The sequence below is a fragment of the Somniosus microcephalus genome, chromosome 1, assembly GCF_052327205.1.
Source record: "Somniosus microcephalus isolate GS21.2 chromosome 1, FLI_Smic_1.0, whole genome shotgun sequence".
Lineage (NCBI taxonomy): Eukaryota > Metazoa > Chordata > Chondrichthyes > Squaliformes > Somniosidae > Somniosus > Somniosus microcephalus.
Genome location: NC_140987.1, coordinates 97,369,992 through 97,658,349, shown reverse-complemented (window position 1 = coordinate 97,658,349; position 288,358 = coordinate 97,369,992). Strand labels below are relative to the sequence as shown.

Sequence of the window (288,358 nt, the reverse complement as noted above, 5' to 3'; positions counted from 1 at the left end):
TGGTAAATAAGCGCCCTAGAGTATATCTTTAACTGGTTGTACTTAATAAAGCCTTTCTGGTGCAGAGTGACTGTTGGTAAACCATTTAACTGGTGTAATTAGAGGGATTGATTTAATTTAAATCCAATTAATTAAAGGGGATACTAGCATCTAAAATCGGGTAACAATAAAAAGTTTAATTAATTACATAGAATGGAGCAGGTGATGTGTTACTGTTGCGAGATGTGGGAGCCGGTAGACCCCATTGAGGCTCACGGTGATTACATCTGTGACAAGTGTCTGCTGCTACAGGATCTCCAGCTCCGTGTTGATGAGCTGGAGTCTGAGCTTCAGACACTGCGACACATCAGGGAGGGGGAGAAGTACCTGGACTCAGTGTACCAGAAGTGGTCACACCTATGAAGTTAATTAATTCAGATGTAGCACATGCCCAGGGTCAGGACAGTGTGACTACGAGCGAGGCAGGTACGGGGATCCAGGAGGTAGTGTTGGAGGAGCCGCAGCCCTTGCTCTTGGCCAACAGGTTCGAGGTTCTTACTCCCTGTGTGGACAGGAGCAGGGACTGCAGGGAGGATGAGCAACCTGGCCACAGCACCGTGGAACGGGGGGCCATTCAAGAGGGGGGAGTAAATAGAAATGTTGTAGTGGTAGGGGATAGTATTATTAGAGGGATAGATAGAGTTATCTGCAGCCAAGAGCGAGAGTCCCGTAGGCTGTGTTGCCTACCCGGTGCCAGGGTTAAGGACATCTCCTCTGGGCTAGAAAGAAACTTGCAGTGGGAGGGGGTGGATCCAGTTGTCGTGGTCCATGTTGGTACAAACGACGTAGATAGGACTAGGAAGCCGGTTCTGTTAAAGGAGGATGAGCAGTTAGGGGTCAAATTAAAAAACAGAATGTCAAGGGTAATAATCTTTGGATTATTACCTGAGCCACGAGCAGATTTGGCTAGGACAAATAAAATTAGAGAGTTAAATGCGTGGCTCAAAGACTGGTGTGGGAGAAATGGGTTTTGCTTCCTGGGACACTGGCACCAGTACTGGGGTAGGAGGGAGCTGTTCCGTTGGGACGGGCTTCACTTGGCCAGTGCTGGGACTAGAGTCCTGGCGGATCACATAACTAGGGCTGCAGAGAGGGCTTTAAACTAACTAGTGGGGGAGAGGTTCCTAGAGAGCAAATAATAAAAATAACAACAGAGAAGGTCATAGACTTGGGTAGCAGTGGGGAAATTAAAAACCAGAGTGTGTCAGGAAGGGGCAGAAGGTATGGAGTAAAAGGTAAAGTAATAAAAAGGGCAAAAGCAGGAACTAAGTGTCACAAAACATATTTGAAAGTTCTCTATCTGAATGCACGTAGCATTCGTAACAAAATAGACGAGTTAATGGCACAAATAACTACATATGGGTATGATCTTGTGGCCATTACAGAAACATGGCTGCAAGGTGGCAATGCCTGGGAATTAAACATACCAGGTTATTTAATGATCAGGAAGGACAGGCAGGAAGGAAGGGGAGGTGGAGTGGCTATGTTAATAAAGGAAGGAATCACTGTAAAACAGAGAAATGATATTGGGTCAAAAGATCAGGATAATGAAACAGTTTGGGTGGAGATAAGGAATAATAAGGGGAAAAAAACACTAGTGGGCGTAGTCTATAGGCCTCCAAACAGTTGCAACTCAGTTGGACGGAGTATCAATCAGGAAATAGGTGAGGCTTGTAATAAGGGAACATCTATAATTATGGGGGATTTTAACTATCATATTAATTGGACAAATCAAACTGGGCAGGGCTGCCTTGAGGATAGAGTCATAGAGTAATACAGCACGGATAGAGGCTCTTCGGCCCATCGTGTCTGCGCCGGCCATCAAGCCCTGTCTAATCTAATCCCATATTCCAGCATTTGGCCCGTAGCCTTGTATGCTATGGCATTTCAAGTGCACATCCAAATGCTTCTTAAATGTTGTGAGGGTTTCTGCCTCCACAACCCTTTCAGGCAGTGAGTTCCAGACTCCAACCACCCTCTGGGTGAAAAAGTTCTTTCTCAAATCCCCTCTAAACCTCCCGCCCTTTACCTTGAATCTATGCCCCCTAGTTATTGACCCCTCTACTAAGGGAAAAAGCTCCTCAGCATCCATCCTATCTATGCCCCTCATAATTTTGTACACCTCAATCATGTCCCCCCTCAGCCTCCTCTGCTCCAAGGAAAACAAACCCAATCTGCCCAGTCTCTCTTCATAGCTGAAGCGCTCCAGCCCTGGTAACATCCTGGTGAACCTCCTCTGCACCCTCTCTAACGCGATCACATCCTTCCTGTAGTGTGGCGACCAGAACTGCACACAGTATTCCAGCTGTGGCCTAACCAGTGTTTTATACAGCTCCATCATAACCTCCTTGCTCTTATATTCAATGCCTCGGCTAATGAAGGCAAGTATCCCATATGCCTTTTTTACCACCTTATCCACCTGTTCCGCCGCCTTCAGGGATCTGTGTACTTGCACACCCAGATCCCTCTGACCCTCCGTCTTGCCTAGGGTCTTTCCATTCATTGTGTATTCCTTTGCCTTGTTAGTCCCCCCAAAGTGCATCACCTCGCACTTTTCCAGGTTAAATGCCATTTGCCACTGTTCCGCCCATCTGACCAACCCATCTATATCGTCCTGCAGACTGAGGCTACCCTCCTCGCTATTTACCACCCTACCAATTTTTGTATCATCCGCGAACTTACTGATCATACCCTTTACATTCATATCCAAGTCATTAATGTAGACCACAAACAGCAAGGGACCCAGCACCGATCCCTGTGGTACCCCACTGGCCACAGGCTTCCAGTCACAAAAACAACCTTCGACCATCACCCTCTGCCTTCTGCCACTAAGCCAGTTTTGTATCCAATGTGCCAAGGCACCCTGGATTCCATGGGCTCTTACCTTCTTGACCAGTCTCCTGTGCGGGACTTTATCGAAGGCCTTACTGAAATCCATGTATACCACATCCACTGCGTTACCCTCATCCACACACCTAGTCACCCCCTCAAAAAATTCAATCAAATTAGTCAGACATGATCTTCCCTTGACAAAGCCATGTTGACTATCCCTGATTAATCCTTGCCTCTCCAAGTGGAGACAAATTTTGTCCCTCAGGATTTTTTCCAATAATTTTCCTACCACTGATGTTAGGCTCACTGGCCTGTAGTTCCCCGGTTTTTCCCTACTACCCTTCTTGAATAATGGTACTACATTAGCGGTTCTCCAGTCCTCTGGCACATCCCCTGTGGCCAGAGAGGTCCTGAATATATGTGTTAGAGCCCCCGCAATCTCCTCCTTTGCCTCACACAGCAGCCTGGGATACATTTCATCCGGGCCTGGGGATTTATCCATTTTTAGGCCAGCTAAAACCGCCAATACCTCCTCCCTCTCGATGTTAATATGTTCGAGCATATCACAGTCCCCCCGCCCTATTTCTATGTCTACATCGTCTTTCTCCATAGTGAAAACAGATGCAAAAAATTCATTTAGAACCCCTCCTACATCTTCCGGCTCCACACACAGATTGCCACTTTTGTCCCTAATGGGCCCTATTTTTTCCCTAGTTATCCTCTTACCCTTAATATACTTATAAAACATCTTCGGATTTCCCTTTATTTTGCTCGCCAGTGTTATTTCATGGCCCCTCCTTGATCTCCTAATTTCTTTTTTAAGTATCCCCCTGCACTTTTTGTACTCCTCTAGGGCTTCCTCCATCTTTAGCCTTTTGTATCTACCAAAAGCCCTCCTTTTTTTCCTAATCCATTCATATTAATTGGACAAATCAAACTGGGTAGGGCTGCCTTGAGGATGAGTTCAATGAGTGTATTAGGGATGGGTTTCTTGAGCAGTATGTAACTGAACCGACCAGGGGACAAGCAACCTTAGATCTGGTCCTGTGTAACGAGACAGGATTAATTAAAAATGTCCTAGTAAAGGATCCCCTTAGAATGAGTGACCATAACATGGTTGAATTCCATATTCAATTGGAGGGTGAGAAGGTTGGATCTCAAACAAGCGTGCTAAGCTTGAATAAAGGAGACTATGAAGGTATGAGAGCGGAATTGAGTAGAGTGGATTGGGAAAATAGATTAAAGGGTAAGACGATACATGATCAGTGGTGTACATTTAAGGAGTTATTTTACAACTTCCAAAAAATATATATTCCACTGAAAAGAAAAGGGTGTAAAAGAAAAGACTGCCATCCGTGGCTAAGTAAAGAAATTAAGGATAGTATTAGACTAAAAACAAGGGCATATAAGGTAGCCAAATCTAGTGGGAGGATAGAGGATTGGGAAAGCTTTAAAAGACAGCAAAAAATAACAAAAAGATTGATTAAGAAAGGGAAGATAGATTATGAAAGTAAATTAGCAAAAAATATAAAAACAGATAGTAAGAGTTTTTATAGTTATATAAAAAGATAAAGGGGGGCTAAAGTAAATGTTGGTCCCTTAGAAGATGAGACCGGGAAATTAATGGTGGGAAATATGGAGATGGCAAAAACACTGAATGAGTATTTTGTATCAGTCTTTACAGTAGAGGACACTAAGAATATCCCAACACTGGACAAACAGGGGGCTATAGGGAGGGAGGAGCTAAACACGATCAAAATCACTAAGGAAGTGGTACTCAGTAAAATAATGGGATTCAAGGCGGATAAATCACCTGGACCTGATGGCTTACATCCTAGGGTCTTGAGGGAAGTGGCGGTAGGGATTGTGGATGCATTGGTAATAATTTTCAAAAACTCCCTGGACTCAGCAAAGGTCCCGGCAGATTGGAAAACTGCTAATGTAACACCCTTATTTAAAAAGGGCAGTAGACAGAAGGCTGGAAACTATAGACCGGTTAGCCTAACATCTGTGGTAGGTAAAATGTTGGAGTCCATTATTAAGGAGACAGTAACAGGACATTTGGATAATCATAATTTAATAGGACAGTCAGCATGGTTTTATGAAGGGGAAGTCATGTTTGACAAATTTGCTGAAGTTCTTTGAGGAAGTAACATATAGGGTGGATAAAGGGGAACTAATGGACGTAGTGTATTTAGACTTCCAAAAGGCATTTGACAAGGTGCCACACAAAAGATTTTTGCTTAAGATAAAAAATCACGGGATGGGGGTAATATTCTGGCATGGATAGAGGATTGGCTATCTAACAGAAGGCAGAGAGTTGGGATAAATGGTTCATTCTCAGACTGGCAATCAGTAACTAGTGGTGTTCCGCAGGGGTCAGTGCTGGGTCCCCAACTCTTTACAATCTATATTAACGATTTGGAGGAGGGGACCGAGTGTAACATATCAAAGTTTGCAGATGATACTAAGATGGGAGGGAAAGTAGTGAGTGAGGAGGACATAAAAAACCTGCAAGGGGACATAGACAGGCTAAGTAAATGGGCAGAGATTTGGCAGATGGAATACAATACTGGAAAGTGTGAGGTAATGCACTTTGGCAGGAAAAATCATAGAGCAAATTATTATCTTAATGGCAAGAAACTGGAATGTACTGAAGTACAAAGGGATCTGGGGGTCCTGGTGCACGAAACTCAAAAGGTTAGTATGCAGGTGTAGCAAGTGATTAAGAAGGTCAATGGAATGTTGGCTTTCATTGCTAGGGGGATAGAATATAAAAATAGGGAGGTATTGCTTCAGTTGTACAAGGTATTGGTGAGACCGCACCTGGAATACTGCATACAGTTTTGGTGTCCATACTTAAGAAAAGACATACTTGCTCTTGAGTCAGTACAAAGAAGGTTCACTCGGTTAATCCCGGGGATGAGGGGATGGACATATGAGGAGAGGTTGAGTAGATTGGGACTCTACTCATTGGAGTTCAGAAGAATGAGAGGCGATCTTATTGAAACATATAAGATTGTGAAGGGGTTGGATCGGGTGGATGCGGGGAGGGTGTTCCCGATGATGGGTGAAACTAGAACTAGGGGGCATAGTCTTAGAATAAGGGGCTGCTCTTTCAAAACTGAGATGAGGAGGAACTACTTCACTCAGAGGGTGGTAGGTCCATGGAATATGCTGCCCCAAAAAGCTGTAGAAGCTACATCATTACATAAATTTAAAACAGAAATAGACAGTTTCCTAGAAGTAAAGGGAATTAAGGGTTACGGGGAGCGGGCAGGAATTTGGACATGAGTCTAGGTTCGGATCGGTCATGGCCCTGTGGGTAGCGGAGCGGGCCCAGGGGCCGTGTAGCCTGATCCTGCTCCTATTTCATCTGTCTAATTCTGTTAGATTCAGGAGAAAGTTCTGTGATAGTAGATTGGCAGTTAGGATCAGATCAGCCATGATCTTATTGAATGGCGGAGCAGGCTCGAGGGGCCGATTGGCCTACTCCTGCTCCTATTTCTTATGTTCTTATGTTCTGTATGACGATGGCTCCTCCTTTGTCTGCTGGTTTGTTGACGATGTTGCAGTTGGTCTTGAGAGCGTGGATGGCATTGCGTTGTGCTCGGGTGACATTATGGACTGTCTTGTGAGTGCGGCTGATGAATCTGGCATTGATGCATCTCCTGACAGCTTGAGCATACATGTCAAGCTTAGGGCAGCGACCCTCCGGAGGGGTCCAATTTGACTCTTTCTTCTTCGGTTGCTGCACTGCGGATCCCTCTGTCTGCTGTTCCGGATCATTGGTTGTCTCATTGGGTTCACTGCTGACATCTTGGGATTTGTGAAAGAATTCCTGGAGCCTCATTCTCCTGATGAATTCCTCTTCCTCTGTGTCTGCCGCGAGACCAATGGGGTCCATTTTGGTGGCGGGGCAGAAATTGAGCCCTCGGCTGAGAACTTCAATTTCATTTGACCCCTGGTGACCCCACCTCATTGTTCTTTGATGTAATGTTTTTCTGACTAACCTGTTTGGACACCATTCACACCTTTGATTGCTGTGATTATCTCTCTGCTGAGGTGTGATAAATGGCAGTTAGAAAGATTACCTGTAATCATCTGGCATTATTCTCTGACTATATAAGCTGTGTCTTTATGCATCTCTCCACTTCACCTGAAGAAGGAGCAGCGCTCCGAAAGCTTGTGATTTCAAATAAAACTGTTGGACTATAACCTGGTGCTGTGTGACTTCTTACATTTGTTATAATGTAGGTGGATATGAGGTCACCTGCCACCAATATTGCTTCAAGGCTATAAATGGTTCAGGTCAGAGGATCTAGTCAATAGCTTAGGTACTGTGGCAGTAGCCAACGTTAATATATGGCTATAATTTAAACCAGTGTTTAAAACTAGCCTTACTGGCTCTTTCCCTATTTTTTTTTTCCAGATGCAGCAGTAATCTTCTGATAGAAATTAAAGCAAAAATAGGTTAACTGCTGTGCTCATGAGGTGTGCTTTTATACTAGTAGGAAGAAAGGGGACTCAGGAAAACAACATCCCTGACAACTTGATGTCAAAGTATCTTAAAGGGACTCTTATGGTATTTGCTCTAAATCTGACTGGACTCCTGAGTTTATCTATCTATGAAGAATGCAGAAGATGAAGAAAGTTTGTTCGCAGGCTGCCTCCAATTAATATAAAACATGGTGACAACAGACTAATAATTGTACAATTCTGTCTTTAAAATGTATAGTATTCATTCAGTATAATAAACACCTCCTTTAACAGATTGGATAAAGGGAGTATATAGCTGACCACAGAAATGTTCCTTTAAAAAGATGTGATGACAAGGTATGTAAAAGAGTTACACTGGAAATTCCAATTGCAATTTGATTGAAATACTGGCAAGCCATCTAAAGGATTCTATATAGAAATAGTGGCAAAGCATCTAAAGAACATTTTATAGCAATACTGGTGAAAAATCTAAAGGAGTTTCAACTGAAAGCATTTCAACAGATTTATAAGTATGCATTTTGATTTACTCTTGAGCACCATAGATATAGATATTTCATTTGTCAGTATAATGGGCATCCTTCTGTAGAATAACTCCAAATACTGAACCTGTAATTTTGTTCTGTACGTATGGGCAGACAATACTTGTACAGAGCTTGTCCACATTTATGAATTTTATCATGAATGATGCATTCCTCCCAATGTTCTTCTGCTGCTTGAAGAGGAATAGAAAAATATTGTTTAAAAGAAATATTGATTTTGATTAGAGGTACATGAGCAGAAAATATGAAGCTTTGCTGCTGTCCTGGAGCCTTGCTAAAAGCAAGCACAGAGATATAGGGTTTAATTTTAACTCAGCCGTCAGGCGGGCTTTGAGGCGTGTGGGGGGTTAAAATCGCAAAACCTGGGGGTCGGGACCCCCCCCCCGCCACGCCTGGTTCCCAACACCTAGCCATTTTAACCCAGGCACGTCTGATGGTCCCGAATCAGTCCTGCCTGCAACAGGCGGAACTGGTCTTTATGGCCCTTAAACAGCAATAATTGGCCACATAAGAGATTAGCGTGCAAAATTAAGGCACATGGGATTGGGGGCAAGGTATTGACTTGGATGGAGAACTGGTTGGCGGACAGAAAGCAAAGAGTTGGAATAAACGGGTTGTTTTCCGAGTGGCAGGCAGTGACTAGTGGGGTACCGCAAGGATCGGCCCTAGGACCCCAGCTGTTCACAATATATATTAATGATCTGGACGAGGGAATTGGATGTAATATCTCCAAATTTGCAGATGACACAAAGCTGGGTGGGAGGGTAAGCTGTGAGGAGGGTGTTGTGAAACTCCAGTATGATTTGCACAGGTTGGGTGATTGGGCAGAAACATGGCAAATGCGCTATAATGTGGATAAATGTGAGGTTATCCACTTTGGTGGCAAAAACAGGAAGGCAGATTATTATTTGAATGGCAATAGATTGGGAGAAGGGGAAGTGCAAAGAGGCCTGGGTGTTATTGTGCACCAGTCGCTGAAGGTAAGCATGCAGGTGCAGCAGGCGGTTAAGAAGGCAATTGGTATGTTGGCCTTCGTAGCAAGAGGGTTCGAGTACAGGAACAAGGATGTCTTGCTACAGTTGTACAGGGCCTTGGTGAGACCGCACCTTGAGTATTGTGTGCCGTTTTGGTCACCTTACATGAGGAAGGACGTTCTTGCCATGGAGGGAGTGCAGCGAAGATTCACCAGGCTGATACCTGGGATGGCAGGAATGACGTATGAGGAGAGATTGTGTCGATTGGGCTTATACTCACTGGAGTTTAGAAGATTGAGAGGGGATCTCATCGAAACCTATAAAATTCTGTCAGGTCTGGACAGACGAGATGCAGGAAGGATGTTTCTGATGGCCGGGGAGTCCAGAACCAGGGGTCATAGTCTAAGGATTTAGGACTGAAATGAGGAGGAATTTCTTCATCCAGAGAGTGGTGAACCTGTGGAATTCTCTACCACAGAAGGCGGTGGAGGCCAGTTCATTAAATATATTCAAGAAAGAGTTGGATATATTTCTTGAGGTTAAAGGGATCAAGGGATATGGGGAGAAGGCAGGGACAGGGTACTGAATTTGGATGATCAGCCATGATTTCATTGAATGGCGGAGCAGGCTCGAAGGGCCAAATGGCCTACTCCTGCTCCTATCTTCTATGTTTCTATGTTTCTATAATCCCATAGCATCAATTTTGCATTCTGCATTCAAAATGTCTGCCCTATAATCTACAATACTCAATGTAGCTGAGAAGTATAAATATAGATAATATGCATATGGTAAATGGGCCTAAAGTATCGGGGGAAATTGCCCCCCTTTCTTCCCTGAACAACTCTGAACTTTCTATAAAGGTCCAATCAATCCATGCCTTGAATGCTGCTTTCATATCTGTGAAGGCTCTTATAGCAGCAGAGGTTAATCATGTATGCAAGCCTAACAGGATGGAAATGTCTATTTTTGCCACGGTGCCAAGGCTTCACTATAGCCTAGAATTTACTGTTTGTGATATTAATGAAGAAACACTTAATGCATTAATTTAACATTTCTCTGCACACTATTTTAACAGAGTTCTAACCCTGTTTACTTTAAATGAATTAAAACCTGTACTAAAATAATAGACAAAGGAATATCATGAGAGTGTGTTATTTGTAGTGTATGTACTCGTCTATCTTTAAGGGAACTATTGAATGTAACCGTTCACCTTTAAGGGAACTACTTTAGGTGTGGCACTATTTGTTTGGCTTCTGTATACTGTAATACCGATAGTGACCACACCAGTATATAAGTGTTGTAGCAGGATTGCTGGGGCAGATTCGCCCGGACCTTCGAATAGTAAAGACCTGTTTGTTTGTTACTTCTGAAGTCTGTGTATTTATTAACTGCACAACCCACAGACTTTACAGTGGCGACGAGTCCGATCGTACCCTGCGGCAAGATTACCAAAAGCAACGAAGAGCGTCGAAGAGAGACAACCGCCCTCGTCGTGCTACCAAAAGAAAACACGAGGCTGCAACAACAGAAAGCAGGAAGACTAACAACAAAAGCTGTATCAGCAACAGGTACTGACTACCCTTCTGCCACGGTGCGGAGTGAGCCGACCAGCAAGAAACAAGGCGGCCGAAGAGACTGTGAGTAGGGGAAGGTGTAGAAGTATCCGGAGGATAAGGGCAGAGCACTCGACCTCAGTCGAGGGGGAGCTGTGCCGGCCAAAAGTCGGGTCCAACGGCATCGGGTGACAGCCGGACCGCGATCGGCGGGAACAATCCGGGCAGCGACCGCAGCCACGAAGCGCTGAGCCTGCGAGTAGGCGCGGGAAGAGAAACCCAGCCGCAGCCGGGGAGGGAAACACCGGTCTGCGAGAGGGCTGGGGAGGCGAACGGGAACCGTGCGGGTGAGAGCCGGGTGCGGAGAGAGAGACTGCGAGGAGCCAGTCCAGCGGCTGAGCTGTTCTCCACCAACGGGGTACTCAGAGCCGGCAAAACCGAACGTGCGGGAGTGGGTGAGAGACACAGCCGAAAACGGGGTGAGAGACTGCGCGAGAGCCAGTCCAGCGGCTGAGTTGTTCTCCACCAACGGGGTACCCAGGGCCGGTAGCACCGAACGTGCGGGTGAGAGAGCGACAGAGCCGGGTACAGAGAGAGAGACTGCGCGAGAGCCAGTCCAGCGGCTGAACTGTCCTCCGTTAACGGGGTGTACCCAGCGCCGGTAGAGCCGTGCGGGCGGGAGGAAAAGACATAGCCGAGTCAGGGGAGCTGTGCGGTAGCCAGCCAGCGGCTGAACCTGTCCGCTGTGGGGGAAGCGTACCCCTTCCACCGGGAAGAAACGCGGGAAGCCGCCATTAGGCGGAGAAGACGCCAGAAGCGGGAAACCGCCATTGAAGTGGGCGGGGCGAGAAAGGAAGAGCGGGAAACCGCCATTTTCGCGGGAAAACCGCCATCTTGATTGACATACCGCCATTAAAGTGGGCGGGGAGAGAAGGAAAGAGCAGGAAACCGCCGATTTCGCGGGAAAACCGCCATCTTAGAAACAAACAAATAAATAAGAGTACTTAAAGAAATACTGGTGCTGCTCCCAAGGGAAGAAAGATGCCTAAGCGAGGGAATATTAACGACTTTAATTCTGAAATAGAAGACTGGGCCACGTACGTGGAACGCATAGAGATCTATTGCGAAGCCAACAAAATAGAGGAAGACGACAAGGCGATAACATTGCTAAACTCGATGGGGGCAAAAACATACGGGCTCTTGAAGCATCTAATAGCACCAAATAAACCAGCGGATCAGACCTTCGAAGAGATTGTGGCTGTGCTGAAGGACCACTTGAACCCCACACCGCTGATGCTGGCTGAACGATTCAAATTCTACGCAAGAACGCAGAAGAAAGACGAAAGCAATGCGGAATACTTGGTCGAACTGCGTAGGCTAGCGAAATACTGCCAGTTCGGAGGGAATCTGACAGAAGCGCTGCGGGACAAGTTCGTATGCGAATTGTCCAAAGAAGGGACGCAGAAGCGACTACTGGAAGAGAACGACCTCACACTGGACAGGGCTGTCCTTATAGCTGCATCGCACGAAGCCGCAGCGAAAGGAACGGCGGAAATGCAACTAAAGGCGGCGGCACTCGGGGTGGACCAAATTACTTCAAGCACAACAAAATGCTACCGTTGTGGGAAGACAACGCATGACCAGAATCAATGCTGGTTTAAGAACCAAGAGTGTAGGAAATGTGGCAAACTGGGTCACATCGCGAAGGTATGCCGGTCCGGGAAAAAGACCAATAATCAAAGGAAGCCACCACCAGAAAAGTACAACAAGGTACACAAGGTGGCTGAGAAGAGTTCAGACGAACAGAATTCAGACTCAGACCCAAACAACCAGGAGCTGGGTAGTCTGAGAATCCACAATGTGGGTAAAGAAACGGATCTACAGGCCATCTGGGTCATACTAAAAATAGCTGGAGTCCAAGTAAGAATGGAGCTGGACACTGGATCAGCTCTATCAGTCATCAACCGAAGGGACTACCACCGGCTATTCTCTCACATACCTTTAAGAAATACCAAGTTCGTATTACAGACATACACGGGGCATAACGTATACCCCGTGGGGAAAATAAGAGTCAAGGTGAGAGATAGGGGTAAAGAACACCCAAGAATGAGCTTGTACGTATTACCTGAGGGAGGACCACCACTTCTAGGACAGGAGTGGATTAAGAAAATAGACATGGAATGGCATTACCTAAAAGCCATAATGAGGGAGGACTCGGTGCAAGCTATTAGCTCAGATTCTGAAATGGATGAGGATAAGACCAAGTCGAAAATGGAAGACAAGGCTAAAAGGGACTTGCCGACGATGGGAAAGAAAACGAAGACATGCAGAAGGACTTATGGTACCAAGAAGAATAAAGCTGCAGAGCAGAACTCCAGGTTGACAGAGAATTCTGAGCCTGTTCAAGCAAAGGATTCATCCATGACGGAAGAACACCGAGCTCGGACACAAACTTATGTCAAAGTACGACAACAATTAGAACAGTTGAGTGACCGTCTCGTACAGGAGATGAAAAATATGGAAAAGTTCTGGGACACCGAATGGGGGAACCTGGAAAGACTACAGAGACAGCTAGCTCAAGCAGAGAGCGACCATAGAGCCATCATGGTCAAATACCAATCACATTCCCCTGATGCTGTTCAGGAACTAGAATATTTACAGAATGAACCAAAGGAAGAGGAATCTTCAGGGAGCCAGGATTTTATTCCAGTTCTTCTCTACGACTCCTTACAAGCAGAGTGTGAGAAGTTGAAAGAACAGTATGAACAGGCCCAGGCTACAATTCTGGAGGGGGTTAACTCGGCAGCCTCCGAAAAGCTAGTTTCAGTAGAAGCATATGAACAACTAAAGGTTGAACATGAGCAAGAAGTCCAAAGGCTGCAGGAAATTCTTGATGAGCTCAAGGCCAAGACAGACTCATCGATAGAAGCTCCATCCATAGATGAGCAATTAGAGGTGAAAATCATGGCAGAGCATGAAAGACAGGATGTCCAAGAACTTATAAAAACATTGAAGGACACCCAAGACAAATATGAGGCGGCAATGACCGAGGTTCAACAACTTGAAGAACAGATTCAACTGGGAATCCTTTCAGTGGAAGAACAGGACACTGTAAGAATGGTCCCTGAACATGAACTAGAGAGCATCAGGGCGCAACTTTTCCGAGCGCTGAAAGCCAAAGTTCAAGAGGAACGTAAGGTGGAAGTATTGGAGAAAGAGGTGGATGAAATGGAGAAGACTCTGATCCACCGTGTTCCCAGGGAAGAGTTAACGGTCGGCCAACTCCTTCATATGCTGAAGGACAAGACTCTGCAAGGGGAACAATCTGAACACGAGCTTCAATCTTCAGGGGGAACGAGTTCGGAGCTCTCAAAAGTCACGGAGATAGCTGAGGTGGCAACACAAATTTTACAAGGATGCCAAAAGTACGTTGAATCACGTCAAGGTGAACAGAAGAAGGTGGAAACCGTTACTTCAGTAGAAGGGTTAAATAGCCTGATAACGCAATTACCGATGGAAAGGAAGGTATTGAACTCACAAATGAGGTCCGTCGTGAAGGAATGGCAGATAACCCAGGAAGAGCGGGATGAATATGAATGCATGAAGAAGGCTTTTCAAGAAAGATGTTTAGGGAAGGAACCACCGTCAGCTAACGTCCAGACGGGTGAGGAGGAAGAAGAAGTCTCTCTCGCTGGCCTAACTCAGGACGAACCTGAATATTACCATGACCTGTTGAGTGACACTGAATATTACGAGGATGTGGTCTGCCCAGCTTGTGATGAAAACTCTCAAAGTGCTGAAATCCGGATGAAGCACTTAAGGTCTAAGGAACATAGAGAGTTGGTGGCACTACAGCTGGCAGCCGAGAAAGGAGCTCCGAGAGTTTCAAAAAGGCAGAAAAGAAAAAGTAGAAGCAGAAGATAATAACTGTCTAAAATATTAGCACTTCTACCATTCCAGGCGGGACATTACGAAAGGAGCTAAATTAGTTGAAAAACTGGAAAATGTCAAGACAGCCAGTTGGTTGTAAAAGTCCGCACTGCTGGTTCAACAGGACGAAAGTTCAAGCTGTTACGTCAAGAAAAAGGCTATGGAGGAGTCACGCTAGCCAGGTGAACCGGCTACACCAAAGAAATGTTGTTCGGAACGAGTCAAGATCAGAGACTGAATCTATGAACTGTTTCCGCAGAGACTGAACCTGTGAACTGTTTCCACCGAGATTATATTTGTAAATTGTTTTATATGGCATTGACTCCACCGAGATTATATCTGTAATTTGTTTTATAGGAAGTTGAAGATATGTATGTTTAACGGGGACTCTGTAAGTAATAAGCTAAAAAGGGAGGATTGTAGTGTATGTACCCGTCTATCTTTAAGGGAACTATTGAATGTAACCGTTCACCTTTAAGGGAACTACTTTAGGTGTGGCACTATTTGTTTGGCTTCTGTATACTGTAATACCGATAGTGACCACACCAGTATATAAGTGTTGTAGCAGGATTGCTGGGGCAGATTCGCCCGGACCTTCGAATAGTAAAGACCTGTTTGTTTGTTACTTCTGAAGTCTGTGTATTTATTAACTGCACAACCCACAGACTTTACATTATTGATTTGTCCACTAATATTGTCAAAAGTAATTTCTAAGCTCATTTTTTAAAAGAAAAACAATTATTATTAACCTACTCATCTCACCACTTCTGCCGTTTTGAGTACAACAAAGTGGAGTTGCTTGCATGACATTACCACATCTGCTTCACACCTGCTGTAGGGAAAACCTTTGACAGATCTTGTGAGTGAACAGTTGGAAAAGCATAAATTGTTAAAGGATAGTCAGCATGATTCAAAAAAGAAAATTATGTTTAGCTAACCTGCTGGAGTTTTCAAAGTGTGGGGAGTGGGGAGGGGGGTGTTAAGAATTCCTCTGGTCGTTATGTATAATGATATTGTAAGCCTGTTGGTGAAAAGTTTTCATGTTCGTATTTCTAACAAAATCATAAACTTGTTCTAATGTATATCTACGCCTTTACCAACATTATCATGTGCACAACTTAACACTTTCTTATGCTGAAGCACATACAGCAACAAACATGACAGACCTTCTGCTCATCGTTTATGCCAGTAACTGACCATGCATAATGCAGCTAAGTATGCAGTATATTAAACTTGGAATGTCACTGTAGAGCTCCAAGATGAAAGTACTAGCCTCAAGCAATAATAAAGTCGACTATCTAATTTGTCTCAAATTGCCCCACCTGTGCTGTAGTTGCTGATTCATCCTCTGAATTTTTTCATTAGCGCGTGGGGTTTGTTGATTTGTTATGCAAAGTCCTTTTAAGATGTTAGCGTAAGTTGCAACTTCACTGTATGCCCTGCTAGAGTATGTACATGCTTAGTAAGCAAGGAAAGAGATGTAGGGTTATCTGAGGGCCTATAAATGTAGACAGGCAACATTTTGTGGCATCCACACTTGACCATCTGCCTGCTATATGGTACCATTGAGCAGTTGTGCCTAGGTAGCTTTCTTAAAGACTGACATCTTTTTTCCACATCTGTCCCCAAATCCTGTGGGTAGTGTATACAGTGTTGACCCTGGCCACCACCTTCTGCCAGGTATCTGGAATACTAAACAGGACAACAGTGCTTGCAACCTCTTTATGCACAGTATCTCCACTTTGTCATCTATCAAATTGAGTCCTGTGCCACTTCATCATTTGGCCAGAGACTGCTTTTCTTGCTTCCATCAACCTCTGGTCAGGTCACGCCAACTCCCTTTTTTTGCCATCAGTATTATTTTACTCGATAGTCATTTTTTTGTCTGTTAGAGACCAAGGGCTGGATTTTGTCAGTGTGAGCGGGCTGGGACGTGTCAGGTGGAAATCGTGTCAGGACCCCGCCTCCTAAGTGAAGTGTTGAAAAAGTGGGATTTTCCCTAATTGGGCAATTGATTTCCTGTGTGTGGGAACCCTTGGCCCAATTAGTCTTTTCATACAGAAAGTCGCCTCCAATGACGTCATCAATGCTGCTGGATTTAAGGCCTGCAAGTAGCCTTGCTTCTTCTGGAGACTGCAAAGGCTCTGCAAATTGTATGAAGGGGGCATTGATTTCCCGACAATGTCCACGATCAAGCTGAAGTGTGCTCCTCGGTTTGATGAGCCCTCCCTCCAAGCTCTGGTGCATGGAGCCAGATGCAATAAGGAGGTGCTGTTCCCTTCCTCATGGAGAAAAAAGCCACCCCAGCAGACAAAAGCTGTGTGGCTACAAGTGGCCCAGGAGGTCAGCTCCATTTCGCTGAGCCACAGAACCTGGCTGCAATGCAGGAAGAGGTTTCATGACCTTCTCCACACAGGAAAAGTGAGTATGACTTTCCCATCACCCTCAACCTGATCCCCATCGCCTCTCCTCACCAGCACTCTGCTTTGCCAACCCCTTCCTCCACATCCCACTTGACACTTACATGCCTGCACCCTTACCCATTCCCTCTCTCTCTAAGGTCACATTCACTTAACTATTCGACCATGCAGCCCTCACACTCCCTATCACTGTGATGCCATGACAACAACAACTTTCAGCACGCAGGGAGGGTCCTTTGTATCCTTCTAAGCATCTATGCTATGGATTCTCTAAACTCACTCCATCATTCTCACTCAAACTCCACTTGTGTCCCTCATTGCAGGAAAAGAGAGCCCACAATAAGAGGGCAAGAGCCATGACAGGAGGAGGGCCACCCTCAGTAGCCCAGCTCACCACCTGGGAGGAGGCGGCCCTGGAAATTGCCGGGATCGAGGAGGATTCCCAAGTGGGGACGGACAGATGGGCGCATCGCAGCAAGCTGGTGACAGAATAGTTTGGCATCTCTCTCATTGACATTGCATGAGTCACTGATAATTAATCTGATGCTCTAACAGATGGACTTATGATCATCTGCACTATTCAAAGTTCATGTAACCTTGACCTCGCATCTCTAACTCTTTCCTTTACTCCCCCACAGGACCATCGAAAGCCCCCGTCCCCACTGTCCAGGAGGAAGAGCCCAAGCTTCCAGACTCCTCAGAGGAAGCTGCAACCTCTGAGGGTGCAGTGTCAGCAGAAATCAGAGCACCCAGCACCAGCGCAGACACTCACACCTCGGTGGGACCTTCGGGACATAGAGTAGTGTTGGCACTTGGTGTATCACAGCTCACAAGTGAGCATCAGCAGATGGTGGAGACAGGGACAGCAGTGGAGAGACCTCATCGGAGAGCGCAGGACTCTGCCAGCTCAGCTCAGTTGCATGTGGACCCTGTGCCTCTGAGTCCATCCAGAAGGAGAGCGGTGCTGGAACTCCAGGAACAGGTGCAGGAGCCTCTGGCAGGTTTTGTCTCCAGGGTCGCTGCGAGTGTGGAGCGAATGGAGGAGTCCATCGCGAACATGAGCAGAGCCTTTGTGGAGGCATTGGCGCATTAACGCATCACCACGGAAAGGATGGCAACCTCCAAGTAAAAGATGGCTACAGTAGAGGAGAGGATGGCTACGGCCATGGAGGAGCTAAGTCGCCAGAGTGTAGAAAACATGGTCATTGTTCAGAATAGACTGACATCTCTTGAGGAGCGATGGTCAGCTATTGAGCATAGAAACCAGACCTTCATGGAAGTCCTCTGGAGTAGGACTTCCAGTGCAGAAACGGGTCCTCATGGCCCCCCTGAAGTGCAGCAAGGTGCTGTCAAGCCACTTGCTAACTCTGAAGTGGGGCTGTCCCATGAGAGGGATGTTGGTGGCAGACAACAAGGAAATAGGGGCTCCTCTCCAAGCGCTCACACGACCATGCCACTGCAAAGCCCTCGGTTAGAGCCCCACCAGAGTCCACACCCAACTGAGATAGGCGTCTCATCCCCTGCACAGCCACAGGAGCAGCAGAGCAGACTGTTGCCGAGCCCTCACAGGTTCACAACCCCAGAGGACAGCCGCCAAAGGTGTCGAGACAGGAGCAGCAAGAAAGTGAGCAAGGGGCCTCCACATCTGCTGAAGCCACAGGGGAAGCGCCACGTAGGAGCACGCAAATTGACCCTTAGTGTTAGGGGGATTAAATACGTGGGGTTACGGGGATAGGGTGGGATATGTGTTGGTGTAGGGGTTACGGGGATCGGGTGGGATATGTGTCGGTGCAGGCTCGATGGGCCGAAATGGCCTCTATCTGCACTGTGGGGTTTCTGTGATTCTGTGATTTCTGTGATAAGAGGAATATAATGCACAAGTAGTCACAAGGGTAGTCACTTGGGTGTTATGTTGTGTTTATTTTTGAAATGCCACCAGTTGCTTGTTGTGATAAAAAATTCTGATGCTAAACTGTTGAAGTTGTGGCCTGTGTCATTTTGCAAATGGGACTTCCACATTGAGGGCTTAGGGCGACTTGCAATTGTCATTATGGTGGTCAGAATGATAGGAATCCGCAGGTTCTTGTCCATTGTCGATGCTCTGGTAAGAAGGTGCGAGGCAAAAGTGTTTGATTGTACAGGCTAAGCAAATGCGACCAACATGAGTGCATCTCTTGCATCCCAGGCAGCAATATGGTCGCACTCTGGCGCCTTCTGGCTTGTGCATCTTCAGGTGGGTGACTAGCAGCTTGGCGCTCCTTTTGATGCTCCTGCTGTTGGTGCTGCTGCTGCTCATGGTTCTGCTGCTGCCGCGGCTGGTCTTCATCTGAATCTGATGTCCAGCAGGAAAGGAATTAAATGGTCGCCATGCTTCTGGTATATGTCTCAGTTGAGGAAGCGCTTAGTCAAGGTGGGGAGAGGGGTTTCCCAGGAGGTCACACTGGAGATGAAACAACAAAGTTCTGCCACCTGCAAACGATCATTGGTGAAAACGCCTTTGTAATGGTGGAGCTGCAGCTGTTCGTAAGCAATCCACTTGTGAGGCCGCCAGCATTACCTGGCATGTTCCAGAGGAGGCGTGTAGGATGGGGGAAATGTGTTAAAATTGTAAAGGCCTCCCAAAATGGGATTATAGAGGCATTTAAGTTGTTGTTAAGGGCCTTAAGGGCTAATCCCGCCTCTTGGAGGCGGGATGGAAAACGGGTCAGAAAACACACATTTGGGGAAAATTGCTCAGAGGCAGGATGGAGGCAGGATCGGGCCCACCCACCCACCCCAAGGGCGCGATTTTCCCATTGGAGGCGGGTGGAGGTGGGTTTCGGTTTGGGTGGGTTCCAAACCTGCCTCCACTGTCAGGTGGGAAAAATTTGCAATTTTCCCCTAATTGGCCAGTTACTTTCAGAGGTGTGGGTTCCCCTGGGCCAATTAGTGTTTTGGGACTGAAACTCGCCTCTGCTGACGTCACTTATCCAATTCAATTCAATTTTATTTGTCATATATGCAGCAAACGTGTGTACTGCACAATGAAATGTTGATTTTTATGAGTCCTCCCAACATTTTACGAGTCCTCCCAACAATATCCAGCTTCATTTAAGGGCTGCTTGCTGCTTTGGCTCATTCCACTGTTCTTTGTTCAATGGTGCACCACCTCCAAACTTTTATCTCCTTGAAGAATGGCCAACTCCAAGGCAAGGGCCTCCCCGAGGTTCTCGGATGAGGTGCTGGGTATGCTGGTTGAAGGGGCGAGAGCTAGCAGGGAGGTGCTCTTCCCCTCATTTGGGAGGAAGAGGCCTCCCAAAGAAACCAAGGCTGTGTGGGTCCAGCTGGCAAGGGATATAACCTCCAGATCTGTGTGCAGATTGGGTGATTGTTTCTGTTTATTGATGAAATGCCATCCCTGTGTGAATGTATTAAAATTAGGTGATGGCAAACTGTTGGCGTGATGGCATCTGTTATTTCGGCTTAGGCAGCTCCACATTGCGGGCTCTGCAACACTTACGTGGTCAGGTTGGTGGTCAGAGTGAAAGGAGGCCAGAGAGTCATGTCCATTGTCTATCATGTGTTAAGAAGGAGCCAAGCACATGTGCCACAATGGGCAACCTATGCAATTCTGGCCAGGATGAGTGCATCCCTTGCATCACAGGCAGCCATGTGCTCGCGTGCTGCCGCTGCTGCTGGTAAATACGCCACCACTCGGTCCTCCTCCTCCTCATCTGAGGAGGCTATGAACTGGGCCACTTGCTCATCAGGAAGCTGCAAGCCAGGACGCTGTGCCATGTTGTACAGTGCACAGCAGACCACGACCATTCTGGAGACCCTGGCTGCTGAATACTGCAGGGGTCCACCTGATCTGTCAAGGCATCGGAATCGCATCTTCAGCAAGCCAATGGTTTGCTCGATGATGGGCCTGGTCAAAATGTGGCTGGCGTTGTAGCGCTCCTCAGCCTCATTAGCTGGCCTCCTGATCGGCCATTAGCCATTTCTTCAGGGGGTAGCCCTTGTCATCAAGGAGCCACCCGTTAAGTTGGTTTGGCGGATTGAAGAGCGGTGGGACACTAGAGTTCCACCGGATGAAAGAGTCATGGCAACTACCACAGAACTTGGCACAGACATGCAAAATCTCCTTCTTGTGGTTACACACCAGCTGTACGTAGAGGAGTGGAAGCCCTTGCGGTTGACAAAGATAGCTGGGTTTTGATGGGGTGCCCTAAGGGCCACGTGTGCACCATTGGCAAGCCTGCCATATTTGCAAAGCTAACTGAACGCGCGGTTACACTTGCTTGATCCCTTGAGAAGTGGATGTAATTGTGCACCTTTGCAAAAAGGGCATCAGTAGCCTGCATGATGCAACAGTGGACGGCCGACTGGGAGATGCCGCTGATGTCTGCTGATGATCCCTGGAAGGAGCCTGAGGCAAAAAAGTTGAGTGCGGTGGTGGCTTTGACAGCCACTGGTAAGGGCTGTCCACCTGCTCCTCTGGGCTCCAGGTGTTGGTACAGCAGTGCGCAGATGTCTCCGACAAACTGTTGTGAAAGTCTCAGCTTCCTTTGGCACTGCTGCTCAGTCATGCTAAGGTAGCTCATCCCCTGTCTGTAAACCCTGTGTTGGGGGTATCTCCTGCGGCGACGTGCTTCCATGCGCTGGCACCTTCTGCCCTATGCAGCATCAGGTGGGTGAGCAGGAGGTTGGCACTCCTGCTGCTGTTGCTGCTGAGCTGCCTGGTTCTGCTGCTGCTGTGGCTGCTCCTCATCCGAATCTGAGGTCCATGGTGAAAGGAAATAAATGGTTCCCATGCTGCTGGCAGATACCTCCATTGGGAAAGCGCTCAGTCCAAGTGGGGAGAGGGTCTTCCAAGGAGGTCCCACAGTTGAGAGATAAAGGCTGCAGCACCTCCGACTTCGGTAGGCCTGCTAAAAGTGCTGAAAGACCTGTGGAACAAAAGTTCTGCCACCTGCAACTGCTCCCTGATGAAAGTTCCATTTTAATGGTGGAACTGCAGCTGTGAGGAGGCTACCCACTTGTCAACCCGCCAGTATTAGCTGGCGTGGTTTAGGAGGGTCGTGCAACACACACAAAGGGCCCGATTTTGTGGGTTGTGTGGGAAATGGTTGGATTCCCCCGAATGTGGGGTTCTGACACACACAAAAATGTGTCAGCCAGCTCCACGCAATTTTCCCTCAAGTGGCCAATTAATTTCCAGTGTGTGGGCAGCCTTGCTAATTGTCCATTCCCAGTCAGGAAGCCCCACAATATGATGTCATCATTCGTGGTGCTTTCAAGGTCCACAGCAAGCATTGCTTCCTCTGTTGGCTTCCAAATGAACCATACAGGATGGCAAAGGAGCCTGCAGCAGCTGTGGCCAATGCCAGACCCCGAGCTGCCTCCAAATTCGACGAAGCTTTACTGCAGGCATTATTGGATGGGGTTAGGGCCCACAGGGAGGTCCTCTTCCCTAGGTCAGGCAGGAAGAGGCCTCCCACTGAGACCAAGGCTGCATGGATGCAGGTGTCAGCAGATGTCAACTCGAATGTGCATGTCACCTTGGCATCACATCTCTAACTCCTTCCTCTACTCCCCCACAGGAGCATCCAGAGCCCCCGTCCCCACTGTGGAGGAGGAAGAGGCTGTGCAGCCAGACTCCTCAGAGGAAGCTCCAACCTCTGAGGGCGCAGCATCAGCAGAAGTAAGCGCACCCAGCACCAGCGCAGACACTCACACTTTGGGGGGACCTTCGGGACATAGAGTAGTGTTGTCACCTGGTGTATCACAGCTCACAAGTGAGCATCAGCAGATTCTGGAGACAGGGACAGCAGTGGAGAGTCCTCGTCGGAGGGCGCAGGACTCTGCCAGCTCAGCTCAGCTGCGCTGCATGTCGACCCTCTGCCTCTGGGTCCATCCGCAAGAGAAGAGGTGATGGATCTCCATGCACAGATGCAGGAGTCTCTGGCAGGTTTTGTCTCCAGGGTCGCTGCTAGTGCGGAGCGAATGGAGGAGTCCATAGCGACCATGAGCAGAGCCTCTGTGGAGTCATTGGTGCAGAAACGCATCACCATGGAAAGGTTGGCAACCTCCATGGAGGAGATAACTCGCCAGGGTACGGAAAACATGGTGAGTGCTCATAAGAGAATGACATCTCTTGAGGAGCGTTGGCCATCTATTGAACAGAGAAACCAGACCTTCATGGAAGTCCTTCTGAGTAGGACTGCCAGTGCAGATATGGGTCCCCATGGCTCCCTAAAGCGCAGCAAGGTACTCTCAAGCCACTTCCAAGCGCTGGCCCCTTCTGGTCTGTGCAGCTTCAGGTGAGTGAGCAGCACCTTGGTGCTCCTGGTGCTCATCCTGCTGTTCCTGGTTCTGCTGCTGCCGCCTCTGCTGCTGGACATCCTCTAATGGCAAGAAGGGAAGGAAGAAAAGGCGTCCCATGCTTCTGGTAGATGCCTCCGCTGAGGAAGCGCTGAGTGAGGGTGGTGAGAGGGGCTTCCCAGGAGATCACATTGGAGCAGTGTGTGAGGCTCCAACCTTCCACAGCTGTGCCTAAGCCTTGAAGAAGTAGCCCCAAACCTGCAGCAACAAGGTCCTTCAACATACAAATGCTGTCCCTTTAAATCGCAGCTTTCCCGAATGAGCTGCAGCTGACAGCAAGCAAGCCGGCAAGCTTCACGCCAGGTTTCCATCAGCGGGGTTCCCCGCAGGCGCGTTTAGCATGGGGAACCCCTGAAAATTGAAAGGGCACCCTAAAATCGGCTTAAACATGGTGATAATTGCTCATTACTGTTCCGACGGCCAGTCCCGCCAGCGGCGGGCGGGACTGAATCGGGTCACGGAGAAATGGCGGTCCAAAAGTCGGACGGGGTGGGGAATCAGGCGGGTGGGGTCGCGACCCGTTTTTTCGGCGATTTTTGGCCCCCGGCCGCCTGGAAAGCCGCCCGACGGCTGGCAGAAAATCGGGGCCAAAATGTGGCAAAATAACAAAGGCCTGTCAAAATAGGATTATAGAGGCCCTTAATGACTATTTAAGGGTCTTAACTACCTCTCCCGACTGATGGACATGGGACCGAATCGCACCCATCAAACACGCCTCCGGCAAAATTGCGCAGAGGCGGGTTGGAGGCGGGTTCCAAACCCGCCCTCACTTTTTGCAATTTTGCCAACTGTCCTGCCTCCAAACCCACCTCCTCGGGGCTGGGAAAATCGCCCCCCCCCCCCAGATCATGAGCTAGTAAAGAATCCATTTTGTACGAAAAGAATCCATTTATATCAGGTTCCATTTTAATAGTTAAAAGCATAAAACTAAAAGCCTGCAAATGTATTGACAGGCAATATCTGTAGAAATGTCAACAAACCTGTATGGCTGTAGCTGTTATATAAAATAGATCTAATCTTCTCATGGATATATCTATATGTTTGTTCTTTGTTGTGCATGTAAGTAAATAAGGTAATTTATGTTATATCCTGAGACCCATGCTTTGGAGCCTTTTTGAATCTTTTGTATGTTGAGCTAATAAAATCTAATGTAAAACCAAGAGTGAAGGTCATGGAGGAGGTGAAGTAATGGCCTATTAGCTGAGTTTAAAAAGGGAGACTATTGTAGTGTGAGGTTAGAAGTTGAAGCAGAAGGAAGAGAGCTAGAAAATTGAGCTCAATGACTGTAATGTGTGATCTTCTTTAACACAGCATCAGCGTGTGTTGGCTGTGAGTATGTAACATTTAACCCTTAATTAACTGCAAGTGCTTGACTCCTGCATCCCGGATCCTTATCTCTGGTACATAGACATAGGACTGCAGTTTCTGTCTATATTATTACAAAAATACATTTCTAATATGCCTTGCACAATGACCAGTTCCTTTTAAATAGATGTGCAGCCCTTTGAGAGCTGCAGCTACACCAAGCCCCTAACTTCTCCCACTGAGTGAGCTCCCAGCAGGGGGTTCAATCCAGGCTGGAGTTCACATTACATATATAATTAGGTCAATCCTGGAAAATCTGGCTGGGTCAGCCTATCCTAATTCGTGTGAGCTCAAAGCTTGCAGCAGATCTCTCCCTCAGCCCAAACATTGTGAGCAGACAGCTCCCAAACCCACGACTTCTACCACCTCGAAGGACAAGGGCAGCAGGCACATGGGAACGCCATCGCCTCCAAGTTCCCCTCCAAGTCATACACCATCCTGACTTGGAAATATATCGCCGTTCCTTCATTGTCGCTGGGTCAAAATCCTGGAACTCCCTCCCTAACAGCACTGCGGGAGAACCTTCACCTCATGGACTGCAGCGGTTCAAGAAGGGGGATCACCACTACCTACTCAAGGGCAATTAGGGAGGGGCAATAAATGCTGGCCTTGCCGCCCATATCCCATGAACGAATAAAAAAAAATACCCTTGTATGTCTTTCTGTCTCTCTTTCTTTTGGTTTGTTTCCCACTCTGCATGACTGTCACATAATTTCTCTCTCTTTCTGTGTCTCTCTCTTTTTCTGTATGCTGCATGTGCTTCAGCTCTCTCGCTCTCTCCATTTGTTTTCATCTCTAATAGAAACCTGGAGAGTCAGGCTCAGTGCTTCATTCTTGCAGAAATGATTCATCTCTCCCTAGGAACAGAGCTCAGAGGATCCTTAGTGGTAAACTCTTTGGCACCTGGAAAGGAAGCCATGGTGAAAAAAAATGACAATTGGCACAAAAGCTCACGAAGGCATAAGTGCCAGCAGTAAAAAAAAGTAAAAGAAAGACCTTTAAAAGCCCTGAAAAAACACTTACCATTAAAATCTATGGCCTTCCCGCATGCAGATCTGCCCCAGGTTCCTTCCCGTCAGGTTCCCATGGGCGTGCAGGGGATTCAGGATCTGTGCCCTTCCCCATCTCCTTTTTACTATGCTAAGGAAACTCTAATCTATTTTCAAAGGGAGCTCTGTGCACCACCCCCCATCACAGGAAAATTTTATGATCCTTGAAACTACCGCTAAGCGGGCGGGACTAAAACCTGCTCCATTTCCTGACTGCTACTGATCCATTTTCAGGTGAAAATGAGGTGGTAAAGGGACCAAAATTGGTCTATTTATCCCAAGGCCTACCTCCATCATGGAAGCTTCAGGAACAGAGCAGAAGACAAGTCTTAGGCTGATGAGAGAGGAGAGGTCTGTGCAGGCCAATGTTATTGCAAGATACAATGGTTAGGTTTATTGGTAATTTTATGATTTTATTTTACAACTATTAACTTGTTATGTTTTTTGTCATAAATGTTATTGTTGAAGGTATAGTGAGGTGAGTGGAACACTAACATAGCCATTCAAAGAATTTGAACATTGTTTTCAGGGATTGGTTGACTACATTTTTGGGGGGGCCCAGAGGTAATGGTGTGGGAGCAAGATGAGAAGCCATTGCAAGTAATTCTCTGGCTATGACTGGATAGATAAGAATGGAACTAGGCAAGGGCAGTCCCACTCAGCTGTATGACAGAGGAGAGGCATTGGAGGCGGATGATATGGTCAACCGTGTCAAAGGCTGTGGACAGGTTGAGAAAGATCAGGAAGTTAACATGGTCACAGTCACATAGGATATAATTTGTGATTTTGATAAGGGCCGTTTCAGTGCTGAGGCAGGGGCAAAAATCTGATTAGAGGGGTTCAAACATGGAGTTGCGGGAAAGATGGGCACGGATTTGGGAGGCAACAGCACATTCAAGGGGGAGAAATTTAGTATCGCCCCATTTGGGGCGCAATTATCGGCTGAGCGCAAAGATTAGCGCCTGGCGCTAATTATCGCCTCCGACTGCAAACTTGGCTTTTATCGCTCCTGGAGGTGATTGGAGCGCTAAATCAGATGCTACACACCTCGCTTAAGGCGCAAAGGCCGAGGAGCGAGGCGCTACCTCAGAGCACTGGCGAAGCTCATGTGATGTCAGTCAGCAATGGAACACAGACACAATGGCGCCGGCCAGTTCTTAAAGGGGAGGGTTGATCTTGCTCTCCATCCACATCCTGCTCATTGCAGCCTTGAATCTCGGCCTGGAGAGACCTGTACATCAAATCTGCTGGAAAGAACAATGGAGAGGCCCAGGGAAAGAGCTCAGAGTGCAGCCCCCACAATCTCCTCTAAATCAATACAAGGAAGGGCAAATCAAAATGAACCTGCAAAGTGCTGCTCAGTACCCAAAAACTCCTTCACACAGCGTTGAATCTCTCCAGAAGTCTCTCTCTCTCTCTCTCTCTCAGAATGAGTGGTGCAAAAATGTCACCAACAAAAAAAGGCAGGAAGCAGTCGCATTTCAATAGCGCTCCCCCAATCCCTTCCTGACTGCAAAATGCTCCCCTAAACCTGTCGTTGCTAGCGGCAGGCGGTAAGGCAGGGGGCGCCACTCAATATCCAGTCTGGGGCGCTACCATGGCGTTGCACACTCAACTGACGTCACGATCTGCTGGCGAAGGAGATAGTGGTGGTAGTGTTTAGCGCCACCGCAAAATGTTTAGTTAATTTCGTGAGTGGCGCAAACATCGCCGCGCACGGGCGCTAGTTGCTTTGCGCCCCATTAGCGCCCTCTTAAGGCGCTAACGGGAGGCGCAAACCAACTCAATTTTTCCCCCAAGGACCTTGAAGAGGAAAGGGAGGTTGGAGATGGGGCGGTAGTTTGCAAGGGCAGAAGGGTCAAGGGTTTTTTTTAGATTCAGAAGGCTTTAGAATTATCAGTTATATCATTTTACAGCACAGAAGACCATTCAGTTCAGTAACACCTGCTCCAGTTCTCTGAAAGAGCTATCCACTTAGTCCCAACCCTCTGCCCTTTCCTTATTCCTGTTAAAATTTCTGGTTAGCCAACTCAGTGCAGATCAGGAAGTAAACCCAGATCCCTGTTCTCTATATGAGTTAGCACTCTACTGGATAATGCCATCAGCCACTGGGTTACTGGGGTGCTAGGAAAATTATTCTAAGCTTGTGGAGCAGTATTTGGTGCTACAGAATAGGTCTATCCAATAAGAATAATATGATTTCCACAGACATTTCATAGCTATATGTAGCAGAGGTTTCTTGAAACAAATGGGTTGTCTGCACTCCTTTGTCTGCTGACCATAAGAGTCTTGTGTGAAATTAGTTTGGCAGTCTCAATCCAATTCTGAGTGGACCTGTGGCCACAGCACAAAACTCCTTCTTAATTTGGTTCTAATTGTCTCTAAATTGGCAATCACAGTCAGAAAGACCACAGGAATGTAGTAAATAAAAAATGTCAGATTAATGCATCGGGGGTCCTCTCTGAGGCTAGTGTGGAGGAACATTGTTGGGGTAGTGTAGAGATAGCTTCAATCTGCATCTTATCATGTTATACCTGACCCCAGATTACTTAATGTTGCACTCCCCAAAATGGAAAGTGGTCCCTTCCCTAACATTAGCATCCCTTACCTTGATGCGCACAAACATTTTGCACACAAGAAATCATAAAAAAGCCTCTGCGGACATTTCAATGTAAATCTAATGCTATTTGCAAACAAAATCTGCCCTACAAATCATAAGGATGGGACAAAATGAGTTAAATCAGCTTTACAGTGCTATAATATTGTCAGAAATGCAAATGAAGAATGTAATTTCAGAAATTTATAGCATTTGCAGGTCATGATATCCCACATCTGTGCTGAAAATCTTCTTAGTGATGTTATAGTCATGTTATTAACACTGTTCCAATTTTCCTCACTATTTCTTAGAACTGGCATATGTTGCTATGCGACAGCACAGGATTAATAGTATGCAATACTGTGCCTGTCCTCACTCACAATTGTGTAGCTCAAAACCACCATTAATAGTCTTTTAAAGTGATGTGGAATGATCTAACTATAAGACTACATCTCACAGAAATACTGTGTGTTTATAAACCTTATTTGTTTTGTGTCTGTGTGAAATACCAACAGCGTACACATTAACACAGGGATAAGATTGTTCACTCTGCACCTGAAGGATGGTTATTTCAGTACATTTTTATGTCACTGATAACCTATTTTATTGGCTTTAGTTAATTGTATTATAAGATGTACAGTTGCTTTCCTAACTGTCAACTGCACATTGACAATATCCTCCTTGAAGTTTAGAAAACATCACATAGTACGTACTTGTCCAAAGAATTTCTTAGTAATTTTGCAGTAATGATCACAATTGTTAATCCTTCTGCGTGAATATCATTTTACATCCAGGATGTGCAGCCATCTGACAAATCAGCATTCACCCTGACATCTGCTGTCGAGATAAAACTGGATCTGAGACGTAATAAAAGCACTGCGTAAAAATTGCAATACTGTATAAAATAATAACCTCAGATGTCCTCGAGTTAAAATATTATCATTGCCACTACCGCACTATTCCCTACCTCCCTGGGGGTAAATGCCTGATATACACCCAACAGCTCTTATTTGGTCCATTGCTGACCATATGGAGAACTGCAGGTTAAAACCCAAGTCCACTTGGCAGCTTCTACTAAGGGAACAGTTACACCTGAACTGAAACCATCCAAACAGGGTCAGAACAGTGATTAAAAAAAAGAAATATATAAATCAAACGAATTCAGATTTAGTCATTCCTTTGTTGCTTATCTTCAGTTCAGACACTATATATGCTTAATAATTCCTGTGGTATAAGTTTTTTTTTAGAAATTGCATTCCTGTTAGAAAATGTCATTATGCAATGATGTTCCTGCTGAGGAAGCAGTCAGTTGTGTAATATCTTAGACAGTGGCAGACAGATTGAGTCCACTATAATTTTATATTAAACCATAGTTTCATACAATTTCTCAAGTGGGTTCTTCATTTATATATGTTTTTTATGAAAATCTCATTCTTGATGCGGTCTCAAACCAATATAAAAATAAATTTAAAAAACCACAATGGATTCAATTTTTTTCCTGTGACATGTTGATATTCCTCTTTGGCTGCTTTCACTAACATAATGAAATTCAATGATACATTGCCTTGAAAGTACAGTCATAAACTAAAGAAGGTATTCTGAGAAGGCAGTTCAAGAGACCGATTTAGCAGTGCAAATAGAGGCAGCCAGCATACATTCGCCTATCTTCCAGAATCCAACTTAAACAAATGCCAATATAAATGCCAGTATAAATGCGGTTCTAGATTATGTTCTTGTCTTAAAGTGGTGCTTGAAATCCAAACTTTCTAATTCAGAGGCAAGACTGCTACCGACTGAGAGCTCATTCTCACATTGATGGAATAAAAGCTCATTCGCTAAGGCTGATAGTTGGGAGAACTCATTTTTTTTACTGGCCAGCCTTAGCAAATCCAGAAACTTCACTTTGGGGTTGCCTCCAGGTGCACGGGAAAAACTGGTCAGGAGCTGGCAACATAAAAGAGCAGTATAAAAGCAGCTAAAGTTGTGAAATTGAAATTCCAAATAATTGCAGTTACTTGCCTCTTGCTTCTTTGCTCTGAAACCAGCTCTGCAATATACAAGGGGAATATGCCACAGCAATGACACTCTCAGGCTATACTGCAGTACCTCTTTTTGGAGCTGTTCTGCAATATCACAACATCATAGAATCCTTGCAGCGCAGTAGGAGGCCACTCGGCCTGTCGAGCCCGTGCCAGCTCTCTGCAAGAGCAATTCAGCTAGGCCCACACCCCCACGCCACCCCCCCCACCCCGCCCTTTCCCCATACCCCAGCAATTATTTTTCCTTCAGGTACTTATCCAATTCCCTTTTGAAAGCTATGATTGAATCTGCCTCCACCAACCTTTCAGGCAGTGCATTCAAGATCATAACCACTCACTGTGTAAAAAAGTATTTCCTCATGTCGCCTTTGGATCTGCTGCCAATCACCTAAAAATATCAAAAGAGCATAAAAGACAAAAAGGGAAATAAAGGTGTCCCCAAAATATCTATGATATATGTATACACTGTAGACTGTTTTATTTCTGCCTTCTCCCATTCTGCCAACATTTCCATTGTGATGAATTTTAGGAAAGCAAGGCTATCCTGACAGAGTGGGGAGGGGGGGCATGTATTTATCCAATTCTCTTTTGAAAGTTATTATTGAATCTGCTTCAACCACCCTTTTAGGCAGTGCATTCCAGATCATAGTAACGTGCTGTGTAAAAAAAATTCTCCTCATCGCGCCTCTTTTTTTTGCCAATTACCTTAAATCTGCGTCTTCTGGTTACCAACCATTCAGCCACTGGAAACAGTTCCTCCTTATTTACTCTATCAAAACTCTTCATGATTTTGAACACCTCTATTAAATCTCCCCTTAACCTTCTATAATCTAAAGAGAACAACCTCAGTTTTCCTAGTCTCTCCACATAACTGAAGTACTACATCCCTGGTACCTGTAGTTGCTGGGTTTATCCCTCTCCCCTTTATTGAACAGGTGTGTAACATTTGCAATCCTCCAGTTCTCTGGCACCGCTCCCATATCTAAGGAGGATTGGAAGATTGTGGCCAGAGCCTCTGCTATCTCCACCCTTATTTCCCTAAGCAACCCAAGATGCATCCCATCTAGACCAGGTGACTTTTCTACTTTAAGCGCTGCCAACTTTTTAATTGCTGTACCTCTTTATCTATTATGATTAGTCTTTTATTATTAAAACCTTGCTATTAAGTCTCTTCAAAATTTTATGTACTGTTAAACTGTGATGGGCTCATCTGGACAGTATTGTTGATATTACTAACAACAACAACTTGCATTTATATAGTGCCTTTAAAATCAAAAAATGTCCCAAGGTGCTTCATAGAGGCAAAGGTATTAGGAGGAAAAGGCCCTCCAAACCCTAGGGTGAAAGCAATAGAAGAAATGAGAGGAAAAGATCAGAGGCCTACTCAAGCTCACGGCTAGTACTGGTCTTTCCTTTTTATTCTTCTACCCACCCAGCTCATTCACTCTTTCCTTCACATACAGGCGCACACTGTACCACTGCAACATAACATATAATAGGGCCAACTTCTGAGCTTCCAGCAGGGAGCAGTGCTCACACTAAATACATTGCAGTAAATCATGGGTACACAGCCTATTTACTTCTAACCATTAACATTAATAGATGGAAGATCACAGGCTGTGTGCCCGTGATTCATCACTATGTGTTCGCTGAGAGTGCTGTTCCCTGCTAGGAGCACAGGAATGTTGAATTAGCTCTAATACGGAGCAGAGCTTGAAGGGGGGTCTTCTTGGCATTGTAAAATACATTTTTCTTTCCATCCTCTAGGTGCCAGTGTGGAGAAGCCCACTATAGCCACTGTCCACCCTCTTGCCAGCATCTCATACCAGACTGCATCACTCACTGCAACGCTGGCAAACATCAACACAGGTATATCCACTCTGGGGGAAAGGTCGGGTGTTCAGTTAGCAAAATGCAGGAGGGATCACTTTGTGAATCACAGAGCACAAGTGACAAGGAGCAAGTGGAGGTGGTACTGGAGGAACCCAAACCTGGTGGCTAGAGGACTGTAAGGGGTTTTCGATCGCAGAGGTTTCTCTCTCTAGAGGCCTCTCTCTCTTGCACAGTAAAACCTTGAGTGGTTCGACCCACTCACCCCTTAGGTTCTAGACACTGGTCTTTGAGGCAGGAACTACAATGTAGAGAAAACTCTATAGACCAGGTTTAATGGAAACGAAATGAAATGTTATTACATAGAGTAAAACAAATCAAATGCAAGTCAATAACAGGGTACATGGGAGAGAAAAACAAATTCATAATACATTACTAACTGAGATAGATACAGGCATATTATACTTTACAAAAGTCATCATGAAATGGGGAAACACACGGAACATCGAGGGATAACAACTCATTGTTAAAATTACCATTTAAATGCCCACCCCCTAAGCCTATCTAGATCAGATTGTGAGGGGCCAGAAACATGCTCACCAATCCAGTTAGGAACTGCAAGAGTTTTGAAACAGGTCTGCGTTTTGATCCTTTCAGGCGTCCTGTCTCCACGTGGTCGTTGCGGGCTGCGACACTCTCTCTTCTTCCTCGAGGCGAAGGTCACGGACAGGCTGGGCACTGGCAAGCCTGGACGTCGGCGGGGACGGCGACCACCTGTGTGACCATAGTTAAAGAGGTCTCTTCGCAGAGTCTAGCTGATTACCATTTTCAGCTTGATTCCTTCTGTAGGGCTGCTGTCCTTTGTCTCATCAATGGCCCAAGGTTTGTCGATGATCTCCCGATGGTTACCCCGGGGCGGGACGCAGACTCGAATCACCTTCTTGGTCTCCGCATCGACGTTCCTCCACGGCTCTTAAAAGAACACGCTGGCTACCAAAAGCTGTAAAAGCTCCAAGCTCCAAAAAGCTGCACAAAGCAAAAGCAAACGCTGCAAAAGCTACCGATGGCTACCCCGGGACTCCAGTTATACTTCTCAAAGAAGCCTTTATCTCCCGCCAAATCAAGGTTAGTCTTTGTTTAACTTTTGGCGGGCTTGTATCACAACAGGGTAGTTGTTATATTTAAACTGCTTTCGGGATGGCCAGTGATGGCCATCTCTGGTCTGGAATGATCTTGTATTGTTTTGAATGTCTACTTGATGTCTTTAATGGGTCTTTAATGCTTCCCTTATGAATATAAAACTGTTTCCCTTTGTCTGGGTAAACATTTAGATGGCCTTTATCTAGAACATAAGAACATAAGAACATAAGAAATAGGAGCAGGAGTAGGCCAATCGGCCCCTCGAGCCTGCTCCGCCATTCAATAAGATCATGGCTGATCTGATCCTAACCTCAAATCTACTATCACTCTCCATCCCACCCGAACCCATGTTGTTGTGTATGTACCTTTAAGAGAAGAACTGATTCTATACTGCAGTACCGGCAGTGACCACCCCTGTATATAAAGCCATAGCAGGCTTCTGTATTTCAGTCTTGAATTACTCTCTGTCAGTAAATACCTGTTTTATTGTTCTCCTGCAGTCTCAGTATTATTGATCCTCGGACACTACACTGGCGACGGGCAGGTTTGAACTCACCTGCAGTACTGCATCACCTCACGGGGATCTTTTCCCTGAAGAGAAGCTTCTTGGAGGTCGAAGTCAGAACGGTGGGCGTCGACCGCGGGCAACTGCCCAGGGATCCATCGGAGAGTTGCAGGGGAGGCTGTGGAGAGCTGGGCCTGGCTCCCCAGTCGAGGTGTTCCAGCAAGTCGTGCTGGTAGCAGGTAGTGCGCTGACCCTTCCGGGCTGCAGCGGGCTCGGGCTCGATCGAGCGGCTCTGCAAAGGGGCCGTGCAGCGTTGTTGGGAGGAAGAGAGAGAGAGAGGGTGGAGCGCACAGGACGCGGTCGGTGCTCAAGAACAGGGCAGCGTGGAGAGGATAGAACGCGGGGAAGGAAAAGTGAGATGCGCCGAAGCTGCGGGTCGCTGCCATTACCCTGTAGAAAACTAGGGGCAGCGTGGCAGCAAGGGGCAGAAGGAAAAGCACGGGAGGCGCCATTTTATTCCATTGGGGAAGAAAGAAAAGCGCAGGAGGCGCCATTTTGTTACATTGGGGAAGAAGAAAAAGCGCGGGAGGCGCCATTTTAAATCACCCAAGATGCTGAAGAGTGGCAGTATCACTGCTTTCGACAACGAGGTAGAAGACTGGACCACGTATGTGGAAAGAATTGAAGTGTACTGCAATGCCAAAGAGGTGGCCAATGGAAAGAAGGCGTCGGTATTATTAAATTTGATGGGCGCGAGAACGTACGGCCTATTGCAGAATTTAATTACCCCAGCTAAACCAATGGAGAAAAGTTTTGAAGAGATTGTTAATATCTTACAGGAACACCTAAACCCTACACCGCTGCTGATAGCAGAAAGATTCAAATTCCATAAAAGAAACCAGCACAAAGATGAGAACAATGCTGACTATCTTACGGAACTACGCAAGTTATCGAAGCACTGCCAGTTCGGAGCAGGACTGGCAGACACCTCGCGGGATAAGTTTGTCTGCGGGCTCCAGAGTGAAGGAACCCAGAAACGACTACTTTCGGAAAAGGACCTGACGCTAGAACAGGCTTTCAGCGTGGCAGTATCCTACGAAGCAGCAGCATGGGGGGCTGCGGAAATACAACAGAAACCACAGGAATACCGCGCTAAAGAAATGGCGTATGGAGCAGAAAAGTGCTATCGCTGCGGCAGAACAACCCATCATCAGAAGGACTGCTGGGTTAGGGACAAAGTATGCAGGCAATGTGGGAAAATGGGACATATAGCAAGAGTCTGCAGGTCGGGAAAGAAAACCAACACTACAAGAACTACTAAGGAAAAGTACAAGAAAGTAAAGAAATTGACAGACAGTAGTTCGAAAGATCAGGAGAGTGATAAGGACTCCAGGAGCAGGAGACTAAATTGTCTAAAGTTACACAACGTGATCGCAAAGGAGGATCACTGAACCATTTGGGTCACCCTCATGATAGCAGGGTCCCCAGTAAAGATGGAATTGGACACAGGATCAGCCCTAACTGTCATGAATTGACGAGACTATGAGCAGCTATTCTCACACATACCCTTGAAGGACACGTCCATTGTATTGAAGACATACACAGGGCAAAAAGTCTACCCCAGAGGAAAAATAAGGGTGCCAGTTGAATACAACGGCAAGGAAACACAGAAACTGTATCTATATATACTACCAGATGGAGGACCACCATTATTGGGACGTGAATGGATCCGAAAAATACAATTGGATTGGCATTCCATTCAGGTGCTAACTGTGACTGATAAAAAGGATGATGACGTCACACCTGGACGACTGTCAAAAATTCTAACTGACGCGAAAGAGGTGTTCCAACAAGGACTTGGGACTCTAAAAGGAGTAACGGCAATGATAAAAATCGAAGATAACGCAAACCCAAAATTTTTTAAGGCCAGACCGGTACCTTACGCGATCCGCCCAGCCGTTGAAGCAGAGCTGGAGAGTCTGGAGCGTTCGGCTGTGCTGTCCAAGGTGGACTGGAGCGAGTGGGCCACACCCATCGTTCCTGTAATGAAGAAATCGTTGAGCAGCACGCCTGGGGAACCGAAGAAGGTTCGCATCCGTGGGGACTTCAAGGTAACTGTGAACCCAGTCCTGCACACAGTACAATATCCACTTCCACGGATAGAAGATATTTTCGCCTCACTATCTGGAGGGAAACGCTTTACAAAGATTGATCTGGCCCAAGCGTATCTACAAATGGAGCTGGAAGAAGCGTCCAGGAAATACCTCACGATAAACACTCACAAAGGCCTTTACCAGTACAATCGACTGGTATTCGGGGTAGCATCAGCCCTATTTGGCAGAGGGCGATGGAACAAATCCTGCAAGGGATCCCAGGGAACCAGTGTTATTTGGACGACATCCTGGTTACGGGCGAAAATGACAATGAACACCTTGCAACCTGGAGCAGGTGCTCACGAGATTACAGGAATATGGGCTACGAGCCAACTGCCCCAAATGCGAGTTCTTCAGGAGACAAATCTCGTATTGTGGCCACATGATTGATGAGGAAGTGTTGCATAAGTCGCCGGACAAGATTGAGGCTGCAGTCAAGGCTCCAGCACCAGAAAATGTGTCGCAACTGAGGTCGTACCTCGGGTTGGTGAACTACTACCATAAGTTCTTGCCGAATTTATCTACAATTCTGGACCAATGAACGCCCTACTGCAAGCTGGAGTAACATGGAGATGGAGTGATGAGTGTAAGCGTGCCTTTCAGAAATGTAAATGCCTAATCGCTTCAAAAGAAGTATTGGCCCACTACAATCCAACACTACCGATTCGGTTAGCATGTGATGCGTCTCCTTACGGCATCGGAGTGGTGCTCTCACACAAATTCCTTGACGGTTCAGAGAGGGCAATAGCCTTTGCATCGCGCTCGTTAACCTCAGCCGAGCGTAACTACGCCCAGATTGACAGGGAGGCCCTCAGCCTGGTGTGAGGGGTGAAGAAGTTCAATCACTATCTGCATGGGCAGAAATTCACCCTACTGACTGATCATCAGCCCCTGGTCTCCATTTTCAACCCAAAGAAGGGCGTTCCGGTGATGACGGCGCAACGGCTGCAAAGATGGTCACTTTTTCTAGGGGCACATCAGTACGACATAGAGTACAAGGGTACGAAACAGCTTGGAAACGCTGATGGGCTGTCGCGCCTACCGTTGCCTACGGTAGAGGAAGCACCTGCAGTGGACCCTGTTGAGATATTCCATGCAACCATAGTCGAATGTCTACCTGTTACAAACTCAAGTATAGAGAAGGAAACCCGAAATGACCCGACACTCTCTTGGGCCTATGATTTGACGGTGAAGGGATGGCCAGCACATGGCGACTCAGTGTTGCCAGCATTCTCGCCAAGGAGAGAACAGCTGTCAGTGTGCCAGGGGATCTTGATGTGTGGATCCCGAGTGGTAATTCCACCCAAGTTGAGAGATAGAGTGCTCAATGAGCTTCATGAGGGTCATCTGGGAGGGGTAAAAATGAAGAGCCTAGCCAGGGCGTTTGTGTGGTGGCCGGGAATCGATAAAGAAATCGAGGATATGACCAAGAGATGCACAGGATGCCAGAAGGTCCAAAACGCTCCACCACAGGCCCCGCTACATCCATGGGAGTGGCCCTCATCTCCATGGCAACGGGTACACATTGATTTTGCTGGTCCATTTATGGACTCAATGTTCCTAATCGCTGTGGACGCCCATTCGAAATGGCCAGAGGTCATCAAAATGTCCTCCACCACCACGGAGAAAACTAATGCAGTCCTACGGACCATCTTCGCCAGGAATGGGTTGCCAGAACAGATTTGCTCCGACAATGGGCCACAGTTTGTGTCAGAGGATTTCCGGAGGTTTCTGAGGAATAATGGGGTGAAGCATTACACATCTGCCCCATATCATCCAGCCACAAATGGATTGGCTGAGAGGTTTGTTCAGACCTTTAAAAAGGCCATAAAGGCAATGCATAATGACGACATACCACTACAACACAAGATGGATAATTTCTTGTTTCCTTACCGGAATGCGACACATGCAGTCACCAACCAAGTTCCAGCCATAATGTTCTTCCACCAAAGGCTAAGATGTCGCCTGGATTTGCTCAAACCAAACATAAGATGAGATGTTGAGGATAAGCAATTCCAGCACATAAATGAGAAGCCAACCAGGAGCTTCAAGATAGAAACATAGAGATAGGAACAGGAGTAGGCCATTCGGCCCTTCGAGCCTGCTCCGCCATTCAATGAGATCATGGCTGATCTTCGTCTGAGATCATAGCTGATCTTACCAGTTCAGTACCCCGTCCCCGCCTTTTCTCCGTAACCCTTAATCCCCTTAGCCTTCAGAAATATATCCAATTCTCTCTTGAAAATATTTATTGAATTAGCCTTCACAGCCCTCTGTGGCAGGGAATTCCACAGGCTCACCACTCTTTGAGTGAAGAAATTCTTCCTCATCTCTGTTTTAAATGATTTGCCCGCTATTTTTAGACTGTGGCCCCTGGTTCTGTGCTCCCCGGCCATTGGAAACATTCTCTCTGAATTCAGCCTGTCCAGGCCTGCCATAATTTTATATGTTTCGATGAGATCCCCTCTCAATCTTCTAAACTCCAGTGAGTACAAGCCCAAACTATTTAATCTCTCTTCGTAGGTCATTCCCGCCATTCCAGGTATCAGCCTGGTGAATCGCCGTTGCACTCTTTCCATGGCAAGAACATCCTTCCGCAGATGGGGCGACCAAAACTGTACACAATACTCCAGATGCGGTCTCACCAGCACCTTGTACAGCTGTAGTAAGGTATCCCTATTCCTATACTCGAACCCCCTTGATATGAAGGCCAACATACCATTTGCCTTCTTAATCGCCTGTTGCACCTGCATGCTCTCCTTCAGTGACTGGTGCACAAGAACACTCAGGTCCCTCTGCACTTCCCCATCTCCCAATCTATTGCCATTTAGATAATAATCTACCCTCCTGTTTTTACCCCCAAAGTGGATAACCTCGCATTTATCCACATTATAGTGCATCTGCCACGTATCCGCCCATTCCCCCAACCTGTCCAAATCGCACTGTAGCCTCCTGACATCCTCATCAGAGCCCACCCCTCCTCCTAGTTTAGTGTCGTCAGCGAATTTGGAAATATTGCATCCAATTCCCTGATCCAGATCATTTATATATATTGTGAACAGCTGGGGTCCCAGGACAGATCCTTGCGGCACCCCGCTGGTCACTGCCTGCCACTCCGAAAACGAGCCGTTTATTCCAACTCTCTGTTTTCTATCCGCCAGCCAGTTCTCTATCCACGTTAATACTTTGCCCCCAATCCCATGAGCCTTAATTTTGCATGATAATCTTTTGTGTGGAACCTTATCGAAGGCTTTCTGGAAGTCAAGGTACACCACATCCACTGGCTCTCCCCCATCTATTTTACCAGTTACTTCCTCAAAAAATTCCAGCAGATTAGTCAAACACGATTTACCCTTTGTAAATCCATGTTGACTCTGTCCGATCCTTTCCCCATTTGTCAAGTGCTCCGCTATTTTATCCTTAATAATGGACTCTAGCATTTTGCCCACAACCGATGTAAGGCTTACTGGTCTATAATTCCCTGCTTTCTCTCTACCCCCCTTTTTAAATATTGGGGTAACATTAGCTACCCTCCAATCCACGGGTACTGTTCCCGAGTCAATGGAGTTCCGGAAGATGATCCTTAGAGCATCTGCTATCTCCAGGGCCACCTCCTTAAGTACCCTAGGATGTAGTTTATCAGGCCCCGGGGATTTGTCGGCCTTCAGTCCCCTCAACTTACCCAACACCATATCCCTAGAGATACTAATTTCTGTCAGCTCCTCCCTCTCATTAGTCCCTATGTTTGCCGATATTCCTGGGAGGTTATTTGTGTCCTCCTTTGTGAATACAGAACCAAAGTATGAGTTTAATTGGTCTGCCATTTCCTTATTCTCCATTATATATTCTCCCAAATCGGACTGCAAGGGACCGACTTGGGCAACCAGTCTTGGCCTGCGACTACCGAACAGAAAAATGGCAGCCAGGAATGATATGCACACAGCAGGGACCACTAATGTACACAGTGGACGTTGGAGAGAGCATCGTGAGATGCCATGCTGACCAGATTCTAGAGTCACAGGAACAAGCCAAACCCATACCATGAGCAGGTGCACCTGGTAATCAACCCGAAGTACAGATTGCGTCTACCTCAGAAGCAGTGGTATTGGAAGCTGACGAACCAACCAATGACAATGAGCCAGAATCAACTCCGCCGCAAGAACAGGATACTCGAGAAAGGCGCTATCCAGTCAGGATCAGGAAGCCTCCTCAAAGACTGAACTTATAAATGATTATTTCAGTTGATGTATATAGTACAGAGAAAATTGTAATTGTAATTAGTTATTATTTAGTTGTTAAATGAATGTTATGTACTGTTTATCTAAAAGGGGAGGAATTGTTGTGTATGTACCTTTAAGAGAAGAACTGATTCTATACTGCAGTACCGGCAGTGACCACCCCTGTATATAAAGCCATAGCAGGCTTCTGTATTTCAGTCTTGAATTACTCTCTGTCAGTAAATACGTGTTTTATTGTTCTCCTGCAGCCTGAGTATTATTGATCCTCGGACACTACACATGTGATCTCCCGGGAGAGGCGAAAAACCAGATAAAAAACCCAATGGCCAATTTGGGAGAAAAAAATCTGGGAAATTCCTCTCTGACCCATCTAGGCAATCGACACTCGTCTAGGAGATCACTCTGTCCCTGTATTTTCTACACTACTTACCTTCTGTAAAGGCGATCTCCACCCCAGCCAGGAACAGGAATAAAACCATCTCCTGAAATCTAACACAGAATTAGAACACAAGAAGTAGGAGCAGAACCAGGCTACACGGCCCCTGGGCCCGCTCCACTACCCACAGGGCCATGACCATTCCGATCCTAGACTCATGTCTATTTTCCTGCCCGCTCCCCATAACCCTTAATTCCCTTTACTTCTAGGAAACTATCTATTTCTGCTTTAAATTTATTTAATGATGTAGCTTCCACAGCTTTCTGGGGCAGCAAATTCCACAAACCTACCACCCTCTGAGTGAAGAAGTTTCTCCTCATCTCAGTTTTGAAAGAGCAGCCCCTTATTCTAAGATTATGCCCCCTAGTTCTTGTTTCACCCATCATTGGGAACATCCTCACCGCATGCACCTGATCAAGCCCCTTCACAATCTTATATGTTTCAATAAGATCGCCTCTCATTCTTCTGAACTCCAATGAGTAGAGTCCCAATCTACTCAACCTCTCCTCATATGACCACCCCCTCATCCCCGGGATTAACCAAGTGAACCTTCTTTGTACTGACTTGAGAGCAAGTATGTCTTTTCTTAAGTATGGACACCAAAACTGTATGCAGTATTCCAGGTGCGGTCTCACCAATACCTTGTACAACTGCAGCAATACCTCCCTGTTTTTATATTCTATCCCCCTAGCAATAAAAGCCAACATTCCATTGGCCTTCTTGATCACTTGCTGCACCTGCATACTAACTTTTTGAGTTTCGTGCACCAGGACCCCCAGATCCCTTTGTACTACAGTACTTTCCAGTTTCTTGCCATTAAGATAATAACTTGCTCTATGATTTTTCCTGCCAAAGTGCATAACCTCACACTTTCCAGTATTGTATTCCATCTGCCAAATCTCTGCCCACTTACTTAGCCTGTCTATGTTCCTTTGCAGGTTTTTTATGTCCTCCTCACTCACTACTTTCCCTCCCATCTTTGTATCATCTGCAAACTTTGATATGTTACACTCGGTCCCCTCCTCCAAATCGTTAATATAGGCCGATCTGACTGGATCTGCATCCAATCCATATGTATGTGGTTGTGTCTGGTTTCGTTTTCTCCGAAACGGCCTTCCAGAACTTACTGTGGGCTGAATCCACAAAGGCTGTCTGGGGACTGCAGGAACCATTTTAAAGTGTCCAAAAAGCTGGTCACGGGGTCTGGTGGCCATTTTGTGTGTCCCTTTTCCTGGGCTTCTTTTAAAACAGTCTTTTAAAAAAAAAGGCCTCTTCTGCCAAAGGACCCTTATCTGACAATGTTAATTTTGCGAATCTTACAGGACCAGCTCGAGGACTTCTTCAGATGGTAACCCAAGATTTCAAATCTCACAGTGCCTGCATTAAAGCAAAGTTTGATATTTGACAATAAACATTTCATGGAGAGACTTGAGAGCATTCCAGCAGCTTGCAAAGTTTGTGGGCAAGTACGAAGGAATCCATTACCTGCATCTGTGTGTAAGATTCACAAAATTCCCACATTTCCCCCAAGGTTATTAATAAAGGGAACCTATGGACAATTTAAAAAGGGTACCCAAAAGATAGCGTCCGCACCCCGTGACCAAAAGCCTGTAAGATTTTAAAAGCTTGGACTCTGCAGCACAGAACAAGCTGTTTTGGGAAATCGAAACTTAAAATGCATTTCTGTGAAGAAGGATGTTGTGTATGTACCTTTAAGAGAATAACTGGTCTCAGACTGCAGTACCGGCAGTGACCACCCCTGTATAAAAGGCGCTACTGAGCCTTTGTGTTTTTAGTTTCACTATGGACTTCCACCAGTAAAGACTTATTTTGTTCACTCCCACTGTCCGTGTCTCAATTATTCACGGACGTAACACTGGCGACGAGTAAGAAACGAACTTACCTGCAACTCGGCAGCACCTCAGACGACGTTATTGAAGGTCGAAGCCAGAAGAAAGAAAAAAAAATAATAATAAATAAATAAAATCCAAAGAAACTCGAGAAACGGGCGTCGACCGTGGGCAACCGCCCTCCAAATCATCGGATTGAAAACTTGCAGGAGAGACTGTCCAGAGCCAGGCTTGGTTCCTCGGTCTGTGGTTTCCCAGCTAATCGGGCTGGTGGCAGGTAGTGCACTGATCCTTCCTGGGCTGCGGCGGGCTAGAGCTCGATCGGGTAGCTTTTCAACGGGGCTGGGCAGCGAGTCGGGAAGCAAAGAGAGAGAGACAGGGTGGAGCACACAGGGCGCAGCCGGTGCTTCGAAGTCGGGCAGCGTTCGGACCTAAGAAGAGGGAGGGAAGTGTCCCAGAGGGTCCGCTCCACGACGGGAAAATAATAAAAGAAAAAAAATCAATATTAAACGCGCAAGAAACCGTGGAAAGCAGCGCTAACAACAGCGGGGAAGAAGGCAAAGCGCGGGAGGCGCCATTTTGTTAAATCGGGGAAGAAGGCAAAGCACGGGAGGCGCCATTTTAGATTTGCAAGATGCCGAAGACTGGCTGTATCACTGCTTTTGATAATACGTTAGAGGACTGGACCACGTATGTGGAAAGCATCGAGGTATATTTCGAGGCAAACGAAATAGCGGAGGGGAAAAAGGCATCGATATTGCTAAACTTAATGGGCGCTAGAACGTACGGCCTATTGCGGGACCTGATTACTCCAGCCAAACCGAAGGCGAAGAGTTTTAACGAAATTGTTGCTGTCCTACAGGAACACTTAAACCCTGCACCGCTGTTGATAGCAGAAAGATTTAAATTCCACAGGAGAACTCAGCACAAAGATGAGAGCAATGCTGAGTATCTTACGGAACTACGCAAGCTATCAAAGCACTGCCAGTTCAGAGCAGGACTGGCAGATACCCTACGGGACAAATTTGTCTGTGGACTCCTGAGTGAAGGAACACAGAAGAAGTTACTCTCAGAGAAAGAGCTGACGCTAGATAAGGCTTTCAGCGTGGCAGTATCGTATGAAGCAGCAGCCAGGGGAGCTGCAGAAATTCAACAAAAACCATAGGAATACGGCACCCACGAAATGACACAGGGATTTGCAAAATGTTATCGCTGCAGCAGAACTAACCATGACCAGAAGGACTGCTGGTCCAAAGACAAAATATGCAGGCAATGCAGGAAGATGGGACACATTGCACGAGTTTGCAGGTCTGGGAAGAAGACCAGCGACAACAAAAAGGCTACTAAGGAACCGTACAAGAAAGTGCAAAAGATGACGGACAGTAGTTCCGAAGACCAGATGAGCGATAGTGAATCCGGGAACAGGAGACTAAGCTGTCTCAAACTTCACAATGTAATCGCAAAAGAGGATCACCGAACCATTTGGGTCACCCTCACGATAGCAGGGTCCCAAGTTAAAATGGAATTGGATACAGGATCAGCGCTAACCATCATGAATCGACGAGACTACGAGCGGCTATTTTCACACATACCCTTGAGAGAGACATCCATCGTCTTGACGACGTATACGGGGCAAAAAGTATACCCCAGAGGAAAAATAAGGGTGCCTGTCGAATACAATGGCAAGAAAATACGGAAATTGTATCTCTATATACTGCCAAATGGTGAACCACCGTTATTGGGACGGGAATGGATCAGGAAGATAAACTTAGATTGGCATTCCATTCATGCAATGGCGGTGGACGGTAAAAAAGATGAAGACGTCACTCCTGGATGATTGTCAACAATCTTAGCTAACGCCAAAGAGGTATTTCAACAAGAACTGGGCACGCTTAAAGGCGTAACCGCCTCAATAAAAATAGAAGAGAATGCAGTTCCCAAGTTTTTCAAAGCAAGACTGGTACCATATGCAATTCGCCCAGCCATCGAGGCAGAGCTGGAGAATCTGGAGAAGGCGGGCGTGTTGTCTAAGGTCGACTGGAGCGAGTGGGCGACACCCATCGTTCCTGTCATGAAGAAAAAGTTAAGCAATAAGTCCAGGGAGCCAAGGAAGATTCGCATCTGTGGGGATTTCAAGGTGACGGTGAACCCAGTCCTTCACACAGTACAATATCCTTTTCCAAGGATAGAAGACATCTTCGCCTCACTGTCTGGAGGGAAGCGTTTTACAAAACTTGAGCTAGCACTAGCATATTTGCAGATGGAGGTTGAAGAGTCCTCTAGGAAGTATCTCACTATAAACACTCACAATGGTCTTTACCAGTATCATCGATTGGTATTCGGAGTAGCATTGGCTCCGGCGATATGGCAAAGAGCGATGGAACAAGTCCTGCAAGGGATTCCGGGGACTCAGTGTTACTTGGATGACATCCTTGTAACAGGTGAAGATGACAGTGAACACCTTAACAACCTAGAACAGGTGCTCACTAGACTACGGGAACATGGGCTGCGAGCCAACCGCCCCAAGTGCGAATTTTTTAAGAAACAGATATCGTATTGTGGCCACGTGATTGATGAAAAGGGGTTACATAAGTCCCCTGACAAAAATTGAAGCGGTTGTTAAGGCCCCAGCGCCTGAAAATGTGTCGCAACTGAGGTCATTCCTCGGATTGGTGAATTACTATCATAAGTTTTTGCCGAATTTGTCGACAATTCTGCACCCACTGAATGCCCTGCTACGAACAGGGATAGCATGGAAATGGAGTGATGATTGTAAGCGTGCTTTTCAGAAGAGTAAGGACTTAATCACTTCAAGGGAAGTTTTGGCTCACTACAAACCAGCACTGCCAATCAGGCTGGCGTGTGATGCGTCTCCCTACGACATTGGGGCGGTACTGTCACATAAATTCCTTGATGGTTTGGAGAGGCCGATAGCTTTTGCGTCACGCTCGTTAACTTCTGCCGAGCGTAACTACGCCCAGATTGACAGAGAGGCCCTCAGCCTAGTGTGGGGGGTGAAGAAGTTCAATCACTATCTGCACGGTCAAAAATTTACTCTACTAACCGATCATCAACCTCTTGTCTCCATTTTCAACCCTCAGAAGGGCGTACCGATAATGACAGTACAACGGCTGCAGAGATGGTCCCTTTTTCCTAGGGGCACACCAATATGACATCGAGTACAAAGGAACTAAACAGCATGGAAATGCTGATGGATTGTCACGTCTACCGTTGCCGACGGTGGAAGAACAAGACCTTGCAGTGGATCCAATGGAGTTATTCCACTCGACCATAGTAGAATGTCTCCCTGTGACGAATGCAAACATAGAAAAGGAAACACGGAATGACCCGACACTATCACGGGTCTATGATTTAACGGTGAAGGGATGGCCAGCACATGGCGAACCACTGCTGACAGTATTCTCGCCGAGAAGAGAACAGCTGTCAGTGTGCAGAGGAACCAACTCGGGAACAGGCTATATTGGACTGGGTACTGTGCAATGAGAAGGGACTAATCAGTAATCTTGTTGTACGGGGACCCTTGGGTCAGAGCGATCATAACATGATCGATTTCTCACTCGAAATGGAGAGCGAAGAAATTGACTCAGAGACTAAGGTCCTGAATTTAAACAAGGGGAATTATGATGCCATGAGACGGGAACTGAGTAGGTCTGATTGGACAACGTTCCTGGGAGGACTGGAGGTAGATAAACAATGGCAAACATTTAAAGATAGAATGACAAAATTGCAAAAATTGTTTATACCAATCTGGCATAAAAGGAAATCTAAAAAGGTGACTCAACCGTGGATAACAGGGGAAATTAGAGACAGCATAAAATCCAAAGATAGGGCGTATAAAATAGCCAAAAAAAGCGCCAGAGCGGAAGATTGGGAACAGTTTAAGATAGAGCAAAGGAGGGCAAAGGGCATGATCAAGAGGGGCAAAATAGCTTACGAAAACAAGCTGGCGGAAAATATAAAAACTAACTCCAAAAGCTTTTATAAATATATCAAAAGGAAAAGACTGGTGAAAACCAAAGTTGGTCCATTGCAGTCAGATACGGGGGAATATATAATGGGAAATAAGGAAATGGCAGATCAACTAAATGCATACTTTGGGTCAGTCTTTACGAAGGAAGACACAAAAAACCTCCCTGGGATATCGGGAAAAATAGGGACATTGGCAAAGGAGGAACTGACGCAAATCAATATCTCTAAGGATATGGTGTTAAGGAAGCTAAAAGGATTGAAGGTGGACAAATCCCCAGGGCCTGATAACATGCATCCTAGGGTACTGAAGGAGGTGGCCCTAGAGATAGCGGATGCACTAAGGATGATTTTTCAGAATTCATTAGATTCGGGAACAGTGCCGATGGATTGGAGGGTAGCTAACGTTACCCCACTATTCAAAAAGGGGGGTAGGGAAAAAGCAGGTAATTACAGACCTGTAAGCCTTACATCAGTTGTGGGCAAAATGCTGGAGTCCATCATTAAGGATGAAATAGCGGAGCACTTAGCAAATGGGGACAGGATAGGACAGAGTCAACATGGATTTACAAAAGGTAAATCGTGCTTGACTAATCTATTGGAATTTTTTGAGGGAGTAACTGGTAGAATAGATGGGGGAGAGCCAGTAGATGTGGTGTACCTGGACTTCCAAAAGGCCTTCGATAAGGTCCCACATAAAAGATTAGCATGGAAAATTGAGGCTCATGGGATAAAGGGGAAAGTTTTGGCGTGGATAGGGAACTGGCTGTCAGATAGAAAACAGAGAGTTGGAATAAACGGCTCATTTTCTGAATGGCAGGCAGTAACAAGTGGGGTACCACAGGGATCTGTCCTGGGCCCCCAGCTGTTCACAATTTACATTAATGACCTGGATCAGGGAGTCGGATGCAGCATTTCCAAATTTGCAGACGACACTAAACTAGGAGGGGGGGTGGGCTCAGAGGAAGAGACCAGGAAGCTCCAGAGCGATTTGGACAGACTGGGCGATTGGGCGGATAAATGGCAGATGCACTATAATGTGGACAAGTGCGAAGTTATCCACCTTGGGTGCAGGAACGGGAGGGCAAATTATTATTTAAATGGCAATAGATTGGGAGAGGGGGAAGTACAGAGAGACCTGGGTGTTCTTGTACACCAGTCACTGAAGGCGAGCATGCAGGTGCAACAGGCGGTCAAGAAGGCAAACGGTATGCTGGCCTTCATAGCAAAAGGGTTAGAATACAGGAACAGGGATACCTTGCTGCAGCTGTACAGGGCACTGGTGAGACCACACCTCGAGTACTGTGTACAGTTTTGGTCGCCTCATCTGAGGAAGGATGTTCTTGCCATGGAGGGGGTGCAGCGGCGATTCACCAGGCTGATACCAGGAATGGCGGGAATGACCTATGAGGAGAGACTATGTAGTTTAGGGATGTACACACTGGAGTTTAGAAGATTGAGAGGGGACCTCATAGAAGTGTATAAAATTCTGACAGGTCTAGACAGACTGGATGCAGAAGGAATGTTTCCCTTGGCGGGTGAGAACAGAACTAGAGGACATAATTTAAGGATAAGGGCTAAACCATTTAGGACAGAGATGAGGGGGAATTTCTTCACTCAGAGAGTGGTGAAACTGTGGAACTCATTGCCACAGAGGGCAGTGTACGCCAGCTCATTAAATATATTTAAGAGGGAATTAGATATATTTCTACGGGCAAAAGGGGTTAAGGGTTACGGAGAGAAGGCGGGGACGGGATACTGAATTAAAGGATCAGCCATGATCTCATCGAATGGCGGAGCAGGCACGAAGGGCCGAATGGCCTACTCCTGCTCCTATCTTCTATGTATCTATGTATCTATGAACCTTGATGTGTGGATCCAGAGTAGTAATTCCACCTAAGTTGACGGATAGAGTGCTCAATGAGCTTCATGAGGGTCATCTGGGTGGGGTAAAAATGAAGAACTTAGCCAGAGCGTTTGTGTGGTGGCCGGGAATCGATAGAGAAATCGAAGAGATGACCAAGAGCTGTGCAGGATGCCAGAAGGTCCAAAACGCCCCACCACAAGCTCCTCTGCATCCATGGGAGTGGCCCTCATCTCCATGGCAAAGGGTGCACATTGATTTTGCTGGTCCCTTCATGGACTCGATGTTTTTAATTGCGGTGGATGCACATTCAAAGTGGCCAGAGGTAATAAAAATGTCCTCAACCACCACGGAAAAAACTATCACAGTTTTACGAACCATATTCGCCAGGAATGGGCTGCCTGAAATGATTTGCTCTGACAATGGACCACAGTTTGTGTCTGAAGAGTTTGTAAGGATTTGGGGGCTTCTTTAAACTGGTTTAAGGTAATTTTCCTGGTCTTGCAGCCTTTGCCTGCACTCAGACCAATTTACAAATAAAACCAATTTTAAAACAGCGGTTTCGAATCGCTACCCCACCTTCCAGTTCTGACTGCAGGGCTTATAATTATTGATATTAAAACAGACACGTAGTTTGGATGAGAGAAAAAAATCAAGTTTTATTAACTAAAAGAAATGATAATCAAAATATCAAACTATCCCACACGAACACAGTAATTACAGTAAAACTATATAACAGGGGTTGCAGACGGCGAAAACAAGGGATACAATGGCTACAATGTTATTTAAACAATCTTAGCAATTCCATTAAATCACCACCCCCCAAACTCCTGCTAGGTTGCCTTGTTGAGGAGTCAGAACACCCTGCTCACCTTTGGTCCAGCGAAGTAAGAGAGAGAGATAGCTTCAGCATCTATCTTTATACCTGGTGCGGCCCCTGCCGTTCTGCCTTGCAAGGGCTGTGTGCAAAATTCCCCACCCAAAATCAAATCAAATCAAATCAAATCAACTTTTATTGTCATTGTTAGTGCACAAGTGCAGTACAACGAAATGTAGGCTTGCGGCTCCCGAGAGTGTACAATTTGGATTAGGACACTTAAACATTTCAACATACATTTGTACATATATATTAGCATAAATATGACAATAATAAAGTGCATCGGCAGATGTGCAGGCTTTAGTGTTTATTTGTGGAGTTCAGTAGGATGACAGCCCTGGGAAAGAAGCTGTTCCTAAATCTGGTTGTACGGGTGCAAATGCATCTGTAGCGTCTTCCAGATGGTAGGAGGGTGAACAGACTGTGGCTGGGGTGGGTAGGGTCTTTGATGATGGACCGTGCCCTCTGTAGGCAGCGTTTCTGATATATATGTTCTATGGTCGGTAGCCGGGTGCCGGTAATGCGTTGGGCAGTTTTGACTACCCGCTGCAGGGCTTTCTGGTCATGGGAGCTACAGCTGCCGTACCATACCGTGATACAGTTTGTCAGGATGCTCTCTATAGTGCAGCGGTAGAAGTTAGAGAGGATCGGGGGTGACAGATTACATCCCTTCAGCCTCCTCAAGAAATATAGGCACTGCTGGGCCTTCTTCACCAGAGAGGAGGTGTTGAGGGACCAGGAGTCCAATACACAAGAGAAAGCTGTGATTGGCTACCTCAGAGTGGTTGGACTGGATTAATGTGTCTTCCGGAGCTTCCTGGGCTGAAACAAAAGGGAGATACAACTGCTCTATTGTCCAGCACTGGGTGATTTAAAACCCATTCAAATCTTGAATGATTCCCATTCAAGGTGCAAAAGTCTCTTCTGCAGTTTAGATGTATCCACTCGATATACAAACAAATGCTAATAGCATTCAATTGCTTTGTAAACAAAGCATTGTCCTTTGTCTTCGGCCATGTGGTGACAGCCATTTTTATCCCTGGAAATTTAAAAACACATCGCCAGGGATTCTTTAATCAAAAAAATGAATCTTCAGAACTGTAAATTATTGCGAATTCTTACAAGTTCCAGAGGTTCTTAAAGAACAATGGTGTTAAGCATTACACATCCGCCCCATATCATCCAGCCACTAATGGATTGGCCGAGAGGTTTGTCCAAACATTCAAGAAGGCTACCAAGGCAATGTGTAATGAAGATATACCCCTACAACACAAGGTGGACAACTTCTTGTTTGCCTACCGGAATGCGACACATGCGGTTACCAACCAAACTCCAGCCATGATGTTCTTCAATCGAAGACTACGATGCCACTTGGATTTGGTTAAGCCAAACGTCCGAAGAGATGTGGAGAACAGGCAGTTTCAGAATATGAATGAAAGGCCGACCAGGAGTTTTAAGATAGGTCAACCAGTTTTGGCCCGGGACTACCGCACTGAGAAATGGCAGCCAGGAACAATTTGTACACGACAAGGACCTCTCATGTATACCGTGGACATTGGGGAGAGCATTGTAAGACGCCATGCTGACCAGATTCTAGAGTCACTGGAAAACGTCAACACCACACCACGATCTGATACACCTGGTAATGAAATCAACGTTCCAATTGCAGCTACCGCAGAACCGGTAATATTGGAAGCAGATGAACCAAACAACGACATTGATCCCGACTCAACATTGCCAGAAGAACCTGATACCCCAAAGAGGCGTTATCCAGACAGAATCAGGAAGCCTCCTCAAAGACTGAACTTATAATTGCTTAAACTTAACCAATGTATCTAGCAACCGTAATTGTGATTGTAATTAGTTATCATTTAGTTGTTAAATGAATGTTATGTACTGTTTATCTAAAAGGGGAGGAATTGTTGTGTATGTACCTTTAAGAGAATAACTGGTCTCAGACTGCAGTACCGGCAGTGACCACCCCTGTATAAAAGGCACTAGTGAGCCTCTGTGTTTTTAGTTTCACTATTGACTTCCACCATTAAAGACTTATTTTGTTCACTCCTGCTGTCTGTGTCTCAATTATTCACGGACGTAACAAAGGACTTTTGTGTTTGAAAACTGAGACAGTTCAGCAAACACTGAATATGCATTTCATTGGATTGGAACAGATCACCCCAGTTAGGCCTAAGCGCAAGGCCATTAGTTTGTGCGCATTAATAATCGGAAACAGCTTAGGAAAGCGACCAAGGCTGCACAGGCTGATTAAATGCATTAATGACAGCACAACTCGGACATCAGGCCATTAGGTGTGATAAACAGCCATCTAAAAACAGTTAGTTTAGATTGGTGCAATCATTTAAAACAGCCCGCCAAAAGTGAAACAATGAACTGACCTGATTTGGCGCGCAGATAAGGGCCATCTGAAGAACTATACTTGTAGGCCCTGTAAGATCCGCAAAATTAATATTGTCAGATAGGGGTCCTTTGGCAGAAGAGGCCTTTACTTTTAAAGACTGTTTTAAAAGAAGCCCAGAAAAGGGACACTTAAAATGGCCGCCAGACCCCGTGACTAGCTTTCTGGACACTTTAAAATGGTTCCTGCAGTCCCCAGACAGCCATTGTGGATTCAGCCCACAGGAAGTTCTGGAAGGCCATTTCGGAGAAAACGAAACCAGACACAACCACATACATATGGATTGGATGCAGATCCAGTCAGATCGGCCTGTAGATAAAGGCCATCTAAATGTTTACCCAGACAAAGCGAAACAGTTTTATATTCATAAGGGGAGCATCAAAGACCCATTAAAGACATCAAGAAGACATTCAAAACAATACAAGGTCACTCCAGACCAGAGATGGCCATCACCGGCCATCCCGAAAGCAGTTTAAATATAATAACTACCCCGTTGTGATACAAGCCCTCCAAAAGTTAAACAAAGACTAACCTTGATTTGGCGGGAGATAAAGGCTTCTCTTGAGAAATATATTTGGAGTCCCGGGTAGCCATCAGGAGCGATCAGCCAGACGCGCTTCTGAGCTTGTCCTTTTGAGAACCATGGAGGAACGTCGATGCAGAGACCAAGAAGGTGATTCGAGTCTGCATCCCGCCCCGGGGTAACCATCGGGAGATCATCGACAAACCCCGGGCCGTTGACGAGACAAAGGACAGCAGCCCTACAGAAGAAATCTAGCTGAAAATGGTAATCAGCTAGACTCCGCAAAGAGACCTCTTCAACCATGGTCAAACAGGTGGTCGCCATCCCCGCCGACGTCCAGGCCTGCCAGTGTCCAGCCTGTCCGTGACCTTCACCTCGAGGAAGAAGAGAGAGTGTCGCAGCCCGCAGCGCTGACCATGTGGAGACAGGACGCCTGAAAGGATCAAAACGCAGACCTGTTTCAAAACTCTATACTTTCCAACTGGATTGGTGAGCATGCTTCTGGCCCCTCACAGTCTGATCTAGCTAGGCTTAGGGGGTGGGCATTTAAGGGGTAATGAGTTGTTGTCCCTCGATGTTCCGTGTGTTTCCCCATTTCATGATGACTTTTGTAAAGTATAATATGCCTGTATCTATCTCAGTTAGTAATGTATTATGAATTTGTTTTTCCCTCCCATGTACCCTGTTATTGACTTGCATTTGATTTGTTTTACTCTATGCAATAAAATTTCATTTTGTTTCCATTAAACCTGGCCTATCGAGTATTCTCTACATTGTAGTTCCTGCATCCAAGTCCAGTGTCTAGAACCTAAGGGGCGAGTGGGTCGAACCACTCAAGGTTTTACTGTGCAAGAGAGAGAGGCCTCTAAAGAGAGAAACCTCTGCGATCTAAAACCCCTTACAGAAAATGGCGACCACGGCAGCACACTGGCAGCAGAATTGCAATGTATTAGACCCAGGTTTGAATGGTCGAAATGTTATGGATGAGAGGATAGCGGATTATGTCTTTGGCAAGGTAAATCTCACTAAGCAGTGGATTTCCGATCTCTTACTGGATGGGCGTCCGGTAGACGCAGCCATCAGGTGGACAGAGAGCAAGGAACATAAAAAGTCAGTGGAAAAGGCAGTGTGGCTGATGTGCTACAAGAAACAAGTCCAGATTTTGGACAGAGTTGTTGCAGCACAGGCAGCTAAGATCACTGCCCAGGAAGCAAAAATAGAGGAAAAGGCCATGGGTGGGGAAAAACTGATCACAGCACTTCACGCGCTGAATCAGGAATGCCAAGTTGTAGCCAGCCAACACCAGGCTAGGATAGAGTACCTGGAATGCCAGGTTACTGAGGCAAAGATACATGAAGCGAGAATACGGGAGAAAAACGCCCGCCTCGCACAACAGCTAAGAGCACAGGAGGAGAGTGTAGTAGAGGTTAAGGCAGCTTACAAGCTGGCCCTTGATCATGGGTTTGAGAGTGCCAACCATGGCCCCTGCCAAAAGACCATAGAGGACCTGAGAACAGCCTTGGTTAAGGCAAAAGGCATGGTATGCCTCGTAAGCCCAAAAGCAAGTCACATAGACTTTTTGCAGGAGTCCAAACATCTGATTCCTTGTGAAGTAGTTGTGGCACCAGCCACTGAACCCTCAGCACCACCGAGCTACAGTGAGGCTTGGCCAGAAGGGGAGGTGGTGAAAGAAAGGGTAGCCGAGGTGGAGCAGGAGGAGGAACAACCCCTGGTAGTAAAGCCGGAGCCGGCATCAATGTGTCCTGCTCGGCACCAGAGGTTCAGTGCCACCACCGCAAATGGCGCGGACGGACCCCACATGAACCAGCTCGTGGTGCCCCACGGTGCCCAACAACTCAGAGCAATGATAAGCCACCTCCCAAAACTCTCCGAGAAGGGAGATCCCTCAGTCCATTTCAGGGAGGTAGAGGAAACAGCCGCCATCAATGACTGTGATGATCTTGAACAGGCAAAGATGCTGCTCTTCTCCCTGGATAGCACAATCCTTCAGTGCCTCTCAGACGGGAGTAAGAGGGGACGGACAGGGTATGTGGAACTCAGAGACGAGGTCTTGGAGGTTCTGGGAGTGGACGACGGTTAGCCGTTCCTCCGCGTGGAAGGGACTGTGCAGCTAACTGGAGAACCCCCGCGGGTTTTCGCAGAAAGGCTGTGGCCAGTGTATCGGCGCAGTTGTCCAGGCATGCCGGAACGGGCCGCAATGAACGCCGAACAGCGGGTTCATTGGCTCCGTTGTCTGGTTGCTAACAGCTTGCCCCAGATACGGGCCCTAGCCAAATCTTGGTTTGACCCCCAAGGTCCCGGTATCACGGAGGAGACCGTGCTCCGACAGCTTAACATTGCTTACAAGAATTGTAGAAGTCAGGAGACACCTCCCTCTAAGGGAAAAGTGCATGAGGCAAAACCCGCAGCCCCAAGCAAGAAGGAGTGGCATCAGGAGGGGAATCGCCCTGCCCAAGCCAAGCTCAAATGTTACGGGTGTGGGAAGGATGGACATTGGCGCAGGGACTGTAAAAATCTGTGGAAGGATAATAAGGGAAAAGTTCCCGCAGCACAAGCCCAAGCCCAGGCCGCCACCCCAGCACGAGCCCAGGTCCAAAACGCAGCCCCTGCCCCAGGAAGAGGAGCCGATGCAGCTATGGATCCCGCTGCGATAGAATCAATTATAGAGACAATGCGATCTCTTATGATAGAGCAGGGGAGGATAGCCGTCGCCACAGGTCCTGTCGTTCCCACAGCCCTGACCGCTGTACCCAAATGACTAGAACCGGCGCAGCCCGTCTACCTGTGCGCGCTGCAATACGATGTATGGAAAAGACCGATCGTGGAGATGGAGGTGGAGGTGGTGCAGGGGACCTATCTTTTGGATACGGGGGCATCGTGCACCGTGATCCACTCAGATAACCCTACCACCGCACCTCTGTCCACCGGGGTTCCATATATGCTATCGGGCTTCACAGGCAAAGAACAGGCTGGCGCATTTTCCATTCCCCTCTCCATTCATTTAGGACCACTCCGCACCAAGTGGAAGTGCATACTGATGAAGTGGGAGGTGGGGGGTGGAAAGGGGATCCTTGGGTCCGATTTCTTGGTAGAACACGGGATCCTCGTGGATCTAAGAAATCATTGTCTTTGGGGAGCAGGTAGGGGTAAGAAGGGCGAGGTAGTAGTCATCCCAGGGAAGGGAGAAAAGGGGACCCTGTGCACCGTGAAGCCAAAAGAGGGCTATGACCTTGAGCTCATGGTCGCAAGTGTCCCACAAGATCTGCAGGCATTCGTGTCAGACCACCTGACTACGTTTGCTACTCACAAACACGATTGCGGGAGGGTCACCGGGTTTGAGGTCAGAGCAGACGGGGACCCCATGGCCCGACCCCAAAAACAGTACAACTTCCCCAGGGAAGCGGAGCCCGACATGGAGACAGCAATGTCTTCACTGGTGCAGCAGGGTGTGTTAAGAACGATAGTCACCCATGTAAACTCTCCTTTGTGGCCGGTAAAGAAGCTGGATGATTCTTGGAGAGCCACGGTGGACTACAGAGTCCTCAATAGCAACATCCCAGCCTGCGCGCCGATGGTAGCAGCAGTTGCCAACCTGATAGGGAGTATCCCAGCATCCGCGACCACGTTCACGGTGCTGGATATTTCCAATGGGTTTTGGTCCATCGCTTTAAGGAGGCAGGATCAGTACAAGTTTGCCTTTACTTTTAAAGGGCAACAGTACACCTGGAACTGCTTGCCACAGGGTTTCCATAACAGCCCCAGCATTTTCCATCAGTGCATGGCAGGAAGCTTAAAGGAGTTCAGCCAGCCCAATCAGCTAGTGCAGTATGCGGACGACCTGCTCCTGTTCACAGATTCCAGAGAGGAGCACGGCCCACTATTGGCCGAGCTATTGGAGCTGTTAGGCAGAAAGGGTTTCAAGGTAAACCCAAAGAAGGCACGGATCGGCCAGCAGGAGGTAAAATTCCTGGGTCTGACCATCCGCGCTGGAGAGAGAGCCATAGACAAGGCTAGACGGGAATCGGTGCAAGATCTACCGATCCCCACCACCGTAACGGGTGTGAGGTCCTTTCTGGGACTGACCGGGTACTGCAGAGACTTCATTGAGGACTATGCAGCCACAGCAGCCCCGCTGCTCCGACTCCTACACAGGGGAGTGGAGTGGTCCTGGGATGAGTGTTGCCAGGCAGCATTTGAAAAACTCAAGAGGGACTTGCAGACCGCGCCAGCAGTGGGGGCCATAGATGGGGGGGAGGAGTTCTTTCTGGAGGTAGCGGCTAGCGGGGATAGCTTGAGCGTTGTACTGCTTCAAGAGCGATACGGCAAGCTAAGGCCGGTGGTTTACTCCTCCAGAGTGCTCACAGATGTGGAAAGGAGTTTTTCCAATTGCGAGCGGCATCTTTTGGCCACGCATTGGGCTGTGAAAAGGCACCTCTCCCATCACTCTCCTCACCCATCACACACCCACCCGGTGTGTGGATGGAAGGATTAAGGATGGGACAGTAAGCAGTGCCCGCATTGCACGCTGGACCCTCCTCCTTTCACAGATGGATCTGAAGGTGAAAGGTCTCTGCGAGCCCAAGCTCGCGGCCAAATTGGTATATCCTGGAACAGCCCACCGGTGTTCTGTAGAAGGGGTATGGGAAGTGAACGTAGGATTACGGGCCGGGATACATCCCACGGGCCGCGAGATCTATGTAGACGGTTCCAGCACGGTATCTGCTGGCGAACGACTCACAGGGTGTGGAGTTTATGACCCCGCGGCAGACATTGCCCTGGCAATTAAGCTCCCCAGCACTATGAGCGCCCAGCAGGCTGAACTGTCCGTGGTAGTGTACGTTGTTACACACCCCGAGATCTTCCCCACCCCATACACGATTTGCTCGGACAGCATGTTCACATGCAATTCATGTACGGAATACCTGGCCATTTGGTCCCGCCGCGGATATACCTCTGCGGACGGGCGACCCTTGACCGTAAAGCCCCTGCTAGAAAAGATCCTGGCCGCTGTGGGGGAGGAAGGGGAAGTCTTTATCCACAAGGTGAAGGCCCATTCCTCCACGGAACCCCGCAACCAGGGTAACCAACAAGGAAGGTGCCCGCACCGGCACTTTCTGGGATCCCTATGGGTCCAAGCCCGTGGCAGTAATCCAAGGCAGGGATGGGACTCAGGGGACCAGACCTCAAGACCGTCCAAACCCTAGATCCCGCCCTAAAAACAGTCCTCAATGCCATCACTGAGGGCAAGGAAGTAGAGGGTCCGTACGTTACAGCAGCCCTCTCCATCAAGGAAGGCATGCTGTTCCAAGGGGAACAGTGGGTTGTGCCGCAGCAGCACCGGAGGGAATTCCTTCAACTGGCCCATGAGGGTCCAGGAGCGGGACACCCCGGGCCTGAGGTCACCTGGCAACGGGTAGAACAGGCAGGATGGTGGCCGGGATTTCGGGACGATGTCCGCGAGTTCTGCGCTAATTGTCTTGTGTGCACTGCAAACAACCCAGACCCCCAGAAAAGGAAGGTGCCCATGGGACACATCAGGAGAGTAGAGGGACCGTAGCAGTCGATACAGGTCGACTACATCGGGCCCCTGCCCACCGCTCAGGGAGGCTATAAGTATTGCCTCGTCCTGCTGGATGTGTTCACCAAATGGGTAGAAGCCTTCCCATGCCGAACAGCCACGGCGCTTAGTACTGCCAAGCTCTTGGTCCGGGAAGTGTTCTCGCGGTGGGGACTACCACGATTCGTGGAGTCTGACCGAGAGAGTCATTTCACCGGTCAAGTGATGCAGAACACCCTCATGCTCTTAGGCATCGAAGGGAAGTGGCACGTGGCCCACAATCCTCAGTCATCCGGGATTGTGGAACGCATGAACCGCACTCTCAAAGAAAAGTTGAGGAAAGAGACGATGGGCTCGCCCCAGAAATGGGCGGAAGCCTTGCCTCTAGTCCTCATGGTGATCCGGGCTAGCCAGTCTAAAAGTACGGGGTACTCCCCGCACGAATTAATGACTGGGAGAGTCATGCGAACCCCCACCCATGTACTAGCCCCGGTGCTCACTGAGGGTCAGCTCCGAGAGGTAAATCGGGACAAGTTTGCCCGGACCCTTTTTGAACGCCTGAAACAGATTTATGGGCAAGCGGCTGGGAACATGGGAAAGCAGCATCAGGGCAACCGACTGCTGCTCGAACCCCGTAAGGCACAGGAGTGGGAAATTGGAGATCAGGTCATGGTGAGAAACTACGCCCGAGTGGGGAGTTTAGAACCACTGTATATGGGGCCGTACAGTATCGTGGATAAAGCCAGCCCCATGGTTTATGCAGTGAAGTTGCCCCGACGCACTAAATGGTTTCACATCAATCGGTGCAAACTGTTTAAGCCGGGTGCAAAAGAGCCAACAACCGAGGCCAGGTCTGAGGGTAAAGATCCTCAGCCTGAGGCGTGCAATAAGTCACAGACCACACAGGCTGGAACCGCAGCCTGCTTGAGGGGAGAAGCTGTCCCGCCCACCTGGGAGGTTTCCCCATTGGCCTGGGACTCGGACGAGGAGGAGCCCGAAGACCAAGGCCTTCCTCCTGATCCGAACGCCATCGGGGGGGAGCCCGAACAGCTAGGCCCCACCCCTGACACGATTCTGGAGGAGGTGGAGTCGGAGGACGGAGGTCCCGCCCTCGACTCAAGTTTGGGGGAGGTAGAATTTGGGGGCGGAGATTCTCCACCTGTAGGGACAGGTAGGGAGAAGTCGTCTGCCACAGACCCAAATCCCAAAGGGGCGGAGCCTGAGGAAAGGGAGCCGAAGCCGGCAGTCGTGGAGGAGCCAATGGCTGTGAGGGCTAAAGTCCCAACCACAGGTCCACTCACTAAGGGAGCCTCACCAAAGGTACCCCCTCGCAGATCGGCTTGAACGCCTCAGCCAAGGAAACTCTGGCCAGATTCCCCCTACCTCAGCCGACACCGACTTGGGAGATCCCTAGAAAAACGCAGTTCCCAATTGGCAGCAAAAGGCTGCGAGGGACCCAAGCTACAGGTCAGTGCAGCCCCGCCACAGGGAGCGGTGAGCTGCAGTCCAAACAGGGATTAGGCAGGCCGCCCGGAGACGGGCGGCGTTGTACATAAGTTTAGTTTAGTTAAGTTTAAGTTTAAGTATAAGGTGTGTAATTTTAAGGCAATAATGTGTATAAGTAATAGTTTTGGAATCTGCCCAGCATGTGTGTTGTTTGGATCGAGGTCGAAAGACCCGATCATGCCTTCACCTAGGCCAGAATCTCTCGGGAGCCTGGCTGTATCGTTTAATTTGTTACAGGAACCAAAAGGGTAATGGAAAAGATTCTCATCACATTCGCGGTGATCGGGTGTAGCTGGGCCTATCAGGGCCACACCAAGGACTCCATAGTTTATGGATGTTCTGGGGACACAGCCCCCATCGCGACGGATGGGTCGGGCGCGCGTGATGTTGAGGAGACAGCCACCTATTTCCACGAAGGGAGGTGGCCAGGATGGCTGGGGTCGAACTCGACAGAATACTCCAGCCAGTCGGGTTTTAAGTACAGAGAGACTTCTCTAATGTGTCCCAGGGTGAGGATCACCGCACCCAGAGTCAGCGTCACTGTCGGGAAGAAGATCTGTTTAGAATGCTACGGACATGTTCCTTTGGACAGATGGTGGTGGTTACGCAAGTTGAGCAAAACCATGAAGAACTCCACGGTCGAGTGGGAGAGACTGGGTAACAATACCCATTGGACTATTACGGGGACTCATGGGGGATTGAGTGTCTGTTGGGACAAATGGTGGGAACCAGATGAGGGGATTTACATCTGTATGTGGGGTTCAGAACGCATCTGCCCCACAGGCGTCTCCATCTTTTTCCAAAGACAGTGGCAGGATGCTGAAAAAGGGATGAGATGGGACGTCAGCACACGGGCGTGCGGAGTCCCATACTCTCAGATCCCAGTAAACGCCACTGAGCTCATCACCTGCCCCCGCAAGCCCCTGCCCACGATTCTGGTAGCCAAAGCCCGCAAGGAAGGGTGCCCCACCACTACCAAAGGACCCGGGAACGGATTGGTATTAGTGCCCACAGGTCAGGTGCTGTACCAAGGGGTGCACTACACGGTGGCCTCGGTAATTTTAAACCTCACCAAGGTGCGATTGCCAGAGCGGTGCCCCAAAGAAACGGAGCAATTGTACCAGGTCCTGCTAACAAACATGTTCAGACAGTTTTTGAGTTCGACTTTGCCGATGTCGACAGAGCCGGACTGTACACCACACCACATGAGGTTTTGGACAGGGTAGGGAGACAAAGAAGGGGTACAGTAAATGATATTTTTACAGCTTTTAACACAGGGACTTCCGTCATCAACACTCTGGATGACGTGGAGCTGCAGACTCAGATCAATGATTTAAAAGGGCAGTTAAGAAAGATACTGACCGACGAGAATAAGGTAGTGGGTTCTGAGTTACATGAGGACCAGGCCATGACACTACACTTAAAAGAAATTATAGCTGAGTTGGAGAAACACGCTAAAACGGTAAATGCTCTCATCAGAGAGGATCAAAATGCGTCCAATCAGGCTGCGCAGAACAAAGCATGCGTGCTGTATGGGGCGTGGTTACTGGGCGAGGGCCGCAGTAATCTGGAGGATTTAAAACAAGGTTTGGTCCCCTCCTGGATCAGCAACAAGCACCTCGCAGCCCTCCACCCTTTTGAGAACGCATTGAGTCCGTGCCAGCTCAGACTAGCTTCAGAGGCCTAACCAGTCCCAGTGGACTGTGGGCGGTCTAATCACACCATTATGGGTATAGTGGTAAGAATGCCGGTGATGGGAAAGACAGCTAAACCCGCCCCGGTATACAGGGTGGAGAACATTGGAGTCATTCAAGGGGGTGCACACATTCGCTATACAGTGGTCCCACCTTATGTCATTCGATGGGAGCATGCAATGACCAGTACCGACCTCTCGGGGTGCCGGAGCCGGGGAGCACACATCATCCTGTGTCCCCAGCACTTGAATGCCTATTTGAAACCACAGTTCGGGTTCAGAACTGCTGGCGCGAAGCCTATAAATTGCACCATGGAGGCAATGGCACAAGGCAATGTGCTCCCGCAGGTGGCATATATAGGAGGTGGGACATACTGTGTCACCACTGCAGTGCCCCACTACCAACATGGACAGCACGGCTGGTGTCCTGTGAATGACAGCAGTTTCTGCTTCAAACCCAAGGCAGAAGTTCAAGTGGCCCAAGAGCGAATTGTCCCCATTCCTGAACCTTCCACTGTTCACCTCACTGTCAAAGAGAATTTCACCGATCTGCAACGATTCGTTGCACATTTTGGGTATATCATTCCCCCTCTCCCTGAACACCTCACCAAGATACTAAAAGCCGTTGTCGTTTCACAGAAACATTTTTACACACTGGAGCAGAAGACGTTAGAAATAGGGGCAGACATACTAGATATAATGACCCCACAGTGGTGGGATCCGTTCACTAATATAGAAGTCCCTTCTTGGATTAGGATAGCCTCCCACATCCTTGTAGTGTGTCAGGTTTTTATTGTGATTTATTTACTGTTCATACTCTGTAAAAAGGTCAGACATTCGCAGAAGTATGAGAACAGGGGAGAATGGAGAGAGCATTATGTGCGGGTAGACGAAGAGACACCAGTTTAGATTTTTGCTGCTATGTATAAAGTTAAAGATTCCCTCCCTCCTCTATGTTTGATGGTTGTTCATGTGTAATTTTGTGTGTACTTTATCTTTATTATTGAAGTTCATTAAGTGAGTTGTAGTTAATAAAAGATAATGTGTATGAACCAGGTGGTATAGGGGTATTAGGACCCCCTCCACGCCTGGAAATGAGTGTGTCAGATTTTATATCCAATGTATTGCCATCTATAGATGCTTAATGTACACTGTAGGTTTTCTGAAACGGGAAATGCATGTGTCGTGGGATCATAGATAGGTAATTACAGGGGATGGTTTGATTGTCATAGAGTCATAGAGTCATAGAGTTTTACAGCGCAGAAAGAGGCCCTTCGGCCCATCGTGTCTGCGCCGTCCATCAATCCCTGTCCAGTCTAATCCCATTTTCCAGCATTTGGTCCATAGCCTTGTATGCAATGGCATTTCAAGTGCCCATCCAAATGCTTCTTGAATGTTGTGAGGGTTCCTGCCTCTACCACCCTTTCAGGCAGTGAGTTCCAGCTTCCAACCACCCTCTGGGTGAAAAAGTTCCTCCTCAAATCCCCTCTAAATCACCTGCCCCTTACCCTGAATCTATGCCCCCTTGTTATTGACCCCCCTACTAAGGGGAAAAGTTCCTCTTTATCTACCCTATCTATGCCCCTCATCATTATGTACACCTCAATCAGGTCCCCCCTCAGCCTCCTTTGCTCCAAGGAAAACAACCCCAGCCTGTTTAGTCTTTCTTCATAGCTGAGGCGCTCCATCCCAGGTAACATCCTGGTGAATCTTCTCTGCACCCTCTCCAAAGCAATCACATCCTTCCTATAGTGAGGCGACCAGAACTGCACACAGTACTCCAGCTGTGGCCTCACCAGCGTTTTGTACAGCTCCATCATAACCTCCCTGCTCTTATATTCTATGCCTCTGCTAATGAAGGCAAGTATCCCATATGCCTTTTTAACCACCTTATCTACCTGTTCCGCTGCCTTCAGGGATCTATGTACATGTAAACCAAGGTCCCTCTGACCCTCTGTACTTCCTAGGGTCCTACCACTCATTGTGTATTCCCTTGCCTTATTTGTCCGTCCAAAATGCATCACCTCGCACTTTTCAGGGTTAAATTCCATTTGCCACTTTTCCGCCCATCTGACCAACCCGTTAATATCGCCCTGTAGCCTGAGGCTTTCCTCCTCGCAATTTACCACCCCACCAATTTTCGTGTCATCCGCGAACTTACTGATCATACCCTTTACATTCTCATCCAAATCATTAATGTAGATCACAAACAGCAAGGGGCCCAGCACCGATCCCTGAGGTACCCCACTGGACACAGGCTTCCAGTCACAAAAGCAACCTTCAACCATCACCCTCTGCCTCCTGCCACTCAGCCAGTTTAGGATCCAACGCGCCAAGGCCCCCTGGATCCCATGGGCTCTTACCTTCTTGACCAGTCTCCTATGCGGGACTTTGTCAAAAGCTTTACTGAAGTCCATGTAAACCACATCCACAGCATTTCCCTCATCCACACACCTAGTCACCCCCTCGAAAAATTCAATCAGATTGGTCAGACATGATTTACCCTTGACAAAGCCATGCTGACTATCCCCGATTAATCCTTGCTTCTCCAAGTGGAGACTAATTTTGTCCCTCAGAATTTTTTCCAATAATTTCCCTACCACAGATGTTAGGCTCACTGGCCTGTAATTCCCTGGTTTATCCCTGCTACCCTTCTTGAATAATGGTACTACGTTAGCTGTTCTCCAGTCCTCTGGTACATCCCCTGTGGCCAGAGAGGTTCTGAAAATTTGTGTCAGAGCCCCTGCAATCTCCTCCTTTGCCTCACACAACAGCCTGGGATACATCTCGTCCGGGCCTGGGGATTTATCCACTTTTTGGCCTGCTAAAACCGCTAGTACCTCCTCCCTCTCGATGCTAATATGTTCAAGTATGTCACAGTCCCCTTGCCCGACTTCTATGTCTACATCGTCTTTCTCCATAGTGAACACAGAGGCAAAAAATTCATTTAAAACCCCACCTACTTCATCTGGCTCTACACACAGCTTGCCACTTTGGTCCCTAATGGGCCCTACCCTTTCCCTGGTTATCCTCTTGCCCTTAATATACTTATAAAACATCTTAGGATTTTCCTTTATTTTGCTCGCCAGTGTTATTTCATGGCCCCTCCTCGCCCTCCTAATTTCCTTTTTAAGTATGCCCCTGCACCTTTTATACTCCTCTAGGGCTTCCTCCGTCTTTTGTCTTTTGTAACTGCCAAAAGCCCCCCTTTTTTTCCTAATGCATTTTTGTATATCCCTTGTCATCCAAGGTTCCCTTTGCTTGTTGGTCCCACCCTTGACCTTTACAGGAACATGTTGATGTTGTACTCTCTCTATTTCCCTTCTGAAAGCCTCCCACTGTTTTGATGTGGATTTTCCTATAAGTAGCTGCTCCCAGTCCACTTTGGCCAGATCCTGCCTTATCTTATTAAAATCGGCCTTCCCCCAATTTAGAACCCTTATTTCCGGGCCGTCTTTGTCTTTTTCCATGACCACCTTAAATCTCACCGAATTATGGTCACTATCGCCAAAATGCTCTCCTACAGACACTTCCACCGCCTGCCCGGCTACATTCCCTAGAATTAGGTCCAGTACCGCCCCCTCTCTTGTAGGACTTTCTACATGTTGGCTCAAAAAGCTCTCCTGGATGCACTTTAAGAATTCTGCACCCTCTAAGCCTTTCACACTCTGACTATCCCAATTTATATTGGGGAAGTTGAAATCCCCCACTATTATTACCCTATTATTTTCACACTTTTCTGAGATTTGCCTACATATCTGTTCCTCTATCTCCCCCTGACTGTTTGGGGGCCTATAGTACACTCCCAGCAAAGTGCTTGCCCCCTTTTTGTTTTTAAGTTCTACCCATATGGCCTCATTAGAGGAACCCGCTAATATATCATCCCTCCTTACAGCAGTAATTGACTCCTTAATTAATATTGCAACACCCCCTCCCCTTTTACACCCCCCTCTGTCTCGCCTGAAGATTCTATACCCCGGAATATTGAGCTGCCAGTCCTGACCCTCCCTCAACCATGTCTCCGTGATAGCAACAATATCGTACTCCCATGTGTTCAACAACAACTTCAGTTCATCCACCTTATTTGCAAGACTCCTTGCATTAAAATAAATGCCTTCCAGCCCTGCCATATTCTCTTTTGCCTTCACATATTTGCTTTGCCTTCCCAGCTGACTTGTTTTTCCCTCTGTATTTGGCTGTAAATCACCCCCTACTATAGCTCCACTCTGTACCCCATCCCCCTGCCAAGTTAGTTTAAAGCCCCCCCAGCAGTGCTAGCAAACCTCCCCGCAAGGATATTGGTTCCCCTCTGGTTCAGGTGTAAACCGTCCGACTTGTACAAGTCCCACCTTTCCCAGAAGCAGACCCAGTGATCCAGGAAACTAAAGCCCTCCCCCCTGCACCATCCCTTTAGCCACGCATTCATCTGTTCTATCTTCCTATTCCTATACTTACTAGCACGTGGCACCGGGAGTAATCCAGAGATTACAACCCTTGAGGTCCTGCTCTTTAATCCTTCACCTAGCTCCCTAAATTCTTGCTGCAGGACCTCATCCCTCTTTTTACCTATGTCGTTGGTACCAATGTGGATCACGACCACTGGCTGTTCACCCTCCCCCTCCAGAATGCCCTGCAGCCGCTCAGTGACATCCTTGACCCTGGCACCAGGGAGGCAACAAACCATCCTGGATTCACGTCTACGGCCACAGAAACGCCTATCTGTTCCCCTTACTATAGAATCCCCTACCACTATTGCTCTCCCACTCTTTTTCCCCCCTTCCTGGGCAGCAGGAGCACCGCCAGTGCCAGGAAGTTGGCTGCTGCTGCCTTCCCCTGGTGAGTCATCCCCCTCAACAGTATCCAAAGCGGTATACTTGTTTGAAAGGGGGATGTCCGCAGGGGTTCCCTGCACTACCTGCCTGCCTTTGTTGCTCCGCCTGATGGTCACCCCCTGTGCTGCCCTACCCTGAGGCGTGAACAACTCGCTAAACGTGCTATCCACGAGCCTCTCAGCATCGCGCATGCTCCAAAATTCATCCACCCACAGCTCGAGCGCCGCAATGCGGTCTACAAGTAGCTGCAGCTGGATGCATTTCCCGCACACATGGTCGTCAGGGACACTGGCAGCATCCCTGACTTCCCACATGGAGCAAGAGGAGCAGATCATGGGTCTGAGCTCTCCTGCCATGACTTACTCCTTTAATTAATTTAAAAATTTATTCAATACCCCAGTTACAGGTATACTCTAGGGCGCTTTATTTACCAACTGTCCCCACTACACCACAGAAATTAAACACCACAGAATTTAAGCTTGTATTGAAAAAAGAGAAATACTCACCAACCAATCACCTACCTGCTCCCTGGTGACGTCACACACTGATTACTTTTTACCTCTCTCCCCGCTGCTGAGTTGGTGTGCCTCGCTGGTGCCTCCGGTTTTTATACCGGGCTCCTCACCACGCTGCTCCCTGCTCCGAGTGCTCTGGCCTCGCTGGTGCCTCCGGTTTTTATACCGGGCTCCTCACCACGCTGCTCCCTGCTCCGAGTGCTCTGGCCTCGCTGGTGCCTCCGGTTTTTATACCGGGCTCCTCACCACGCTGCTCCCTGCTCCGAGTGCTCTGGCCTCGCTGGTGCCTCCGGTTTTTATACCGGGCTCCTCACCACGCTGCTCCCTGCTCCGAGTGCTCTGGCCTCGCTGGTGCCTCCGGTTTTTATACCGGGCTCCTCACCACGCTGCTCCCTGCTCCGAGTGCTCTGGCCTCGCTGGTGCCTCCGGTTTTTATACCGGGCTCCTCACCACACTGCTCCCTGCTCCGAGTGCTCTGGCCTCGCTGGTGCCTCCGGTTTTTATACCGGGCTCCTCACCACGCTGCTCCCTGCTCCGAGTGCTCTGGCCTCGCTGGTGCCTCCGGTTTTTATACCGGGCTCCTCACCACGCTGTTCCCTGCTCCGAGTGCTCTGGCCTCGCTGGTGCCTCCGGTTTTTATACCGGGCTCCTCACCATGCTGCTCCCTGCTCCGAGTGCTCTGGCCTCGCTGGTGCCTCCGGTTTTTATACCGGGCTCCTCACCACGCTGCTCCCTGCTCCGAGAGTCAGAAAATTTTGCTCACCCAGATTTATGATACTTCAAGCAAGTTATAGTATCATCAGGGGGGACTGTAAGATCCACAAAATTAATATTGTCAGATAAGGGTCCTTTGGCAGAAGAGGCCTTTACTTTTAAAGACTGTTTTAAAAGAAGCCCAGAAAAGGGACACTTAAAATGGCCGCCAGACCCCGTGACTAGCTTTCTGGACACTTTAAAATGGTTCCTGCAGTCCCCAGACAGCCTTTGTGGATTCAGCCCACAGTAAGTTCTGGAAGGCCATTTTGGAGAAAACGAAACCAGACACAACCACATACATATAGATTGGATGCAGATCCAGTCAGATCGGCCTGTAGATAAAGGCCATCTAAATGTTTACCCAGACAAAGGGAAACAGTTTTATATTCATAAGGGGAGCATCAAAGACCCATTAAAGACATCAAGAAGACATTCAAAACAATACAAGGTCATTCCAGACCAGAGATGGCCATCACCGGCCATCCCGAAAGCAGTTTAAATATAATAACTACCCCGTTGTGATACAAGCCCGCCAAAAGTTAAACAAAGACTAACCTTGATTTGGCGGGAGATAAAGGCTTCTCTTGAGAAGTATATTTGGAGTCCCGGGTAGCCATCGGGAGCGATCAGCCAGACGTGCTTTTGAGCTTGTCCTTTTGAGAGCCGTGGAGGAACGTCGATGCGGAGACCAAGAAGGTGATTCGAGTCTGCATCCCGCCCCGGGGTAACCATCGGGAGATCATCGACAAACCCTTCAACCATGGTCAAACAGGCGGTCGCCGTCCCCGCCGACGTCCTGGCCTGCCAGTGTCCAGCCTGTCCGTGGCCTTCACCTCGAGGAAGAAGAGAGAGTGTCGCAGCCCGCAGCGCTGACCACGTGGAGACAGGACGCCTGAAAGGATCAAAACGCAGATCTGTTTCAAAACTCTATGCTTTCCAACTGGATTGGTGAGCATGTTTCTGGCCCCTCACAATCTGATCTAGCTAGGCTTAGGGGGTGGGCATTTAAGGGGTAATGAGTTGTTGTCCCTCGATGTTCCGTGTGTTTCCCCATTTCATGATGACTTTTGTAAAGTATAATATGCCTGTATCTATCTCAGTTAGTAATGTATTATGAATTTGTTTTTCCCTCCCACGTACCCTGTTATTGACTTGCATTTGATTTGTTTTACTCTATGCAATAAAATTTCATTTCGTTTCCATTAAACCTGGCCTATCGAGTATTCTCTACATTGTAGTTCCTGCATCCAAGTCCAGTGTCTAGAACCTAAGGGGCGAGTGGGTCGAACCACTCAAGGTTTTACTGTGCAAGAGAGAGAGGCCTCTAGAGAGAGAAACCTCTGCGATCTAAAACCCCTTACAGCCCACCGGTAACCGACGCTCTCTTGCTCCTTGCCCTCGTGGCTCCTGCTCTTTTTTCCCTCCCGCGCTTGCTGCCTGGCCACTGCCCGTGTCTTTCCCGACTCCATCAGGGACGCCCGGCATTGCACCAGGTGAACACGGGCAAACCAGGCCAGACGAGGCGGGATGAGATGAGGCAAGATGAGACGAGACGAGGTGAGGTGAGATGAGGTGAGATGAGACGAGACGAATTGGGAGAAGATTGAAGAATGCTTCGAATAATCGGGCCTTCAATCCAGCCGACCTGCGACTATCTTCATGCAAACTCCAACTGCCGCCCGAGGAAGAGGAACCATCATCCCTGCGAGGTAAAGTACCCAAGCAAAGACTTTAACCTCGGGGTAATTTATCTGGACGACGCCCTTGCAGCGCCCTGAGACCACGTGACAACAGCAGGCCCCAGAGAGCACAAAGAGCGAACCCCAAACCCCACAGCTGTTTGAACTCAGCAGATTTTGACTCAGTGAGCATGAATTCCTGGCCCCTCATAGCTTAATCTAGTTAGGTATAGGGGTGGGATAAGGATAAGGGGATTGTTAATGTAGTTTGTTTTCCCTCGATGTGCCGTGTGTTCCCCATTCCCTGTATAAGTATAGTTATTTTGTTTATGCCTGTAATTGTTTACCAGTAGTTTCTCATAAGACTGTGTTTTACCTCTGTTCAATAAAATCTTGATTTTCTTACACCAAACCACTTGCCTACTTAAGTTTTCTGTATCGCCGCCTGCACCTAAGTCCGGTGTCTAGAACCCAGGAGCCTGGGAGCGATTCGAACCACTCACCAACAGTCAGGGGCATAACTGACTGGGCACACACGACGCGCCACCCGCCACCCCCTACATGTGCAGTGCTGCTTGACTGCCTAACGGTGTTTCAGACCACCATAAAGAACATGGCCACTCCAGGGACCATTGACTCAGGTCCTAGGCACAGGCGTAGTTTCCATAACAACAGCTCTGACTTGGGCTATAATGACCATATGATGACACAGCCTTGCTTGATCCCGGTTCGTACATGAATTGGGTCTGTGGTGGAACCGTTGGTCAGGATCACAGCTTGCATGTCGTCGTGAAGCAGGCGGAGGATAGTGACAAACTTTTGAGGGCAGCCACATTTGAGGAGGACACTCCATAATCCCTCACAGTTGACAGTTTCGAAGGCCTTTGTGAGATCAAAGAAGGCCATGTACAGCGGTTGGTGCTATTCCCTGCATTTCTCTTGTAATTGACGTGCGGTGAATATCATGTCCATTGTGCCCCTTAGTGGGCGGAATCCGCATTGCGACTCTGGGAGGAGCTCTTCGGCCACTGGAAGAAGGCAATTGAGGAGGATTCTTGCGATGACTTTCCCTGTAACAGACAGCAGGGAAACTCCTCTGTAATTAAGCGCTCTACTCAGAGCTCCGGCATGGCAAGAGACCCCAGGTGGGCAGAGGAAACGCTTCAACGACACCCTCAAAGCCTCCTTGAATAAGTGTAACATCCCCACCGACACCTGGGAATCCCTGGCCCAAGACCGCACAAAGTGGAGGCGAAGCATCTGGGAAGGCGTCGAAACATAGAAACATAGAAGATAGGAGCAGGAGTAGGCCATTCGGCCCCTCGAGCCTGCTCCGCCATTCAATGAGATCATGGCTGCTCATCCAAATTCAGTACCCTGTTCCTGCCTTCTCTCCATATCCCTTGACCCCTTTAGGCTTAAGAAATATATCCAACTCCTTCTTGAATATATTTAATGAATTGGCCTCTACTGCCTTCTTTGGCAGAGAATTCCACAGGTTCACCACTCTCTGGGTGAAGAAATTCCTCCTCATCTCTGTCCTAAATGGCTTACCCTTTATCCTTAGACTGTGACCCCTGGTTCTGGACTCCCCGGCCATCGGGAACATCCTTCCAGCATCTAGTCTGTCTAGTCCTGTTAGTATTTTAAAAGTTTCGATGAGATCCCCTCTCATTCTTCTAAACTCCAGCAAGTACAAGCCCAATCGACCCAATCTCTCCTCATACTTCATTCCTGTCATCCCAGGTATCCCAGGTACATCTCAAGTCTCTTTGCCAGGAGCAAGCGGAAGCCAAGCGCAGGCAGCGCAAGGAGTGCACGTCAACCCAAGCACCCCACCCACCTGTCCCTTCAACCACCATCTGCCCCACCTGTGACAGAGACTGTAGGTCCCGCATTGGACTAATCAGTCACCTGCGAACTCATTTTTAATGTGGAAGCAAGTCATCCTCGGTTCCGAGGGACTGCCTAAGAAGAAGAAGAATAACCATAAGCACTGACACTCTGTCTTGTCTGGATTCAACGTGTTGAGGAATCGGATTGGATAGTCATAACACAAGGCTTCAATAACCTCACTGCTTCCCAAAAGTCTGCTAGACTCTGACCATGCTGAGGGAGTTTCCAGCAGCAGTGCAATGGCAGGAGTTGAGATGGACGATGATATCTCTCAAGGTGATGCCACATCCATTACATTCAGCTGCCCACTCAAATGACAATAGGTGTGTCATATAACATAAGCCCTCAGTCAGCCACTCCATTACCTGCTGTGGTGTCATTTTTTGACCAAGCACAAGAAGGTACGAAACCTACTTCCACCCCTAGAGACATACAGTGACATCCAGCAGCCATCCAACTCACTTCCTCCTCCCACTTGGAGTACACTTGAACAGAGCATGTGGTTAAGGAATAGAAGACATGCAACATACATTTTCATTAAGAGGAAACACTTGGGCAAAGCACACCTACACTATAAGGGTTAATAAAAGTTGTTTGACTGATTCTGCAATGTGCCTTAACAGCTATCTTGTCAGATGAAGGTTGGTGGGGAGAAATTATATGACATTCATGGATGCTGACTTACAGGTAGGCCCTATGGTGGGGATGCTTTATTTAACAAGAAGAATATTGAGCACATGTATGTGAAGATGGCTGTTCCGCATTGGTACTATAAGGCAGGGATGTCCAATCTTTTGGAGCAAGAGGCCGAATCCATGTGCCACAACTAGAAAGTGGGCCACATATGATTAAAACAATCTTGGGTTAGGCAGAATCAGGATTAGAATCTAAAGCAGACCAAATATCATAGGAATTGTGAGTGTTGACAACAACATGTGCACTGTCCCCTTGAAGCTCATAAATAAAAAAATCAGGATGCTCATAGGAAAAAAATGAGGTTTTGTGGCGACACGCCAACATTGGACATAATCCGCTCACGGCGGCACGGACAGTTTACGCAGGCGCACTGCCGGCAGCAGCCGCCCCCAGCCAGGGGCCCTTTCCTCCGGCAACTTGTTTCCCACAGGGACAGGCTGCCGGGAGCACTTCCTATCTGGGGAGTATTTAAGTGGTTGCGCGGGCTTTTCAAGCTCTCTCTTTGCCATGAGGTAGATTAAAGCAGTTGTGTTTCACCAACTCTGGTCTCGACTCCCACGTTTGCCGCGGTATCTCAACACTGGTGACCCCGACGCTCAGGATGAATCCTAAGCTAGCATGGCGGATACAAACGCAGTCACGGTTAAACTACTGGACTTTTGGGAGAACCTGGCCGAGGCCTGGTTCGTTCAAGCCGAGTCCAGATTCCGGCTGAGGAGCATTACAGTCGACGCCACGAAGTACGACTACCTCGTCGCCTCTCTCACCTACGCCACAGTTCCCAAGGTTTGGGCAGCGCTGCAGGATCCACCAGTGGAAGGCAAGTACGAACATCTGAAGGCCGCGCTTCTTAAAAAATTTCAGGCGCCCTCTTACCAGCGCAACTGCCAACTCCTCGACCTCCCAGGCCTTGGTGATGCTTCACCGTCGGACCTGCTTTCCCACATGCTGTCCCTCTCGGACGACAAAAACCCCGGCGCCCTCTTTCGCACGCTTTTCATTCGGCAGCTCCCCGCCAGCGTCCGCCCGCTCATTGTGGAGTCTGGCTCCACGGACCTGAATGAGATAGCCGAAAAGGCCGACCGGCTGCTCTCCACGCAGACCGCCCGCGACGTCATGCCCGACCTCACGGCAATGACCACGCGGTCTCCCCGGCCCACTAGGCCCGACCGCCCTTCCACTCCGGGTCACTGCTACTACCACACCCGTTTTGGCACTAGGGCCCAACGCTGCACGCCACCGTGCACTTTCAAACCCCCCCCCCGCACCGGCCCCCACGATGGCCGCGGGGCAAAAGGGGCCCCTACTGTACGTCACCGACGACAGCACCAACCGCCGATTTCTGTGCGACACAGGAGCCCAGCACAGCATCACCCCCGCCTCCGCCCTCGAAATCCAACGCGGCGCACGGGGTATCACGCTGGCGGCAGCCAATGGCTCTGACATCCGCACATACGGCACCCGCATGGTCATGCTCGACCTCGCAGGCCGCCGCTACCACTGGGAGTTCCTCACAGCCAAGGTCCTCTGCCCACTCCTCGGCGCCGACTTCCTACGCGCCCACGGCCTCCTTGTCGACATTCCGAGGCACCGCCTCGTCGACATCAACACTATGGCCCCCATCCCTGGCGCATTCACCCCGGCCCGTTCGGCCGGCCTGACGACCTACTGCCTCGCCAGAGCCACGGACGACTACTCGGCACTTCTAGCCGAGTTTCCTGCCCTCACCAACCCGACCTTTTCGGCCAAAGCCGCCAAACACGGTGTGGAGCACTATATCCCCACCACCGGCCCCCCCGGTCTCTGCTCACGCCCGCAGACTCAAGCCGGCCAAGCTGGAAATCGCGCGGGCCGAGTTCACCACCATGGAGCAACTCGGCCTCATCCGCCGCTCCAGCAGCCCTTGGGCCTCGCCCCTCCACATCGCCCCCAAGCCCGGCAGAGGCTGGCGCCCCTGCGGGGACTACCGCCGCCTCAACGATGCCACCACCCTCGACCGATACCCGGTGCCGCACATCCAGGACTTCTCGGCCCAACTGGCCGGACGAACCGTCTTTTCCAAGGTCGACCTGGTGCGCGGTTACCACCAAGTCCCCATACACCCCGCAGACATCCCCAAAACGGCCGTCATCACCCCATTCGGCCTGTTCGAGTTCCTGAGAATGCCCTTCGGCCTCAAGAATGCAGCCCAGGCTTTCCAGTGCCTTATGGACTCAGTCCTCCGGGACCTGAACTTCCTATTCGCCTATCTAGACGACATTCTCGTGGCCAGCTCCTCCCAACAGGAACACCTCGAACACCTTCGCATCCTGTTCGGGCGCCTAGCCCAACACGGACTCATCCTCAGCACGGCAAAGTGGCAATTCGGCCTAGCCAAGATAAATTTTCTCAGCCACCACATCACCCCTGCTGGGACCGTCCCCCTGCCCAACAAGCTGCAGGCCGTCCAGCAATTCCCCCACCCCAAAACCATCAAGGGCCTCCAGGAGTTCCTCGGGATGGTGAACTTCTACAACAGGTTCATCCCCAGAGCAGCAGCCCTCATGAAGCCCCTATACGACTCCCTCCGAGGTAAATCCGGCAAGATGGCCGTAGCCTGGACCACTGACACGTCAGCCGCCTTCGATGCCACCAAAAACGCGCTCGCCGACACCACCCTGCTCGCGCACCCGAGGGGCGATGCCCGGGTCGCGCTCACCACCGACGCCTCCGACCACGTGGTCGGAGCCGTGTTCGAGCAGTGGGTCAATGGCGCGTGGCAGCCACTTGCCTTCTACAGCCACCAACTGCGCCCCCCCGGAGGTCAAATACTCTACTTTCGACCGCGAGCTCCTCGCGCTCCACCTGTCGGTCCGCCATTTCAGGTTCCGCCTGGAGGGCCGTCCCTTTACCGCGTATGTGGACCACAAGCCGCTCACATATGCGATGGCCAAGCACACCGAACCCTGGTCCGCTAGGCAGCAACGCCAGCTCACGGCCGTGTCCGAGTTTACCACGGACATCCAGCACGTCTCCGGTAGAGACAACGTTGTCGCCGACTGCCTTTCCCATCCCGCCATCTGCGCGAATCACCTCGCGGTCGACTACGCGCAACTAGCAGCAGCCCAGCTCACGGACCCAGACCTCCTCTCGGCGGCTACCAGCCTGCCAGGGCTACGCCTAGCCAAGGTCGCGCACGGGCCCGAAGCCACGGCAGTCACTTGCGACGTCTCACTCGGCCAACCTAGGCCGGTCGTCCCTGCAACCTGGCGCCGCCGTATCTTCGACGCGCTCCACGGGCTCTCCCATCCGGGTTCCCGCGCATCCGTCAAACTCCTCTCCCAGCGCTTCGTCTGGCGCGGCCTCAGCAAAGATGTTCGGACTTGGGCCACCTCCTGCCTCGCCTGCCAATGGGCTAAGGTACAGCTGCACACAAAAGCACCCCTGGGAGACTTCGAGGTACCCAGCCGCCGCTTCGACCACATACACGTCGACATCGCCGGTCCTCTGCCGCCATCGCAAGGCCAAACTTATCTCCTCACGATGGTCGACCGCTACACATGCTGGCCTGAGGCAGTGCCGCTGACCTCCACCACCACAGCCGACATCGCCAGGGCGTTCGTTAACACCTGGGTCGCGAGGTTCGGCGTACCGGCCGACATAACCTCCGACAGAGGCGCCCAGTTCACCTCCGAACTCTGGATGGCCACAGCACGCAACCTTGGGGTGACGCTCCACCGAACCACGGCGTACCACCCGCGGGCCAACGGGCTTTGTGAACGCTTCCACAGGTCACTCAAGGCCTCACTCCGCGCCGGCCTGCAGGACAGTACCTGGACTGACCGCCTACCGTGGGTGCTACTAGGCCTACGCACCATGGTCAAGGAAGACCTCCAGTCCTCAGCAGCGGAGTTAGTCTACGGACAACCGCTGCGCGTACCAGGCGAATTCCTCCCGGAGGCTACCACGCCTTGGTCGGCCGAACAGCAGCGGCTCAACTCTTTCTCTTCCGCTCAACAGTTCGCCCCACTTCTGGTCAACCGACACGGCGAACTCGCACCTCACGTCCCGCCAAACTTACAGCAGGCACGCTTCGTCTTCGTGCGACACGATGCGCACCGCGGACCCCTGCGACCCCCGTACGACGGACCGTACGAGGTACTACAAACCGGGGACAAGGTCTTCAAGCTGCGACTCGGCGACAGGGTCGAAACAGTCTCCATCAACCGGCTCAAACCAGCACACACAGAACCAGGGGAACAGGTCCCCGTGGCCTGACCTCCAACTAGAGGCCGTCCCGTCAGCAAGCCAGCACAGCCGGCGGCGAACCGCCCGGCCCCACCAACTAGACCGGCGACCACTCAGAGCCGCTCCGGCAGAACCATTAGACCACTGTCACGACTCGTCCACTCCTCCTAAGCGGATTCTGGGGGGAGCTCTGTGGCGACACGCCAACATTGGACATAATCCGCTCACGGCGGCACGGACAGTTTACGCAGGTGCACTGCCGGCAGCAGCCGCCCCCAGCCGGGGGCCCTTTCCTCCGGCAACTTGTTTCCCACAGGGACAGGCTGCCGGGAGCACTTCCTGTCTGGGCAGTATTTAAGTGGTTGCGCGGGCTTTTCAAGCTCTCTCTTTGCCATGATGTAGATTAAAGCAGTTGTGTTTCACCAACTCTGGTCTTGACTCCCACGTTTGCCGCGGTATCTCAACAGTTTATACAAAAGAAACAACCAGTATGATCTGCTTCCCTGCTGCCTGCTGTCCACTGCTGCCATGGTTTGTCTGCTCCATCACTGCCCACTCTATTCGCAGTGTTAGTGTTACTTCAAACACTAGGTGGAAAATTATGTCACTACTGCAGTGTTACTATTCCTAGTTAATACCACCCTAGAAAAGGAGTTAAAAGTCAAAAAAAGATGAAATAGACCCAAAAAACTTACAATTAAAAAATAGCCCTGAAGAAGTTAGTTTGAATCATAACTTAAGCTGTAGATATATCCACTGTTCAATCACTTTTATTGCAGGGTTTAAAAAAAAACTAAATTACACAGAAGTGGTTTGTAGCACTGGTGGATTTAGACATTACTGAAGGGACTGTGAGTGCTATGGGCATGATATTTATTTTCTAGTGGGGTGTAGGGGAATACTCCCCACCTCCAGCACATCCCCCACCCCAGAAAATATTTTTGACACTTTATTTGGAATGTTTTCCTGCATTGTAGAGCCTGATGTTATTCAGCCTTCCAAGCCAAAAAGAATTTCTCCTGGAAGGTTTAAACATTTTAAATATGAAAATAAAAGTCATTACAGGGACTTCTTTACAGGCTCCACTTCCTTTCATTGGGAATCTAACCCCAGATATATCATGTTAATTCATGAACTGAAACCTTTTACATTACGCATCTAGAATAATCTTAACCAGTGCATACTACATTTATAAGACAAAACGCATTCACTATCACACCAGTCCCTGATGTGATGGTAGCCCAGGGGCAGATGGGGGAATTACCTGGACTGAGGATATGCTGACTTAACTACTTTAGATAAAGAATTTAAATTTTTTAAGTAGTTTTAGGAAAGATAGCGGTGAGTCAATATCATTGAAACAAAAACCTCAGGGTCCATTTACAAATTGCCTCACAACGATGTTAAACCAGGTGTGCAAATTGCTAAGGCTTGAACTGACTACTGGGTAAAGTGAGGTGAGACTACCTTGTCTAAGAAGTCCCATTTAACTTCCTTCCAGTACAATGCCAGGCCTTGGTGCCAGATTCTGCAAGGTCAAGTTCTGATTAAAAGTCACATCAAAACAGTTAACTGCCTTGACCCTGAGCTGAGCTTCTGGCCCTATATTCTCCCCATCACTAAGATGCCTACTTTCACCTCCATAATATCGCCCATCTCCACCCCACCTCAGCCCATCTGCTGTTGAAACCCTCATCCATGCTTTTTGTACTCGACTATTCCGCTGCTCTCCTGGCCAGACTCCTATATTCCACCTCCGTAAACTTGAGTTATCCCAAGTTCTGCTGCCCATATCTTGACTCACACTAAGTCCCGTTCACCCAGTACTGCTGTGCTCGCTGACCTACATTGGTTCCCGGTCCACAAACGCCTCAGATTTAAAATTCTCATTCTTGTGTTCCAATTCTTCCATGGCCTTGCCCCTCCCTATCTCTGTAACCTCCTCCAGCCCTACAACCCTCTGAGAAATCTGCGTTCCTCCAATTCTGGCCTCTTGTGCACTCCTGATTTCCTTTGTACCTTCACTTGGAGGCTGTACTTTCAGCTGTCTAGGCCCTAAGCTCAGGAATTCCCTTCCTAAACCTCTCGGCCTCTCTACTTCTGTGTCCTCCTTTAAGACACTCCTTAAAGCCTACCTCACCTGTCCTAATATCTCCTTATGTGGCTCGGTGTCAAATTATGTCTGATAATGCACCTATGAAGTGCTCTGAGATGTTTTACTATGTTAAAAGTGCTATATAAATGCAAGTTGTTTGTTGTTGTTCATCAACCTGCTGTGAATTTCAAGCATTTTCAAAATCTTAAGCTATGAGGCTAGAAATTAATGTCGGTGATAATAGTGGACAGATACTTAACACACTATATGACCTTCCTCCGTTCACTATTTTAACAGAGTTGTTAACCCATTTAAAATAAACATCCACTCAGTTAAAATACTGAACAGTGGAACACAATGTGGGTTCATGCACGATTATTACCAACAGTATATTCAAGCCTATTCAAGTCTTTTGATGCTGTCCAAAATGGACTGGAAATAAAAATCATTACATGCTGTAATCACTTGAAAAAAGTACGCAAAAATGTGGCTTGTAAGAATAGGTATGGGAAGCTGTCAGTCTGAATTTTGCAATCTTTTATGCTGTTATTGATTCATTTCACGCTTTACATTTCTGGTGGATGTTGCCTGCTCTAATATGCATGATGTGGGCTCTCTTTGTTTTTTGCACAACAACAAAGAAAACTTAATCACAAATGCATAATCATAACTGAAGATAGCTTTAAAAGTTATAGAACATAATTGTCTGCCACAACTCACCCACGAAAAGGCCAAAAGTCTGCATGATACATTACAGTAGTATACTGTAATAAAATCCTAAATATGGAAATCTATGTGCAATAAAGACAAAAGCTGAACATCTCAGAAACTTTATTTGAAGAAAATAATTTTATTAGCAGATTACTTCTTTGAGGACTAACACTAAATTAATACATCTGTAACTGTGATTCTCAGTACCCATCAGCTCATCTGTTGATAACAATGGGAAGAAGTAAACTGAGATTGATTATCTCCAACTAATCTGTTTCTGACAGCTTCAAATCCTGCTCTTCAACTGACCTGATTTGTTCTAGCAGCCATCAATCCTACTCCCCAACTGACAGGCTCGAGTTCTGCCCTCCAACCAATCTGGATTTGACAACCTCCTGTCCCGTCTACGAACTGATTTAATTGGTTGATATTGATAACCTCCTCCAAGTGAAAAAGCTCATTTTTCTTGTGAAATGCTAACAAGCTGATACATGGGTTGAAGCCTGACTGTCAGCTTCCAACAGTAAAAGTTGGCATATATGATACCAGCAGGAAACTCTTGTAAATAGCACTGCAAAGGGCTTGAACATTTTGTGTAAATTGGTATCTTTAAGTAAGGTTGCCCACTGAAGCAGTACATAAATTGCAAACACAATTTAACGGTAAGTACAAATGACATTTTTAAGGGTTTAAGTTTTTGTTCGAAGTTTGACATATCAGCAATATGTATGCCCAGTACACATAATAGGATGACAAACAGTGCCAAATGATGTAAGAGTGTTAAAAAAACAATCCTGAAGGCCTTGTGTCTTAATTCGAGGAGCATTCGTAATAAGGTGGATGAATTAGCCGTGCAAATAGAGGTAAACGGATATGATATGATTGGGATTACGGAAACATGGCCCCAGGGTGACCAAGGCTGGGAACTCAACATCCAGGGGTATTCAATATTCAGGAAAGATAGGCAAAAAGGAAAAGGAGGTGGGGTAGCATTGCTGGTTAAAGAGGGGATTAACACAATTGAAAGGAAGGATATAAGCTCCGATGATGTGGAATCTGGATGGGTAGAACTGAGAAATACCAAGGGGCAGAAAACGTTAGTGGGAGTGGTATACAGACCTCCAAACAGTAATGTGGAGGTTGGGGATGGCATTAAATGGGAAATTAGAGACGTGTGCAATAAGGGCACAGCAGTTATCATGGGTGACTTTAATCTACATATAGATTGGGCTAACCAAATTAGTAACCATACTGTGGAGGAGGAATTCCTGGAGTGTATACGGGATGGTTTTCTGGACCAATATGTCAAGGAACTAACTAGAGATCAGGCCATCTTAGACTGGGTATTATGTAATGAGAAAGGATTAATTAGCAATCTTGTTGTGCGAGGCCCCTTGGGTCGGAGCGATCATAATATGATAGAATTCTTCATGAAGATGGAGAGTGAAGTAGTTGACTCAGAGACTAGGGTCCTGAATTTAAATAAAGGAAACTATGATGGTATGAGGCGCGAGTTGGGTAGGATTGATTGGGGAATGTTACTCAAAGGGTTGATGGTGGATAGGCAATGGCAAACGTTCAAAGATCGCATGGATGAACTACAGAATTTGTTCATCCCTGTTTGGCATAAAAATAAAACAAAAAAGGTGACTCAACCATGGCTAACAAGGGAAATTAGGGATAGCATAAGATCCAAGGAGTGGACATATAAATTGGCCAGAAAAAGCAGTAAACCTGAGGATTGGGAGCAGTTTAGGATTCAGCAAAGGAGGACAAAGGGATTAATTAAGAGGGGGAAAATAGAGTATGAGAGTAAGCTTGCAGGGAACATAAAAACTGACTGTAAAAGCTTCTATAGATATGTGAAGAGAAAAAGATTGGTGAAGTCAAGCGTAGGTCCCTTGCAGTCAGAATCAGGGGAATTTACAATGGGGAACAAAGAAATGGAAGACCAATTAAATACATATTTTGGTTCTGTCTTCACAAAGGAGGACACAAATAACCTCCCAGAGATGTCGGGAACACAGGGTCTAATGAGAGGGAGGAACTGAAAGAAATCAGTATTTGTAGGGAAATGGTGTTAGGGAAATTGACGGGATTGAAGGCCGATAAATCCCCAGGGCCTGATAATCTACATCCTAGAGTACTTAAGGAAGTGGCCCTAGAAATAGTAGATGCATTTCTGGTCATCTTCCAAAATTCGATAGACACTGGAACAGTTCCCATGGATTGGAGGGGAAAATGTTAGAGTCCATTATAAAAGATGTAATAGCAGAGCACTTGGAAAACAGTGACAGGATTGGACAAAGTCAACATGGATTTACAAAAGGTAAATCATGCTTGACTAATCTACTGGAATTTTTTGAGGATGTAACTGGTAGAATAGATAAGGGAGAACCAGTGGATGTGGTGTATTTGGACTTTCAGAAGGCTTTCGATAAGGTCCCGCATAAGAGATTAGTGTGTAAAGTTAAGGCACATGGGATTGGGGGCAAGGTGCTGACTTGGATGAAGAACTGGTTGGCAGACAGGAAGCAAAGAGTTGGAATAAACAGCTCTTTTTCCGAGTGGCAGGCAGTGACTAGTGGGGTACCGCAGGGATCGGTCCTAGGACCCCAGCTATTCACAATATATATAAATGATTTAGACGAGGGAACTAGATGTAATATCTCCAAGTTTGCAGACGACACAAAGCTGAGCGGGCGTGTGTGCTGTGAGGAGGATGCCGAGAAACTCCAGGATGATTTGGACAGGTTGGGTGATTGGGCAGAAGCATGGCAGATGCAGTATAATGTGGATAAATCCGAGGTTATCCACTTTGGTGGCAAAAACAGGAAGGCAGATTATTATCTGAACGGCAATAGATTGGGAGAAAGGGAAGTGCAACGAGACCTGGGTGTCCTTGTGCACCAGTCGCTGAAGGTAAGCATGCAGGTGCAGCAGGCGGTTAAGAAGGCAAATGGTATGTTGGCCTTTGTAGCGAGAGGGTTCGAGTACAGGAACAAGGATGTCTTGCTGCAGTTGTACAGGGCCTTGGTGAGACCATACCTTGAGTATTGTGTGCAGTTTTGGTCGCCTTATCTGAGGAAGGATGTTCTTGCCATGGAGGGAGTGCAGTGAAGATTCACCAGACTGATACCTGGGATGGCAGGAATGACGTATGAGGAGAGATTGGGTCGATTGGGCTTATACTTGCTGGAGTTTAGAAGAATGAGAGGGGATCTCATTGAAACTTATAAAATTCTAACAGGACTAGACAGACTAGATGCAGGAAGGATGTTCCCGATGGCCGGGGAGTCCAGAACCAGGGGTCACAGTCTAAGGATAAGGGATAAGCCATTTAATACAGAGATGAGGAGGAATTTCTTCACCCAGAGAGTGGTGAACCTGTGGAATTCTCTACCACAGAAGGCAGTGGAGGCCAATTCATTAAATATATTCAAGAAGGAGTTAGATATATTTCTTAAAGGCTAAAGGGATCAAGGGATATGGGGAGAAGGCAGGGACAGGGTACTGAATTTGGATGATCAGCCATGATCTCATTGAATGGCGGAGCAGGCTCGAGGGGTCGAATGGCCTACTCCTGCTCCTATCTTCTATGTTTTTATATTTCTATACAGGTTTTAATAAATTTATGAATTTGAATCATTGATAAATTGCAGGAGAGTCAGACAGATAATCAAAAGAAATGTTAAGTTGAGAAGTTAGCTAAGAAAAATTGCAACTAAAGGCCCCAATTTTTCATTGTTAACTAACTTTATTGTAAATAAAATAAAATAAAAAATGCTGGAAACACTGGCCAGGCAGCATTTGTGGGGAGAGGAAGGTAGGGTTAACGTTTCAGTTTGATGATTAAAGGTCTTCTCACAGATGCTGCCTAACCTGCTGAATTTTTCCAGCAGTTTATATCGAGTTACATCGAGTCTACAGCACAGAAACAGGCCATTCAGCCCAACTGATCTATACTGGCGTTTTTGCTCCACACGAGCCTCCTCCCACCCTTCTTCATCTAACCCCATCAACATACCCTCTATTCCTTTCTCCCTCATGTGCTTATCTAGTTTCCCCTTAAATGCATCTATGTTAGTCGCCTCAACCATTCCTTGTGGTAGTGAGTTCCACATTCTTACCACTCTTTGGATAAAGAACTTTCTCCTGAATTCCCTATTGGATTTATTAGTAGTTATCTTATATTTATGACCTCTAGTTTTCATCTCCACTGCAAGTGGAAAAATGTTCTCCACTTCTATACTATCAAACCCTTTCATGATCTTAAAGCCTTCTCTTTTCTGGAGGAAAGAGCCCCAGCCTGTTCAGCCTTTCCTGATAAGTATATTCTCTTAGTTCTGGTATCATAAGAAGTAGGAGCAGGAGTAGGCCATACGGCCCCTCGGGCCTGCTCCCCCATTCAATAGGATCATGGCTGATCCGAACCTAGACTCACGTCCACATCCCTGCCCGCTCCCCGTAACCCTTAATTCCCTTATTAGCTAGGAAAATGTCTATCTTCGTTTTAAATTTATTTAATGTCGCAGCTTCCACAGCTCTCTGAGGTAGCAAATTCCATAGATTTACTACCCTCTGACTGAAGAAGTTTCTCCTCATCTCAGTTTTGAAACGGCAGCCCCTTATTCTAAGATTATGCCCCCTAGTTCTAGTCTCACCCATCAGTGGAAACATCCTCCCCGCATCAACCCGATCAAGCCCCCTCACAATCTTACATGTTTCGATAAGATCGCCTCTCATTCTTCTGAATTCCAATGAGTAGAGGCCCAACCTACCCAACCTTTCCTCATAAGTCAACCCCCTCATCTCCGGAATCAACTGAGTGAACCTTCACTGAACTGCCTCGAGAGCAAGTATATCTTTTCTTAAATATGGAAACCAAAACTGTACGCAGTATTCCAGGTGTGGCCTCACCAGTACCCTGTATAACTAAAGCAAGACTTCCCTGCTTTTATATTCCATCCCCCTTGCAATAAAAGCCAAGATTCCATTGGCCTTCCTGATCACCTGCTGTACCTGCATACTAACCTTCTGTGTTTCATGCACCAGGACCCCCAGATCCCTTTGTACTGTAGCACTTTGCAATTTCTTTCCATTTAGATAATAACTTGCTCTTTGATTTTTTTCTGCCAAAGTGCATAACCTCACACTTTCCAACATTATATTCCATCTGCCTAATCTCTGCCCACTCACTTAGCCTGTCTATGTCCTTTTGCAGGTTATTTATGTCCTCCTCACTCACTGCTTTCCCTCCCATCTTTGTATCGTCGGCAAACTCGGATACGTTGCACTTGGTCCCCTCCTCCAAATCGTTAATATAGATTGTAAAGAGTTGGGGTCCCAGCACTGACCCCTGCGGAACACCACTAGTTACCGATTGCCAACCCGAGAATTAACCATTTATCCCAACTCTCTGTTTTCTGTTAGATAGCCAATCTTCCACCCATGCCAGTATGTTACCCCCAATCCTGTGATTTTTTATCTTGTGCAGTAATCTTTTGTGTATCATCTGTGTAAATCTTTTTTTGCACCTTTATCAATGCCTCTATATCCTTTTTATAATATGGAGACCAGATTTTGAGCATCTGCAGTATTTTGCTTTTTGTTTTATTGTAAATGAACTTTTTCTTTATTGAATTTGAGGAAGTTGGCATGCCTGTTTTCTCATTACCTAGCCACACTGAGCACATTTGCTTAAGCCCTTCCCTTCCTTTTAAAGAAAACCTCAATAAAAAGCTTATTGAATAACTTTCCCTACAGTGATTAACCTTACTGAATACTCTACCTGCCTTTAAAAATGTTATGGGATGTGGCTGAGTACCCTCTCTAACATATTCCACTTTAACTACTGACTGTAGTAGCCTGGCATGCTGGAGTTCTAAAAACCATATACATTCTACCCTATTCATAGAAGCCTAGATTCATACAGCACAGAAAGAGTCCTCCCCCCGCACAACTGACCCTTTCTCCCGCTTGCAGAATTCCCATTCTACCTGGACCCCTCCCCCTGGCCTCTTACCCTCTCTAGATCTTTTCATCGCTAACTGCCGCCGTGACATCGGCCGTCTCCATTTCTCTGCTCCCCTCACTCACTCCAACCTACCTCCCTCTGAACTTGCAGCACTCCATTCTCTTAGATCCAACCCTGACATTGTCATTAAACCCGCTGACAAGGGTGGTGCTGTTGTTGTTTGGCGTACTGACCTCTACCTAGCGGAAGCTGAACGCCAACTCTCCGACACCTGCTCCTACCTCCACCTGGACCATGACCCCACTACCGAACATCAAACCACCGTTTCCAAGACTGTCACTGACCTCATCTCCTCTGGAGATCTTCCCCCCGCTGCCACCAACCTCATAGTTCCCCAACCCCGCACAGCCCGCTTCTACCTCCTTCCCAAGATCCACAAACAGGACTGCCCTGGTAGACCCATCGTTTCAGCCTGTTCTTGCCCTACGGAACTTATCTCTTCCTATCTTGACTCTATCTTTTCTCCCCTTGTCCAGTCTCTTCCCACCTACATCCGCGACTCTTCGGACCCCCTCCGCCACTTTAACAGTTTCCAGTTTCCTGGCCCCAACCGCTTCCTTTTCACCATGGACGTACAATCCCTCTACACCTCCATCCCCCACCCGGATGGCCTGAGGGCACTCCGCTTCTTCCTCGAACAGAGGCCCGACCAGTCCCCATCCACCACCACCCTCCTCCGCCTGGCTGAACTTGTTCTCACATTGAACAACTTCTCCTTTAACTCCACTCATTTCCTCCAAATCAAAGGTGTTGCCATGGGTACCCGCATGGGTCCTAGCTATGCCTGCCTTTTCGTGGGCTATGTGGAACAATCTTTGTTCCAGTCCTACTCGGGTCCCCTCCCTCACCTCTTTTTCCGATACATTGATGACTGTATCGGTGCCGTTTCCTGCTCTCGCCCCGAACTTGACAATTTCATTCACTTTGCCTCCAATTTCCACCCTTCCCTCACCTTCACATGGTCCATCTCTGACTCTTCCCTTCCCTTCCTCGACTTCTCCATCTCCATCTCTGGGGATAGGTTATCGACCAATATTTACTACAAGCCCACTGACTCCCACAGCTACCTGGACTACACTTCCTCCCACCCCGCTTCCTGTAAGGACTCTATTCCATTCTCCCAGTTTCTCCGCCTCCGCCGTATCTGCTCCGACGATGCCACGTTCCACACCAGTGCTTCAGACATGTCTTCCTTTTTCCGCAACCGAGGATTCCCCTCTACCGTGGTTGACACTGCCCTCGACCGTGTCAGTTCTATCTCCCGCACCTCTGCCCTCACCCCTGCCCCTCCCTCCCGGAACCACGATAGGGTTCCCCTTGTCCTCACCTTTCACCCCACCAGCCTCCACATTCAACGGATCATCCTCCGGCATTTCCGCTACCTCCAAAGTGATCCCACCACCAAACGTATCTTCCCCTCCCCTCCCCTTTCAGCATTCCGCAGGGACCGCTCTCTCCGAGACGCCCTAGTCCACTCCTCTATCACCCCAAACAGCCCTTCCCCTTCGCCTGGCACCTTCCCGTGCAAGCGGAGGAGATGTAACACCTGCCCCTATACCTCCCCCCTCCCCACTGTCCAGGGCCCCAAACACCCCTTCCAGGTGAAACAGCGATTTACTTGTACTTCTCGCAATCTAGTATACTGTATTCACTGCTCACGATGCGGTCTCCTCTACATTGGGGAGACCAAACGCAGATTGGGTGACCGCTTTGCGGAACACCTCCGTTCAGTCCGTAAGGGTGACCCCGAGCTTCCGGTCGCCTGTCATTTCAATTCACCGCTCCATTCCCACTCGGACCTCACCGTCCTTGGCCTCTTGTACTGTTCCACGGAAGCTCAACGTAAACTCGAGGAACAGCACCTCATCTTCCGATTAGGCAGTCTGCAGCCTTCCGGTCTCAATATCGAGTTCAACAATTTCAGATCATAACCTCGGCCCCTATTTCATTTTCACTTATATTTTTCCACTCCTTTCCTTTCCCCCCCCCCCCTTTCCTTTTGTTTCTCTCTCACACCTGGCAGCTATCTTTTGCCCTGCCAGTACACTTTACACCTAATCACAGCCTATTACCATCTCGTCTAGCTTCTAATCTCTTTTACTTCTTTTGGTTCTTTAATTCTTTTGTCCGATCGCAGCCCTGCCTTCGATCTAGTTCCTTTTCTCTCCAGTTTTGAAGAAGGGTCAAACCCGAAACGTCAACTCAAATTTCTCTCCACGGATGTTGCCTGACTTGCTGAGTTTTTCCAGCATTTTCTGTTGTTATCTCTGAAAGAGCTACTCCCCTGCTCATTCCCCATAGACCTGCACATTTTTCCTTTTTAAGTAAAGATACAATTCCCTTTTGAAAGTTATTATTGACTCTGCTTCCACCACCCTTTCAGGCAATGCATTGTGGATTTTGTCCTAACTATTTAGTCTCCTCAAGTACTTCATAATTATTCTTTGATCCCCAAAAGGTATCAAGTGAAATTTAAAATATAAAACCATTTTAGGGTTGCCAACTCTGATTGGCTGTATTCCTGCATATAATCTCCTATTTCCAAAAGCCTCGCCCCCCTCACTCCTGCCATTGGTTGCCCGATACATCCATCATTGTGGTGCACCGCCTTCCCTCCTCAATTGTAAAGCGAACAGTCTTCACAGACTCTTCGTAGGAAGAACATAGGAACAGGAATAGGCCATTCAGAGACCCTTGAGCCTGTTCTACCATTCAATTAGATCATGGCTGATCTGCATCTGTATCACAGCAATGTCCTGGAGATTAATCTTCAATTCCTGAAGACTCCAGGACAATCCTGGAGGGTTGGCAACCCTAATCCACCCTGCATCTGAATCTTGGGCAGCTTGCCTCCATTTTCTGTTTTAGTGGCACTGGCTCATGTCCAATGTTTCTCCACTGACTCAGACAAAATAGTGGCCAGCTTCCCTCCACATTTACAACTCCCCCATTCCCAACAGTGCACAACCACTATGTAGTATTTTGATTATCTGTTTAATACAGTATTCCTAATAATCGTGGACTTCAGGAAGTCCAAAGGCGGAAGTCACACCCCCATCCACATCAATGGGGCGGAGGTGGAAAGGGTGGCCAGCTTTAAGTTCCTCGGAGTCCACATCACGGAAGACCTCTCCTGGTCCCTCAACACCTCCTCTCTGGTGAAGAAGGCCCAGCAGCGCCTATATTTCTTGAGGAGGCTGAAGGGATGTAATCTGTCACCCCCGATCCTCTCTAACTCCTACCGCTGCACTATAGAGAGCATCCTGACAAACTGTATCATGGTATGGTACGGCAGCTGTAGCTCCCATGACCGGAAAGCCCTGCAGCGGGTAGTCAAAACTGCCCAACGCATTACCGGCACCCGGCTACCGACCATAGAACATATATATCAGAAACGCTGCCTACGGAGGGCACGGTCCATCATCAAAGACCCTACCCACCCCAGCCACAGTCTGTTCGCCCTCCTACCATCTGGAAGACGCTACAGATGCATTCGCACCCGTACGACCAGATTTAGGAACAGCTTCTTTCCCAGGGCTGTCATCCTACTGAACTCCACAAATAAACACTAAAGCCTGCACATCTGCCGATGCACTTTATTATGGTCATATTTATGCTAATATATATGTACAAATGTATGTTGAAATGTTTAAGTGTCCTAATCCAAATTGTACACTCTCGGGAGCCGCAAGCCTACATTTCGTTGTACTGCACTTGTGCACTAACAATGACAATAAAAGTTGAAATAACAACAGAAAATGCTGGAAAAACTCAGCAAGTCAGGCAACATCCGTGGAGAGAAATTTGAGTTGACGTTTCGGGTTTGACCCTTCTTCAAAACTGGAGAGAAAAGGAACTAGATCGAAGGCAGGGCTGCGATCGGACAAAAGAATAAAAGAACCAAAAGAAGTAAAAGAGATTAGAAGCTAGACGAGATGGTAATAGGCTGTGATTAGGTGTAAAGTGTACTGGCAGGGCAAAAGATAGCTGCCAGGTGTGAGAGAGAAACAAAAGGAAAGGGGGGGGGGGAAAAGGAAAGGAGTGGAAAAATATAAGTGAAAATGAAATAGGGGCCGAGGTTATGATCTGAAATTGTTGAACTCGATATTGAGACCGGAAGGCTGCAGACTGCCTAATCGGAAGATGAGGTGCTGTTCCTCGAGTTTACGTTGAGCTTCCGTGGAACAGTACAAGAGGCCAAGGACGGTGAGGTCCAAGTGGGAATGGAGCGGTGAATTGAAATGACAGGCGACCGGAAGCTCGGGGTCACCCTTACGGACTGAACGGAGGTGTTCCGCAAAGCGGTCACCCAATCTGCGTTTGGTCTCCCCAATGTAGAGGAGACCGCATCGTGAGCAGCGAATACAGTATACTAGATTGCGAGAAGTACAAGTAAATCGCTGTTTCACCTGGAAGGGGTGTTTGGGGCCCTGGACAGTGGGGAGGGGGGAGGTATAGGGGCAGGTGTTACATCTCCTCCGCTTGCACGGGAAGGTGCCAGGCGAAGGGGAAGGGCTGTTTGGGGTGATAGAGGAGTGGACTAGGGTGTCTCGGAGAGAGCGGTCCCTGCGGAATGCTGAAAGGGGAGGGGAGGGGAAGATACGTTTGGTGGTGGGATCACTTTGGAGGTAGCGGAAATGCCGGAGGATGATCCGTTGAATGTGGAGGCTGGTGGGGTGAAAGGTGAGGACAAGGGGAACCCTATCGTGGTTCCGGGAGGGAGGGGCAGGGGTGAGGGCAGAGGTGCGGGAGATAGAACTGACACGGTCGAGGGCAGTGTCAACCACGGTAGAGGGGAATCCTCGGTTGCGGAAAAAGGAAGACATGTCTGAAGCACTGGTGTGGAACGTGGCATCGTCGGAGCAGATACGGCGGAGGCGGAGAAACTGGGAGAATGGAATAGAGTCCTTACAGGAAGCGGGGTGGGAGGAAGTGTAGTCCAGGTAGCTGTGGGAGTCAGTGGGCTTGTAGTAAATATTGGTCGATAACCTATCCCCAGAGATGGAGATGGAGAAGTCGAGGAAGGGAAGGGAAGAGTCAGAGATGGACCATCTCTGATCAACAATAAAAGTTGATTTGATTTGATTGCAGAGGTAGAAATATTTAAAAAATGAAGTTGGGAAGCAAGGAGAAAAAGAATGGGGCTAAAGGCAAGGGAACAGGAGAAGACAGATCTTTTTGCATTTGATTTTTTTCTAAATAGAAAACTTCTGGTATCATCTGAACAAATGCAGGGTTTGCTGAAATTATGGGTGTTGTACTTGCAAGTACAGTATCCAATGAACTTGGAGTGTAGAGGCGGGATTTCCTGCCAAGCTAGTTGTTGGCGAGCTAGAGAAAATAACGAAATAAAAGAGGATTGAAGGGAAAGGGAAGTTGATGGCTGTCACTTCACCAATGAGAACAACTCTTTGCCACTCAATTAAAAAAAACTCCTCAAAAAAGGTTACAATATATAAAAAAATAATAAATATATAAGTAAAAGCGCCCCCAACTGTTTTCACAAATTCCGATGCCCTGGAGTGAGTCAGTGAATGAATGAATGTGATATTGAAGGGTAAGATTTCCGTGTTAGATAGTTTAATTTTTAAGCTGTAGTTTTTTTTTTAAGTTTTATTTTTAATGCACTTTATGGGGTGGACGTGTGGGGGTGTTTTTTGGCGGGGGTCGGTATTGGTTTGTGAAGCTGGGGAGTTGTTAAGTTGGAGGCTCAGACTCTGCGAGGGGAAGAGCGGGGCCGGGCCCGGGCAGTGAGTGAGTGCGGTTCCAGTTCACACACACTCAAACATCACACACTCCGCTTCGAGTCCGGGTCCGTTTAATCTCTCACAGCCGCTCCGAGTCCGGCTGTTTCTTTGCCGCCGGCCCGTTCTGCCCCTTGGTTTCGGACTTATTTCCGCCTCCTGGCCCGGCCCGGCGTGGCCCGGCCTCCCAGTTCCAGGCCTGACTCCCAGCCCCAGGCCTCGTCTCACTCGGGTCCGGCCTGATTAATGCCGCAGGTTTGTTGAACCGGTTACTGAGCGGGGCGAGTCGGGTCGACCCTGGGCCCAGCCCAGCCCGGAGGGTTTAAAAAATATATATTTATGTATCTTTAGCCGGGCGGCGCTCGCTGTGTTTTTTTTTGTTTTTCTCTTCATGCGGCTCCGTCTTTAGGAGGGCCCCCCCAAAAAAAAAACCCGGGAGAAAAGGTTCCCGCGGCAGCTCCAGATAACAAGCGGCCCACGCTCTGCTCGACTCCTCCCCTCCCCGGCCCGGCCGCGGGGTTTTGACTTGTGTCGGTGGGTTTTCGGCCAGTCGCCGCCCGACCTGAGCTCTAGGCCGCGGCCCGCTCGGTTCCAGCGCGGATTGTATTTCATTCCATTCTGCAAACCTTCCCCGCGATCCCTCCGCCTTTTTGTTGTTGTTGGTGCTGTTTGAGGCCTCGGTGTGGGTTGAATCTCTCCCCGAGGCTGGAGTTTGAAGCAAGCCGGGTAAAGTTGTGTTGAACACGCACTGAACACCCTCGCCAGGTCCAGTCTGCTGTTGCTGGCTAGGCGGGTAATTAATGCGGGTTTTCTCCCACCTTCATGACCCCCCTCTCCTCCTCCTCCTCTTTGAAGATTATTTGTTTGTGTTCATTTATTTGTTAGTTTGTTGTTCTGCTTGAAGGGGACTTTGATTATAATTCTCAAAGGTTGTTAACACAATTTTGTCTCTTGTATGGGGTTTAACAGCAAGTAGTATTTTTGGTACTGACGATCTAACCATTTTGCGTCCGAAAAATGCAGTCGAAGAAAAAGTCATTGTAAAGTTCTGTTGACAATGTTGCATATATATATTTTGCTGCAAAAGAGACCAATGCGATGTGGTGATGTAGCAGCTGAAGGAATTGTGTTGCATAACTTCACCTCCATCACTCATTTTTATTACCACTTCAGCTGCACTGCACTCCCTTTTATACAGTTACATATTTCTACTCCATAATGGTGTGAAAATGGATTTCAAGTTTATTTATATAGATATAAATTAATATCTATATTGCTGTATACAATAAAAATCTGGCAGTGAGCTTAAGTTTCAATTTTCAGGGCCGATGGTCATAAATTACTTGAGTCTATTTTCGTGGCTTATATTTCTTTCTGGTGGTGTTTGGTTACTCAGTTTTGTATTCTACTGACTGATAGGTGATGGAAAGATAAAGTAATCCCGTCCGTTAAATAATATTCAGAATCACAGAATCTACAGTGCAGATAGAGGCCATTTCGGCCCATCGAGCCTGCATATCCCACCCTATCCCCGTAACCCCACGTATTTAATCCCCTAACACTAAGGGTCAATTTATCATAGCCAAATCAACCTAACCTGCACATCTTTGGATTATTGATGTATAGTTTTTTTTCTTAACTTCCTGGCACTTCATTGGAAATTTAAAAAAATTCCATCTAAGTGTTCCGCAATGCTGGCTTCGCATCATTTTCCTCTGGATGTCAATGCCTTTTGTCCTTGTGTGCACACCAGGGAGCCTCGGGAACTAGATAATGAAATTTAGATCCATGTTCCCATTAATTCGCATATGTCTCAAATTGCTGATACAAACAGATCTTAATGTTCTGATTTAGGATATATCCACCAATGAGGCAACATTGATAAGAATGGCATTGTCAAAACCACCAGGCCCACAAAGTAAAAATGGAAGAAACCAATATGGATGAAATATAAGTACTAATAGAACTGAGTTGCCTGGGCTTCATAGGCCAGAAGGCTGGGCTCAGGATTGGAGGTACTGTACCATTTAATTAAAAAATGTTAGTTTTATTACCTGCTCTTCAGCCCTGAAAGGGTTGAATCTGATATTGTATCTAAACCAGCAGGTTTTTGATTACTGCAATTGGGCCTGATCTGCCATTAAAATTTAAATATCGCAGCTCTCGTTTGGTATGTGGCTGTAACCTTCATTTTTAGTAGCTGTCGCAAATAGAGAATGGAACTCATATGAAATCGTGCCACCCCCTTGTTATAAAACAATTTTTATTTTGTTCCTGAAAATCATGGTGCAGAGAAAGTCTTCCATACAAGGTGACAAATCTTTAGGGCTAAGTGGCAGAATCCAATGGTGCCTTTAAGAATCTTTTTTTACTTTTATGCTTTGATGTCTATTATTGGGAGCTTATACAAAGCAAGTGTAAGAAGCTTACTGTGTTAACAAAGGGATTATAGAGTGTGTTACTGTGTGCCTCCTGGTCTAATCAGACAAGTTTCATTCTGTCTATTGCATAGTGTTCCAATATTATCTTCACCTTTTTTAAAAGCAATTTGATTGAAATAATGATACAAACACAAGCTGGAGTCTGTCCCAGGATTTCCTATTGCAGTTATTATGTCTATAGTTTGGGACCAACCAAACTATTAAGGTGGTGGGAAAAATTGGTTCAAACTTGGGTTACTGTTAACATATCCTGCTGTTCAGGACAATTAAAACAGTCAGTTGTGGCAGTTTTTTAAACCTAGGTGGCAAATAATGAAATGCTATATCCAGAAAACCAAACGTAAAGGCTGTTGAACAGTGATTATGTGTGAAGGTTTTTCTTCACATATTTAGGAATTTCTATGGTAATTTGCCATCTGATGGCCAATTTCTATTAGAAGGGGTTAAGTATGGTTGATAAATCCGTGCCTACATTCTAGTGCTCAAAATGAAGAGTCTAAAAGCTGAACACGTTACTTGGAAACAATTGTTCCAGTAATATGTATATTGTAGACCCAAATTTAGCTTTGGCTTAAAAAAAAATCTCTCCGTGTATTTCTAACTCTTATTTACTCTGCACAAATATGCCTAGTGCTGGCTAGCTAGTGCCTGCATCTAGACTTTGTCAACATTCCTTGCTCAGGAAACCTGGAAAACTATTGTAGATACTGTCAAAAACATTTATATAATCTACGCTAATGGCTTTGTACGAGTAATAGAGCAGGTGAGGGGATTGCAGGGCTGTGAAACTAGCTTCTCTTGTTACTAATACCTGGCTGGGTCCTCTGCATCACACCTTCCAGCCATGAGCACAAATGCCTTTCCTCCATTGCTCAGCTCTGTGGGACTGCCCATACATGGTTCCACTCTTATTATCCGACTATGATCAGATAAACCTATAGCAATGACTTCTCTTTCTGCAACTGTGCAGTTATCTCCCAGTATTCCTCCAGGATCTATCCTTGATCCTCTTTTTTTCTTTATTTATATGCGGCCTCTTGATGACATTATCTATAGCCAAAAGTTTAGCTTTCACTTGTACACTCATGACGTCCAGCGCCACTTTCCTACCAACTCTCTCGACCCCTCAACTACTTATGTTGTTAGACTGCTTGTTTAATATCTAGCCTTGGATGAGTTTTCTTCAAGCTGAACAGTGGAAAAACTAAAAGCATTGTCTTCTGCTTCCTCACCCCTGACTTCATTCCCCTTTTTGGCCACAGTCTCTGGTTAAACCAGACCATTCACAGTCTTTGCTTTATGTTCAACCCAATATCCATTCTATCACAAAGGATGCCTACTTTGATATCTTAACATTGCCAGCCTCTGTTCCTACATCAGCTCATCTGCCACTGGAGCCTTTGTCATCTCCAGTGTTGATTACTCCAATGTTTTCCTTGTCGGTCTCCCAACATTCATCCTCCATAAAGTCAAGCTCTTCCAAAGCTCTGTTGCATATATCCTATTCCACTTCCACTTGCTCATTACTTCGCCTTGCTGACCTATATTGGCTCCAGTTTCTCAATGACTTAAATCTAAAATGCTTGTCCTTGTCTTTAATTCATTCCATGGCCTCTCTCATACCTATTGCCTCAACATTCTCCAGCTGTGTAGGTCCTGCTCTCTGGAATTCTCTCTTTCCATCTCCCCTTTTCAGCCCTTCCTGAAAATCTAGCTTTTTGACCAAGTTTTGGTCACTTCTGCTAATGCCTCCTTTGACTTGGCATCTTTTCCTCACGCCTCTGAGGATTTTTCTGGTGCTATGAAAATGCAAATTATTGCTGTTGTTTTGAACTGCAATGTTAGTGATCACTATTATCAAACCACTCATTAGCTTGTTACTAGTATATTCAAAATGTGTAGCATTTAAAGTATTTACTCCTTTCACTTAAGTGTTAGTCTTGGCTTTGTGGTAGTCCACTTGTTTCTGAGTCAGAAGATCATGGGTTCAAGCCCCATTCCAGGATTTGAGCACATAATCTAACTTGGCATTTTAATGTAGTATTGAGGGAATACAGAGATGACATCTTTTGGATGAGACGTTAAACTAATGCCTTGTTTACCTCCTCAGATGGATGCCAGTGTTAATATTTAGAGCAGGGGAGCACTCCCAGTGTCCTGTCCAACATTTATGCCTCAACACTACCAAAAACAAATTAATTGGTCATTCATTTCATTGTTTGTTGGACTTTGTATGCAAATTGGCTGCGTTTGCCTATAAAACAACAGTGATTACACTTCAAAAGTAATTCATTGGCTGTAAACACTTTGGGATTACCATACGATGTGTAAGGCACTATATAAATGCAAGTTCTTTGTTCTTCATCAAAAGTAGAAAATGAAGTGGAAGTTTGTGAAGTCCAATTTTTAAGAAAACTAATTCTATGAAGGTGGGAATCCAAGGCTTCCTTCATTAGCAAAGAAACTGATGGAAGTATTTTTCTTTGATAAATTGCTGATGAATTCTGCTATGTCTGAATTGCCTGGAATATCCTAACAGGCAGTTAAGACAGTTGCTTTGCACAGTTGTGGCTATGGATTTGAGACACACAAGTGACTGCCACTCAAAGCCATAGTGTAGGGATGGGGATTAGAGGACCCTGAGGGAGAAAAGTAAACTGGCACATCAATTTCTTACACTGCAGGGAGTAGCCATCCTGTCAGTGGAGCTACAGAGTGAAGAAAGAGATGGAAGCAATTTGTTTTACCTGTTCCTTGACGCATGTAATTTGTTTTCCTGGTGCTTGTAAGGCTTACTTTAATTTAATATATTCTGTTAATTTTTCTTTGAAAGAGTAAGAATGGTACTAATGGCTGATGCGTAAAAAGATAGAAGTGTTAAATTGGGCCATTTTGAACTTGGCATTTGGTGACAGCAGCAGATAATCTCGGGTCATGTGCGGCACAAGTTTGATCTCCTAAGGTTTATAGATGATGTACCTAAACCTTGCAGACCAATCAACTGTGCACCAGTGTAACCTTTCACTTCCACCTTGTGAGATTATTGATTTGTCAATTCATGTTTTGCGAAGTTAATTAGGACTGCCTAAGCTATTTTCATTAATGACCCTTTTATGTTAAGGAAAGGAATCCTTCGTTCCTCTTATCTTGGTTTTTGATGGATGTGAAGTTAGGCTGTGAATTGTTAAAGTTTTGACTGGAAGCCCGCTGCTGTATTTTTTCTCTTTTTTTTTCCTCACCCCTGAAGGTCAGGAATTCAACTGACGGTCCAGACAAATTGATATTTGCTGATTGGCAGCTGTTAGTTTCAGGCCTTGAGTAAAATGACCGAATAGAAACCACCTGATACTAGCAGAACGCGTTCTCTGTTTACTCTGTTTAATAGAGATTTTGCTAAATATTTGCCACTTATTAATTGTTGGCTGCAGACTGGAACCAGCAAAAATGATGCAACCTCTCTAAACAATCCAATTGCCAGGGTGCTGTAATAAGAACATAAGAAATAGGAGCATTAGGCCCCTCAAACCTGCTCCGCCATTCAATAAAACCATGGCTGATCTTTGATCTCAACTCCACTATCCTCATATCCCTTGATTCCCTTAATATTCAAAAATCTATCGATCTCTGTCTTGACTATACTCAACGACTGAGCCTCCACAGCCATCTGAATAGAGAATTCCAAAGATTCACCACCCTCTGAGTGAAGACATTTCTCCTCATCTCAGTCCTAAATGGCTGACCCCTTATTCTGAGATTGTGACACCTGGTTCTAGACTCCCCAGCCAGGGGAAACATCCTCCCTGCATCTACCCTGTCAAGCCTGAGGAGGCTATAGAAAATATGTTCTGTAGTACTGCAAATAATGTTAAAATCTGCATCAGTCCTTAGCTTTATTCTGCTGACTCCTTTTTATTTTTGTTTATTGGTTGTCCTCTTTCTGTGGAGTACAGTTAATCAAATTTACAATACAGCAAATTTCTTGGGTAGCATCAATAAGTAAGGGCCTTGGGGCTCTGACAGTAATCAGGAATACAGTAGATAAAGATAATTTCTAGATCTGCTTCAGAGCTTGCCATAGAAAAACAGTTTCTGACATGACAGCCCTGATGTCTTGTGCATAAAGTATTTTGCCAGCGCAGTGTTTTTTTTTGTTTTTCAAAATCTGAAATTGTGGGTAGTCTAGCGTGAAAGCACAGATGTTGGTATGCATAATGTATGTAAACTGCTGTGCTGTCTTCTATACTCTGTGCGAATTTATGAAAATCTCAATCACTAAAAATAACACCTTAGCACAAGGAAAAAAAAAAAGTCACTATTGAATATTACACCATGTAAGGAAATGGGCACATTAAGGAAATGTAATTTGATAGTGTTAGTGCAAAATGGCAGGTGTAACATTGCTTTTGTCACCTTGCCATCTATTTTTCACATTAAGATTTCTTGTGACTAAACCAGCGGTTACGTGATTTTTGGTATCCAATGACTACTTAATGCAACAATTTCGGGGACACAAAGAATCATGCAAGTGTGTTAGCACATTCCCTTTTAGGTCTTAATTGGAAACATGCAATGAAATGTCTTCTTTCAAAATATTATTGTGTTTGCCATTTAAACATTTTCGAGTTTAGGGGCAGGAGAAAATTGTTTATAGTAAAATACATTTCTTACTACTTGGAGTTTATGTTCCAATGTTTTTTCTTTTTGACAGAATTTCTTCAAGATAACAAGCAAAACTGGCATAGATGTCGACTCCTACAGATCCCTCTGGTGGGATGCCCCACCCTGGACCATCTCCAGGACCAGGTCCATCTCCCGGACCTATTCTAGGCCCGAGCCCAGGACCAGGACCTTCACCAGGTTCAGCCCATAGTATGATGGGTCCCAGTCCAGGACCGTCAAATGTAACTCATTCAATACCACCCCAAGGTCCGAGTGAGTACCAGCAGGATAGCATGCACCAGATGCACAAGGTAATGATGTCTGAAGAAAATCAAAAATATTACTTATGAAATAAGTACTAAAGCATGCAGTGCATGAAATTTGATTACATTTTTAAGCAATGCAATTCTGACAAAGGATTGCACTCGATATGTAAACCTGGCTTTTCTCTTTATCGATTTTGACAGACCTGCTGTGTATGTCCAGAATTCATTGTTTTTGTTTCAGTTTTCCAGCATTTGCTGTACTCTTCATCTTTTAGGTTTAAATTTTGTTGTGGTTGCCTGGGCATACCAGAATATAGCAAGGCGAGGTATACTGATGCAACTTATGTTAGTATTCTGAACAGTACACTTAAAGTATAAGAAATCTATCTTTTTCACATAAGGGCCTGGAATTTCCACTAGGTTGTGCTGGCTTTTCAGCGCAATTTGCCCAAAAATCAGCCAAACCAGCGCTAACGAAAGAGAAATTTTGAGCGCAAATTACGATCAGCACAAATCGAATTTCCGCAATCTATTGCGCAAGTTTAAAAAAAAATCTACAGACACTTAAATAACACAAGAAAAATCAGGATCAGGAAGGGCCACTAAGAGATACACATGATAAACTCACAGATAATGACATCGAAATGGCAGAAATATTAAATAATTACTTTGCCTCGGTATTTACCAGGGAGACCAACATGGTGGACATTACATTAGAAGAAGAGATGAAAAAAGATATAAAGATATTTAAGATGGAAAAGGGGGAGATAATTGATAAACTAATCAAACTTAGAAAGGATAAAACTTATATATTAGTGCCAAAGGAGTGGTGGACAGTTAATGTGATTCCTATATTTAAAAAAGGCAAACAGTTAATGTGATTCCTATATTTAAAAAAGGCGATAGAACAAGTCCAATAACTAATAGACCAATTAGCTTAACGTCGGTGGTAGGAAAGATAATAGAATTCTTACTCAAAGATATAATTAAAATAATCTAGTAACTGAAAATATAATAAAGAGTAATCACCACGGATTTCAGAAGGGAAGGTCATGCTCTACCAGCCTCATTGAATTTTTTGACGAAGTAACAGAAAGGGTAGATAAGGGTAATGCAGTAGATGCAATGTATTTGGATTTTCAAAAGGCCTTTGATAAGGCACTGCATAGTAGTCATGACTACAGTCAGAACATATGGAGTCAGGAGACAAGTGGCAGAATGGATAGCAAGCTGGCTACAAAACAGATAACAGAGAGTGGGGGTTAAAGGTAGTTATTCAGACTGGCAAAAGATGGGAAGTTGTGTTTGCAAGGATCAGTGCTGGGATCACTTGCTCACCATTTAGATAAATGACTTGGAGTCTGGAATCAGAAATACAATTTCAAATAAAAACAGAAAATGCTGGAAATGCTCAGCAGGTCAGGCAGCATCTGCGGAGAGAGAAACAAAGTTGACGTTTCAGGCCGATCTTTCGTCAGTACAATTTCAAAATTTGCAGACTACACTAAATTTGGGGTGGTGGGTGTGGTGTGCATATAGAGGAGGACTGTGACAAAATACAGGAAAATATTAACAGACTTGCAGAATGGGCATGTAATTAGCAAATGAACTTCAATATAGATGAGTGTGAGGTGGTACATTTTGGTAGGAAGAATAAGGAGGCCACATACGCCTTAGAAAATAAGTGTCTAAATGGTGTAGCGGAGCAGAGGGATCTGGGGGTACAGATTCACAAATCACTAAAAGTAGCAGTGCAGGTTTATAAAGCCATTTTAATTTTTTTTTTAAAAAAAGCAAAGCACCGCGGTTCACTTCTGGAGGGATAGAATTGAAAAGCAGAGAAGTTATGTTAAACTTGTATAGAACCTTGGTTAGACCACACTTGCAGTACTGTGAACAGTTCTGGTCTCCATATTAAAAGGATATAGAGGTACTGGAAATGTACCACAAAGATTTACAAGAATGATATCGGAACTGAAAGGATATACTTATCAGGAAAGATTGAACAGGTTGGGGCTCTTTTCTCTAGAAAAGAGAAGACTGAGGGGTGACCTGATAGAGGTGTTTAAGATTATGAAAAGGTTTGATGGGGTAGACGTAGAGAAGATGTTTCCATTTGCGGGGGAGACCAGAACTAGGGGCCATAAATATAAGATAGTCACTAATAAATCCAATCGGGAAATTAGGAGAAACTTCTTTACCCAGAGAGTGGTTAGAATGTAGAACCACAAGGAGTAGTTGAGGTGAATATAATAGATGTATTTAAGGGGAAGCTAGATAAATGCATGAGGGGGAAAGGAAAGGAAGGATATGTTGATAGGGTTAGATAAAGAAGGGTGGGAGGAATTTCGTGTGGAGCATAAGCACCGGCATGAACCTGTTGAGTCAAATGGTCTGTTTCTGTGCTGTAAATACTATGTAGATTGGAAAATTGCACATGTCACTCTGCTTTTTAAGAATGGTGAGAGAGGGAAACCAGGGAATTATAGACCAGTTAGCCTAACATCTGTTGTCAGGAAATTGCTAGAGTTTATAATTAAGGAGAAGGTGACTGAACATCACAAATTTTCAGTTGATCAGAGAGAGCCAGCATGGATTTGTGAAAGGTAGTTCATGCCTGACAAACCTGATTGAATTTTTTGAAGAGGTGACTAAAATAGTGTCAGGGGAATGTCTATGGATGTTAATTATATGTACCTCCAGAAAGCATTTGATAAAGTCCCTCAAAAGAGACTCTTATCTAAGGTAGAAGCCCACGGAATTGAGGGCAAATTATTGACCTTGTTAGGAAATTGGCTGAGCGGCAGGAGACAGAGAATAGGGATAATGGGTAGGTACTCAAATTGGCCGGTTGTGACTAGTGGTGTCCTGCAAGGATCTGTGTTGGGGCCTCAACTGTTCACAATATTTATTAACGACTTAGATGATGGCATAGAAAGTCATATATCCAAATTTGCCGATGACACAAAGATAGGCAGCATTGTAGGCAGTGTAGATGGAAGCATAAAATTACAAGGGGATATTGATAGATTAAGTGAATGGGCAAAACTGTGGCAAATGGATTTCGATGTAAGCAAATGTGAGGTCGTCCACTTTGGACCTAAAAAGGATAGAACAGGGTACTTTCTAAATGGTGAAAAGCTAAAAAGAGACTTGGGGGTTCAGGTACATAGATCATTAAAATATCAGGAACAGGTACAGAAAATAATCAAAAAGGCTAATGGAATGCTGGCCTTTATATCTAGAGGACTAGAGTACAAGCGGGTAGAAGTTATGCTGCAACTGTACAAAGCCCTGGTTAGACCACACCTGGAGTACTGTGAGCAGTTCTGGGCGCCACACCGTAGGAAGGATACATTGGCCTTGGAGGGAGGCAGCGTAGGTTTATCAGAATGATATCCGGACTTACAAGAGTTAAGTCATGAGGAGAGATTACACAAATTAGGGTTGTATTCCCTAGAATTTAAGTTAAGGGGTGATCTGATCAAAGTTTTCAGGATATTAAGGGGAACAGATCGGGTAGATAGAGAGAAACTATTTCCACTGGTTGGGGATTCTAGGGGACATAATCTAAAAATTAGAGCCAGACCTTTCAGGAGTGAAATTAGGAAACACTTCTACATACATAAGGTGGTAGAAGTTTGGAACTCTTCCGCAAACGGCAATTAAAAAAAATTGTTCATGGGATCTGGGCATCGCTGGCAAGGCCAGCATTTATTGCCCATCCCTAATTGCCCTTGAGAAGGTGGTGTTGAGCCGCTGCCTTGAACCGCTGCAGTCAGTGTGGTGAAGGTACTCCCACAGTGCTGTTAGGGAGGGAGATCCAGAATTTTGACCCAGCGACAATGAAGGATCGGCAATATACTTCCAAGTCAGGATGGTGTGTGATTTGGAGGGGAACTTGGAGGTGGTGGTGTTCCTATGCGCTTGCTGCCCTTGTCCTTCTAGGTGGTAGAGGTCGTGGGTTTGGGAGGTGCTGCCGAAGAAGTCTTGGCGAGTTGCTGCAGTGCATCTTGTAGATGGTACACACTGCACCCACGTTACGCTGGTGGTGGGTGGAGTGAATGTTTAAGGTGGAGGATGAGGTGCCAATCAAGCCGGCTCCTTTGTCCTGGATGGTGTCGAGCTTCTTGAGTGCTGTTGGAGCTGCACTCATCCAGGCAAGTGGAGAGTATTCCATCACACTCCTTACTTGTGCCTTGTAGATGGTGGAAAGGCTTTGGGGAGTCAGGAGGTGAGACACTCACCACAGAATACCTATACCTAGGATGCTAGATCAATTAATTTTAAATCGGAGATTGATAGCCTTTTGTTAATCAAAGTTAATCGAGGGATATGGGCCAAAGGTGGGGGTATATGGAGTTAGATGGGAGATCAGACATGATCTCATTGAATGGTGGAACAGGCTCGAGGGGCTGAATGGCCTGCTGCTGTTCCTATGTAATTGTGCTGGAAGCAAGCCCAGCCACAAAACTCTGCGCACCCCCAGATCGAATTAATCACCATCACTAGTTTCCACTAATTGCGCTCATTTGTGGCCCTTTGCGGAGGCTCTTATTTAAAAAAAAAAAAAAAATGTTTTTAGGTGCAAGGACACGAATGGGCACCTTTTTAAAAAGATTTTAATTTTATAAAACTGACTACTATACATCAATCCCACTAGTAAATAGTTCTGTATAATTTCTTTAAAATCATTTTCAGTTATTTAAAATCAGGTTACTCACTGGAGGTGGGCTAGGCAATGATTAAAAATGCTTTTTTTGTGATCAACCCATGTTCAGCAGTATTAATAAAATTGCATTAGGTTACCACTTTAAAATACATCAAGGAATATTTTTTAATGCAAAAGTAATAAAACTTGTGTTCTAAAATGCTGCCCAGTTGTGTAAAAGGAAACATTTGAGGGTTTTTTGGTCTAGTCAAGTTTCTTTAAATATATACTTCTATGTACTCTAATTTTTATAGTCTGTTTTTACTTTAGAAAAGTTCTGTCGAGCTCTTCAGCAGTAGCCTACTGGGTAAAGGTCAGTGTAGCACTAAGGCATACACATCAGAAGGTCTATGCTGAAATTCCTGATTTCAACTCGGCAGCTGATGTGCTGCAGTTTGCACCTGGGTTATGGAAGCAGCAAATCTGCTAGTGTCCTCATTGCTGACCATCTAGTGACCACTGCTGGAAAGTGTATGTTTAGTAGGTAGGGGGGAGAACTGTCAAGCTCCGCTATCGTGCTCTCCAGAAATCGCATGATACTCACTGTCAAATATTTCTGAAGAATAGTGACTTGGGGCAGTACTGGAGAGCTTTTAGTGTAGTTGAATTTGTATCCCTGTAGGAGTCTGGGCTTTTGGGTGAAAATTATTTTCCAGGTGTTTTTGCTAAATTTTATTTGCTTTACTGAAAAGTTCTCAATGCTGCAACTCAGGCCGAGGTATGTTTTACAATTTTGGCTGGCCTTCGATTTGCCTGTATTTTTTCTGGTTGAATCATCTTTAGCTCCAGCTGATGATACCAGTTTTTGAGTTCTGGTTTGAATATTGTTATTGCCTGATGGCTGCTCCAGGTTCTCTAAAATACCCATTTATGGCAGTCAAATCCTCTGTCATTTTGGCTCAGTGGTAGCACTTTCTCCTCCTGAGTCAGTCATGTGTTCAAGCCTCACTGAAGAACTTGGGAAAATAATGTAGTACTGTAGTACTAAGGGAGTCCTACACTGTCAGAGTTAAAACGAGTCCCCCCATCTGCCTGTTTAGGTGGATGTAAAAGCTCCCATGGCACTATATGAAGAATAGTAGGGGAGCACTCCTGGTGTCCTAGTCAGTATTTATCCCTCTGCCAACTCCACCAAAATAGATTAACGAGCCATCTATCTCACTGTTGTTTATGGGACTTTGCTATGTGCAAATTGCTGCTGTGTTTGCCTACATAACGGTGACTCCATGTAAAAAAAAATTAATTGGCTGTGAAGTGCTTTGGAATGGCCTGAGAACATGAAAATACTATATAAATCCAATTTCTTTCTCAAGTTCTCAAACAAAGGTGACTTCCCTAAGTTCACAGTGGAAAGAGTCCTCAAAGTTTAGTCCCTCACAGTGTTGGCTTGGCTCAATTGGTTGCACTTTTGCCTCTGAGTCACAAGTTTGTGGTTTCAAGCCCCAAGATGGAATACTGAGGGAGTGCTGCATTTTTGGAGGTGGAGTCTTTTGGATGAAATGTTAAAAGTGCCTACTCAGTTGAGCGTAAAAGATTCCCTGGCACAATTTGAAGAAGATTCCCTGGCACAATTTGAAGAAGATTCCCTGGCACATTTTGAAGAGGAGCATGGGCGTTCTCTCTGTTCTGGCTATCATTCTTCCTTCAATTAACACCAAAAATGGATCAACTGACCATTTGTCATTTTCTGTTTTGTGGGAAGTTTCTCTGGAAATTGACTGCCATGTTTGCCTATGTAATAAGTGATTACACTTCAAAGAGTAATTCTTTTGTGTATGTTGATGTGGGATGTGATGAGACACTATATAAATAGAAGCTCTTAGCACAATTTTATGTCCGATAAATAATTGAGAGCAGACAGATTTCTTGCCCCTTTATTTATAAAGGTAGTCCACTTCAGGTGGAAAGAGCAGAGTAATAGCGCTGATGTTTTACAGGATTTGCACAACCTTCTCCAGCTGCAGTCAATAAATTGCTCATACGAGGACTCAGCTTTTTTGTGCACCTGACCCTAACTAGAGAACTGAAGTCTGTCATCAATCTTCCCAATGATGATACAAACATTGATTTCTGTGCTGTTTAGACTTGCTGTGATATAACTACCAGCATCCTGGTATTACAACCCTGTAGTGAAGTTTATATAACCCTGGCATTGACCTTGTTTAGCAAAATCTGCTGTTTAAATGCAGGTTGCATAAATGGGAGTGCATTTTCCATTGAACATACTTAAAAATGGCTTTGAGTCTGTATCAAAAGCTGTGAAATGTTTCTCGGTATATAGCAGGTTGCAGTGCAGGTTGCAGTGCAAAATCCATTGCCTTGACACCAATTCCTGGACTGATACTACTAATGTCTTGTCAGTTTCTCAAGATTGCTGCACTGAATGAAGCTAATGATCCAAGAAAAGATCTTACACTAGAAGAGGCATATCCCTTTAGGGAGGAGGAAAACACTTAACCTCAATACTCGTATACAGTTGGCACTAGTCAGTGTCCTTTGAATGCAGTTCTTGTATTTCTTTGGCTCTGACACTAGCAAAGATCCAGGTCTTGATTTATCCCATACATTTCCATGTTTTCATACTCTCAAATAACCTAAATTGTTTGATTCACCACAAATGAAAGTTAATGAACATCTTGACAATTACCTCTTTGACCACAACAGAAAATATTCTAACTCTGATCTAAACTTAGAGATACACCTTTGATCAGTTTAGGCTGGCTGTGTCTAAAGGAAAAGGTTAATTGGAAGCTTTTGGTGTTGTCAGTTCATTGAAATATGCAGTTGATGTACTTTTGTGAAAATTCTTTAATTACTGCACTTCACTTCAGAGAATCATAGAAATGTAGGGCACAGAAGGAGGCCAATCGGCTCATCGTGTCTATGCCGGCTGAAAAAGAGCTATCCAGCCTAATCACACTTTCCGGCTCTTGGTCTGTAACCTTGTAGGTTACGACACTTCACGTGTATATCCAAGTACTTTTTGAATGCAGTGAGAGTTTCTGCCTCTACCACCCTTTCAGGGAGTGTGTTCCAGATCCCCACAACCCTCTGGGTGAAAATATTTCTTCTCAACGCTCATCTAATCCTTCTGGTTATTGACTTCTCTGCTAAGGGAAATAAGTCCTTCCTATCCACTCTATCTAGGCCCCTCATAATTTTATACACCTCAATTAAATCTTCTCTCCGTCTCCTCTGTTCCAAAGAAAACAACACCAGCCTATCCAATCTTTCCTCCTAGCTAAAAATTTTCAGTCCTGGCAACATTCCTGTAAATCTCCTCTTTATCCTCTCTAGTGCAATCACATCTTTGCTGTAATGTGGTGACCAGAACTGTACGCAGTACTCCAGTTGTGGCCTAACTCATGTTTTATACAGTTCAAGCATAACCTCCCTGCTCTTATATTCTATGCTCGGCTAACATATCCTGTATGCCTTCTTAATCACCTTAGCTACCTGTCCTGCTACCTTTAGGGATCTGTGGACCTGCACTTCAAGATCCCTCTGTTCCTCTACACTTCTCAGTAAATCTATACCACGAAAAGCAAGTATACTGAGCCCTGTGAAACCCCAGTGGAAACAACCTTCCAGTCACACAAAATACCTGTCGACTATTACCCTTTGTTTCCTGTTACTGAACCAATTTTGGATCCACCATGCCACTTTCCCTGGGATCCCATGGGCTTTTACTTTTCTGACCAGTCTGCATTTTGGGACCTTGTCAAAGCCTTGCTAAAGTCCATATACACTACATCAAACGCGGTATCCTCATTGACCCTCCTTGTTACCTCCTCAAAAAATTCAATCAAGTTGGTCAGACATGACCTTCCCTTAACAAATCCATGCTAACTGTTCTTGATTAATCTGTGCCTTTCTAAATGACGATTAATACCGTCCCTCAGAATTTTTCCAATATTTTGCCCACCATCACGGCTAGGCTGACTGGCCTGTAATTACTCGATCTATCCCATACTCCATTTTTAAACAACGGTACAACATTAGCAGTCCTCTGGCTGCCCTTGTCCTTCTAGGTGGTAGAGGTCGCGGGTTTGGAAGGTGCTGCCGAAGAAGCCTTGGCGAGTTGCTGCAGTGCATCTTGTAGATTTTACTTGCCAATATTTATTTCATGCCCTCTCTTTGCTTTCCTAATTTCCTTTTTAATTTCACCCCTGTACTTTCTATACTCCTCTAGGCTTTCTGCAGTATTGAGCTCTCGCTATCTGATATAAGCTTCCCCTTTTTTTGCCTCGTCTTACCCTGTGTACTCCTTGACATCCAGGGGTCTCTAGATTTGGAAGTCCCACCCTTTTTCTTTGTGGGAACACATTTGCACTGAACCCTCACTATCTCCTCTTTGAATGTCTCCCATTGCTCTGACACTGATTTACCTTCAAGTAGTTGTTTCCAGTCAACTTTTGCTAAATCACACCTCAGCTTAGTAATACTGGCCTTTCCTCAATTGAGAACTTTTATTCCTGGTCTAACTTTGTCCTTTTCCATAACTACGCTAAATCTAACTAAATTATGATCACTACCAGCAAAATGCTCTCCACTGATGTCCCTTCCACCTGCCCAGCTTCATTTCCCAAAACTAAGTCCAGAACTGTTCCCTCTCTTTGAATTGGACCATATTATATCATCTGTTTTTAAAGTCCTTCTTTCAAAGTGCATTTTCTTAAAAGTGACCTAGATTTAAATAAATCTTGTCTTTCAAAATAGGAAAGTTGAGGACCAATGATGGTATTAATTTTTAAATTCATATCCATACTGTGTATGAATTTCAAACTGAGCAAGGGATTGGACTTTATATTTCTTTGTTAGTACAGAAATTTGTTGGTCGTTATTTTTCTTGGTTCCACAATTGCCCTGACAGCACTACCATTGTACTGCATTAAAACACTAGTATTGGTGATCTTTGTGACATGCATACAGATATTTTCCCACCCCGAGGGTGAAATGGGTGTTCTAACTCCATGTCTTGGGTCAATTGATAGCTGTAAAATTGCTTTTTTGAGGATGACACACCTTGCTTTCTGAATAATAGTTCTTAAAGTACTCTTTGAAAAAGCTTCTTCTCTTGAAAGAGCTTCTTCTCTCTACACCAAATTTTTGATTGTGTCTTTTCCCCCCTCTTGATTTCTTGAACCAAAAGAAGCTGATTAGCTGGGCTTTTAGTCCCATTAGCTGAGAAGCTAATGGGAGTAAATGCCGACAAATCCCCTGGACCTGTTGGCCTGCATCCTAGGGTTCTAAGAGAGGTGACTGCAGAGATAGTGGATGTATTGGTTGTGATCTTCCCTAGATTCTAGAACAGTCCCAACAGATTGGAAGGTAGCAAATGTAACCCCGCTATTCAAAAAAGGAGGAAGAGAAAACCTGGATCTACAGGCCAGTTAGCTTGACATCAGTTGTCGGGAAAATGCTGGAATCCATTATTAAGGAAGTGGTAACAGGGCAATTAAATCATAATATGATTAGGCAGAGTCAACATGGTTTTATGAAAGGGAAATCATGTTTGACTAATGTTAGACTTTTTTTGAGGATGTAACTAGCAGTGTAGATAAAGGGGAACCAGTGGATGTAGTATATTTGTGAAATAACAACAGAAAATGCTGGAAAAACTCAGCAGGTCAGGCAACATCCGTGGAGAGAAATTTGAGTTGACGTTTCGGGTTTGATCCTTCTTCAAAACTGGAGAGAAAAGGAACTAGATCGAAGGCAGGGCTGCGATCGGACAAAAGAATAAAAGAACCAAAAGAAGTAAAAGAGATTAGAAGCTAGACGAGATGGTAATATGCTGGGATTAGGTGTGAAGTGTACTGGCAGGGCAAAAGATAGCTGCCAGGTGTATTTGTGATGTGGAGATGCCGATGTTGGACTGGGGTGGACAAATGTAAGAAGTCACACAACACCAGGTTATAGTCCAACAGCTTTATTTGAAATCGCAAGCTTTTGGAGCGCTGCTCCTTCGTCAGGTGAAATGAAGAGATGCATATAGGCACAGCATATATAGTCAGAGAATACTGCCAGATGATTACAGGTAATTTTTCTAACTGCCCTTTATCACACCTCGGCAGAGAGATAATCACAGCAATCAAAGGTGTGAATGGTGTCCAAACAGGTCAGTCAGGAAAACATTACATCAAAGAACAAAGAGGGGGGTCACAAGGGGTCAAATGTTGCAGATGCTGGGGTCTGTATGAAAAACAAAAAACAATTAAAAAAATAAAATAAAAATAAAAACAATTTTTTTGCTGGAAATCGCAGCAGGTCTGGCCGCATCTGTGTAGAGAACAAGCCAACGACAACTCGAGTCTGGATGACTCTATGTCAGGTGGGGTTACATGTAGCGTGACATGAACCCAAGATCCCGGTTGAGGCTGTCCTCATGAGTGCGGAACTTGGCTATCAGTTTCTGCTTGACGGTTTTGCGTTGTCGTGTGTCTCGAAGGCCGCCTTGGAGAATGCTTACCTGAAGATCAGAGGCCGAATGTCCTTGACTGCTGAAGTGTTCCCCGACTGGGAGGGAACACTCCTGCCTGGCGATTGTTGTGCGGTGTCCGTTCATCCGTTGTCGCAGTGTCTGCATGGTCTCGCCGATGTACCGTTCCTGCAACGTATGAGGTAGACAACGTTGGCTGAGTCACATGAGTATGTACCATGTACCTGGTGGGTGGTGTCCTCACGTGTGATGATGGTATCTGTGTTGATGATCTGGCATGTCTTGCAGAGGTTGCCGTGGCAGGGTTGTGTGGTGTCGTGGTCGCTGTTCTCCTGAAAGCTGGGTAATTTGCTGCGAACGATGGTCTGTTTGAGGTTAGGCGGCTGTTTGAAAGCGAGTAGTGGAGGCGTGGGGATGGCCTTAGCGAGGTGTTCGTCGTCATCGGTGACATGTTGAAGGCTGCGAAGAACATGGTGTAGTTTCTCCGCTCTGGGGAAGTACTGGACGACGAAGGGTACTCTGTTGGTTTGTCTTCTGAGGAGGTCTATGCGATTTTTCGCTGTGGCCCGTCAGAACTGTCGATCGTCGAGTCGAGCGTCATATCCCGTTCTTACGAGGGCGTCTTTCAGCGTCTGTAGGTGTTCCTCCTCGTCTGAGCAGATCCTGTGTATTCGCAGGGCTTGTCCATAGGGGATGGCTTCTTTAACGTGGTTAGGGTGGAAGATGGAGAAGTGGAGCATCGTGAGGTTGTCCGTGGACTTGCGGTAGAGTGAAGTGCTGAGGTGTCCGTCTTTGATGGAGATTCGTGTGTCCAAGAATGAAACAGATTCTGAGGAGTAGTCCATGGTGAGTTTGATGGTGGGATGGAACTTTGTCTGGTCATGCTGCTGTTTCCTCTAATCCATAAATCTTCTTTATTATAATTCTAATGTAAGAAGTCACACAACACCAGGTTATAGTCGAACAGCTTTATTTGAAATCACAAGCTTTCAGAGCACTGCTCCTTCGTCAGGTGAAGGGATGCATATAGGCACAGCATGTATAGTCAGAGAATACACAGTTCTCTCTACACAGATGCGGCCGGACCAGCTGTGATTTCCAGCAAAAAAAATTTTTTTGTTTGTTTTTCATAGACCCCAGCATCTGCAACATTTGACCCCTTGTGACCCCCCTCTTTGTTCTTTGATGTAATGTTTTCCTGACTGACCTGTTTGGACACCATTCACACCTTTGATTGCTGTGATTATCTCTCTGCCGAGATGTGATAAAGGGCAGTTAGAAAAATTACCTGTAATCATCTGGCAGTATTCTCTGACTATATATGCTGTGCCTATATGCATCTCTTCATTTCACCTGACGAAGGAGCAGCGCTCCGAAAGCTTGTGATTTCAAATAAAGCTGTTGGACTATAACCTGGTGTAGTATATTTGGATTTCCAAAAGGCATTCGATAAGGTACCACATAAAAGGTTGCTACGCAAGATGAGGGCTCATGGGGTTGGGAGTAATATATTAGCATGGATAGAGGATTGGTTAACTGACAGAAAACAGAGAGTAGGGATAAACGGGTCATTTTCCGGTTGGCCGGCTGTAACTAGTGCGGTGCCGCAAAGATCAGTGCTTGGGCCACAGCCATTTACAATCTATATTAATGACTTGGATGAAGGGACCGAGTGCAATGTACCCAAGTTTGCTGACTATACAAAGCTAGGTGGGAACGTAAGCTGTGATGATGACACAAAGAGCCTGCAAAGAGATATAGACAGGTTAAGTGAGTGGGCAATAAGGTGGCAGATGGATTATAATGTGGGGAAATGTGAGGTTATTCATTTTGGTAGGAAGAATAGAAAAACTGAATATTTTTGAAATTATTAAATGTTGGTGTTCAGAGAGATTTAGGTGTTCTCGTACAGGAAACACAAAGTTAGCATGCAGGTACAGCAAGCAATTAGGAAGGCAAATTGCATGTTGGCCTTTATTGCAAGGGGGTTGGAGTACAAGAGTAAGGAAGTCTTACTACAATTGTACAGGGCTTTGGTGAGACCACACCTGGAGTACTGTGCACAGCTTTGGTCTCCTTATCTGAAAGAGAACATACTTGCCTTAGAGGCGGTGCAACGAAGGTTCATTAGATTGATCCCTGGGATGAGAGGGCTGTCCTATGAGGAGAGATGCAGTAGATTGAGCCTATACTCTCTGGAGTTTAGACGAATGCGAGTTGATCTCATTGATGCATACTGAGGGGAATTGACAGGGTAGATGCTGAGAGGTGGTTTCCCGTGGCTGCAGAGTCTAGAACCAGGTGGCATAGTCTCAGGATAAGGGTGAGATGAGGAATTTCTTTACTCGGAGTGTTGCGAATCTTTGGAATTCTCTACTCCAGAGAGCTGTGGCTGCTGAATCGTTGAGTATATTCAAGGCTGAGAGAGATGGATTTTTTGAATCAAGGGATATGGGGATCGGGTGGGAAAATTGAGTTTTTTGTTATTCGTTTGTGGGATGTGGGCGTCGCTGGCATGGCCAGCATTTATTGCCCATCCCTAATTGCCCTTGAGCAGGTGGTGGTGAGCCGCCGCCTTGAACCGCTGCATTCCGTGTGATGAAGGTACTCTCACAGTACTGTTAGGTAGGGAGTTCCAGGATTTTGACTCAGCGACGATGAAGGATTGGCGATATACTTCTAAGTCAGGATGGTGTGTGACTTGGAGGGGAACTTGGAGGTGGTGGTGTTCCCATGTGCCTGCTGCCCTTGTCCTTCTAGGTGGTAGAGGTCGCGGGTTTGGGAGGTGCTGCCGAAGAAGCCTTGGCGAGTTGCTGCAGTGCATCTTGTAGATGGTACACACTGCAGCCACGATACGCCGGTGGTGGAGGGAGTGAATGTTTAAGGTGGTGGATAGGGTGCCAATCAAGCAGACTGCTTTGTCCTGGATGGTGTCGAGCTTCTTGTGTTGTTGAAGCTACACTCATCCAGGCAAGTGGAGAGTATTCCATCACACTCCTTACTTGTGCCTTGTAGATGGTGGAAAGGCTTTGGGGAGTCAGGAGGTGAGACACTCGCTGCAGAATACCTAGCCTTTGACCTGCTCTTGTTGCCACAGTATTTATGTGGCTGGTCCAGTTAAGTTTCTGGTCAATGGTGACCCCCCAGGATGTTGATGGTGGGGGATTCGGCGATGATATTGCCATTGAATGTCATGGGGCAGTGGTTAGACTCTCGCTTGTTGGAGATAGTCATTGCCTGCCACTTCTGTGGCGCGAATGTTACCTGCCACTTATCGGCCCAAGCCTGAACGTCGTCCAGATCTTGTTGCATGTGGGCATGGACTGCTGCATTATCTGAGGAGTTGTGCATGGTGCTGAACATTGTGCAGTCATCAGCGAACATCCCCATATCTGCCCTTATGTTGGAGGGAAGGCCATTGATGAAGCAGCTGAAGATGGTTGGGCCTAGGACACTGCCCTGAGGAACTCCTGCAGCGATGCCCTGGGGCTGTGATGATTGACCTTCAATCACCACAACCATCTTCCTTTGTACTAGGTATGACTCCAGCCAGTGGAGAGTTTTCCCCCCCCCGATTCCCATTGACTTCAGTTTTACTAGGGCTCCTTCATGCCACACTTGGTCAAATGCTGCCTTGATGTCGAGGGCAGTCACTCTCACCTCACCTCTGGAATTCAGCTCCTTTGTCCATGTTGGACTAAAGCTGTAATGAGGTCTGGAGCAGAGTGGTCTTGCGGAACCCAAACTGGGGGTCAGTGAGCAGGTTATTGGTGAGTAAGTGCCACTTGATAGCACTGTCGATGACACCTTCATCACTTTGCTGCTGATTGAGAGTAGACTGATGGGGCGGTAATTGGCCAGATTGGATTTGTCCTGATTTTTGTGGACAGGACATCCCTGGGCAGTTTTCCACATTGTCGGATAGATGTCAGTGTTGCAGCTATACTGGAACAGCTTGGCTAGAGGCGTGGCTAGTTCTGGAGTGCAAGTCTTCAGCACGATGGCCGGGATGTTGTCAGGGCCCACAGCCTTTGCTGTATCCAATGCGCAGAGCTGTTTCTTGATAGCACGTGGAGTGAATCGAACTGGCTGAAGACTGGCTTCTGTGATGGTGGGGACCTCGGGAGGAGGCCGATATGGATCATATACTCGGCACTTCTGGCTGAAGATGGTTGCAAATGCTTCAGTGTTGTCTTTTGCACTCGTGCTGGGCTCCACCATCATTAAGGATGAGGATATTCATGGAGGCTCCTCCTCCCGGTAGTTGTTTAATGGTTCACGACAGGATGTGGCAGGACTGCAGAGCTTTGGTCTGATCCGTTGATTGTGGGATTGCTTAGCCCTGTCTATAGCATGCTGCTTCTGCTTTTTAGCATGCATGTAGTCCTGTCTTGCAGCTTCCCCAGGTTGGCACCTCATTTTTAGTTACGCCTGCTGCTGCTGCTTCTGGCATGCTCTTCTACACTCCTTATTGAACCAGGGTTGGTCCCCTGGCTTGATGGTAATGGTATAGTGAGGGATATGCCAGGCCATGAGGTTACAGATTGTGGTGGAATGCAATTCTGCTGCTGCTGATGGCTCACAGCGCCTCATGGATGCCCAGTTTTGCGCTGCTAGATCTGTTCTGAATCTATCCCATTTAGCACAGTGGTAGTGCCACACATGATGGAGGATGTCCTCCATGTGAAGACACGACTTCGTCTCCACAATGACTGTGAGGTGGTCACTGCTGCCAATACTCTCATGGACAGATGCATCTGCGACAGGCAGATTGGTGAGGACGAAGTCAAGTAGGTTTTTCCCTGATTGTTGGTGTTCTCACCACCTGTCGCAGGCCCAGACTGGCAGTTATGTCCTTCAGGACTCGACCAGTTCGGTCAGTAGTGGTGCTACCGAGCCACTCTTGGTGATGGACATTGAAGTCCCCCACCCAGCATTCATTCTGTGCTCTTGCTAATTTTAGTGCTTCTTCCAAGTAGGTGTTCAATATGGCGGGAGGGCGGTAGGTGGTAATCAGCAGGAGGTTTCCTTGCCCGTGCTTGACCTGATACCATGAGACTTCATGGGGTCCGGAGTCAATGTTGAGGACTCCAAGCGTCACTCCTTCCCGACTGTATACCACTGTGCTGCTACCCCTGGTGGGTCTGTGCTGCCGGTGGAACAGGACATACCCAGGGATGGTGATGGAGGAGTTCGCAACATTGGCTGAAAGGTGTGATTCTGTGAGTATGACTGTCAGGCTGTTGCTTGACTAGTCTGTGAGACAGCTTTCCCAATTTGGCACAAGTCCCCAGATGTTGGTGAGGAGGGTTGACTGGGCTGGTTGTGCTGTTGCCGTGTCTGTAGCCGGTGCTGAGGTTTCTTTCTTATTTTGTTTCGTAGCGGTTTGTTACAACTGAGTGACTTGCTAGGCCATTTCAGAGCGCAGTTAAGAGTCAACCACATTGCTGTTTGTCTGGAGCCACATGTAGGCCAGACCAGAGATTTCCTTTCCTAAAGGACTTTAGTGAACCAGATGAGTTTTTACGACAATCCAATAGTTTCATGGTTGCCATTACTGATACTAGCTTTTTTTTAATGCCAGAATTATTTAATTAACTGAATTTAAATTCCCCAGCTGCCGTGGTGGGATTTGAACTTGCGTCTCTGGATCATTAGTCCAGGCCTCTGGATTACTAGCCCAGTGACATTACCACAATGCTAGGTCGAAGATCAGCCATGGTCTTACTGAATGGTGGAGCAGCCACGAAGGGGCCATATGGACTACTCCTGCTCCTAATTCTTATGCTTTTATGTTCAAACTTGTATTCATGTAGTGCCTTTCACATACTCAACATCCCAAAGCACTTCATAGCCAATGTATTATTTTGAGTGTAGTGAGAAAATGACCAGTTAATCTATTTTCATGGTTTTCATTGAAGGATAAATGTTGGCCAGGGCACCGGGAGAACTCCTTTGCTCCTGTTCAAATGGTGCCGTGGAATCTTTTACGTGGACAGGTCTTTGGTTTAATTTCTTATCAGAAAAATGGCACCTCCAACACCGCAGCACTCCCTCAGTACTGGACTTGAGTATCAATGTAGATTATGTGTTTGAGTCCCAAGAGTGGAGCATAAACCCACAACATTCTGACTTGGAGATGAGTCAGACCAAGCTGACACTCGAGGGTCAAGTGTGAATATTGATTTTGAAACTTTTACAGGCCCTAACACACAGCTTGTCACTGCAGTCTGAAGGCTTGTGTGCCGCCAAGGTAGTAGGTTAAAATATCCACATGGCTGCATACCACCAATGCTGGAAGTAATTTTTGAATGTGTTAGACAATCTTTACTGGGAGTGATGTCTCATTTAATTAAAGGGGTTTGGCGATATAAACACAAGTGGTTTAAGTAGCTGTTTCCAAAATGAAACTAGATAATTACATGAGAGAAAAGGGAATAGAAAGATATGCTGAAAGGCTGAGATGAGCCAGATCTCATGGAGTATATACACCAGCACAGACTAGTTGGGCCGATTGGCATGTTTCTGTGCTGTAAAGCACTTCAAATGTAAAGTCTTTCAAATGCCTCGACAGCTTTATAGTCAGTTTTCTCCCCCACCCTAATCTTTTACATGAATCATATTGTGCACAGTGTATTTGAGTGTAGTGCTTTGGATTGGTAAAATGCAGGTTCGTACCTGCAATTACCTATGACGAGCATTCATTCTCAACCTTGTAATTAGGTAAAGGTGCAGGACACATGCCAGTGCTTCCCCAAAGGGATGGCGAGTGAGCAGGAGAAGCCTTGAGTTCTTGCATAACTCCTAGCATCTGACACAAGGTTGCTTTCTTGCCCATCCTGTTCATCTTGGTATGGTCAAAGGGGGGGGGGGATGGGGAGTGGCAGAATAATTCTGCAGAGAGTGAATTTTAACTAGTGATTAGCTTACCAGTTTGTATCCTGTTTCCACTACCCAAGTTTATTACTGGATTTCTTTCACTTTGGCTTAGTGTAATCTGGTGAGTAACGATCTCAATTATAAAATTCTGCAGTAGGAATAGGATACAACTGTACACTAGGATAGGGTATCTAGGACTTCTTCAAGGTTTATGAACAGTACCCAATAGTGGCCCTTGCTTTTCTGGAAAACTACCATTTGTGCAATTAGCTGTAATTGCAATCTAAAACATTTACAGAGAATACTATTGTAATATTACCAAAATCCAATTTTTATTGAAGCCATGCTGCGCAAATGAATTCCCATTGTTAAATGGTAAAAGTTATTTATCAAGCAAATGCTAAATGTGTGTTCACTTGACTTATTTTCCTCCTTAGCCTATAGATACAATGCATGACAAGGGGATGGCTGATGAAATGCATTATGGCCAGATGAAAGGCATGGGAATGAGGGCTGCTCATGCTGGAATGGGACCACCACAGAGTCCTATGGATCAGCATTCTCAAGGTACATTGATATGTTTTTGTGTTACTCTGAAGTTGATTTTCCTTTCAGTATTTCACCAGTATCTTTTGCTAATTTTGCATTTTCAGTTATTTTTTTCTAATTGACAGTTATTTGCTTTAATGCTGCAATGGATAGCTATTGACACTTGATGTTTGGCGCATTAACTGATCAATAATAAATCCAGCAGACACGTCCTGGCATCACACTACTGGTATTATATTTTTGCTGTCACACTTTGTTGATTGGCTCAAAATAATGTGGCAACAAATTAGAACTGAAGTACGAACCATGTGAATCAAAAGCGGGGAAAGCGTCTGGACAGCGGCGAGTGAGAAACAACAAAGGACCAACTCAACCAACCAGTCCTAAATGAGCATTCAGGAGAACCTACCAATTACTCAAATCTAATCATCCAAAATCTTCTTGAATATATTTTTGTCTGCTGTTTTCTCTCTCAGTAACTGAAATTAGGTTTTAAATAAAAATATATATTTCACAATAACTGAAATTTACCCACTGAATTGTCTTTCATGTCTTACATTATCGTCATTAAAGTTTTTAGTTGAAGGCCTCAGCCTATCCCAAAAGCCTGGATGTGATATTTTTGCCCAGAGCCTTGACTTTTCCTTAACTGATTCCAAACTGTGCATGTGTACAATTTCACAGGATTCATTAGTAGTGTTTAATGAAATTCTTTGAAGTAAATCTGGAGGACATGTTTCAAAAGCTTTATTCAAGTAAAATTTATATTGTATAAAGGCAGAGCCTCACTTAATATATAACTGGTTGATTACACACAGCACTTTTTAATTTAACTTATGTTTGAATTATAAACAGTTCATTTTTCTCAAGTCAAATTGTGTCTGTCCACAATCATATTTCAGTTTGTATGTTTTTGGAAAGGACTTGATTGCAAACTGGATAATGAATTTGAGTAAGTTTTCAATTAAACTTAAATAAAAGCTATTAATTTTTTACTTCTGCAAAGGCCCCAAGCTGACAGATGCCATCATTTTCTCATCATCCTAATTTGAATTCTCTCTTTTTCCAACAAATTAATTGAATTTTGAAATCTTCTCGAGCAAACAGCCTCTGATTATACGCCGCTGTGTTCTGTTGGTAGTTAGGAAATGTAAGCATTCTAATTCACAGTTGTGTGTGAGAGAAAGAGAAATGAGATAGACTGGAATAAGCCTAAAAGCACATTCTGTGCCCCACAATTCTGCCAAATGTTTGGTTTCCCCTTCACATTGATGCCAGACCCCATGGTCCCAGCCCCAGTTCTGCCAAACCCCAGGAAAGCCCAAGTACTGCTAAATACCAGGTAGCTACCTCCAGCTGGTACATCTTACATCCATCATGCTGTGGATCCTTAGCTTTAAAATTTAAATATGTAGTGGTAAAGAAATATGTCACTTATTTGGAGTTTTCTCTGAATAATAAGCAAAATTGCAGAATTCAATCCCTGAAGCAATGACAAAAATCCCAGAAAGCCATATAATAAAAATGGAATTTGACTTATTCAGTCACCATAAATTAGTTAGTCTAAATGTTATGCTGCAAATGGTATAAATACCCCAATTATTGTAAAGTAGCACATCCACCAATCTGCTGAGAGAAATGCCACAGGAGATCTGCTACAGTTATAGCTTCAACTTGGATTAATATGGTTTGAATATTTATAATTACAATACCATATTCTGATGAATTGTCAACCTTGCTTTTGAACATGTTTACAATATAGTGCAAGATCCATCCCAATTATATTTCTGGAGAAGCTAGTTCTGCATTAATAAGAACCTAACCTACTGAATAGCCGAGCAGGCTCCTATTTCTTAAGATCATGGCTGATTTTTGACCTCGACTCCACTTTCCCATCCGATCCCCATATCCCTCGATTCCCCTGGAGTCGATAAATCTATCTCGGTCTTGAATATACTCAACGATAGAGCATCCACAGCCTTTTGGGGCAGAGAATTCCAAAGATTCACAACCCTGAGTGAAGAAATTCCTCCTAATCTCAGTCTTAAAAGGCTGACCCCTTATCCTGAGATATTGCCCCTTAGTTCTGGACTCTCCAGCCAGGGGAAACAATCTTTCAGCATCTATCCTGTCATTTCCCCATAGAATCTTGTATGTTTCAATGAGATCACCTCACATTCTTCTGAACTCTAGAGAGTATAGGCTCAATCTACTCAATCTCTTATAGGACAACCCTCTCATCCCAGGAATCAATCTAGTGGACCTTCATTGCACTGCCTCTAAGGCAAGTATATCCTTCCTTAGATGATGAGATCAAAACTCTGTACAGTATTCCAGGTGTGGTCTCACCAAAGCCCTGTACAATTATAGCAAGACTTCCTTACTCTTATACTCCAACCCCTTTGCAATAAAGGCCAACATGCCATTTGTATTCCTAATTGCTTGCTGTACCTGCATGCTAACCCTCTGTTTCCTGTACTAGGACACCTAAATCTCTCTGAACATCAGCATTTAATAGTTTCTTACCATTTATAAAATGTCTGTTTTCCTATTCTTCCTACCAAAGTGAATAACCTCACATTATACTCCCACCTGCCACCTTATTGCCCACTCACTTAACCTGTCTATATCCCTTTTCAGGCTCTGTCCTCCTCACTGCTTACTTTCCCACCTAGCTTTTATATTATCAGCAAACATGGATACATTACACTAAGTCCCTTCATCTAATATAGATTGTAAATAACTGTGGCCCAAGCTTTGACCCTTGCGGTACCCCACTAATTACAGCCGGCCAACCTGAAAATGACCAGTTTATCCCTACTCTCTGGTTTCTGTCTGTTAACCAACCCTCTATCCATGCTAATATATTACCCCCAACCCCATGAGCCCTATCTTGCGTAGCAACCTTTTTATATGGTTCCTTATCGAATGCCATTTGGAAATCCAAATATACTGCATCCATTGGTTCCCCTTTATCTACCCTACTAGCTACATCCTCAAAAAAGTCTAATAAATTTGTTAAACACGATTTCCCTTTCATAAAACCATGTTGACTCTGCCTAATCATATGATTTTCTAAGTGCCCTGTTACCACTTCCTTTAATAATGGATCCCTGCATTTTCCTGACGACTGATGTCAGGCTAACTGGCTTGTAGTTCGTTTTCTGTTTCTCTTTTCTTTTCCTCCTCTCTCCACTGCCAAACAAAGCAATGATGTTGGTATCAAAATTTGCAGTGACTCTTCTGTTTCTAAGATTAGGATAACACCCCAGTATCTTCTTTTCTTCAGAGGTCTAGCAGACTATGTCAGGTCATGTTCAAGTGTGTGCATGTATGTATATGTAGAGCACACATTGAAGGCAGGTGATTTACAGATAAATAGATCCCTGAGTCGCGGTGGTCAAAAATTAATTGTCAGCCGTAGCGTGGTGGTTTACTTTCTGTAAACCACTCCCTTAGATATGTTTTTGTTTTACACAATGACTGGTTTGAGTCAAAAAATCTCAAAAGTATTTTTAAACTAGTTTTTTCACTGATTTTGGGCCGCCACGGTACGAGGCTGTGACTTGCCATGCATAATAAGTAGGACAAGTAATTTATTATGGCGTAATCTTCAATGAGATATCCTGTGATTTTGCACAATCTGCTATGATGTGTAATTTCCACCCCCACCTTTATAACTAGATTGAAGTTCTAGTTTTCTCTGTTCCCCTACTCCCTTTTTACTTTCTATTAGCAATATCTTTTTTAAATTGGGATGTATAGTGTTTGTTTAAACTGCTTTTAAGTTCTCATTTGATGTTAAATGCTTAGAGGCATCACAGAATTGTGATGAGGTGCTAAATAAATGCAATTCTTTTTCTTTTAACTATGAATACAATTTAAATTGTAAAATTATATTGATTAGAATTAATTAGCAAAATACAAGCAGTGATTTTTTTTTTTTTAAAGTAGTGTTGGTAAAAGAAATTCTAAATACATTTTTTCAAAATAAGGTGTGTAATCATTGTGGGTATATGTCAAATGAAAAATGATCCCCAAGGGAATATTTAAAAAGGAGGAATAGTATCCCAAAAGGTTCAATATACGACAGCATAATGTACTTGCAGCCCATCCCAGAGCTGAACCAGCACCCTGATTTTTACCTAGCAAATATTCAGCTTGGACACTGGATTTATACCCTGCTCAATTTTCAGCCCTATTGAAGTCAAGTTCTAGTCGACCCATTGGTTTTCAATCAGGGCTCAGTTATCTTTCAGTACCGAAACATTTGTTGGGTGTTCTGCATGATGTACTTGACTGTCTGTCTGATTATCTGAGATAGGTTCAGTTATTGGGGGACTAACTTGGGACAGGTGTTGCCAGCTCGCCTTCAATGTAACAAATCTCATACAGCTGGCAAGATGATTTCTCATCCATTCCATTATGTATCCCTAAAAGTATGCTCTTACACAATTCAATAATTCCAAAAAAAACCTCAGACATGCCAATTTAACTTCTCCAGTTGCTCTTGCTTCCTACTCCCTTTTCCCAGCTCTACCCAAAATCAGTAGCCTTGGCCCCATTGTCGAACAGCACCACTTTTGCTCCTGTTTTCCAGGGCTGAGCTAAATTCGAAATTCAAACTCGATGCCCTAAGGCTTAAAGTGAAAATCAGATGCTTAGCAGAGCAAAGGCACGTGTGCTGACAATTCAATCCCTTCTAACCACCGCACCCCCCGGCAAATGGCGCTCCAGCTCTCCCACTCCTTCACTTCCCCAGCTCTCCCCTTGGTGCCCACTCCAGCTGTTACTTGCTTCCTCACTTCTTCAGCTTTGCAGTTTTGATTCTGATTCCCATATCTTTGTTCACATTGTGAAGATCACTGGAGGAAACTGATGTAACTGGCAAATGATTGCTGAAATGACAGAAGTACCAGGAGCAAGTAACAGTAAACAATTAAATACAGAGAGAAATAGGGAAGAGGAAGATGGATAGAAACAGGTGGAAAGAGTAACCCAGATGCAGGGACAGACTAACCGAGGAAGATTAAAAACACAATTGGATTGTAATAGAGAAATACAAAGAAAAACACAGAGAAAAGAAGAGAACAATACAGCTGCTTTTCTGGGTGCCCCATAATCCTCTTGACAAGGCCTACAAGACAGGTTCCTAAATGTTCCCTGTCCAAAAATCACAAAATGGTTAACAAGTAGAAAGAGTTGGACCTTGGCTTGCCCAAAGTCCACCTCTCGTGCTACGATCTCTGATGAGTAATTGGATCCTTCGAGACAGCTGCAAGATCTTGATGAGAAACTGTGATGAGATCAGTTATTATGGCTAGCATACAGAACAATGTGCTTCAAGCCGTAACTGTCTGAGCAATATCACTACTGTAACCTAAAGATATATTACAATAATTTTCTGTCTATCTTCGCATTTAGAATATGATTACAATTTTTTTTTTTGTCTACACAGGGTATCTGTCTCCTCATCCATCTCCTATGAGTGTACCAGAGCACGTTCCCAGTCCAATGTCAGCAGGTGGCCCTACTCCTCCTCAGATTCCACCAGCCCAGCCCACACCAATGTTGCAAGGAGATCCTCAGGTCATGGGTCAGCAGAACAGAGGTCCTTCACCTTTTAATCCAGTTCAGCTTCACCAATTGAGGGCTCAGATTCTGGCTTATAAAATGCTTGCTAGAGGACAGCCATTACCAGACACCCTGCAGCTTGCTGTTCAGGGAAAGCGGTCACTACCCAGTATGCAACAGCAAGTAGCCCCCATTGCCTACAACAGACCACCCAGTAAGTATGCATTTTTTTATTGCTTTCATTTCATATAGAAAAAAAATTCTCTATTCTAAATGTATTTTCAGATTATTGAATTAGTTTAGTTTCAGCATCCAAGCAGTAAAGCTGTTTATGAATTGAGTGCTGTTTTCTAGCAGTAGGAAAGCATTTTGCACTTCTCTGCGTTAAATGTAAAATTTGAAATCTTGAGTTCCGATAATCGGGATACTCAGATATTTGATGTTTGGATAGCTGGGCTACATTGTACCCAAGGGAGATGATGGAAGCAGTTAGTATTGATTAATTCAAATGCAAATTGGATAGATTTCTTGCAGAAAATAAAATTTTGGGATACATTATATGAATAATTTGAGCCGTGATGTGGTAAGTGTTGCATGCTCAGGAGGAAAAAGCTGAGTTTGGACCTATGGTCCCCAAAGCTCTCTACCACTGGGGTTTTTGTTGTGTAATTTCATTGTATTACGTGACTATCAGGATCATAGAAGACGAACTAGATGGACGGTGGATTTTTTTTGTCTAGCAATTCGTATGTTCCTATTAATCTGGGATCTTATAATGGTGTATAGGGATAGGTGCAGGAAAAGTTTTTATAATAAAACTCAGAAGAAATTGGGGGGTGGGGGGGAGAGAGAAAGGAGAGGTGCAAGATGATGGGGTGGGAGACAAGCGAAAAATAGGGGAACAGTGGGATGGGGAGGCTCTCAAACCCTCGGCAGGGGATTTCTGTTGCCTTTTCTTCCACCTCAGCAGAATTGGCTCACAAAAAAAACTTAAACGGTGGGCCAGGCTAGCTGCCCTTCACTCCACCAGTCTTTGACTTCTTTCTCTGCAGGGGAAGAAGGTCCTCTTCCTCCACCAGACCTCACATTTGCTTAGTGGGGGAGGACGGTTGTAAGAAGTACCCCTTGCATACACTTGCCACCCATTTGCTGTCCGTGGGGCGGTGGGGGGGGAGGTTGAATAGACCAATACCTTTTCCTTCACTAGGCCCCAAAGTTGCTCTGAAGGAGGTTCCAGCAAGTCCTAATTCCACTGTCAGCTGCAGGAGGTAATACTTTTTCCTGAGAGCTTGAACTGAATTCAATGCAGAAAAACATTTCTGCGATCCCAGGCTTTCTGTTGAAGGGGAGTGAATGGCATTAGCACACCAATGGCAGACGTTTGCTCTTGGCAGCAGTAAGGTGGGAGCGTCGGGGAGGAGTTGTTGGCTGGATATCAGTGGGGGACATAGGGTCTTCCATTCATTGGCTTTCAGAGTGTCGCATGGTCTTAATTTCCGTTCGGCTTCAGTTTCATTCCTACTTGCATTTCCTATTCACAGTGATAGGTTTCAATTTGCTACTTCTTTGTCCACTGGCTTTTCAAAGACTGTTTAATGTAATTTGTGCAAAACTTCTTTACTTTAGTTACTTTCAACTTTATTATTATACATAAACCGCTACCTAATTCAAAATAATTACTGATTGCATTATTCTCTGCTACATTTAATGGATACAGGGAAGTTGGAAACAATGCTTTTTCTAAGAGATGTATTCATAAAGATTACTCGAGATTCCATTTGGGACTGCCATTTAACATTAGATTCTTCCGTACTGTTTTAAATTTGTCATTTAACTTTACATCCACTCACTGGTGCAAACCCGTGAGAATTATGAGACCACTCCTAATTTTAAATATATAACATGTTGTTTAGAACACCATTGTTCTTGTAGTGCTATGGAAGGGTCACGTGTAGAATGTAATTATCAGGTTTAATAATGTTAAATTGCTATCATGGTTTCTTTTGATATTGCTTAAAGTATTGGAACATTTTACAAAGTTTTATGTTTGAAATGTAACCTGTTGTTCATCCATCTCAGGAGATTAAGGTCCGCAATGCTGCAAATTGTGCACATTTCATTGAAATGAACAGCTAGAGAGATTGACTGGATTCACCTAATTTAGTTCATGATTCCACAGAATTGAATTTGACCAGACAAAAAATACATATTTTGTATTTGGCTTTTTATTAAGTATTCATGGATTTTGCACATTGTAATACACGAAGTTGTGCAGAGCTCTCAAGGTCAGAGTTCAAAAATTTGGATGTTCTTCTCTTACATGTATATGAAATGTTGGATTTTCTGGGGCCTATGACTGCACGTACACTGTCGTAAATGCCCCGCAAGTTCCGGGTTTCCGTGTGCGAAAACCTGGAACTTGCGATCTGTCAGGTTTCAGCTTGACGGATCGTACGCGTCCGCAGGAAATGGACATTCGCTGGCGCAGGGTTGGGCTATTTGCCCAACTACTGCCCAGCGAATGCCCACAAAACCCTTGCGCCCGGTAAAAGCAGGCATAAGGCCTCCTTTTACCAGTGTAAGGGTTTAAATAAATATTAAAATAACTTTTTTAAATGATTTAACCAAACAAAAACCTTTGAAATTAGTTTAGGTTATTTTTGGCCCCTTGAAAAATGTTTAAATTTATTTTTCAAAAATTAAATTTTTGTTTTAAATGTTTAATTAAATTGTATTTTAATTAATTTTGGCCATGTGATGGTTTATTTTTATTTAGGTTGTGTGAAAGTGTTTTTTTAGGGGATTCCTATTATGCTTATGGGGATTCTGTACGTAAATGGAATTCCCATAAGCATAATGGGAATCCCCCTTTATGATTGGTTGGGCTGGCCCACGTGTTCCCATGGACGCTTGCGAACCGCCTGCGCCCCGGGATACGTGGGCCTTTACACGGGCGTACGCCTGCAGGCCCAGGAGCACGAGTCTTCGAAGATATGGAGGCACCAGCTAGGTGTGGAGTTTACTTGCGGTTTGGAGGCATTCGCTCGCAGGAAGTCTCCGACCGCAATTTCCAGCCCACTAGTGTGATTGATTTGTTACTAGTCACATATAAAATGCTGTGAGGACCAGTTATCCAAAACTGACTGGGACTGGAGTATTTTCACAGTTTGATATTCAAACATACAAGTATGTCTGTCTGATTTTACATAGAAACATAGAAGATAGGAGCAGGAGTCAGCCATTCGGTCCCTCGAGCCTGTTCCGCTATTTAATGAGATCATGGCTGATCATCCAAATTCAGTACCCTGTCCCTGCTTTCTCCCATATCCCTTCATCCCTTTAGCCTTAAGAAATATACCTAACTCCTTCTTGAATATATTTAATGAATTGGCCTCAACTGCCTTGTGTGGTAGAGAATTCCACAGGTTCACCACTCTCTGGGTGAAGAAATTCCTCCTCATCTCAGTCCTAAATGGCTTATCCCTTATCCTTAGGCTGTGACCCCTGGTTCTGGACTCCCCCGCCATCGGGAACATCCTTCCTGCATCTAGTCTGCCTAGTCCTGTTAGAATTTTATAAGTTTCAATGAGATCCCCTCTCATTCTTCTAAACTTCAGCGAGTATAAGCCCAATCGACCCAATCTCTCCTCGTACGTCATTCCTGCCATCCCAGGTATTGGTCTGGTGAATCTTCGCTGCACTCCCTCCATGGCAAGAACATCCTTCCTCAGATAAGTTGACCAAAACTGCACACAATACTCAAGATGTGGTCTCACCAAGGCCCTGTACAACTGCAGCAAGACATCCTTGCTCCTGTACTCGAATCCTCTCGCTATGAAGGCCAGCATACCATTTGCCTTCTTAACTGCCTGCTGCACCTGCATGCTTACCTTCAGTGACTGGTGCACAAGGACACCCAGGTCTTGTTGCACTTCCCCTTTTCCCAATCTATTGCCGTTCAGATAATCTGTCTTCCTGTTTTTGCCACCGAAGTGGATAACCTCGCATTTATCCACATTGGGCAGATGCATGGCAAATGCAGTATAATCACCCAACCTGTCCAAATCATACTGGATTTGGTGTGGAAATATTATAAAAATTGAATTATTTAATTTTGATTGTTTGCAATAAATATGGAAGTCTTTAGCCTCCAAGTTTCTTTCAAAATAGCTGCACATTTCCACTCTCATCTGATCCAAATGAACATTTAGAAATTAGCAGTGACAACATGGCATTAGCAGACAGGAGAGTATTTTACATCCCTAATTTGTCTTAAGATGCCGGAGTTAACCTGAGTTCAGGTAATCAAACTATTCGACTAGGTGATGTTTGGCTACCTCTGGCATATTGGATTGAGTGTGGTCATTAGTCAGCATTGAAAGGTGATTAATCTATTCACAAGCTCCCTTTACTTTTTTTAAAGCATTGTTCCCATTCAGTTTTCTAGAGTACGCAGTAAAACTTTGAGGCTTTGGGCAGCTACGTTATGACTCTAATGCATTGTAAGGGTCTGTTTCTTGTTTTACATTGGAACTATTCAGTAAAGTATTCAATTAAGGTGTTTTTAAAGAAAGAATTTTAGCTTTCATGAAATAAGAGAATTGGGGTCTTGATGCACGAGTCATCTTTTTCTTTAACAGTTAAAGTGGATGGCACCAATTCCTGCAGCTGTTTAAAGCATTTTTGTTTCAGCAGTTTCTTACAACCATGATTTCTTGGGGGAAGGGACACTAGAATGTTGCAAAATCTGTACATTCAAAAACTTGATCAATATTTTAATAAGGTAGAAACTAAATTCAGTTAATTTTATCTTGGATACTGATAGTAAGTACGTCTATAAAAATGCCCACAGGTACTGCTAAATTGTACATTTGACGATATTGTCAGGAATCTGCATAATTGCAAACTGTAAGCAGTTAAGGAACCAGCCCCATAATAAATTTGATCTGAATTTTTGAGCAAGTTATCAACCAAAACCGATTCATTGGCTTTTCTTAATTTATTTTCTACTTTTGTTGTTCATCAATATATTACAGATCGCCTTTCTCTCAATTTTAATTTTCTTCACAATTGCATTCCAAGAAAAAATCAGCATAATCACATTCTATAAACTTGTAAAAAAAAATACCACTTAACACAAAAAAAAAACATAATTCAAACTTGGTTCCAACACCTTCCCTGTTCTTCAGAGGCCTGGCAGGTTGCATCATGCTGCTCGTGAACATCCTAATACGCCTTCTGGCAAATGACTGGATAATATTTGTTCCCTGGAGCCCCCAGGCTTTTTTTAAGCAGAGGAATTCCTGGGGCCTATTTTTGAGGCCATCTTTCCTCTTTCGGAATAGGAACCCTGTTTGGGGTGAAGAATGTGTTTGAAGGTAGACCAGGTTGAGGTGGTGGTAGTATGGGCAGAAGAAAGACTCACTCACTCACACTCTGCAGGAAAGCAAAGAGAAACCCTATTGCAGGGGAGGCACATGGTTGGCACTGCAGGAGCTGTCAGGAATGGTTGCTGATGGAACTTAGCAGCTCCACATTACAAAATGCAGCATCATATATAATATTCTGAAGCTGCACTCCATGTACACTGGACTTTTTCTTGTAAACATCAGTCTACTACAGTAATTAAAGGCATTTGGTACACAGGTTTCAGGTGGGTCAAATCCTAATTCTCTAAATTAACTCTGGTTATTGAATTTTATCCGAGTCTTGGATGTATGTTTCCCTGAGGTAACCCGCTGTCTGTTTTTGTGTGTATTTTGGCAACTTGCCAGCATCTCCATTAAGTACAGTGATTTTTTTTAAATAGAAGTGTCAGTAACCATTTTTAGATTGAAATACGAGTTTCCATCTTTTTTATATCGGATATTGATCCAAATTCTAAATCTATGGATTTCAGAGCATTCTTGTGGCTTATTCAGGCACCTACAATGTCTTTTCTTCCAGGAGCTGTGTGGCTGTAAGCAATAATTTCATGTGTACTTTAGACATATTGTATGCACATTTGAAAATTGAGTTTGTAACCCTAATTTTGCATTTACTTTAATTTTACCAAAATATGTACATGCCTTTCTGAATATTGATATGTGCATTAAAAAAAATGACACTGCATTTAAATATCTTTTTATCATCTGCCAGCAAGCATGCTTTTGATTAGAGTGCTACAGTTAGTGATAGCTATATTGCAGTGATGACAAATAGTAAGGTGTTTAACTAGATGTGTGTTTAAGCTCAGACCAACATTTGTGTTTTGGGTGTTTAGAGTTATGAATGCGATTTCTCTAGACAAAATTATAACTTTGCAGATCTTCAAAATGTGTAATATATGTTTAACTTAAATCTTTCAATGAGCACCTATGTGAAATTAGACATTGAAATTTCAAGCACAGAAATGGGTTATGATGTGACTTCATGATATTTAGGACCAAGACTTTGACCAAAAATGTTTTTTAAATTGTGTAGGATAAAAAGAATTTTGCCAAGTTACATGCCAAATAAGAAATCTTAACAGTTGGTGCAAAGGCCACAAAGCTTGTGCTTGAAGCAGTTGAGAATTAGATATGCTTTACCCTTGTGAACGTTTTCCATGTGTTTACTGTTCCCTAGGCATGTGTTTTACATGTTCTTGCTTTTTTCTTCCACCTTTTTTATAAAGCTTTGGAGTTTCAGCTTTTAAGCCTAAACCGGTTGGCCCCAAGTTTGTGGCTTGACTCAATTCACACTTGTCCTTTGCCCCTTCTGTTCTGCGGATTTCTGTTTCTGATCATGATTGTCATACATTTTCTCCTTGCTTATCTCAGTAGTGGTTTGACCGGTGCCAAATTATGAATACGTCACTGAACTTGGATCACCCCCCACCCCCCGAAATGGAATTGCACATTTGTTTAAAAGCATTTTTCATGTGGAAGCCAGTGTCTTTTAAACAGAACAGAAACTTCCAATTCCTTCTCTTTGTTTTTAGCCTCTTCATTCCTGGGCATTGCCCTTGTGCTGTGTGGTGGGGAGAGGGGACCAAGTGTCCCTTTTTAAACATTTCATGCCATTATGACAAGGTGATGTTTCCTCTTTGAACTGTACTTTGCAGTTTTTTTAACTCATCAACAGGTGTCTCGCTTGTTTGCGGAACACTTCACAGAATGGAGGGCCCAGCTAAAGGGGTTCTGAAACTAAGAAGAAAGCTCCTATTCGTTGATTTGATCTACATAAAATTGTCTGAGCCACACTCTAGCTTTGCAGTTCAGAGCCTGTCTGGCTGGGGTATAGATATCAGTTATGTATGTAAATAACTATGGAGGGTCACCTTCCAGTTTTTTTCTGTTGTAATGCCATGAAAATCTGCAACTGAAAACCTACTTCTGTCCTACACCTCACAAAACTGCAGAACCTAGCAATGGATGCACTGAATGAAGAGTGGAGTCAGCTTCTATAATTTGAGAAATGCAGCCACCTAGCAAGAGCATCCCGTTTAGAGCAGCCTTTAATTTTTGATCTCCAGGGATCAGAAGTTTGTGCAGATCTCTCTTCATAACTAGGATCCTTTGTATGATCCAAATGGAGAAAGTGATTTTGTAGTTATTTATTGCCAAGGAAGACTTGGCTGTGACACCATAACCAAGAGTTAATGTCTTGGGCGCAATCTGCAATCCGGGTTCAAATTTACGTTAGTTTTCACCAAACAATATTTTTGCTCGAACTTATTTGCATATTGCCAAACATAAAATCTTCCATGAACCAGTGCAATTGGACAGTGTTTTGGAATGTAATTTAAAAGAAATATTTCATTAAAAATATTCCTTGATATATTTGGTGCAGCTTTTATTAATACAGTTGCAAATGCGTTTATCTCAACAAAAAAAAAGCATTTTTAAGAATAAAACTGGGCGGAACACCCGTCATTGACCTCGGCCCCGGTTATGGACGCGACAACGGCACACCCATTGCCAGCATCTCCTTGTCAACATCTGGGGACTTATGCCAAAATTGGGAGAGTTGTCCCACAGTCTAGTTATGCAACAGCCTGACATAGTCATACTCACGGAAGCCAATGTCCCAAACTCCTCCATCACATCCCTGGATATGTCCTGTCCCACCGGCAGGACAGACCCACCAGGGGTGGTGGCAGAGTGGTATACAGTCGGGAAGTAGTGGCCCTGGGAGTTCTCAACATTAACTCCGGACCCCATGAAGTCTCATGGCTTCAGGTCAAGCATGGGCAAAGAAACCTCCTCCTGATTACCACCTACCGCCCTCCCTCAGCTGACGAATCAGTACTCCTCCATGTTGAACACCACTTGGAAGAAGCACTGAGATTAGCAAGAGCACAGAATGTACTCTGGGTGGGGGACTTCAATGTCCATCACCAAGAGTGGCTCGGTAGCACCACTACTGACCGAGCTGGTCGAGTCCTGAAGAACATAGCTGCCAGTCTGGGCCTGCAACAGGTGGTGAGAGAACCAAAACGAGGGAAAAACCTACTTGACCTCATCCTCGTCAATCTACCTGTCGTAGATGCATCTGTCCATGACCGCATTGCTAGCAGTGACATCCGCACCGTCATTGTGGGAGACGAAGTCCCGTCTTCACATAGGACACCCTCCATCGTGTTGTGTGGCACTACTACCATGCTAAATGGGATAGATTCAGAACAGATCTAGCAGCTCAAAACTGGGCATCCATGAGGTGCTGTGGGCCAACAGCAGCAGCAGAATTGTATTTCACCACAATCTGTAACCTCATGGTCTGGCATATCCCTCACTCTACCATTACCACCAAGCCAGGGGACCAACCCTGGTTCAATAAGGAGTGTAGAAGAGCATGCCAGAAGCAGCAGCAGGCGTACCTAAAAATGAGGTGCCAACCTGGGGAAGCTGCAACACAGGACTACATGAATGCTAAAAAGCGGAAGCAGCATGCTATAGATAGAGCTAAACGATTCCACAATCAACATATCAGATCAAAGCTTTGCAGTCCTGCCACATCCAGTCGTGAATGGTGGTGGACCATTAAACAACTAACGGGAGGAGGAAGGCTCCATGAATATCCCCATCCTCAATGATGGTGGAGCCCAGCACGTGAGTGCAAAAGACAAAGCTGAAATGTTTGCAACCATCTTCAGCCAGAAGTGCCAAGTGGATGATCCATATCGGCCTCCACCTGAGGTCCCCACCACCACAGTAGCCAGTCTTCAGCCAACCCGATTCACTCCAGGTGATAGCAAGAAACAGCTGAGCGCACTGAATACAGCAAAGACTGTAGGTCCCGACAACATTCCGGCAGTCGTGCTGAAGACTTGTGCTCCAGAACTAACCGCGCCTCTAGCCAAGCTATTTCCAGTACAGCTACAACACTGGCATCTACCTGACAATGGGGAAAACTGCCCAGGCATGTCCTGTCTACAAAAAGCAGGACAAATCCAATCCAGCCAATTACTGCCCCATCAGTCTACTCCCAATCATCAGTAAAGTGATGGAAGGTGTCGTCGACAGTGCTATCAAGCAGTATTTACTCACCAATAACCTGCTCACTGATGCCCAGTTTGAGTTCTGCCAGGACCACTCGGCTCCAGACCTCATTACAGCCTTGGTCCAAACATGGACAAAAGAGCTGAATTCCGGAGGTAAGGTGAGAGTGACTGCCCTTGACATCAAGGCAGCAGTTTGACCGAGTGTGGCATCAAGGAGCCCTAGTAAAACTGAAGTCAATGGGAATCGGTGGGGGGTGGGGGGGGAAACTCTCCACTTGCTGGAGTCGTACCAGCACAAGGGATGATGGTTGTGGTTGTTGGAGGTCAATCATCACAGCCCCAGGACATCGCTGCAGGAGTTCCTCAGGGCAGTGTCCTAGGCTCGACCATCTTCAGCTACTTCATCAATGACCTTCCCTCCATCATAAGATCAGAAGTGGGGATGTTCGCTGATAACTGTACAGTGTTCAGTACCATTTGCAACTCCTCAGATAATGAAGCAGTCCAGGCCCGCATGCAGCAAGACCTGGACGACATTTAGGCTTGGGCTGATAAGTAGCAGGTAACACTCGTGCCAGGCAATAACTATCTCCAACAAGCGAGCGTCTAACCACCGCTCCTTGACATTCAACGGCATTACCATTGCCGAATCCCCCACCATCAATATCCTTGGGGTCACCATTGACCAGAAACTTAACTGGACCAGCCGCATAAGCAAAGAGAGAGCATGAAAAATTCTTGGCAAGTAAAATCAAGGAAAACCCAAAGATGTTGTATAAATATATTAAGAGTAAGAGGATAACTAAAGAAAGGGTAGGGCCTATTGGAGATCATGAGGGTAATCTGCGTGTGGAGGCGGGAGACGTCGACAGGGTTCTTAATGAATACTTTGCGTCTGTTTTCACAAAGGAGAGGGGTGAAGCAGACATTGCTATCAGTGGGGAGAAGTGTGAAATATTAGATGAAATAAACATAGTGAGAGGAAGTATTAAGGGGTTTAGCAGCTTTAAAAGTGGATAAATCCCCAGGCCCAGATGAAATGTATCCCAGGCTGTTAAGTGAAGCAAAAGACGAAATAGCAGAGGCCCTGACCATCATTTTTCAATCCTCTCTGGCTTCAGGTGGTACTGGAGGACTGCTAATGTGGTACCCTTGTTTAAAAAGGGAGAAAAGGATAGACCGAGTAATTACAGGCCAGTCAGCCTAACCTCGGTGGTGGGAAAATTATTGGAAAGAATTCTGAAGGACAGGATAAATCTTCATTTAGAACAACATGGACTAATCAAGGATAGTCAGCGCGGATTTGTTAAGGGAAGGTCGTGTCTGACAAACTTGATTGAATTTTTTGAGGAGGTAACGAGGATAGATGAGGGTAGTACGTTTTATGTAGTGTATATGGACTTTTGCTCAGGTTCCACATGGCAGACTGGTCACGAAGTTAAAAGCCCATGGAATCCAGGGCAAAGTGTCAAGTTGGATTTAAAACTGGCTCGGAGACGGGAAGCAGAGGATAATGGTTGATGGGTGTTTTTGTGACTGGAAGGCTGTTTCCAGTGGGGCTTCGCAGGGCTCAGTACGAGGTCCCTTGCTTTTTTGTGGTATATATCAATGATCTAGACTTGAATGTAGTGGGTATGATTAAGAAGTTTGCAGATGATACTAAAATCAGCTGTGTGGTTGATACTGAAGAAGGAAGCTGTAGACTGCAGGAAGATGTCAATAAATTAGTCAGGTGGGCAGAACAGTGGCAAATGAAATTCAATCCGTAGAACACTGAGGTAATGCATTTGGGAGGGCTAAAAAGGAAAGGGAATACACATTAAATGGCAGGACACTGAGTAGTGTAGAGGAACAAAGGGACCTTGGAGTGCATGTCCACAGATACCTGAAGGTAGCAGGCCAGGTAGATAAAGTGGTTAAGAAGGCATACGGAATGCTTGCCTTTATTAGCCGTGGCATAGAATACAAGAGCAGGGGGGTTATGCTTCAACTGTATAAAACACTAGTTAGGTCTCGGCTAGAGTACTGCGTGCAGTTCTAGTCACCACATTACAGGAAAGATGTGATTGCACTAGAGAGGGTACAGAGGAGATTTACAAGGATGTTGCCGGGAGTAGCGAACCTTAGCTATGGGGATAGACTGGGTCTGTTTTCCTTGGAACAGAGGTGGCTGAGGGGGGAGACCTTATTGAGTTATGTAAAATGATGGGCATAAAGTGGATAGAAAGGACCTATTTCCCTTAGAGGGGTCAAAAACTAGGGGGCACAGATTTAAAGTAATTGGTGGCTGGTTTAGAGGGGATTTGAGGGGAAATGTCTTCACCCAGAGGGTTGTGGGTGTCTGGCACTCACTGTCTGAAAGGGTGGTAGGGGCAGGAACCCTAACCACATTTAAAAAGTACTTGGATGTGCACTTGGGATGCTCTAACCTGCAGGGCTATGGACCAAGAGCTGGGAAGTGGGATTAGGCTGGATAGCTCTCTGTTGGCCGGCACGGACACGATGGGCCGAAATGGCCTCCTTCCGTGCTGTAACTTTCTATGATTCTATGAAATACTGTGGCAACAAGAGCAGGTCAGAGGCTGGCTATTCTGCGGTGAGTGTCTCGCCTCCTGACTCCCCAAAGCCTTTCCACCATCTACAAGGCAGAAGTCAGGAGTGTGATGGAATACTCTCCACTTGCCTAGATGAGTGCAGCTCCAACAACACTCAAGAAGCTCGACACCATCCAAGACAAAGCAGCCCGCTTGATTGGCACCCCATCTACCACCTTAAACATGCACTCCCTCCACCACCGGTGTATCGTGGCTGCTGGGTGTACCATCTACAAGATGCGCTGCAGCAACTCGCCAAGGCTTCTTTGGCAGCACCTCCCAAACCTGCAGTCTCTACCACCTTGAAGGACAAGGGCAGCAGGAGCATGGGAACACCATCATCTGCAAGTTCCCCTCCAAGTCACACACCATCCTGACTTGGAAACATATCGGCGTTCCTTCATCGTCGCTGGGTCAAAATCCTGGAACTTTCTCCCTAACAGCAATGTGGGCGTACCTTCACCACATGGACTGCAGCGGTTCAAGACGATGGCTCACCACCACCTTCTCGAGGGCAATTAGGGATAGCAATAAATGCTAGCCTTGCCAGCGATACCCACATCCCATGAACGAATTTAAAAAAAAAAAAAAAAAAAAAAAAAAAATTGTTGTCTAGTCCAGCACCTGTGAGTAACACGAATTTAATAACTGAAAATGACTATAAAATACGATAGAGCCATTTACATTAGGTACTTTGTACAATAATCAGTTCCTTAGTAAATTAAAAAAATATATATTTAAAAGCTGCCTGTTATTGCCCTTGCACCAAAAAAGCGCAATTAGCGAAAACTAGCAGAGGTGATTATTTCGAATTGGGGTCGTGGCCATTTTTGTGGGGGGGGTAGGGGCTTCTAGCGCAATGTTTTTTAAACTCCAGGCCCATATGTCTTTTCACCAGATGGCCCTTCAATTACCTCTGATCACAAGGGAGGCCAAATATGTCCAAGCAACAGTAAACACATGGGAAATGTCCACAAGTGTAAAGTATGCCTAATTCTCAACTGATTTAAGCATAAGTTTTGTGACCTTTGCATCAAATTTCTTAAATTGAGCATGTAACTTTTTTTATTCTACACAATTTTTACAAACCAGCAAGGAAAGGATTTTAACATTGTAATTATAATGCACCTTGCATTAAAGTGGAAAGCATCAGCATGAAGTTTTGTAATGCTAAATGTGAGAGACTGCTCCATTGATGCTGTAGTCATAACTACAGCTTATGGAGATTTAATGTTTCCAGCAAGACCACGAACACCCTTGGTAGGATTCATATTGCTGTTGTTTTTATTGCCTGGTTTTGATGGGATTGTCAGTTGGGAAATTTTCCATGGTGTTCTGTGATTTATGAAGGGAGCCTGGAAAGTTGAGCACTTCATTTGACAACTAAATTGTAGCTAGGATTTGAACTTGTTCTGAATGAAAGTCAAACCATTTGAACCTAAGAGTCTTTTACCTAAACTTTCTTCATCTTAAAATTGTTGGTGTACTGGACCTCACATTGCCGCAATAGGGCATTAACCTGCACACACTAGTGGTAAATCCTTTGTACCTTGTTTTGCAAGTGGGGAGGCAGTTATTGGGAAAGTGTTGTGCCTCAAGGGGTTTTATACCCTTACCTATATAACAATTAAGAAGGACTCCGGGGTGGAGAGTTTAGTTAACGGCCATTTTATTTACAATGTGCTTCTTCACTCAATGCACTACATTTCCCATAGTGCATTGCAAATCACCACTACAGTATCCCATGTGGGATAATTCTAATACACATTCAAAATACACAACATATTTCCTCCCCCTTAAAATAGAATGTCCACAAAACAGAATAACTGAAAATGACTAACTTTGGAAGAGAGGGTAGACTGCCTCTACATTCCGCTAACCCTGGGGATTATTCTGCCCCATGCACACAGGTTAGCACTAACTGTAACTAAGGCGCTCTGGAGGCTGCCTTTCTATTTGGGGGTAACGCCTAGTCTCAGGAGCAGGCTCTGGCTGGCTCTCCCGTGACCCTGCAGGCGTGGCTTCCTCCCTCGATGGCACAAGAGTGGATGGTGCCACCGTCTCGGGGTCGGACGACCAGCCCCTGCTGGAGCCCCCAGCAGGTCCTTGATCCTCTGTTTCTTGGGTTACTTGTGGCGACTGTCTTGGCAGTAACTGGTCTACATGCCATCTCCATGTTCGGTCGTCTCCGGTGCGGACTCGGTATGAAACGGGGCCCGTCTTTTGAATGACCGTAGCCGGGACCCACCGCTCCGGGGTGGTGTAGTTACGCGTGAGGACTTTGCCCCCCACCACAAAGTGTCGTTCTTTGGACCTCTGAGCTCGTCTGCTGACTTGACCCTACTGATTGGCGTGCACCACTGCTTCTGTGGACGTTGGCCTCAGCAGGTCAAGGCGTGTCCGTAGCTGCCTTCCCATGAGTAGGTAAGCAGGAGATGCTCCAGTTGTAGCATGAGGCGTGTTGCGGTATTTCAGCAAGAAAGCATTCAGGCGCTGCTTTAGAGGAGCATCACTTCTTGCCGCTTTCAACGCGCGTTTCAGCGTTCTGACAAATCCCTCCGCCAATCCATTCATGGATGGATGATAAGGCGCGGAGAACGTGTGCTGGATTCCATTGCTCTTGAGGAACTCCTCCATCTCCTGGGATGTGAACTGTGTTCCATTGTCGGTTACGATCTGCTCTGGCAGACCAAATCGCCCGAACATCTCTCTGAGTCTCAATGGTTTTCTCTGTAGTGGTAGTGGACATTACTGCAACCTCCGGCCATTTGGAATGGGAGTCCACCGCGACCAGGAACATCGCTCCTTCCACTGGTCCCACGAAGTCCAGATGGATCCGTTGCCACGGCGTCGCCGGCCATTCCCATGGATGCAGTGGCGCTGCTCTTGGCATATCCCTGGTTGTCTCGCATGATGGGCATGATTTCGCTTCAACTTCAATTTCATGATCCAGACCGGGCCACCAGAAGCAGCTTCGTGCCAGCTCCTTCATCCGGACAATACCACAATGTCCTGAGTGCAGCTCGTTGAGGACATGTTTCCGCAGCTTTGGTGGTATGATCACTCGCATGCCCCAAAGGAGGCATCCTGACGTGACAAGACAACTTCCCTCTTGACAGGTAAGGTAGGAGCTCAGGTGGTGCGTCTGACGCCCGTGATCCGTCTCCTCGCATCACCCGATCCAGCACCTTGGATAGCGTAGGGTCCACTCTGGTCTCTTTCTTGACCTGCCGGGCTGTGACGGGGGCATTGCTCACCATGTCAAAGTAGAAAATCTTCTGCTCACAGCCTTCAGAGGGCACAGGCAGCGGAAGTCTTGACAATCTGTCCGCATTGATGTTGTAATTGTGAGCGCTTAACATCAGCGCCCAGCGCTGCATCCTGCACGCTGCCAGGGAGGGTATTCCTGTGTGTGGACCAAAGATCGATGTCAGAGGACGATGATCCATCAGCAAGGTGAATTTCCTTCCGAACAAGTAGTGATGGAACTTTTTGATTCCAAAGATGATACCCAAAGCCGCTTTTTCGATCTGCGGGTATTTCACCTCCGCCTTGCTCAGGGACCTTGACACGAATGCAATCGGCTTCTCTTCGCCTGAGGGAAATATGTGGGACACAACCGCGCCGACGCCATAAGGCGACGCATCACAGGCCAGCTGAATCTGCAACGACGGGTCAAAGTGCGTCAACACTCTGGGGTCAGTCAAAGCTGCTTTGGCTTTCTTGAATGCAGCTTCGCACTCCTTCGTCCACACCCAGGCCTTGCCCTGACACAGCAACTCATGTAATGGCTTCAACAGTGATGCCAGCTGTGGAATAAACTTTCCGTAATAGTTCAGGAGACCTAAGAATGACCGCAGTTGGCCGACATTTGTAGGTGCAGGAGCGTCGGCAATGGCTTTCACTTTCGACGGTGCTGTGTGTAGGCCGTCCGCGTCGATGACATGGCCTAGGTACTCCACTGATGGTTTGAAAAAGTCGCATTTGTCCTTGCGAACGCGTAAGCCATATTCTTCAAGTCTTCCCAGTGTCTTCGTCAGGTTCTGCAGATGCTCGTTGTCGTCCTTTCCTGTGACAAGGATATCGTGGAGATAACATTGTACCCCTGGAATGCCGCTTAAGATCTGGTCCATAGCCCGCTGAAACAATGCTGGTGCTGACGTTATACCAAAGGGTAGGCGGCAGTACCTGTAGAGGCCCTTGTGGGTGGTGATGGTGAGGTACTTCTGTGAGTCCTCTTCTACATGCATCTGTAAGTAGGCTTGGCATAGATCAATCTTGCTAAACTTCTGACCGCCTGCTAGACCCGCGAAAAGATCTTCAATGATGGGGAGGGGGTACTGTTCAGCTGAGAGTACAGGATTCACTGTTACTTTGAAATCTCCACATAAGCGAACCGCGCCGTCACTCTTCATCACTGGTACCACGGGCGTGGCCCACTCACTGTGCGAAACCGGCACCAGGACCCCTATCTTGACCAGACGCTCCAGGTCAGCCTCCACCTTTGGTCTGAGGGCGTAGGGAACGTTCCTGGCCTTCAGGAATCGTGGCTGGCTGTCGGGCTTCACCTTGAGTTTGACCGTAATCCTCTTCATACTCCCCAATTCTCCGTCAAAGACAGCCGCATGCTTTGTCAACACTGCCGCTAGCCCCGCCTCTTCGACTGACACCGCATTCACTTTTTTCCAATCCAGATGAATTTTCTCCAACCATGGTCTGCCCATCAGGGATGGATAGTCACCCTTGACCACGTAAACTGGCAGCATCACGGTTTGTCCATTAAGCTCCACCTTGACCTCCGTCTTACCCAGCATTGGGACTGTTTCCCCAGTGTAGGTCTTTAAGATGAGCTTGGCCGGCATCAGTGATAGGTGGTTCAGTTTTTCTTTGAATAGCTTCTCTGAAATCAAGGAGACAGCGGCCCCCGTATCCAGCTCCATTTTGACCGGTATTCTCTCTAGTAGTGGAGTGACTCCATAGCCTGATGAGCCTCCATTCACCGTTAACACATGGAGATTCAGCTCCCCATCAGAGTCTGTGTCACTGTCTTCCTGTTCTTGTTTCACCATGTGTCGGTTTTTCTTTTTAGAACGCCAGTTGGATGTGTTTCCTCGTTTTGTTTTTGTAGGATTGTTTGCTTTGCCCTTTACACACACGTTCAATGTGTCCTTTCTTTTCACATTTCTGACAGGTCAGGTCTTTACACCAGCAGTCAGATGGCTGATGACCTGACCTTCCACATCTGTAACACTCTTTGGCGCCCCTTGCATGCTTATCCGGTGTAGCTGCTACCCTGTGCGCTCTTGTTGCAGCCCCCAACAGCTGTGCATCTTTAGCTGCTAACTCCATAGACACAGCGAGCTCCACTGCTGATTTAAGTGTCAGTTTGTCAGTTGTGAGCAAGCGCTTCTGTGTTGCTTCACATCTTGATCCACACACAAACCTATCACGGACAGTGTCATTTAGAGTTTCACCAAACTCGCAATGCTCAGTTAGCTTCTTTAGCACTGCAACATATTCGGCTATGGACTCACCCTCCTCTTGGTTTCGTTTGTGAAACCTGAACCTCTTGGCAATCAGCAGCGGCTTGGGTGCGAAATGTGTTTCCAAAACTTCCACAATCTGATCATATGTCTTAGCGCCGGGCTTATCCGGGTGCATCAAACTCCGTAACAAGCCAAATGTTTTTGCTCCAATCACACTGAGGAACGTCGCCACTTTCACGTCATCTTTAATGCCATTTGCAGTCACAAAAAATCCGAAAGGCTCTGTATAAGCACTCCATTGCTCCGCCATTTCATCAAATGGTCCAAACGTCTGGTTAGCATAGCCATTTTGTTTTGTTTTTTTCTTTACAGTCCTTTTCCTCCGCTTCGCTTCACTGTATCGTTACTCTCCCCCTTCTTATTTGTGTAACACACGAACCGCCACCTTTACGAGGCGATTGCATCAGCACTAAACTGCGGGCGCGCCATTAAGAAAAGACAGGAACTTCTTACTATAAACATCGCTGATTCCAGTGCAAAGTGATGCGCAAGTCCTCGTCGCCAGTTTTGTTGTGTCTCAAGGGGTTTTATACCCTTACCTATATAACCATTAAGAAGGACTCCGGGGTGGAGAGTTTAGTTAACGGCCATTTTATTTACAATGTGCTTCTTCACTCAATGCACTACATTTCCCATAGTGCATTGCAAATCACCACTACAGTATCCCATGTGGGACAATTCTAATACACATTCAAAATACACAACAGAAAGGTCTACCATTTTTTGATGGGACTGTTGTCAAAGTTGGGCTGCTATCGGTGGCAGTTCTGTAATGTAAAGAGGTAATTTATTTGTGACCCAATGTTTTATTGAATGGAAATTTTACCTCCTTGGGCAAAAGACATTGGCCCAGAAATTCGGGTCGGGGGCTTCCCGCGGGTGTAAGCCCCCGACCTGCACTTGCCTTGCGCGCCGGCAGTTGAGCTGTAGGGCCCTCTGGAATTCCGCTCCGGGGCCTGGCCCAGCTGCCGGCGCGCTGTGCTGGCATGTCCCAGGGGCGTAGTTAGTGCGATGCGTCCCCTGGGATCACGTGAGCCGTGGGCAGCCAATCGGAGGAGGGAAAAGCCCATTCATAAGATTGACAGGTAGACCTGTCAAAACTTATAAATACTACGGGCCCAAAATAGTAGTAAACTTTCAAATACATTTTTTATAAAATCACACTTTTTAAATAAACTATAAATTACATTAAATATTTTAAACAATAATTTAAATTTTTGAAAAATAATTTAATATTATAACGGGGCTAAAAATAAACTTACCTTGCTTTAAAGTATTTAAAAATAATAATCCTGTGGAAAAAATGTTTTAGTTTTAATTAATTGACCACTTACCTTGCAAAAAGCAGGCCTTACGCCTGCTTTTTAAATGTGTAAATCCTGCAGGCTTACCCTCCCGGGAAAAACTGTATTTAAAAAAAAAAAAACTAAGTTCAAAGCGCACGCGCGGCCTCCCCTACGCGCGCGTTCAACCTCTGAACCTCTTTGTTCAGAGGATCGGAAGTGCCGGTTTCCCGTGCATGCAGGAAACCGGCAATTCCATTCGACCTACGGGTGAGTACCCTGTGCGTACTCACCCGGGCAGAGCCGAATTTCTGGGCCATTAGCTTTCTATTAAGAAGCAAGATTGAGTAATTTTTTTTGAGAAACAAAACCTTTGGTTAACCATTCATGAAGCAGAGATGCTTAATGATAGAATGTGTCTCCTATTTCTTGGCAGGGGAAGAATGATGAGGAAAGCTGGGGCTCACTGTACTTGTGCTATGGGGCAACATTTGAAGGGTTTCTCTTGATGCCATCTGCAGGATAGCATTCTGAAGCACTTACTGAGATCTTGTAGCCCAAGCTGTTAAGTTAGCCTGGACATTTAGCTCTTCAGTGTTCCAAGCCAGTTTCAGGCTAACTTGGTATGCACCTGTTTATAGATGGAAAGTGAATGAATAAGGACAAATACTAATTGCCTACCTTAGTCATGAACTTTGTTCATTGAAAGAAGTTTAAAATCCACCTGTAAAGCTATCAACCAAACTATTCTTTGACTCTCTCTTGACAGAGCCTCTCATAGAAACATAAGATAGGAGCAGGAGTAGGCCATTCAACCCCTCGAGCCTACTCCGCCATTCAATGCGATCATGGCTGATCATCCAAATTCAGTACTCTGTCCCTGCTTTCTCCCCATATCCCTTGATCCCCTTAGGATTAAGAAATATATCTAACTCCTTCTTGAATATATTTAATGAATTGGCCTCAACTGCCTTCTGTTGTAGAGAATTCCACAGGTTCACCACTCTCTGGGTGAAGAAATTCCTCCTCATCTCAGTCCTAAATGGCTTACCCCTTATCCTTAGACTGTGACCCCTGGTTCTGGACTCCCCCGCCATCGGGAACAGCCTTCCTGCATCTAGTCTGTCTAGTCCTGTTAGAATTTTATAAGTTTCAATGAGATCGCCTCTCATTCTTCTAAACTCCAGCGAGTACAAGCCCCATCGACCCAATCTCTCCTCATGCGTCATTCCTGCCATCCCAGGTATTGGTCTGGTGCATCTTCGCTGCATTCCCTCCATGGCAAGAACATCCTTCCTCAGATAAGGCGACCAAAACTGCACACAATACTCAAGATGTTATCCACCTTGGGTGCAGGAACGGGAGGGCAAATTATTATTTAAATGGCAATAGATTGGGAGAGGGGGAAGTACAGAGAGACCTGGGTGTTCTTGTACACCAGTCACTGAAGGCGAGCATGCAGGTGCAACAGGCGGTCAAGAAGGCAAACGGTATGCTGGCCTTCATAGCAAAAGGGTTAGAATACAGGAACAGGGATACCTTGCTGCAGCTGTACAGGGCACTGGTGAGACCACACCTCGAGTACTGTGTACAGTTTTGGTCGCCTCATCTGAGGAAGGATGTTCTTGCCATGGAGGGGGTGCAGCGGCGATTCACCAGGCTGATACCAGGAATGGCGGGAATGACCTATGAGGAGAGACTATGTAGTTTAGGGATGTACACACTGGAGTTTAGAAGATTGAGAGGGGACCTCATAGAAGTGTATAAAATTCTGACAGGTCTAGACAGACTGGATGCAGAAGGAATGTTTCCCTTGGCGGGTGAGAACAGAACTAGAGGACATAATTTAAGGATAAGGGCTAAACCATTTAGGACAGAGATGAGGGGGAATTTCTTCACTCAGAGAGTGGTGAACCTGTGGAACTCATTGCCACAGAGGGCAGTGTACGCCAGCTCATTAAATATATTTAAGAGGGAATTAGATATATTTCTACGGGCAAAAGGGGTTAAGGGTTACGGAGAGAAGGCGGGGACGGGATACTGAATTAAAGGATCAGCCATGATCTCATCGAATGGCGGAGCAGGCACGAAGGGCCGAATGGCCTACTCCTGCTCCTATCTTCTATGTATCTATGTATGTGGTTTCACCAAGGCCCTGTACAACTGCAGCAAGACTTCCTTGCTCCTGCACTCTAATCCTCTCGCTATGAAGGCCAACATACCATTTGCCTACTTAACCGCCTGCTGCACCTGCATGCTTACCTTCAGCTACTGGTGCACAAGTACACCCAGGTCTCGTTGCACTTCCCCTTCTCCCAATCTATTGCCGTTCAGATAATAATCTGCCTTCCTGTTTTTGCCACCAAAGTGGATAACCTCGCATTTATCCACATTGTACTGCATCTGCCATGCCTCTGCCCAATCGCCCAACCTGTCCAAATCGTACTGGAGTTTCTCTGCATCCTCCTCACAGCGCACACGCCCACCCAGCTTTGTGTCATCTGCAAACTTGGAGATATTACATCTAGTTCCCTCGTCTAGATCATTAATATATATTGTGAATAACTGGGGTCCTAGCACCGATCCCTGCGGTACCCTACTAGTCACTGCCTTCCACTCGGAAAAAGACCCGTTTATTCCAACTCTTTGCTTCCTGTCTGCCAACCAGTTTTCTATCCAAGTCAGTACCTTACCCCCAATCCCATGTGCTCGGAGCGATTCGGATTATTTGGGATTGAGGTGCTGGCCTTGGCTCACTGGTGGCACTTGCGCCAGTGAGTCAGAAGGTTCCGGGTCCAGACCCCACTCTAGAATTTGAGCACAGAATCCAGGCTGACTCCCGTGCAGTGTCTGGGGAGTACTGCATTGTCAGAGGTGCTGTCTTTCAGATAAGATGTTAAATTCAAGCTCTGTCTGCCCTTACAGTTGGATGTAAAAGATCCCATGACACTATTCAAAGAGTAGGGAATTCTTTTGGTGTCTTGACCAACATTTATCCCTCAACCAACATCACCAAATAAGAAAGATTAACTGATCATTTATCTTAATGCTGTTTGTGGAACCTAGCTGGATGCAAATTGGGTGCTGCGTTTGGCTTAAAAATCGACAGTGACTACGCTTCATTTTATTGGCTGTAAAATGCTTTGGAATGTCGTGAGGATATGAAGGATGCTGTATAAATGAAAATTCTTTGTTTTAATGAACTAAGCTGTATTTCAGATTGGGGCCTTCTGTACAATGAAGCAAGGCAGGTGGTAAAACATCACCTGATCAAAATGATTGCAATAATGTGAATTTCTTAAAAAGCGCAATGTTCCCATTAGGAGCTGGTGTGACCCTTGCACTAATATTGGCATATGAAGGAAGGGAATACCTATGATGGGTAATCTAAAATTTTGCAATTTATCCAGCAGCAGATTATATTATGGCATTATTTAGGAATATTGATTGTAAAACTTCTATTTTAGTGACCATGAAAGTGGTTATACTGTAAATTGTCAACAAAAATGAATTAAAAAATATAATTTATTGTATTTAACTAGAAATGGGTGCACTTCATATTTGACCCTCCTCCAGTAGTGGGGGCATTTTTTTTTTTTAACTAGATTTTTGTTTTAGATCTGGAGTAAGACTGGCTCAATATACATTTCTTAATTTTTAGGCATGGGCATGCATTCAATGGCTGGTCAGGCTGTCGGACCCTCACAACTAATGTCAGGACATGTTCCTAATGTTCCCAAGCCCTGGACAGAAGGTGAGTAAATCTTTCGGACTAATTCATGTTTTCATACTACATATCTGATGTAATTGTTTAATAAGATTTCTAAGTATATTGATACATTTTACTATTAAAAATAAACCATTATTGGGTCAGTTTCTTAAATTTATCTGTCCCATGCATTTCTGTAATTATTGGGTTTAGAGTCATAGAGTCAAAGAGTTTTACAGCACAGAAAGAGGCCCTTCGGCCCATCGTGTCTGCGCCGCCCATCCATCCCTGTCCAGTCTAATCCCATTTTCCAGCATTTGGTCCATAGCCTTGTATGCAATGGCATTTCAAGTGCTCATCCAAATGCTTCTTGAATGTTGTGAGGGTTCCTGCCTCTACCACCCTTTCAGGCATTGAATTCCACATTCCAACCACCCTCTGGGTGAAGAAGTTCCTCCTCAAATCCCCTCTAAATCTCCTGCCCCTTACCCTGAATCTATGCCCCCTTGTTATTGACCCCCCCACTAAGGGGAAAAGTTCCTCTTTATCTACCCTATCTATGCCCCTCATCATTTTGTACACCTCAATCAGGTCCCCCCTCAGCCTTCTTTGCTCCAAGGAAAACAACCCCAGCCTGTCCAGCCTCTCTTCATAGCTGAGGCGCTCCATCCCAGGTAACATCCTGGTGAATCTTCTCTGCACCCTCTCCAAAGCAATCACATCCTTCCTATAGTGAGGCGACCAGAACTGCACACAGTACTCCAGCTGTGGCCTCACCAGCGTTTTGTACAGCTCCATCATAACCTCCCTGCTCTTATATTCTATGCCTCGGCTAATGAAGGCAAGTATCCCATATGCCTTTTTAAACATCTTATCTACCTGTTCCGCTGCCTTCAGGGATCTATGTACATGTACACCAAGGTCCCTCTGACCCTCTGTACTTCCTAGGGTCCTACCACTCATTGTGTATTCCCTTGCCTTATTTGTCCGTCCAAAATGCATCACCTCTCACTTTTCAGGGTTAAATTCCATTTGCCACTTTTCCGCCCATCTGACCAACCCGTTTATATCGTCCTGCAGCCTGAGGCTTTCCTCCTCGCAATTTACCACCCCACCAATTTTCGTGTCATCTGCGAACTTACTGATCATACCTTTTACATTCTCATCCAAATCATTTATGTAGATCACAAACAACAGGGGACCCAGCACCGATCCCTGAGGTACCCCACTGGACACAGGCTTCCAGTCACAAAAGCAACCTTCGACCATCACCCTCTGCCTCCTGCCACTCAGCCAGTTTAGGATCCAACGTGCCAAGGCACCCTGGATCCCATGGGCTATTACCTTCTTGACCAGCCTCCTATGCGGGACTTTGTCAAAAGCTTTACTGAAGTCCATGTAAACCACATCCACAGCATTTCCCTCATCCACCCCCGTAGTCACCCCCTCTCAAAATTCAATCAGATTTGTCAGACATGATTTACCCTTGACAAAGCCATGCTGACTATCCCCGATTAATCCTTGCCTCTCCAAGTGGAGACTAATTTTGTCCCTCAGAATTTTTTCCAATAATTTCCCTACCACAGATGTTAGGCTCACTGGCCTGTAATTCCCTGGTTTATCCCTGCTACCCTTCTTGAATAATGGTACTACGTTAGCTGTTCTCCAGTCCTCTGGTACATCCCCTGTGGCCAGAGAGGTTCTGAAAATTTGTGTCAGAGCCCCTGCAATCTCCTCCTTTGCCTCCCACAGCAGCCTGGGATACATCTCGTCCGGGCCTGGGGATTTATCCACTTTTTGGCCTGCTAAAACCGCTAGCACCTCCTCCCTCTCGATGCTAATATGTTCAAGTATGTCACAGTCCCCTTGCCCGATTTCTATGTCTGCATCGTCTTTCTCCATAGTGAACACAGATGCAAAAAATTCATTTAAAACCCCGCCTACCTCATCTGGCTCCACACACAGATTGCCACTTTGGTCCCTAATGGGCCCAACCCTTTCCCTGGTTATCCTCTTGCCCTTAATATACTTATAAAACATCTTAGGATTTTCCTTTATTTTGCTCGCCAGTGTTATTTCATGGCCCCTCCTCGCCCTCCTAATTTCTTTTTTAAGTACGCCCCTGCACTTTTTATACTCCTCTCGGGCTTCTTCCGTCTTTAGTCTTTTGTAACTGCCAAAAGCCCCCCTTTTATTCCTAATGCATTTTTGTATATCCCTTGTCATCCAAGGTTCCCTTTGCTTGTTGGTCCCACCCTTGACCTTTACAGGAACATGTTGGCGTTGTACTCTCTCTATTTCCCTTCTGAAAGTCTCCCACTATTTTGATGTGGATTTTCCTATAAGTAGCTGCTCCCAGTCCACTTTGGCCAGATCCTGCCTTATCATATTAAAATCGGCCTTCCCCCAATTTAGAACCCTTATTTCCGGGCCGTCTTTGTCCTTTTCCATGACCACCTTAAATCTCACCGAATTATGGTCACTGTCGCCAAAATGCTCTCCTACTGACACTTCCACCACTTGCCCGGCTACATTCCCTAGAATTAGGTCCAGTACCGCCCCCTCTCTTGTAGGACTTTCTACATGTTGGCTCAAAAAGCTCTCCTGGATGCACTTTAAGAATTCTGCACCCTCTAAGCCTTTCACACTCTGACTATCCCAATTTATCAGCAAACTGATACTGGAAAAAGCTGTCAAATCACAGATGTTTACTGATGGTACTGCTAAATAAATGCGTGTTATTGGTGGTATGCTATATTTTAGCTGAAAATAAGTTTTAGTTGTATTCTAATTGTTATAGCTGCTTTAGAAAATCTGACTTGTAGTGTTCTAGTTTCATAGATTACAATACATTTCATATGCATTGATTTAGTCATGCCAAACTAGGATGCATCTGTCAAATTGTTTCTGCTCCCTCCCTACCCTTCCTCCCCACCCCCCATTAGTCATGATGTAATTTAGCCCATAAGAGGTGTTTACTGGTCTGATTAAATTGCTCAATTTCCTGAAAACTCGGTTTTGGTATATTGTAAAATTTAATGAAAAGTGGAAGCATATGACACTTAAGTTCCTCCTCTCCCTGAAGCTATCACTTTACATTTATGCTATCTTGGGTTGGGATAATTTGATGATTTGGTCCACTGACCATTCCTGACTTCCAGTACTATAAGGCATTAAGTGGTATATGAAGATACTTTCTCCTCATTCTCTGTCCATACCATCCTTCTTGTTCTTTACTCCCTCTACCAGATGAACCAATTCAGGTATAGTTTAAATGTCTGTCTCTCTGTGTCTTGAGCTGAATAATTTGAATATAAACCCAACAATTAGTTCTAGTTGTATAGATACTTGATTTTTCTATCACATTGTATTTTAAATAGGATTAATGTAATAAACCCTTTTTCATTTGAATTTAATTTTTTTTAAGGTCAAGCTAATGAAATGGGCATTCCAAATACTCCTCAAAAAATGCCCACTCAAGCTACTTGTGGAAGACCTTCTCCTGCACCAGCTGCACAGGCGACTCCATCTGGCCCTGGGGCATCGCTGTCGCAACAGCCCGTTGTCCAGCCTTCACCTACCATCCAACTTCATCAGAAGCAAAACCGTATCACGCCCATCCAGAAACCACAGGGGTTGGATCCTGTTGAAATTCTTCAGGAACGTGAATACAGGTGAGTTAAATTGTTAATACTGGGATCTGTATTTTGTCACTCAGCTGGTTAACGGCAATCTGTTTTAAAGTTACCTGGTTTATTAGGGATATGAATCCGCTCTTTCGCAGACTTTATTTTTTTTTTTAAAACATATTGTGTACCTCCAAGACTGATTTCTGCTTTTTTTAACTTGTGTGCTTGCCTAGAAATGTTACTGGTAATAAAGGGCTTACTGTTTCTCCTAGTATTTATTTTACTTTGAAAAGTACGAATACCGTCAAAAAGTTTTGAGAGTTTTGGTAATTCTTTTTCTAAATGTTTAATACCCTTCATCTGCACTTTTTTCCTTTTGATTTTGTTTTTTATTTAAGTCAAATGGTGACCACCCTTGGCATACTGGCTTGAAGAAGCTAAATTAGTTTAATACTCACAATTAAAATAACTAGAATGCCAAAACATTTTGGGTTTCATGAATAGCTCTACCGTTTATTCAGCTTTCGTAGTGCTGATTTCATTAATGTTTTCTAAGTCAGCTTCTCTTAAAGTCCTTGCCAGTCATGGTTAAACCAAAAGTGACAATCCAGCAGTTTTAAAAGGTGTCTTGCTAGTATTAAAGAATTCATTATGGCACATCCATGCTGAGGAAAAGATTTACAAGGATAGTACCAGAACTGAGAGATTACAGCCATCGGGAAAGATTGAACAGGTTGAGGCTTTTTTCTTTAGAAAAGCGAAGACTTAGCGATGCCCTGGTAGAGATCTTTAAAATTATGACTGAGTTGGACAGATTTGGAGAGAATGTTTCCACTTGTGGGAGAATCCAGAACGAGGGGCCATAAATACAAGATAGTTACTAATAAAACCAATAGGGAATTAAGGAGAAATGTATTTACTCAGAGTGGTTAGAATGTGGAACTCGCTACCACAGGAAGTGGTTGAGGCAAATAGCTTGGATGCTTTCAAAAGGAAACTAGACGTGTACATGAGAGAAAAGGGAATAGAAAGATATGCTGAAAGGCTGAGATGAGGTAGATAGAATGGGAGGGGACTCGTGTGGAGTATAAACACTAGCACAAACTAGTTGGGCCAACTGGCCTGTTTTTGTGCTGTATAATCTAATAATTGAATTAGATGAATAAAAATGTATAGAAATTACATAACACTGTACTTGAGAATGTACTGGTTTCAAAGCAATTTTTGTAACTTTAAGGCTGAGCTATATGCTGCTTGAACCTGAACCTCCAAGTTTAATTTTACAATTAATCTTAATTTTTTTTTTCCGCAAAGACTTCAAGCTAGAATTGCTCATCGTATTCAAGAGCTTGAAAACTTGCCTGGTTCTTTGCCACCGGATTTGCGCAATAAAGCTACTGTTGAGTTAAAAGCTCTTCGACTACTCAACTTTCAACGACAGGTTTGTATTGATAGAATCATAGAATGATTCAGCACAGGAGACTTCGGCCCATCATGCCTGTTATAGCTCTTGGAAAGAGCTATGCAATTAGTCCCATTTCCCTGTCCTTTCTCCATAGACCTGCAAATTTTTCTCCTTCAACTATTTATCCAATTCCTTTTTGAAAATTCCTTTTGAATCTGCTTTCACCACCCTTTCAGGCGGTGCATTCCAGATCATCACAACTTGCTGCATAAAAAAATGTCTCTTTGTCACGGCTCTGGTTCTTTTACCAATTACTTTAAATCTGTGTCCTCTGGTTACTGACCCTTCTGTGACTGGAAACAGTTTCTCTTTATTTACTCTTATCAAGCCTGTCATGATTTTGAACACCTCTATTAAATCTCCCCTTAACCTTCTCTGCTCTAAGGAGAACAACCCCAGGTTCTCTAGTTTCTCCACGAAACTGAAGTATTGCATCCCTGGTACCATTGTAATAAATCTCTGCACCCACTCAAGGCCTTGACGTCCTTGCCCAGAATTGGACACAGTACTCCAACTTGGCCCTAGCTAGTGATTTATAAAGGTTTCCTTGCTTTTGTACTCTCTGCCTCTGTTTATATAGAGTCATAGAGTTTTACAGCACAGAAAGAGGCCCTTCGGCCCATCGTGTCTGCGCCGCCCATCCATCCCTGTCCAGTCTAATCCCATTTTCCAGCATTTGGTCCATAGCCTTGTATGCAATGGCATTTCAAGTGCCCATCCAAATGCTTCTTGAATGTTGTGAGGGTTCCTGCCTCTACCACCCTTTCAGGCATTGAATTCCACATTCCAACCACCCTCTGGGTGAAGAAGTTCCTCCTCAAATCCCCTCTAAATCTCCTGCCCCTTACCCTGAATCTATGCCCCCTTGTTATTGACCCCCCCCCCCCACTAAGGGGAAAAGTTCCTCTTTATCTACCCTATCTATGCCCCTCATCATTTTGTACACCTCAATCAGGTCCCCCCTCAGCCTTCTCTGCTCCAAGGAAAACAACCCCAGCCTGTCCAGCCTCTCTTCATAGCTGAGGCGCTCCATCCCAGGTAACATCCTGGTGAATCTTCTCTGCACCCTCTCCAAAGCAATCACATCCTTCCTATAGTGAGGCGACCAGAACTGCACACAGTACTCCAGCTGTGGCCTCACCAGCGTTTTGTACAGCTCCATCATAACCTCCCTGCTCTTATATTCTATGCCTCGGCTAATGAAGGCAAGTATCCCATATGCCTTTTTAACCACCTTATCTACCTGCTCCGCTGCCTTCAGGGATCTATGTACATGTACACCAAGGTCCCTCTGACCCTCTGTACTTCCTAGGGTCCTACCACTCATTGTGTATTCCCTTGCCTTATTTGTCCGTCCAAAATGCATCACCTCGCACTTTTCAGGGTTAAATTCCATTTGCCACTTTTCCGCCCATCTGACCAACCCGTTTATATCGTCCTGTAGCCTGAGGCTTTCCTCCTCGCAATTTACCACCCCACCAATTTTCGTGTCATCTGCGAACTTACTGATCATACCTTTTACATTCTCATCCAAATCATTTATGTAGATCACAAACAACAAGGGACCCAGCACCGATCCCTGAGGTACCCCACTGGACACAGGCTTCCAGTCACAAAAGCAACCTTCGATCATCACCCTCTGCCTCCTGCCACTCAGCCAGTTTAGGATCCAAGGCACCCTGGATCCCATGGGCTCTTACCTTCTTGACCAGTCTCCTATGCGGGACTTTGTCAAAAGCTTTACTGAAGTCCATGTAAACCACATCCACAGCATTTCCCTCATCCACCCCCGTCGTCACCCCCTCTCAAAATTCAATCAGATTTGTCAGACATGATTTACCCTTGACAAAGCCATGCTGACTATCCCCGATTAATCCTTGCCTCTCCAAGTGGAGATTAATTTTGTCCCTCAGAATTTTTTCCAATAATTTCCCCACCACAGATGTTAGACTCACTGGCCTGTAATTCCCTGGTTTATCCCTGCTACCCTTCTTGAATAATGGTACTACATTAGCTGTTCTCCAGTCCTCTGGTACATCCCCTGTGACCAGAGAGGTTCTGAAAATTTGTGTCAGAGCCCCTGCAATCTCCTCCTTTGCCTCCCACAGCAGCCTGGGATACATCTCGTCCGGGCCTGGGGATTTATCCACTTTTTGGCCTGCTAAAACCGCTAGCACCTCCTCCCTCTCGATGCTAATATGTTCAAGTATGTCACAGTCCCCTTGCCCGATTTCTATGTCTGCATCGTCTTTCTCCATAGTGAACACAGATGCAAAAAATTCATTTAAAACCCCGCCTACATCCTCTGGCTCTACACACAGGTTGCCACTTTGGTCCCTAATGGGCCCTACCCTTTCCCTGGTTATCCTCTTGCCCTTAATATACTTATAAAACATCTTAGGATTTTCCTTTATTTTGCTCGCCAGTGTTATTTCATGGCCCCTCCTCGCCCTCCTAATTTCTTTTTTAAGTATGCCCCTGCACTTTTTATACTCCTCTCGGGCTTCTTCCGTCTTTAGTCTTTTGTAACTGCCAAAAGCCTCCCTTTTATTTCTAATGCTAAGACAAGGGTCCCATATGCTTTTTTAACAGCCTTCTCAACTTTTCCTGCCACCTTCAAAGATTTGTGTGCATATGTACACCCCTCGGTGTCTCTCTTCCTGCACACTTTTTAAAATTGTACCATTAAATTATTTTTTGAAATGGAACTTTTGTCTTTATTTCACCAAGTCTGTATTAGCCTGTAAGATTTACTGTGATTGACGCAGCCCAGGCATTTGCTGGGTAAAAATCCTGGCACTCCTTCCCTAACAGCAATGTGGGAGTACCTCCACCACATGGACTGCAGTCAGCTCACCACTGCCTTCTCGAGGGTAATTAGGAACGAGCAATAAAGGCTGGCCTTACCAGCGACGCCCACATCCTGTGAATGAATTAATAAAACAAACTTCTACTGAACTACTGTAACACAGCCTATTCATCATGAACTTTTACAGTACAATGCCAACATACCTCAGGGACACTACTCTCCTGGGTTGGCATGCCACAGACCTTGCGATACTGCTGCAGCACAGCTCGGACACACCAATAACCTTAATTCCCAATCCAGATCATGCACATCACAAGCCTCAACTGTACAGCTATGTTGCAGGCCTAGCTTAAGTACATTGTTCATTTTTCCTACCTTCTGAATGCTGAACTATTTAATTTTCAGCCCCATTTATAGTTTGAAACCCATAAGCTTCCATGATTGTATACTGGTAGTGTATCTGCACAATTGTTCAATATAATCTGCAAATGTGTAAACCATCATTTTATATTTCCCCACTAACAACAAGCTAGAACAGCAGAAGGTGTAAAAGATATTGTTGTTAGATTTCAAGTAATCTTGAGATAAATGTTTTATATCCCTCTGTATAATAAATATATATTTTTGTTGGAATAGCAATTGTTTTTTTTTCCTAAAATAACACCACAGCTAAGGCAAGAGGTGGTTGCCTGTATGCGCCGTGACACAACTCTGGAGACGGCCCTCAATGTGAAGGCCTACAAACGTAGTAAACGGCAGTCATTAAGAGAGGCTCGTATCACCGAAAAACTGGAGAAGCAACAGAAGGTCGAACAAGAGCGTAAGCGCAGGCAGAAACATCAGGTAGGCACATAGCCTTTATGATTGAGCCAACTGTAAGGGATAAGTAGAGGAAAATAGTCTCTGTCTGCAATTCAGATGCATTTTTGAAAAAAAAAAATTTGCTGAATACCTCTCCTGTGATCTGTACCGCGACATTTGCATTAAAAAAAAAAAAACTGCAGTCAAGCTAGCTTTGTGCCTGTGGTCTATAAAAAGATGATGAAAATTGAACCAATACCTCACTCATTGGGGGGAATTTTAACCCAAAAAAGTGTGGGTTGGGTGGGAAGTTAAAATGTTAAAAATCTAAATCCCGACCAGAACCCGCCTCCAACCTGCCAACTTCCGGTTTTAATGGAGAGGGGGGGCGGGCAGCCAACCTGCTCCCAGGGGGTGGGTTGTCTATTTAAATATTATAACGAGGCTGGCATGCCTCCGATTTAACCACCGTTTTAAATTTAACAGTGGCTGGTCAGGTTTTGCAGGTCTTGTGAAACCCGCCAGCCAATGGAAGGCAAGGACTGCTGGATCCAGCAGGTAAGTGCCTCCCGGATCCATTGTCCCTGCCTAACCCACCCCCTGCGATCAGAGACCCCTCCACAAAGCCTCTGATTTCGCCCTCCGGCCCCTCGATCATGCTTCCCCGGCCCCCACTTGATCCCTCCCTGGTGCCGCAGACCTACCCACCCGCAGTCAGCTGGCCTTTCCATCTGGATAGCTGCAGGTGGGAAACGGGTTTAATTGCAAATCAGGCCCTGCCGTTAAATGCGGGAAACCCATTCCTCCGGGTTTAACGATAGTGAACGATAAAAGTGGTTTACCACACTTCCGAACCCCTCCCCACCCGCTTCCAACCTGCCAAAGGATTAAAATTCAGGCCAATATGCCACTGGCCCATAAACCTGGTGTACAATAAAGATTATAGTGGGTATTTACATGTTGCAAAAATTCAGATAACTGGAGCCAAGTTAAAAGTAGTTATGCAGAATCAAGAAATGTCAAAATTTATCTTTTTAAAAGTAGCTCCACCTTAAAGGATTGCATAAACGCACAATTTACCTTCTGCAATTCACTGGAATAAATCCTCTATTTTACTTCTGAATGTTCTCATAGCACTTATGAAATAGTACGTGTATACTGATTTCCCCCCCCCCCCTTTTAGTAATCTTCAATAGTTGCGACAGATTTTTATACACTTGCTAACTGAAAATGATTACTGGGCAGAAGTAATTCAGTACTGAATATGGCAATTGTTTTAGAATAGCTGGGATACCAAATCAAATAAAGTGTTAGAATACATAATCGTGACATTGGTAAGAACATATGTAGACGATTGATACGCCGAGAAATTCTTGTATTATGGTAGTCCTAAATTATCTATAGAAATTGGGGGGGAAAAATTAAGATTTGTATAATTGAGAATTGATGCTGTAGTATAAGTGTTGGCATGGGTCAGTGGTAGCATTCTTATCTCGAGTCCGAAAGATGTGGGTTCAATCTCACTTCTGGACTTGTAGGCTGACCTTTTATTTCAGTACTGGGGAGCCCTACATTGTTGTGGTGCTCGCTTTTGGGTGAGACAATAAAACCAGGTTTTGCCTTCCTGTTGAGGTGGACGTTAAAGATACCATAGTAGTGTTGGAAGTGCAGGGAGTTCTGACAAACATTCATTCCTCACCCAACACCACAAAAAAAATCATTAGGAGGTCATTCTTCTCATTTGCCTCCTTAAAGTGACTTCACCTCAAAAGTTATTTATGTCACAGATATGGAGGCACCATACAAAGGCTTTCTTTAATGATGTATGTGTGTTTTAGGAATATCTCAACAGCATACTGCAGCATGCAAAAGACTTCAAGGAGTATCACCGTTCAGTCACTGGAAAAATTCAGAAGCTATCCCGAGCCATTGGTACTTGGCATGCCAACACGGAGCGTGAGCAGAAGAAAGAAACGGAAAGGATTGAGAAAGAAAGAATGAGGAGGCTGATGGTAATGTTGAATAAATTGTTTTGGTTGTTCCTGTATTATTCTATTGTAGAGGGTTCTATTTAATAAAACACATTCAGGACAGCAAATGTCTTGTGTGAAATAAGCATGCCACATGTAGAAAGTGGCCTAGTAGTTACCAAAGCAGCCACCACTTTGTTGAGCGGTTTGCTGCTTAGCTTTAAGATAGCAGTTGACATGTGTGGTGCTATGTTTTCTGAACTAATGGTATTTGGAAATTTAAAAAGTTTAATTCCTAACGCACGTTTGCTTTGTGACGTAAACAATCAAAGTTCTGTTACATGCTGACTTCTCGTATACACAACAGGCACACCAGTTTGCAGATGAAAACTTATCTGCTATTTTTACTTATTATTTTAGCTCTGAGAATGTAATGCTTGATAATTTAGTGCACTTCCAATTGTTAACCGATCTGTCCATGAAAATGCAGTTTGGTTTATGGTCACATAGTTTTGAAAGTGGCTACTTAAATCCTGTTGGGTAAATAATGTGCTCATTACAACGGAGGGATGACTGGCAGCAATTCTGATTCTATCTTGATTCATTTTTTTTTTTTTTTTAAGTGGTCATTTACCAGTGCTCTCATGACCTTGGTAAAATACAGAATGGAAATATTGACAAACAGCTGTGTCTGTAGAACCTGCTGCAGTTTTGAACTAGATGTGCATTTATAGACAATTGTACACTAGCATTTGTTTAGTTTGGATTCTAGGAGACCAGTATCTGAGCTGATTTGCTACCTTTATGCTACTTAATTTGGCTCTCTGGACCCATTGGGGATTCATAAACCCAATTTTTTTTTGTTGATCTACGATTCTGCCATCAGATGTGGGAGTTAGATTTAACGACTGAAACGAGAATTTAAAATGCAGCCCCGACTACAGTTTATAATTTTGTACTTGTAGTATATGGTTTTATATATATATATATATATACTAGCTAGGGGGGCCCGGCGTTGCCAGGGCAGTTTAGAGGGCCGCACGGTTGACGGCCGGCCGCTGCCACTCCCCTGCTCTGTGTCTCGGGCCGCGCGGTTGACGGCCGGCCGCTGCCGCTCCCCCGCTCTGTGTCTCGGGCCGAGCGGTTGTCAGGCCCGGCCCGAGTGACCCCAACTCACCTCCCGCTCCGGTGGGCTGCCGCAGCTGGTAAAAGCAGGGGGGAAAATGGCGGCAACGTTTCGGTAGGCTGCAGGATTAGGTCCCGCCCGTGACGCACTGATTGGTCAACCATCAGGTCACTGAACTGTAGGATTGGTCAACCATCACGTCACTCAACGCTAATGAGCAGTAGGATTGGTCAACCGCTAATGAGCAGATTTTTGAAGTTTTTTGTATACTGTCCGAACAATTTTTGTCTGACCAAAAAGTAAATACGCCTATGACACTCCCCTGATCATCAGCTTTCTTTTGATATAACATATGTATAGGTACGCTCTAACTTTTGAGTGTATGACAGACAGACAGACCGACCCTCCCTCCCTCCCTCTCTCGGTTGCAGTTTCCAATGGCCATTTAACGATTTGACCTATTAGCACCTCATGATAGCCAACCTTTACATTGAATGGCTACAGCACAGAGGGAGGCCATTTGGCCCGTCTAGCCCGTGCTGGCCCCCTGCAAAAGCACTGTGTGGAAGTAGTACACAAGTCATAATGACACAGAAGGAGGCCATTCGGCCCATCGAGTCCTCACTGGTTCACTGCAGAGCAATCCAGTCAGTCTCACTCCCCCGCTGTATCCCCGTAGCCCTGCAAGTTTATTTCCCTCAAGTGTCTATCCAGTCTCCCCTTGAAAACATTGATTGTCTCTGCTTCCACCGCTTCTGTCGGCAGCGAGTTCCAGGTCCTCGCCACTCGCTGCGTAAAAAAGTTTTCCTCACATCCCCGTGTATCTCTTGCCCAAAACCTTAAATCTGTGTCCCTTAGTCCTTGTACCATCAACTAGTGGGAACAGCCTTTCTCTCTAGCCTATCCAAACCCATCATAATCTTGTACACCTCTATCAAATCAATGTGTTTAAACTAAAAATCTCTCAAGACTGGAAACCTTGTGGTATAAATTTCAGCAAATGTGATTCCTATATTTAAAAAGGGAGCTGGAACAAGTCCATAGACCTATAGACCAGTTAGCTTAACGTGGGTGGTAGGAAAGATAATGGAATGCTTACTCAAAGATGTAATGGAAAAACATCTAGAAACTAAAAATATAATAAGGAGCAGTCAGCACGGATTTCAAAAGGGAAGGTCATCCTTGACCAACTTTATTGAATTCTTTGAAGAAGTAACAGAAAGGGTAGATAAGGGTAATACAGTAGATGTAATATATTTGGATTTTCAAAAGGCCTTCAATAAATAGTAGATTCATGACTAAAGGTCAGAGCATGTGGAGTCAGGAGACAAGTAGCAGAATCGATAGCAAGCAGGCTACAAAACAGAAAACACAGATTGGGGGTTAAAGGTAGTTACTCAGACTGGCAAAAGGTGGAAGTTGTGTCAGTTGTTCACCAATTGCATAAACGATTTGGACACTGGAATCAGAAGTACAATTTCAAATAAAAACAGAAAATGCTGGAAATACTCAGCAGGTCAGGCAGCATCTGTGGAGAGAGAAACAGGGTTAACGTTTCGAGTCGATGACCTTTCGTCAGTAATAATATATATATGAGAGAGAAAGGAGGACTGTGACAAATGCAGGAAGACATTAACAAACTTGCAGAATGGGCATATAATTGGCAAATGAACATCAATATAAATAAGTGAGGTGGTGCATTTTGATATGAAGTAAAGGAGGCCACATAAAGTGGAAATTAAGTGTCTAAATGGGGTAGAGGAAGCAGAGGTAATGGGGGGCACAGATACACAAATCACTAAAAGTAGCAAAGCAGGTTATTAAGGCTATTAAAAAAGCAAACAATGCACTGGGGTTCATTTCTAGAGGGATAGAATAAGATAAAAAGGATATAGAGGCGCTGGAGAAGGTTCAAACATGATTTACAAGAATGATACCAGAACTGAGAAATTATACTTATCAGGAAAGATTGAACAGGCTGGGGCTCTTTTCTCTAGGAAAGAGAAGACTGAGGAGTGACCTGATGGAGCTCTAAGTTTATGAATGGGTTTGATGGGGTACACGTAGAAAGATGTTTCTACTTGTGAGGGAGACCAGAACTAGGGGCCATAAATATAAGATAGTCCCCAAGAAATTCAATAGGGGATTCAGGAGAAACTTCTTTACCCAGAGAGTGGTTAGAATGTGGAACTCGCTACCACAAGGAGTAGTTGAGATAGCAAGCATAGATCCTGTAAGGGGAAGCTAGGTAAGTACTTGAGGGAGAAAGGAAAAGAAGGATATGTTGTTGGGATTAGACGAAGGAGGATGGGAGGAGGCTCATGTGGAGCAGAAACACTGGCCTGGATCTGTTTGGCCAATTAGCCTGTTTCTGTGCTGTAAATACCATCTAAATTTTATAAATTAACACCTTGATCTTAATTTTCTGAAAACAGGCAGAAGATGAAGAAGGCTATCGCAAGCTAATTGACCAGAAAAAGGATAAACGTCTGGCATACCTGCTGCAACAAACAGACGAGTATGTTGCTAGCCTTACTAAACTGGTCTACGAGCATAAAGCTGCCCAGGCTGCTAAAGAAAAGAAGAAAAAGAAGAAGAAAAAGAAGGTGTGTATTTCCTATTAATGCATGTATGCAGAACCCAGGGGCGTTTTAATTTTGTTCTGGCCTGTTCTACTCAGTCCTCTAAACTGAGGTATGAAACTGATCTAGTCCCTGTTTATATCCCTAGCTTTGGGTAGAAATGGCTAGAAAATGATCTCCTAGTTATCTGGGAAGTGTACCTATTGCAGGTTGAATTTTTTTCCCTGTTATTTTTCCATTGATCAGTATCCCTTGTTTTCCTTTTCCATTTTCATTCTTCTCTTCCTATTCTTTCGTTCTTAATTGCTTCACCTTTCAGTCTGTTTCTCCCTTTCCCCATCCTCCTTATCCTGAAGCCAACCACTCATAATGGGACTAATTCCATAGGGAGTTGGTAGCCTTCTAGTATCTTGCCCAAATAGACATTCTTCACGTAAACTCAGACAGCTTGTGTTGGTAGCCTATTTGACTGGTGTGGGGGAGGAATAATTTACTACTGCAGCTAAGCCCTTTCCTTGGGTATTTCAGGGGCAGGGGCTTATATCGTGGTTTTTTTTTTTCTCCCCCCTATCCTTCCATATAGAGTAAGCCGTGACTCAGTAGTGGCATTTTCTCTTCTGAGTCGAAGCTGGTGGTTTCAAGCCCCATTCCAGAGACTTGAGCACATAATCTAGGCTGGCATTTTACTGAAGAAATGCTGCATTGTTGGAGGTGCTGTCTTTCGGATGAGATGTTAAATTGAGGCCCCGTCTGCCCCCTCAGGTGGATGTAAAAGATCCCATGGCACTATTTGATGAAGAGCAGGGGAGTTCTCCTTGGTGTGGTCAATATTTATCCCTCAACCAAAATCAATAAAACAGATTATCTGGTCATTATCTCATTGCTGTTCATGGGAGCTTGCTGTGTGCAATTTGGCTGCCATGTTTCCTACATTACAACAGTGACTGCACTTCAGAAGTACTTCATTAGCTGTAAAGCGCTTTGGGACAACCTAAGCAATGTTCCCTCGAATGTTTTTTGGGCCGTGTGGCACCTTTAATGGAAGCTCCAGACCACTGTGCAGCTTAAAAGGAACATTGGTCCTACGGTCATTATAAGTGCAAGTTCTTTCTCCGTTCTGTCTCCTTTCTTTTGACAATTGTTTTGTGTTGCTCTTTCTCTTGACACGACCTTCCCCAACCATAACTTCACCAAACAAGTTCAAGTACTACAACAAAAGCAAAGGTTCACGTATGATCCTTCCTTCCTAATTTGGGCTCTGGCTTTTAATTTACTGTCACACTTCCAAATTGGAAATGGATGACAGCAAACACCTTTGTTAGTCATACATTTCCAATTTGGTGTAGTAGTTGACTTGCAGAAAATATTATAAGAATCGTGCCGAGCTTGGTTCCCTTCTATTCTTCACATTGAGGTAAATGTTATGGTGTTCTTAGTTAAAAGCTGCTTCTCTTAGTAAGAATATTAACATTTCTATCCTTTTAAAACCAACAGAAAACTGAGGAACCTGTCGAAGGAGTAAGTTCTAGCCTTGCTCCTGATGGAGAGGTGAGCTGTTTTCAGTCACTGCTTTGCAGACATTTTTTTTTAAATGAGTTTTTGTTTTAAATGAGTATGGTTATGGAGTCGTTTTTATTTTGGATACCCTATGGCCAATTTCTTTTTTTGGTTGCCTAATGCCAGTTTGTGACTGGGGAGGGGAAATGGAAGTGGTTACTCGTGCCATTGGGTTGCTGGCCTATTTGCCATCGGCGGGAGTTTCCTAGGTTATAGGTGGGCGTGGGTGGGAAGCGCCTGGCTGAAACATGCAGGAGCATTTTAAAGTGAATGTACATAACGGAGTGATGTCATAATGCATGCTATGTCATTTTGGGGGGAAATCCCAATCGGGCAAATGTTTGCCTCATCTCCTCTCACCACCCCCCCCCCCCCCCCACTCCCTCAACATGGCAACTCCGCATTACAGGTTGCTTGGTAACCTATTCTGATGGATCTGTGGAAGAATAGCCAGTAACTTTCTTCAAAGCTAAGTAAGTTTTTTTTTAAATTTGGGTGCAGGGTTGCTGGCTATTTGGCTGCTATTTCTGACAGCAGCCAACACGTCAAAAAAACTGGACTTTTTACTGCCAAAGACCTGTAGAAGCAGCCAACTTACACCCTTGACTTTGGAGCAAGAGGTGATTCCCAGACAATAGTCCCACCTACTGCCCGCACAACATATTTTAAATGGCTAAACCCAGAAATAAGTGTTCAGTTATTTAAGATGTGCTGTGTGGGTGAATGACCTAACAACTTGTGCTGGGGGAAGAGAGGAAAATTGGGACCCCAGTGTCTGGTTCGAGCACATTAAGATCAGATTAAATGCCTATTTACACTTTCTGTACTATACCATAGGAAGATGCATTATAGTCCAACCTCGGAAGAGCTCCTCTTACTGCACCATTGCAACGCTTTCTACGGCAGCCGTTCTATTAATGAAATTGCCAGTTGATGACATTTGTGCTGTTCCATGCCCAAACTCATTTCCTATAGGACTTTACAGGCAGCACACCGAGGAAACTTACATTGCACCAGTTTGGGTTAGATTTGAACTCTGCACCAGAGGGGAAGACTGCTTTGTAAATGTTTTAAGTTTTGTTTGCTTTGCGGTATTACATTTATTTTGTAAGATTTTATGCATTTCTTTGACCAGTCAAGATTTTAGCTTTTTAGCTCCCCTCTTCCTTTTTATTTTGGGGTGGGGGGGGGGGGGGGGGGGGGAGAAATTAATTCAAAACTATTTCTATTGATGATATGTTCAACTGGAGTGGTGTGGTCTTGCTTACTTAAGCTGTGAATTCATACTTATCAAAAAAAATTGCTTTATATTTGTTTAAGCTTTTGGATGAAAGCAGCCAGATGAGTGATTTGCCAGTCAAAGTTATTCACGTTGAAACTGGGAAAGTCCTTCAGGGAGCAGAGGCTCCAAAAGCTGTCCAACTGGATGTATGGTTGGAAATGAATCCTGGGTAAGTAAGTTATGTTTGCATTTGGTGTAACAGTAGTAAAAAGGTCGTCCTGTGATTTTGAGGGTGGGGGTCTGTCATGCTATTCTGAGACACAGTTGGACATAACAATGAATAGGTCAATTTAAGTCCTCCAAGCTTGGTCTGTAAAGTAGGACACACTATTGTTTACTCACTACTGAGATGTAGCTGTGTCTCCAAGGTAGGTAGTGCTGAGCTGTTATTCACAGTAGCACTTGCCTTGGAGCTCCAGAGTCCATCCTTCTAATGCTGCATGCCTCCTCCTCCCTGCTGCTGGCGCTTCTCACCCTAACTGTAACTGGACACACCAAGCTCTGGGTTTTCACAAGTTCTAACACGCAACCTAGAGACTTGCTGAGAGTCTGGTCACCAGCTGTAGGCTAAATGGGTGGGGGAGAGAATGAAGGAAGAAGACACACCTAGCTATATCTATTTTTAAATAATACTGTTTTTTCCAAGTCATCACCTATTTGGAACTGCCATTCCATGCCCTCCCCATCCTGAAAACCCCTATCATTGCACTTTTTTTTGGAAACAACATTGATTCGCTGAGTCCGCACACCCAACAGTGCATGCCTCATGGTCCCACACAATGTTCCCACTAATTTTCTTTCGTGTGCGGTCCCTTTATATTTAAATTTTGAACGATATCTCTTCCAGCTTATGAGCGGCCTGCGCAGGACCTCCGGATTGATGCGTGGCCGCGCACCTTAGGAGGGAATGTTGGTCCCACGTCTGCCACTGCCGTTGCTGTGCTGCCACACCCATTGTAATAAGAATATAAGAAATAGGAGCAGGAGTAGGCCATTTGGCCCTTCAAGCCTGCTCCGCCATTCAATAAGATCATGGCTGATCTTCTACCTCAACTCTCTCGCACTATCCTCATATCCCTTGATTCCCTTAATATTCAAAAATCTTATCGATTTCTGTCTTGAATATACTCTACGACTGAGCCTCCACAGCCCTCTGGGGTAGAGAATTCCAAAAATTCACCACCCTCCGATTGAAGAAATTTCTCCTCATCTCAGTCCTAAATGGCCGACCCCTTATTCTGAGATTGTGACCCCTGGTTCTAGACTCCCCAGCCAGGGGAAACATCCTCCTGTCAAGCCCTCTAAGAATTTTGTATGTTTCAATGAGATTACCTCTCATTCTTCTAAACTCCAGGGAATATAGGCAGAGTCTACTCAATCACTCCCCATATGACAATCCCCCACCCCAGGAATCAGTCTGGTGAACCTTCGTTGCACTCCCTCTATGACAAGTATATCCTTCCTTAGGTAATGAGACCAAAACTGTACACAATACTCCAGGTGTGGTCTCACCAGGGCCCTATATAATTGCAGTAAGACGTCTTTACTCTTGTACTCAAATCCTCTTGTAATAAAGGCCAACATACCATTTGCTTTCCTAATTGCTTACTGTACCTGCATCGTAACTTTCAGTGATTCGTGTACATGAACACCCAGGTCCCTCTGAACATCAACATTTCCCAATCTCTCAACATTTAAAATAATACTCTACTTTTCTATTTTTCCTACCAAAGTGGATAACTTCACATTTCTCCACATTATATTCCATTTGCCATGATCTTGCCCACTTACTTAACCTGTCTCTATCCCCTTGAAGCCTCCTCACAAGTTACATTCCCACCCAGCTTTGTATCATCAGCAAACTTGGATATATTACATTTGGCCCCCTCATCCAAATCATTGATGTAGATTGTGAATAGCTGAGGCCCAAGCACTGATCCTTGCGATACCCCACTAGTTACAACCTGCCATCCCGAAAATTACCCGTTTATTCCTACTCTCTGTTTTCTGTCTGTTACCCAATCCTCAGTCCATGCTAGTATATTACCCCCAATCCCATGAGCCTTAATTTTGTTTAATAACCTCTTAAGTGGCACCTTATCGAATGCCTTCTGAAAATCCAAATACACCACATCCAATGGTTCCCTTTTATCAATTCTGCTAGTTACAACCTCAAAAAAACTCTTAACAGATTTCCCTTTCATAAATCCGTGTTGACTCTGCCCAATCCTATTATTATTTTCTAAGTGTCCTGTTACCACGTCGTTAATAATCGATTCTACCATTTTCCCTACTACTGATGTCAGGCTAACTGGTCTGTAGTTCCCCGTTTTCTCTCTTCCCTCCTTTCTTAAATAGTGGAGTTACATTTGCTGCATTCCAATCCGTGGGAACTGCTCTAGAATCTATGGAATTTTGGAAAATTACAACCAATGTATCCACAATCTCTATAGCCACCTCTTTCAAAACCCTAGGGTGCAGGCCATCAGGTCCAGGGGATTTATCAGCTTTCAGTCCCATTAATTTCTGCAGTACAGGAAACTTTGTGCTATCCAGCACCGACGGGACCGCGCTGTTGCCGTTCCCTCAAAACTGCCGGACACTCCAGCTCTAATGTTGAAAGATACGGAAGCTTTTGAGCTCCGTATCTGTCAACAAACCCTGTTGCTACAGCTTCTAAACAGTCCAAGTCTCTGTAGCTTTGCAACAGCTTCAGCAGAGCTTGACTGTTGAGGGAAAAAAGCAACGAGAAGGAAAAAAACCTAACGAAAACGGCTCCTGATTTTTGCCGGTGGTTCGAGCATTCCGGACAGTTAGCCTCCGGATAACACAAAGTTTCCTGTACTACTTTTTTACTAATGCTCATTTCTTTTAGTTCCTCATTGGCTATCTACTATTTCCAGGTGGTTTTTTGCGTCTTCTTCCATGCAGACAGACACAAAGTATTTGTTTAATTTCTCTGCCATTTACTTATTCCCCATTTATAATTTCTCCTGTCTCGGCCTGTAAGGGTCCCACATTTACTTTCACTAATCTTTTCCTTTTTACATACCTATAGAAGCTTTGACAGTCTTTCTATGTCTCTCGCTAGTTTACTCTCATTCTATTTTTCCTTTCTTTATCAATTTCTTGGTCCTCCATTGCTGAATTCTAAAATCCTCCCAATCCTCAGGCTTACTATTTTTGCCAACATTATAAGCCTCTTTGATCTAATACTATCTTTAACTTCTCTTATTAGCCACGGTTGGACCACTTTTCCTTTGGGGTTTTTGTGCCTTCAGGAATGTATATTTGTTGTAAATTATGTATGAATTCTTTAAATGCTAGCCATTGCTTGTCTACCGTCATACCTTTTTAATGTAGTTTCCCAATCTACCTTAGCCAACTCGCCCCTCATACCTACATAGTTTGCTTTGTTTAGATTTAAGACCCTAGTTTCGGATTTAACTAAATCACTTTCAAACTCAGTATAAGATTCTATCATATGGTCACTCTTCCCTAAAGGCCCCTTTACTACAAGGTTATTAATTAACCCTTTCTCATTGCACAATATACTAGATCTAAAATAGCCTATTCCCTAGTTGGTTCCTCAACATACTGATCTAGAAAACTATCTTGCATACATTCCATGAATTCGTCCTCCACACTATTACTACAAATTTGGTTTGCCCAGTCTACGTGTAGATTAAAGCCCCCCATGATTACTGTATTACCCTTGTTACATGCGGCTCTAATTTCCTGATTTATACTCTGCCCTACATTACAGCTACTGTTTGGGGGCCTATAAACAACTCCCACCAATGGTTTCTGCCCCTTGCTGTTTCTTAGCTCCACCCAAACTGATTCTACTTCTTGATTTTCAGAGCTAAGATCCTTTCTCTCTACTGTCTTTAACTCATCCTTTATTATCAGGGATACTCTTCCTTTTCCATTTTGTCGATCTCTTCTAAAAGTTAAGTATCCTGGAATATTTAGTTCCCAACCTTGGCCACTTTGCGACCACGTCTCCATAATAGCTATTAGATCAAACCTGTTCATTTCTATCTGACCTAATTTATTAATCTATTTTGTTGCGAATGCTTCGCGCATTCAGATATAGTGCCTTTAGCTTTGACTTATTTCTATTTTTCCCTGATGTCAACTTGATCACTGATGCCTTATTACCTTTGTTACTCTCTCTGTCCCTTCTTGACCCACTCTGCTTATTTTTACCTAAAACTCTACTCTGCTCTAGGGCCTTGACATTTCTCTCACTGCTTTTAAATTTACTCTTTCCTGAATCCTCCCACCCTCACTCCATTAGTTTAAAGCCCTGTCTACTACCCTAGTTATTCGGTTCGCCAGGACACTGGTCCCAGCCCAGTTTAAGTGGAGCCTGCCCCAACAGAACAGCTCCCTCTTTCCCCAGTACTGGTACCAATGCCCCATGAACTAAAACCCCTTCCTCCCACACCACTCTTTGAGCCACGCATTTAAACTTCTAATCTGTTTGTCCCTATGCCAATCTGCACATGGCTCAGGTAACAATCCAGAGATTATTACCTTTTGAGGTTCTGCTTTTTAATTTGGATCCTAGCTCCTCAAACTCCCTCAGCAGAACCTCATTCCTAGTTCTACCTATGTCGTTGGTTCCTACATGAACCACAACAACTGGATCCTCCCCCTCCCGCTCCAAGTTCTTCTCCAGCTGCAAGGAGATGTCTTTAACCCTGGCACCGGGCAGGCAACACAGCCTTCGTAACGCTCGGTCATGGCTGCAGAGAACAGTATCTATTCCCCTGATTATACTTTCCCTACCACAACTACAGTCCCTTTCACTCCCCCCATTTGAAAGGCCTCCTGCACCATGGTGCCATGGTCAGCTTGCTCATCCATCCTGCAGGCTTTTCCCTCATCTACACAGGCAGCAAGAACCTCATACCTGTTGGACAAGGGTGAAGGCTGAGGCTCCTCCAGCACTGCATCTGGGATCCCCTTACCTGCCTGTGTTGCAGTCACAGCCTCCTGTCCCTGACCACTAGCCAGACCTGTACCACTACCTAACCTAAGGGGTGTGACTGCCTCCTGGATCAAAGTGTCCAGGTAACTCTCCCCATCACTGATGCCCCGCAATGTCTGCACCTCAAGACTCCAGCTCAAAAACTCTGAGCTGAAGTTCCTCAAGATGCAGGCATTTACTGCAAATGTGGTTGTCCGGGATCACAATGCTCTCCACAAACTCCCACATGCTGCAGTTGCGGCACACCACCTGCACTGCCATCCCTATATGACCTTGTTTTATTTAATTAAATGTAATTAAATTTGTAATTAGGTAACTTAGTTTACAGTGTAGTTTCTTGACTAATTACTTGATCTAGATTAAGTTAAGGGTACTGAAATTAAATATCTACCTATAACACAAAGCACTACAAGTAATGTAGGCAAAAGCAGCCACTCCTTCCCCCTCTTCTCTGAATTCCCACTCTTTCCAAATTCCCAAATAATATACTCTGTTCAAGTCCACTCCGTTTAATCCCGCTCTGTGCTCTGCAGGAATGTTTACTTTTATACACTAGGAGCCTCACCCAATTTACAAGTGGTGACTCAGCTCCCCTGCTCCTGGTGATTAGCGCCTATTCAAGACAAACACTTACAGCTGACTGACAGTTAACTGCCACTGGCAGTCAGGTTCTGTTGACTATAGTTTTTAAAGTTCTAGGTTAAAATCAAAATATTGAACTAAATTTCACTTTTTACAGCTTCTACTTACCCAATACTTACAAGAAATTCTCACTCTTTCCAAATTCTCAAATAAAACACTGTTCAAGTCCACTCCATTTAATCCCGCTCCTTTCAGACTGAACAACTGGCATTGACAGAGCATCTTTAACATTAGAAAAGCTTCCCCTGGCACTTTAAAGTGGCAAAAAAAAAAGGAACAGGTGCCAAAACATTATGGGAAGGTTAGGAGAAGTGACCATATGCTTCTTCAAATATCTGTTTTGGAAAGACATTCAAAGCTGGGATGAAGATGGAATGGTTTGAGGGTTTGGCCACGGAGTTAAAAAGAATGATGTCAAGTCAGCTGAATCTCTGTCATTTAAGATGGAGTGGGTTGAGGGCGAATCAACAGGAAGTATGCAGGAGGTGGTTGCAGCGATTGGGTGGGATAAGAACATGGAGAGGTTTGTCTGTGAGTTTTAAATTCAGTCCGTTGGGGATGAGGCGTCACGCATGTCAGTGAGTGGGTTTAGCCTAGGCCAGGATGAGGATGGCAAAGTTTATGTATCCTCCAATTTATCACGAGCGATGCTGTGGAACATCATTATTTATAAGATTTGCATCTAGCATGTATCTGTTGCACTTTGTTACAAATGCAGACCAGTCTTTTTTTTAAAAAAAGGTTAAGCTTTTCACGAAGGGTCCTTCTGAGTAGGAGCAAGAAATTTACATGCAGTTAGAATTGCCCTCTGATTGAACTGCCTTTACATATAGCTGAAGTACCTGGATTTGACAATTTCAGATTACTTCCCCACAGGGTATACCTGAACAATGGCTTCATACGGATAGATCAGGTCAGCAGCGGAGCATATCACTCTGCCCAAACCCAGTATTACCCAGGAGATCTGCTAGTTCATAAATTTCTATTTATTGAGTGAACAAAGAAGTTGTTTGAACTGGTTATCTGGTATTGTGAATCACGAGAACTATGTTTAGTGTCTGTGACAAGAATGGTTTGTTAATTTGTTGAGGTCTATTGTGGGAAAAAAATTACATTTAATTTAGCAAACTTATCAGCTTCCTTCAATTTTAAAAATAAAACCAATAAAAATCCATTTTCATGCTTTGCAGTGAGCCAAAATGTGTTCAGGTTATCCACAATTCATCTTCATTTTTATAAGCTTATTAACGATTTTGCATGATTTATAGTGGTATACCTTTAGCTGTATCACTTTAAATCTTTTAATTGTGGAAATATTAACTTCCTGACTCTTTCTATTGCCCCCTTTAGGTATGAAGTAGCTCCACGATCAGATAGTGAGGAGAGTGGATCAGAGTATGAAGATGAGGTATGTGCTTTCTTTCAATTTTGTGGCATGTTACAGCTTTATTTCTCTTCCATTTGACAGTTCTTGCCCTTCCCTTCTGCTGATAGCATAGACATCTTGAGGTACAGTTGCCTTCCAAAACACCCCTCAAATAGATTGACATCCGCATGCATGAACTGACAGCAGGGGTCACTATATAATGGTCAAGAACAGGAATGCTTTCCCTTCCCTAACGCAGGGAATGCTGACTAATTCATTATTCAGTCTTTACAGTAGAGGACACCAAGAATATCCCAACACTTGACAAGCAGGGGGCTATAGGGGGGGAGGAGCTAAATACGATTAAAATCACTAAGGAAGTAGCACTTGGTAAAATAATGGGACTCAAGGCGGATAAATTACCTGGACCTGATGGCTTACATCCCAGGGTTTTGAGGGAAGTGGCGGTAGGGATTGTGGATGCATTGGTAATAATCTTCCAAAACTCCCTGGACTCAGCAAAGGTCCCGGCAGACTGGAAAACTGCTAATGTAACACCCTTATTTAAAAAGGGCAGTAGACAGAAGGCTGGAAACTATAGACCGGTTAGCCTAACATCTGTGGTAGGTAAAATTTTGGAGTCCATTATTAAGGAGACAGTAACAGGACATTTGGATAATCATAATTTAATAAGACAAAGTCAGCATGGTTTTATGAAGGGGAAGTCATGTTTGACAAATTTGCTGGAGTTCTTTGAGGAAGTAACATATAGGGTGGATAAAGGTGAACCAGTGGACGTAGTGTATTTAGACTTCCAAAAGGCATTTGACAAGGTGCCACACAAAAGATTATTGCTTAAGATAAAAAATCACGGGATTGGGGGTAATATTCTGGCATGGATAGAGGATTGGCTATCTAACAGAAGGCAGAGAGTTGGGATAAATGGTTCATATTCAGACTGGCAATCAGTAACCAGTGGTGTTCCGCAGGGGTCAGTGCTGGGTCCCCAACTCTTTACAATCTATATTAACGATTTGGAGGAGGGGACCGAGTGTAACATGTCAAAGTTTGCAGATGATACTAAGATGGGAGGGAAAGTAGTGAGTGAGGAGGACATAAAAAACCTGCAAGGGGACATAGACAGGCTAAGTAAGTGGGCAGAGATTTGGCAGATGGAATACAATACTGGAAAGTGTGAGGTTATGCACTTTGGCAGGAAAAATTGTAGAGCAAGTTATTATCTTAATGGCAAGAAACTTGAAAGTACTGAAGTACAAAGGGATCTGGGGGTCCTGGTGCACGAAACTCAAAAGGTTAGTATGCAGGTGCAGCAAGTGATTAAGAAGGCCAATGGAATGTTGGCTTTCATTGCTAGGGGGATAGAATATAAAAATAGGGAGGTATTGCTTCAGTTGTACAAGGTATTGGTGAGACCGCACCTGGAATACTGCATACAGTTTTGGTGTCCATACTTAAGAAAGGACATACTTGCTCTCGAGTCAGTACAAAGAAGGTTCACTCGATTAATCCCGGGGATGAGGGGATGGACATATGAGGAGAGGTTGAGTAGATTGGGACTCTACTCATTGGAGTTCAGAAGAATGAGAGGCGATCTTATTGAAACATATAAGATTATGAAGGGGTTGGATCGGGTGGATGCAGGGAGGATGTTCCAGATGATGGGTGAAACTAGAACTAGGGGGCATAGTCTTAGAATAAGGGGCTGCTCTTTCAAAACTGAGATGAGGAGGAACTACTTCACCCAGAGGGTGGTAGGTCCATGGAATATGCTGCCCCAAAAAGCTGTCGAAGCTACATCATTACATAAATTTAAAACAGAAATAGACAGTTTCCTAGTAGAAAAGGGAATTAAGGGTTACGGGGAGCGGGCAGGAATTTGGACATGAGTCTAAGTTCGGATAGGTCATGGCCCTGTGGGTAGCGGAGCGGGCCCAGGGGCCGTGTAGCCTGATCCTGCTCCTGTTTTCGTGTGTCTAATGCTGTTAGATTCAGGAGATAGTCCTGTCATAGTGGATTGGCGGTTAGGATCAGATCAGCCATGATCTTATTGAATGGCGGAGCAGGCTCGAGGGGCCAATTGGCCTACTCCTGCTCCTATTTCTTATGTTCTTATGTTCTTATTATAGTACTCCCCACTGCTGTCTCATCTGAAATCAGCTAACTCCGAATAGGCTGGGGTTCCTCAAATCTGTCCAGCTCAGTTTTTTTTTATTGTGTAAACCCACTGTTGGTGGAACCTGCAAGTGCTGTTTCTGAAGTTGTTTAGATTGCATTTTTAAGCTTTGCAAATTGGTTGCAAACTAATTTGAGAAGGTTTTTTGGAAAATACGCTGCTTTTAGCTATTCTTTGTCTGATTTCTTTATTACCTTCAACTGTATCATCAATGATTACCTGTGGAGATAGACCCACAGTGTCTGTCTGTTTTTTGATGCCTTTGGAATGACCCATGCCAAAAGTTTCTGCCGGTCAGCCAATTCAGTTGTGTGCTTAAAAGTTGTATTCTGGATGTTAATTTATATATTTAAAAAATCCAAAATCTGTTCTTTTCTTTAAAAAAAATTGACTGCATGCTATAGAAGGCAAGATTAGTACTTCTCCCTGGCCCCTTGGGTAAAACTAGCAGTTGATGAGGTCTATTACTAAAGATTTATTTTCTGGCTGCTTGCCAACTTTATTGAGATTGAGCATGCTGAAAGTAACTGTACGGGCTGAAGACTGTTTCAGACAGTGATTTTATAAAGTACTTCGAAACAATCACCAAGGTTCTCAATGCTATTTAAATTGCACAGCAGAATCCTTGACCCATGTATTCAAGCTCACTAAGGTAGGATTTATTTTCCTGGAAATGAAAAAAATACTGCTGTGAGCTTTCCTTGCTAATCCTTTCACTTACTGGCACAATTTGCCTGAAATCGGTGTAACCAGCGCAAAAGATTACTGTATTTTTAGCACTAATTATGTCCAGCGCTAATTGAATTTCTGCGATTATTTTGTGCTAGTTTTTTTTTAATTAACTCGAGAAGCTGGCCCCGCCCTCAAGTGGCCACGCCTCCAAGATGAGTTAATTATCTTTGGGAGTTTCCGTTAATTGTGCTCATTTGCAGGCCTTCGAGGAGGCTCTTAAAAATTAAGATGGTTCTTTTGGGCACAAGGACACTAATAGGCACATTTTAAAAGTTTTGAATATAATTTTTTAATTTACTAAAACTGACTACTGTAACTAGCAAATGGTTCTGTATATTTTTAAAAGTCATTTCAGCAATTGAAAATCAGGTTACTCGCAGGTGGTGGTTTGACACTGAATAAAAAATTCTTTTTTTTTGTGATTAAACCCATTTTCAGCTGTTCTAGTCAAACTGCACCAAGTTGCCACCTTTAACTATATCAAGGAATATTTTTCTAAAGCAACATTTAAAAAAAAAAAGTTTTAAAACTGCCCAATTGTGCTGGTTCATGGCAGATTTTGCATTTGGCGATATGCAAATGTGTTTGAGTGGCAATGCGGGGGGGGGACCACTTCTTAAAACCTGCACAATTTTGGGCACAAATTGCGCCCGGATCACCGATCGCGCCCAAAGCGGAAACTCTACCCCACTATTCCTATTTTCTTCTGAAAACTCTCACTACATTTGATATGTTGAATTGTTGCCCTAGTTCATGTCAATTCAAACAGATCTCTTCTCTATTGGATGAAAGCTTGGGGAGTGAGCTTTTGGAAAGCTGTGGCAATTTGCATTGGTCTAGATTGATCCATCTTGATTGTTGGCCAGTTACAAACAAAAATTGAGTTTTTCCAGAGTTTAATTTAAAAAATCTCAGTATCTAAAAGTCTTGTTAATTTTTTTCCCCCTCCTTCCCCCTTTATGGTTAACAAACATATTTGGAATTCTGCAAAGATATTTCTTAGGAATATTGCTTTAATGCAACTATTTGAGTCTCTACTAATGGTATAGAATATAGATCAACACAATATATTTAAAAAGTAGTATAACTACTTAAAGGAATAAAATACAATTCCTTGAACTCCAGGGTACTTGATCCTAATTCCAGTTCTTAGAAAATGATCCATAGTACCCTACCTACTCTGGCAATGCGCACAACCAGATAGTTGATATTTTTGTTTAAAATGACCGGATTCGATAGGGTAGATACAAAGAAACTATTTCCTCTGGTGGGGAAATCCAGAACAAGGGGGCATAATCTTCGAATCAGACCCAACCATTCAGGAGTGAAATCAGGAAGCGGTTTTTTACACAAAGGGTAGTAGAAGTCTGAAACTCTTTTCTCTTTCCCCCCCCCCCCCCCCCCCCTCAAATGGCTGTGGATGCTGGGTTAATTGAAACGCTTAAGACTTGAGATCGATAGATTTTTGTTTCGTAAGGGTATCGAGGAATATGGAGCAAAGCCAGGTAAATGGGGTTGAGATACAGACCAGCCACGATCTAATTAAATGGTGAACAGATTTGAGGGCTGAATGGCCTACTCCTGATGCTATGTTGATCCTAGCCTCAATACATTATGCCTGACAACTGTCAGCTAGTGGTGTGCTATCGGAAGAGCAACCTGGATTGACTGGCCTTTTTCCTACTACCCCAAAATGGCTTGCATGAGCTCTGGAATTTCTGGATAGGACATTGTGGGTGTGAACATCTGTCGTGTCGCATCATATTGCATTGGCACTCCACTGTGCTTCCTTTTAATGAAATCCAGCAACCTGTTAAATTAGATATGCCCTGTTCCTTTGTGTTCAAGAGTTTATCATCAAAGACACAAAAAGGCTTCCAGCTGACCATTTGGTGAGTCATATCTATGGGATGTAATTCCTCAGTATGTCCTTTTAATTTGTTTCATCCCAGTGCTTGTGCACTGAGGCAAAAGGCTATGTAAGTTCTAATTGGTATAATGTAAGATTTGTTGTTTTTTTTTTTAGGAGGATGATGAAGTTGGACCTGACGGTGAAAAGAAGATTATTGTTCCCAGCATTGAAGATGTATCTGAATTTTTTGCCAAACAGATAATTGAGTATGTATTAAAACTTGTGCTTGGTTTACAACCTTAATTATTAAGGAATTGCTATCTGGAGACTTGCTACTATGTGCAAACACTCAGCAAAGTCAGCCATTTTATTAATTTTTAAAAAATCAACTGCATTTTCTGTCCCATCGTGTGACATTTCGTTACAAAGAAGATCCTAAATAGATTTTCTGTCACACCTGCAGCCGATTGGCTCACATTTGATATGTCAGTAATAATTACAATTGAAGTAGAAGACAATGGCCCAGAAATTCGGGTTGGGGGCTTCCTGCAGGTGCAAGCCCCCGACCTGCACTTACCTTGCGCGCCAGCAGTTGAGCTGTAGGGCCCCGTGGAATTCCGCTCCGGGGCCTGGTCCAGCTGCCGGCGCGCTGTGCTTGTGTGTCCCAGGGGCGTAGTTAGTGCGATGCGTCCCCTGGGATCACGTGAGCCATGGGCAGCCAATCGGAGGAGGGAAAAGCCCATTCATAAGATTGACAGGTAGACCTGTCAAAACTTATAAATACTACGGGCCCAAAATAGCAGTAAACCTTCAAATAATTTTTTTTTTAAATCACACTTTTTAAATAAACTATAAATTACATTAAATAGCTATTTTAAACAATAATTTAAATTTTTGGAAAAAATAATTTTATATTATAACGGGGCTAAAAATAAACTTACCTTGCTTTAAAGTATTTAAAAATAATAAACCTGTGGAAAAAATGTTTTAATTTTAATTAATTGACCACTTACCTTGCAAAAAAGCAGGCCTTACGCCTGCTTTTTAAATGTGTAAATCCTGCAGGCTTACCCTCCCAGGAAAACCTGTTTTAAAAAAAAAAAACTAAGTTCAAAGCGCACGCGCAGCCTCCCCTGCGCGCGCATTTGACCTCTGAACCCCTTCGTTCAGAGGATCGGAAGTGCCGGTTTCCCGCGCATGCGCAGTGCATGCAGGAAACCGGCAATTCCATTCGGCCTACGGGTGAGTACCCCGTGCGTACTCACCCGGGGAGAGCCGAATTTCTGGGCCAATGTTTAAGTTAGCAAGTAGTGAACAGGAGTGAAAATCTCTAATCACAAATTTTAAAAAAACTACAAATCCAAAATGGGCAGTCAACGACACAACAGCTGCCAATAAAAGAAAGAAGAGAACCTAACATTCTTCAATTTAAAAAAAAATCTTTTCACCCAAGGATGAGAATCTGTGTAAACTATAACTGCCATCTAGTGATAGAAGTGTGAAGCTGCAGGTGTGTCTAAGAATGGCAATGACAAATAAGGAGACTTCTCCTGTAGCATTACTAATGCACTGGAAGGAACATTTGCTTTGTTCTGACTTTGTGTAAGCAAGTCCCTATACATCTGAAAAGAGATTAATTTTTCAGACTGAGTCCCTTTGTCGGATTATTTCAGTCTCTACTTCAAGTGCTATCTGTATTCTCTTTCTGAGATGTATGTAGATCTGTGTATTTTCAGCATTTACTTTTTTCTTAACATCTCCAGCACTCGCTGTTTATCTTTGTATCACTAATATGTGGAGTATTCTTTTGCTGCGGAGTACACAAGATGCTCGTTGGTTAGAATCAATTTATCAAGACATAGAAAATAATATTAAGTGAATAGCACTTAATTGTCATACAACCAGATACTGGTGGCCATGCCTTTAGCCGCCTGGGCCTCATACTCTGGAACTCCTTTCCTGTACACCTCTACCTCTCAAACTCCCTCTCATCTTTTAAGATCCTCCTTAAAACCCACTTCTGTATTGCACACTAATGCAAACCTTTCCTCGCCCCTGCCCCCCCCCCGGTAACAATTCAAGAGAAAAGGGTTACTAAGTAGAATTGTGATATTGAGAGTTTGTTCCTGGCTGATACTAGTTTCCATATACACACTTTGGCTCCAAAATTCCACAGACTGCGATCCTGTTGGCTGCGCTGGGGTCGTACCTGCCACTATCTTCCAACACTGAGCAATGCCAGATTTTGCAAGACCAATGGGAAGGCAACTCATTTGAATGGGGTCAGTGAGGTGCTATTGCCACTTGGAGCAATTCTTCTGCCTTGTGCCAGAACACTGGGACGACTGCCTAGGGGCCTCTACCCTCACCTGACCTTGGACACTGCCACAGCTCTGATCAGCCCCCATGTCCAGGGAGCAATTATTTTATTTTTTTCCAAAGAAGGTCCTTTTAAGGCCAGAATCACATCAGTGGGGCATAAATGTGTCCGTGTGAAGGTTGCATGCCTCATCTCTCTGTGTACTGGCTACCATTCAAATGTCTGGTTCTGAACAGGCTCAGTATTGGGAACTCCTGGTTGAGGAACTCCCCACCCATGGCTATCATTTATGGAAACTGGTAGGGACCTGACGTAACTGGGCTCCTACATTTCATTGGTTCCACTGGTTTCCCACCAACGTAGGGGCTGGCGATTGGTCGAAACCCCCCCCCCTCCCCCCAAGCATTTCAGGGCCTGTATCTTTTAAGGGTAGTGAGAAAATGACACTGGAATAAAAGATAATTGGAACTGCCAACAAAAAAATTATAATTATTTTTTGCTCTGATTGGGATTATGTAGATGTGGCATTTGCTCTATTTCACTTGAGTGAGAACACTGGTTGAAGAGAGACTGGACAGGCTGGGGTTGTTTTCCTTAGAGCAGAGAAGGCTGAGGGGGGACCTGATTGAGATGTACAAACTTATGAGGGGCATAGATAGGCTAGATAGAAAGGAACTTTTCCCCTTAGTAGAGGGGTCAATAACCAGGGGGCATAGTTTCAAGGTAAGGGGCAGGAGGTTTAGAGGAGATTTGAGGAAAAACTTTTTCACCCAGAGGGTGGTTGGAATCTGGAACTCACTGCCTGAAAGGGTGGTAGAGGCAGGAACCCTCACAACATTCAAGAAGCATTTACATGAGCCCTTGAAACGCCATAGCATACAAGGCTACGGACCAAGTGCTGGAAAATGGGATTAGAATAGACCGGGCTTGATGGCCGGCGTGGACACGATGGGCCGAAGGGCCTCTTTCTGTGTTGTATAACTATGACTGGTTCTGATGTTCCCATTAATAGGATTTTTTTTTAAAAGGACTTTTTGCTCTAGTGGTCAGGAAGGATTGTTATCATTGTCCCTTTTTTGATTTTAGATCTGCTAAACAAGATGTTGATGATGAATACAGCATGCGAGCAGGAATGAAAGGGTCCCAGTCGTATTATGCAGTGGCTCATGCAGTCACAGAGAGGGTAGAGAAACAATCCACTTTTCTGATCAATGGATCACTTAAGTATTACCAGGTAAGCAGAGGTGAAAATACTCTAATTATGTATGAATAGTTCCAACACACAATTATGTTGGAAGTTTTTGATCTCCAATTACAATGAATCCCGTTTTCTTTTTCAAGCATTTAAAGAATTAATACATAATTTATAACCAATATACATTCCTTTTTAAGGTACAAAAACCCCCACAAGAAAAGTGGTCAAGAGAAGTTAAAGATGGTATTAGATCAAAGGAAGAGGCTTATAATGTTGCCAAAAAGAGTAGTAGGCCTGAGGATTGGAAGGATTTTAGAATTCAGCAAAGGGTGACCAAGAAATTGATAAGGACAGAGGAAAAAAGAATGAGTAAATTAGCAAGAGACATAAAAACAAATTGTTAACGTTTCTATAGGAATGTGAATAGGAAGAGATTAGTGAAAGTAAACGTGGGCCCATTAGAGGCAGAGACCGAAGAAATTATAATGGGTAATAATGGCAGAGACATTAAACAAATACTTTGTATCTGTCTTCACAGTAGAAGACACAAAAAACATTCCGGAAATAATGGGGAACCAAGGGTCTAGAGAGAATGAGGAACTTCAAGAAATCAGTATAAGTAAAGATATAGTATTGGAGAAATTAATGGGACTCAATGGTGACAAATCCCCTGGACCTGACAAGCTGCAGAGAGAGTGAATGCATCTTCCAGAATTCCCTAGATTCTAGAACAGTCCCCAAGGATTGGAAGGTAGCAAACATAACCCTGCTATTTAAGAAAGGAGGAAGAGAAAAAACGGGGAACTATAAGCCAGTTAGCCTGACATCAGCAGTAGGCAAAATGCTAGAATCTATTATTAGGGATGTGGTAACAGGGCACTAAGAAAATCCTAATATGATTAGGCAGAGTCAACATGGTTTTATGGTACCGTGGCTGCATTGTGTACCCTCTACAAGATGCACTGCAGCAACTTGCCACGCCTTCTTCGGCAGCACCTCCCAAACCCCGACCTCTTCCACCTACAAGGACAAGGGCAGCAGGCGCATGGGAACACCACCACCTCCAAGTCACACGCCATCCTGACTTAGAAGTATATTGCCGATCCTTCATCATCGCTGGGTCAAGATCCTGGAACTCCCTACCTAACAGTACTGTGGGAGTGCCTTCACCACATGGACTGCAGCGGTTCAAGAAGGCGGCTCACCACCACCTTCTCGAGGGCAACTAGGGATGGGCAATAAATGCCCAGGTCCTATGAACGAATTTTTAAAAAAAATTGTGTTTGACAAATCTTAGTTTTTTGAAGATGTAACTACAGGAAACTTTCTGGTATCCGGCATTGACGGGACCGAGCTGGTGCCGTACCATCAAAACTGCCATAGAAACCAGCGCTAATGTTAAAATATACGGAGCTTTTGAGCTCCGTGTGAATCAACAAACCCTGCTTCAAAACAGTCGGCCGCAGCTTAAAAGCATCTCTGTAGCTAAGCAACAGCTTCAGCTAGACCTTGCAGAGCCTGACTGGGGGGAAAAAAAGCAACGAGAAGTAAAAAAAAACTTGGAGGAAACAGCTCCTGAATTTTGCCGGTAGATAGAGCTTTCCGGACATTTACGAAAGTTTCCTGTAGTAGGATGGATAAGGGGGAACCAGTGGATGTCGTGTATTTGGATTTTCAAAAAGCATTTGATAAGCTGCCACACAAGAGGTTATTACACAAAATTAGGACTCATGGTATTGGGAATAATATATTGGCATGGATTGAGAATTGGTTAATGGATAGCAAACGGAGAGTAGGAATAAACGGGACTTTTTCAGGTTGGCAGGCTGTAACTAGCGGGATACCACAAGGATCAGTGTTTGGGCCTCAGTTATTTACAATCTATATTTATGACTTGGATGAAGGCGTATCCAAGTTTGCTGCTGATACAAAGTTAGGCGGGAAAGTAAGCTGTGAGGAAGACACAAAGAGGCTGCAGAGAGATATAGACAGATTGACTGGTGGGCAAGAACATGGCAAATGGAATACAATGTGGGGAAGTGAAGTTACCCACGTTGGTAGGAAAAACAAAAAAACTATTTTTTCAAATGTGAGAGACTGGGAAATGTTTGCACATGAATCACAGAAAGTTAACATTCAGGTACAGCAAGCAATTAGGAAAGCAAATGGTATGTTAGCTTTTGTTACAAAGGGGTTAGAGTATAAGAGTAAAGAAGTCTTACTTTATACAGGACATTGGTGAGGCCACACCTGGAGTACTGTGTATAGTTCTGGTCTCCTTACCTAAGGAAAGACATACTTGCCTTAGAGGGAGTGCAGCAAAGGTTCACTAGACTGGCTCCTAGAATGAGGGGAGAGATTGAGTAGACTAGGCCTATATTCCCTAGAGTTTAGAAGAATGAGAGGTGATCTAATTGAAACATAAAATTCTTAAGGGGCTTGACCGGGTTAAGGCTGGGAAAATGTTTCCCCTGGCTGGGGAATCTAGAACACGGGGTCACAGTCACAGAATAAGGGGTAGGCCATGAGATGAGGAGAAATTTCTTCACTCAACGGGTTGTGAATCTTTGGAATTCTCTACCCCAGAGAGCTGTGGATGCTCAGTCGTTCAGTATATTCAGAGGTTGATAAATTTTGGGGAATTAAGGGATATGGGGATAGTGCGGGAAGATGGAGTTGAGGTAAAAGATCAGCCATGATCTTGTTGAGTGGTGGAGCAGGCTCGAAGGGCCAAATGGCCTACTCCAGCTCCTATTTCTTATGTTCTTAAATTATACTTGGATTACCGTGACAAATGAAGCCAGGTAAATAAAAAGAATGGAGCTCCGCAACATATATTCTGCTGCTAGTGACCCTCACTAGAAATTGGATGTTTGAGAAAAGGGATAATGACCCCCCAGGCTTGCATAACCTGTCGGCACTCATTGTTTAGGCTAACACGTGAACAATAACCATTTGAGCAAGACCCAAGAGGTTACTGTACAAGTCACATAACTGTGATGCAACAAAAATCAGCATTGTCAGGGAGGTGAAAATTGAGGAAAAAGTCATCTGTACATAGTATTATTTACTCCAGTACTGTGCACACCTCCTATTTTACTTACAATAAATATACATCATTACAATATTGTTTTGCAGCTTAGAATTAGCCAGTTTTCTGGATCCTATTAAAAATTTTTGAACCTAAATGATAAAAGAATGGAATTTAATAATGGTTAAGAATGCAAAACCCATGCTTTTGATGAGATTTGTCCATTCTTAACTTACCTACAGAATGTCTGTCCTTATTCAAGTGAAAGTGGAATTGCAATACCTACTTATCATTATATCTTGATTCAGCTTATCATGGATTGACATTGCGATGGTCACAAAAGTCTGCAGCCCTTAAATGTCGTGCAAATAGTGGTTGAAAGAGGTTATGGACTGCAACCCCCGGGGGCTGGGAGAGAGAGAGACGCTCAGAAGTTTTGAGTCGGGGGAGGTTGGGGGGAAATTTCATCCCATTTCATCTACATATTAAATTTGGTTTAAAGCAAATGCTCAAATTCTAGATGTCTGAGAAGCAAACTGCAGTTTTGCAAAGTTGTGTTGGTTAAGGCCCGCAAAAAAAACCTGGCAGGTATAAATCTCTTTTATGCCAATCTATAAGTAAATACTTGGGCAAAATCCATGTGCTATTGATCACAAGCCACTTGTAAACATAGCTATGGACATGAGTAGAAGTATAATATATCTGATTTAAAGTTGAAATGTTAACTTACAATTTAAAAAAAAAAAAAAAGAAAATGTAGTTGCATCCCACGTGCTATATAAAATACGCTTTCTTCTACTGCAACCTTTAGGTTCAAGGACTAGAGTGGCTGGTTTCTCTTTACAATAACAATCTGAATGGAATTCTGGCTGATGAGATGGGACTTGGAAAGACGATCCAGACTATTGGGCTCATTACTTACCTGATGGAACACAAGAGGCTCAACGGACCCTATCTCATTATTGTACCCCTCTCGTAAGTCTGCTAAAATTATTGTGCTTTAGACCTTTTATTTTGTGCAAGTGTAAGCTGATTCATACTTTGGATCAATTTGTCAGGAGTTGTGCTTGAGTATTTGTGACCTACTTTCAGCTAGTTCCAGCTTTTGGTCACCTGCCCTAATTTATCCTTATGTGGATCGGTGTCAATTTTTTTTGTCTTAAAATACTCCTGTGCAGCGCCTTGGGACGTTTTACTACGTTAAAGGCGCTATATAAATACAAATTGTTGTTGTAGTTTTCTTTTTCCCTGCCTAGGAAAAATGGGCCACCAAATCTATACACATAACTAGTGGGTATTATATAAAAATCCAAGATGCTATTATTTATTTATCTGCCTGTACTCGCACTTCTGTGGAATTATGTATTTGAATCCTTAGCTTTCTGTATTCATGCACATCCTTCACTGTCTTTCCATGGAGTGTTTCCATTCCATGTTCTACCTCCTAAAATGTATTACCTGATATTTCTCCACATTAAATTACATCTGCCCATTCCATGAATCTGTGTGTGTCCTCCTTAAGTCTTTTGCAGTTCTGCTTGGTGTTTGCCAAGCACCCTACATTTGAAATCATGCTCCCTTTGTCCTAGACAACATCATCTGTAAGTACCAAACCTAGCAGTGACCCCAGACACACACCACTTCCAACTTTTCTTTAATCCAAGCAACAACCTTCAGCCCTAACCCCTTGTACCCTCTCCATCACCTAACTTTTTATCCATGCTGCTACATTTCCTCTTAAACCACATGCTTGAATTTTTGTTATTACTCTCATATAAAACATCTTATTGAAAATCCATATATATGACATTTACTGCATTCCTTGTGTGTGCTTAATTGGCCACTTCTAAATTGGTCACTTCTAAATTTGTCAATCGTGATTTTCTTTCAGCAAATACATTCTGGCTGCCCTAGATTTAAGCCATGCATTTCTAAATGTTCACTGATTTTATTTTGTATTGTGCATTTTGCCTACAACTGATATTGGACTAATTAGTCTATAATTATCTGGCTTGTCATTCTCTCTTCTTGAACAGAGGAGCTACAGAGGCCTGGCACACTTTGTATATCTAAGAATTGAAAAATTGTGGACATGACCTCGACTCTTGAAGGAAGTTAGAGGGGAGATAGTAAAGATTTATACCATCACTGCTCGGTGACTTATCCACTTGGAATTCTGCCAATTTTCTCAGCACCAATTCCCTTTCTACAGTTCCCTCTAACAATTGTTCCATATCCTCCTCCTAGTGCACTTACATATGAAAATGATGGACAGGAAAAGACCAGCTGGTCCATTGAGTGTGTCCCACACAGTCGTGATGTCATAAGAATCACGATTCACAACATCCCCCACCCAGTAACAGCCATGGAATTTGCTGGGAGAGCGGGGGGGAAATTGAAAAACCCAAGGCCAATTTAGGAAAAAAAAATTCCTCTCTAACCCCTTTGCAACCAGAACAAGCCCAGGACACCAAATTGACCATGATTTATATTACCTAGTATCTCGCCTACCTTTTTTTTAAGCTGGGTATCGTTCTTGTGGCCCTCCTCTGATCCTTTTCCAAAGCCTCTATCAGCCACTATGTCAGGGGTCCAAAGCTGGACACATTCTCTTTTCCACCACGTATGAAAGCTGATGCAAAATATTGGTCATATCTTCATCCATCACAACTAGGCCTTTCTGGTGCAGAGTGACTGTTGGTAAACCATTTAACTGGTGTAACTAGAGGGATTGATTTAATTTAAATCCAATTAATTAAAGGGGATACTAGCAATTAAAATCGGGCAGAGGGTGTCCATAACTAACAATAAAACATTTTTTTTTTAATTAATTACATAGAATGGAGCGGGTGATGTGTTACTGTTGCAAGATGTGGGAGCCGGTGAACCCCATTGAGGCTCACGGTGATTACGTCTGTGACAAGTGTCTGCTGCTACAGGAACTCCAGCTCCGTGTTGATGAGCTGGAGTCTGAGCTTCAGACACTGCGACACATCAGGGAGGGGGAGAAGTACCTGGACTCTGTGTATCAGAAGGTGGTCACACCTATGAAGTTAATTAATTCAGATGTAGCCCATGGCCAGGGACAGGACGGTGTGACTACGAGTGAGGCAGGTACGGGGATCCAGGAGGTAGAGCTGGAGGAGCCGCAGCCCTTGCTCTTGACCAACAGGTTCGAGGTTCTTACTCCCTGTGGGGACGGGAGCAGGGACTGCAGGGAGGATGAGCAACCTGGCCACAGCACCGTGGAACGGGGGGGCCATTCAAGAGGGGGGGGAGTAAATAGAAATGTTGTAGTGGTAGGGGATAGTATTATTAGGGGGATAGATAGAGTTCTCTGCAGCCGAGAGCGAGAGTCCCGAAGGCTGTGTTGCCTACCCGGTGCCAGGGTTAAGGACATCTCCTCTGGGCTGGAAAGAAACTTGCAGTGGGAGGGGGTAGATCCAATTGTCGTGGTCCATGTTGGTACAAACGACGTAGATAGGACTAGGAAGCCGGTTCTGTTAAAGGAGTATGAGCAGCTAGGGGTCAAATTAAAAAACAGAACCTCAAGGGTAATGATTATTACCTGAGCCACGAGCGAATTTGGCTAGGACAAATAAAATTAGAGAGCTAAATGCGTGGCTCAAAGACTGGTGTGGGAGAAATGGGTTTTGCTTCCTGGGACACTGGCACCAGTACTGGGGCAGGAGGGAGCTGTTCCGTTGGGACGGGCTTCACTTGGCCAGTGCTGGGACTAGAGTCCTGGCGGATCATATAACTAGGGCTGTAGAGAGGGCTTTAAACTAACTAGTGGGGGGGAGGTTACTAGAGAGCAAATAATAAAAATGACAACAGAGAAGGTCATAGACTTAGGTAGCAGTGGGGAAATTAAAAACCAGAGCGTGTCAGGAAGGGGCAGAAGGTATGAAGGTAAAGTAATAAAAAGGGCAAAAGCAGGAACTAAGTGTCACAAAACATATTTGAAAGTTGTCTATCTGCACGTAGCATTCGTAACAAAATAGACGAGTTAATGGCACAAATAACTACATATGGGTATGATCTTGTGGCCATTACAGAAACATGGCTGCAGGGTGACAATGCCTGAGAATTAAACATACCAGGTTATTTAACGATCAGGAAGGAAGGGGAGGTGGGGTGGCTATGTTAATAAAGGAAGGAATCACTGTAATACAGATAAATGATATTGGGTCAAAAGATCAGGATAATGAAACAGTTTGGGTGGAGGTAAGGAATAATAAGGGGAAAAAACAATAGTGGGTGTAGTCTATAGGCCTCCGAACAGTTGCAACTCTGTTGGACGGAGTATCAATCAGGAAATAGTTGAGGCTTGTAATAAAGGGAGCATCTATAATTATGGGGGATTTTAACTATCATATTAATTGGACAAATCAAATTGGGCAGGGCTGCCTTGAGGATGAGTTCATTGAGTGTATTAGGGATGGGTTTCTTGAGCAGTATGTAACTGAACCGACCAGGGGGCAAGCAACCTTAGATCTGGTCCTGTGTAACGAGACAGGATTAATTAAAAATGTCCTAGTAAAGGATCCCCTTGGAATGAGTGACCATAACATGGATGAATTCCATATTCAATTAGAGGGTGAGAAGGTTGGATCTCAAACAAGCGTGCAAAGCTTGAATAAAGGAGACTATGAAGGTATGAGAGCGGAATTGAGTAGAGTGGATTGGGAAAATAGATTAAAGGGTAAGATGATACATGATCAGTGGTGTACATTTAAGGAGTTATTTTACAACTTCCAAAAAATATATATTCCACTGAGAAGAAAAGGGTGTAAAAGAAAAGACAGCCATCCGTGGCTAAGTAAAGAAATTAAGGATAATATTTGACTAAAAACAAGGGCATATAAGGTAGCCAAATCTAGTGGGAGGATAGAGGATTGGGAAAACTTTAAAAGACAGCAAAAAATAACAAAAAGATTGATTAAGAAAGGGAAGATAGATTATGAAAGTAAATTAGCAAAAAATATAAAAACAGATAGTAAGAGTTTTTATAGTTATATAAAAAGAAAAAGGGTGGCTAAAGTAAATGTTGGTCCCTTAGAGGATGAGACCGGGAAATTAATGCTGGGAAATATGGAGATGGCAAAAACACTGAATGAGTATTTTGTATCGGTCTCTACAGTAGAGGACACTAAGAATATCCCAACACTGGACAAACAGGGGGCTATAGGGGGGGAGGAGCTAAACACGATCAAAATCACTAAGGAAGTGGTACTCGGTAAAATAATGGGATTCAAGGCAGATAAATCACCTGCACCTGATGGCTTACATCCTAGGGTCTTGAGGGAAGTGGTGGTAGGGATTGTGGATGCATTGGTAATAATTTTCCAAAACTCCCTGGACTCTGCAAAGGTCCCGGCAGACTGGAAAACTGCTAATGTAACGCCCTTATTTAAAAAGGGCAGTAGACAGAAGGCTGGAAACTATAGACCGGTTAGCCTAACATCTGTGGTAGGTAAAATATTGGAGTCCATTATTAAGGAGACACTAACGGGACATTTGGATAATCATAATTTAATTGGACAAAGTCAGCATGGTTTTATGAAGGGGAAGTCATGTTTGACAAATTTGCTGGAGTTCTTTGAGGAAGTAACATATAGGGTGGATAAAGGGGAACTAGTGGACGTAGTGTATTTAGACTTCCAAAAGGCATTTGACAAGGTGCCACGCAAAAGATTATTGCTTAAGATAAAAAAATCACGGGATTGGGGGTAATATTCTGGCATGGATAGAGGATTGGCTATCTAACAGAAGGCAGAGAGTTGGGATAAATGGTTCATTCTCAGACTGGCAATCAGTAACTAGTGGTGTTCCACAGGGGTCAGTGCTGGGTCCCCAACTCTTTACAATCTATATTAACGATTTGGAGGAGGGGACCGAGTGTAACATATCAAAGTTTACAGATGATACTAAGATGGGAGGGAAAGTAGTGAGTGAGGAGGACATAAAAAACCTGCAAGGGGACATAGACAGGCTAAGTAAGTGGGCAGAGATTTGGCAGATGGAATACAATACTGGAAAGTGTGAGGTTATGCACTTTGGCAGGAAAAATCGTAGAGCAAGTTATTATCTTAATTGCAAGAAACTGGAAAGTACTGAAGTACAAAGGGATCTGGGGGTCCTGGTGCACGAAACTCAAAAGGTTAGTATGCAGGTGCAGCAAGTGATTAAGAAGGCCAATGGAATGTTGGCTTTCATTGCTAGGGGGATAGAATATAAAAATAGGGAGGTATTGCTTCAGTTGTACAAGGTATTGGTGAGACCGCACCTGGAATACTGCATACAGTTTTGGTGTCCATACTTAAGAAAAGACATACTTGCTCTTGAGTCAGTACAAAGAAGGTTCACTCGGTTAATCCCGGGGATGAGGGGATGGACATATGAGGAGAGGTTGAGTAGATTGGGACTCTACTCATTGCCTCTCATTCTTCTGAACTCCAATCTTATTGAAACATATAAGATTGTGAAGGGGTTGGATCGGGTGGATGCAGGGAGGATGTTCCCGATGATGGGTGCAACTAGAACTAGGGGGCATTTTCTTAGAATAAGGGGCTGCTCTTTCAAAACTGAGATGAGGAGGAACTACTTCACCCAGAGGGTGGTAGGTCCATGGAATATGCTGCCCCAAAAAGCTGTAGAAGCTACATCATTACATAAATTTAAAACCGAAATAGACAGTTTCCTAGAAGTAAAGGGAATAAAGGGTTATGGGGAGCGGGCAGGAATTTGGACATGAGTCTAGGTTCGGATCGGTCATGGCCCTGTGGGTAGCGGAGCAGGCCCAGGGGCCGTGTAGCCTGATCCTGCTCCTATTTCGTGTGTCTAATTCTGTTAGATTCAGGAGATGGTTCTGTGATAGTAGATTGGCGGTTCGGATCAGATCAGCCCTGATCTTATTGAATGGCGGAGCAGGCTCGAGGGGCCGATTGGCCTACTCCTGCTCCTATTTCTTATGTAGATTGTCCCCTTTATTCCCTAGCTGTCTTCCTGCATTTTAACAATTTTACTTTTTTAGTATGCTTGTAAACTCCTTGCTGATTTCTGTTGGGTTAATATTTTCAATAGATCCTTAATGTATATCCTCTCCCACTAGTCGTCATGTTGATTTTACATTGTCAGTATGTCACTGGGAGCCTTTTCAGTGTAAAGGAGACTAAATAACATGACCACATCCCGAGTGCTGCCTCTGAAGTTCACACTAAACAAAGACTTCTCTACCTATTGGGACCATAAGCACACTGGTTCTAGATTTTCCTAGTACTGTAGTCGTGATTTCATGCTTGAGCTCTCCCAGTGCCATAATGGCAATATAAAAATGGCATAAGATTAGAATAGTCACACTGCACCTGTGTCAGAAGGTTCTTGATCAAAATTTAAGCATATAATCCAAGCTGATCTTTCAGTTCAGTACAGTACTGAGAGTTTGTTGCATTGTTTGGGGTGTTAACTTTTCAATGTGACATTAAACTTGAGGGCCAGTCTGCCTGTTCTGATGGTACAGATAGGAAAAACAAAAAGATTTGCATTTATGTGGTGGCTTTCATGTTCTCCGAGCGTCCAAAAGTGTTTGAGCCAATAAAATACTTTTTTAAATGTAGTCATGCAATGTAGGAATGTAAAAGATCTCCTGGCACTTTCTTCACGAGGAGAACAGCATTCTTCCGGTGTCCTGACCAACATTCATCTCTCAACAAACATGACCAGAAAACTGATTAATTGGTTATTCATTGCATTTACTGTTTGTGGGACCGTGGTCATTTGCAAATTTGTGGCTGCGCTAATCTACATACCTGGTTGCATGTTGGAAAGTAATTACTTGGATGTGAATGACTTTGGGACATCCTCGCAGATGGAGCCAACCACTGTTGTAATGAAGATCTGTGTGCCAGAGCTAGTTGCTCCCCTGCGTTCTACTACAGCCAACACATTTGAAAGTTAAAGATGAATGCTTTCTGCTGCTCATTTGTGAAAATGTCTCATTTAGGGAAAAGTTTTCTACTAATTCTTGAATAGAAGAAGCTGTATATTTTGAAATTTTTATCAAACAATTTGAGGATGCTGTTTCTGACCCTTGTGTCCTCCTGCAAAATAAATATTGGGAAGCTTTTTAAAAAAATATTTGAACAGATACATTTTACATTAGGAACTCTAGGGCCTTATCTCTGTGAAGGCATACCCCACTTTCTTGACCCACAGTTGCACAGTTCTTTTCCCAAAATTAATATATGAAGCATTCCTTACATGCTGTACCTAACAAATTGATGTATAGCCTTGCAAACTTCGGTCCCTGTAGTGCTGCTATTAGCAGACATATTTAGCTGGTTGCCTTTTTGACTTGCAGCTGTCTTGTATTAAGCATACAGCTGGTTCTTTAATTTTAATCTCATTGTATGTATACACGCTTACTTGCCACTTAAATAAAAAAAAGTATTGTGCACACAGTTTTAATTGAAAATTGGTCAGTTTGAAACATTAATAAAATACAAGCATTTTCAAACTAATAGCTCAGCGTAAAGCTCAAATCCCATGTATATTTATCAGTCCAATTTCCAGTTTTTACATCTCTTTTAGAAGTCAAACCTTACTGTTACTGCACTTTGTGTCTGGTTCAGAATTTGGTGATGTGCCTAATCACATTCAGAACTTGAATATATAATCAAATGGTGTGCATATAATTTTGCAACACCTAGATCCTTGAAACGTTAGAAGAACAATAAATTCATTATCATTGTGACTTCTGATGAGACGTGGCAGATGATTTCAAGCTTGTTTCTAATTTGAACTTTTTGTCATATTTAAGAATTGAATAGTTGTGTTTAGGAAGTAATGATAAGTGAGACTTTTTTCCCTCCCATTTAGAACTTTGTCCAACTGGGTATATGAGTTTGATAAGTGGGCCCCATCTGTTGTGAAGATTTCTTACAAGGTTAGTTTTTTTTTGTCTAGTATAGAATAAGTACTGTAATTTTCCTGTTGCTTGCCGTTTTAGTACAAGTTTTATGCAGTCATTTTCTTCTAAGTTAATTCTATAGTGTGATTTTGCATTTTCAGATGAATATTAAATGCTCCTTTTTAGATCCAAGTAAAAATGAGCGAATTGGAGAGAAGTGAAAGAAAAATGAAGAGCTGCATGGCAATACACAATTTATTCTGTATTTTAAGAGCAGAAATGTTGTGCACTAGTATTGTTTCAACCTACCAATCAGTCTGCAATAACACACGGGTGGGATGTCATTGTGGGCAGCAGTGAATGAATGACTCTTGCTTACACATGATTGGGCTAGATATACCATATGATTGTGTTAAAAGTGCAATGTAAGGTATTGTTCCTGTGATTGGTAGCTTTAGTATTTTTACACAAAGTTAACTGGTTAATTAACTTGTGTATTTATCACTAATTTGGAGTTCAGTCTCAGTATATTTTGCGTAATAATTTCTGGCATTTTTGCATTTATTAAAGAGAAGAAAGTGCCCATGTTTAGACAAGCTGCAGGCTTTGGAATATAAGTAAATAGTATGAAGAATGGAAGAGAAACTATGCACAAACATTCCTTGTGCACAGTGCCACATATTGGTGCATTCTACTCGGCTACTTTTGCCACAGTGACTGCTTGTAGATTTTTTTTTTTGTACTTCACTTCTAACTGAACTTTTCAAGTATTGGGCTGACCTATTTGTCAAGATGTGTTTTTTTTTAATTTAATAATTAAAACCGTAAAAACTGGAATTCACATTTGTTTGAACAATGCAGTCATTCGAGAATGGCATATTTAAAAACTAATAAATTATCCGTTAGTGTTTTTTTAAAAATTTTGCAGTGAACAGGTTGAGCCTTGGCATGGCATTGGGAAGAAACCCTACTGATAAGTGTGGGCTGAACTACAATGAGTAAACCTAATGGAACAGTTTAACTGGAAAGTTGTATCTAAAGCTTTCTTTAGAAACAATCAATGCATTTTTTTTCTAAGGAAACCAATTCGTGCAAGATAACTTAGTATTGCTGCAGCTGGAAATATGTTGTGTTTTTGCACTAACTGCAGAGTTTCTGTGAATTTATATAAATTTGACAGCTTATAGTAGAAAGATTGGTAAATACTTGCTGGTGTGTTATGGTAACGTAACTCTCATTATGTCCAAGGGTACACCAGCTCTCCGCCGGTCATTTATTCCGCAGCTGCGCAGTGGAAAATTCAATGTTCTTTTAACCACATATGAATACATCATTAAGGACAAACATGTGCTTGCTAAGGTAAGACATATTTCTACATATTTGGCAAACTTTATTCACCAGATTTGATTTAGTTTTTAGTTTGGTAGGGTATCTTAAGCTATTTTTGGGTATGGTAGTGATTGTCAGATTAAGAGAAAATAACCTTAATTCTACATTTTTATCAACTTTAACATTAGTTCTCTTTGATAGGTGATAAGATCCCAAACTTAAATCAGTTTTAGAATTGTATGCACCATTTACTAGAAAATTCAAGTGAAGAAATGAAGAATAAGGGTTCCTAACAAAACTTATTTAATTTAATTACTTGATTGGTTGTAAGAAGAAAAATAAGAATAACTAGATTAAGATTTTGCCAGTGAGTGCTGCAAGTGTATTCCTTTATTGTACTGTTTTTAGTTTTTCTCCAGACATTCTCAGTAGCATAATTCATCCTTTTGTAGGATTTATGTGGCAGATGTTTTGATTCACCAGATGTTCTCTCTATTTTGCAGCTTCGATGGAAATACATGATTGTAGATGAGGGTCATCGTATGAAGAATCACCATTGTAAGCTGACCCAGGTGTTGAACACTCACTATGTTGCACCTCGTCGGGTCCTCTTGACCGGGACACCACTGCAGAACAAACTTCCTGAACTCTGGGCCCTTCTCAACTTTCTTTTACCTACTATCTTCAAAAGTTGCAGCACCTTTGAACAGTGGTTTAATGCTCCATTTGCCATGACTGGAGAAAGGGTAAAGATCATGCCACTAGTGTTTTACAGTTGGATTTAAAGTTTTAAAAAAAATAGCTTTAAGGAACATAAACATCCAAAAAAAGATTGTTTTATTATACTGCATGCACATAATTTATCCATATAAACTTTTTTTATTTTCTGAAAAAAACTGCACAACTGTGTAAGTGGTGTGATTTTTCTCTGCATTGGAATATTGCTATATGATTCCAGAGACAGATAGAAACCTTTTTGCTGTTTTGAAATCAATTGCTACGGTAATAACATTTTTACTGCACTTCAGTTTCTGAAGTGAAAAGTGGGGAAATGGGGTGGGATATAGTAATGATTGGTCAAATGAACTTACTCAAGCGTTCGTCACACTGTCTTCAGTTTAATAAACTTTTTAAATAAGTACATGTCTGCTATGTTTATGGGATTAAAAATGAGGAAGTTTAATAAAATCACTTAAAAAAGGCAGCAATTTAATTGTGGAAGAAACGAGGAACTCTCAATCAGAATGATCTGAATCATGAAATTCTTTCAAGCAGAGGGTGGATAGAATCAGAATTTGGCAGGTCTTTTAACACACACTTTTTCTTTCCTCGCCTTCCCTGAAAGTGCTGAATCTTGGTTGAATACGATTCTACAGATGCCGGCAGCCCTCCGGTACCTCACTCAACTAATCATGTAAGAGTCCAGTTAGCATTGGGGTATTTGACTATGGGGAAACAAAGCTGAATCTGATCCTGTTTCATCCAATATCCACAGAGGGGATAGCCATTTAGAAATAGGAAACTTTGCTGATTTTTTGTTTTACATACCTCCCCTTTCTCCACCCAAGGCTAGGGTGCTGAAACTAATACAGTATCCCAGCTGAGATCAGCTAACTGAGCAAAGACTTGGGACCTTCTGGTCTGTGTTCTTACTGCACTGTGCAGTGCATTTATCTAAACAAAAATGAAAGATTGAGCGCAGAAAATTTTTTGTTAACTTTCATACACACATACATTTTCTTGAATGAAGGGAGTGCTCTGTTCATAGCAACAAAAAAAATTTTTGTTTACAAAAATATGAATAAACTTTATAGATTAGGCAATTGCTTCTCTTTTCTCTCCCACCCTGAAATTTTTATAATATAATGCAACATAGTACCTAATTTCATGGTGTCCCATTCAACAGGGTGATGTGCAATTTTTTTTAATGATTTTTTTCTTTTCCCCAGATGGAAGAAACTAGGATGTGCTTTGTAAAAGATTCTTTAAAATTATATTTACCACACTCTTAAGGAGGACAAGTAACCCAAATTTATGTTTGTTTGTTTTATAGGTAGACCTAAATGAGGAGGAAACGATCCTGATCATTCGTCGTCTTCACAAGGTGCTGCGACCTTTCCTTCTGAGAAGGCTGAAAAAAGAAGTGGAATCCCAGTTACCAGAAAAGGTTGTAAAATTTTCTGTAGAAGTTTGGCGAAACAGAGAATTGGTCATTTATAAGTGAATCTTTTACACCTGTATTGGCACCTTTTCCTTTTTACAAGAATAACTCATTATATAATTGAAAATAGCTTTAACAATGGAGCTTTTACAAGGTTGCAGTCATAAGTTTTGTTTACAATTCACCTCCTAATTTGTCCTTGCAGACTACTGCCCCACCTTCAACCTCCCTTTCCTCCAAAGTTCTTGACCACGTCCCTTCCCAAATGCTGCTAATCTTTCTCACAACTCCATGTTTGAACATAGGAACAGGAGTAGGCCATTCAGCCCCTCAAGCCTATTCCGCCATTCAATTAGATCATGGCTAATCTGTATCGCAATTCTATCTGCCAGCCTTGGTTCCGTAACGCTTGATACCCTTGCCTAACAAAAATCTATCAATCTCAGTGTTGAAATTTTCAAATGACCTAGCCTCAACAGCTTTTTGGGGGAGTGAGTTCCAGATTTCCACCATGTGTGAAGAAGTGCTTTCTGACCTCACCCCTTGAATGGCCTAGTTCTAATTTTAAGGTTATGCCCCCCCACCAGAGGAAATAGTTTCTATCTATCCTATCAACTCCTTTTGATCATATCAAACATCTAAATTAGATCGTGGGAATGCAACCTGTCCTCATAATTTAACCCTTTTAGTCCCGGTATCATTCTGGTGAATCTGCGCTGCACCCCATCCAAGGCCAATCTAGCCTTCCTGAGGTGGGGTACCCAGAACTGAATGCAGTACTCCAGCTGGGATCCAACCAGAGCTCTGTACAGTTGTAACATAACTTCCACCCCTTTATATTCCAACACGCCCTGCCACAGCACTGAAAAACGGGCCTCATCAAAATCGCAAATGGCATCATCTGTACTGTGACTGATGCACTATCCCTCCTCACCCTACTTGAGCTTTTCCAGCCTTTGACATGATTGGCCACACCAACCTCCTCCCAGTTTCTCCTCTGCTTTGTTAAGCTCAGTGGGGCTGTCCTCGCTTGGTTCCACTCTTATCTATCCAATCGTAGCCACAGCATCTCCAGTAATGGTTTCTCTTTCTGCCCCTGCACAGTTATCTCTGGTGTCCCACAAGGATCTATCTTGCCCCTTCCTCTTCCTCTTCTACGTGCGGCCCCTTGGCATCAATATCCATAAACATTGGGTCAGGCTCCACACATACGCTGACAGCACCCAGCTCTACCTCTCCACCTCCTCTCTGGACCTCTCCACTGCCTTTGTAGTATCAGACTGTTTCTCCAATATCCAATCGTGGATGAGCCACAATTTCCTCCAGTTAAACATTGGGAATATCAAACCCACCATTTTCAGCTTCCGCCACAAACTCTGTACCCTCGCCAGTTGCCACCAATTCCACCCCCCTCCCTGGCCACTGCCTTTGGTAGAACCAGACTGTTTGCAGCATTTGCATCCTATTTGACACTGTGCTGAGCTCATGCCCATATACTCTCCATTATAAAGACTGCCTGTTTCCACCTCAAGCGTTGCCCACCTCTGCTGCTGAAACTCTCAGCCATGGTCTTGTCACCTCCAGGCTTAATTATTCCAGTGCTCTCCTTGCTGGCCTTCCATCCTCCATCAGCTTCAGTTCATCCTAAACTATGCAGCCGGTATCCTATCCCTAATCATAGAATGGTTACAGCACAGAAGGAGGCCATCTGTCCCATCGAGCTCGTGCCGACTCTCTGCAAGAGTCCATCACTCTCCTCACTGTTTACTATACTTCCAAGTTTTGTGTCATCTGCAAATTTTGAAATTGTATCCTGTACACCCAAGTCCAAGTCATTAATATATATCACGAAAAGCAGTGGTCCTAGTACCGACCCCTGGGGAATGCCACTGTGTACCTTTCTCTAGTCCGATAAACAATCGTTCACCACTACTCTCTGTTTCCTGTCACTTAGCTAATTTTGTAACCATGCTGCCACTGTCCCTTTTATTCCATGGGCTTCAACTTTGCTGGCAAGCCTATTATGTGGCACTTTATCAAATGCCTTTTGGAAGTCCATGTACACCACATCAACTGCATTGCCCTCATCAACCCTCTCTGTTACCTCATCAAAAAACTCAATCAAGTTACTTAAACACGATTTGCCTTTAACAAATCTGTGCTGGCTTTCCTTAATTAATTCACACTTGTCCAAGTGACTGTTTAATTTTGTCCCGAATTATCGTTTCTAAAAGCTTCCCCGCTACCGAGGTTAAACTGACTGGCCTGTAGTTTCTGGGTTTATCCTTGCACCCTTTTTTGAACAAGGGTGTAACATTTGCAATTCTCTCGTCCTCTTCACCCACTTATCTAAGCAGGATTGGAAGATTATGGCCAGTACCTCTGCAATTTCCACCCTTACCTCACTGGTGATTTATTTACTTTTAAATACAGCCAGCCTTTCTAGTACCTCTATCAATTTTTATCCCAGCCAGTACCTCAACTACCTCCTCTTTAACTATGACTTTGGCAGCATCTTCTTGGTAAAGACAGATGCAAAGTACTCATTTAGTACCTCAGCCATGCCCTCTGCCTTTGTGTGAAGGTCTCCATTTTGGTCCCTAATCGGCCCCACCCTTCCTCTTACTACCTGTTTACTATTTATATGCCTATAGAAGACTTTTGGATTCTCTCTTATGTTAGCTCGCTCACCCATTATCGCTGTCCGAAGCCATTGTTTACGGTCCCCACCACTGACTCCATCCCTCTCCCTAACATCTGTCTGAGGCTGAACCACACTGTTCGCAACCTTGGTGTCATATTTGACCCTGAAATGAGCTTCCGACCAATTATCCGTGGCATAATTAAGACCGCCTATTTCCACCTCTGTAACATCGCCCGTCTCCGCCCTTGCCTCAGCTCATCCATTGCTGAAACCCTCATCCCTGCCTTTGTTACCTCTAGACTTGACTATTCCAACGCACTCCTGGCTGGCCTCCCACATTCTACCCTACGTAAACTTGAGGTGATCCAAAACTCGGCTGCTCGTGTCCTAACTCGCACCAAGTCCCATTCACGCATCACCCCTGTGCTTGCTGACCTACATTGGCTCCCGGTTAAGCAACTCTATTTCAAAATTCTCATCCTTGTTTTCAAATACCCCCCATGGCCTCGGCCCTCCCTATCTCTACAATCTCCTCCAGCCCCACAACCCCCCCGAGATATCTGCACTCCTCTAATTCTGCCCTCTTGAGCATCCCTGATTATAATCGCTCAACCATTGGTGGCCGTGTCTTCTGTTGCCTAGACCCTAAACTCTGGGATTCCCTGCCTAAACCTCTCTACCTCTCTTTCCTCCTTTTAAGACACTCCTTAAAACCTACCTCTTTGACCAAGCTTTTGGTCACCTGCCCTAATTTCTCCTTCTGTAGCTCAGTGTCAATTTTTTTGTCTTCTAATACTCCTGTGAAGCGCCTTGGGACGTTTTACTACATTAAAGGCGCTATATAAATATAAGTTGTTGTCCTTGCTGACCAACATGGGTTCCTGGTTTCCCCATCACCTCAAATTTAAAATGATCATCCTTTTGTTTAAATCCATTCATGGCACCACCTCATCCTATCTTTAGCCTACTCCAGCTTTACAACCTTCTGAGGACACTGCGTTCCTCCAACTATGGCCTATTGTGTATTCCCCATTCCCTTTGCCCCACCATTAGCGACTGTGGCTTCAGCTGTCTCGGTCCTATAATCTGGTATTTTCTCTCTGACCTTGTCCGCCTCTCAATCCTTTTTAAGACCCTTCTAAAACCCACCACTTTGACCAAGTTTTATTTGACAACGTCTAATATCTCTTCCTTTGGCTCAGCATCAATTCTGAAATATACTGCTAGTTGTGCTTAACCAAAAACACTTTGCATTGCCAAAAAAGTACCAGTTGGGACTTGTACCGCACGGAATTTGGGACGCTGTTCCATTCAGGATATGAAAGTAGCCTGCATAGTCTATGCATTACTACGATAGCAAAATACTGCAGATGCTGGAAATCCGAAATAACAACAGAAAATGCTGGAAAAACTCAGCAGGCCAGGCAACATCCGTGGAGAGAAATTAGAGTCGACGTTTCGGGTCTAACCCTTTTTCAAAACTGGAAAGGAAATGAAATAGATCAAAAGGCAGGGCTGCGAGAGAACAAAAGAAGTGAAGAGACATTAAGAGTATAGAGAGGAGATTTTAGAAAGCATTGTAGCAGAAATCACAGACTACTCAACAAACCTGGTATGCAGAATAAACTAATAAAAATGTTCCTCGTGGTGTTTTAGATCCTTTGGTTTTTGCTCCTTAGGCTGCACTGTAGTCTGAACAAAGGGTGTTTCATTAATAGAATAAAAGGTAGAATTAAATTGTAAAGCAAGAATAGTGGACAGGTTGCTCTTAGGCCAGAAATATGCAGTCCTGTACCACTCTAAATATTCTTGCTGGTTAGATCTCAGATGCTTTGTTTAATGCAATAATAGCTGGAACATAGCTCGGGCAAATGATTTGTCACACTTAATTTTCGCGGCTGTTGCCTCGCCACCCCCCCACCCCACCCCAGGGACCAACTGATTTCTGGTTGATCACCATATTAATGACACTCCTGTTCCTGTGAAGGAAACTGTCATCATCTGTCTGTCCATTACCTGGCCAATGAAGTCTAACTGGACCAAATTTAAATATCAACTGCTGAACCACACCTGTCGCACTCTCACCCATCATAATGAAGTGTTTCGAGAGACTGGTCTTAGCCCACATCAAAGCCAGTGTTCCTGCCTCCCTTGACCAACACCAGTTTGCCTATTGGGCAAACAGATCAACGGAGGATGCAATCACAACTGCTCTACACTCGGCACTGAATCACCTAGATGGTAAGGAGACCTACATCAGAATGTTGTTTATAGACTACAGCTCAGCATTCAACACCATCGTCCCCAACAAGCTGGCCACCAAACTCCAAACTCTTGGCCTGAACACTTCCCTCTGCAACTGGACCCTGGACTTCCTAACAAACAGACCCCAGTCTGTCAAATTAGGTAACCACACCTCCCCACCCCCCCCCCCCCCCCGACCCGGAACACGGGGGCACCACAAGGATGTGTGCTGAGCCCCCTCCTCTATTCCCTCTTCACCCACGACTGTGTGGCTGTTCATGGTTCCAACACCATCATCAAGTTCGCAGATGACACCACGGTAGTAGGCCAGATCACCAACAACGATGAGTCAGCCTACAGGGAGGAGGTCCAGCATCTCGTGAAGTGGTGCGCCGACAACAACCTAGCCCTTAACACCAAGAAAACAAAGGAAATAATCGTGGACTTCAGGAAGTCCAAAGGCGGAAGTCACACCCCCATCCACATCAATGGGGCGGAGGTGGAAAGGGTGGCCAGCTTTAAGTTCCTCGGAGTCCACATCACGGAAGACCTCTCCTGGTCACTCAACACCTCCTCTCTGATGAAGGCGGCCCAGCAGCGCCTATATTTCTTGAGGCTGAAGGGATGTAATCTGTCACCCCTGATCCTCTCTAACTTCTACCGCTGCACTATAGAGAGCATCCTGACAAACTGTATCACGGTATGGTACGGCAGCTGTAGCTCCCATGACCGGAAAGCCCTGCAGCGGGTAGTCAAAACTGCCCAATGCATTACCGGCACCCGGCTACCGACCATATAGAACATATATATCAGAAACGCTGCCTACGGAGGGCACGGTCCATCATCAAAGACCCTACCCACCCCAGCCACAGTCTGTTCGCCCTCCTACCATCTGGAAGACGCTACAGATGCATTCGCACCCGTACGACCAGATTTAGGAACAGCTTCTTTCCCAGGGCTGTCATCCTACTGAACTCCACAAATAAGCACTAAAGCCTGCACACCTGCCGTTGCACTTTATTATGGTCATATTTATGCTAATATATATGTACAAATGTATGTGAAATGTTTAAGTGTCCTAATCCAAATTGTACACTCTCGGGAGCCGCAAGCCTACATTTCGTTGTACTGCACTTGTGCACTAACAATGACAATAAAAGTTGATTTGATTTGATTTGATTCAGTATGTATGTTAAGAGGCTAAAGAAGTATTGGGGTATTTTGTTTAAATGTCCATATATGCTCCAGCTGCCCTGTGATTTTTTTTTTTCAGGATTTTTTTTTTTGCCATGTCTAGTCACTTGCCTTAATTACAAATGACTGAAATATAGATCAGTATTCAAATTTTGTTCCACTACTTCATGCATTACAAAGATGTAAAATCCTTTTGCCTTTGTAGAGGGAATAGAGACTTGATTTACAAAAATAGTCCAACTAGATTTACCTCTAAACTGCTAGCGCCAGCGTTTTTTATAAATACACAGAGCGTTCACTTAACACAGGTATTTTTTAGCTGTTGTAGACCTTTTTGTTAAAATTTAGTGTTTTTGTATTCTGTTCATGTAACAACAAATTAAATTTGATTTTTAGGTTGAGTACGTCATCAAATGTGACATGTCTTCTCTACAGAAGGTTCTGTACCGTCACATGCAAGCGAAGGGCATTCTTCTAACCGATGGTTCTGAGAAAGATAAAAAGGTAAGGACTTTGTTTTTTTTAACAGTACATAATATGGGTGATGGCATCTTTTAAGTCTTGGATTATGTTCAGTATCGCATTCAAACTTTCACTTCTGAGACATTTGAAATTATATATAATGTAAAAACTTATACATCTTGATATACATCGTGCCTGTGCCAGCTCTTCGAAAGAGATATCCAGTTAGCCCTGCTCTTTCCCCATAACCCTGCAAATATTTCCTTTTTAAGTGTTTTCCAAATTCCCTTTTGAAAGTTGCTATTTATTCTGCTTTTAAATTTACTAAGGAACTGACTACTGCACTCCAATCTAACAAGAAAATATTTTTAAAGTCATTTTCAGTAATTTAAAATAGGGTCACTCACGGGTGGCGGATTGACACTGTGATTTAAAATGCTTATTTTTTGTGATAAACCCATTTTCAGCTGGATTAATCAAACTTGGCCAAGTTACCACTCTTTAAATATATCAAGAAATTTTTTTTAAGCAAATTTTTTTTAATTACATTTTAAAACACTGCCCGATTGTGCTGGTTCATGCCAGATTTTGTGTTTGGCGATATGCAAATGTGTTTGAGTGGCAACTCTGGGTTGGGGGGTTTCACTTTTCAAAATGAGCGCAGTTTATGCCAGAATCTCCAATTGTGCCCAATGCAGAAACTCTACCCCATCTATTAAATCTCCTCAGGAGAACAATCCCAACTTCTCTAGTCTCTACATAACTGAAGTTCCTCATCCCTTAGTATCATTCTGGTATATCTTTGGTAAAGATCCTGCCTGTCCAGTGTCCTTGACTTTTCTGAGCAAGTGACATCCCAGGTAGAGTGTGGAAAGCCCCATCATGTGATATACCTAGATTTCTAATAAGCCTTTTCACAAAGTTCAGCACAAATGTTGGTACTCAAGCTTATAGTGATGGAGTCATAAATTGATCGAAAAATAGAAAATGGCAAGCTTCTATCTATAGCTAATTGGAAAAGTGATGTCAGGATGGAAGGAAAGGCTGAGTGGAATGTACCAGGGATTGATGGTCTAATTTACATTAACCACTTGGATTCAGAGGCTGCTTCAATTTACAGATGAGGCCAAACTTTGGGGAAAGAGGGTTGGGGCAATTGAATCTGAAAGCGAGGACCGGGATCTACAAAATGAATTTAAAATATGTAAAACAAAAGCGAAATACTGCGGATGCTGGAAATTTGGAATAAAAACAGAAAATGCTGCCTGACCTGTTGAATGTTTCCAGCATTTTCTGTTTTTTTAAATAAAATATTTAAGTGTGTGAATTATTTCCCTGTGGCTTGTAAAGAAGGTGTTGAATTACTACTGCTGCTACTAGAAGAGCATGAACTTCGAAAACATTCCAAGGTGCTTTATGGAATGGGGCAGCAGAAGAGGAAGGAAAATAAATCATGTAAGAATAGATAAGTGAATGGAGACTGAGCCATGGAGGGAGAGATTAGATGTGGCAGTTTAAAACCTTCTCAAAATCCATCGTTTTGACTAAGATTGCAATGGTGAGGGGGGAGGGAAAGATAGGTGAGATTGATGGATTTTAGGGAGAGAGTTTGAGAAAGTTGAGCTGAGGCTGCTGAAGGCTATGCCTCCATTGGTGGTATGGAGGGAGGGTGAAAAGGCCAGAGTCAGAGGACTGAAAGACATGGGAGAGGATACAAGACTGGAGGAGGTTGCAGAGGTGAAACCATGAAAGGATTTGAAAATGAGATGAGTTTTTTAAGTTGAATACATTAAGGACTGGAAGCCCATGTAGGTTAGAATAGATGGGGATGATCGATATATGGGATAGGATTGTACAGGAAACTTTGTGGTATCGGGCACCGACGGGACCGAGCTGTTGCCATCCCATCAAAACTGCCGGACGAACCAGCGCTAATGTTAAAACATACGGAAGCTTTTGAGCTCTGTATCTAGCAACAAACCCTAACAGCTTCTAAACAGTCGGCTGTAGCTTGCAAGCGTCTCTGTAGCTAAGCAACAGCTTTAGCTAGACCTTGCAGAGCCTGACTAGTGGGGGGGGGAAAAAAGCAACGAAAAGAAAAAAAACTTACTGAACCGACTCCTGAATTTTGCCGGTGGCTCGAGCATTCCGGACAGTTAACCTCCGGATAAACCAAAGTTTCCTGTAGTATTTTACTGTCATCCTGCCTGAGATCATTTAACTACGCACAGACCTGCCATTCAACCTGGGGCATTCTGATCTAATATGGATCAGCTCCATGATGTTTTTAGTAATTGAACCATCATGGAGCTTTGCTGTTTTTATTATTCTGTGTTCTTGGTGTCTCAATGTTGTGTCCTTCAGGCAAGGAACATAATGTACAGTCCATAATGAAATCTTGTATTCAGTAGAGTAAGGTGGCCTAACTACTTGCTGGGCAGTTTTTTTTTAAATAGAGACCGTGTCTGAAATAATTTTCGTCCCTTTGCAATAAGAAGGACAAAAGAACAAAGGGGGAAAAATTGGGTGGCGCCCATTTTGGGGCACTAATGTTGCCGGGACGCCCCCTGATCCTGTCTGACATATCGTCTGGCGCTAGGTCAGGGGGCGTAAGGTAAGTTTGCGGCCGTGGCGCTGTGCACAGCAATGACGTCATTGCTGGCGGCGCCGCGGGACGCTACCAGCTACTGCTGCCACTAACCTCCCGCTGAATTTCGCGGGAGGCGATAGCATCGCTGCGCCCAGGCGCTAGGGGATTTGCGCCCCGTTAGCGCTAACAAGAGGCGCAAACCAACCCAATTTTTCCCCACAAAGACTTTAATTTATGCAGCACCATAACATTCCTCAAAATAATTCAGATAGTGAATCATTGAAGTGCAGTAACTGCTGTTATATAGAGCAGCCAACAAGATCCTGTATTCAGCAATGGGATGAATGACTAGATAATTAACTTGTGTTGGCCAAGATACTGGGAGAGCTCCTTGCTCCTTCTTTGAAAAATGCTATGATCTTGAATCCATAGAACAGCCAAATGAGGTCTCAGTTTAACATCTCACCTCAATCAAAGGACAATAGCAAAACTAGAGGCCATCAATATAAGATAGTCACCAAGAAATCAACTGGGGAATTCAGAGGAAACTTCTTTACCCAAAGAGTGGTGAGAATGTGGAACTCGTTACCACAGGGAGTGGTTGAAGCGAATAGTATAATTGCATTTAATGGAGGCTAGATAAGCATATGAGGGAGAAGTGAATAGAGGATTATGCTGATAGTTAGATGGGAGGAGGCTCAAGTGCAGCATAAATGCTGGCATGGACTGGTTGGGCCAAATGGCCTGTTTCTGTGCCTGTGTAATCTTTAACAAAGCTAAAGCAGGGATGAGCATGCTACCACTGAGACAAACTGACATACAAAATATAGGTAGTCTAACATGTCAAAATAAGGCTAGGTTCATCAGGCTGGGTCACTGTCAAACCGAGTTCAGTGCATTAATAGTTGAACCTTGCATGTTGTTTTTCGTTTGGAGCTAATCCTCTCGATCCCCACCCTGTCTCCTTTTGGGAAATATTGCAAGCTGCAGTTTCTGTTACTTTTGAAGAAATTGCTGTTACAGTGGAAGCTGGGGTTTTGATGACTTTCAGTTAGTGGTTTACTTGCACTGTACCTCACAAAAGGAAATCACTGGCAACTACTTGGTATAGTTCAAGTTGGTTCATTTAGTTCTATATTCCTGGCTGTGTAGTCTGCTTTTATTGTGCAATATATATTTTAAGCGCATAACCAAGAACGCTGTTTACAATTGAATGTAGTTGCACCCTGGTTGGAACCCAAGAGAGATGGATGGACTCAATGTTTCAATCCATGTGCTTTGATTTCCACATTTTCTTCTAACATAGAAGTATTTGGATTAAGCAATTAAGATGTGCGAACAGTCACTTGATCACCTTAGTTAATACTACAAATTGAGTCCCACTTACTTTATCCACAAAGTAGAAGAAGAAACAAACCTGATCATTTGTTCATTTCATCGCATGTTGTATATTTGCTGTGATCTTTTCCATGCACCTGTAGAGCACTTTTAACATTTGTTCCACAATAAACATAACTCCTGCATAGTCAAAGTCAAGTAGCCACTTTTCAAACTGAGGACTGAGTGTTGAAGCTTACACTAGTAATACTGTAATCTTTTAATATTCACATATATTTTCAAAAGTCACTTGGGCGTGGTCCCTATATGTCTTTTTGTTTGTTTAAAATTCCTTCTGTTTCTCTTAAGGGTAAAGGTGGTGCTAAAACCCTCATGAATACCATAATGCAGCTCCGAAAAATATGCAATCATCCCTTCATGTTTCAGCACATAGAGGTAAGTTCCCAACATCACCTAACCATGAATATTCATACAGCATTTTTCATTTTCTACAAAATTAAATTGAAGCTCGCAATAAGTTGAACTTAAATGTTTTTTGCTTGGGCCTACAGTAAATGACAGCGGAGGCAAATGTAGCTTAGACGTAATAGACTGGGAACATTGGAGGCTGGTATAGAATCATAGAATGATACAACACAGGAGGCCATTGTGCCTGTGCCATCTCTTTGGTAGAGCTATCCAATTAATTCCAGTCCCCTGCTTTCCCCCATAGCCCTGTAATTTTTTCTCTTCGTATTTATCCAATTCTCTTTTGAATGTTACTATTCAGTCTGCTTCCACCACCCTTTCAGGCAGTGCATTCCAGATCGCAACAACTCGCTGTGTTTAAAACAAAGTTTCCTCCTGTCGCGTTCTGGTTCTTTTGCCAATCACCTTAAAGCTGTGTCCTCTAGTTACCAACCCTCTGTCACTAGAAACAGTTTCTCTTTATTTACTCTATCAAAATCACTCATGGAGATTTATCTTTGTAAACCTTAATCGTAGCATATTACTATTTTGTATAGAGTTTATTTTCAGAACTGAGCATGGATCAATTTGGATCTTGCAGCATTAAGTCCTCTTTCAGTGAACTTCCCACGATCTCAAATAGGCCATCAAATCCTACATTGCGTATTGACCAAGACTTGAAAATGACATGTATTGTGTTTAGACAAGCTATTCAATTTATTTCACTAATTTTGTGCATGTCCCTTCTTGTCATCAATTAAACAGTAAAGTGCATTTGTTCTTGTAATGCATGTGCTACGTTGGTTTTGGTATTCTCCCTTGCACTCCCTTTTGTCAATAGGAGGGGATATATATTGGTTGTAAGGGAGGATGGGGGGGGCGGGGTTGGGAAGGAGAAGAGAGGATGTAATTTCTCACCCCACCTCAATGTTGACATTTTGATGCCTAAGTTTGCACATGAGCAGAGAACCTGAGGGGTGCCCCCCCTGTGGAATTGTATCCCAGCAAGAAATCATGCCTTCAGGAGGGGTGGAGAAAAAATAGAGAGAAGAGAAATTCCTTAATTTTGAAAAAGATATTTCATCAAACTTGTACCTCCATAAATTTATGGGCATAAAACACTAACTTGGGTTTGAGATGCTGTAGTTTATTAAAAAAAAAAAAAAAAATTAAAAAATGCAAAGAGGGAGCTTTCTTTTTTGTATAATTAGCTGCTAAATGTGATGATGTGCTTTTTGTAAATAGCTTAACTATATTTTGGTCTGCCATATTAGTGAGAGAACACTCCCACCCACCCCCTGCCACTAACACTTAGTTGCTGCTTCCTTTTGCCATAATAATTTCCTTCACTCCTTTCTAAGTGATTGTGACTATTTTTGGAAAATATTGTTAGGTTTAATGTTCCTAATATTCTTGTGCAAAAATTATACAGTCCTTAATAATTGCACACTGCAGTGATCATTTTTTGCCTTCCTGTTGCAGGAATCTTTTGCTGAACACTTGGGTTATAATGGAGGAATCATCACTGGGTAAGTGGTAAAACCTCTTGTCTAGTACAGATTTTGAAAGTAGTGATGTAACTTCAAATTTTGAGAGTTAAATTCAAGGTGGCGTATATGCTTTCATATATAACGGATGAGCCAGTTTTGGTTTGTTTGTATTACATGCACAAACAAACCAAACCAGTGATTTTTAACACTAAGCTTAAAAAGTATGTGGGGAATGCGTTCCCCTTCATTTAATCATTATTACTATCATTAGGTCTATCATATCCTTTGGGGAGAAAAAAATACAAGCTGCTCATTTTTACTGTGTTCCTATTTGTTTCTATGGGAGGTGGGGAAAAGGAAGAACATACTTGAAAATATGTTTTTAATGCTTTTTTAAAATGAGGTTTCTGGGCACCTGCTTTTCTAAAAGTTTTAAATATACATTTTTATTGTGTGGTTAGAGGTCAAATCCCATAATTTGTTTGAAGTGAGGGAATGGATCTCTTTTTAGGTGGCATTTGGAACAAGGGGGTATTTGCTTATAACCGAATTTGACTGTACGTAATCTTTTGCTGCATCATGTAATAATTAGGGAAGACTGTTTTGCATCTTAAAATTTCCCTAACTGTACATTGTCATTTTGCAGTAAAAATAAGGTGAATCACCATTTGTCTATGGTAACTTACAGTTGATGTCCTTTTCTTGAAATATGTTCAGTAGAGTGTATATTGTAATAATTAAGGAGAAAATGGTTTGAGATTGCTGGAGTTTATTCTAACTCATTGTTTTATGTCATAATTAGCTGAATTTGGTACCTCTGCCTATTGATGTTTGACCGGATGTGTCTTTATTTTGGTTAAATGCTGGACAAATAAACATTCAAAGCAATGATATTTGTTTTAACTATGCAACAGTTTAATATGCTGATACTTCCATTACTTTCCATCTAGTCCTGACCTATATCGAGCTTCAGGAAAATTTGAATTATTGGACCGTATTTTGCCAAAACTGCGAGTTACTAATCACAAGGTACTGCTGTTCTGCCAGATGACCTCGCTGATGACCATTATGGAAGACTATTTTGCATACAGAAGTTTTCTTTACTTGCGACTTGATGGTATGTTCCAATCATGCGGGAACTTGGCTGCAATGTTAATTATACTAATAGAGCCTTGCTGTTTTGATTAAAGCCATTGTAAAGTGATTTATGTAGAAGTGTATGTAAAGCAAATCCAGAAAGAACTGGTAGACAATAGACTTAATGCCTGGGTGAGATTACACATTTAGTTTTAGTGGCATTGGATTTATAAATTGGTCATCATTAAGTATAGATTTTAAATTAAAACCAAATTTCCCCATATACTTCTACTATTCAAAGTTCATTATTAGACTGCGTGTTCATTTATGAATGTTGATATTTTTCATCAACTGTAACATATTTCTTAAACTGGGATGACTGGCTGGCTATCTGCTTCATATTTTTGATCAAATGACAAGGTTGGGTGGTGTGAGGAAACCGTGGAAAAGGAGCAAATTGATTCTATTTTAATTAGCAGAGCAGGAAATGTCTTACTGATTTTTTTCCTACAAACTTGCATGATTTTCTTTTGTCTGGCTTTGGAACACTATTAAATGAACTTGCTGTTTATTGCTTGTGCTCAAAACTCTTGAATTACTTCAAGTAAAATGTCACTAAATTTGATGAGCAGTTTACTTCCTCTTGTTGGTTTTGTGTTCAAATAAGTCTAAAGCTGTTTCTAGTCAAAATAAACTGGATAAGATTAGTGTAAGGATAGTGATAATGCAGGTACGATAGCAAAATACTGCAGATGCTGGAAATCCAAAATAACAACAGAGAATGCTGGAAAAACTCAGCAGGTCAGGCAACATCCGTGGAGAGAAATTTGAGTTGACATTTCGGGTTGAAACCCTTCTTCAAAACTGGAAAGAAAATAAAAAGATCGAAGGCAAAGCTGCGATCGAACAAAAGAAGAAAAGGAGACAATAAAAGGTATTAGAAGCCAGATGAGACCTTTCCTTTTGTTTCTCTCTCTCACCTGGCAGCTGTCCTTATCCTGCCAGTACACTTCACACCTAATCTCAGCTGCCTTTTGTCTCCACGGGCCCATTACCATCTCATCTGGCTTCTAATACCTTTTATTGTCTCCTTTTCTTCTTTTGTTCGATCGCAGCTTTGCCTTCAATCTTTTTATTTTCTTTCCAGTTTTGAAGAAGGGTTTCAACCCGAAACGTCAACTCAAATTTCTCTCCACGGATGTTGCCTGACCTGCTGAGTTTTTCCAGCATTCTCTGTTGTTATTTAGTGATAATGCAGTGTACTTCTAATCAAATAGGGAATTTAGAAATCCAATAGGGAATTCAGAAGAAACTTCTTTACCCAGAGAGTGGTGAGAATATGGAACTCTCTACCACAGGGAGTGGTTGAAGCCAATAGTATAGATGTATTTAAGTGTGGGGGGGGGGGTTATATAAGCATATGAGGGAGAAGAGAATAGAGTGTTATGCTGATAGGTTTAGATGAGGAAAGACGGGAGAAGGCTCGAATGGAGCATATCGCCGGCATGGACTGGTTGGGCTGAATGGCCTGTTTCTGTGCTGTATATCCTATGTACTGTAATCTAATGTGTAAATTAAAGTAAACCAGCACCACTTTTGTTGTATAGCCAATTATCTGATTCTATTGTTCATGGGCCAATACCTTTGTGTTAGCTAGATCTAGTAATGTATTATTTAATTACTGAGAATGCTCGGATGTACAAACATTCCCAAAATGGACTATCATTTTCCATTAAATTATCTCCAGTGAAAATTTATTCCTAATCCAAACCGCACTTCAGTAAAACCTCAGGCTTCCCACTCCTGCCACTGCATTTTGTTTATTCGTTCATGGGATGTGGCTGTCACTGGCAAGGCCAGCATTAATTGCCCTTGAGAAGGTGGTGGTGAGCCGCCGCCTTGAACCGCTGCAGTCCTTGTGGTGAAGGTACTCCCACATTGCTGTTGGGGAGGAAGTTCAACGATTTTGATCCAGCGACGATGAAGGAACAGCGATTATATTTCCAAGTCAGGATGGTGTGTGACTTGGAGGTGGAGGTGTTCCCATGAGCCTGCTGCCCTTGTCCTTCTAGGTGGTAGAAGTCGTGGGTTTGGGAGGTGCTGTCGAAGAAGCCTTGATGAGTTGCTGCAAAGCATCTTGTAGATGGTGCACACTGCAGCCACGGTGGAGGGAGTAAATGTTTAAGGTAGTGGATGGGGTGCCAATCAAGCAGCAGGCTGCTTTGTCCTGGATGGTGTCGAACTTCGAGTGTTGTTGGAGCTGTACTCATCCAGGCAAGTATTCTATCACACTTCTGACTTATGCCTTGTAGATGGTGGAAAGGCTTTGGGGAGTCAGGAGGTGAGATACTCGCTGCAAAATACCCAGCTTCTGACCTGCCCTTGTAGCCACAGTATTTATGTGGCTGGTCCAGTTAAGTTTCTGTTCAACGGTGACCCCCAGGATGTTGATGGTTGGGGATTCGACGATGGTAACGCTGTTGAATGTCTCTTGTTGGAGATAGTCATTGCCTGACACTTGTGCGGTGCAAATGTTACTTCCCACTAATCAACCCAAGCCTGAATGTTGTCCAGGTCTTCCTGCATGTGGGCACAGACTGCTTCATTATTTGAGAAGTTGCGATTGGAACTGATCACTGGAATCATCAGCAAACATCCCCATTTCTGACCTTAAGATGGAGGAAAGGTCATCGATTAAAGCAGTGGAGGATGGTTGGGCCGAGGACACTGCCCTGAGGAACTCCTGCAACAATGTCCTGGGGCTGAGCTGATTGGCCCCCAACAACGACAACCACCTTCCTTTGTGCTTGGTATGATTCCAGCCAGTGGAGAGTTTCCCCCCGATTCCCATTGACTTCAATTTTACTAGGGCTCCTTGATGCCACAATAGGTCAAATGCTGCCTTGATATCAAGGGAAGTCACTCTCTCCTCAGCTCTGGAATTCAGCTCTTTTTTGTTCATGTTTGGACCAAGGCTGTAATGAAGTCTGGAGCTGAGTGGTCCTGGTGGAACCCAAACTGAGCAAGTTATTGACAAGTAATTGTTTGATAGCACTGTCAACAACCCCTTCCATTACTTTGCTGATGATTTGAGAGTAGGCTAATAGGGTGGTAATTGGCCGGATTGGATTTGTCCTGCTTTTTGTGGACAGGACATACCTGGGCAGTTTTCCACATTGTCGGATAGATGCCAGTGTTGCAACTGTATGGAATAGCTTGGCTAGAGGTGCGGTTAGTTCTGGAGCATAAGTCTTCAACATTGCAGCCAGGATGTTGTCGGGGCCCATAGCCTTAGCTGTATCCAGTGCGCTCAGCCGTTTCTTGCTATCACGTGGAGTGAATCAAATTGGTTGAAGACTGGCTTCTGTGATGATGGGGACCTCAGGAGTAGGCTGAGATGGATCATCCACTTGGCACTTCTGGCTAAAGATGGTTGCAAATGCTTCAGCCTTGTCTTTTGCACTCACGTGCTAGGCTCCGCCATCATTGACGATGGGGATGTTCATGGAGGCTCCTCTTCCCGTTAGTTGTTTAATTGTCCACCACCATTCACAACTGAATGTGGCAGAACTGCAGAGCTTTGCTTTGATCTGATCTGTTGCTTTGATCTGATCTGTTGATTGTGGGATCGCTTAGCTCTGTCTACATCCTGCTGCTTCTGCTGTTTAGCATGCATGTAGTCCTGTGTTGCAGCTTCCCCAGGTTTGCACCTCATTTTTAGGTCTGTCTGATGCTGCTCCTGGCAGGCTCTTCTACACTCCTCGTTGAACCAGGGTTGGTTCTCTGGCTTGATGGTAATGGTAGAGTGAGGGATATGCCAGGCCATGAGGTTACAGATTGTGGCGGAATACAATTCTGCCGCTGCTGATGGCCCACAGCTCCTCATGGATGCCCAGTTTTGAGCTGCTAGATCTGTTCTAAATCTATTCCATTTAGCACGGTGGTAGTGCCACACAACACGATGAAGGGTGTCCTCAGTGTGAAGATGGGACTTTGTCTCCACAAGGACTGTGCGGTGGTCACTCCTAGCAATACTGTCATGGACAGCTTAGCTTTCTTTATTTTTGTGTGCATTGATTGGTGCACTGAGCATAGTTAGTTGAGTATAATTTTAGTTGGGAAAATTGTGGCGAGTTAAATGTGCACGTCGATATTGGTGTGTATTTTTTAAAAAGACAATTAAAGGAACAAATTGAATGAATTGCGGGTGCATAGTCAACTTGGAGGGTATGACATTTGGCAAATGTCTCAGTAATGTCTACCAAGACGGTCAGGACTGGGAACTAAATATACCAGGTTAGAAGGTCTACAGGAAAGATTGGGAAAATGGTAGTGGGGGAGGAGTAGCCTCAGTGATTAAGGATAAAATCACTTCAGTAATAAAAGAGGATATATGAGAAGTAAGCAGGCAGTGGAGACTTTATGGGTAGAATTAAGAAATAGAAAAAGATTTAAGACTGTAGTGGGAGTTGTGTATCGGCCCTGTGGTAGCAGCTGTGAAATGTTAGAAAGTATATATGCAGAGATTAGACATGTAGCAAAGGCAGAGGGGTTTCAGTGGGGGATTTTAACTTTAATATAGATTGGGATAAGCATGTCAGAAAAGTAGTGAATTTCTTGTGTTCAGGATGGTTTTTTAAAACTATGTCCTAGAACCAAGCCATATTAGATTTAGTAATGAGCTAGATTTAATTAACAGCCTAATAGTGCATGAACATGTATCTAATAGCGATCATAATATGATAGAGTTCAATGTAGTGTTTGAAAGGGAGAAACGCGAAACAGCTACGAAGATTCTAGATTTAGGCAAGGCATACTTCAATGCGATGAGATCGAGACTGTCCACAGTAAACTGGGCAAACCTGTTAATGGGTAAAACGACAGAAGATCAGTTTGTAGATGTTCAAAAAACATTTGTGATACAGAACCAATTTATACCCCTGAGGGGCAAGAGCTCTACTTTTCCCCCCAAAACCAGCCATGGATGACTAAAGAGGTAAAGGACAACATCAAACTAAAAGAAAAAGCATACAAAAATGCAAAAACTAGCACCGATCCTAGTAAATGGAAGAGGTACAAAGAACAACAAAAGGCTACAAAAAGGGAGTACAGTACTAGAAGAAACTTGGAAGGGATATCAAAATCAATACATTTTTTACAATTATATTAGGAAAAAGAGGGTGGTCTGAAGCAATGGTGGGCCCACTGAAAACTGATACTGTAAATGAAAAATAAGGAAATGGTGTACATGTTGAATAATTACTTTACATCAGTATTTACAGTAGTGGAAAACCAGAAATCCCAAGGAAACTAATATTGAATCAGGGATGAGGACTTACTAAAATTAGTGTAAGCAAAATAACAGTAATGAAGAAAATAATAGCACTAGAAAGTGACAAATCCCCAGCACCAGATGATTTCCATCTCCGGGTTTTGAAGGAAGTAGGTGAGAACATTGTAGATGCCCTAACTATAATCTTCCAAAATTCTCTTGATTCGGGAACTGTTCCTTTTAAATTGGAAAATTGCGCATGTCATTCCGCTATTTAAGAAAGGAGAGAGAGGGAAACCAGGGAATTATAGACCAGTTAGTCCTCCATCTGTTGTTGGGGAAATTACTAGAGTCTATAATTAAGGATAGAGTGACTGAACAACTTGAAAATTTTCAGTTGATCAGAGAGCGGCAGCATGGATTTGTGAAGGGTAGGTCATGCCTGACGAAGTTGATTGAATTTTTTGAATAGGTGACTAAAGTAGTGGACAGGGGAATGTTATTTATATGGACTTCCAGAAGGCATTTTATAAAGTCCCTCTTAAGAGATTGTTAGCTAAAGTTGGAGCTCATGGAATTGAAGGCAAATTATTGACCTGGTTAGGAGATTGGCTGAGCAGCAGGAGATGGAAAGTAGGGATTATGAGCAGGTACTCCAATTGGCAGGATGTGACAGGGATCTCTGTTGGGGCCTCAACTAGTCACCGTATTTATTAACAATTTAGATGATGGGATAGAAAGCCTCATGTGCAAGTTTGCCAATGACACAAAGATGGGTGGCATTGTAAACCGTGTAGATGGAAGCATAAAATTACAAAAAAGATATTAATAGATTAAGAGAATGGGCAAAACTGGCAAATGGATTTCAATGTAGGCAAATATGAGGTCATCCACTTTGGACCTAAAAGGAGTGCAGCTTAGGTTTGCCAGAATGATACCCGCACTTCAAGGAATAAATTACAAGGAGAGATTACACAGACTAGAGTTGTATTCCCTGGAATTTAGAAGGTTAAGGGGTGATCTTCTGTGCTGTAGTGTTCTGCGGTTCTATATTAAGGGGAACTGAGAGGGTAGATAGAGAGAAACTATTTCTGCTGGTTGGGCAGTCTAGGACTAGGGGACATAGTCTTAAAAATTAGAATCAGGCCTTTCAGGAGTGAAGTTAGGAAACACTTCTACATACAAAGGGTGGCAGAAGTTTGGAACCTTCTTCTACAAACGGCAATTGATGCTAGGTCAAATGTTCATTTTAAATGCGAGACTGATAGCTTTTTGTTAACCAAGGTTATTAAGGGATATGGGGCAAAGGTTGATTGATATATGGAGCTAGGTCATAGATCAGCCATGATCTAATTGAATGGCGGAACAGGCTCGTGGAGCTAAATGGCCTGCTACTGTTCCTATGTTCTTAACGACAATACTACTAAAAGATTTATGTTCCTACAATGCCACTCAACCCCGGAGGCCCAGAAAGGGACAATTGAAATTGTGGAGTCTCACTCCTGCAGGAAGTAAATTGTTCCTTGAGGTTTATTTACATTTTTAATTCTTTAATTTTTTTCTTACTTTTCCTGCCTGTCTCTTTATTCAATCTTTCGATCCCTCTCTCTTTTTCTGCATCTAATTTGACTCTAATTCACCCTATTTCCTCCTCCATCGGAACCTGTTTCTTTTTCTATCCTTAAATTTTGTTGGTTAAGGTTCCAAAGGCTCTGCTGACCTCGCCCATCGTTATCAACTCACTCTTCCAGCAATTTGCAGCACAAAAAGAGTTTGAGCTGAAGGGTGAGGGGAAAAAATCCAACTCTCAGGGCAAGTTGCGAGATGCCCCACTCCAGCAAATTCTGGGCCAGTCTTTCATGCCCAAGCAGCTAGATTGTATTTTATATAGTGTCTCACCCTTCAAGTTGCATCAGGTCTTGGTTTACATGGGCTGGTGCAAACAATGATGCAGTTTTCTTTTAATGAACAGCTGATATAAATTCTATTCTAAGTATTCTTTGAAAACTAGTCATTGCTTAACTAGGATTTCATTGCATTCATGAAACAACTGTATCAAATGTTTTGCTCTAGATGCATATTATTAATAGTAATTTAAACTAGTACAAACTGGGTGTAGATATAATGGTACTGCTTGGAAGATGCCAAATTAGATGTTTCAAATGTTGCAATTTTATATTTTGCCTCTGGGCTTATTTTTTTAAGATAGTGTGTCCATCTCTGTAGAAATCTGCAAATAAGATTAGCGAAATTTGGATCATGTCTCTCGTGTGTTTTCTCACCAGTAAAATTAATAGTATCAATGATAAGCAAGTCAAAATATTAAATTCCAAGTCCAGTTTGTTACTCCAACAACAATATAATTGGATATCTTGAGAATAGGCTTTTTATAATTTGTCACATGTCTTGGCTAGTGTTGTTAGTGTGTCATGTTATCTAGATGCTTGAGTGTATTTGCTGAGTTACAGCAGTCATTTTGTAAAGGACACGCGTTAGCATCATGGGCTGTTCACACTTCATAGCTAACATTTTGACCATGATGCCAGAAACTACGCAACAAATATTCTTGTACAGCCAGAGTATAATGCAATAGAGTAAAAATTGTATTGTAATCAATTTTACATTTGTAGAGGCAGTGAGAAATTTGTTCAATTGCACAGTTTAAAAAAAAAAAAAAAACTAGAACAAGTCTTATTTTTGATGCAGACAATTTGGATTTTTTAATCCACAGGGAAAGCCCTGCACACAAGATATGGAATGTGGGAAACAAAATCCAAGGGAGCAATTTAATTTGGGTCAATTTGTTCTTTTTAAAAATGAGCTGGATTGAAAATCTGTTGAAAAGCAGAATTGAAGGCTATGGCGATAGTTATAGACTCTTGAATTTTTTTCCCCATGGGAGACAGGAGAAGAAAATTAGTGTTCACTGAAAGGGAGAGGGTCAACATGTGAAGTGGGAGGGACATCTATGATGGAATAACCACACATGGACTTCGATGGAGTGGGCTTGATGGGCTAAATGATTTCTTGGCTTGGATTTATTTTTATGTTTCTCATTGAAAGCAAAGGATTTTTAGATTTATGTGGTAGAAATTTTACACCTGTGAATTTCCCATAATCCTGAGTTTACCTGAGAATTGGATTGCTTTTGTGGTAAAGTAGGCATTTTTTTGTTTTAATATTTCTCTTGACCTCTCTATTTCTATCTATTCAATACACAGGAACAACTAAGGCAGAGGACCGTGGTGCTTTGCTGAAAATGTTCAATGAACCAAACTCCAAATACTTCATATTCTTGCTGAGTACCCGGGCTGGTGGTCTGGGTCTGAATCTTCAAGCTGCCGATACTGTTGTCATCTTTGACAGTGACTGGAATCCACACCAGGTGTGAGATGTACTTTAATACAAAGAGCATGGTCATTTTAACTTCAAAAGTATATAAAAAAGCATAAGAAACTTTTTTGAAAATATTCAGTAACTATTAATATTACATGTCAATTCTATGTGTGTGCCCATTTTTTAAAATTCTAATTCATCTTGTAATGCTGGTGAAGATTAATTTTGTGTCATTTTTCAATTTGTGGTTGTACAGCATAAATATAATTGCAGGAGAGTTGTTCTAAGACTTCCAATATCATTATTTTTAAGTATTTTTCTCCCTGCACTACAGCTCCAGTTGAGAGGTTGAAAAAACAATCTTGTTTCCAAGCTTTTAAGTGGAGCTATTTGCCAGGAGGTATATGAGAGCATTGCAGAATTTTCAGACTCTATCCTACCATTTAATGCCACGTTATAGGTTTGGATTCTTCAGTAGTTTGGACCCTTTCTGTTGCTTGTTGCTGCAGCAGCTGGATCCTAAACTACCTAGAAATCAAATTATAGCTAATCATGTGGCAGTCCTATTTGACAGTCCATTTTTTGATCCCCTCTGGATCTGCAACTCCATGCAGTAGCAAAGCTTCTTCTGCTTTGTCTCGTGGCCACCTCTTGTGCAGCATCAAAAGCACAGACCATCACATTCTTTCATTTTGAGGTGGGTGGCCTCGAAAGGGAGAAAAATCACAACTTAAGAGCAGCACTTGTGGCTATTAAGTAAGCTGTAGGATAATTGTGGATTCTCTGATAAATTATTGGAGCCAAATTTTGCTGAAACTTCTTTCTTTTCCTTTATTCATTCTTTCTCCTACTCGTCCCCAAGGATTTGCAAGCCCAAGATAGAGCTCATCGTATTGGACAGCAGAATGAAGTCCGTGTCTTGCGCCTCTGCACAGTCAATAGTGTGGAGGAGAAGATTCTTGCTGCTGCCAAATACAAACTTAATGTAGACCAGAAAGTTATCCAGGCTGGTATGTTTGATCAAAAATCTTCAAGTCATGAGCGCCGAGCTTTCCTGCAGGCTTTGCTGGAGCATGAGGAGCAGAATGAGGTATGTGTAATCTTTTACAATGATTAAAATCTGAGCACTCTTTACTGCAGAGTCTGTACATCTACAGGAATTTGCACTAGAAAATATTTAAAAATATTTAAAAAAATTCACCTCGTTAAAGGGTACAAGGATTAATAATATTTATAAAAGGAATGAGAGATATTTGATGCGTTGTGTTAAATACCTTAGTATATCTATACAGAGAATAATTAAATTGTTCACATTCGATTTAAAGCCATCATTGGTATACAAGTATAGAAAACTACAGTACTAGCTCAAACTAGGAATTACCATCACAATTATAAATTATGTTCCTCTAGCTGTAGGCAGCCTTCATTGCATTACCTTGATAGCTCCGATCAACAGAGCACTGATATAGAATACCCATAAGTCCTATATGGTGGCAGGTAATTGACAGCATTCTGTTGGCCCAGATTTTCCGACCGCAGGCCTCCCGCGGGCGGAGGGCCGCGATCTGGAAAAATCTGCGCTCTTACCTGAGGGCTCCTGGGAGGCGCAGAATTCTGATGCTGGGCCTCTCCAAACTGCTGGTGCGCAGGGCCCACGTATCCCAGAGGCACAGGTAGTTGGCAGCGTCCCTGGGATCACGTGGGCCACGGGGAGCCAATCGGAGAAGGGAATCTCCCTTCATACATTTGACAGGAAGACCTGTCAAATATATGAATGGAGATCAATGAAAAAACATAGTAAAACTTCAAAAAAAAAATTAAAAATCACATTTTTAAAATGACTTGAAATTGCATAAATTAACTATTTTAAACAAAAATTTAAATTTTTGAGAAAAACAATTAAAGTTTTTAACGGGGCTAAAAATAAACTTACCTTTCTTTAAAGTATTTTTAAATGATAAATCAGTGGGAACTTTTTTAAAAACTTTTTTCAACTCTTATCCTGGTAAAAGCAGGCCTTACGCCTGCTTTTACCAGGCGCAAGAATTGTAAGTGTTTTCTGCGGGCGGAGGGTCTCCAAAAAGCGGAACTCTCCGCCCACAGAGGCCCTTCTCCCGGGCAGCCGGAGGATCTGTCAAGAGCTTTCTTAACAGATCGGAAATGCCGGTTTCCAGCGCATGCGCAGTGCATGCCTGAAACCGGCATTTCCGATGTTCCTACGGGTGAGTACACAGCGCGTACACACCCGTAGGGATCGGAATTTCTGCCCCATAATGTGTTACTGTTTTAAAGCTAGTTTTAATTTTATTTTAAACCAGCATGTCAAACAGGTTAAGTAAAATACTTGATAATCAAATGGCAATTTGCTGAGCCATTTTTACAATATACCATCCTTTATCTCAGGAACCATCTATCCATGGCCTTTGGATTAGATGCTTTGTGGCTTTTGTAAGGCACTATTAGTTTGCCTTGATTGTACTTGCAGAACTTCCTCACTTCTGAGATGATGAGGAGAAGGGATCTCTTCTTTTGATTGGGCTATAATTCTAGTCCATTATCAACAGAATCTGCTACAGAAAAGCTACTTTAGGGAAATTCAAGTAGTAAAAAGAACAAACTAGTATTTTTGCATGTATACTTCTGACAATGTGTCCTGTTATTGCTGGTGCACATTGTATCCAAACTAACAAGATCTGATTGTTTACATAAAAAGGGTAGGTGTTTTTCATTCCAACAGTAAATCACAGTTTAAAGTGTATACAGTAGATTTTCAAAGGCAAAAATTAAGCTCATCTATGTACATACATCTTAAAACTAGATAAAACAGTGTGAATTTCTGCAGTACACTCCGCCATCATTATCACTCATATGGCTAGAGGAAACCCTTCACTAGTCTATGAAGCAGGAGAGAAAGGCTTCTGTAAGTTAAAGATTTTGAAAATCTCTGTGGCATACATGCAGACTTTGTAGAATAAAACCACATATATCCATACCCAGTGACAAATGCTGTGAGACATGAGACCTGGTGTGTTTTACAAAATCTGTTTTATTTGTTAGATTTAACTACAGAACACCTCATTTTAATATCAGTTTGGTTCTTGTTATTCAGTCCTTTTATTTATAGTGAAGGTAGAAGGTAAATATTTACAAGCTGTCCACGTGAGTGCAGGACTTTGTGTATACTATGCCATCTATAAATTGCAATGCACCAAATTGTTCAACGGTCGTGGGAATAAAGTTGTGATTTGTTTTGTTGCTATCAAAATTGAGCAACTACCTTTAGGACCAACCTGTTTGCCTCATAAAACCACAAAATATTGAAGTGAAATCTTCAAAATGTCAGTTATTGGCTTTCTGCAAATTTGAAGAATGTGCCATTATCATGGATTTTGAAGTATATATGACAAAATGAATTGCTGGCTGGTGTGGATTATTCCATTTCCATCCAGTTACATCTTTAACCTCAAGTTCTTTGTTATGCTCGATTATCAGTACTTCTGTGCAGAGATTAAAAAGTGAGCCACAGCTTTTAGATTTTGATTACTAAATTCAAAAATAAATGGCAGAGGGATGATTAATTCAAATCTGAAAACTTGCTGCAGTGAACTATTTTGCATAGCAGCTACTGGTTGTCTTTTTGAGTTCTGCATCTCTCGTCAAACAGTATTGTCGCCTACAGTCAGTTACAAATTGACTTGCTGTAATAAATATTCACTTTAGTGAATTTGCATTCACTTTAGCTGCAAACCCAACAGTAGGAAGCCTGTTTATTATGTAGCTAATACTGATGAACAAAAACAAATGGACATGTATATATTAAATGAAGTTTAAAGCAATTTGCATATTTTTTCATGAAAAAAATGCCCTCTTCATAAAAACAATAAATAAATGCATTTTCTGCTTTTAATTATATTATAGAAGCTTATGGTGGAGGGATGGAGACCATAAGCATATAGGTGTTATGGGAATCTTTCTGGTAATACAACAAATGTATTTTTATTTTAGTAAACTTAACATGCTAGAAAAATTCTCTGTCAGAAAGTCAGCAAGTTCTTATGGGATTTTTTTGAGTAAACCTTCTATAATTCAGTGAATTTACATGTTTACTGTACAATTATCTACAGGCCATCAAACCTCTGTCAAGGTTGTGGCAGTTGAGATGAGTATTTCTGTTTACAGCAGGACGATATCTAATATTGACCTGAGTTTAGTTAATTTATTTTAAACTAACATTGTATTTATAGTACCTTTTTAAGAGGGCCATTGTTCTAGTTATGTTACAGCTGCAAATATGCATTTAACAGGACTGAAAAATAATTGTGATAAATTGTTCTGAGGCTGTAATCCCCTATTTGCTAACATCAGAATATTTTTCATAGAAGTGAGATTTTGGTTAAAATTCTTCCTTGAAAGGCATAGGATCAAAATTAATCTGACAGCTAATATAGCTCATATTTTTAACCTGACATAAGGAATGACCATTCCCATTGTCCAAAGTTTTAAGTTGCCTGAATTCAGCAAAGCAGTCATAACCAATTATTTCCTCTTAGAATTTCAATTTACTCTCAAATGTGCAATCCTCAAGTGTTCTGAACCATCTTCTGCTGTATTGTTGGAGAAATCAATCTTGTAACCTTGTATTCTTTCACCACCAGGGGGACACCAGTGCTTCACCTTCCTGCAGTACTACCTGGGTAGGATAACCTCACTGGCCAGCTTGTGACCTATAGCTGTGCTCAATAACTTTAAAATCAGTATATGCTACAAAGAGTGTCTTATTTATATGCTGTATTTTATTTAATCAGCTGATTTAGTTTTAATAGACAGCATAATAGCAGGGTTGGAGTTTTTCAGTAACATGTTTTGTCAATCCAATCTTGTAACCAAAATTGGTAAATAAAGATCTGATTAAACATACTGAAAAACTTCTAACTCTCAATAATGGATGGCTATGCACATACTGTTAACCAGACAGTATGTTTACTGTGAACTTATTGATTCAGTAGTTTGTCTTTTATAACATTTATTACATTCAAGCTTTCATGATATTTGGCAATGTGATTGATCAACAATAACAATGTAATGTTCTTATATCTGTAATTATAGGCGATTGACTGAGTTGTAGAGGTAATGTAATTTTTGGGAATGGATAAGATTTGTAATATTTAGTGACTGCCCTCCCAGCCAATGGTAGATGGTGAGAAAAGAAAGAGGAAGAATTGTGGAAACTGGGGGAAATGAGAAACAAAGGGGCTAAGTGAAAGGTTCCGATGAAGAGATGAAAAGTGAAAAATGTACAGTGAGGGCATTAGTGAAATAAAATTGTAATGAGGAAAAATCAAAAGGTCAGTGTATGGAAAAAAGCATTTAAATAATTTTATTACACTGACATTTTTGATGACTGGATTCTAAATTTCCACAAAATATGTAGGCCATACTGGGGATAATATCAAGATCTTTTAAATTAGTAGAACAAATAAAAACATGTAGTCGTGTCATTATTTGAATCATGCAATTCGCCTTTTTGCTACAATATTGTACTAGAGTTATATCTAAACTTGGCAGATACTGATGGACTATACAATTTTTGTTTTAGCAATGAATCTTAATGCTTACAAATAATGACCATTAAAGTTGGCTAGCTCTAATTAATAGGATCTGCATAAATTTAAAGAATTGTTAATGGTCCAGAAAATCTATACTTAAGATCTTTTTATAGGTCACTCACACTAATGACGTGCTACTGTAACGAATGAAATGGACAAGTAAATCTAAAAAGCCTCTAACACATGGCAATTGTGTTATATTCTGCAAGGATGCCCTAATTACAATGTGTTTGCATGTATGTGTGATTTGATACGTGCTTCATTTCAACTCTCTTGATTTTCTCCTTCCATTGGCCTAAAATAATAATATACGCTTCTGTTCTAAATTTAGCCAATGTTCTCACCTGTTCTCTCTCAATGTGCTGACTCTTGCTTACGTATAGTTCCAGCTGCACCACCAGCCCTCTGGGATCTTGCTTAAGTGGCCACTTTTCCAATGTGAATTTGGGCACAGTCGACAGGCTATTTGAATGTGGATCAGTAGTATCTGAACACGATCGTGTTTTTCTCCTCCGTGCCATTCCATTTCATCCCCCAATCAACATTCACGCTTTCCAGCGGGATAGCAATCGGGACTGGGAACCTGGGCTTGACCCAGCCCAGGGTGAAGCCAATTGCAGCGTCCCAATTTTCTGCCTCAAGGATCAAGCCTGGAACCTTCCTGACCTGTATGGCTTTGCACTGCACCACATAGTATTTAGCCACTAAAGCCATCAGGGAAGCAGTAGTTTAAAAATACTTCATGGGCCAGGGAAGGGGGATGCATAATGAGTTTGAATGTAATCATGCTGCTCAGCCACGTCTGACTTCATGATCTTTTTTGGAAGTATAAAAGAAAAACTTCTGCATCATGTGGTAAATGCACAAAATTGTCTTGTGTGAAAATGCATCATTGTGATCAAGATTTTTTTTTTTTTAAAAAGACTGATTTCTAGTGCCTGAAAATTGATGTTTGGACTGTAACACCAGCTGTGTAGAGCTAAATTAAAGTGACAGTAAGTTGAATTGTCAGAAATTTGAACCATAGATTGTGAAAGCAAATCTTAAAAGGTTTTTGTGTGCTGGTGATTTGTACATAAAAGGATGTTTTCTTTTTAATAACATAAAGATTATTTACCTTGTACTCGACTTCATGTACTACTGGTTTCACCTGTGCTATAACATACAAGTCCTTTGTGGACTTGTAAGCATGATGAATTTTGTTAATTGTGCTACACAAATTTATCTACTCATTATTCCCAATATCAACACTGATATAGTTTAATGAAGGTCTACTGCACCATGTTTTAATTCTGTGTACTGGAGACAGATGAAGATCGGATGAAGTAGGGAACTGAGATATAGTTGTCAGATAACTCCAGAGTTGATTTTAATAATCCTAATGGCTAGGGAAACGATTTAATTTAATTCTGGTAAATATCAAGATGTATGCGTTGGTTTTGCATTTCTGCTTGAATAACATGATTAATGTTTGATTTTTATCAAATTCAGCACACTGACGTTGCTTTCATTGTGTCCATTGGCTTTGAAAATTGAGTGTTTGTGAAATTCAAGGCCCTTTCTACCATGTTGCATTTTCAGTACTCAAAATTTTGACCAAATTGAATATGAGGTCAATTGGACTCTTTGGAAAAATTGCGTTGTCTCCAGGAATTTCCCTTCTACTATGTCAGTTTTTAGTTTTACCTCCATGGAAAACTGAGACTGCATTGAAATAAATGCACCTCACTCAGCACTAGAAACATTCCTCATCTTCTGTATAGTCAAACTAGCTCACAGCGGTGTACAGTCTTTATTTCCTGGTGCTTAGAAAAGAGTCTGCCAGAGAGTTTGAGTAACCCATACCCAACAGAAAGTCTCCACCTTCAATAAACTAAAAGGCAAACATAGAATCATAGAAACATAGAAGATAGGAGTAGGCCATTCGGTCCCTCGAGCCTGCTCCGCCATTCAATGTGATCATGGCTGATCTTCCAAATTCAGTACCCGGTCCCTGCTTTCTCCCCATACCCCTTGATCCCTTTTAGCCTTAAGAAATATATCCAACTCCTTCTTTAATATATTTAATGAATTGGCCTCTACTGCCTTCTGTGGTAGAGAATTCCACAGGTTCACCACTCTCTGGGTGAAGAAATTCCTCCTCATTTCTGTCCTAAATGGCATACCCTTTATCCTTAGACTGTGACCCCTGGTTCTGGACTCCCCGACCATCGGGAACATCCTTCCTGCATCTAGTCTGTCCAGCCCTGTCAGAATTTTATAAGTTTCGATGAGATCCCCTCTCATTCTTCTAAACTCCAGTGAGTACAAGCCCAATCGACCCAATCTCTCCTCATACGTCATTCCTGCCATCCCAAGTATCAGCCTGGTGAATCTTCGCTGAACTCCCTCCATGGCAAGAACATCCTTCCTCAGATAAGGCGACCAAAACTGCACACAATACTCCAGATGTGGTCTCACCAAGGCCCTGTACAACTGCAGCAAGACATCCTTGCTCCTGTACTCAAAGCCTCTCACTACGAAGGCCAACATACCATTTGCCTTCTTAACCGCCTGCTGCACCTGCATGCTTACCTTCAGCGACTGGTGCACAAGGACACCCAGGTCTCGTTGCACTTCCTCTTCGCCCAATCTATTGCCATTCAGATAATAATCTGCCTTCCTGTTTTTGCCACCAGTGTGGATAACCTTACATTTATCCACGTTATATTGCATCTGCCATGCTTCTGCCCAATCACTCAACCTGTCCAAATCATCCTGGAGTTTCTCTGCATCCTCCTCACGGCACACACGCCCACCTAGCTTTGTGTCATCTGCAAATTTGGAGATATTACATCTAGTTCCCTCGTCTAGATCATTAATATATATTGTGAATAGCTGGGGTCCAAGGACCGATCCCTGCGGTACCCCACTAGTCACTGCCTGCCACTGGGAAAAAGACCCGTTTATTCCAACCCTTTGCTTTCTGTCTGCCAACCACTTTTCTATCCAAGTCAATACCTTGCCCCCAATCCCATGTGCTTTAACTTTACACGCTAACCTTTTATGCGGGACCTTATCGAAAGCCTTCTGAAAGTCCAAATATACCACATCCACTGGTTTTCCCTTATCTATTCTACCAGTTACATCCTCAAAAAATTCCAGTAGATTAGTCAAGCACGATTTACCTTTGTAAATCCATGTTGACTTTGTCCGATCCTGTCACTGTTTTCCAAGTGCTCAGCTATTACATCCTTTACAATGGACTCTAGCATTTTCCGCACCACCGATGTCAGTAATTCCCCGTTTTCTCCCTACCACCTTTTTTGAATAGTGAGGTAACATTAGCTACCCTCCAATCCATGGGTACTGTTCCAGATTCCATCGAATGTTGTAAGATGATCAGCAATGCATCTACTATTTCTAGGGCCACTTCCTTAAGTACCCTAAGATGTAGATTATCAGGCCCTGGGGATTTATCGGCCTTCAGTCCCATCAATTTCCTTAACACCATTTCCTTACAAATACTGATTTCTTTCAGTTCCTCCCCTTCATCAGACCCTATGTTCCCTGACATCTCTGGGAGGTTATTTGTGTCCTCCTTTGTGAAGACAGAACCAAAATATGTATTTAATTGGTCTGCCATTTCTTTGTTACTGTAGTGTATGTACCTTTAAGAGGAACTATGTTTTTGAAGCCCCTGTATACTGTAGTACCAGTAGTGACCACTCGGGTATATAAGCCTGTGTAGCATCTTGTGCAGTTAGTTCACCTCCAGACTTTGTTCAGTAAACACTTGTTAAATCAACTCCTGCATTCCGTGTCTCCATTAACACACGGATCTAACAGTGGCGACGAGTTAGAAACAAACTTACCTGCAATTCGGCAGCACCTCAAGGAGATCGATTCCTCAGACTAAGGTCGAAGCCAGAAGCAAGAAAAAAAAAACACTGGTTTCACCAGCTAAACTGGCTGGTGGCAGGTAGTGCACTGATCCTTCCTGGGCTGCGGCGGGCTAGAGCTCGATCGGGTGGCTCTGCAACGGGGCCGGGCAGCAAGTCAGGAAGCAGAAGCAAAGAGAGAGAGAGGGTGGAGCACTCAAGGCGCAGCCGGTGCTGCAAAGCAGGTCGGCGTTCAGACCGAGCAGAGGGAGGGGAAATTCCCAGAGGGTCTGCTCCACGACGGGAACAGTTCTCCAAGTAACGGAGAAACTATTGAAGCGATATATTAAAAAAAAATAGAAATACCGCGAAAAGCTGCAGGTCGCAACGGGAACCGCGGAGAACAGCAGCGGCGGGAAAGTGCGGGAGGCGCCATCTTAACTCGGCGGGGAAGAAAGAAAAGCGCGGGAGGCGCCATTTTGATCCATCGGGGACGGAGGAAAAGCGCGGGAAGTGCCATTTTAGATTTTCAAGATGCCAAAGACTGGCAATATTACTGCTTTCGATAGTGATATAGAAGATTGGACCACATATGTGGAAAGAGTGGAGGTATATTGCAAGGCGAATGAAGTAGCGGATGATAAGGCATCGGTACTTCTAAATCTGATGGGCGCAAGGACATACGGGCTGTTACGAAACTTGATCACTCCAGCCAAACCGATGGACAAGAATTTTAAGGAGATTGTTGATACCTTACAGGAGCACTTAGCAGCGGTGTTGGGTTTGATAGCGGAACGATTCAAATTCTTCAGGAGGAATCAGCACAAGAATGAAAGTAACGCTGATTACCTCACCGAATTACGAAAGCTGTCAAAGCACTGCCAATTCGGGGCAGGACTGGCAGATTCTCAACGAGACAAATTCATCTGCGGTCTCCTAAGCGAAGGAACACAGAAAAGACTACTTTCTGAGAAAGATTTGACACTGGACAAGGCTTTCAGTGTGGCTGTATCATACGAAGCAGCAGCAAGAGGAGCTGCAGAGATACAGCAAAAGCCACAGGACTTCGGCACCCATGAAATGACATGGGGTTTCGAGAGATGTTATCGCTGCGGCAGATCCACCCATGACCAGAAGGACTGCTGGTTCAAGGACAAAGCATGCAGGCAATGCGGAAAGATGGGACACATTGCACGTGTATGCAGATCTGGAAAGAAATCCGCTGACAGTAAAAAGGTCAATAAGGAAAAGTACAGAAAGGTACAAATGATGACGGACAGTAGCTCCGAAGACCAGAAGAGCGATAGCGACTCCGGAAACAAGAGACTAAGCTGTCTCAAATTACATAATGTAATTGCCAAAGAAGATTACCAGACCATTTGGGTTACCCTCACGATAGCGGGGTCCCCAGTCAAAATGGAGCTAGATACAGGATCAGCTCTGACCGTCATGAGTCGACGGGATTACGAGCGGCTATTTCCGCATATACCTTTGAAAGACACATCCATTATCTTGAAGACATATACGGGGCAGAAAGTATACCCCAGAGGGAAAATAAGGGTGCCTGTTGTATACAACGGCAAGGAAATACAGAAGTTGTATTTATACGTTCTGCAAGATGGTGGTCCACCGTTGTTGGGACGTGAATGGATCAGAAAGATACGTTTAGACTGGCACTCCATTCAGGCACTGACGGTGACCAGTAAGAAAAAAGACGATGATGACGTCATACCTGGACGATTAAAAGAAATCTTGGCTAACGCCAAAGAAGTGTTTCAACAGGAACTAGGAACCCTGAAAGGCGCTACCGCCTCAATAAAAGTGGAAGATGCGGCAATTCCCAAGTTTTTTAAGGCAAGGCCGGTGCCATACGCAATTCATCCAGCCGTCGAGGCAGAGCTGGAGAATTTGGAAAAAGCAGGCGTGTTATCCAAGGTAGATTGGAGCGAGTGGGCAACACCCATCGTCCCGGTCATGAAGAAAACGTTGAATAATGATAAATCTGAAGAACAGAAAAGTTCGCATCTGTGGGGACTTCAAAGTGACTGTAAACCCGGTTCTTCACACGGTACAGTATCCTCTTCCGAGGATAGAAGATATTTTCGCCTCACTATCCGGAGGGAAACGTTTCACCAAAATTGGCTTAGCACAGGCATATCTACAGATGGAGGTTGAGGAGGCCTCTAAAAAGTATCTCACGATAAACACACACAAAGGCCTGTACCAGTACAATCGACTGGTTTTCGGAGTGGCATCCGCTCCGGCTATCTGGCAAAGAGCTATGGAGCAAGTCCTGCAAGGGATTCCAGGGACTCAATGCTACCGAGACGACATCCTTGTAACAGGAGAAAACGACAACGAGCACCTTGCCAACTTGGAGCAGGTGCTCACGAGGCTGAGAGAACGGGGCCTACGAGCAAATCGTCCCAAGTGTGAATTTTTCCAGAAACAAATATCATATTGTGGCCATGTCATTAACAAAGAAAGGTTGCATAAGTCACCTGTAAAAATTGAAGCGGTCGTAAAGGCCCCAGCGCCTGAAAATGTCTCACAATTAAGGTCGCTCCTGGGATTAGTAAATTGCTATCAAAGTTTTTACCAAACTTGTCGACGGTTCCGCACCCTCTTAACGCACTGCTACAAACGGGAGTAGTTTGGAAATGGAGCGAAGACTGTAAACGTGCCTTCCATAAATGCAAAGGCTTGATCACGTCCAGGGAAGTGTTGGCTCATTACAACCCATCACTGCCAATCAGACTGGCGTGCGATGCATCCCCTTACGGCGTGGGAGCGGTATTATCGCATAGATTCCCTGATGGCTCGGAGCGGCCGATAGCTTTTGCGTCGCGCTCATTGAACTCAGCTGAGCGTAACTATGCCCAGATCGACAGGGAGGCACTCAGCCTGGTGTGGGGGGTAAAGAAATTCAACCATTACCTACACGGACAAAAATTTACCTTGTTGACTGACCATCAACCCCTCGTCTCCATATTCAACCCTAAAAAGGGCGTTCCCATTATGACAGCGCAAAGGCTACAGAGGTGGTCTTTTTCTAGGGGCACACCAATATGACATAGAATACAAAGGAACAAAACAGCATGGGAATGCTGACGGGTTATCGCGCCTACTGTTGCCAACGGTAGAAGAGGCGCCTACAGTGGACCCAGTGGAGATGTTCCACTCGACCATAGTGGAATGTCTACCGGTGACAAATTCTACCATTGAAAAGGAAACGCGAAATGACCCGACTTTCTCACGAGTCTACGATTTAACGGTGAAGGGATGGCCAGCACATGGCGAACCACTGTTGCCAGCATTCTCGCAAAGAAGAGAACAGCTGTCAGTGTGCCGAGGAACCTTGATGTGTGGATCCAGAGTGGTGATTCCACCCAAACTCCAGGATAAAGTGCTAAAGGAGCTTCACGAGGGGCATCTGGGTGGAGTGAAAATGAAGAACTTAGCCAGAGCGTTTGTGTGGTGGCCAGGTATCGATGGAGACATCGAAGAAATGACCAAGAGCTGTCTAGGATGCCAGAAGGTCCAAAACGCCCCACCACAAGCCCCTCTACATCCATGGGAGTGGCCCTCATCTCCATGGCAAAGGGTACATATCGACTTTGCTGGTCCATTTATGGACTCAATGTTCTTAATCGCGGTGGATGCACACTCCAAGTGGCCAGAGGTAATAAAGATGTCCTGCACCACCACGGAAAAAACCATCACAGTATTAAGGACCATATTCGCCAGGAATGGGCTGCCTGAACAGATCTGTTCTGATAATGGACTGCAATTTGTATCCGAAGAATTCAGGAAGTTCTTAAAAAAACAATGGGGTTAAGCACTACATGTCTGCCCCATACCATCCTGCCACCAATGGATTGGCTGAAAGGTTTGTCCAGACCTTCAAGAAGGCCATGAAGACATAAATCTACAACATAAGGTAGATAACTTCTTGTTTGCGTACAGGAATGCAACACGTGGTTACAAGCCAAACCCCCGCCATGATGTTTTTCAATAGAAGACTAAGATGCCGGCTGGATTTGGTCAAGCCAAACATCAGAAGGGACGTAGAGAACCGGCAATTTCAAAGCATGAATGAAAGGCCAACTAGAACCTTCCAGATAGGTCAACCAGTTTTGGCCCGGGACTACCGTACCGAGAAATGGCAGCCTGGAACTATTTGCACACGACTAGGACCGCTGATGTATACCGTGGACATTGGAGGAAGCATAATAAGGCACCATGCTGACCAGATCATAGTCATCCGAAAAAGGACAACCTACACCACAACTCTATACGCCTAGTGATGAAGCAGAGATGCCCATAGTATCTACCGGTGATACTGGAACCAGATGAACCTGACACTGGCATTGAAGCCGAATCGACCTTGCCAAAAGAACCTACTACACCACCGAAACCTACGACACCACCGAGGCGTTATCCGGACCGAGTCAGGAAGCCTCCAGAGAGACTGAATTTGTAATTGATTAACTTCAGCAAATGTGTATATTATTGTTCTTGTAAAAATGTTATTTAATGATTACTTAAAATGTTATGTACTGTTTATCTAAAAGGGGAGGAATTGTAGAGTATGTACCTTTAAGAGGAACTATGTTTTTGAAGCCCCTGTATACTGTAGTACCAGTAGTGACCACTCAGGTATATAAGCCTGTGTAGCGTCTTCTGTAGTTAGTTCACCTCCAGACTTTGTTCAGTAAACACTTGTTAAATCAACTCCTGCATTCCGTGTCTCCATTAACACACGGATCTAACAGTTACCCATTATAAATTCCCCTGATTCTGACTGCAAGGGACCTACGTTTGACTTCACCAATCTTTTTCTCTTCACATGTCTATAAAAGCTTTTACAGTCAGTTTTTATGTTCCTTGCAAGCTTACTCTCATTCTATTTTCCCCTTAATTAATCCCTTTGTCCTCCTTTGTTGAATCCTAAACTGCTCCCAATCCTCAGGTTTACTGCTTTTTCTGGCCAATTTATATGTCCTCTCCTTGGATCTTATGTTATCCCTAATTTTCCTTGTTAGCCACGGTTGAGTCACCTTTTTTGTTTTATTTTTATGCCATACTGGGATGAACAATTTTTGTAGTTCCTCCATGCAGTCTTTGAATGCTTGCCATTGCCTATCCACTGTCAACCCTTTGAGTGACATTCCCCAATCAATCCTACCCAACTCGCGCCTCAGACCATCATAGTTTCCTTTATTTAAATTCAGGATCCTAGTCTCTGAGTCCACTACTTCATTCTCCATCTTAATGAAGAATTCTATCATATTATGATCACTCCGACCCAAGGGGCCTCGTACAACAAGATTGCGAATTAATTCTTTCTAATTACATAATACCCAGTCTAAGATGGCCTGATCTCTGGTTGGTTCCTTGACATAATTGGTCCAGGAAACCATCCCGTAAATGCTCCAGGAATTCCTCCTCCACAGTATTGTTACTCATTTGGTTAGCCCAATCTATATGTAGATTAAAGTCACCCATGATGACTGCTGTGCCCTTATTGCACGCTTCTCTAATTTCCCTTTTAATGCCATCCCCTCTCCTATCTGCAAATATCATACCCTCTCCTATCTGCACAAATGGTAAACCCCTGGAGTCTTGGCTTAACATTGGAGAAGCTATGGAGGAGAAGTCACAACCTTGCATATCCTCTGGATGTGTCCAGCAATTCAGTTCTCTTGTTAAATGTGCTTATATATTTTTTTTTATTTACTCATCTTGACCTTTCTATAGTGCTTGCTCTGTACCCATGCAAGAAAGTTTCTGGGTTTCCTGCTGCAGCTTGGCAATGCATCCCATCCCTACCGATCGATGTGTATGTGTGTTGAAAGATTATGGGAAATTTCTGAAAATCTAGAAGTGTAATCGCCAAAGTAGAATTGAGAAATTGTCCAGAAACTGATTCCTGGACTTGGCTTATTGCTAGCGACAGATCACCATGCCAGTTTCCATAATTGAGTGAGTTGATGTGTGCCACTGTCATGTGGTAACTAACTTAAAAAGCTGTAGCAGCATAACTTCAGATATCGGTACTTCAAAGAGCCATAGGTATGCACTCAAATACAAGTGCCATTTATCAGTTAGTGCATGGAAGCTTGTCTTTTGGGTGACTATCACATACACTGTTGTGTATGCTATATACCAAGAAATCACACATGTCAATGTACTGTAACTGAAGCACAATTTTTTATTAAAGGGTTGATGTCTAGTTAAACTATTCAATCTTCCCAATATTCAGCTTGTTGCTGCTGTTGGTTCAGATACCACATTATATTTGATGAGCATCGCTATGTTAACCTTTCATAAATCATGGAATTTAAATATGTTTGCATTCTAATATCTAATTCTCTGTGCTGCATGTAATGCTTATTGGAGGTTCTGAGATTTAAGATACAGCAATATCTTATTTTTGAATACCCTGTCCCTGTTTCTGGGCTCATTAGTGTGGAGTGGTCCTAGCCTCGTAAGCTAATTGTATTTTTTTTAATTTAAAAGTCCAATTGGAAAAACAAGTTTTTAAATAAAATTATAGCTTAGAAGGGAGATGATGATGTTTTCATCAAGCGAAGTTTTGTTTCAGTAAATAGAATGTATCTAGTTCTGTTGGTTTACAACTGGCAAGAAAATATTTATTGCCATCTTAACTTCTTGACTTACAGGAAGAAGATGAAGTTCCAGATGACGAGACCCTGAATCAGATGATTGCTCGGCATGAAGAGGAATTTGAATTGTTTATGGTAAGTGCATAAGATTGTGAAGTAGCTAAAATCTCAGTTTTTTGTTTTTAATTCTACAACCTTAGAATGTATTTGGAATAGTCACTTCTGTTTCACGAGTATTAAAATGATACTGAAGAATCTTTTATTTAATTCAGCCATAGTTGCGGTCTCTGGCACTCGGCTATATTTTCAAACTCCAAATTGCACTAATTACCCCAATGCTGTTGAAAGCCAGAGCTCATAGATGTAGTACTTTTCGTGGGAGGGTAAAGAAACTGTCAATTGTTCCAAATTCTAACGACATGTATGACCAAATACTAATAGCATAGTTGCCAACCATTTCTTTTGGAGCAAATAGTCAGCTTTTCCAGTTCCTGTTTGCACGGTGAACAAAGTTTAGAGCCAGACACTCTGGTCATCCAGTCCTTAAGTAAAAACAGCTGAATGGGAGTTTGTTGATTCACACATCCGTTGGTAACTTATGATTTAAAAACTGGCTGCTGTTTAAACATGTCATTAGCTTTTGCTACCTCCCGTAATTAAAATTTATGGTTTAACTGTATACTGGAAACTGCCACTGGCGCTATCGGGGAGGTATAGTACAATGGTTCATGAGTACTCCAATGTCTGACAGCCATTATGTTACTATGAGGATCCAGTGTGCTGCCTATCCTTCCTGAGAGGCTGATGCAAGGAAATGAGTGAGGTCAGGTGTGAGTGGGAAACAGGAAGGCGTTGGGAATTGTCATTATTAGTTTACTTACATGATCTCCAACATCTTTATAGTAAGACTAAACACCTTGGCCTAGAAATTCAGGTGGTTGCGCCACCTGTTAGCGCCTTAAGAGGGCGCTAAGTGGGTCGCAAGCCACTGGCCACGCCTCCCGCCAAATTCAGCGGGACGCTAATGGTGGCGCTAGCCGTTAGCGCTGCGCCGCTAACGATGACATCGGTGTGCGCAGCGCCCCGCTGACGCCCCGGCCGCGATATTAGGAAGCGCCCCCTGCTTTACCGCCGGACGCTATGTGCGATCGGTTCAGGGGGGCCTACCTGTGGCGGTAGAGGCACAAATTAAAGGAGAGGTGCGGGGCGGTCATCTTTGTTGGCCGCCTGCCAGCACACCTCTGCGCCCCCGTCCCCTGCCTCCTAACTGCCCCCCCCCCCCCCCCCCCCCGCGGAGTGCCGGCTGCGTTGCAAGAGCCCAGCACTTCTCCTCGGTGCCAGGCTCTTTTTTGCCGGCACTCGCGATCCTTGGTGGCCCAGCTGGGCCCCAGATTGCGCAGAACAAGGCCCCTCCCCTTTAAGAAGTGGAGGAAGGCCTGCAGTACCGCAGCACGACGTGCCGCAGCGTGTGGCGCTGCGGCACGTTGTGCAGCGATATTCAGTTGCAGCGCCCCAAGAGGGATGTGGGGCGCCTCCAGTAGCGCTGCGCTTCCCTTTGGGGCGCTCCAACTGAATTTCCGGCAGGCGGGCGCGAATGCTTCCGGGGCGCTACTTTTAGCGCCCTGGCGAGGCTGGCGCCCCAAACGGGGCACTACTGAATTTCTAGGCCCTTGTGTTTAAAAAGTGCGCTATTTGCATTTCCTATTATTCTTTAGTGTGTCTGTGATTTACACTGATCAGTTGTGAAGTATGTACAGTGAGACCAGTTCTGCAGTCACCGTTCTCAGGAAGTGAAAATTTAAGCAATCTCAAAGACTGATGGCGTACAGACCCGCAAGTCATTTTATCATGACCGCCTGAGTTAATGGTGGTGCATTTGAATCCAGTTTCATGTATTTGCAAATAAAAACGCAACAAAAAGTCAAGTACTTCCTCACAAAGACAATGCTACTTTAATCCAGAGCATCTGACCCTCTCAAGTTTTGGCTGCTCTTTGATACTGGTGACTGGCAGAGTTGGTCTCGCTGCACATACTGTAGCTAGTTTGAAGTGCAAACTTTGTGCAATTGTGTTCAAGGGGCAGAGAAAGTAGGTATGATTTTTATTTCATCTTACATTCTGGCCTTCAAATTTATTGCAGGTTCTGATTTCTGCGCTTTTTTAAATTCACTAAACCTAGTGCAAAATACCTTCTAGCATTTTATGAAATTGGTGGCATTGTGGAAGGAGAAAAGAAGTAGCAAAATAATTTGTTTGCCAATGTAACAAACTCTGATTCTACTAAAGCTGTATGTTATTATATTGCAAAGACAGTGTATAAATATTTAATGTTTTATTTAATCACAAGAAATGTATTATCAAGTTGTAATAAAATTGCCACATTCCTGCCTGCCCCCAATCTTAGCGCATGGATCTGGAGCGGCGAAGAGAAGACGCACGGAATCCAAAGCGTAAACCACGGCTGATGGAGGAAGACGACTTGCCGTCATGGATTATCAAAGATGATGCAGAAGTTGAACGGTTGACTTGTGAAGAGGAGGAGGAGAAGATGTTTGGGCGAGGTTCACGTATGCGCAGGGATGTGGACTACAGTGATGCTCTTACAGAAAAGCAGTGGCTAAGGGTAGATAATGAATATAACTATATATTTCTAGAATTATTGCTCGACTTCCTGAGTGCGTGATTCAAAGATTTTTTGTTAAACAAATAAGTAACAAATGAAAAGCTGTGTGTTTAAGGCACTGATTTGCCTTTTCTTTTATTAAAAAAATACACATACCTTGATTTGAATTTTGTCCCTAGCCAGGGTTATGAAGGCCAGTCCTGTAGAATGGAATATTATTCATCCTAAAAATGGCCATTCTGGCATTATGGGTATATTTTGAAATTCCTATAGTTAAATTTTTAAAAACTGCATATTTGGATATGTTTACATTAATGTATAATCCGGGTCAGCACCATTTCTAGTTTAACAATCAACCATCTCTACTACATATTAGATGCACTGGGAATTCACTGGTCATAAGTTCAAGGGTGTTCCTTAGGGTGTTTCCTTGGTGTAGTCATGGAGGGAGAAGTCTACCTGCTGCGATTATAGCTGACTTATCCAAGTGGACTGATACATAATTCAGCTTGTCAACTGACTTGTAGTCCCACATTAGCGTCCAATTTGTGTGAAAACTAGACCAATGATTGACTATCACTCCAGACTTAAGAAACATGATTGTACTGGTAGAAAAAAAAGGTGGGTAAACGTTTAATAGGAAATTATAGTTCCTGTTGGAAATGCATCTATTTCTTCTGATGGCCAGCCTCTTTCCAGGACATGAACTTGCATTTGGACTCCAGGCTGCTGCTTATGCTTCTGGTCCAGCCCTTGCCACAGGGTGCCCACTATTTTATTTAACCCCATTTCCCCAACTAACCAGCATCTAGTATTCTCCTGATGCCCCACTCCAAGTCTGTCAACCCACTCCACTGCACTCCAACATGGACTGAACGCTTCATGACCGAACCCATTCCATGCTCATCCAGACCCACTTATTCACGTAACAGAAAATCCTGGAAACACTCAGCAGGCCAGACAGCATCCGTGGAGAGAGAAACAGAGTTAACGTTTCAAGTCTGACCCTTCGTCAGAACTGGTAAAAAGTTGGAGATGTAACAGGTTTTAAGCAGGTGGAAAGGTGGCGGGGGGGTGGTGGAGGAAGGAACTAAAGGGATGGTCTGTGCTAGGATTGAACTCAGAAGAGATAAAATGTTGCAAATGGGGGTGGCAGAATCATCAGCAGCTGCCGCCTGAATGTCTTCCTGCCCCAAATGCTTCCTGGCCTATATGTTCACTGAGCACCTAGCCCGAGTATTTTGCTGTCTCATGGAAGGAGAAAGGGGAACATGAGAAAATGTTAACATTAAAGGCAAAGAGCAAGGATTGAGAAGTGAAGCAGCCCTCCTCTGTTTCCATTTCTCCCCGGCCCCTGGAGATCAATGCAGTATAGTGGGGAATCCCTGGAGCACTCTGCTGTGATGTCAACAAACTGCCTAAGCAGCCAATCACAATGCAGAATTCTCAGACAGGGAACCAGAAAGTGAAGAAGCTGCTTTTATCCCCACTAATTAAAAATGTTAGAGCAAAACAACGATTGGGGCTCTCATGGGGAAAAGGTAAACCCAAAATAAATGAACGTTTAAAAATGTGAAAAAAAACATTTTTTACAAGTTTCTTAAAAATTAAAATTATCATAATGGGAAAATGTGACACTCCACAAAATTAAAATGAGTTTTGCAGGAACATTACGTTGCGGTCAATTTCAATGGGATAATAGCAGAAAACGCTGTTAGTTCATCGTAAATTACGGGCCCTTGTGTATATTATGCTGAGTATTGCTGCAAAGGATTTCAAACCATAAACTTCAATTTCCTTTTATAGTACAAATAAGACTATTTTAAATCGTTATGGCATTTGAATTGATACACAATTAAAATTGGAGATATTTTTGCAATTAAGCATACAATTAGCATCCAATTTTAATCGAAGAATGCCTTAGATAAATAACATTACAATTTGAGAATTTAGTTTAGAGATGAACTCTGACAAAAGCAGGGTTATTATCTTGTGTCAAATTGGGAACATTTCTGCCTTTATTTCATAGTGTTTTAATATTACTAAAGTTAAAATTCTCTACTGCAAACCATCTTAATCTCCTCTCCACTGCCCCCTCCACCCTCGCCTCCAACAAGTGTGAGGAGCTCATGGACTTCTTTGTCACTAAGATTGAGACCATCAGTTTAGCTGTCTCTGCTACTTCCCTCCCTTTCCCTAGCCCACCAGGCCAAACTTCCTCTAAGGTTCCACCCTGCCCTAGCCCTGAACTCGCAACTTTCACTAGTTTCTCTTCTATCTCCCCATATGCCCTCTCCGAGCTCACCTTGTCCATGAAACCTACCTCCTGCTCCCTCGACCCCATTCCCATTAAACTGCTGACCACCCAACTTCCCTTCCTGGCCCCCATGTTAGCTAATACTGTTAAAATTAAAATTCAGGCCTGTGAGACAAATTGCTCATTATTGTGCCATGCAATAGTTAATTTGTGTGGTATCTTTGATCTTGGATGATTGACAGTATTGTCTTTGGAAACCCAAAAATTGAATGAGATGTTGGATTTCCCTATAACTTTGTTTAAAACCGAATACCTGAACTGCAAGAAATACGTAGGGATCACATCATTCATGTACAATCTTGCACCGTAAAAGCCTGAGAATTTTCACCTAAAAGCTTTTAGTTATTGAGCGGTTAGAAATAAATTAACTCCTTGTGAACTGAGATTATCAAGAAGCCTATGTCCCTTATGAAGTATACCTTTTTGATCATTTTATTGAGAACCGAATCAAGTCTTTAACATAGTTTGGAGTCGAGGGATCTGCATATCTCCTTGCTGTTTCTCCTAGGTTGATGGGCATGGTGGAAAAAATAAGAGGCAATGAATGGAGTCTATAATTGGAGGAAGGTGGCAATTTAAAAAGTGAAATTACCACAGTTTAGTTTCTTGGCCCAGGTACTAAAGGGTTAAATATCAACTGTACTCACATAGTAAACTTACTTTTGTAAAGTAGATCTTTTAAGATATTTAAATCCAAAATTTTGAACAGGAAACAAAACTTGTAACATTTTTAATTAGGCAATTGAAGACGGCAATTTAGAAGAAATGGAAGAGGAAATACGTCAGAAAAAAGCTAGAAAACGCAGAAGAAATGTCGATAAAGATTCATCAAAGGAGGATGGAAAGAAGAAGAAAAAGAGAGGCAGACCTCCAGCTGAAAAACTGTCTCCAAATCCACCCAGGATCACTAAACAGATGAATGCAATCATTGATACCGTTATAAACTACAGAGACAGGTAACATGAGTTCCACGTTTACATTCTTACCTTTTCAAACCAAGTATTTCATTTGTAGTTCAATTGCTCCAAAAATCCAACACCAAGCATCTAAGTTTGCACTTGAGCTATTTAACCTAAGTTTCCAGTGTCAAACTTGTATCGGTAAAAATATTAAATGAAATGTAAATGCACCAAACACGTTTAGAATTATAAAGGAAATATATGGAAAAATATACAATAGTTTCTTCATTAGTGATCTTAGCTGTAGCTTTCCTTAGAGGCCAGTTCTTAAGGCACCAACATTCAAATATAATAGATCACCATTAGTTTGCACAGATTAGTAATAGAACAGGGGTGAAAGCTTTGAAAAGAGCATTTTCCATTGGTGAAAAGAACACTTTGGTATTTACGCTGCTTTTTGATACTTTGTAGTGTTTTTTGCAGACTATGCAAAATGTATACCAGCCTTGAATATTGACTGTCAAAACTGAACCAGTCCACAGACCAGGACCTGTATGTTTAGCTATGGGAAAATGACATTTGCTGTGTGACTGATCCTGATTACCAATGGGACAACAAGAAATCTCTCACCATGTTTATAAAATTTAAAATCAGCAGCTTCAGCTATGATTGAAATCTAGTGTCAGATGGGGAGGGGGAAAGTTTCAATTTCAGTATTACATAGAAACATAGAAGATAGGAGCAGGAGTAGGCCATTCGGCCCCTCGAGCCTGCTCCGCCATTCAATGCGATCATGGCTGATCATCCAAATTCAGTACCCGGTCCCTGCTTTCTCCCCATACCCCTTGATCCCTTTAGCCTTAAGAAATATATCCAACTCCTTCTTGAATATATTTAATGAACTGGCCTCCACTGCCTTCTGTGGTCGAGAGTTCCACAGGTTCACCACTCTCTCTGGGTGAAGAAATTCCTCCTCATTTCTGTCCTAAATGGCCTACCCTTTATCCTTAGACTGTGTCCCCTGGTTCTGGACTCCCCGACCATTGGGAACATCCTTCCTGCATCTAGTCTGTCCAGTCCTGTCAGAATTTTATAAGTTTCAATGAGATCCCCTCTCATTCTTCTAAATTCCAGCGAGTACAAGCCCAATCGACCCAATCTCTCCTCATACGTCATTCCTGCCATCCCAGGTATCAGCCTGGTGAATCTTCGCTGAACTCCTTCCATGGCAAGAACATCCTTCCTCAGATAAGGCGACCAAAACTGCACACAATACTCAAGATTACAGAGCTTAGAGGAGTGTAGTGCTTTCCTATCAGCTGGTGCTGTGCTCTGCACCACTCTTCCAGTGCTGTGATAGTTAAATGGCAACTCTCCCTTCTGGCTCTGAATGCTTATTTTAAACTGTGATACAGTATTAAAACAGTAATTCTCCTTCCTGACATAAATGTCTCCTTACACTAGTGAGTTTTTCATTAGAACCAGTTTTCTAAACCTCAAAATCCTGAGTAATGAATCATTATTCTGATTAAATTGTTAATCTAATTTGGTCTAGCTCAATTCAGAGTAGTAGTGTTCTAATCATTTCCATCTAAATGGTGTTCCCTTCTTTGTATGTACTGTTTTGGGAGTGGAAAATGCCTGAGTGAAATAGAAGTAAATATTCAATACTCTGTGCAAAATACTTTCCCGCTTAACGGTAGGAAGAAATGTAGTTCATATATGTTTGGCAGTTAAGAATATAAGAAATAGGAGCAGGAGTAGGCCATTCAGCCCCTCAAGCCTGCTCCGCCATTCAATAAGATCATGGCTGATCATCTACCTCAACTCCACTTTCCTGCACTGTACCTATATCCCTTGATTCCCTTAATATCCAAAAATCTATCTATCTGTCTTGAATGTACTCAACGACTGAGCATCCACAGCCCTTCTAGGGTAGAGAATTCCAAAGATTCACCACCCTCTGAGTGAAGAAATTTCTCCTCCTCTCAGTCCTAAATGGCCGACCCCTTATTCTGAGACTGACCCCTGGATCTAGACTCCCCAGTCAGGGGAAACATACTCCCTGCATCTACCCTGTCAAGCCCTGTAAGAATTTTGTATCACGTTTCATTCTTCTAAACTCTAGAGAATATAGGCCTAGTCTACTCAATCTCTCCTCATAGGAAAATCCCCCCATCCCAGGTACCAGTCTGGTGAACCTTTGTTGCACTCCTTCTATGGCAAGTACATCCTTCCTTAGGTAAGGAGACCAAAACTTTACACAATACATCGAAAAATAGGAGCAGGAGTAGGCCATTCGGCCCTTCGAGCCTGCTCCGCCATTCAATATGATCATGACTGATCCTCTATCTCAATACCATATTCCCACTCTCTCCCCATACCCCTTGATGCCTTTTGTGACTAGAAATCTATCTATCTTCTTAAATATATTCAGTGACTTGGCCTCCACAGCCTTCTGTGGTAGAGAATTGCACAGGTTCACCACCCTCTGAGTGAAGAAATTCCTCCTCATCTTAGTCCTAAATGTCCTACCCCGTATCCCGAGACTGTGACCTCTCGTTCTGGACCCCCCCAGCCAGGGAAAAACATCCTCCCTGCATCCAGTCTGTCTAGCCCTGTCAGAATTTTATACATTTCAATGAGATCACCGCTCATTCTACTAAACTCTAATGAATACAAGCCTAGTCAACCCAATCTGTCCTCATACGACAGTCCTGCCATCCCAGGAATCAGTCTGTTGAACCTTCGCTGCACTCCCTCTATGGCAATGAATATCCTTCGGTCAGGAGACCAAAACTGCACACAGTACTCCAGGTGTGGCCTCACCAAGGCCCTGTGTAACTGTAGTAAGACATCCTTGCTCCTGTACTCAAATCCTCTTGCAATGAAGGCCAACATACCATTTGCCTTCCTAACTGCTTGCTGCACCTGCATGTTTGCTTTCAGTGACTGGTGTACAAGGACATCCAGGTCCCGCTGTACATCAACATTTCCCAATCTACCACCATTTAAATAATACTCTGCCTTTCTGTTTTTTCTACCGAAGTGGTTAACTTCTCATTTATCCACGTTATACCGCATCTGCCATGTATTTGCCCACTCAACTTGTCTAAATCGCCTTGAAGCCTCACAACTCGCAATTCCTCCTAGTTTTGTGTCATCAGCAAACTTGGAAATATTACATTTGGTTCCCTCATCCAAATCATTGGTATATATTGTGAATAGCTGGGGCTCAAGCACTGATCCCTGCAGTACCCCACTAGTCACTGCCTGCCACCCCGAAAAAGACCCATTTATTCCTACTCTCTGTTTCCTGTCTGTTAACCAATTTTCAATCCATGCCAGTATATTACCCCTAATCCCATGTGCTTTAATTTTGCACACTAACCTCTTATGTGGGACTTTATCAAAGGCCTTCTGAAAATCCAAGTACACCACATCCACTGGTTCTCCTTTATCTATTCTACCAGTTACATCCTCAAAAAACTCCAGTAGGTTTGTTAAACACGATTTCCCTTTCATAAATCTATGTTGACTTTGTCGAATCCTGTTGATATTTTCTAAGTGTCCTGTTATCACATCCTTTAAACTAGACTCTAGCATTTTCCCTGCTACTGATGTTAGGCTAACTGGTCTGTAGTTCCCTGTTTTCTCTCTCCCTCCTTTTTTAAATAGTGGGGTTACATTTGCCACCCTCCAGGTGTACTCCCACCAAGGCCCTATATAACTGTATAATTGCAGTAAGACGTCTTTACTCATACTCAAATCCTCTTGTAATAAAGGCCAACATACCATTTGCTTTCCTAATTGCTTGCTGTACCTGCATGTTAACTTTCAGTGATTCGTGTACAAGGACACTGGTCCCTCTGAACACCAACATTCCCCAGTCTCTCACCATTTAAAAAATACTCTGCTTTTCTATTTGAAATTAACTAACAGCGCATCATTCCACCTTACCTTCCTGTGCTCTGACTGCAGTCTAGCCAAAATTGTGCATTGAATAAATAAAGAACTTGCAATTATATAGTCCATTGTCCCATCTTCAGGGCATATTTACAACCAATAAATTACTTTTCAAGCGCATTCACTGTCATGTTGGCAAATGCAGTACCAAGGACTCACAAATAGCAAATAATTTTATGTGTTAAGTTTATATCTTTTTGGTGCTGCTCATTGGGAGAAAAAATGTTAGCCAGGACACCAGGAGAAAACTCTGTTCTTCAAATACTGCCATGGGATCTTTTATGCCTACCTGAACAGGCAGATGGAGCATCGATTTTAATACATCAGCCCGTATTTTCCGATGCCTATGGGTGTTTACGAGCTGTGTACCCGCCCGTAGGAACATCGGAAATGCCGGTTTTAGGCATGTGAAGCGCATGCGCTGAAAACCGGCATTTCTGATCTGTCAAGAATCCTCTTGACAGATCGGACGCCTGCCCTGGAGAAGGGCCTCTGCAGGTGGAGAGTCCCGCTTGCTGCAGAACATCTGCTCACTGAAAACCCTTAAAAAAATCTTACGCCTGGTAAAAGCAGGCGTAAGGCCTGCTTTTACCAACATAAGAGTTAAAAAAGTTTTTTAAAAATTTTCACTCATTTATAATTTTAAAAGACGTTTTTTTTTTAAAAGGCAAGTTTATTTTTTTTAGCCTGTTTTTAAAAAAAAAAAAAAAAAATTCAAAAAATTAAATTTTTAATATTTAATTTAATGTAATTTTAACATTTTAAAAACTTTTTTTAAATATTTAATGTTTTGGGTGATCTCCATTCATATATTTGACAGGTCTATCTGTCAAAAGTATGAAGGGAGATTCCCTTCTCCTATTGGCTGGCCTGGCCCACGTGATCCCAGGGACACTTGTGAACCGCATGCGCCCCTGGGATACCTGGGCCCTGCGCATTTCGAGTTTGGAGAGGCCCAGGAACGGAAGTGTCCGGATCTCTCGAGCCCTCAAGTAAGAGCGTAGATTTTTTTTCCGATAGGAGGCATCTGCACGCAGGAAGCCTCTTATCTGAAATTATGGGCCATTATCTGAAGTATAGCATCTGTGACAATGCAGCAAACTCAACACTGCACTAAAATGCTAGATTATGTGCTCAAGTCTGCAGCTGGGCTTGAGCCCACAATCTTCTCACTCAGAGGTGAGAATACTATTAATTGAGTCAGACTAATGAGTAGCAACGTGCTCTAGTTATTCTGTCACAAGATCGATTTTGATGGGGGAAGGCCATCAACAACAACTTGCATTTATATAGTGCCTTTAGCCGAGTAAAACATCCCAAGGTGCTTCACAGGAGTGTTATCAAACAAAATTTGACATCATAGCACAACCACCTAAAAATACCTTAAGTCCTCCTGCCCCATGGCAGCACCCAACTGTTCCTTAAATGATTTTAGGATTTTTACCTAGTTCCTTGTGTGAAGAACTACTTCTGGACATCAATTCTAAATGAACCTTTTGCTATTATGAATTTGGAGCCCTTGTCTGACTCCGTTTAGTTTGAAGTATTGTCTCGAGAATTGCCTTTTCTATGTTTTTTGCCATCTATTGTGTCTCTATAAAGTTATAGAATTTACAGCTCTATAGGAAGCCATTTATTTATTGTGCTAGTGTTACTTTAGTGCAGCTATTCAATTCTATTTTCCTATTTTTCTTATATATTCTTCCTGTCACCTCCTCTCAAGGATGAAACCCAAGTTTCTCCCATCTTTCTTCATAACTCAGTCCTCTGAAAAGGGATCAGTCTAGTAGCTCTTTTTGGAATAAAATATTTTATTCTGAGTATAATTGGTAACTGCTTTACTCACATTGATGGTACAGTACTTCATGAGTGGAAAATAGATTAAACAATGCTAACTTTAGAATTTTAGATGCACTTAATGTCCTTCTGGGAACTACATCACAGATTTTTTTCTAAAGAGTCTTGCCAAGGATAATAGACTTGGATGTTGTTCACACACAACAGGCTACTTATTAATGGGGACTCTACATTTTTCAGCACTGCACTTCAGTGAATTACTTTCTAATTCACATTTACTGGTAAAATTTATGCTCAGTTGACCACAATTGTTACGTGATATCCGTAATAAAAATGAAAACTTACACCGAATGCATTGCATTGGTAATTGGATGCACAAGTTTATTGAAGTTTTGGGATGTACAAGATGCCGGTCCATATTGACCAATGGTCAGTCAATAGATCTCTGATCTTGTTCAACCGATTATCCGCAATGCAAATGCTAAAACCACACCTCCACTGGTGTTGGGAAGCCATTTCTATCTGATCTACAAAATCTACCCTTTGCAGCAAAAAAAACCCCTCTATTATACCTATAGTGCCCTTGCAAGTCTAGCTTTTTCATGGTCTGCATAGGTGGATTTACATACCTTTTGAAAGGAAGCAAATGAGAGGTGACTTTAGAGAGGTAACAAGATAATGAATAGTAAAGAAACGGAACTCTACTTCAAACTAAACACCACTGCAATTCTTAAATGGAATTGAGTGTGCACAACTCTTCAGCAAAGCTCCTCAAACTCCGATTTTAAAACCCGTTCTCTAAATGGTGAATGCAGTTTGGTTCAATTAAAACTTTCAGTAGATTTTGATACCTTTTGACTCTCCAGACCAGAATGCAAGTCAAAACTGTATAAATGTTATGCTCTAACGATGGTACATAGTTACTTTACTAGTGGTGCCACATGCTCTCTTTACCATTATCCACTTTATCAGTTGTCTGCACTATGGATTACTTCTTTATATACAGATGTTTATATGCAGATTTGAAGTATATTGTGTACAACTTTATTTATTTTACACCCACTTTTATTTCATCAGTCATCTAAAACTTTTGTCAGAGACTCATTTCCTGTGATGTTAGTCAATGTTGAGATGCCAGCGAGTTATACTAGAATTGGCACAACGCATAACCACCTCAAAACAAATGTGTTGCAGTGTTCTTTAAAGCTGTTTCTATAGACTTGGGCTAGCTTTGATGTATGTACAACTTTGGTATAGGATTTCAGCCAGTGTCTCTCGTCACAAGACTGGAGTATAAAATGACCTGGCTCTCATGTTTAGTTTTTTTTCTGGGTATTTCCTGTATTAGTGATTCACTGGTGTACTATTTGTGCATCAGACTGCAGTTCAGTAGAATAGGTCTTCCTTTGTTTGTGATAATCCAAGAGTTTTTGACTCTATAACCACAATTATTTATCACTTGAAGGCGGTTCAAAAGATATTTCCACAATCTGATTAAATAAACAATAGGTTTGTGTAAAATAGGCATGGTGCATCTTTATGGGCACACGAGAAATATTGCAACACCTACAACAATAGACTAATAGCAGTAGGTTGGATGAGGCAGCAGACTTTCCTGTCAATCCTAAATGGAACTTGGGGCTGCTTTTACTGTGATACTTAATGCAGTAATGACTTTACAGTTGAAATGAAAATGAATGTCAGAAATGGGCGCAGATGGAATTTGAATTCATGTAAATTATTGTTTTAATGTGTTGGTGATGTGCAATTGTAAAACTGATCTATTTTTATTTACATTTGTCCTGATAATAGCTTGAGCCGACAGCTGAGTGAGGTTTTCATCCAATTGCCTTCACGCAAGGAGCTACCTGAATACTATGAGCTAATCCGAAAACCTGTGGATTTCAAAAAAATTAAGGTGGGACAGATCATAAATGAGGTTATTTAACCACATAACAGAGCAGCTGTATAAAATTTTGTTTTTCTTCTCCAACTTCGTTATTTTTTTAAACTGCTGGCAAATAATCAGATTTTACTTTTAAACTGACTTGAATCACCATTGTGTCCTACTGAATTGAAAAGAGGAACTCCTGCAAATTTTCATCTTCCAGTTTAATATGTGAAATGTTTAGAGCAAGATATTGCATTCAAAATTAAATATTTCAAGATGTATTTTTAAAATGCTATTTAAAAATAAATGGTTATGTGAATGGTCTTGTTGGAGAGAAGTTTACACACTAAAAGTAGAAACAAGGATGAAATGTGCTTATTTTTTAGATGCAATAATGTCCTGAATGAGGAATTTTGCCTGTTCAGCACAACCTTCCTGTTTGTTTTAAGGACCCCCATTAAGCAGTGATAAGATAGCACGTGAACTTTCTTTCTTGGTGTACAGAAGTCTGGATTTTGTTTGTTTCTTCCTCTCCCTGTCCTGCAATTAAAGGCAGTAGTTTTTGTACATATTTAAAAGCCAGCGAATCTACTGTGGGATTATTCATGTTAAGTTAGGGGATGCACTGTTCTATAAGGACAGGACATTATACCATGTAAAATAAATAATTTGGGGTAGAAGGTGTAATCGTTTTGCATTCTTGAAATGGATGCTTGGTTCACTTACAAGATAGGTTGCTGTTGAGAATCATGGCTTTGATCAATTAAGTTGTTGAAGACATTGTGCAACTGCTGTGTTCTTTAGAGAGAGAGCTAAAATACACCCTCAGTTTGCTTTGTAGCTGTAAGAGGGCCAATGCAGGAGATAGAAAGTATAAATTATACTAATTATAAAATTCAGTGTTACACTTTCCTACATTTACACCCAGCTTTGGAGCTGTTCGATTCCTTTTAGGATGCATTAACATGCCAGAAGTTTAGAGTTGGTGCAAAGCTGAAACCACATTGCACCATCATTAAACTTCAGATGTACATTGGATGCCAAGACCTGAACTGACTCTGAAGCTAAGCTGAGTAGCACTACCTCCTCCAGGCTGGTGCCTGTGTAAGGTTGTGCCCTGGTACAGATTCAGGCTGCATTTGCATTGTGACTGCAGCATTGGTATGAACCAAAAAAATGCAAAAAAGTTGCAGGAGTAGGCCATTCAGCCCCTTGAGCCTGTTCCTCCATTCAATTAGATCACGGCTGATCTGTATCTTAACTTGCATCTACTCGCCTTGGTTCTGTAACCCTTCATACCCTTGCATAACAAAAATCTATCTATCTCTGTTTTGAAAATTTCAATTGACCTAGCCTCAACAGCTTTTTGGGGAGAGTTCCAGATTTCCACTAACCTTTGTGTGAAGAAATGCTTCCTGACATCACCCCTGAACACCCTAGCTGTCATTTTTAATATTATGCCCCCTTGTTCTGAACTCTCCTACCAGAGGAAATCGTTTCTATCTACCCAATAAAATCCTTTAATCACCTTAAACACCTCAAATTAGATCACCCCTTAATCTCCTCAAGCGAATACAAGCCTAGTCTATGCAACCTGTCCTCACAATTTAACCCTTTTAGCCCTGGTGTCATTCTAATGAATCTGCACTGCATCCCCTCCAAGGCCAATATATTCTTCCTGAGGTGTGGTGCCCAGAACTGAATACAGTACTCCAGATGGGGTCTTACTAGAGCTTGATTTAGCCAACACGTGACTCCAGTACACACTGTGGTTGTCTCTTATTGTCTTCAAGGCAACTTAGAATGGACAATAAATTGTGCCTTGGCAGTATTCCCTACATCGCAAGAACAAATGTAAAAAGAAAGTAATTGAGGTTCATGGATAGAAAGTGTGCACCATACACAAGGCTTTTAACTATATCAATTCTGTTGAATTTGTCTAGGACCGCATTCGCAACCATAAGTATCGGAGTCTGGGAGATCTGGAGAAGGATGTAATGCTGTTATGTCACAATGCTCAGACATTCAATCTGGAAGGATCACAGGTCAGTGTTTCACTGAGTTAATTGGATTTTACTGAACCTTTTGTGCCAATAAATAGTACTGTACAGATGTAAATATGGTGATTCTGTAATCGGGGCTCCTGGCAGGGAACTTAAGAAATAGGAGCAGGACCAGGCCACTTGGCCCTTCAAGCTTGCTTCACCATTCAGTAAGATCATGGCTGATCTTCGAACCCAACTCCAGCTTCCTACACTATCCCTTGATTCCCTTAATATCCAAAAATCTATCGATCTCTGTCTTGAATATACTCAACGACTGAGCATCCACAGCCCTCTGGGGTAGAGAAATTCAAAGATTCACAAACCTTTGAAGAAATTTCTCCTGCACTCAGTCCTAAGTGGCCAATCCCTTATTCTGAGACTGTGGCCCCTAGTTCTAGACTCCTAATTGCAATAAGACTTGTACTCTTGTACTCCAATCCTTTTGTAATAAAGGCTAACATACCATTTGCTTTCCTAATTGCTTGCTGTACCTGCATGATAACTTTCAGTGATTCGTGTACAAGGACACCCAGGTCCCTCTGAATACCAACATTTCCCAATCTCCATTTAAAAAATAATCTGCTGTTCTATTTTTCCTACCAAAGTGGATAACTTCACAGTTCTCTGCATTGTATTCCATTTGCCATGTTCTTGCCCACTCACTTAACCTGCCTATATCCCTTTGCAGCCTCTTTGCATCCTCCTCGCAACTTGCTTTGTATCGCCAGCAAACTTGGATACATTACACTTGGTCCCTTCTTCTAAGTCATTGATATAGATTGTAAATAGCTGAGGCCCAAGCACTGATCCTTGCGATACCCCACTAGTTACAGCCAGCCAACTCGAAAATGACCTGTTTATTCCTACTCTCTGTTTTCTGTCCATTAACCAATCCTCAATCCATGCTATATTATATTACCCCTAATCCCATGAGCCCTAATTTTGTGTAATAACCTCTTGTGTGGCACCTTATTGAATACTTTCTGAAAATCCAAATACACTACATCCACTGGTTCCTCCTTATCTACCCTGCTAGTTACAACCTCAAAAAACTCTAATAGATTTGTTAAACACGATTTCCCTTTCATAAATCCATGTTGACTTTGCCCAATCATATTATGATTTTCTAAGTGCCCTGTTACCATGCCCCTAATAATAGATTCTCTGTTTTCTCTCTCCCTTCTTTCTTGAATAGTAGGGTGATATTTGCTACCTTCCAATCTGTGGGGACTGTTCTAGAATATAGGGAATTCTGGAAGATCAAAATCAATGCATCCACTATCTCTATAGCCACCTCTTTTAAAACCCTAGGATGTAGGCTATCGGGTCCAGGGGATTTGTCGGCTTTTAGTCCCATTAATTTACCTAGTACTATTTCTTTACTAATACTAATTTCTTTAAGTTCCCCATTCTCACTGGACCCTTGGTTCCCTACTATTTCCAGAATGTGTATTATGTCTTTTTCCGTGAAGACAGATGCAAAGCATTTGTTTAATGTCTCTGCTATTTCCTTATTCCCCATTATAATTTCTCCTGTAAGGGCCCCACGTTTACTTTTGCAAATCTCTTCCTTTTTACATACCTATCGAAGCTTTTGCAACCTGTTTATGTCTCTTGATAGTTTGCTCTCATTCTATTTTCTCTATCTATTTCTTGGTCGTCATTTTGCATACCAGAGTGTATGTGTATCCTTTTCAACATGTGGGAAACAAGTTAGCAGACGCATCAATTTTAAGTAACCAGTCTTACCTCATCAATTGATATTAAAAATATATCGATCCATGATTTCAATTGTAACAGAACAACAACACCAACTTGCATTTATATAGTGCCTTTAACATAGTCAAACTTCTCAAGGTGCTTCACGGGAGCGTTGTCACCGAGCCACATAAGGAGACATTAGGACAGATACCCAAAAACTTGGTCAGAGGTAGGTTTTAAGGAGCACCTTAAAGAAGGAGAGGCAGAGAAGTTTAGGGAGGGAATTCCAGAAAGCGCCTTGGCAGCTGAAGGCACAGCTGCCAATGGAGGAGTGATTCAACTCGGAGATGCGCAAGAGGCCAGAATTGGAGGAGTTCAGAGATCTTGGATGGTTATAGAGCTGGAGGAGGTTACAGAGATAAGATGGGGCGAGACCATGGAGGGATTTGAAAACGAGGATGAAAATGTAAAAATCAAGGTGTTGCCAGACACAGTATCATCACTGAAATCTTGTTATTTTAAAATAAATTGTTCTTTGGATGGCAATGCCATGTTTATTGCCTATTCCTACTTACCTTTGAACTGCTGCAATCTGTGGTGCTGGAGCTCTCCCAAAGGTGATATGTAGGAAATGCCAGGATTTTCAATCGGCAACATGAAGGAATGGTAACGTATGTCCAGTGTGAGACTTGGAGATAATAGCTTTCCCTTGAGATTACTGTTCTTGTCCTTCTTGGTGGTAGAGGTTACAGGGCTGGAAGTTGCTGTCTAAATAACTTGGCAAGTTGCTGCAGTGCAGTTCACCATAGATGGTGCATACTGCAGCCACAGTGCGCTAGTGATGCAAGCGGTGGATATTGGGTTCAGTGGCAGGATTATGATCAAGCAAACTGCTCTGTCCTGAATGGTGTTGAACCTTTGAGTGTTGCCGTTGCATCCATCTAGGCAAGTGCTGAGTATGGAGGGATAATTACTAGTCCTAGCCCCTTTAGGGCTACCCCGGATCAGGCGTATTCCTCAGACGTTCACTTTCAACTAAAATTTAAGGTAGCCGAATCCTAAAGTCGCTTAATTGGGTCTAAAGGTCTGGGCTATCTCTCCCTAAAGGAAAGGAACAACCTGAAAATGTTACCGTCCTCCAGATAGCACTTTTAATAAGTTTAGCTAGACTGTAACGTTTCTGATATTATGAGGGTCCGGAAAACTCCCCCAGAATTCTGCAACTCCTCACCAAAGAGCGTACAGAGATTGAGTTTGTGAGTTTGATACAGAAGTCTTCTGTGAGACAATTCTAAAACTATATAGATTTATTAAAGAACCGACACGTAATTTACAGTTTGAGTCAATCGCAACATTAACAGTTCCAAATAGAGAAAGCTTGCAATCTTATTATTAGAGAACCTTACTCTCAAATCTTAACTTCGCTACAGTTTTACAGTTCTTAAAGTTCTATTCAGGATATCCACCAAAATCAAATACCTTTGATCCACGAGGTACAAAGAGTTGGAGACTTACAGAGCCGCCTCTGAAGCCGAGAATTGCTTTGCCCGATTAAAGCGAGCCTACTATCCCATTTGAGAGTTCAATATTTATACCCTTTTCCAGTGGTATTTCCTTTAAGGTTTTCTGCTATGTAAGCTAATTATCGCTAGTCATTTTTCTGCTGACCCCTGCAATTCTTAGTCACCTCAGCTGGTAGCATTACAGAATTATGAATCTTCTCTAGGTGTTCCAAGTTTAACATAAAAAACGGTGTAACGGCAGGTACGTTTTTTACTTGATGTCATTTTTACGAAGGCAGATGTTTCTTACTTTTATGTGCTGCTTTACGAAGTGTAAATTAGAACACCTTGTCCAGGGTGAACCATTGTTTCATTCCGAAAGGTTCAGCCTACCGGAGCCTTTAACCTTGTTTCAATAAGGTTATTGTTTCAGTGTCAACAACTATCTTATCTATAGCCAGAATGCTTTCACAGCTTTTTCATAGTTAGGCTTCTAGATTTCCAAACCCAGTTTGTCATGTTTTAATAAGGCCAGAATTCTTTCATAAAATGGTGTATTTTTCTGAATAGGTTATATGGCTTATTCCTTCACAAGTATTCCATTACACTCATGCCTTTGAGCCTTATAGGTGTTGTGAAGGCATTTGAGGTGTTAGGGGGTGAGCCATTCATCACAGAGTACTCTGACTCTGCTCAGCTCTTCTACCCAAATTGTCACGATTGGTCTGGTTAAGCTTCTGGTCAGTTGTGACCCCCAGGATGTTGACAGTTTGAGACTCGGCGATGGTGCCATTTAAGGCTAGAAGAAGGTGGTTGGTCATTTCCCTGCACTACAGGGTGTATATGTTAACTGTCACTTTTCAGCCCAAACCTAGATATTGTTCAGAACCTGCTGTAGGTTGGTATGGGCTGCTTTATTATTGGAAGCATTATGAATGGAGCTGAAAACTGTAGAATTGTCAGCGAACAGCCACACCCCTGAGCCTATGACCAAGGTAAGGCCATTGAAGCAACTGAAGATGGATAACCTGAGAATGCTGCCCTGAGGAAGTCCGGCAGTGAAATCTATAGCTGTGTTGATGTTCCTCTGTCAGCCATGACCATCTTCATTTGTGTCAGATATGACTTCAGTCACTAGAGTATTTTCTCATTGACCTCAGCTTTGCTATGGCCCTTTGGCGCTATACTCAATTGAACACTGCCTTGATATCTCTCCTTCTGTCCATGCCTGGGTCAAGGCTGCAATGAGGTCTGAAGCAGAGCGGAACTGAGTAGGTTGCTTGATGCATTATAACTATGACTACACTTCAAAATTACTTAGTTGGCTGTAAAACACTTTGATCCTGAGGTCATAAAAGGCACTATATAAATGCAAGTTAGTTTTTTCTTAGAGTCAGATCTTCTAAGTCTCTTTGGTCAGACGTTAGGATTATCTAAATTCTGCTACATCCCAGTTCTCAAAACTCTATCAAAAATCAATTTTTTGTCTCTGTGATATTGCAGAAGATTTAATGTTGCCCCCAAGTCTTATAGATTTCATTTCCATCAGAGGAAATTTTAAAATCTAAAATATTGGAAAATTGAGAGTGATTCAAACAAGGTATCTGCGGTAATGATTCCCCTGACTTTTATAGTTGCATATGCACCTTAGTTACCCTTAGTCAGAGGCTTATAATTGCTAATTGAATTCTCCTGCAAGTTGGGAAAATTAGTTTTTTGAACCTTTCACTTTTATTACATTTATATATCACAATGTAATGTCGCACAGTATTATTACACTTATATATCACAATGTAATGTCACACTGTATTTGACGTATATAGTTTGACACTAAAAAAAAATGAATTGTGACCACTACTGGCACACTGACCAGCGAAAGGGCACAGACGGGAATAGTATATATTTTTTCGGTTTGATATGTAAAGAAATGTTATTCCTTCTGTTTGAACATTGTCTTGTTACAGATTTATGAAGACTCCATCGTTCTTCAATCTGTATTCAGAAGTGCAAGGCAGAAGATTGCTAAAGAAGAAGAAAGTGAGGAGGAAAGTAATGATGACGATGATGATGAAGAGGAGTCAGGATCGGAGAGTGAGTTTGAACTGTTATCTTCAAGCATTTTAAGTGTAGTTTGTCCTATTGACTAAATGTATCAACTAAACATCTAGTGTGAATGCTGATCCATACAGACAAGGCAGCACGGTGGCATAGTGGTTAGCACTGTTGCCTCACAGCGCCAGGGACCCGGGTTCAAATCCGGCCTCGGGTGACTGTGTGGAGTTTGCACATTCTCCCCGTGTTTGCGTGGGTTTTCTCCGGGTGCTCCGGTTTCCTCCCACAGTCCAAAGATGTGCGGGTTAGGTTGATTGGCCATGATAAAAAATTGGCCCTTAGTGTTAGGGGGGATTAAATACGTGGGGTTACGGGGTTAGGGCTTGTGTGGGATGGCTGTCGGTGTAGGGACCGGGTGCTAGGGTTTGGATGATCAGCCATGATCTCGTTGAATGGCGGAGCAGGCTCGAAGGGCCGAATGGCCTACTCCTGCTCCTATCTTCTATGTTTCTATGTAAGGTTCGATCTCTGATCCGTGCTGCATTAGTTGATCTCGGCTAGGATGGTGGCGGTGCCTGTGATCCCACTTCTGACACCAATGTAAGATTTAGGATCACAGGCTCACACAGATTGCCCAACAGGGTTTTAGAAGTTGCAAGGCTTTTATTAAAGAGCTACAGTTTTAAAGCACAATCAGATATTACATATGGTTTAAGCTGAGTATAATAGACATACAACCCGTGACAGTAGAAAGGGATCTACGACTCCCCGAAGCGGAATGACACAACCGGACGGACGGGGAGGCAGTACAGTGGTCTCGGATTGGGTGGATTCCTGCAGTCTGCTGCAGTGGTCACTTCCGTTGGGTCATCTCTCAAGCTGCTGGAGGTGTTAGGCCATCAGCCACCTCAGAGGCTAAACTTAACCAAGGTGTTAGGCCGTAGCCACCTCGGAGAAGCCTGCGCCCCCTGACTGCCTGATTTCCTCTCTCGGTCGTCTATATTTATAGTTATTTCGGTGGGCTGGTAATCGCCTGGTGTCAATCATTTGATCCCCCATCCTATTGTCCAATTGTGAAGCGGGAAGGCAACCCTCGCCGTCCCTTTCTGCATGACTGACAAGGCCTCCCTCTTATCTTTCTGAGGAATGTTTTGTCAAGTTTCTTCAAGGGCATTTTATGGCTTCGTGGCTCCTTGTTATCTAGCAGGTGCTATCCTCCCTGTTTCCTTGCATTTTACAATTCCCTTATCACTTCTATTTGTCTTTTGATGCTTGATATTCGACCTTGCTGGCATTTATGCTATCTTTTTCTGCTTGCCTGTTGTCAGTCTCTGTTCTAAGAATTAAAACCCATCTTTGAATCTAACAGCTATTTCTTACAGGCACTAAAATTGACCTCCGTGCCCCCAGACAAGGAAAGGCAAAAATTGGTTAGGGTTCCTATTTCTGATCATTAAACCGTGACCCCTGTTGGAAAGTGTTTGCAGGTGGGCTCAAGGAGCTCAAAACCAATAAACACCTAGAGATGGTGTATATCTGAGGCTGCTAAAAATGCTGGTGGTCATCCTGTGGGAGTCAATAAATACAGAAGCAGTCCCATTGAATTGGAAACGGGCCAATTTGGTACCTATTTTCAAAGGTATCCTGGGCAACTAGACCCCTTAGTACTTTTGAGGATTACCTATATAAAATAACCTAATAAATGATGATCAACATGGTTTCAGAAGGGGGAGATCCTGCCTGTCCAACCCCCCTTGACATTTTTGGGATGTGACATCCTGAATGGACATTAGGAAGTCTATAATGTAGTGTATCTAGATTCCCAGAAAGACCTTGAAATTCCACATGAAAGACTGCTACACAGACTTACAGCTGCGAGTATCCTAGGGAAAATTTGGAAGTGCTTAAGGAATTGGCTGAAAGAGAAGAAACGGCAGGTACTGGTTAGAAAAGAGATGTTCAGCTGGGGAGGTGTACTAATTGGGAGTGCTCCAGGCATCAGTACCTCTGCCCCTACTGTTTTTAATCTACATAAACAACCTGGATTTAGAAACTCAATACAAGTTGGTTTGGTTCAAATCACAGATGATACTGAATTAAGGGGAGATCTGGTGATCAAGGCTCAAAGGAAACATCCAAGCCTTGGAAGCAGTGCAGAAAAAGGCCAATCCTGGTGCTGAAGACTGAGTTATAGGCTCATCGGTGATGCCTCTCTGTCGAATAGCCTGCCAATATTTGCTTTCCAGCTTTGAACCACTTACTGGCTCCTAAGGAAATCTATCCCAACATTAGCAGCTTGCAAAATAGGATTAAGCTGAAGATAGATGGGAATATGCAGCTGCAGTCTGCTACATTTAAAAAATATTAGCTCTTGCATAGAACCATAGATGTTTACAGCACAGAAGGTGGGCACGCGGCCCATTGTGTCTGTACTTGCTCTTTATCAGACTAAATTTCTCTCCACGGATGTTGCCTGACCTGCTGAGTTTTTCCAGCATTTTCTGTTGTTGATCCAAAACTAAGCCTGATGCTCTATTCTCTCCCCATATCTTGTATCCTCCTCTGTTTCAAATGTTTATCTAATTTTCCCTGAAAAGAAGCAAAGGATTCTGCCTTAGCCAATCCCTGTGGCAAAGTATTGTCTTTCAACAACTTTCTGTGCAAAGAAATTTCTCCTAACATCTCTGTTCACTTAATCATGCCTGTCAGCCAACGTCCCAGACTCCTTCATCACCATCCCTGGGTATGTCCTGTCCCACCGGCAGGACAGACCCAGCAGAGGTGGCAGCACAGTGGTACGTAGTCAGGAGGGAGTGGCCCTGGGAGTCCTCAAAATCAACTCTGGACCCCATAAAGTCTCATGGCATCAGGTCAAACATGGGCAAGGAAACCTCCTGCTGATTGCCACCTACCGCCCTCCCTCAGCCGATGTATCAGTACTCCTCCATGTTGAACACCACTTGGAAGAAGCACTGAGGGTAGTAAGGGCACAGAACGTACTCTGGGTGGGGGACTTCAATGTCCAGCACCAAGAGTGGCTCAGTAGCACCACTGTTGGCCGAGTCCTGAAGAACATCGCTGCCAGACTGGGCCTGCGGCAGGTGGTGAGAGAACTAAAACAAGGGAAATACATACTTGACCTTGTCTTCAACAATCTACCTATCGCATATGCATCTGTCCATGACAGTATTGGTAGAAGTGATCACCGCACAGTCCGTATGGAGACAGAGTCCCATCTTCACACTGAGGACACTCTTCATCGTGTTGTGTGGCTAGATGGAATAGATTCAGAACAGATATAGCAGCTCAAAACTGGGCATCCATGTGGTGCTGTGGGCCATCAGCAGCAGCAGAATTGTATTCCACCACAATCTGTAACCTCATGGCCCAGCATATCCCTCACTCTACCATTATCATCAAGCCAGGGGACCAACCCTGGTTCAATAAGGAGTGCAGAAGAGCATGCCAGGAGCAGCACCATGTGTACCTAAAAATGAGGTGCCAACCTGGTGAAGCTATAACACAGAACTACATGCATGCTAAACAGCATGCTATAGGCAGAGCTAAGCGATCCCACAACCAACGGATCAGATCAAAGCTCTGCAATCCTACCATATCCAGTCATGAATGCTGGTGGACAATTAACAAGAGGAGGAGGCTCCATGAATATCCCCATCCTCAATGATAGTGGAGCCCAGCACGTGAGTGCAAAAGACAAGGCTGAAGCATTCGCAACCATCTGCAGCCAGAGGTGCTGAGTGGATGATCCATAATTGCCTCCTCCTGAGGTCCCCACCACCACAGAAGCCAGTCTTCAGCCAATTCGATTCACTCCACATGATATCAAGAAACGGCTGAGCGCACTGGATACAGCAAAGGCTATGGGCCCCAACAACATCCTGGCTGTCGTGCCGAAGACTTGTTCTCCAGAACAGGCCGCGTCGCTAGCCAAGCTGTTCCAATACACCTACAACACTGGCATCTATCCAACAATGTGGAAAATTGCCCAGGTATGCCCTGTCCATTAAAAGCAGGTCAAATCCAATCCGGCCAATTACCGCCCCATCAGTCTACTCTCTCAATCATCAGCAAAGTGTTGGAAGGTGTCGACAGTGCTATCAAGTGGCACATACTCGCCAATAACCTGCTCACTGATGCTCAGTTTGGGTTCCACCAGGACCACTCGGCTCCAAACCTCATTACAACCTTGGTCCAAACATGGACACGAGCTGAATTCCAGAGGTGAGGTGAGAGTGACTGCCCTTGACATCAAGGCAGCTTTTGACCGGGTGTGGCGTCAAGAAGCCCTAGTAAAACTGAAGTCAACAGGAATCGGGGTGGAAAACACTCCACTGGTTGGAGTCATACCTAGCACAAAGGAAGATGGTTGTGGTTGTTGGAGGCCAATCATCTCAGCCCCAGGACATCTCTGCAGGAGTTCCTCGGGGCAGTGTCCTCAGCCCAACCATCTTCAGCTGCTTCATCAGTGAACTTCCCTCCATCATAATGGGGATATAATGGGTCATAGTGGGGATATTCACTGATGATTGCATAGTGTTCAGTTCCAGTTGCAACTCCTCAGATAATTGAACAATCCATGCCCATATGCAGCAAGACCTGGATGACATTCAGGCTTGGGCTGATGAGTGGAAAGTAACATTCGCGCTACATAAGTGCCAAGCAATGACTATCTCCAACAAGAGGGAGTCTAACCAGCTCCCCTTGATATTCAACGGCATTACCATCGTCCAATTCCCCCACCATCAACATCCTGGGGGTCACCATTGAAGAGGAACTTAACTGGACCAGCCACATAAATACTGTGGCTACAAGAGCAGGTCAGAGGCTGGGTATTCTGCAGCGAGCGTCTCGCCAGACTCCACAAAGCCTTTCCACCATCTACAAGGCACAAGTCAGGAGTGTGATGGAATACTCTCCACTTCCCTGGATGAGTGCAACTCCAACAATGCTCAAGAACCTCAACACCATCCAGGACAAAGCAGCCTGCTTGATTGACACCCCATCCACCACCTTAAACATTCACTCCCTCCACCGTGGCTGCAGTGTGTACCATCTACAAGATGCACTGCAGCAACTCCCAAACCCACGACCTCTACCACCTAGAAGGACATAGGCAGCAGGCGCATGGGAACAACACCACCTCCAAGTTCCCCTCCAAGTCACACACCATCTTGACTTGGAAATATATCGCCGTTCCTTCATAGTCGCTGAGTCAAAATCCTGGAACTCCCTCCCTAACAGCACTATGGGAGTACCTTCAGCGCATGGACTGCAGCTGTCCAAGAAGGCAGCTCACCACCACCTTCTCAAGGTCAGTTAGGGATGGGCAATAAATACTGGCCTTGCCAGCGAAAAGTAATTTGAAATTGATAATCCTTCATCACTAAGTCCCCAACCAGGGGAAATTGTCTTTCCTCATTAATGTTACCAAACTCCATAATTTTAAAAACTTCTATTAAATCTCAACTTTGCTTTCTCTGCTCCAGTGGAAACAGTTCCAGTATCTCAAGTCTCTCCTTGCAAATATAGTTTACCCATTCATGGCATTATCCTCATGAATCTCTGCTGGATGCTCTCTCTGGCTTTAATCTCCTTTCTATATAGGGTGCCCAAAACTGCACAGTGTACTCTAACTGTGGCCTAACCAATGCTTTGTATAACTCCATCAATACTTCTTTACTTGTATACTTTAAGTCTCTATTTATAAAACCCAATTTTATTGGCCCTTTTTTTTTTTAAGCTTTATCTGCCTGCACTTGAACTTTCAGGGGATTATTTTAATCCCTAGGTGTCTGGTCAACCACACCCTTCAGTGTCTTTCCATTAAATGTATGCTCCCATTTTTACTCACACTTGTCCATATTAAATTGCATCTACCACCTGTCTGTCTATTCTGCTAACCTTTCTGCCTTCCTGAAATTTTAACAGTCCTCATTATTTGACAAACTTTCTACTTTTGTGTCCTCAGCAAATATTGAGATGTGTTCCCTTTTCGCGAGTATAAATCATCTATAAATGATTATCACTTGGCTTAAAATTTAAAGAAAAAAATAACATTTTTAATTACATTATTCATGATTTCTAATTTTTTTTAAGTTTATTTTTTTGTCTTTTACCCTAAACCAAACACTTGTGAAACTTGTGAGGGTAACATGATAGTTTGCAGCCTGATCTTTCTACACTCTTCCTGCAGTGCCTAAGGAAAGCCAATACTCTGAATGATGGTATCAACTTCCGAGGAGTGAATCCTCAGCTGCATCATGCTGATGAAAATTAGTTTCTAATGTGACTTTATAACGTAGGAATAAGGAATAACCAGCACTTACCCATGTGAAAATCTTTGATTCAAAAAAAACTTCCTACTCTTGACAGCACTGCTGATATTTAAATATCTATGAATTGTTGAGCTAAAAGCTCTGAATAAGAAAAATTTATTGCACTAAACAAAGTTCTTGGACTGAACAACAAACTAAGCTAAAGTTAATTAGATTACATAAAGTTTAGAAGAGTTCAAACAAAAAATAATTCTATGGTGTGTGAATGTTATTCCTTGTTGAAGATGTATGACATCCTGAAGAGTAGCATTTAGACCTTGAGAAGGTGTAAACAGATTGCACAATATCTGAAACGGGAGATGAACTATTAACCACCATAAAATGAAAGCAAATAGCAGAGATTGAATTAACCATACCTGACTTCAGCTGCACAAATACATTTTCAACAATTAACCTTTTCCATGGGAAGTATATTCTCATGAACTGCCAAATTCTATAAATGTCAACAGTAGGCATCTATACATTTGATGTCTTAGCCACTCTTTGATAAGTTTTACAGATACAGTGCCACAGTGTTGAAGCCAAAGTTAATCGGTGAATTTTTTTTTAAATTTGTTTTTTATGGGATGTCACTGGCGCAAGGCCAGGAATTATTGCCCATCCCTAATTGCCCTTGAGAAGGTGGTGGTGAGCCGCCTTGAACCGCTGCAGTCTATGTGGTGAAGGTACTCCCACAGTGCTGTTAGGGAGGGAGTTCCAGGATTTTGACCCGGCGACGATGAAGGATCGGCGATATACTTCCAAGTCGGGCTGGTATGTGACTTGGAGGGGAACTTGGAGGTGGTGGTGTTCCCATGCGCCTGCTGCCCTTGTCCTTCTAGGTGGTAGAGGTCGTGGGTAGAAACCTTGGCAAGTTGCTGCAGTACATCTTGTAGATGGTACACACTGCAGCCACGGTGCACCGGTGGTGGAGGGAGTGAATGTTTAAGGTGGTGAATGGGGTGCCAATCAAGCGGGCTGCTTTGTCCTGGATGAGTCAAACTTCTTGAATGTTGTTGGAGCTGCACTCATCCAGGCAAGTGGAGAGTATTCCATCACACTCCTTACTTGTGCCTTGTAGATGGAGGAAAGGCTTTGGGGAGTCAGGAGGTGAGACACTCGCCGCAGAATACCTAACCTCTGACCTGCTCTTGTTGCCACAGTATTTATATGGCTGGTCCAGTTAAGTTTCTGGTCAGTGGTGATCCCCCTGGATGCTGATGGTGGGAGATTTGGCTATGGTAATGCCGTTGAATGTCAAGGGACGGTGGTTAGACTCGCTTGTTGGAGATAGTCATTGCCTGGCACTTGTGTGGCGCGAATGTTACCTGCCACTTATCAGCCCAAGCCTGAACGTCATCCAGTTCTTGATGCATGCGGGCATGGACTGCTTAACTATCTGAGGAGTTGTGAATGGTGCTGAACACTCTGCAGTCATCAGCGAACATCCCCATTTCTCAACTTGTGTTGGAGGGAAGGTCATTGATGAAGCAGCTGAAGATGGTTGGGCCTAGGACACTGCCCTGAGGAACTCCTGCAGCGATGTCCTGGGGCTGCGATGATTGACCTTCAACCACCACAGCCATCTTCCTTTGTGCTAAGTATGACTCCAGCCAGTGGAGAGTTTTCCCCCCCGATTCCCATTGACTTCAGTTTTACTCTGGCTCCTTGATCCCACACTTGGTCAAATGCTGCCTTGATGTCAAGGGCAGTCACTCACCTCACTTCTGGAATTCAGCTTCTTTGTCCATGTTTGGACCAAGGCTGTAATGAGATCTGGAGCCGAGTGGTCTTAGCGGAACCCAACTGGGCATCAGTGAGCAGGTTATTGGTGAGTAAGTGCCGTCTGATGGCACTGTTGATAACACCTTCCATCACTTTGCTGATGATTGAGAGTAGACCGATGCGGCGGTAATTGGCCGGGTTGGTTGTGTCCTGCTTTTTGTGGACAGGACATACCTGGGCAGTTTTCCAAATTGTCGGATAAATGCCAGTGTAGTAGCTGTACAGGAACAGCTTGGCTAGAGGCGCGGCTAGTTCTGGAGCACAAGCCTTCAGCATGATAGCCGGGATGTTGTCGGGGCCCATTGCCTTTGCTGTATCCAGTGCGCTCAGCCGTTTCTTGATATCACATGCAGTGAATTGGCTGAAGACTGGTTTCTGTGATGGAGCGGACCTCAGGAGTAGGCTGATATAGATCATCCACTCAGCACTTTTGGCTGAAAATGGTTGCAAATGCTTCAGCCTTGTCTTTTGCACTCACGTGCTGGGCTCCACCATCATTGAGGATGGGGATATTCTTGGAGCCTCCTCCTCCCATTAATTGTTTAATGGTTCACCACCATTCACGACTGGATGTGGCAGGACTGCAGAGCTTTGATCTGATCCGTTGATTGTGGGATCGCTTAGCCCTGTCTATAGCATGCGGCTTCCACTTTGTAGCATGCATGTAGTCCTGTGTTGCAGCTTCCCCAGGTTGGCACCTCATTTTTAGGTACGCCTGGTGCTGCTCCTGGCATGCTCTTCTACACTCCTTATTAAACCAGGTTTGGTCTCCTGACTTGATGGTAATGATAGAGTGAGGGATATGTTAGGCCATGAGGTTACAGATTGTGTAACATCGTTATTTTGGAATTAGATGTTTGCAACATTTTCCATCAGCGTTTTCCACAACACTTGGTCTGCTGTATTTCATTGCTGTTTCTGTGCACCTTATAATTTGCCACCTATTTACAGAATTGCTACTTTATTTCATTCGTTCATGGGATGTGGACGTCGCTGGCAAGGCCAGCATTTATTGCCCATCCCTAATTGCCCTTGAGAAGGTTGTTCTGGCACTTGTTCTGACAGGAAGGCTGTCTGAGTTCAAAGCAGTGTCCTTGGCCAGCGTGGTTTGATCATCAGGTCAACGTTAATAAAATAAACCTTGCAGCCCATTTGGTTCCAGTTCCGTACACTAAGAAGTGTATAAGTAAATAACAATTGTAAATATAATAACAAAATACAGGAAACTGGTTTATCCGGAGGTTGTATGTCCGGAAACCTCGATCTAACGGCAGAAATCGGCAGCCGTTTTGGTTAGGTTTTTTTTCTTCTAGCATTTTTTTTTTTTTTTTTTAATAACAGTCAGGCTCTGGAAAGCGTCTCTGTAGCTTAGCAACAGCTTCAGAGACGCTTCCAAGGTACGGGCCGAGTGTTTACAAGCTGTTGCTAAGCAACAGTGTTTGTTGTCAGATACGGAGATGAAAACCTCCGTATCCTTCAACGTTAGCGCTGGTCTATCCGAAGTTTTGATAGATCGGCAGCAGCTCGGTCCCGTCGGTGCCGGATATCGCGAAGTTTCCTGTACTGCGGATGCTGGAAATTTGAAATAACAACAGAAAATGCTGGAAATACTCAGCAGGCCAGGCAGCATCCGTGGAGAGAGAAAAAGAGTTAGCGTTTCAGTTCTGATGAAGGGTCCCAGACCTGAAACGTTAACTCTGTTTCTCTCTTCACTGATGCTGCCTGGCCTGCTGAGTATTTCCAGCATTTTCTGTTGTTATAACAATTGTTTAATGTTTTGCTAAATATATCAATGTAGAAGAACAGAATTCAGAGGGTTTTTTTTAAAGCAGAAAATGTGAGCCAAAAGAGGAAGCATCATTTAGCTTGCCGACTAGAAATACTACCCTGTATGTAATTTTACACATATAGGTAGAAATATGATGTTGTCAAACGAGGAAATATTGCTCGAGCTACTGTCCCTGTAAGAAGTTCCACCTTGGCCATCTCAATGACCCATTCTGCTGTTTCTTGGTCTCGCTCTGAGCAGGCTACCAATTTTTTTTATTCTGTTATAGTCTGGTCTGATTTCTCCCATATCCGAGAAAATTCCATCAACATGTTTTGGTTTTGCTAGTTGTCAGTTTAGATTTTCTTCAGCCTATCAAAGCAGAAAGGGAGCGCTTAATTGAAATTATATCATATTATAGTTTTTGGTGTAGACTGTGCTGGAAGCGAAGTGTATGGATGGTGCTCCAAATTTGTAAAGCACCCTAAGTCCTCCTTATATGACATGGAACAATATGACAGAATAATGTGGTTATGATTGATAACTGCTTTAAAAATACAGGAAACTCTCTTTTAACTGGCACCTAAATATCCGGAAACACCTCTTAACCGGCAAAATTCAGGAGTAGGTTCAGATAAGTTTTACTATATATTAGTGGCCGTGTAACCGGGGTTCCTGGATCTGTGGCCGTGTAACCGGGACTCATGTACAAGTGCCGAGTAACCGGGGCTCCTGCACCTGTGGCCGTGTACTGGGCTCTCGTACCTTGGTAAGTATACCTCTCTGTAATCCGGACTTTTTGATCAACCGGCACCACGCCGGTCCCGTCGGTGCCGGATAAAAGAGTTTCCTGTAGTTGACTTGCACAGCGCGCAAATTAAATACCATTACAAAATCTGTGAATGTGTCATAGCCTTGTAGCACACTCCTGCCAATCTGCTATTCTCTTGTGTAGATGTTTGTGATCATGTGCTTCCACATTATTATTTGTTCAGTAAATAGATTGGAATTTTAAAATGAATTCTTTTTTCCGTAAAACTCGCAGCAAAATCAGTCAAAGTTAAAATAAAGCTTGGTCGAAAGGACAGTGACAAAAGTCGTGAAAAAGGAAAAAGCAAGAAACGGCTGGGTCGTACTAAAATCAAGCCCGTCATTAGTGATGATGACAGTGATGATGACCAAGATGACAATGTAAGTTTTCAATTCAGAAGATGATTTATTATTGAGAATTGCATTTGAAACACAGCCTGGAATACAGAAATCTTCAGTTTGCAAACATATTTTGTATGTGCAGCCTGGCTACGTCAAGTTGAATAAAACTGACAAAGTTGTCACTTCAGTGTGTAGCATAAGAACATAAGAAATAGGAGCAGGAGTAGGCCAATCGGCCCCTCGAGCCTGCTCCACCATTCAATAAGATCATGGCTGATCTGATCCTAACCTCAAATCTACAATCACTCTACATCCCTCCCGAACCCATGTGATCTCCTGGGAGAGGCGAAAAACCAGGAAAAAAAAACAATGGCCAATTTGGGAGAAAAAAATCTGGGAAATTCCTCGCCGACCCATCTAGGCGATCAAAACTCGTCCAGGAGATCACTGTCCCTATATTTTCTACAGTACTTACCTTCTGTAAAAGGTGATCTCCACCCCAGCCAGGAACAGGAATAGAACCATCTCCTGAAATCTAACACAGAATTAGAACACAAAAAGTAGGAGCAGAACCAGGCTACACGGCCCTTGGGCCCACTCCGTTACCCACAGGGCCATGACCATTCCGAACATAGACTCATGTCCAATTTCCTGCCTGCTTCCCGTAACCCCTAATTCCCTTTACTTCTAAGAAACTGTCTATTTCTGTTTTAAATTTATTTAATGATGTAGCTTCCACAGCTTTCTGGGGCAGCAAATTCCACAGACCTACTACCCTCTGAGTGAAGAAGTTTCTCCTCATCTCAGTTTTGAAAGAGCAGCCCCTTATTCTAAGATTATGCCCCCTAGTTCTAGTTTCACCCATCATTGGGAACATCCTCACCACATCCACCCGATCAAGCCCCTTCACAATCTTATATGTTTCAATAAGATTGCCCCTCATTCTTCTGAACTCCAATGAGTAGAGAGTCCCAATCTACTCAACATGGCAGCACGGTGGCATAGTGGTTAGCACTGTTGCCTCACAGCGCCAAGGACCCAGGTTCGAATCTGGCCTCGGGTGACTGTCTGTGTGGAGTTTGCACATTCTCCCCGTGTTTGCGTGGATTTCCTCCGGGTGCTCCGGTTTCCTCCCACAGTCCAAAGATGTGCGGGTTAGGTTGATTGGCTATGATAAATTGACCCTTAGTATTAGGGGGATTAAATACGTGGGGTTACAGGGATAGAGTGGGATATGTGTTGGTGTAGGGGTTACGGGGATCGGGTGGGATATGTGTCGGTGCAGGCTCGATGGGCCGAAATGGCCTCTATCTGCACTGTGGGGTTTCTGTGATTTCTGTGATCTCCTCATATGTCCATCCCCTCATCCCCGGGATTAACCGAGTGAGCCTTCTTTGTACTGACTCGAGAGCAAGTATGTCTTTTCTTAAGTATGAACACCAAAACTGTATGCAGTATTCCAGGTGCGGTCTCACCAATACCTTGTACAACCTCCCTGTTTTTATATTCTATCCCCCTAGCAATAAAAGCCAACATTCCATTGGCCTTCTTGATCACTTGCTGCACCTGCATACTAACTTTTTGAGTTTCGTGCACCAGGACCCCCAGATCCCTTTTGTACTACAGTACTTTCCAGTTTCTTGCCATTAAGATAATAACTTGCTCTATGATTTTTCCTGCCAAAGTGCATAACCTCACACTTTCCAGTATTGTATTCCATCTGCCAAATCTCTGCCCACTTACTTAGCCTGCCTATGTCCCCTTGCAGGTTTTTTATGTCCTCCTCACTCACTACTTTCCTTCCCATCTTTGTATCATCTGCAAACTTTGATATGTTACACTCGGTCCCCTCCTCCAAATCATTAATATAGATTGTAAAGAGTTGGGGACCCAGCACTGACCCCTGTGGAACACCACTAGTTACTGATTGCCAGTCTGAGAACGAACCATTTATCCCAACTCTGTTTTCTGTTAGATAGCCAATCCTCCACCCATGCCAGAATATTACCCCCAATCCCGTGATTTTTTTATCTTGAGCAAGAATCTTTTGTGTGGCACCTTGTCAAATGCCTTTTGGAAGTCTAAATACACTACATCCACTGGTTCCCCTTTATCCACCCTGTATGTTACTTCCTCAAAGAACTCAAGCAAATTTGTCAAACATGACGTCCCCTTCATAAAACCATGCTGACTTTGTCCTATTAAATTACGTTTATCCAAATATCCCGTTACTGTCTCCTTAATAATGGACTCTAAAATTTACCAACCACAGATGTTAGGCTAACCGGTCTATAGTTTCCAGCCTTCTGCCTACTACCCTTTTTTAAATAAGGGTGTTCCATTAGCAGTTTTCCAATCTGCCAGGACCTTTGCTGAGTCCAGGGAGTTTTGGAAAATTATTACCAATGCATCCACAATCCCTACCGCCACTTCCCTCAAGACACTAGGATGTAAGCCATCAGGTCCAGGGGATTTATCCGCCTTGAGTCCCATTATTTTACCAAGTACCACTTCCTTAGTGATTTTAATTGTATTTAGCTCCTCCACCCCTAGAGCCCCCTGTTTGTCCAGTGTTGGGATATTCTTAGTGTCCTCTACCGTAAAGACTGACACAAAATAATTGTTCAGCGTTTTTGCCATCTCCATGTTTCCCAGCATTAATTTCCTGGTCTCATCCTCTAAGGGACCAACATTTACTTTAGCCACCCTTTTTTCTTTTTATATAACTATAGAAACTTTTGCTATCTGTTTTTATATTTTTTGCTAATTTACTTTCATAATCTATCTTCCCTTTCTTAATCAATCTTTTAGTTATTTTTTGCTGTCTTTTAAAGACTTCCCAATCTTCTATCCTCCCACTAGATTTGGCTACCTTATATGCCCTTTTTTTTAGTCGGATACTATCCTTAATTACTTTACCTAGCCAAGGATGGCTATCTTTTCTTTTACACCCTTTTTTCCTCAGTGGAATATATATTTTTTGGAAGTTGTAAAATAACTCCTTAAATGTACACCACTGATCATGTACCGTCTTACCCTTTCATCTATTTTCCCAGTCCACTCTAATCAATTCCGCTCTCATACCTTTATAGTCTCCTTTATTCAAGCTCCGCACGCTTGTTTGAGATCCAACCTTCTCGCCCTCTAATTGAATATGGAATTCAACCATGTTATGGTCACTCATTCCAAGGGGATCCTTTACTAGGACATTTTTAGTTAATCCTGTCTCATTACACAGGACCAAATCTAAGGTTGCTTGCCCCCTGGTCGGTTCAGTAACATACTGCTCAAGAAACCCATCCCTAATACACTCAATGAACTCATCCTCAAGGCTGCCCTGCCCAATTTGATTTGTTCAGTTAATATGATAGTTAAAATCCCCCATAATTATAGCTGTTCCCTTACTACAAGCCTCAACTATTTCCTGATTTAATATGAATGCCTATGAATTCAAATTAGAGCAGTTTCTTTTGTGGCCTTTTAGATCATTTACATGTGGTAGCAGAAATAGTTTTCCTGAATGTTGCACTTCTCTGCTATTATTAAGTTTTATTTTATGGCTGACCTCCACTTTTTTATTCTGAGTTGTGAGCAATGTTCCCTATAAGCTGTGCGGCCGCGCAACATTCCAGGGGTCCCGCGCAGCCGGTGAGCCGGCTTTTGAATTGGAAAAAACCGCACATGCACGGAATTTTGAATGGGCTGCGCGGCCCACAGAAAAAAATTACAGGGATCATTGGTTGTGAGTATGCCCTATTTGTGTGGTTCATGAAGGGGAATAACTATTTTTGCTCCCATCCCCCATGATGTCTGTTACGATAATATGACTAAAGTTTCAAAGTAAGCTTATCCGATAAGTCCTTCCATTGTTCTGAGCCTTATGGCCTGAAATCACTTTAGTTTATTTAAATACTGTAAGAATTTTAGGTAAGGGTTTTGGAGTCCATTGCAGTACATTTCTTCCTGTTCAAGTAACCTTTAATATTCATATACCCATTAAACAATTAGAGACCCTATGTATAAACAAAAAACACTTCTTTTCATGACTCTGCTAATTAATTAGTATATTTAACAAAATGGCATTGAAACCCTGTCTGATTTTTATACTGTTTATACAAGTAGTATTTCTGTTGCCATTAGAAATGCTAATAATTTTGATCCTAACACTAAATTGCCATTTTCAATATCATTCAACTGGCCTGAGTTTCAAAGACTGCATATGAGACGGTGGTTTGTTAAGCTCAACATTGCATCTTTCGGTCTGTCTGGGTTAGTGTTGTATCAGAGCAACTGTTTTAAATACGCAGAACGGGCCTAGATTTTCTGCTGGAGTCGGGCTCGGGTGCTGGCAGAACAATGCGTGTGAGATTCTCCACCACCTCTTCACTTTGGCTGGAAGTGATGAGTAAGGCAGCATAAAATATAATCTCCCAGATATGGGTGGACGTAATCAAATGCGCATCATTCGACACAAGGAACACCTTTTCGTCCTTGACATCCCGAATTGCAATGGGTGGCAGAGGGGCTGTTTAAAATTTTAAAAGTCTGTAATCAGTACCGTTCTCATGAATTTGAATAAACATTTTTTTGTTTAAAACAACATCAAGGAGGCCAACATCACATTACACCTAATTCCCCCAACACCAGAAAACCAGAATGGGTCCGAGCGCATCTTTGTGGCAGGTGCAGGTCCCGTCATGCTATATGGAAGTCTAGGACAGGGTCTTTTTAGAAATTTATTGTAAGGATACTTGTAAATATTATCCCAAAGGCGCACTTTTAATGTTAGCCGTTCTTGCTCCCTTTCCTTTTCCTCTCCCTATAATTTTCTAAGTATAAGGCATGACAGTGAGAGGAAAGCAACATTTTGCATCTCTGAATCAAATGTTAGCATTAAGCACATTGATTACAACTTACAAAGTGGCAAAACATGAACTCTAAAAATACCTTTATTAATGCTCCGGTTTCCTCTGCATCCAGCTTAATGCTTTGTTTTAAATTGCTTGATTATTGCTGTGCATGTGAACATCAATTACTGTACAAAACTGCTAATTTTGAGATTAAACCATATTGATTAAAATAAATCTATTGTAAATATTAGGACTTTTCATGCAGCTGAGAGCTAAGAAAATAAGTTTTAACCGAGTATGATTTGTCAGAGGCTCCTATACCACCACCTTTCTGCAAGATGCTTCATTTTCAAAATAGCTTATTTTCCTTCTAATTCTGAAATACCAATACCTGGGATTTATACATTCAGTAATTTGATTTTCACAGCTGAAGCAGCATGAAATTAATCTAGACATCCAATTTCTTTCAATTTTTTACATTCTGTTACCACTTGACATCAGCAGGAATGACTCAAAAGTCCACCACAGATTGTGTGGAAGGTAAATGTTTCCTGAAATATCCATTGTGCCACATCAGCCATGTGCGCATTAAACATCTACGTGCCTGTGGTTCCATATATAACAGATTGCTGCAACTCAAAGGAAACTCAAATGTTGTACATGTTTTATGAATAATTTAGTTTTAAATGTGGAAGCTGTTGTGCCAGCTAAATTGCTTTTAAAGGATATGGAAGCTAACAACAGCAGTTGTTCTGATGATGTGATATTTCATGAGAATTCATCTGCATTTAAAAAAAAAGTTTGAAAATTATGCCAAACATGTCAACATCCAGCTGCCAAAACTGATGTGATGCTATAAATTATATCTTGTTCCCTAGATTTAAAAATGTATCATGATCTCTTATGAAAATGCTCTTGTCAAACTCAATAAATTATTAATTTTCTTTCCTCCCCAGGACCAATCTGATATCAGTGGAAGTGAAGATGAATGATTTAATAAAAAATGTGAATTGCTTCATGGACAAATCTTTGTTTCAGTAACTTTATCAACTGTTTTGTTGCACAGCTATCCATAATTCCTCCTTCCCTCCTTTACCCTTCCCCAGCTTGTCCTTTTTCTGAAAAGTAAATCTGTTAGTAGAACAGTATAATCTTTAGTTTAGTTTTATGTAGGCATGACTGCAGTAAAATAATTTCATAAGTATACATCTGTTTGCATCACCATATATTTGCTTTATGCTCGTCAAATTGAGTAAAATTGCTTTTGAATTGTATCAGTTTATATATCCATTAAAACATGTCATAGCTTTTTTTGTGTTCCTAAAGGTCAATGTCTCCACAGCTTTAAATCCTGACAAATATAATTCAAGTGGAAAATTTGTACCATTATGCACATCCCTTTTTAGTTCAATTTGTTTTGAAAATATTGTTTTGCAACCAGTGCTGGTAATGAGCTTTTCCTTAAGTGTACTTAATTCTTGCTTTCTTTGCACAATGTCTTTGGTGTAACTGATTGCCCAAGGCAAATAAAATCTAATTCAGTTGTAAAGAGTGAACGTTTTTTTTGTCTGTGTTTATTTAAGCACTAATTAAGAATTTAGCAAGATTAGGATACTTCATGGGGAATCCTGAAATGTTATTTATATTGCCGCAATTGAGGTCAAGGTTAGTTAAAGGTCATCTCGTGAAAGAATTGTAAAACTGTATTTTGTGATTTCCTTGTGAATTATTTTTAGGCCTTGGTGCAAAAAGTTGCACAAATTAGCATACTGTGTAACAAAAGTTAATTTGAAGTATGTGGAAATGGATGGCAATTAAACCACATTCTGACATCTGAATAGCTTTGTGACAGTTCTACTTCGTAGGAGATGATGAAATATCATTTTTTCTTAAACATGACAATGATCTCTATGATATGCTCAATTAGAGGAAACTTAACACTGGTCTTGAGTAGTTTATTGATGCTTGTACTTCAGATTTTGAAATATATTGATTCCACCTCCTCACTTTAGCAGATGATGGACTAACTTATTGTGAACAAACAATGATAGAGCAGATGACTTTCCACTTGAATTCAAAAGACCCTCTTTCATAAAATACAAATTTCTTTTGACAGCTACTTAGAAGGAAACCCCAGAGATGCTAAAATTAAATGTAGCTTGATTGCATGAGGGGAGATGGCGCATTATTGGGATTTTTTTAATCATTTCAATTCAATTTGTGGTTATAATTTTAATTTGTAATTGATTTCCTTGTGTTTCCTCATGTAATTGCTTGTGAAAGTTTTGATCTATCAATATGTCAGAGAAAACTGTATTTTAAACTTGCCAATAAAAATAATAAATCCACAGAATTTCATGCATCATTATTTCTTAAATTTTCAATTTGTGGTTTAAAAAAGTCACTTTATATTAGTATTGCAGTATTATCGTATTATTGGCTTTGCAATACAATTCCAGTGTCAACTTTATTTTTACATATTCACTGTTTTGAGTGTTGACAGCTGGTTGAAATCTTAACTCCATTCTAAACTGAGCACATAAACTTAATTTGAAAATGTCAGGCCCGTGCCCTGACTGAGGTATGTCATGTGCCATGTAGATCCACAGGTTGGTGGAGGCATGTTTTGTACATGCAATGCAATTTTTTTTTTAATTTAATAAACCCAGATAATCAAAGGAAGGAATTCCAGGAGTAATTTTCCTTTTTAGTCCAGTGACGCCCTGTCCTATATCAAATGCTTGTTTCTCCTGTATGTCTTCAGTTTTGTTCTATGTTGCTGGCTGTAGTTATACACCTGTGCAGCTCATTCACAATGGGGGAAAGTTTGTCATATCTGAATTAGAGCATTTATTTTCAGGGTTTTGTTTTCTTCCTCATCCATCTCTTGCAAGAACAGAGAATTTCAGCAGGAATTAAACACAGCATGAAGTGCCATCAGGCCTATTCCCTTCACAACCATTCCAGACACTTATCCTGCCTGGTGGAACATGGCATTAACATCTGCAGCAGTTGCCAAATATGTCCTCCACAACTGATTTCATGCCACTCAGGATAAATCTGGAGATCATTGTGCTAAGTTTATGTTATCCTAGTGGTTTAGGGTACCATAATGGTTATGTTGCTAAATGAGTAAAAGGCCTGGACTACTAATCCAGGGACAAGAGTTCAAATCTCACCATGCCAGTTTGTGAATTTGAATTCAGTTTAAAAATAAAAATAAATCTAGAATCAAAGTGACCATGAAGCTGTCGGATTGGTTCACTAATGCCCTTTAGAGATGGAAAGCTACCCGATCTGGTCTATTTGTAACTACAGTCCGACACCATTGTGGTTGACTCCTAACTGCTCTCTGAAATGGCCTAACAAATAGTATAAAAACCATTACAAAGAAGGATAAGAATAAAACCATACAGACCACTCTGCTTTGACCTCGGCATCAGATTCGGGCGCAATGAATGCACAACCTCCCCAGTAGACCCTGCAAAGTCCTCACCAACATCTGGTGCCAAAGTTGGGAGGGATGTCCCATAGACTGATCAAGCAGTAGCCTGACATAGTCATACTCACAGAATCATGCCCATCATCCAACCCAGACTCCTATCGCCATCCCAGGATAGACCGTGGTATATCGGGTGGAAGTGGCCCTGGAAGTCTTCAACATTGACTGCGGACCCCATGAGGTCTCGTGGCTTCAGGTCAAAGTTGGGTAAGGGAACCTACTGACTACCACCTACTGCCCAACAAATACAAGGGAATAACCTGGTCCTCACCAACATACCTGTCACCGATGCATCACAATATGATAGGAGTGACCACTACACAATCCATGTGGAGACCAAGTCCTGTTTTCACTCTGAGGACTCCCTCCACTGTGCTAAGTGGGATAAATTAGAATCATAGAATGTTTACAGCACAGAAGGAGGCCTGTCTAGCTTGTGCCGACTCTGCAAGAGCACTTCAGCTATTCCCTTTCCCTGTAGCCCTGCAAAAAAAATTCCTTCAGGTACTTAGCCAATTCCCTTTTGAAAGCCACAATTGAATCTGCCTTTCAGGCGGTGCATTCCAGATCATAACCACTCGCATAAAAAAGATTTTCCTCATGTCACCTTTGGTTCTCCTGCCAATCACCTTAAATCTGTGTCCTCTGGTTCTCTACCCTTCTGCCAATGGGACCAGTTTATCTCTCTACTCTGTCTAGACCCTTCGTGATTTTGAACACCTCTATCAAATTTCCTCTCAACCTTCTCTGCTCTAAGGAGAACAACCCCAGCTTCTCTAGTCTATCCACATAACTGAAGTCCCTCATCCCTGGAACCATTCTTGTAAATCTTTTCTGCACCCTTCACATCCTTCCTAAAGTCTGGTTCCCAGAATTGGGCACAATACTCCAGTTGAGGCCGAACCAGTGTTTTATAAAGGTTCATCATAACTTCCTTGCTTTTGTACTCTATGCCTCTATTTATGAATCCCATAAGCTTTTTTAACCACTTTCTCAACCTGCCCTGTGACCTTCAACGATTTGTGCACATGTACCCCCAGGTGTGTCTCTCATTCATGCACCGTCTTTAGAATTGTACCCTTTAGTTTATATTGCCTCTCCTTGTTCTTCCTACCAAAATGTATCACTTTGCACTTTTCTGCATTAAATTTCATCTGCCACGTGTCTGCCCATTCCACCAGCCTGTCTATGTCCTCTTGCAATCTATCACTATCCTCCTCACTGTTCACTATACTTCCAAGCTGTGTCATCTGCAAATTTTGAAATTGTGCCCAGTCCACCCAAGTACAAGTCATTAATATATATTGAGAAAAGCAGTGGTCATAGTACCGACTCCTGGGGAACACCACTATATACCTTCCTCCAGTCCAAAAAAACAACCGTTCACCACTACTCTGTTTCCTGTCACTTAGCCAATTTTGTAACCATGCTGCCACTGTTCCTTTTATTCCATGGGCTTCAATTTTGCTGGCAAGCCTATTATGTGGCACTTTATCAAACGCCTTTTGGAAGTCCATGTACACCACGTCAACCGCATTGCCCTCATCAACCCTCTCTGTTACCTCATCAAAAAACTCAATCAAGTTAGTTAAACATGATTTGCCTTTAACAAATCTGTGCTGGCTTTCCTTAATTAATCCACACTTGGCCAAGTGACTGTTAATTTTGTCCCGGATTATTGTTTCTAACAGCTTCCCAACGACTGAGGTTAAGCTGACTGGTCTGTAGTTGCTGGGTTTATCCTTACACCCTCTTTGAACAAGGCTGTAACATTTGCAATTCTCCAGTCCTCTAGCACCACCCCTGCATCGAAGGAGGATTGGAAGATTATGGCCAGCACATCCACAATTTCCTCCCTTACCTCCCTCAGCATCCTAGGATGCATCCTATCCGGTCCTTTTGACTTACCTACTTCAATTACAGCCAGCCTCTCTCGTACCTTGAATAAAGGAGACTATGAAGGTATGAGAGCGGAATTGAGTAGAGTGGATTGGGAAAATAGATTAAAGGGTAAGACGATACATGATCAGTGGTGTACATTTAAGGAGTTATTTTACAACTTCCAAAAAATATATATTCCACTGAGAAGAAAAGGGTGTAAAAGAAAAGACAGCCATCCGTGGCTAAGTAAAGAAATTAAGGATAGTATTCGACTAAAAACAAGGGCATATAAGGTAGCCAAATCTAGTGGGAGGATAGAGGATTGGGAAAACTTTAAAAGACAGCAAAAAATAACAAAAAGATTGATTATGAAAGTAAATTAGCAAAAAATATAAAAACAGATAGTAAGAGTTTTTATAGTTATATAAAAAGAAAAAGGGTGGCTAAAGTAAATGTTGGTCCCTTAGAGGGTGAGACCAGGAAATTAATGGAGGGAAACATGGAGATGGCAAAAACACTGAATGAATATTTTACATCAGTCTTTACAGTAGAAGACACTAAGAGTATCCCAACACTGGACAAACAGGGGGCTAAAGGGGGGGAGGAGCTAAACACGATCAAAGTCACTAAGGAAGTGGTACTCGGTAAAATAATGGGACTCGAGGCGGATAAATCACCTGGACCTGATGGCTTACATCCTAGAGTCTTGAGGGAAGTGGCGGTAGGGATTGTGGATGCATTGGTAATAATTTTCCAAAACTCCCTGGACTCGGCAATGGTCCCGGCAGACTGGAAAACTGCTAATGTAACACCCTTATTTAAAAAGGGCAGTAGACAGAAGGCTGGAAACTATAGACCGGTTAGCCTAACATCTGTGGTAGGTAAAATTTTGGAGTCCATTATTAAGGAGACAGTAACAGGACATTTGGATAATAATTTAATAGGACAAAGTCAGCATGGTTTTATGAAGGGGAAGTCATGTTTGACAAATTTGCTGGAGTTCTTTGAGGAAGTAACATATAGGGTGGATAAAGGGGAACCAGTGGACGTAGTGTATTTAGACTTCCAAAAGGCATTTGACAAGGTGCCACACAAAAGATTATTGCTTAAGATAAAAAATCACGGGATTGGGGGTAACATTCTGGCATGGATAGAGGATTGGCTATCTAACAGAAGGCAGAGAGTTGGGATAAATGGTTCATTCTCAGACTGGCAATCAGTAACTAGTGGTGTTCCGCAGGGGTCAGTGCTGGGTCCCCAACTCTTTACAATCTATATTAACGATTTGGAGGAGGGGACCGAGTGTAACATATCAAAGTTTGCAGATGATACTAAGATGGGGGGGAAAGTAGTGAGTGAGGAGGACATAAAAAACCTTCAAGAGGACATAGACAGGCTAAGTAAGTGGGCAGAGATTTGGCAGATGGAATACAATACTGGAAAGTGTGAGGTTATGCACTTTGGCAGGAAAAATCGTAGAGCAAGTTATCTTAATGGCAAGAAACTGGAAAGTACTGAAGTACAAAGGGATCTGGGGGTCCTGGTGCACGAAACTCAAAAGGTTAGTATGCAGGTGCAGCAAGTGATTAAGAAGGCCAATGGAATGTTGGCTTTCATTGCTAGGGGGATAGAATATAAAAATAGGGAGGTATTGCTTCAGTTGTACAAGGTATTGGTGAGACCGCACCTGGAATACTGCGTACAGTTTTGGTGTCCATACATAAGAAAGGACATACTTGCTCTCGAGTCAGTACAAAGAAGGTTCACTCGGTTAATCCCGGGGATGGACATATGAGGAGAGGTTGAGTAGATTGGGACTCTACTCATTGGAGTTCAGAAGAATGAGAGGCGATCTTATTGAAACATATAAGATTGTGAAGGGGTTGGATCGGGTGGATGCAGGGAAGATGTTCCCGATGATGGGTGAAACTAGAACTAGGGGGCATAGTCTTAGAATAAGGGGCTACTCTTTCAAAACTGAGATGAGGAGGAACTACTTCACTCAGAGGGTGGTAGGTCCATGGAATATGCTGCCCCAAAAAACTGTAGAAGCTACATCATTACATAAATTTAAAACAGAAATAGACAGTGATATACCTATCAATTCCTCCAATAAAAGGCGAAGAGTTACGAAGGTGACTAAAGGTTTTTATTGACTAAATAACAGCCCACTCTCGTGGGTGATCCGATCCAAGCAGGAGGAATACCAGCCAGTCGCTCACCTTTATACCTGGCCTGGTGGGTGGAGCCAAGGCGGAGTCGGCAGTGGTCATCCCAGGTATAGCAGTGTGGCAAGAGGCGACCTCGTACCGTGATACAATAGTGGTCAGTGATACAGTTATAACGAACAGTGGTGAACAGTGCTAACGATAGTGAACGTGGTTTACCACATTCACCCCTTGTTTAGAATTAAGTCCGGCGGGGTGAAGTGTACTACCAATTCTGGTAGGTCAGTCTGTCCGGAGGCTTCGTAAGCCTCTCCGATCGCCGCAGCGGTGGTGTTGCCTTATCCGGTGCTGGTGCCTTATCCGGTGTTGATGCTGGTGTTTGCGTGGTCGGCGAGGGCTCGTGGGGTTCCGGCATGCCGTCTACCTGGACTGAGGTTGGGGGGGGTGGTGGCGGTGTTTCCGGATCGGCTGAGGGTGCGAGGTCTCGTAGGGAGACAGTGTCCTCCCGCCCGTCTGGGTACGCCACGTAGGCGTACTGGGGGTTGGCGTGCAGGAGGTTCACCCTCTCGACCAGGGGGTCCGTTTTATGGGTCCTCACGTGTTTCCGCAGCCAGACCGGCCCCGGGGCGGTCAGCCAGGTTGGTAGAGTGGTTCCCGTAGTCGACTTCCTGGGGAAAACGAACATTCGTTCATGGGGGGTGGTGTTAGTGGCCGTGCAAAGTAATGACCGGATGGAGTGCAGCGCTGTCGGGAGGACTTCTTGCCAGCGGGAGGTTGGGAGGCCCTTAGACTTTAAGGCTAAGAGGACGGCCTTCCATACCGTCGCGTTCTCTCTTTCCACCTGACCGTTACCTCTGGGGTTGTAGCTGGTGGTCCTGCTTGCTGCAATACCTCTCTCTAGGAGGAATTGCCGGAGTTCCTCGCTCATGAAGGAGGAGCCCCGGTCGCTGTGTATATAGTTCGGGAACCCGAACAAGGCGAAGAGGGCATTCAGGCACTTAATGACCGTGCTACTGGTCATGTCGGGGCAGGGGAAGGCAAAGGGGAAACGGGAGTACTCATCAACGATGTTGAGGAAGTACACATTACGGTCAGAGGACGGGAGGGGCCCCTTAAAGTCGATGCTCAGGCGCTCGAAGGGGCGGGTGGCCTTGATCAGGCTTGCTCGGTCCGGCCTATAGAAGTGCGGTTTGCACTCCGCACAGGTCTGGCAGTTCCTGGTCATGGTCCTGACCTCCTCGATGGAGTAGGTCAGGTTGCGGGCCTTAATGAAATGGTAGAGTCTGGTGACTCCGGGGTGGCAGAGCTGGTCGTGGAGGGTCTGAAGCCTATCGATATGCGCGCTGGCGCATGTCATTCGTGAAAGGGCATCAGGGGATTCGTTCAGCTTGCCTGGCCGGTACAAGATCTCATAATCGTAGGTGGAGAGCTCGATTCTCCATCTCAAAATCTTGTCATTCTTGATTTTGCCCTTCAGCTTGTTATTAAACATGAAAGCCACCGAACGCTGGTCGGTGAGGAGGGTAAATCGTTTGCCTGCCAGGTAGTGCCTCCAGCGCCGTACTGCCTCCACGATCGCCTGGGCCTCTTTCTCGACCGACGAATGTCGGATCTCGGGGCCCTGTAGGGTCCTTGAGAAGAAGGCCACTGGCCTCCCCTCCTGGTTTAGGGTGGCGGCTAAGGCGAAGTCGGAGGCGTCGCTCTCCACCTGAAAGGGGATGGACTCGTCCACTGCGTGCATCGTGGCCTTGGCTATGTCTCCCTTAATGAGGGAGAAGGCCGCGCACGCCTCCTCCGTGAGGGGGAAGGAAGTGGCTTTCAGGAGGGGTCTGGCTTTGTCCGCGTAATTGGGTACCCATTGGGCATAGTAGGCGAAAAGCCCCAGGGTTCTCCTAAGTGCTTTAGGGCAGTGGGGGAGGGGTAGCTCCATGAGGGGGCGCATTCTTTCTGGGTCGGGGCCGATGATTCCGTTCTCCACTACGCAGCCGAGGATGGCAAGGCGCGTGGTGTTAAACACGCATTTCTCCTTATTGTAGGTGAGGTTCAGCCGTTGGGCCGTACGGAGGAATTTCTCCAGATTCGCGTCATGTTCCTGCTGGTCGCGGCCGCAGATAGTGACGTTATCTAGGTAGGGGAATGTAGCCTGCAGTTCGTTCTGGTCAACCATCTGGTCCATCTCCCTTTGGAAGACCGAGACCCCATTAGTGACACCGAAGGGGACCCTAAGGAAGTGGTATAGGCGCCCATTCGCCTCGAAGGCGGTATACTGGCGGTCCTCAGGGTGGATAGGGAGTTGGTGGTAGGCCGACTTCAGGTCGATGGTCGAGAATACTTTATACTGTGCAATCTGATTGACCATGTCAGATATGCGGGGGAGGGGGTATGCGTCCAGCTGGGTATATCTGTTTATGGTCTGGCTGTAGTCGATGACCAGGCGGTTTTTATCGCCGGTCTTTACGACTACGACCTGGGCACGCCAGGGGCTGCTGCTCCCCTCGATAATGCCCTCTTTCAGGAGGCGCCGCACCTCAGAGCTAATGAAGGCTCTGTCCCCGGCGCTATACCGCCTGCTTTTGGTAGCGACGGGTTTGCAGTCAGGGGTAAGGTTAGCAAACAGAGAGGGTGGCGGGACCTTGAGGGTGGAGAGGCTGCAGGTGTTACGCGGTGGGCGGTTTAACGTTTGCTGGTTGTTGACTGTGAGTGGGGGGAGGGGTCCACCGTATGCTAGGGTTACGCTTTGGAGGTGGGATTGGAAGTCCAGCCCTAGTAGGACGGCAGCGCAGAGATGGGGGAGGACGAGGAGTTTAAAGTTTTTATACTCCGTGCCCTTAACCGACAGGGTCACGACACAGTAGCCGCTGATGTCCGTGGCGTGGGACCTCGATGCCATCGAGATTCGGCTGCGCGTTGGTAGGACAGAGAGGGAGTAGTGGCTCACCGTGTCTGGGTGGATGAAGCTCTCCGTGCTTCCGCTGTCGAACAGGCAGGTCGTGGCGTGGCCGTTCACTTTGATGTCCATCATTGACTTGGACAGATGGTGCGGGCGGGCTTGGTCCAGGGTGACGGAAGCTAGTGTGTAGCTGAGCGAGTCGTTGTCATCTGCGGGCGAGGCGGTCGGGCGTGGTGAGTAAAATGGCGTCTCCCACGAGGTAGGGCCCCATGAGGCACTATTGGGGTCGGTTGCCTTAATCAAAGATGGCCGCCCCCATGACTCATGTGTGGGGATGCTGGCCTCAGTTGCCCTAAACAAAGATGGCCGCCCCCATGACTCATGTGTGGGGATGCTGGCCTCAGTTGCCCTAAACGAAGATGGCCGCCCCCATAGTTCGCATGCGGCACTGCTGGCCTCTGAGGATCCGCTCCTGCAGGCCTTGGAGAAGTGGCCTTTCTTCAGGCAGGTTCTACATATGGAGTTCTTGGCTGGGCAGCGCGACCTCGGGTGCTTCTCCTGGCCACAAAAAAAACAGCCGGCGGCCCGATCGCGGATGCCCGATGTCGGGGCCGGTGCCGGGGGTGGCGGGGCCGGTCGGGTCCGGGACGCCGACGCAGAGGTAGGTCCCGGGGGCGGCGCTGGGAAGGGTGCTGTGGTAGGGGTCGGGCCCGAGTCCCAGGGTCGCGAGCAGTACCTGGTGAATGCTTCCTGATCTTGGTGGGCCACTTCCAGGGAGATAGCGAGGGCTTCAGCTTTTTCCATGCTGAGGTCTTTAGCTTCCAGCAGTCTTTGCCGTGAGTACTCGGACCGTAGGCCTTTCAGGAATGCGTCGCGGATATTATCTTCAGTATTTTCGGCTGCCGACACCGATTTAAAGTCACAGTTCCTGGCGAGTGCATATAGCGCCTGTGAGAATTCGGCTACTGATTCTCCTGGCTGTTGCGGCCGTGATCTTAGGAGGTGCCTAGCGTACATGTAGTTTACCGGGGTCCGGTACTTCTGTTTCAGCAGGTTGATGGCGGTCTCGTAGGTAGTCATGTCCTCGATGAGAGTGTATACTCTCGGGCTCAGTTGTGCCTGCAGGACACTTAGTTTGGATGCCTGAGGGACGCTGGATTCTCTCAGGTATGATTCGAAGCAGACCAGCCAGTGTTTAAAGTCTGCGGCTGAGTTTGCTGCTCGTGGGTTCAGGTCCAGGTACGGCGGTCTGAGGGCTCGCAGCCAAGCTGGCTGGTGTGGCTGTGCTCCTGGGAGCTGCGCTGGTGGCTCCTCCGCCGGTTGTGACTCGTTGTCGGACATCATTAAATTTAGTCAATAAAATTGATATACCTATCAATTCCTCCAATAAAAGGCGAAGAGTTACGAAGGTGACTAAAGGTTTTTATTGACTAAATAACAGCCCACTCTCGTGGGTGATCCGATCCAAGCAGGAGGAATACCAGCCAGTCGCTCACCTTTATACCTGGCCTGGTGGGTGGAGCCAAGGCGGAGTCGGCAGTGGTCATCCCAGGTATAGCAGTGTGGCAAGAGGCGACCTCGTACCGTGATACAATAGTGGTCAGTGATACAGTTATAACGAACAGTGGTGAACAGTGCTAACGATAGTGAACGTGGTTTACCACAGACAGTTTCCTAGAAGTAAAGGGAATTAAGGGTTATGGGGAGCGGGCAGGAATTTGGACATGAGTCTAGGTTCGGATCGGTCATGGCCCTGTGGGTAGCGGAGCGGGCCCAGGGGCCGTGTAGCCTGATCCTGCTCCTATTTCATGTGTCTAATTCTGTTAGATGCTGAGAGGCTCGTGGATAGCACGTTTAGCGAGTTGTTCACGCCTCAGGGTAGGGCAGCACAGGGGGTGACCATCAGGCGGAGCAACAAAGGCAGGCAGGTAGTGCAGGGAACCCCTGCGGACATCCCCCTTTCAAACAAGTATACCGCTTTGGATACTGTTGAGGGGGATGACTCACCAGGGGAAGGCAGCAGCAGCCAACTTCCTGGCACTGGCGGTGCTCCTGCTGCCCAGGAAGGGGGGAAAAAGAGTGGGAGAGCAACAGTGGTAGGGGATTCTATAGTAAGGGGAACAGATAGGCGTTTCTGTGGCCGTAGACGTGAATCCAGGATGGTTTGTTGCCTCCCTGGTGCCAGGGTCAAGGATGTCACTGAGCGGCTGCAGGGCATTCTGGAGGGGGAGGGTGAACAGCCAGTGGTCGTGATCCACATTGGTACCAACGACATAGGTAAAAAGAGGGATGAGGTCCTGCAGCAAGAATTTAGGGAGCTAGGTGAAGGATTAAAGAGCAGGACCTCAAGGGTTGTAATCTCTGGATTACTCCCGGTGCCACGTGCTAGTAAGTATAGGAATAGGAAGATAGAACAGATGAATGCGTGGCTAAAGGGATGGTGCAGGGGGGAGGGCTTTAGTTTCCTGGATCACTGGGTCTGCTTCTGGGAAAGGTGGGACTTGTACAAGTCGGACGGTTTACACCTGAACCAGAGGGGAACCAATATCCTTGCGGGGAGGTTTGCTAGCACTGCTGGGGGGGGTTTAAACTAACTTGGCAGGGGGATGGGGTACAGAGTGGAGCTATAGTAGGGGGTGATTTACAGCCAAATACAGAGGGAAAAACAAGTCAGCTGGGAAGGCAAAGCAAATATGTGAAGGCAAAAGAGAATATGGCAGGGCTGGAAGGCATTTATTTTAATTCAAGGAGTCTTGCAAATAAGGTGGATGAACTGAAGTTGTTGTTGAACACATGGGAGTACGATATTGTTGCTATCACGGAGACATGGTTGAGGGAGGGTCAGGACTGGCAGCTCAATATTCCGGGGTATAGAATCTTCAGGCGAGACAGAGGGGGGTGTAAAAGGGGAGGGGGTGTTGCAATATTAATTAAGGAGTCAATTACTGCTGTAAGGAGGGATGATATATTAGCGGGTTCCTCTAATGAGGCCATATGGGTAGAACTTAAAAACAAAAAGGGGGCAAGCACTTTGCTGGGAGTGTACTATAGGCCCCCAAACAGTCAGGGGGAGATAGAGGAACAGATATGTAGGCAAATCTCAGAAAAGTGCGAAAATAATAGGGTAATAATAGTGGGGGATTTCAACTTCCCCAATATAAATTGGGATAGTCAGAGTGTGAAAGGCTTAGAGGGTGCAGAATTCTTAAAGTGCATCCAGGAGAGCTTTTTGAGCCAACATGTAGAAAGTCCTACAAGAGAGGGAGCGGTACTGGACCTAATTCTGGGGAATGTAGCCGGGCAAGTGGTGGAAGTGTCAGTTGGAGAGCATTTTGGCGACAGTGACCACAATTCGGTGAGATTTAAGGTGGTCATGGAAAAAGACAAAGATGGCCCGGAAATAAGGGTTCTAAATTGGGGGAAGGCCGATTTTAATATGATAAGGCAGGATCTGGCCAAATTGGACTGGGAGCAGCTACTTATAGGAAAAGCCGCATCAAAACAGTGGGAGACTTTCAGAAGGGAAATAGAGAGAGTACAACGCCAACATGTTCCTGTAAAGGTCAAGGGTGGGACCAACAAGCAAAGGGAACCTTGGATGACAAGGGATATACAAAAATGCATTAGAAATAAAAGGGGGACTTTTGGCAGTTACAAAAGACTAAAGACGGAAGAAGCCCTAGAGGAGTATAAAAAATGCAGGGGCATACTTAAAAAAGAAATTAGGAGGGCGAGGAGGGGCCATGAAATAACACTGGCGAGCAAAATAAAGGAAAATCCTAAGATGTTTTATAAGTATATTAAGGGCAAGAGGATAACCAGGGAAAGGGTAGGGCCCATTAGGGACCAAAGTGGCAATCTGTGTGTAGAGCCAGATGATGTAGGCGGGGTTTTAAATGAATTTTTTGCATCTGTGTTCACTATGGAGAAAGACGATGCAGACATAGAAATCGGGCAAGGGGGCTGTGACATACTTGAACATATTAGCATCGAGAGGGAGGAGGTGCTAGCGGTTTTAGCAGGCCAAAAAGTGGATAAATCCCCAGGCCCGGACAAGATGTATCCCAGGCTGCTGTGGGAGGCAAAGGAGGAGATTGCAGGGGCTCTGACACAAATTTTCAGAACCTCTCTGGCCACAGGGGATGTACCAGAGGACTGGAGAACAGCTAACGTAGTACCATTATTCAAGAAGGGTAGCAGGGATAAACCAGGGAATTACAGGCCAGTGAGCCTAACATCTGTGGTAGGGAAATTATTGGAAAAAATTCTGAGGGACAAAATTAGTCTCCACTTGGAGAGGCAAGGATTAATCGGGATAGTCAGCATGGCTTTGTCAAGGGTAAATCATGTCTGACAAATCTGATTGAATTTTGAGAGGGGGTGACTACGGGGGTGGATGAGGGAAATGCTGTGGATGTGGTTTACATGGACTTCAGTAAAGCTTTTGAAAAGTCCCGCATAGGAGACTGGTCAAGAAGGTAAGAGCCCATGGGATCCAGGGTGCCTTGGCGCGTTGGATCCTAAACTGGCTGAGTGGCAGGAGGCAGAGGGTGATGGTCGAAGGTTGCTTTTGTGACTGGAAGCCTGTGTCCAGTGGGGTACCTCAGGGATCGGTGCTGGGTCCCTTGTTGTTTGTGATCTACATAAATGATTTGGATGAGAATGTAAAAGGTATGATCAGTAAGTTCGCAGATGACACGAAAATTGGTGGGGTGGTAAATTGTGAGGAGGAAAGCCTCAGGCTACAGGACGATATAAACGGGTTGGTCAGATGGGCGGAAAAGTGGCAAATGGAATTTAACCCTGAAAAGTGCGAGGTGATGCATTTTGGACGGACAAATAAGGCAAGGGAATACACAATGAGTGGTAGGACCCTAGGAAGTACAGAGGGTCAGAGGGACCTTGGTGTACATGTACATAGATCCCTGAAGGCAGCGGAACAGGTAGATAAGGTGGTTAAAAAGGCATATGGGATACTTGCCTTCATTAGCCGAGGCATAGAATATAAGAGCAGGGGGGTTATGATGGAGCTGTACAAAACGCTGGTGAGGCCACAGCTGGAGTACTGTGTGCAGTTCTGGTCGCCTCACTATAGGAAGGATGTGATTGCTTTGGAGAGGGTGCAGAGAAGATTCACCAGGATGTTACCTGGGATGGAGCGCCTCAGCTATGAAGAGAGGCTGGACAGGCTGGGGTTGTTTTCCTTGGAGCAAAGAAGGCTGAGGGGGGACCTGATTGAGGTGTACAAAATGATGAGGGGCATAGATAGGGTAGATAAAGAGGAACTTTTCCCCTTAGTAGGGGGGTCAATAACAAGGGGGCATAGATTCAGGGTAAGGGGCAGGAGATTTAGAGGGGATTTGAGGAGGAACTTTTTCACCCAGAGGGTGGTTGGAATGTGGAACTCAATGCCTGAAAGGGTGGTAGAGGCAGGAACCCTCACAACATTCAAGAAGCATTTGGATGAGCACTTGAAATGCCATTGCATACAAGGCTATGGACCAAATGCTGGAAAATGGGATTAGACTGGACAGGGATGGATGGGCGGCGCAGACACGATGGGCCGAAGGGCCTCTTTCTGTGCTGTAAAACTCTATGGCCTAGAAATTCAGTTGCCTTAGCGCCGCTTTTGAGGCGCTAGAGGGACTAGCGCCAGAGTTATGGCCAGTTTAAAAATTCCCTGGGGCCCTAAATCGGCGTTGCACCGGTAGCGCTGCGCCAGCACCGATGACGTCATCGGTGTGCGCAGCGTCCCGGTTGCCGTGGTAACCCGCCCGAACTCCGAAATTGAGTTGCGGCCGCCTCGCCCGTGGCAGCCGCAAGCAACGTTCTGGCAGAGGTGCCTTACTCCAGTTTGCGCCGGCGCATTAAAGGCCCCGCGGCGGCCGGCCACTTTCCCGCCGGCCGCCTGCCCGCAGCTCCCTCCCCGGACTTCTCCCCACCCCCCCCGGAACAGATGCAAGCCCGGCACTTGTCCGAGGTGCCGGGCTCATTTTTAAGCTGATTTGCGCGGGCCGCGGCCGGGTGCAGGCAGCTCCTCCTTAACGGGAGGAGGAGGCCTGCACGTCCCCAGCCTGCCGCACCGCATCGGGTGCCGCAGCGCCGGAATTGCGGCGCGAAACGGCAGTTAGCGCCGATGTACCGCCGCAAAGACCCTTCAGTAGCGCCGGCAGCCGTTTGGGCGCGGCGCCACTGAATTTTTGGCGCGCGCAGGGGACTTAGCGCCGGCACTAACTTCCGGCGCTAAAGCCCTGGCTAAGCCAAAACCCAATTTCTAGGCCTATGACTCTAACTCTATGACTCTATGGTTCTGTGATAGTGGATTGGCAGTTAGGATCAGATCAGCCATGATCTTATTGAATGGCGGAGCAGGCTCGAGGGGCCGATTGGCCTACTCCTGCTCCTATTTCTTATGTTCTTATGTTCTTACCTCTAAGAACAGATCTAGTAGCTCAAAATAGGGCATCCATGAGGCGCTGTGGGCCATCAGCAGTAGTAGAAATTTATTCCACCACAATCTGTAACCTCATGGCCTGACATATCCATCACTCCCCTATCACCATCAAGCCAGGCGACCAACCTGGTTCAATTCGCACGTAGATGAGCATAGAGAGCAGCACCAGGCATACCTGAAAATGAGGTGATAACCTGGTGAAATTGCAACATAGGACTACATGTATGCTAAATGGCAGAAGCAGCATGCTGTAGACCGAGCTAAGCGATCCCACGAGGAGGCTCCATGAACAACCCCATCCTCCATGATGATGAAGCCCAGCACAAATGCGGAAGACAAGGCTGAAGTGTTTGTAACCATCTTTAGCCAGAAGTGCTGAGTGGATGATCCTTCTCTGCCTCCTCCTGAGATCCCCACCATCACCGATGCCAGACTTCAGCCACTTCGATTCACTCCATATTTTTTTTATTAATTTCCGGGATGTGAGCATCGCTAGCAAGGCCAGCATTTATTGCCTGAGAAGGTGGTGGGAATACCTTCACCACACGGTCTGCAGCGGGCCTTCTCAAACTGCTGCAGACCGTCTGGTGAGGGTGCTCCCACAGTGCTGTTAGGTAGGGAATTCCTACCTAACAGCTGAGCGCACTGGATACAGCAAAGGCTACGGGTCTGGACAACATCCTGGCTAGTGCTGAAGACCTGTGCTCCAGAACTAGCTGCTAATCTAGCCAAGCTGTTCCAGTACAGCTACAACACTGACATCTACCCGACAATGTGGAAAATTGCCCAGGCACATACTGTCCACAAAACGTAGGACAAATTCAACCCAACCAATTATCATCCTATCAGCCTACTCCCAATCATTAGCAAAGTGATGGAGTCATCAACAATGCTATCCAGTGGCACTTACTCACCAATAACCTGCTCACTGATGCTCAGTTTGGGTGCCGTTAGAACCACTCAGCCCCAGGCCTCATTACAGCCTTGGTCCAAATATAGACAAAAGAGCTGAATTTCATAGGTGAGGTGAAAGTGACTGCTCTTGACATCAAAATTTGACCAAGTGTGGTACCAAGGGGCCCTAGTAAAATTGAATCGGGGATTTTTATTTTATTTGTTTATGGGATGTGGGCGTTGCTGGCAAGGCCAGCATTTATTGCCCATCCCTAGTTGCCCTTGAGAAGGTGGTAGTGAACCGTCTTCTTGAACCACTGCAGTCCGCGTGGTGAAGGTACTCCCACAGTGCTGTTAGGGAGGGAGTTCCAGGATTTTGACCCAACGACAATGAAGGATCAGCAATATACTTCTAAGTCAGGATGGTGTGTGACTTGGAGGGGAACTTGGAGGTGGTGGTGTTCCCATGCGCTTGTCCTACGTGGTAGAGGTCGCAGGTTTGGGAGGTGCTGCCGAAGAAGCCTTGGTGAGTTGCTGCAGTGCATCTTGTAGATGGTACACACTGCAGCCACCGTACACCGGTGGTGGAGGGAGTGAATGTTTAAAGTGGTGGATGGGGTGCCAATCAAGTGGGCTGCTTTGTCCTGGATGGTGTCGAGCTTCTTGAGTGTTGTTGGAGCTGCACTCATCCAGGCAAGTGGAGAGCATTCCATCACACTCCTTATTTGTGCCTTGTAGATGGTGGATCGGCTTTGGGGAGTCAGGAGGTGAGACACTCGCTGCAGAATACCTAGCCTCTGACCTGCTCTTGTTGCCACAGTATTTATGTGGCTGGTCCAGTTAAGTTTCTGGTCTATGGTGACCCCAGGATGTTGATGGTGGGGGATTCGGCGATGGTAATACCATTGAATGTCAAGGGAAGGTGGTTAGACCCTCGCTTGTTGGAGATAGTCATTGCCTGCCACTTCTGTGGCACGAATGTTACCTGTGTTGAGATACCGCGGCAAACGTGGGAGTCGAGACAGAGCTATTGAAAACACAACTGCTTTATTCTGACCACATGGCAAACAGGAACTAGAAAAGCCCGCACATCCACTTAAATACTTCCCAGACAGGAAGTGCTCCCAGCAGCCTGTCCCTGCGGGAAACAAGTTGCTGGAAGAAAGGGCCCCCGGCTGGGGGCTTCTGCTTAGACTGTCTGTGCCGCCGTGAGCGGATTATGTCCAGAGGTGGCGTGTCGCCACAGAGCTCCCCACAGAATCCGCTTAGGAGGAGTGGACAAGTCGTGACGGTGGTCTAATGGTTCTGCCGCAGCGGCTCTGAGTGGTCGCCGGTCTGGTTGGTTGGGTCGGGCGGTTCGCCGCCGGCTGTGCTGGCTTGCCGGGGGGACGGCCTCTGGCTGGAGGCTGGGCCACGGGGACCTGTTCCCCTGGTTCTGTGTGTGCTGGTTTGAGCCGGTCGATGGAGACTGTCTCGACCCTGTCGCCGAGTCGCAGCTTGAATACCTTGTCCCCGGTTTGTAGTACCTCGTACGGACCATCGTACGGGGGTCGCAGGGGCCCGCGGTGCGCGTCGTGTCGCACGAAGACGAAGCGCGCCTGCTGTAAATTTGGCGGGACGTGAGGTGCGAGTTCGCCGTGTCGGTTGACCAGAAGTGGGGCGAACTGCTGAGCGGAAGAGAAAGAGTCGAGCCGCTGCTGTTCGGCCGACCAAGACTTGGTAGGCTCCGGAAGGAATTCGCCTGGGACGCGCAGCGGTTGTCCGTAGACTAACTCCGCTGCCGAGGACTGGAGGTCTTCCTTGACCGCAGTGCGTAGGCCGAGTAGCACCCACGGTAGGCGGTCAGTCCAGGTACTGTCCTGCAGGCCGGCGCGGAGTGAGGCCTTGAGTGACCTGTGGAAGCGTTCACAAAGTCCGTTGGCCTGCGGGTGGTACGCCGTGGTGCGGTGGAGCGTCACCCCGAGGTTGCGTGCTGTGGCCGTCCAGAGTTCGGAGGTGAACTGGGCGCCTCTGTCGGAGGTTATGTCGGCCGGTACGCCGAACCTCGCAACCCAGGTGTTAACGAACGCCCTGGCGATGTCGGCTGTGGTGGTGGAGGTCAGCGGCACTGCCTCAGGCCAGCGTGTGTAGCGGTCGACCATCGTGAGGAGATAAGTTTGGCCTTGCGATGGCGGCAGGGAACCGACGATGTCGACGTGTACGTGGTCGAAGCGGCGGCTGGGTACCTCGAAGTCTCCCAGGGGTGCTTTGGTGTGCAGCTGTACCTTAGCCCATTGGCAGGCGAGGCAGGAGGTGGCCCAAGTCCGAACATCTCTGCTAAGGCCACGCCAGACGAAGCGCTTGGAGAGGAGTTTGACGGATGTGCGGGAACCCGGGTGAGAGAGCCCGTGGAGCGCGTCGAAGACACGGCGGCGCCAGGTCTCAGGGACGACCGGCCTAGGTTGGCCGAGGGAGACGTCGCACGTGACTGCTGTGGCTTCGGGCCCGTGCGCGACCTTGGCTAGGCGTAGCCCTGGCAGGCTGGTAGCCGCCGAGAGGAGGTCTGGGTCCGTGAGCTGGGCCGCTGCTAGTTGTGCGTAGTCGACCGCGAGGTGATTCGTACAGACGGCGGGACGGGAAAGGCAGTCGGCGACCACGTTGTCTCTACCGGAGACGTGCTGAATGTCCGTAGTAAACTCGGAGATGGTCGCGAGCTGGCGTTGCTGCCTAGCGGACCAGGGTTCGGTGTGCTTGGCCATCGCGTATGTGAGTGGCTTGTGGTCCACATATGCGGTGAAGGGGCGGCCTTCCAGGAGGAACCTGAAATGGCGGACCGACAGGTGGAGTGCGAGAAGCTCGCGGTCGAAAGTGGAGTATTTGACCTCCGAGGGGCGCAGTTGGCGGCTGTAGAAGGCAAGTGGCTGCCACGCGCCATTGACCCACTGCTCGAACACGGCCCCGACCGCGTGGTCGGAGGCGTCGGTGGTGAGCGCGACCCGGGCATCGGCCCTCGGGTGCGCGAGCAGAGTGGCGTCGGCGAGCGCGTTTTTGGTGGCGTCGAAGGCGGCTGCCGTGTCAGTGGTCCAGGCTACGTCCATCTTGCCGGATTTTCCTCGGAGGGAGTCGTATAGGGGCTTCATAAGGGCTGCGGCTCTGGGGATGAACCTGTTGTAGAAGTTCACCATCCCGAGGAACTCCTGGAGGCCCTTGATGGTTGTGGGGCGGGGGAATTGCTGGACGGCCTGCACCTTGTTGGGCAGGGGGACGGCCCCAGCAGGGGTGATGTGGTGACCGAGAAAATCGATCTCGGTTAGGCCGAATTGGCACTTCGCCGGGCTGAGGATGAGCCCGTGTTGGGCTAGGCGCCCGAACAGGATGCGAAGGTGTTCGAGGTGTTCCTGTTTGGAGGAGCTGGCCACGAGAATGTCGTCTAGATAGACGAATAGGAAGTTCAGGTCCCGGAGGACTGAGTCCATAAGGCGCTGGAAAGCCTGTGCTGCATTCTTGAGGCCGAAGGGCATCCTCAGGAACTCGAACAGGCCGAATGGGGTGATGACGGCCGTTTTGGGGATGTCCGCGGGGTGTACGGGGACTTGGTGGTAACCGCGCACCAGGTCGACTTTGGAAAAGACGGTTCGTCCGGCCAGTCGGGCCGAGAAGTCCTGG

At 44.4% G+C, this 288,358-nt stretch overlaps 1 protein-coding gene across 5 annotated transcripts; it reads left to right on the top strand.

The window, feature by feature from the left end:
* The first annotated feature begins 89,649 nt into the window (after positions 1-89,649).
* smarca2 (SWI/SNF related BAF chromatin remodeling complex subunit ATPase 2) lies at positions 89,650-269,277 on the top strand. 5 transcript variants are annotated; one of them, XM_085984253.1, is made up of 35 exons: positions 89,650-89,796; positions 97,133-97,394; positions 115,819-115,948; positions 121,389-121,718; positions 144,052-144,144; positions 147,527-147,773; positions 149,043-149,169; positions 152,672-152,845; positions 154,642-154,815; positions 158,335-158,505; positions 159,976-160,029; positions 161,359-161,489; positions 168,312-168,369; positions 173,280-173,371; positions 176,512-176,659; positions 180,463-180,626; positions 188,532-188,598; positions 189,811-189,921; positions 190,395-190,637; positions 191,945-192,058; positions 198,531-198,638; positions 202,873-202,959; positions 204,454-204,500; positions 205,412-205,578; positions 214,032-214,195; positions 215,009-215,236; positions 218,802-218,840; positions 230,299-230,376; positions 232,646-232,864; positions 235,920-236,137; positions 243,656-243,761; positions 245,678-245,779; positions 250,947-251,073; positions 261,968-262,113; positions 267,881-269,277. In XM_085984253.1, the coding sequence occupies exons 2-35, from the start codon at positions 97,167-97,169 to the stop codon at positions 267,914-267,916; spliced, it is 4,728 nt and encodes a 1,575-aa protein (XP_085840379.1). In that variant the 5' UTR covers positions 89,650-89,796; positions 97,133-97,166; the 3' UTR covers positions 267,917-269,277. The 5 variants fall into 5 exon arrangements, with proteins under 5 accessions (XP_085840379.1, XP_085840400.1, XP_085840386.1 ...); XM_085984274.1 differs by lacking the exon at positions 89,650-89,796 and adding an exon at positions 89,977-89,993; XM_085984260.1 differs by lacking the exon at positions 89,650-89,796 and adding an exon at positions 90,015-90,238.
* Positions 269,278-288,358: the final 19,081 nt, after the last annotated feature.

Excerpts from the sequence above, each read along its gene's own strand:
- smarca2 (XM_085984253.1), top strand. The coding sequence starts at position 97,167 with ATGTCGACTCCTACAGATCCCTCTGGTGGGATGCCCCACCCTGGACCA. Across the intron at positions 115,949-121,388 it reads TATGGATCAGCATTCTCAAG|GGTATCTGTCTCCTCATCCA; the intron begins GTACATTGATAT and ends TTGTCTACACAG. Across the intron at positions 180,627-188,531 it reads CTCATTATTGTACCCCTCTC|AACTTTGTCCAACTGGGTAT; the intron begins GTAAGTCTGCTA and ends CCTCCCATTTAG.